The sequence below is a fragment of the Leuresthes tenuis genome, unplaced genomic scaffold, assembly GCF_036924035.1.
Source record: "Leuresthes tenuis unplaced genomic scaffold, fLeuTen1.0.hap1 SCAF_8, whole genome shotgun sequence".
In the NCBI taxonomy this organism is placed as follows: Eukaryota; Metazoa; Chordata; class Actinopteri; order Atheriniformes; family Atherinopsidae; genus Leuresthes; species Leuresthes tenuis.
This window is the reverse complement of record NW_027325362.1, coordinates 5,827,092-6,063,377: the sequence shown is the minus strand read 5'-3', so window position 1 is coordinate 6,063,377 and position 236,286 is coordinate 5,827,092. Positions and strand designations below refer to the sequence as shown.

Below are 236,286 nucleotides of genomic sequence, written 5' to 3'. Positions count from 1 at the left end.
CATTTGTCATCTTGCAATGCACTTTAGGTGATGAGTCCAATGAAATCAGAGGGTAGGGGTCCACTGCACCGTGACTCAGTTGGTGCTAAACAACTCAAGAAGTACACTGAGAACCCAGACTCATATGCTTGCTTGTCCAAATCCTCAAAACCTATTACTATCACAATCTATGGTTAACAACTGTGGTACTGTACCGCCTGCAAAGGGCAGCATCCACGTAACATGATGGGAATAGCGATCCTTAGATTGTAAAATCAAGCCTAACCATGTAGTATGTTATCAGGCCAGTCTCACCAAAGCGGTGTACTGCGAAACAAGTTCAGATGGCATCTGAAGGTTGTTTCGGTCCAATTTCAGATGATTTAATCAGAAACTATGAACATAAACTGCTCCGGATCAGGGCATGAGTTACCATGCCTAAGCCTAAGTTACCATGGTGATCTAACCATGTTAAACAAGAGCCACCTTAGTGACACTGACAACCGTGACTTTCAGCTCAACATAGCTTGCTAAGCCACTCATCTTGCTTTGTAATACACCCTTGATCATTGATTAGCACTCTCTGCTGACCCCTCCAACCACCCTAATAATAAGCTTTTGTGGCCAAACAAACTTAGCAACATGTGGAACTTGGATATCATCACATGGGAACACGGCGATGAAGGACGTCATCTCAAGCTGTATCTGTGCGGGGAACAGGGTCAGGAAAGTTTTGTGCTTGTACAATTTGCAGTATTTTGTGCTGTGGTGCTACATGAATAAACTGCAGTGAATGAAATTAGGTCGATATATTTCTAACCATTCATGAGTGAGAAAACTAAAGTAAAATATAGCGAGAGGTTGAGTGTCAACATCACAATCATGTAGTGAAATGTCTATGTAGAAAACTGAGTCTGGGTCTCTCAAGATGAGCCCTTAGCTGCTGGTGTCGAGCCTTCTTTCCACCAGCCGGAGCACCAGGCCACATCAGCCAGCTGTGGGCTTGCTTTCCCAGCGGCTGCTCATATTCAGAGTGTCTCCCTGTCATGATCCTAGTTATTAAGGTTCTTGTTGTATCCTGTTTTATTTTTGTAAATCCCAATCTTTTGTTCATCTCTGTTAGTTTACAGCTTCCCTGTCACTCCTGGTTTGCTTTGCTGATTGCCTCACATGCTGCTGATTTTGTCACTCCCTCTGCATATATCCTCCTGACTTTGCTTTTCTCCTTGCTAGTTCATTTGTTGTCTTCCGCCTTCGAATCTGTCAGTAATTTAGCTCCTTTGATCGGTTCATCAGGCCTCCAGTCATCTTTGTTGGTGAGTGCTTCACGTTTTTTGGTTTTCTGTCCTTTGGCTTCTGTCCTGCTTTGGCAGCTCCATTTTCTTTGATTCAAATAAAGATCTTTACAGCTTGTTTTTTGCCTCCTTCCTCTGGAGGTTCTGCGTTTTGGGACCAAACCTCAATAATACTAAAATCTTGACACTCCCAGATAAATGGCTGGAAGACAGTGTCAGTCTGTCTAATTAGTTATGTGGCAAAACTCAGCTTTTTCCCCTTCAGATTTGCTCAGCTGATATCCTTCTTTAAAATGAAGACTACCAACCCGTGTCCTCTGTGGGTGTGATGGCGTGCAGAATGGGATTAAATCCCATTCATTGACAGAACACATCCCGTTTGAAGTTCTTATAAAACACACTGACAGTGGACATTATAACAAAGACATTATTAAAATTGGTGAATTAATATACGTAATGTACTTTTATTTGTTATGTACTTATTTGTTTGAAGGTAAAAACAAATCATTTTACTTTTCATTTGCTTGTGTTAACTGAACTTTATGATTTAGCCTTGCAGCTGCGGTGAGCCCCACAGCAACCTCATGCCAGCAACCTCGTGTATGAGTCCTTTTTATTTTGCAAACCAAATGAACCAGGCTAATGACTGATGTACTCCAGTTCTACTTTACATTCACACCACCAGCTGCAGCCTGTGTCTGGCTTTTGGTCAGAACATAAAAGACTAGATGGAATTTTTAAAAAACTTAGGGTTAAAAAGTTGAATATGAAAGCATCTATTGGCCAAAGAGCGCCTGAAACAAACTGCAATCTACGTTCACAGTGTGAAAAGTTAATTATGTTGTTGATACATCACAGTCTGTGCTACAGAATATTTATTTTACATATTGGGTGACATTTAAATTCTAACATTTCTCTCAGCAGCACAGTGAGTTTGAGACTCTTCCAAAAAAAGTAAACATGGACTGGATAAAACTATGACCATGAATGATACTTATGAACAAGTTTAATCAAAACAAACTAAGGGAGACTTGTTGAAATTGTACTAGAACCGAAACCTTTTTATTCTGTGTAAGTGTGTGTGGAATATTCTCTGGGCAGTAGCAAATGACTCAGAAGTCTGATTTTGCAGGTTGAATGTGTTTTTGTTCACTTTTTAATGTATTTGGTATGACAAGAAGGGGAAATTTAGTGATAAAGTTATTTATCAGGTTCTCTTTAGATTTTGTTATATTCATACTGTGATTTGGGTCAGATGTGCTAAAGTTTCCAGTTTACTTCCAGACTAATATGGTAATATACTGATTGTGTGTTTTAGGCTCCTAACCTCTCGTATTTAAGATGACCAAACTTGTTGGAAGGAAACTTATGTGTAACTTTGTCAGTTTGTTTTAGAGGTGGTGTTTCCATGCTTCTCCGATTTCTTGGTGACTCACCTGGAAGCTGCTGGCAATCAAGCCACAATTGGTCATTGGTCAAACCAGACTTCCCTTTGAAATGCATTATTTTAAAAGTCCCATAAACAGAATTAGTTTTCATATGCATGAATTGGACATTTTATTTTAGTAACTATTTCATATATGAAAAACCATGAGAATGGTTCATACATCTGCCTTGTCTCTCCATTCTTTGCCAGCTTCTTATCTACATTGATCGTCTCAGTTAACGATTAAACCTCAGCTACACCAATGCCAGTAAATCCTCCATCACCCACCGTTTTCCCATCCCTGCTTACAGCTTGTCCTCCACACCGTTTTGTTTTTTAATGACCAACACCATTCTTATTGTGTTCTGTGTTCGGAAACATTTATCGTCACCAAAGCAGCGACGATTCAAATTGGTAAAACACTTTAAAAAGAAAACCAATTGTAAAACCATACGTTTCAGATGATGAACGTACACCTCAACAGACTCAACCAAACAAATACTTTAAAGAGCTGCTGTTCCAGGAAAAAAAGAGACGGAATAGAGAAAGAAAGTTAGATTTAAGCCTATCCTTTATACAGATGTTACAACGCTGCTCGGACATTGTTTGAAACTGCTAACAGTGTACAGTGTTCTTGTTCATGCTTCAGCCTACTTGAAAGTACTTGAAACATGTCACACACCATGCAAAATATGACTCATTTATGACGGGTCGACGCACAGCACTGGCATGCATTGTTTATTGGATTGCCTGAAGCCTTTTTCTCCAGAAAAAGAGCTTCACTTGCAGTTTGGAGGCAGAGGTACTTTGTTTAATTCATTGCACAACCCTCTCCAAACAGTATGACAAACAGAGCTCCTCAACATGAAGACTTTAGGTTTGTGTTCACTGCTGTTTGTTGCAGCTCATTTCATAGAAGTGCCTCCGTTTCCATTATCGACTCTTTTCCCATAATTGACCACAAATGTTTTCTTTGTATTTGTGCTGACTTCCCAAACAGGTACCTCATGAATAATTCTAAGAAATATCAATAGAACACAGGTTCATGTTCCTGCTCTCCATCTTTGGAAATCAGTGCCTGCACTATATTTTCTTCACTTGTTTAACATGGGTACGTTTCTCCTCAGATGCCTCAGATTGTTAAGTTCAGCATCATTCTAGCAGGAGATGCAGTGTGGCATTTAAGCTACCATCTTCTGTATTGATTATGCACTAAAACCGAAGCAATTATTGGTGAGGGCAGACTCAAAATGTTGGGTGGTGACGTCTTGGTGAGTAATCACGTCACGTCAGTCATATTTACACACAAAGCTTTTGAATGTTGTTTGACTGCTCATAGCTTCTGTAAATACAGACATCATCATCCAAAAATCAAAAATGACATCTGTCAAACTGATTCATTGAATTTCCAAGTACTTAATTATTAAGCCATTTGAAAATATTTGTCAAGTATATTGTGGAAAACGTTTTTTTTTGTATCATGTGTGGTTCCTATCAGTGGACCACTGCAACCATGAATATTTCATGAGTCTGATGCCAAAAGGACGTTCATCGATCAATGTGTACTGTGTCTAAAGCGTCCTCCAGATTAGTTTTATTTAAATGTACAGTAGATATTTCAGTGAAGAACTGGTAGACAACCTAACAGCTGCTTCAACTTCAGGGATTCAGTGCTGTGAACTGATGAATTTTATCCTGGAGAAATATTGGTGGTAAAAAGCCAGCTGGTTAGGTTCAGAGTCAGTTACCATAGAAACTCACAGTTTAAGTCTTTTATGGAAGCGGAAACCCAGAGTCCTGTCATCTCACATCTTACTGTCATTTGTACATTTACAGTTTAATTTGAACAAATTTGTCTTACCTACATCATTGTATTACTAGAACTTTTTAATCAACATGTTCAAGTTTTACTCAAAGTTTTATTAGATTAAAGTGTAAAGTCATCAGGAGTGCTTCTGTGTCATGTTTCCAATACATTAAATACTATAAAACTATATTAAATAGTTGCATTATGATAATAGCCTGTTTTCCCACAGAACCCATCAGAAAAGTTGAAAGAAATTAGACTTCCATCAGGGGGAAACTTGAATATTTAGATAAAGGAAAATAATTCAACTGACTTTAAAGCAACACATTCTGGCCAAGCACTTGATTTTACAAATCAATTTATTTATTACAAATATGTTGTTACATGGTGAACATGAAATAACAATTTAATCCTCCAAGAAATCAGGTTCAATTAAGTTCAAAATTTTAATGAAACATTGTATTTTTGAGGCAAGTTTATTATTAGTTTTATTAAACTTTTATTTAACCAGGAAAAAAATCCCATGGAGATTTAAAATTTCTTTTTCAAGGGAGTCCTGGCCAAGACAGAACAGCAGCTCAAACAAAGAGCACGTCAATCAAAACAGACACAAGACACTCAGATAATGTGAATAATTTATTTATAGATAAACTCAACTTCTTCGGGTCTTGCAGAACAACATAGCTGAACAAACTTGAGCTGTTTGGCTCTCATCAGGCTTTCTGTTTGGTCAAAATAATTAAATAAACTACTTTTGCTTAAGTTTCATACATGTCTAACTTACCATTTCACGACTTGAATGTCATGAAATTGAAGCGTCGTTTCCAGTTTCAGGACATTTAAATGTGAAAACTCCCATCACCAAGCCAGCTGCAACAATGTAGCTGCACAAAAGGAAGTCTCATTGGGAGGAAGTATCAGGCAATATGTGTTAATCTCTTTTATTGCTAATGCCGGTTGTGTTATTGGGTGTTGGCCAAACATGCCTCGAGCATCATGCCCATGAGTGTTCAGCAGAACTTTACCCTTATAATCTTTTTCATCTCAGGCTGGTGTGATTGATTCTGGTGTTCTTCACAAGCTTGACTTCACAAGCTCAAAAGTTATATTTTGTACAGGTGAGAGTAAAGAGTAGATATCACACCTATTCCAAACTGAGGATACAAGACGTGGATATCACTGCGACTGGATCTGCGTTTGTTCGTTGTTACTCCCTGTTGTCTCCCACCTCCTCACAGTGAATTGTGACAGATTTCTCAGATTTACATACCACAGCACTCATTAAGCTCTCATCCCTACTGAAACCCCGATGGCCTCCCTGGACGCTTAACTGCTCTCACACTTCCCAGGTGGCGCTTGGTGGCTTTGACCTCAGTGAGAAGCAGCAGCATGAATTAAACTATGTCCTCAAGTGTTCTGGGAGCACTCAGGCTGAGCCTGGATTTCATGGTGTTGTTGGGTATTGACCGGATTGTGAAGCGTGATATTAAGTGCAGGTCTTCATGCCAGGATGCTTCGGAGCGCTAACGATCCAAGGCGTTGTTTACACATCTGAGGTGAATGACAGGAGCTACTGAACTGGAAAAAAGCTCTTCTTTGGGGAGAAACGTCTAAAAGTTAAAAAGAAGGAAAATAATCTGCAGCCAGAAAAAAATGACAGAAAAATGGGATTTGTAGTATTTTTTTGTATTACTGATAACTTGCTTTCAGGGTGGACTCGAACCAAACCTTTGGGCAGAAAAATTGGTTCCATCAACTTTAGTTTTCATTGTGTTTACAGAGATGTTTGCAGCAAGATGTACAGCAAAGCATAAATTAAATTCCACAAGCAACCTGTGAAATTAGCTCAAAGACTGATCACAACTCACTGCCTGACCTGTGGTTGTGTTAACGGCATCAGAGTGAGCCATTAAATCGGTCAGTGTGGTGACCTCTGACCTTTGCAGTGTTTTTTGTGTATTATCACCTCATTAAGCTGATCCCACACATTTATGTTGCTCACTTCCCAAGCTCACTTTGTCTGACAAATTAGCTACACATATGGTTGTTATTTTACCCGAGTCTTGAGCTCGCTCCATCCCGATTTCATCAGAAACATGAAGAAAAATGGAGATAATCTGCTAAAGAGATAATCTGCTTCTCTGTCCACATCCAGGCTATCAATCCTCTTTATGTTTGTCTCAATCATTTATTGTCTCTTTACGTGTCGCTGACTCATCACTGCCAGCAATTGGGTCTTTTTTTGTGCAGCAGGTCATTCTTTATGCAATATTTGCTCTCATTTTGTGATTAACTATGATTACAGGGTTTGTGTGATGAATTGTAGAATGAATTACAGGATCAGGTAGACATACTGAAATTCTGGCTCATCTAATTTTGAAAATCAATGTAAGACTTCTGTAGAAAGCAAATTAAATAATACTTCTATTTTGTTTTGGGGGCAAGTTCAGGTAAGGTTTTCGGTTTCTTTTATGTTTCGGAGTGATGGTGCAGAACAGCATAGCTGATGCAGTGTTTATTCGTCAATGAGGTAAATCCAGTCTTTTTGTTATTTGAAGATTAAATCTGATGATGAATTAATTTGCTATAATGCTGTATATCTACATTCTTACAATGTCACACACACTGGTTCTCATCCATTGACAAGATTTTAGCAGTTTTTCCCTTGTTTTTTAACATAGATGCATATTGTTGTCACTGCATTCCAAAGGGCAAAGGGACTGTTACATCACATTTTACCAAAGGAAATTAGATGCATTTGGAGGTCAAAGGGGTTGGGAGGTGGAGCTACACAAACAACGGTTTAATAGAAGAACTGAGTTTGATTCCCTTCCCTGATGGTTTTAAAGTAGATTTAATTAGAAATTACTTTTAACGGTTCAGCACTATTATATGTTAAATATTGTAACAAAAATAAATAAATGTGTAATAAAACATTTATAAAGCTTCCCTTGGCATAGCAAATCTGTTTGGCATAAAAGGTATTCAGATTACAATTCTGCTGCCATAATGCTGGACAGGACAAGGGGAAAAAAAACCTTTTAAACATTTTGGGGTTTTGTAGCTGTTTCTTTGTGTGTTCAGTCACTGTTTTACACAAACTTCTTGATCAAGCAAACATCATGGCTTGCATTAAGACACTGTAATAAACATTACACTAAATCAGCCTTTTTTAGCCATTACTGACTGACCAGTCCACCACTTTGAATAAGCAGACAAAATGCAACTGATATACTACTAGAATTTTTAGTTACCCAATTATTTCCTTTGCATGACCTTGTGTGAATTCTCTTTAAACACCTACTTATGTGGTGTAATGTTTAATGTGAAGTTCCCCATTCACACACCCATTATGGCGCCTGAGCAGCACACAAAGGTGTCACTGAGTGATGAAGGTGGTGGACTCGAATACAGACTCACGTGTCGAAGGCAGGCAGATGAGGGTAGCCGAGACTTTACTTTAAACAGAAAACGCTTCAAAAGCAGAAGATCTGGGAGGCTCAAAATGAAACAAACAAAAATGGAGCAGAAACAGGAATACAGTACTGAAAAAGAAAGGAAGCTACAATGGCAATAAATAAGCCAGGGTAGAGAAAGATCTGGCTTTGACGACGATCTACCAAGGAACAATGAGAACCAAGGAGCACATGTACTGGGAGGAATGATTGGATCAGTGAACATTGATGAGTAATTAGAAAAGCAACAGAGGGCGTCTAGAAATGATGGCAGGAGATGGTAAGAAAAACAAACAGAGTTTTACCAAAATTTAAGACTGCATGATGAGTAATCTGCATAAGAAGTCCAAACACATGTAAAATTTTCATTCCCAGACAAAGTCCCTATGGACAAAATGTCAGGGCTGGCTGAAAACAGCTCTTCTTTGAATGTGTTCACCTTTGCTGGTCTTTAACAAGCAGTAAAACTCTTATTGAACATCTTATTGCAGCCACAATCTCCTAACTTGGCTCTGTAGAGCATTCTGGAGGCCCTGAAGAAAGTCTCTCTCATTACATCCCCATCTATGTAAGGTTATCAAGCACATTTAAAACTGTACTCTCATAAAGCCTCAAATTACTCTCTGTCAGTCAAGAATTCACAAGCTCTCAACTATGAGTGCAATATTCAACTCTTATGCACAACTCCTTGCAGCATTATGGGTCTTTGAATCTGCCCTCTGCAATGCGATCCATCTCGTTTTAATCACCAGCCAGTCTGAAAGGCCTACTGCTGCCAGGTTATTGTGGTAAACCAGCAGAGTATAGAGATGGTGAATTAACCAAGAGCATTACGACGGTATAGGATGGTAATGGAGCTCTTTGTGCATCAGTGACTCCATGCTCACAGGGCTAATGGGGTATTACTCGTTTAGTGCCGCATTGGAAAGTAGTCTACTTCATAGGTCTGAGAAGATGGTAGAGTTAGAACTGGATTTAACAGTTCTAACAAAAGTGATACCAAGCTGCGCCAAAACTGAACAGGCTCCTCCTGTGAGCATGCTTCAGCTCTCCAAATTTCAAGAAATAAATCTCGTTTTAGTGTAGTATTTTCAGTGGTCAGTAAATCAATGTAAAAAGGGTTACAAAATGAATCGCTCTTGCTTGTAAACGCTGAACTAGACTTAAAATGTCAATCAAAACAGACACGAGACACTCAGATAATGTGAATAATTTATTTATAGATAAACTCAACTTCTTCGGGTCTTGCAGAACAACATAGCTGAACAAACTTGAGCTGTTTGGCTCTCATCAGGCTTTCTGTTTGGTCAAAATAATTAAATAAACTACTTTTGCTTAAGTTTCATACATGTCTAACTTACTATTTCACGACTTGAATGTCATGAAATTGAAGCGTCGTTTCCAGTTTCAGGACATTTAAATGTGAAAACTCCCATCACCAAGCCAGCTGCAACAATGTAGCTGCACAAGTAGAAAAGGAAGTCTCATTGGGAGGAAGTATCAGGCAATATGTGTTAATCTCTTTTATTGCTAATGCCGGTTGTGTTATTGGGTGTTGGCCAAACATGCCTCGAGCATCATGCCCATGAGTGTTCAGCAGAACTTTACTCTTATAATCTTTTTCATCTCAGGCTGGTGTGATTGATTCTGGTGTTCTTCACAAGCTTGACTTCACAAGCTCAAAAGTTATATTTTGTACAGGTGAGAGTAAAGGGTAGATATCACACCTATTCCAAACATGGAAACACACATTCACCTGTATTCTGACAGGTGTTTGTTTTGGTGAAGGTTCAGTAAATGAAGGTGGGGAAACATTACACTCGTTAACAAAAGAACGACTTAAATATCTGTAATGTGGTGATAAGAGCTTAATTAGTTATGGGAGAACTGCACTTCCCCCCCACACAAGTCAGAAACTAAAAAAATATGTTAAGATAGAACAATATGAGATTGCTGTAAAACAAAATGATTTATTTGTGTGGTTGCAGAGTTTAAGCAGATTTCTGCTGACTTAAGAGACACAAACTGAAACGTTTAAGCTCTCAGCAGTTTTCATTTTAAACCAGTTCATGATGAAAAGCCTGAAAATCGCACTGCTCACAGTAAAAAGTAATTGTGCAGCATGAGACACATGCCTGCTCTGTGTGCATCTTGTAATGCTCTATAATACATTCTCCCTTTCCTCTGTCACTCCATATTAGGCTGTGCGGTGTCACACTGATTTAGAAAGTTGGCTCTGCTCCAAACATTCAAGTCAAGGAGTGTAAGACAGCTCCAAGGTCCCACAGAACAGATTCTGAGCTTTAGCTCCATGTTCACAGCTGCTTTGTTCACAGTCTTTAAATGAACAAAAAGCAGGAGCATATTTTCTGTGAATGACTGATCCTGTGTGTTTGGACAAATTTTTGAAAGAAGAATAGCAATTAGGTGATAATTCAGTTTGGCCTTGGACACATTTGTAGGTTTTTAATTCAAAGGCGCATGGAAACAACTTTCCCTTTAGAATACCAAAGATTAGAGCACTCAGAGATCTTTTCCTTCTTATTCATATATCATAGTTTGACATAATTGCAATGTTTCACAGAGGAAGTTTGAGTGAAAAAAGTTGTCACTGCATCAGGCACTAGTTAGCTTTGAAAATGACCAGCAGTGATCACACACACCACTATAAAACTGTGAAATAGCTTTTAAATGGACAGAATATGACATAAATGAGTGCTGCAGTGGGAGAAAGTTAACACACTTAGCAACAAAAAGCTGGCCACATGTGGTCACGTCAAACCACTGAACCCTTAAATTTAGTAAAGGACCTCTTGTTTTCCACCATATCTAATAAAATTAAGACAACACATTACAAGCAATCAGTTTGATTGCAAATAAACTAAAAAACTGCATGAATATACTTTTATTGTAATCTTTTATAGCTGAACATTGACATGAAGTACATTCAAGTGGAATACAAAGAATTTAAGTCCTAAATAAAAAGTCTGCAGCGATCAAGCCCACACATTCCTAGACAGCGTGGTCATTACAAGGAATTTATTACTGCACTTTATTATAAAATATATCTCGTGATGCTTACAGCCTCTTTAAGAGGAACCTCTCTTCCAGAATGCCCTAAAGAAAACCTCCCAAAATTCATCATTTCAGTGTTAGTGGCTGGATGCCTTCCTGCTGCATCCAAAAAAATCTGATAAGACAGAACATAGTGCATCCTCTTAGTATGATATTACATTAAAAACCCATCAATTTGATCTAAATAGAGTATTAAGTTAGAATATAACTTCGTGTTAAATGATTTTAAAAAGTTTTACTTTAATCTACATGATCACACGGCCATGTTGAGGCATCTTTGGGCTTTTCTGGGATATTTTCTCTGTTTCTAACAAAAAAAACAAAAACTTAATGTTTTTACTTTCAGAGCGCATCAGCTCCAAACTGCCATTTGGTATTCTGTTTGTGTCTGTGGAAATGGAGTCTAATTTTGGCTGCTCTGCAATATCAAAGTCAATCCCAGAGCTTTGATTACACCTTCAAAACTAAAATCACTGTATTTTGTCAAGCCAGCAGAAGTCTGCCCACATCATCCTGATGCAGTTTAATTTGTTGGCTCAAAAGGAATCTGTGATCATGAAGTTCCTCACAAACTCACACATTTCTGAGTAGTTATAACAGTCATGTCTATGGCTTTATTTGCAGAACATAAGATATTCTAAAGGCCAACTATTGGACTGAAAACCTGCAATGTTGTTAATGATGTGCAACCGCTGGGCACGTGGAATCAAACTTCAACGAAACTTTGAGTCAAACTGTGCCAAAGCCGAAGATGAAAGCTGTTTTTTTTTTTGGTCCTTTAAACTATCATTCAGGAATATCTCTGTCTTAGCAAAAAACATCCTTTACAGAACCAGACTGCATCCCTATTTGTGTGAATCTTATTTAACCAAAGTCGACAGGTTATTCAGTGGAAAAAGCATTTCAACACTTTGACGGAGCGTCACATGCACGCATAGCTGGAGCGGTTTTTAAAAGAAAAAGCAAGAAGCGGGAGAGAGGCCTCACGCTCTGGTAAGAGCACAGCTGCAGCTTCACAGTGTAAATACTTTTCTTCGCAGCTGTATAAAATTTTAAGTGATTCTCTGTAGATCAATAGATCAAAAAAGAAAACTATTCCAGCTGCTATCAGGTTAGAGGTAAATCATGTACAGGGAGACAAACACAGAGGCAAACACAACCATGCAAAACATATCATGCATGTTTTTGGACTGAAGGGGGAAGCCGGTGTGAGGTGACGTGTTAACCATAAAACAACCATGCAGCCAGTGACAAACCTAAAGCTGTATTGTTCTCTTTAGTGTATTTGTTCTTTAGGCAAATAGAATAGCTTATTCCCTCCTTTTACTCTACATCACTTCTGTTTTAACCTCACTTTTATTCTTAATGTCACTATACTGCTCCAAACATCTCAAGTCCGTCTGATCCCTGTCCTTTAAAAACTCACTTCTGCTCTGTAATTCTCTCTCCAGACCAGCGGCAGAGTGGCCATCGGGACCGGTCGGCCAATGAGCTCAAGAGAACCGGCCTGCAGACTGCCCTGCGCAGCCATGTGAAGTTCATGAGCGGCCCATTGAGTTAAAACTGCTGTCAATCAAGCATGTTCCCGTGAAAATCTCCAAGATCTCCGACAGCTATACCAGAAAGTAGTCCAACCAATATATATAACACTTGTTGTCTCTCTACATCTCCCTCATGGTTGTCAAACTCACTCTCATTAATCCAGCCTAATGATTTTTATTTAGCCTCCTATCTTGATCTAATTGTTTTTATTCAGACGTTACATAACTACATGGCCTTCTGCCATCTTGTGGTCATATTTCCGTTAAGTCCATACATTTTGTTTGTGTATTTGATATATGGGAGGTGGAGGGGATGGGTTGGGCCAGTTGTGGGCCGGTGAAGTCAGAATTGTCCCGGTGGACACAAACCATGAAGACACAGGACACAGATGCAGGATCTTTATCAATAAGTGTTTTTTAATAATAATAATAATCACTCGTGACCTCTTTCACAGAGCAAAGCAATGGGCTATAAAACTCCTAACACACTCACCTCAATATCTATCGAGAGGAGAGGGTGACTATAAAACTTATTAAACAAAAACTCTCTCGACTCCAGGAGGACAAAAACAAAGGCTATATCAAACTACAACTTAACTTATCGCTCTCCTAAAAGTCGGAGGCACTATAAAAACTTTAACAGAAAACAAAACACTCCTTCTAATGGAGTAGCTATAAAGTTTAATCTAATAACAAAAAAACACTCCTCTAACGGAGAGACTATAAACGTATAGAAAGAAAACAAGAATCACTCCAAAGGGAGGAAAAAAAAAAAAGGAATCTTAAACTATGTGATCTTAAACTATGACAAATTATCAACAAAAAACCACTCTGAAAGAGGGACGGCATCAGAACAATATATTTTGCTTAACAAGACTGTGGTCGCTATGAACAGGGCTGAAGTGAGAACGCTCAAGGAAACAAATTCAACACACTGGCACGGGACAGAGGGAGACGCAGACTGTTTGAACACATGAGGGACTAAGGGAAACGGGTGGAAACACTTTGGGAATCAGGGAAGACAATCAGACACGTGATACAGGAGGAAGGGCAAGGTATCTGAAACGAGAGGGAGGTTAATTTCAAAATAAAACAGGAAGTGACAAGACAAAACGTGATTCAAAACTAAAGGTGTTTACAAGACCTGACAAACTCTTCCACGGCAGCCACAGCGTGTAAAAGGGTAAAAAACCTTGTATAAATGAGCCACATGTATGTCACATGTCATATGTGTACCTGTAGGCTGATGTTCTCTATAAAGTAGGATTTAGCCATGAAAACAAATGTGCTCTGTGTCTGCACCAATATCCTGTGCAGCATCCTTCAACCTGAGAAAGAAAAACATATAATAATGTAATGGTATTGGAGGTGTTGAAAGAGTTGTATTATAAGACATGTTCATTGGAGAAAGGAGTTGTGAAACATTAGAGCCTGTGTTGTTCTCTTCAACTTTTCTGGCGCCTTTACAGCTACTTGTCACTTCCCCTTCAAAGCTGATGCTGTTCCAAGGCAGGCGGCTCATCAGGATGACTGACAGGAGGAATAATACGAGTCACACGTTAGGCTTCATTCGTAATGTTGAATTTTATTTCTCACTGTGAGGCGTTTACAGTATCTCTACATGTTTCTGACCTCAGCAAGTTTAAACATTAAGGTCAAATGCAGACTTGGAGCAGCTCAAAGATGCAAAAGCATTCTGAAAAGGTTCGGCAATCCCTCACAGTAGTAGACTTTGACATTTTACTCCACGCTGCTGAATTAATAACTGTATCTTATCCATTCTTTAGATCTTCAAAGCTCTTTCACAAGTAGAATAGAGATTAGAGACAATAAAGCATCTGTTTCATGGGAGCCAAGATGTGTTTTTCATCATTTTCATTTTATGAAAGCAGGTTATATTGTGGAGGGTGGAAACTTTTGCATGATCTGTTTAGACAAAAGATCTAAACTGACTGTCAAAACCATTTAATACAAAGGCTTGATTTGATATAATCATTCAACAATCATCAGAGCCCTGTACTATTATAGCATCACTTGTCACCAATTAAGCCTCACTTACTGTCAGTAAAAAGACATGAACACATACATAAATCAGTCAGAAACTTTAACCTTTTAGAAAGTTTAGGACTTTTTGTTGACCTACTATGCTGAGAGCTTTGCCAAAAGTATTATCACATATCGCTAAATAACAGAAATGTTGGAATTCGATTATTTTTCAAATGTTGCTCCATATTTTATTGCAGTTATTCCTCCTCATATTTCTAAGCTTTTAATTAAAGGCCTACGACATGCTTTGGATACCACAGAGGGCACTTCCCCTTTAAAACACGTGCTTTATTTGAGATTTGTCCTAGAGCTTTGAGCTGCCATGCAAATTTAGAAACAAATCTTACTAAATCACCTTTACAGACTCTTTCAACATATGAGATAATATACAGTGTCCTCGCCCGAGAGCTCATAATAGCACACTCAGCAAACTGAGCTCTGATGACTACACACCAGACCCATAAAAAACCTACTTCACTGAAAACTACACATGAGAATTTGCTTTTAATCGCAAAACAAAAAGCAATAACGAAAGAGGGCTTCAACAAGGGGGTGCTTCATCCCCCCCATTGTGTTAAATGCTACTCAAACAAAGTAACTCTGATATAACTTTTCTTGCACCTCATTTTGTAACTTCTGTTGTCAAACTGAACATGGAGCTCAAGTCTGAATACAGATCTGTTTCTTCCAACCACATGGACCCCGATCATTTTGACTTGTTTACGAAGGCAAGAACAACAAGCTCTATTTTCCAGTGATGCCCTGATTACAGTAAAAGTGCATGTGCTGGACATAAAAAAACACAGTGGAATGAATTGATGAGAGATACTCGTTACCAATCGCAAATATTGCAGCAACAACTGGAAAAGGAAAAAACAAGTACAGCAGAAAACTGTAATCACTCTCTACCTCCTGTAAATTTCTTTGCCACTATTTCAGTAGAGTCGTCGTCCATTTTTCTCAGCAATGACACCCATCTTTGAGAAGACTGCAGTGAGTTCAAGTGTATCTTAAGTATGATAGTTACAGCTCTGTGTTCAGTAAAAGTTCAGTGATCATATTGTCGCTCAGCGACACCAAAGGACAACATTCACGTCTCCCAGAAGCCAGCAGATTTCACCAAACAGTAGTTCTGCTGTTAGATTCTATATATAATCTTAAAATAGCTTAATGATGCTGTTTTCCTGACAAGTGGATGTTATGCAGCAATATCTGACACTTCAAAATACAAAACAGTCCCAATTCCTTCAAGTAGCAGGTGTTGTATTTCAGGATCATAAATGGAGACAGGATTGATTAAAAACAGTTAGGAACAGGATTATTTCCAGTACTTTTCTTCTGTAAACTATGGTGGGAGCAGCTGGCTCATTGTGTTTGTCTGCTGCCTCTCTTTTCCTCACCGAGCGCTCGAGATCTGGTGCATTTTAAGAAATGATCTGATGACTGTTGAGGTGTAAATGAAGAGTGCAGGCATGAGGAGTGGAAGCAGGGCCAAGATGGATTTCCTTCCACCTGCTTGTTGTCTTTCTTTTTCAACTGCCAGAAATCCATGTCATTACGTCACTTTAAATGTCTCTTCCAATAAACTGTTCGAACCGCCTTCTAGTGTGTGAATTGAGGACAACAGTGAAGAGAGTTCTGTGTTTATATAAGCTGTCGAGGACAGTCAGTCTCTTATGAACGGTCTTGGTAATGCTGATCAGCTTTTCCAAATGCTGGTTCTCCACACTGTTGGAAATTGGTTATACTGGGGATAATAAAATACTTGATGGTGTTCACAAAAGCCAATTAAACAGCAACATTAAAACACTGAACAGCAGGAAAATAAGAGGAATATCAAGCTTATGTTCTAATATTAATTTAGTTTCACGTCCACGGAGAAGTTAAATCGTTATTATTCTCTTTAGGATCAGGCAGATTTTCCACAACACTTTTTTTTCTTTGTAAACAAGACAGTCTCAAAGTTTCAGATCTCACCTCTATCCAGTTGTCCGGAGTTGGATTGAGGAATAAATTGCTTCTAAATTAGCCACTGGCTTCAAACCAGCCCTGTTCCACCAAAGCAATGGTGGAACAGGGCTTCAGTATACTTTCCTGGTGGTCATCTGTACCTCACTCACACCCACACACCCACACAAATGTGCCCCACACAGGCTTTACTTTGAGCTAAAAAGGATGTGCGGATAAAAGTAGGCTATTTATTCAGGTTAAAAAGCAGTAGCGGCTCCACTTTTATCAGAAGAGGCAACTGTGAGCAGTGATTATATCTGAGAGACAACTTGGATGAATAAACTGCACAACCCCACAGTGAGAGAAACAGATGATTACTAACTGCGTGTCCATATCAAACCTTAAATCTGTGTTTAAGAGGAGAAATGTGTGGTTTTCGCAATGAGAGGTGACAACAGACTGACAGAAGCCTGAAAATGCAGCATTTCTTCGTCCAGATTAAATCTAACTTTCTTTATATTTATCAGAAAACCACTGGAGTTTGAGGCTCAATTTATAGAGTTGATATGTGTGTATACATCTCATTACCAGGGGATTAAATGCTTGAAAAGCTGTGTTTAGATATTATCAACTAAAATATACAGTACATCTGCCTTTAATATTGCAGAGTTTAACCTTAAAATGGATTGATAAATTATAATTTGTTTATTCTGATGGAGGATTATTCTCAAACATGATCATCTTAAGGATCTGGTGCTTTCATCCAGGTGCCAGACACACCCAAAAGTCCAGTGTACATGTTCTGATGGGTCTGAGACAAATGTTTTTAACGTTGAAAGACTGATTCATGAATCAAAATAGCTAAACCCATATTCACAGTTCGCTAAAGTCGCGTACAGCTGCACACAGTAAAACGTGTAAGAAAAAAAAGTAGGGATGGCAGCTGCAGAATAAGACCAGGGGCAGAAAAAATGTCTGGGTCAGAATGACAACATATTAAAATGTGTGAATTTCCACCCAAACATTTGCACTCCCCATCCTTGGTCTGCCCAGAAGAGCCACGGCTGTCGGTGCTGCCTTGGATTTCTTCTTATAAGCAATCAATTCAGTGATTTGCAGAGGTAATTGTGTTCGGACCTTGTGGCTCACGTGAAAACCTTCCTGTTGAGCTAGACCCACCATGTATGTATGTACGTATGTGAAGCCCATGGTCGTGAATCTTGGTTTTAGAATGGACAGTGATTACTGTAATTCATTATATCTTGGAGTGAGTCAGTCGGTCCTCTGCAGCTGGTTCAGAACACTGCTGCACGACTTTTAACAGGAACATGGAAAAGATAGCACAGAACCCCTGTTCTGGCTTCATTACACCAGCTGCCTGTTCACTTTAAATTCTCCTGTTTGTTTTTAAAGTTCTTGCGCCACCGTATCTATGTGAGCTTCTCCACCGCTGCACTCCTGCTCGGGCCCTCAGGTCAGCTGCTCTTTGTCATCCCAACTTCAAAGCTGAAGCTCGGGGGGAATTGGCCCTTCTCTGTCTGTGCCGCTAAATTATGGAACAATTTACCTTTGGACATTCGACAGGCCCCTAACTGTCTTAAAACCCACTTTTACACTTTGGCCTTCAACCCAGCTTGAGACTTGTTCTTACTTTCTTTTATTGTTTGAAATTGATTTACCTTAATTACTTTTATTGCTTATATTGATTTTAATGTTACTATTGCTTTTATTTATCAACTTGATGTTCAGCACTTTGTTTCAGCTATGGAAGGTGTTAAAGCACTTTATAAATAAAGCTGCTTAGCATTGTCAGTGACTGTAATCCAGCGTGTGTTAGCAAACCTAAAAGGTCAAGTGAGCAGGACGTAGTGGCATCTACAGGCACACATTCCTTCTGGCAGAGCGCCGGTTGTACGATAAAGGGTCACAGGTCGGGAACCTGGACCTGCCGCTGTGAGGACTGTCAGCCTTTGTACACGGCGTGCCAGCTCAACCGGCTGAACCACAAGCCTCCCCTTTAATGCAGTTCTACATTTTTTTAATGTAGAATTAATAACTCTACATGTTTCTGTTTACTGAACCTTTAAAACACTTTGTATATTATTCAGTTTCAAGTGCTACTGTGGTTTCATCAGCTGCAATTAATTGTGGTTTTAACAGGCCCTCCATTATCATTGCACACTGCATTTTGCAGAAGTGCCAGTGTCTCATCATCCTGCTGTTGATCTGAACAGTCGCTCTATAAAAAGGTTATGGTGCTTTGGGGTAATTGAAAACCCTCCACAGGGACCTTAGATATGATTATGAATTCCTTATTCTGAAGAGCTAAAATTCACAAAGGCAGGGAGCAAGAAGCTTTTCAGAGAAAAAGAATAACTCAGTTTAAATCCTCCTGATGATGGCGCATTTTATCAAAATGTATTTAAAGCATACACGGACTGTGAGGATTATCACCAGGACTCTGCACTGATTCTGGGTTTTTGTGTGATGACATAAGAATGTGTTATAGCATGCATCTAGAGGCAGTGTCATCAGCTGCAGCATGACTATCTTCAGCCGGGCAGCTAACATATCCTGCGTTGGAGGGAAAGAATGTGTCTCCAGGCTCTTATGGTTGTTTAATACATACTAACTAATACATACTGCTTGCTGACATATGCCAACAGTAATTAGGGTCACAGCTATATGTTTGTATGAAAAAGGTACTTAAACAACTCAAGACAGTTTGCTTACTGTAGGGTAAATATTCACTTACAACTTTGAGTCCTTCTGCAGTCTTAATACCCCCCTGCATCAATTTATAAATGCTGAAACAACTCTATTCCAACCTTTAAACTCAACTTTGATGGTGAGTATGACCTCTTGTGGGACTACTGGCTCCGCTGTGACTTTTTGAAAGCTTGGATCAGTGTCTGCCATCTCAGAGGAGACCACACAACTGTACTGATAACTGTATACTGACTGGCACAGTTGATCCCTCAGTGGGGCGTCCAAGGTCTTCAGTTTCCCAAAGTTACTCTCTGCATTCTGGTCCACAAGGGAGTGGGGGAGATCTCAGTCGCTCCTCTTTGTTATGTCATTTTGTTTTTGTTTTGAGAACAGAACATTTAGGGAAGTGTCACGGTCGGTGTTCTTTTATTCCTTATGTACTATTTTCATCTTATATTTTGTACCTTTGTTTTATTTTGCTTGTCAAGCTTCAGTTTCCTTGCTTCCTGTTTTATTTTCAAAATTCCTGTCCCTGTTAACTTCTGTTTCTTTCTTCCCTGTCACTCCTGGTTTCATTCACTCATTGCCTCGCCTGTTGTCCATTTGTTGAACACCCCCTCGGTAGTTATTCTCCTGGGATTCAGATCTTCCTTGCCAGACAGTAGCATTTTAGTTTGCATGTTTGTACACTGTAGCTCCCTCCTGTGGTTTTCTTGTTCTGTTTCGACTACTAAAAGCCTTGTTCTTTTCCTACATCCCAAGTCCTTGCCTTTCTTCTTGGCTTCCTGTATTTGGGTCCTCCATCTCTGTCTTCGCCTCATGTTTTAGAGTAGATTAGAGTAGATTCAACTTTAGTGTCATTGTACAAAGTACAGGTACAGGTATCTCTGTCTTCGCCTCATGTTTTAGATTAGATTAGAGTAGATTCAACTTTAGTGTCATTGTACAAAGTACAGGTACAGGTATCTCTGTCTTCGCCTCATGTTTCATGACAGAAATCTGCTCATGGAGCAAAGTTAGCATCAAGATGTTTGGATCAGATTTAGAGGACAACACGCTGAACTATATAAGTCAATAAGAACAGACAAAAACTGATATGTAATAATGCATCTGTCCTGCCTAAACTCAATATGCTTGCTTTTATTAAAGTGTCCTGGTTGAAGAATCTTAATATCCCGACAAACAGGATAATACTGAGAGGATAGGAATTACTCTTAACTGGCCAACAACTTTATTTTATATATGTATAGACATATATATCCTCCCATGTCATTATTATATCGACTGCATTATTACCTGTTACTTCACCTCAACTGAAAGTTTTTCTTGTGCATTGAATCATAAATTCTCATGTGTCAATTTGACCATAATCACTTTTGATGTTTGAGTGACTTAAAATGTGAACACTTTAAGGAAAATTCAAAGTCAGACCTGAACTTTAATCCTTAAAGCGGAATGCTTCATTTGCTTGATAAATTATTAATGCAGGTTTAACATAAACCATCGTGGGGCATCAAGCCTCAAGCTCACGCTTTGGTCTTTTTGTTTTCTCAAAATACAGAGTAAACCTTTTTGACAAGCTCATCAGAAAAAGGTGCAGGTATCTTCTTTTCTTGTCAGGCTTGATAGGTTTAACTGAAAGGCTCCTTCTGCTGCTTCTGCTTCAAAGAAGCAAAAGGAAACTATCTTTTTATTTCCCAGAGACAGAGACTGGCAGGAGTGAATGGCTCATTCCTTGTTGTCCTGGTTATTTTGTCCCTCAGATTAAATTCATACAGCATCAAAAAAAATCTTAAGAAGATAGAGAAAAAACACCACTTCTTATATGTAAAAGTGATTTGCTAAGTAACAATTAAAAAAAGGGTTAGAGTTTTGTGTAGTGTGTAAAATAATCTGTTAAATATGTAACTATACTGCATTCCAAAACTGTATCTGAGGTTCAGGTGGAAGAACAACTGAAACGCTAAAACAAAGCTAAATCCAAAACTTATGCATAAATATCATATTGATTATAATGGAAGACTCAAACAGGCAGAAACTACAGAAAGGCACACGACAAAACAAAATAAACTGATTAATCTTACTGAGCAGAACAAGCAAAAGATACTGATAGAAAGAAAATCCAGTAAACACAAATAAATTCTCATAACAGTCATAAAACAGGACAAGCAAACAGTTAGTTCTGCAACACAGCATGCAACAGATTTGTTGTCTTTCATGAAAAGATTGTAAGATAATGTTAAAAGGAGCCTACATAGACAATTTCTGCTCATTTTATTGTACTTGTTCCCACAGCAGAAATGTAAAAACCACCTCGACAGCACTAAAACTATCACTGGTGCTTTTTGCATGGCATCAGTTATGTGGTCAACCAGAACCAGCAAGTCTGTCTTAAACTAATCCGCTCTCAGATGGCCTCACTTCTGCAGGGCTGCCTATCCTTGAAAGTGTTATCACGCCTTACATGGAGCAAATTGATTTCACTGGCCTGATTAAACTCGCTGGGCTCGTGATAGGTGCCGTTGATTGATGGCTCAGTGATTTTCCAAAAAGATTCTGAAGGCTGTGATTGCCAGGGCTCGCTGGGTTGGTGCTGACTTACATCAAAACACAGACTAGAAAGGGGGGAATAGAGACCTTCCTTCTTTTTAACGAAACAAAGAGACTTACTGTAGCAGTCATATGAGTACAAAAAGGCAGCTCAGTCACACCAGAAGCTCTAAAATGTTTGTCCACCCGACAAATCTGTAGTAGTTCCACAATTCAGGCTTAAAGAGTGTTTGATGACAACGTTTCGGTGGGTTGTTGTGTTTTTTTTGTCAGGTAGCGTTGCATCGAGCGACGGGAAGCTTGATCAAAAAGTATTGAACTGTAAAAGTCATTACTATCTACAGTTCTCTAAGCCTAACTGTGTTACATTTAACTTCTAACCATAGCCATTAGCTGGCAGTGGTGAAGTAAAAACAATTAAAGCACTGTGGAAAAGACAGGACTTGAACCAGCAGGCTCTTAAGTTAAAAGGGTTTAACACCTGACAACCCTTTCCTTCGTCTTTCATTGAGCTTTTATCCCAGATAAGTGGCAGCTGTTAAAATTGTTGAGAGCTTATTCCAGAAGAGGAAGAACATTTTTTCTCTCTTTAGTTGGCCTATTTTTAAAATGTTGTTCTTCGTAATTAATCACAGCTCTTTTGAAGGAAAATCATTCAAATTCATCTGTTTCATCTGTTTTGTTGAAAAATCATGCAAAAGGAGGAAAAAAAAGATAAATAGCAATATTTTTTCCACCTAAGGATCCTATACAGTTTCACACTTTCAGATTAAATAAATTTATTAAGTTTCGAGTTAAGGCTGCACATTATTTGCACCCCTGAATTTCAAGACTACAATCCAGGACACCCATCGATTTTTTTTCATGTTTTGATTGAATAAATACTATAACAAAAAGAAAAAAAACTGTTGTACAGGTGTTGAGTCTTTGCCATAGTGAGCCCAGATCCAGCTGTGACCCCGGATCAAGTAAAACTTGTCACAGTTTATGTTTTGATAACCATGTTTTCAGGTCATTTGTTATGTTTTCTGTCATGTTTCTCCCCTGCCATCAGCTTCACTCATGTCACCTGCTTTATTGTCATCAGCTGCACTCATTCAGTAATCACTCCCTCCTCAGTATTTGGTTTCCTGGTTTTCTCATTTTCATTGCAGAATCCTCACAACCCTTCATGCTTGCCACCGAAGCCTTGTGGTTTCAGCTCCAAAGGCTTTCTATCTGCCATCAGGCAATGTTAAACACACTTTCATGTTCCCATGTAAACACATACAATCACTTGCACGTATTTCCACTAATCTGACTCCCTGTGATTGATATAAAGCACTCTTTGGCTGTAAACACGAACACTGCACAAAAAATCATTTATATATGGGAATTATTGATTTATAGCACATAATTATCTTGATATTTGAGCTTAGAGCCAATAAAACAAATGAAAGAGTTTGTGCTGCTTCAGTCAGTGCTAATATTTCACTCTCAGTAAGTATTAAGTTACATATTTAAAAATGAAAACACTTGATAATTGGGTTGAAAAGTGAAAAAGAAATTGACATTTCAGTTATATATCTATCCAGGTACATGTGCATGTTTAGTGCTTTAAATCAAAGTGTTGAAAATGTGAAAAGATCTTTAAAAATATTGTGTTTCCAGTCTGACTGAGCAGCCTTGGTGGCCGTGGCACAGTGGTTAGAGTGAGTCATCCAGTAAGGACAGAGGTTGGTGGTTTGATTCCCACCCTTGCCACTCAAAGATCGGTGAACTAACAGCCACCTCCTTGCCATAGCTGAGGTGCCCTTGAGCAAGGCACTGTACCCCCATGCTCCCCGGACACTGTGAATGGCTGCCCACCGCTCCAGTGTATATGGCATCTGTCTCCATGAGTGTGCACGTGTGTGTTCAACAGGTTAAATGCGGAGGAAAAATTTTGTGTATTTCCCTTTATCTATGTGACAATAAATCTGATTTGAATCTTAATCTGAAGCGGAGTCTTAATGTCGACAACATTTGCTTTCTAGATATTTCAGTCACATCTTGAGCATCTGTTTTTCAGTTTAATTTTCAAACTGATTTGGGCCAGTTATAGAAAGTTATTCCTTTAACATTACAGTAGAACATGCAAACACCTTCCAGTAGACACCAAATGGAGTTGTTAAAATAAGTTGTGGGAGGCTCCAAATGTAGGAATTGGAAATTATTCTGTCATTTTTTTTAAATAAACAAAAGAACACAAAAAACATGCAAATGATATCTAAACCAGATGGAAACCAGAATAGGCAGAAAGCTGGGAGCTTTGGCTGAACAATAAAAGATGAAGGGTATATCAACTCAGGGGGTGATTAGCTGAGTAAATGCAGGTGAGCTAATTAGAAACGGGGGACAGGTGGGGAGTGGAAAGTAGGAATAAAATGGAAGGCAATACAGGAACTCAAGCAAGTGGAAAATGAAATAAACAAAACCAATTTATAAAACATCCCCCAGACAGTGACAGTTGTACAAATGTAAATTAACATAATGAGCTCTCAGATGACAATAAGAAACTGAGCCAGTGGAGCAAGCTGGTCATTTTTACTGTTTTCTCTACACAACATATATCTGATGGAGCATGTTTCTTTGATGAGCTATCTGCTGTTTACTTGAGGTACATGCAAGGCTGTGCCTCTTTTCAAAGTTGTGCCATATTGTCAGCTTCCATGCTTGCAGCACTAAGAAGAACCAGCACTTCAATGAATAAGCTCTGAACATTACATGTTCCCTGTAATGGATTCAGTGGTGTGAAGTTTAAGCCTTGTCCTCTTGTTTGGCCTTTGGGAAAAGTCTGCTACTCTGGCCACTAAACGATCAGATGATAAGGGGAATAAATGCCATTCGATCAGCAGATTGGCCTTTATGGATAAATCTCATTAACTCAGGAACATGCCATTCCTCTGTTACTCATCAAGCCAAAATGTCACAGAAAATTGGCACTTTTGCTCTGGTTGCAGAACGAATTCATATGTTCAGCAGGACTTTTTAAGTTTGGGTCTTTGTTCATTAAATGCTCGACTTAGATTTAAAAGGTCCTGCAAAATGACTGCATGACTTTCCCTTTGAAGCAACTCAGGAACAGAATTTGGAGATACATCACATTATAAATTTTTGAGCAGAGCACAAAAGCCTAAATTGGTCTGAAATATTTTCAACCCAGAATATGCATTTTTAGAAATGTTTATACTAGTTTTAAATGGACCCCTTGTGATTTCAATTCAACATTTTGGGCTGCAACATAAACCTAATTGAGCTAACTGATTCCTGGCTATAGCTTAATATCTAACAAGAAGTTGGAAAAGTTATTCTGATCTCCATATCAAACCCTATAAGACTGTTCAAGCATATTTTTTAAGCTTTTAAAGGCCATCAAGACGTCCATCATGATGGAGGATACTTTATGATGTAGGATGATTTATGAATTTCTGGAACTCACATAAGAACTGCTGCATTTGCTGGAATAGGCTGATATGTTTCCAACATAAAAAATTAGATTCAGCTTCCTAGACTGAACGAAGGATTTGTGTAGGCATAGATCAATAATTCTCAGCTCCTTCAACAGATAAGTTCATGATGCCCTGAAGGAGACATCGATCTTTCAAGAAGAGATATTTGGGTGTACAGGAGGCAGTAAAGTCACAAAAAAAGGTGTGTATGGTCAGGTGTTTAACACGATAGTTAATTTTCTTTAAAAAAACTTTTTTGAGAATTCAAGCCATTACATTAAAAAATACGACTTGATAAAAAACTAGAGGCAAAAGAAAATTCAAGGATGAAGCTAAAAGTAGAGAAACTCAAAAAACGAGGAGTTAATATGACTAAAGAGGAAAGAACAGAAAGCCAGTTAAAGCTTAAATGCCATCCAACAAAGCTACTTCTGTCTCACTACACATTTTACAACTTTTGGTTTTGCATTGAATCAGTTATTTAAAAAATATTGTCAAAAATATTGTCAACGGCATCAGGCAGATAACAGGATCTAGGTAAAAACCTTTATTTAGTGTCTCATCTTCTCCCTCATGACAATAAAATGTTTATACCAGCGATTACTCACAGTAGCGTAATAAGGAACCTAAATGATTGATGCCCTGTGTGAGGACATTTTCTCTGCATCAGAGCTGATTTGGATATTCAAAAAAGGCAAAAACCACCTCAAGCAAGCATGAAACCTTTTTCTACAGCAAAATATGCATCTGACTAGTGTGTCCAAGTGAGTTTAAAGAGGTCAAAGCTAAAATCTGTGACCAGGGATTAGCAGTCTATAAATCCCATTTATGTTCACACACACAATGCTACTTAAACCATTAGTAATATCTGCATAATTTGACAGATAAGCTTTGAGAGAAAAAAGGAATACAGAGTAGATGATAAAAAAGATTTGTAGGGGGAATTTAACTTCTGGCTTTATTCCAAAGTTGTAAAATACTGAGATAAATTAAAAAAAACAAGCATAACTGGCTTATATGCAGTGAGTGTAAAGATGCTTGGTGTTGATCCTCTGGGTGTTTTTGCTTTTAAGCTTGAAAACCATTCTTCAGTGTCTTTACCTTTAGGCAAGGAACGGAAGTTTTGTCCAAAAGCTTAAACGATAAGAGTAAGTGAGCTCAGAGATGCTTTGAAGGAATCTTGGTAAACATAAAAATAAATGCTGCCAGCCAAAAACTGCAAAACAGGTTGTCACGTTTTATGTTTTGATTAATCTTGTTTTCAGGTTATTTATTATGTTTTCAGGTTTCTAGGTTTCCAGGTCATGTTTTTTCCCCTGTCACTTAGTTCACTCAAGTCACCAGTTTTCTGTTCCACAGCTGCACCTCATCACGAATCACCTCCCCACAGTATTTAGTTTCCAGCACTCATAGTGAAATCCTCACTAACCCTTCATGATCACGCCACGTCTTGTGAAGTCAGGTTTTGCCACCATAGCCACAGTTATCTCATAGTCTTGTTATTCATAGTTATTTTGTTATTTATCCATAGTCTTGCTTAGTGTTTCTAACACTAAGTACTTTCTGTTTTTGCCTTTTTGCCTTTGGAATAAACCTTTTGATTTTTGAGAAGTCTGCATCTGGGTCCTCCCTTCCTGGCACCATCGTTCGTGACACAGGTCATTTTCAAAGACGCAGTTGGACGATGTGCTTTGTTTGTAAATGCGACAGCTCAAATATAACTTACAGTCCCATCATTATTATTCTGATTGCCCTCCAGATTTATTTTCTGGGTTTTCAGAGGAATCACTGCCAGCTGCACTGACAGAAAATGCAGACTCACTGCTCCTCACACGCTTTGTATAACACGATGATCTTATTACCACCTCTTTCAAAGAGAAACAGATAATTTAGAGTCTGTAATTTGGTCCCGTGAGAACACAAAGTTAATGATCTTTAAAGAGGGGGACTGAGAAGAATTAGCAAGCTGCTCATTTAATTAAATGTCTTTTGAAATACATTAAGGATGGAAGAAGATGAAAAATATACATTCTTTCTAACTCGTGATGTACGCTGCAAAGATCCAAGCAATTAAGATAAAGGGAGGGTGATTAGTTATCCAGAGGCAGTATATTCTGGCAGCACTGTTGTCATGAGTGTTATCCACTACTTGTTTTATATTTTCTGTTATGCGCTGTGTGTTGGATTTGGTTTAAGTTGCATGTTCATTTGTATTTTGTGTTTTGGATTTTTCATTTCTATTGTGTTTATAAGGATTTGAGTTATTGCGTGTATTATGTTTTTACGTTAATTGGTAGTAGTGGATGAACCTGTTGGCTGACCACGGTGCCAGCCAATCAGGTGCTGGAACTGGCCCCTAGATTGGCTTTTAAGGAGGCCAGGTAGCCGGAAGTGAAAAGAGAAGAAAGGAAGAAAGAGACAAGAAGAAACGGAAGGAGCGTTTGGTTGGCGCGGATAAGCTAGAGGCGATGCTAGCGGCGGCAGCAGGAGGGACTCGAGGGCCAGAGACGCCGGAACAGTGCATGAGAAGCTGTTGGGACGCAGTGGCAGAAGTAGGAGCTTCTGACCGAAAGCCTCTTTTTAAAGAGCGGACATTGGGTTTTATAATGTCCTTTAATTGTACTTCTAAAGTACAATTAAAGTACCGCTCACCATCGTAGTTAGTAGGAAAGAACTGCAATCGGAGAGGGGTGGTTTGCAAGCCGTCTGTGGATTATGGCGAGGGGATGACCACCACCTCCTCTTACACTGTTTATTAATACTAAGACTTCATTCACACTCCCAGCTTTAATGATTTATTCAGATTTCTTTGGTTGGGCTGTTCACATTGTCATCAAATGGTGCATTTTATCTGGGTGCTTAGCTGTGGGCTTATCAGCCAGCAACCCATGAAACGGATATTTTATAATACAATACGTTCTCAAAGGTCAGTTTAATGAAAGTACTGACATTTTCCTAACCATAACGACCTCATTTTTATTAACTAACCTTAACCAAATAGCCAAACACCTATGAAACAGTGACTTGTGTGAAGTGCCATCCTCCCTTCTCCTCCCACTGCCTTACGTGAAGATGGTGTTAAAAAACTGATACAACTGTATCCGTGGCCACACTTCAGTAGATTAAATTAGTGGGACTATTTCAAGTTTTACTGTGAGATTGTGTTGGAACAGATCACGGCTTTAAACCGACATTCACGCGCAAAAAAACTACCAAAAAAGTCGCGTTCTGCTAACTTCTGTAGCAAAGTAAAGATGGAGCTAACAGCAACTAGCAGTGCAGACAGAAAAAGCCAAAATGCTTTTCTTACTTTTTGTTTAGATGCTTAGTTAGAGCCACGAGTGGTGGAATCGATGCATGAATGGCTTGACTACAACAGATTTCATCCAAAATGTATGTACTTCAAGGTTCACTTTCAATTAAATCGCAGCATTTTTTTAAAAACCTTTTTACAAACAGTATAGTGAAAGAAATTGCCAAATCTTACTACTTTTCTAGACAATGAGTGGTTTGAGGTGTCTTGTATGGTTGGTGTAATTTTTGGTAAAAAATTCCTCAATTTCCCAGTTTACACTGTAAAATATCAACAAAAACAGAACACAATGATTTAGAAATTTAATAAACTAATAGTTTATACACAGTAGAACATAGAAAACACATCAAATGTTGAAAGTGAGATATTTCATCTTGAATTTGATGGCAGCAACATGTCTGAAATAATCTGGGACAGGTCCGTATTTATCATTGTGTAGCATTCCCTCTTATTTTACCAACAGTCTGTAAACATCTGGGAACTGAGGAGACCAGCTGCTGGACCTTTGGGAGATGAATGTTGTCCTATTTTTGTCATTTCTTTTGCATACAATTCAAGCTGTTCTACAGTCCTGGATCTTCTTTGTTGTATTTTGTGTCTCACCAAATATTTACAACTGATCTGGACAGCAGGCAGGCCAGTCCAGCACCCAGACTCTGTTACGATGAAGCCTTAACGCTGTAGTGACTGCAGGATGTGGTTTAGCATTATTTGGCATTCCTTGAAAAAACATGACGGGAACATACGTTGTCAGTGTGAACTGTACATAAATGTGGAATTTATCACATTAGTTAGTTACTAACTATACATTGTTTTAAAACCTGCTATTTTAGCATAGCTGGAAACTGGCACATTTGGAAAGGTTAGATTAGTACAACAGGATGGCTTGAGTTGAAATAAACACTCTCATAAACCCTCATAAACCATCTCTATTTATGTATCTGGCTAACAGCACATGTTTTTTCCCCAGACTTTGCAGGTATTAGCTCTACGGCATCCTTTGTTTTCAGGTGCCATTCACCTCTAGAATGATGAGATTCAATAGATTGCTCAGCCTGAGAGGGAGATCTCTATTAAGATAGGCCTGAGTGACTGCAGGCTTTAACAGCTGAGCAGAATCTCTCTTTCCCCAATAATGGGAAGCAATTTAACGCAGGCTGAAACGGGACTGGGAGGAAGAGGAGCATAGCAACAGCTGAATGAAACCATCAGGAGAGTGTTCTGTTCTGCCTCACAGAGCACTGTTTGGTATTTATCAGGTCTTTTGTTCTATCTTTCTATTATATTACAACAAAAGGCTAGCTGTTTTGTTCTTATTTATTCCATCTATGTTTACAGCAAAGGTCTGCTGTCTGTGACAGCAACACAGCAACTCCTACAGTGCAGAGAGGATGAGTACAATATTAAAATGAATATTTTAGTTGTTAATTTCATTAATTTGCTGTGCTGTGGAAGATTTTCCAGGGGAACTTCTCAAGCAGTTTACTTGTGTTTCTCAGGCAACGGCAACAACAGTTACATGGTAGAGGCAGGGTAGTGGCTATGAAGGGGTTAGGTCTGCATGTCACAGTAAAAAGCTGTCTATGTTGAGAAGCTAGAATCTTATATGAGACAAGAATGGGACAACACTCAGCTCCCAAAGATCCATTAAACTGATCTCCTCAGTTCTCACAGACTGTTGTTAAAAGAAGAGGGGATGCTACGCAGATTTAAACATGGTCCTGTCCCAACTTTTTTGAGAAGTATTGCCAATAATTACAATTACCATAAGACATCTAATCGCTGGTCACGTCAGATGTCAGCTGAGAACTTTTTTATTTATTTCTAATATTGTGTCAAAGAAGTTACTACAATGACTGCACTTTGTATCTTTGTGAGGACATCTTCTTTGCACGCTCTTCTCTGTATTTACTTGTAGAATAATTAAACATGGCACCATTACCAAGTGCAAATATCTCGGACTGTGCAAAATTAACCAGCAGTGTAAATTCTCAGATCTTTCAAAAAGCACTTTCATGTTTGTCTAACAGTGTGTCTTCTATCCAAAGTCAACTTCAAAGGCTTGTGTTCCCTTTCTTCGATTTGCTCTACTTAAGTCAGCAAACTTTTCTTACTTTTTTATACGTTTTACATTGGTTTTTAATTACATATTAATTCATTAAATTACTGCACTGAACAAACTGTTAATATATGGTATTAACACGCTTGTTAAAAATGTTGCATCTTTAGTTTTTCTGCATTTTCAACCATCATTTGAGACATTTAGGTAAATGTTAAAAATAAGATTGCATTGACATTATTAGCGTCACTGACAGCTAAATAAAAGTAGTGATTTTCAGCCATAAGTTGTGTAGTTTTAGAAGTAGAGAATCTCACCACAAACTCTCCAGATATCACTGTTCATAGAATATTAATGATACTTTATTGACACACAGTCGAGCTGAGTTCTTGTCTTTGAAATGCAGGCAGTTTCCAAACTGACTAAATTCAAACAGCACTTCAATTGTTGGTTTATTCCAATAATATTTTCACATATGACAGAAATATGGTAATTGATATATTTTTCTTACCATTGTCCTCTCAATTACTACCCTCTGAAATGATTTGTCATACAGTTTTACTCTAAGATCAATTTCATAGTGACAATCGTCTCTTACAAATAGAGAAATAGCAAGAAATGCATCAGACAGAGGTTATATCCCTCTAAAATGCTGTCTGCTGCCCTGTTCCTTCTCACCATACGCTCTCCTCTGCTAAACCCTGAAATCCCTGCCACATGAAGCCGCAGCATTAGTGCTATCCTTGAAAAACATCCTCCTAAACAGCAACTCATTTTATAGTCAAATAGATTGCTGCTCAGCTGGAAGTCTCCGCTGCCCTAGAAAAACGTGCAAACAGAACATAGATATATTACTTCCATGGTAAACAGAGTTTTGTTCTTCTTGTTCTTCTTTGCAGTTTTGCATTCAGTCAGTTCCTTCTGTTGGGCCAAATATGAACTAGACTGAGAGCATCTGACAGGCCACACTGACAGAACGTAATTACAGTAAAAGGTCAACAGAGATCCATCTGCTCTAATGACAGGATAGGAAATGTTGGCGGAGACAGAGGCGCAGCTGCTGGTTGTTACCAAGCAGCTCAGTTTGAAGAAAGGGACTTCACCACCTGTTCGATGACATGTCATACAGCTGAAGAACGTGTGACTGTATCTCTGCTAGACTGTTATTCACACAGACTGATGATTTGAATGTTACAGTTAATTGTTATGCATGTTCATGTCAATATCTTGGGTTTTGTATGAGATGCTCTCCTCATCTGGGTCCTATGTAAGTACACATGACCTTTCAATATTGTACAATTGTAAAGTGTCGCAGTAAATGACAATCATCATCTGAACAATAACATTTAAGTGCACAGGGAATAATAAAACAGAACTTAGATTAAAAAAAGGTAAGTATCTTCTGCTCGCTGCATCTTAATACCCATATGTTATTAACTCATGCAAATGATCACAAAAGGTTGAGGTGATGATATCAAGTTCCTGCACTCCTAACAAGGTGTAAGATAACGTTTCACGCTGAAACAGAGACAAAAATGCGCAAAAATAAGTATAGTCCTCAAAACAAACAGTTAACCACAACATTTACACATTTTATCTATAAATAAAAATACATACTAACAGCTCAGTATCTTAATAAGAGATAGGACCTTTGGTGTCAGAGGGTATGCTTTATATAGCAGTCAGACGTGTCCTCTTTACAGGAGTTCTCTGGTTTTTAATCAGCACCCGACATACACTGTGTTACTCTAAGAGAAATCCCTTTAAAATATATATTTATCCATCATCTCCCAGTAAACTTAAACCAATACTTTTGATAAAAAACAAATTAAACAAATAAAAAGCTGTCCTGTCGTATCATATGATAGCTTCTCGTGTTCTATCTCACACGTTCTGATTAGCTCACAGGGGCACTCACATGGGAAGCACCATCAAGTCATTGATTATTATTGAAAACAGATATTTGTCTCCCATACATAACTAAATACTGCATTAATACAGTATTTAGTTATTTAAATCTAACTGGAAACACTACACTGTCACTTTAATTTCTCTGCACTCTACCTCAACGGTACAGGACTGTTGAATACTGCTGTGTCTCTTCATTGCAGTTAATTTCTGTGTTTATTGTATATATCCTTAGTTAGCTATTTCTTTTTTATTCTATTTATCATTGGGTTTGCACCGGGACCAGGGTAACCAATTTTGTTTCACCCCATGTTTTCAACGTGTGTCGAAATGACAATAAAGAATTCTTGAATCCTTCAAATAAGCATTCTATTTCAGATCTAGGCTTTCAGATATACAGCAGCCAGTGCAATCGTGTCAGGCTACTTCGAAAGTTTTGGACTGATTTATTTAAAGCTTGGTCCTTATTTAAGTTATTTTATGAAATGCAGCTTTATTCCATGAGTTTTGGCTTATCTTCCCTGATTAGTGAAAACAAATCTTTTGCAAAACTGTGTGAAGATATTCAGAAACTGTATATGCAGTGTTCTCACGCCGACAGTCAAACTGTTTTTAGCTAGTTGTGTGAAATTGTGCGCCCCTTCGTTGGATGTCAGAGCATGCTCCATAATCTCTTTGGAGATGGTAACAGCAGACGTTAACCAGAGGGTGATGGTGCCAAACTTTTCCACGGGACTTTTGTAAGTTTTCTGTACATTTGCTTGCTTACAATAGTCAGAATCAGATGAGTCAGAATGCGTTATGGAGGCCATTGCTACTTCTACAGAGGACCAAAGTCAGATATTCTGGATAAGACTCAGCCAGATCTCTGCTTCTTGGGGCAGCGTTGAGATGGTGAGAGAATTTAAGTTGTTGTTTTTCAGTGAATTGCTTCACCTGAAGAACAGACATCTACATATTAAGAGATCATGTCAGTCAGGTTTCCAAAGAGCTGGTTTCCTCTGAGCCCTGCACATGTACAGCCAGGCACTCGATTTGTTTTTGTCATGCCGGAGAGGCCAAAAAAAAAAAAAAAAGGTCACACGATGATGTTCTCCTATACTGGTGAATCTTGTACATGATTTCTGACCAGTATGCATCACTTTAAGACCATCAGGCACTACATCTGCTGCTCAGGGCTGCATCAAATCTGAAGCATTTTCTAATGTTTTTTAAAAAAAAGACCCATGCATGTCTGGATCTGCTCAAAGGTTCTCTAATCAAAACAACATCTTTGGAGCTGCCAGGGAAGGGGTGGTTTTGCACAGACTGATTTGATTCAAGGAAGAAATGCAAAGGGAAAAAAAGGAATTTGCTTTGCTTTTTTTCTTCCTCTGGATAAAGCCTCAGTCCAGAGTGTGTTTTTAGTGACTGTAAGAGGGTTATTGGGATTGCCACCACTGCAGCCTGAGAGTCTTAGACTAATTGGTTTTTAGAGAGTTGAATTGTGGAGACAGCGCGATAACAAGCTGTGATCAACAGTTTTAATGGAGCAGCATGAAGGTAAAGGTGCAAGCTTTACATCTAAGACTATCTAAAATTGTCTTTATGTCTAAGACTATACATCTCAAGACTTGTGTGAAATCACAGAGCTGTGGACAGATAGGACATTTCTGGAGTTTTTCAACTCCAGCTTCTATCAGTCCAAAATGGAAGAAACTGAGCATGACCCAGAACAAAAGCCCTTAGTGAGACCGGTAACCAACAAGCCAGTGGTCACTATGAATAAGATCCTCTGTGGAGCTAAAACAACCTTGCAGCCCTCCACCAATCAGGCCTTTCTTATCCAGTGGCAAGTTACCTAAGTTATACATTATATAAATGATGCATTATAGCATAAAACTCACCAAAATGTCCAACATAGAGAATTCTAAACACTTGCAAGTGAAATAAGCACTGGATCGTTACTACAAAAAGAACAAGAAACATAAAAAAGGCAATTCAAAAGCAGACCTTATCTGTTTTGTGAATCACTTGCAAAATAGCAGGCAGTCTGGGAAAACACAAGGGAGCAGAGTTGAAGCACCGATCTATATCTCCCACAGGAAAAATTAAACCAGCTCATCGTCTGTTTATGTCAGTCTGAGTCTTAGCATTAGCTGATTCCTTTCTGTATGGACATGTTTGACCTCCAACGATCAAGCTCACAGCAACCCTCAAAACTTTGATCAAACTATGCTTTACACATCATGTTGGGAATTTAATGAGCTGTGATGGACTCGGGACCAGTCTGACCTCACAGGATAGATGAAAATAGAATCCTAGTTCCTGTCGATGTGCAATATACAGTGAAGCTAAATATCTGATCCTGATATAACCTCGATACATCTGGACTGCTTTCCTCTACAGATAAAATCACACAAAACACATCCAAGTTTACTTTTCTGTCAGGACGGGGGGTTGGATGCAATCTGTTGGTTTCCTTTGCTGGGACAGTGTTTTTGAATTGGCTCTGTATGTATAAATCTAATTTTCAATTTAATAAATTGGACTTGATCAGATTATGATTACACTGAATTGCACTCGAATTGGATAGTATCATTGAAGAGCCTTGAGATGGCATTTGTTGTGATTTGGCACTGAACTGAAATCAATTGAATTTTGTCTACACAACGTTCATGACAATTTAAACACCCAAATTAGCAGACTGGATGTTTTTGTGCTGTTGGATTGAAATACGCTGTCTTTTTGGTGTAGCTTGACTGTAAGACAAGAGCTTGCCAGCCAAAACAAGAACATTGTTTGCCCCGGTTTGCTAGTTGCTTCTCTCTACACCCTAATGACCCATTGACCCAGGAGCTATCCCTCTGAGTTGTCTACTTTGAAAGATTAATGACTGGCTTCTTATTGGCCTTCAGAGGGATAAAAAGTCAGCTTCTATTTGTACCATACTCTGCTCCGTAGATATGGATAGATAGTTGCTATCACTCAGTGGGTTTACATGATGAGATTAACTCAATTATAGCTGTAGTTGGGTTATGCTCCTTATCTGAGGGTAATTATCCTTGAATATATGGTGGCAAATGAATCGAATCACTGGCACAAAGCATGTCATACCCCGTACGATAGGTGGCGCTGTTCCCATTTCAACTATCGCTAATAGAGCCACTTCCTGTTGACGTCTTCACCACCAACAACAACAAACTAAGGTATTGGAGAAAGATGGCGAACGCAGAGCAAGATGAAGCTACGTTCCTCTACATCTGTGATGAGCTGGTTATGGCACAAACGCGAAGCACAACGGCACGTTCTCCATCGCGTTGTTTGTTTCTTTCTGACATCGGGACAACAACAGTAATATCGTCTCCTTCGACTTCCAGGTGACGATCGCGGGAAAAAATATCGTGCATGCGCAGAACGCTCGATCCGATCCACTGTCGTCTACATGCACGTTCAGTGGGCATTTGGATTGAGTTATCTCTGGGTCTTAATCCATTCGCGAGTAACCCGATCCGATTCGATTTCTTGTCAGATTAAGCTGTCTGCATGAACTGAATAACTCAGTCTTATTGTTATTTAGCCATTAATCCGATCTGATGGCACTCATGTAACCCCACTGACTGAAGATTGGATATCTGTGGTATAAACTACTCCATCAGAACAAACTACATCAAACTAAACCGAAGGAGCCTTAAGCACAACTTCAGAAGTATGTAGCTTGTCCTTAATGGCGAGCAGGTTTGGGAGTTTGTTTCCATGTGGTGGAAATTAAGTGTTTTTTATCAGCTCTCTTGGCATTCAAGAGGATAGAGGACAAGAAGAGATGACAGTTGGCTCTGCTTAATGAGTTACCACTTTCTTCTGTCTTTGCTTCAGCTTGTCTCCCTCCCTTGGTTATTTTCACTGTTTTTCCTGGAAGCTGCTGCTTCGCTCCTGAGTCCCAGTTATGAAATGATTAATTAACTATGACTCAGGAAAGAAATTCGAACATCCAGCAGAGAGCCATCAACACTTCTCTGAACAGCACAGCTCACATCATTAAAGACAGCATTTGAATAACATTTCTGTTGAGCTGCATAATTTGAAACAAATATTGTGTACCGCACTTCCTACAGTAGCTTTTCATTTTGGCAGTTGTAGTGACATATTTGGTAGTATTTGACGTTTCTTCTTCTCTTCCCTTTGTCCAGTTATGTATTGTCACAACTTCTCTCTTGAAGTCACTCCTGGGATGTAAATTGTGAATGTTTCTATGGGTGTGACTTTGTTTAAAAGTTTCTCTGTAGCTCTCAGCCATCAATTTGAGCTTGCATTTGTGTATTCAATTCAAACCAAGCAGACCAACCCTCTTTTATTTTACACTGTCAAGTTCCTGAGGCTGTTTTCACGTTCTGAGAAAACTGTCAAAAAATCCCAAACTTTTCCTGAAAATATCAAACAAGGAGTCTTAAACTCAGGGCGGATTTAGCGGGGTGGCTCAGTAGTTAGAGTGGGTGGGTAACAGGAAGGTTGACGGTTCAATTCCCGCTCTCACCGCTCAAAGATTGGTGAACTGACAGCTGGAGGTGCCCTTGAGCAAGGCACCATACCCCCATGCTCCCCGGGCGCTGTGAATGGCTGCCCACCACTCCAGTGTACATGGCTTCTGTCTCCATGAGTGTGTATGTGTGTGTTCAACAGGCGCCAACCTGGATGGGTCGAATGTAAAGGAGTAATTCAATCTAAATCTTAATCTTATAAGTGAGGAGGCTTCCTATTTCAAAAGTGTAACTGGCTGATGAGAAATACGTTCTCTGTAAAAATGGGCAAGAGGTGGGGGGTGCACAGGTCACCAGATCATCACCAAGACGTCACTAAGCGTCACCTGGACTCTTTGCAATGCTTCACAAGTGGGGCTCATAATCCAGATGAATGGAGAATGAGCAACAGTTTCTGCCTGATATTTCCAGAGTGGTTACTCATCTTTTCTGTGACTAAATACATTTATAAGCTAATATGAATCCCTGGTGATGTGTGGTCCATAAGCTAAATAAAGTAAAGTGTTGCGGTACATGATGATTGCATTGGAGAAAATGGCGTCCGACGCCGTAGCCAAATGTTTACTTTCTTTTGTTTCTTTCGGCTCCTGGGCATTTGTGGGTTATTACTATATGTGTGTAAATTAGTTGTGTGTGTGTGTGTGGTGCATTGCTCGGAATGTTGAAACTAATGCTGTGCAGTTAAAGACCAGCTACGGCTGTAGCCTTGATGGAGAGCGCGCAGCTAAAATTTGAAACAATGATAGGGTTCGAGTTAAAGCGGCAAGCTATGAGCCAGCCATGTTTATTATTTCAGTTTGTGTTCAGATAGAGTAAATGTGAAACAGTTTAACTGCAAGAGAGACTTATATTAAGTGAGCGCTTAATGTACTTTCTGTACAGTTATATAAAGAGAACACTCTTTTAAGGAGAGGATAAAGAGGATGTGTGTAAGGGTGAAGAGCTCACATGGTTGACGATAGACTGATGACATGATTAAAAGGGAAAATGTTTCTTTGGTGTAAAACTAACTTTGATAAGTCTATTTAGTAGAAATATGTAAAAGTAGACATTTAATGTGAATGTTATCTAAAATGGTTAATCGTAGTGTTGTAATGCAAACAAAATAACAGAAATAATTCATGATTGCAGAGAAAAAGTAAAAATGAATGTGAGAATAAAGCATAATCCAGATGAATGGAGAATGAGCAACAGTTGTCCTGCTTTGCTAATTTCTGCCTGATATTTCCAGAAAACTCCTATCAGAGGGTTATCTATATATCTGTCAGTGGGGGCCAAGCCAGGACCTGTTACAATCACTAACAACGATTTTCAGAAGTGTTCCTGAGCCCATGCAGTGATTCATTCATGTTTTCAATGCATTTTTAAGCCTGATGGCCTGAAGATTACCTTTAAAACCACATTTATTGAAATGCTAGAAGAATTGAACCCACAGAACCTGCAGTTCTGTGTTTTGGGTGACTTAATACAAATATATGTGCAGTTCATTGCATCAGTGCTATAGAAACAGCAGTAAATGTATGAATGTGTGGCTAGCATGGTTCCCAGTTAACAATGTAATTAAATTGCAGTTTATTATTGACTATAACATGATGAAGCGTGGAGGGCTGTTTGCTGATCGAGGCGGATGGCCACCCTCCTGTTAAAAGGGAGTTTTTTCTTTCCACACTCGCCTCGTGCACGCTCAGGACGGGGGATTGGATCGGTGCATTCTGTTGGCTTCCTTAGCTAGGCTACTTTTTAAAAAAAAAAAATTTTTAGGCTTTGTATGTATGAATTGGAATATTTTGGAATTCAATTAATTGGATTTGACTGGATTACAATTGGCTTGAATTGGATTATATATCTTTGAAGTGCCTTGAGATGTAATTTGGTGCAATGTAGATAAAATTGAAACTGTTTGTCTCGTCTGTCTCTGGGATGTACCCTGGACAGGTCCAATGACACCTGGGATAGGCTCCAGTCATTATTGTAATTTATATCCTATTAAAGAGGCTTTCAAATTAGGGGCTGTGTGTTCAGTGAATGAATTGAATAGACATATATTGACTACTTCATAAGCTAGTAGAAGATTAGCCCAAATGAGAAACATTAGTTTTGGAAATGTTTTATCATTTTTTCACACATTTCCATTTAGAAAAGATAAACTTTCTGACAAACTGTAAACTAATTAAAAGAGGAGATTAAATGTTTGGTTATGTTAGCTCACTTGCTGAGATGCTGCTAATGCTAATACCAAACAAATTTATGAAATGTGAACAGTTTAATAATTTTGTGAGCATTAAAGCTTTTTAAAAATGTGTTGATTGGCATCAAGTTCCTTCAAAATGCTGTAAGTATTGTATGTCTTCAACATCTATGGTTTTCTTTTTTATTACTTTAAGGATGTGGTTTACATGTATTACAAATCACTGCATTCTGTTTTTCTGACCTTTTACTTAACATAACAAAACTTTTTGGGAATTTTTCCGCAAATGGGCAAACAAACAAGCTGACTTTAATTAGCTCAATTAGCTGATGAACATAAAAGTTGTTAACGAGGAGGAGCAACACTGCTGCAAGGTTACCTTTTCCCTGTAGCCAATTACTGTTGATCACTCTCAATGAGATGAGTGCACATATCTAATTAGATCAGCCACAAACATTAGCCCTGCACAATCTAATCTGTAGCATTTCATTAACTCACTGTCATTCATCATTTACCCATTTTTCCTCAGATCTTTTGTTGCTCTGCCTCAGAAACTCTTGAGTCTCTAAAAGACCTCCTCTCTACTCCCAACAGTTTCTCACCACAGGAGCTCTCTTGAGAGCAAACATACTTTGTGAAAAAAAAAATTCCACTCTCAACTTTTAAAGGGGAATTATTGAAATACGTCACAATCCAGTAGTCAGTTTTTAGTTACAAAAGTAACTGAATATAACTTTATAATTGGATAACTTGTCTGACCTCACCACACATGGTCAGTCATCACATGACATGGCCATGTCAGACTGTGATGGTACTCACGGATATTATCAGCACTAGCTCCTCCAAATCCAGCTACTGAAAGGTGATATGGAAGGTTTTCAGACGCTAATCGAATACAAAATAAATCTGCCATATCTCCATATGCCTTCTAAGCCTGATCTTTGTGAATAAATGTTAAAATGTCACACTGTGGTTTGGAAAACAATGTCTCCATAAGCCTGTATATGATGACCATTGCTGCTATCTACATTGCAGGTTGTGCACTTGCTATCAGCAGCTTTGCAGTCTCATTAAAAGCACATCAGGTGTGCTGCTCCGGGCTCAGCAGTGGCTTAAGCTGATGATGAAGATCTGGTTCTGTATGAATATGGGACCCAGCATTCACTCACAGAGAGACTAAAAGCAAGCAGGAAATAATCATCTAATAGGTAGTCCAGTTGATTTTTCAGTGTTGTTGAGAATGTTAAAGCTGATTTAAAAAGAGGCTAAAGGAGTTTCACTCTGGCAGTTAGCTAGATTAAAAAAAACTGTTCATTAGACAGGATTTTATGTCTTTCACAGTACACAGAGGGTTTATCCTGATTCTTTAATATGTAAAAATGTTAAAATTTTTGGGATTATAGATCAATATCTGCAGAATCTGCAAAATATAGAAAAGTTGACCACTTGAAGAGCTTATTTTGAGATGCATGTGAAAAATGTTTCTACCAGCTCGTGAAGATTTAGATCTATTGTATATTTGTTTTTTTCTCTTTATTTTTTTCACACAGTCGCTTGTGTTCCTGGTGATGCTGTAATCTGCGTGTTAAAAGAAGAAGGCTTCATACTATTCTTTCCTCACCAAATAACTTTGACACTGGTTAAAAATAGATGAGTTTCCAGTAGAATGTCTTATATAGCCGTTTATTGCTATCTGAAGGGTAGAATAGTGAATTTCAAGGCAGGATTTTCATATTGTTACAATTAGGAAAGTGTTTCGGCCTTTACCTCTGCTGCTGCCCTAATACCTGACATTTTTATTAGAAAGAATCAGGCAGGTGTCTGCAACCATATGCAGCCTCATTATGCACAGTTTTTCCCAAAAGGTGAGCATATCATGGTGAAGTGAGGCTTTTCATATCGACCGGTCTCCTGTAATTCTACTGACTTCAGCAGCTCATTAAGATTCTGTCCTGACGAGATCAGCAACCTTTCCAGATAAGAAACTAATTGGGGCACAGACTCGAGCCAGTTGGGGCTCATTTCATTTGTTCTTTGTTGGAAGTTGGAGAAAAAAAACAAAAACACTCAATCTTTACTCAAGGAGAAGTGGGCTACACATACTAATTTCTGTCACGATTATGGTGGAAGCTGGTCTAAATGCAGGACTGAGAAGGAGGGGGTGAAGACCGGTGTCTGAGGCTTTTGATTATAAACTCACTGAAAACACCAATTAAACAAACCGACGATCAGATAAAATGCAGCTAACGTGGAAAAAGAGTAACATGAAAAAATACTAATACGACAGGGGTCAACTGAAAACTGCGAGTAGATATACTGAGGGAAATAATTATAAATGCAGAGCAGGTGACGCAATCAGCAAATGAAACGAGGCGTGACAGGGGAGCTGCAAACCAATGGAAGCGAACAAATGACCAGGATCTACCAAAACAAAAAAGGAAGTAACTCGCACAGTGGAAACAAAACGTAACAATCCAAGGATCACGACAATTTAACTAAGATAAAAGTAAAAGTACCGATTCATCTCATATATTCAAGTAAAAAAGTATAGGCTCTAAAAAGAAACCACAATTCCATCAATTATTTCAGTTCAAACCTGATCACTGTTTAATTGGACTTTCTCACTACAAATACAATAAAAAACAATGAAGAACTTTAAAATTTCACTCATCCTAATAATGAGCCCTGATATGCTGGACAATGTTGTGGTGGTTAGCACTGTCTGCAAAAAGGGTCCTGGTTCAACTCTTGACTGGCCTTTCTGTGTGAAGTTTGCATGTTCTCCCCGGGTATACAAATTCTTCTGATTACAGTGCTCTTGTTGCTTTTTGCTGCAATAATCAATGCCCAGCATACAAGCTGCTCCTCTGATAGATGATAGATAGTGATCGATATATTTTCCCTTAAACAAATGTCAAATGCCATGTAAGACGCCCCTTTTTCAATCTGAGCACACGCCTGAAAAGGGAAGCCTTGAGCCTTGTTTCATTTTGCCATCATATATGGTTCCTGGTGGTTGATTGTGAAACTGTAGTGGTGCACAGGTGAAGAAAATATGAAATATGATATTTGGCAGAAACAACACATGCTTTATCTTTGCAGGGGACCACACTGTATATACCTGCACATAATTGTAGTACAATTAATTAATATACATTTGAATATGGGCAGAAGATCTTATTCATGTTGAAGTTTTACAGAAAGAATTGTCTACAGGAACATTCACATACAGGACAGTTAAGGGCTAAAATGAGAAGTACCTGCCATCTACAGGGCAAACGAGGAGCTACAGCTCTGTATGTAAAGGTTCTTACTTTAGGTCTCAAATAGTCTCAAATTCAAAGGAGACCCACAGCAGAAGACTTTTTTGAGCTCCTTGTTTTGTTGTGCTGAAATTATTTTGGGTGTACTGTTCCTTTAAAACCTTCTTTGCGGTCTTTTTGGCTGCTGCCGCTTTCCGTTATTCCAGGAAGTGCGTTGGATAAAACAGTGTTAGGCACAGCACGACTAAAATACATTTAGAAGTTTTCTGTTAAACGAGGACTTAAATATCGTTTGAAATGTCTGGTGGGGCCCAGCTGGAGAATGCGAACCCGGTGATCTTCCAGCGGACTGGGGAGAGGCTGCTAATGGCGTCCGAGGAGGACGAAGACGTCCACGACCCCATCGACGACAGAGAAATATTTGATATCCTGTTTAAGAAAAACACAGTTGAGGTTCCTTTTGCTGACGTCTAATTTACACTGTTAAAACGGAAAATAACCGACATTTCTCTGGCTGATTGATTTCTATCGACGTGTATTATTTTTCTTAACCGGAGCACATGATCCAGTTAAGTTTGATCAATAAGCATTTTGAAAACAGTCACTTTCAATCTAATTTCTCCCTGCTTTACATCTTTTGGACACTTTTGGAAATGTTAGTAAACATACGAGTTGCTCAGCCAATTACAAAATGAGTAATTGAATCATTTGATATAATAACCATCAAATCTATTTGTGTGCTCATAATGGCTCCTGATATGAGATGCATTACACAAATACATCACATATACGGCTGTTACTGTGCATTTCTGGTTATTTATTGCAGATAGAAAATAAATGCATGAATTTCATACATATTGCCCATGATAGATAACATCACACCTCCTATATGATGTTTATTTCTTGTATTCTTTAACTTCTGTTACATCTGATCCGATCCATCAACGATCCAGAGCATCCTCTGTCTCTGGAGGATCTCAATGTGGTGGAGCAAGTTCGAGTCAAGGTACGCATTTACATCCAGCTGGGTTTGAACGTGGCTTTGTGCAGGTGTTCGTGCATTGAAAAGAGAAGCTATTTTACTTTTTATAACAAAAGAAGAAGAAAAGCAAAAACTCCTTGCCTTGAAAATATGTCTTTGGGAAGCTGCACCTAGCAGTCTGCGTGAGCATCACGTCTGACACCAGAGGACTACGTCTGTCTGTACTGTGCAGTCTGTGGTAAGGACTCCCTTGTGCTGGTAAAACAGCTCTTAACCTGGAGCCAAATTGATTCGGGGTGTTCTGGTGCGTCTCACAATGCTCGGTCAGATTGGATTCTTTAGGGTTTTGGATGCCAGATCCACAGAGGATGCACGATAATACTGGATGTTAACAGGGTTAGACTGACATCTACCTGGATACCAGGAACATTGCATTGCTACCAGATGCTGAAAGCTTAATTTAAATATATAACTTGATATTCACTCACCAGCCTTCTTCAACAGAATAAGCATTATATTTAAAGATATTTCCAAGGAATTTTAAGGCATAAATATATTCTTTTTTTTTTTTTTTTAAAGTCCCTTTCTATGTGTTTGTCTTTTGCTCAGGTTAATGATGCAGAGAGCTCTGTGGGCATCGAGTTCACACCGACAATCCCCCACTGCAGCATGGCAACACTCATTGGTTTATCAATCAAAGTGAAACTTCTGCGCTCCCTGCCAGACAGGTTTAAAGTATGTGTGCGCTTGTTCACCTCCCTGTGCAGTTTAGTTGGTTTGAACAGGATATTGTACAGTGTGGAATTTATTTGTCAGTGTTTTGTTTTTTCATTTCTGGCCTAAAAGCATTTTGCTTCCTCTCAGATTGATGTTCACATAACTCCTGGGACTCATGCCTCAGAGGAAGCAGGTAAAAAACAAAGAGACTGTGGTCATGATGAGATTTCTGACTCTGTATTTCATATTAATTTTTAAAGATGTATGCATTGTTTTGGATTTGAGACGACTGTACAGCATAGAAAGGTTTTCTGCTTTGTTTTGTTTCATGTGCAGTGAACAAACAGCTGGCAGACAAGGAAAGAGTGGCTGCAGCTCTGGAGAACTCATCCCTGCTGGAGGTGGTCAACCAGTGCTTGTCCAGCAGGGGTATCTGAGCATCTTTGTTTTCAGCACTCATCCACCAATTGTTGCTGCAGAACTAAACGGCAAGACTTTTGACGCCCTTCCATCTTTAATCTGTGTATAAAGAGCTGAAAGTGATGAGCAATGAAGCAGCAAATACAGTCAAGATCATACTAAGTCCGTAAGTAAGAAGAGTATCGGGAAACCAAATGGAAAAAAAACAGGACGAGTGTCGACTCATCAGCCAGTCGAGCGAGTGGAGAAACTCTTCAGTTTTATAAGCAATGATATAAAATCTGCTTTGTTATATTGGTTCATATTTTTAAAAGGAATATATTCAGTTTGCAGCATCATTTCTAACTTATAATTCTTTTAAAACTTTAATAAAAATTGTACAGATCAGAAATAAATGGATTTATGTGTGCTTTTTCTCTTTTGTGCCTTGTTAAAACAATGCAGTCATTTAACTTGTTAGCTGGAGGCACAGTTAAGTTGTGAACTGAGACGTTCCCCCTATTATTGTGCATCTCCACATCGCACAGCAGGGGATCATGTGCTCGTGTCCACATTTGGTTTGAGCTATCAGTCAGGAATTAATGTTTTTTGTTTTTTAGTATTTTGTTCTTACAACCCCTTTCAAAAATGAAGGAATCACCACACTTGGATAATATTCAGCTTTTTTATTTTGTAGAAGAAGAAAAAATGACAAAACATGCATCCGTCCTGTAGAAGCGACTTCCAATATCCTCTTAAAGTCGCCAGAGGAAGAAGCAGTTAGGATTCTGTCTATTTGCGTGACCCGCTGTGTTTGTAAAAATGGACGCCGAGTCCTGGTGCGTGTTTATGTTTATTTTGTATATATATTTCCAGCGTTTCTTCAGTAGCACGTGCATATAGATAAAGACTTGTACGTTAGAACATCGTGCTGCATGTATGCGGTCAACAAAAATTACGGCTAACCAGCCTTTCCTCCCTCCTCTCACCTGAGCACAGGTGAGTGAGCGCCTCTTTATAGCTGTGCCCATGTGACCTAAACCCAGCATATCACCGTGGCAACACATATACAATTGACATGGCTCCTACACATCCATTATCATCCGCTTATCTGAGGTTGGGTCGTGTAGGGAAACCCAGATATTCCCCAGAGACATCCTCCTGCTCTCCATTCCCAGAGCAGAAGAAATATAGAATCCTTTCAGTGAGTTCAGGGTCTGCTGAGGTGCCTCCTTCCGCTGGGATGTGCCTGAAAAACCTCCAAAGGAAGGCAAACAGGAGACATCCTAACCAGGTACCTGAGCCACCTCAGCTGACTCCTTTCAATGCGAAAGCAATTTGGCTTTGTAAAACATACCTTTTTTCCTGTTCCACCTGGCTGACTGACAGGAAACATGGCCCAAAACAAGAGACCTGTCAGAGGAAACAATGGAAAGGATTATAAAACTCCTTCCAAGAACGTAGTTCAACAGCAGGCGCAGCAAAAGGTGATGGCTGCTCACAGTCAGCTGTCTCTAAAATCTGGAGTAAAAACCAACAAAGGGAAACGTCAAACTATTAACAGAAACAGAAGCCCATGTTTGTGACTGAAATATAAGAAACCGACTGAAGGTTTCTATCTAGAAAAGCCAAATATCAACCATCAGTAATGCCTGAAGAAAAGAAAACAAGGTTACAGTGGAAAGTCCAGGCTGTGGATCAAAGAGATATTCAGAGATGAATCACCAATCTGCTCTGGAACTATAGTTTGGTGCAGGTTCAATGAAAGATATAAAGATAACTGCCTGAGGAAAACAAGCAGATTTCCACAGTCATTGATGACATGGGGTTGATATCAGTAAAAGGACCAGAGGAAATGGCAGTCATTACCTCTAAATGTACATGTGGACACTGACATTTTGGGTACTTTTCTCACTCTATCAGGGTCCTTGTCGGGATGATATTACATATCGCAAAAAAGGTGTTCAAATTCTTCTTCAGGAAATACACAATTTCAGTGACATGACCAGTAAACAGTCCAGATCTAAATCTATGTGAAAATTTATAGTGGAAATTGAAAAAAATTGTCCTTGACAAGACCCCCATCCTGCAAAGCTGATCTGACAGCTGCTGTACAAGAAAGCTGAAGTCATAAAAGCCAGTTCGAGGTGCAACAAAGTATGAACAGTGATTTTTTTTTTTTTTTTTTAAAAACACGTTGCATAAAGAGAAGCTGAATGGATATCCTCCAAGTGTGGTCATTCCTTAATTTTTGCCAGAGGATGTGCTCACTATAAGCTGTGGTAGTTAAATTAAATACCTGCCTTTTCCACTTCAGCAGCAATGCTGTCTGTATTGCTTATAAAATCATGAAAGAAAACAAGTCTTTCATCACCTTCTTCAACTTCTGCAACTCTTCACCATTTTATATGGTAAAAGTTCTCACCAGTACTGACTTATAGGAAGACCCTAAGGCTGAAATATCGAGTGTGAGTTTGTTTCCAGCAGTCAGCACTTGACTGCAATCTTTGGTGTGTTATACTTTTCAACTAAAATTTATCTTGTCTATATTTATCCACCAGGAGGCGCTATCTGTCCATGTTTGTTCAGGTATCGGAGTAAAGTTTTTGTTCCTCGGATGTGGGGAGGCAGTCTGGCAGAACAAACCGCAGCTCTGATAATTCCAACATGCTTTTCCACATGTGGACAAGCATGGAACGACCTACCGAGCGCAACAAGAACAGGGGCGTCCCTGTCTATCTTCAAGAAACTCTCGAAGATCCAGCTCTTGAGAGAGCATCTGTTACCCTAGCACTTTCCCTGTACTTCCCTACTCCCTCCACTGCACTTCTATTTCTGAACTTCCCTCTATACCTGCACTCTATTTCTACACTTTCATCCTGGCTGTCACCTCTGACAGAGTCTGACTAGTGGTTTCCCTCTATGGAGCTTATTGTTAGCTTTGACGTTAGCCGTATGTTATATCCTGATATGTAAGTCGCTTTGGATAAAAGCGTCTGCTAAATGCATGTTCACTGCACTTTCCCATTCCCATTAAGTGTAATTCAGCCAGACAAACTAACAGTCCAGTAATACTGTCACATATCTTGTTTAACTTGGTAATATGATTGGATGAGTCACATAGATGTAGTTTAAGCTCAAATTGGGATGCAGTAACAGCTATTGAAAGACCGTCTTCTTAAAAATGCTGACTTGAAAGTGATATCAACTAGCATTCAGGGTCAATGCATTTAATTTGATTTGGTTTGTATTTTAGAAGCCCCGTATGGAATACCACCATTGCTGGTTGGTTTGTGTTCTCTGTGTGAATCTGGTGTTTAACACGTTATTTAAAACACCAGATTCACACATTAACACAGACAACAACAGGATTTAGTCTAACACCCCCGGGGAGGTGTTGTTACTGTAAGTCTTTGTGGTTTCACCACAGATGAGAAACGATTATAACCCAGCTAATGAGCTACTAAGGCAGGTGTGACAGGTACTTTTGTTTCTTAGGTAAATATGAAAGAACAGAAAGATGAGTAAAATATTACTACTGTAGTGTCCACAAATGTCAGGAGGCAGGGCCTTATTCAAACAGGCCTCAGTGGGGCCCCACAAGGATCCATTGTAGATCCACTCCTATTTTCTCTCTATATGTTGCCTCTGGGTTTTATAATTAAAAAGCATGGCATTTCCAACCACTGCTTTGCAGATGATGTTCAGATATATGTCCCTTTAATATCTAAAGGCAATTCTATAATTAAACTGCTGAATTGTCTAAAGGATTTAAAAGCTTGGATGGTGTTGAACTTCCTAAATCTTAATAAGAAAACTGAAATTATTAGATTTGGTCATTCTGAACTACTAAAGGATGCTGTTAGCGTTCTTGGTCCATTTACTTCTTACAGTCGACCTCACACTAACAATTTAGAGTGATTGACAGCAGATCAGCCCAGTGCTTAAAAGTGTTAAAAGCCAAAACCCTACCTGCCTACTTTAAGTTTAAGATCCTGTTACTTGTTTTTAAAGCTTTGAATAATATGGCTCCATCATATTTGTCAGAACTGCTACACCAACATGTTCCAGTTACAGCTCTGAGGTCCTAAACCCAGCTCCTTCTGTAGGTCCCATATTCCAGGCTCAAATCCAGGGCTGACGGAGCCTTTTCGGTTGCTGCTCCCAGATCATGGAACAGTCTGCCTCTTCATATTAGAAATGTCCCCATGCATTTTTGGAAGATGAAGTTAATCACTGCACAAAGGGGGGCTTGTGCTTTTTCTTGTAATTCTTGTTTGAAATGCATCTCTTCACTGGTACGGTGTATTTAATTTTTGTCTCTAAAGGTCTACATAAAGTCTAAAGAACCATGTGGAATCAACAGGATTGTTCTATGACAATGTTCAACACAAAGCTTAAGCCTTAAAACCAGAACACATCAGCGCCAAACGCCACATCTCAAAATAAATTATATTCTAACCCCCCCACACTGCTTAACTTCTCAACACTGTCATATTTTCAAGCCCCATTGCTCCTGGAAAAACATATTTTTCAGTTATGAACGCTCCATGCAACTCCACCCTCGCCCCCCATCCACAGCAGCTCTTCTTCTATGGTGCTTTAACAGTGTTTTCATGTCTTTTCTACCCTGCTTTTGTAGCTGGCTGTCACATATCAGACGGGTTCGTAAAATGAATGAAGAAAGATTAATTACTGAGACTCCTGTTATTAAATATAGCTTCTCAGGTAAGTTTAAGTAGCACGTACCCACACAGAAGTTTAAACTAACGACTATGACCTGAGGTTAGGGTTACTAGTTACTAGCCCCCCTCTATCTTTAACAAAGGAAGACAAAACTTCCCCATATTTCCTCGAGTAATGACACCTGCAAAATAAAACTACATTAAGCTTCATTGTAAGCTGTACAGCCAGAAAAGTCTAGTATTATACCATAATATATACTAGTATATCATAATGGTATAGTACTGATATTCCTGGTTAACCTTGGTGAAAAAAAAGCGTGATGAAGCATGCTCTGAACTACCTGTAAAATAAAACACTTCATGGTTGAACACACTCTTAAAGAAAGCAGACACTTTCTGACAAAGGAAAAATACTGAGTAATGCGCAATAATCTGAGTAATGTACAAGATGAAACGTGACGTTTGAACACAGCATCACAGATAAAAGATACAAGTGACGTCAGACCTTTTAGGAGGTGATGGTTTTGTATCAGGACAAGCATTTAACAGATGTGACCATAGTGTTTGATGCCATCACAGGCCAACATTTTCATACTGTGAAATGATCATGAGAACAGTAGTTCTGTTGGAAGGAAAGTAGCTTACAAAGCGGTTCTCACCGTGTACAGGAGATACTCTGGCGGAGATCACTACCTTGGCACGACACCGCCACAGCTGCATTTGCTGAAACCAGAGCCATTAGGAAAGAGAGTTTAGTCAATGGAAATTCACAAGGGTGAAAACTAACCAAGAACTGCAACTATTTGTAACTGCAAATATAGTCTCCGAATAATGTACAAATTAATAATCAGACAAATGAATGATAATGAAAACACAAAATTAATGTTAGGGTCTGCTTTTCTTACATTTTATTGTTTTCGTGGACAACACTAATTAATTTGTCAAATTGACGGCTATATCTCACAAATATCATTAAATATTCGAAGGTGATTTCTTGTGACAGGGTTTAACTAAATATTGGTGAAGATGAATACAGTGAACGACACGAAACACATAATTTTTCACAAGAAAGAGTTCTGTAAGACTTAGAAGAAATAAGCTACACTAAACAAACTTGGCTCTTCAACTAGCAAGCTAATGCTAATGCTAGCGCCAACGGCTGCTGTCAGAAATGAACTCGTTAGCGGTGCACTGCTGTAACTCTGGAGAACTTCCACTATTGACGTTGTGTATACAGAGGGGCGTTTAACTATGGCTGTAACTGTCCCAAAATTAAGGCACTAAAACTTATTATTATGCCATGGCCCATGTGTTCTATGGAATTATATTATATCCTTTTAAATTTATATTAATCCCGAATGTAGAACCCGCACTGACACGTTCTGAAATCTTGGCTCAACCCAGTGTACACAGCGCTCTGGGTGTGGCCAGTTAGCTGGCCTGTCTGACTGCCCACCAGTTCTCCTCTACAGACTTCAGGATTGGCTGCGGAGCTCTTCAACGCCAACCGCAGTTTATTTACGGTCGATGGAAGATTTTCAGCCGTGCACAACATTTCAAACTTCTAGAGGTAGGCTAAGAAAACGTTACGTTAAGTTTGGTCGGAGTCTGGATTTGTGTGCGGGTGTGGAAAATCGGAAAGCGGAAACCGTGAGACCCGAGTTCAGGGACCACTGCTGGATGCACGCACACATGCATGAACAACAAAAAGCCCTTACAGTTAGCTGCACAGACTGCGTTTTGTAGGCTACAGTGGTTGCGGAGGAGAGTATGTTGGACAGAAGGCCATTTGGCTGCATGCAGTAAGGTACTCTTCATGCACTAAAGGCTTGAGACAGTGTTGCAGAAGTTTATAGAAGTGTTTGTTGTGAAATGTGGAATTCAGAGTAATGTCATATTGGTGTGACAGTTTCACAGGGAACAAGTTCTTCCTCCACAGTTACTTAAAGCCATGCTGAGTCACATTATGACACAGTAATGTAACCGATGCTCTTGTGCTTTTTGACATTTTGGAAATTTTTAGTATGTTTTAAATGGACTTCTCTGTTTCTGCATCTGTGTTGCTACAGAGTTTTGAAAAACATTTTTTTTATATATTGCGCAATCTGATATTTATTGTAGGTTCTTCTTTTGTTTCATGGTGGTTTGACCTTGAAGATGGTCGTGTGCTCTAGTTCAGAGCAAATATGTCATACGCTGAACAAAAATGAAATTTAAACTGGACAAGATGATGGAAGTGGAAAGTTAGATTTGAAAGCTTAGTTGACAAAAATAAGATTCCAGTGACTTTTGAGATAAGTTGATGTTGGTTTTGCTTTGAGGCAACGTGTCATCTTGACAACCAGAAGATTTTATGCTTGAGACATTAAGCGTAGTCCAAAGCAGGACCCAGCAGTTCATCCTCATTTTTCAAATGCTCACTAAACCGGGGAATGTTTTCAGAAGGGATGAAACTCCCAGAAGTCACTAAATGTTTATAAAAGGCGAACTCATTAAAGGAACCGTGTAACAGTTACTGAGTGGGATTATCGTATTAGTCTGGCCAAAATTTGCTTTTAAAATGTTCCTAAAACATGCTAATCCCAGTGAAATCGTATGAAATCAAAGCTCCCACAGCTGGACCAGCACACCAGATGATGCAGTTAGGTTTTGAGTCGCTCCTGCATGTTTTGTATTAATACAGCCAAATTTCCCATGAAGCTACTCATCAAAACAGCGTTTTCACAAACTGAGGGGTGACGTCAGTTCCTTTGTGAGCTTCTTATTTCCAGCCTGACTCGAACAAGGTGCTTTGAGGTTCTCTTTCAGCACAGTTTGCCAAAGTATGAGAGGTTTATTCTAGCCCTGTGATGCGACTGGCGACCCGTCCAGGGTGTACCCTGCCTCTCCCCCAATGGAACAGACTCCAGCCCCCCCACCCGCGACCCCCAACTGGAGTAAGCTGGTATAGAAAATGAACGATTGGATCTTTCTTCTTATTCTGTTGGTGTTTCCTTCACATTTGAGCTTTGCAACAAACTTTGACTGGACCACATCAGGCGTCACATGTTACCTTTTTATGATGCAGTTATCTGTAGATGTACACTGTGCACACCTTTCTTCATTTTGGATTAAAACAGTTCCTTTGGAAAGCTACTAGTTCAGTTATTATTGCGCCAGGCCAGTCGGATTATGGTGAGGTTTCATCAAAAGTGTGTTGGTCATTGCACAACAGCGAAAAGCCTTGTGAATGTGCTCACGTTGCCTCTGGTTGTGTTCGAATTCATGTGCTTTGTCACTGAACTAGTTTTATCTCATTGTAGCTCTGAGGTCTTGGCATTCCTCAGGAGCACAGTGGGGCGATTCCAGCGTTGGTTAGGAAGTGAGGGGCTGGTTGGCTCTCAGTCATATCCCCCCCTGCTCTTTAATTTAGTCAGATTTGTCTTGAACAGACTTTCTTTTTTTTTTTTGCTGGGAATATTGAGCCGATCTGACTGAATTGAAATACTGTTCTGGATCACATTGTGGTTTTGTGGTCAGAAGAGTCTTGTATTTTGTGTCATCCATGTGGGTATAAGTAGAAACATATTGCATTACTATGCTCTCCTTTTGTGCTCAGCTTCCTGTGTAAGCATGTGATCTTGACATCACTCTGTACATCTAACTCTAAAACTCATGACCATGTGCCTCATGTGTGGTTGGTGTCCAGCCCAGCAGGCAGGCTATCATCAGGAAGTGCCACAGTGTGAACTTGCAGCACTTGATTAGCATTCATCCTGCAGTCTCCATCCTTCAGTCTCTTTTAGGCAGACTGGCCCACAGTTAATGAGTCCTGTGTAATCTGGTGACTGATTACAGAGCATCTAAAGTGACCAAATTGCCTGTGGGCGAGCTGAACTAATGTTCATGTGACTGTGACATCAGGGGCAGTCCCTGGAACCAGACAAGAAAGTAAAAAAGCTCAAATCTGCTGCTTAAATGGTCAGTTTAGGCTTGCTTCAAAAGCGACTCCATCCCCTTAAAGAACAAAGTTACAGCTGAAATAGATACATTTAAGGTTTTGATCATGAGCTAATGTCTTTCATGACAGCTGTAGGGGTAACTATTACCTTTTCTTTTTTTTAATTCTCTCCAGGCTTTAAATTGTGCATAATTAGTGGTGTGGTCACTATGAGTCCGTGGGAGACTCATCATTTTATCAGCCATACTTTACACTTTAACTTCCAAAACCTAAGACGATGACAACCAAATGACAAACTTACAACTTCAAACAGCAACCCACAAACCAATGACGGAAGTCACAGAGGCTATATTATTCTTTATTTATAGTACATTATGTAAGTTAGAAGATTAAAGGTATATTCCTTTGCTTTTTTCAGCCCAACTCTTCTTGCTTAGGAGGTAAATATTAACATTTGCACTTAACAGAACTTACTTAACAGAGACATTATCAGTGGAGACACTGCAAGGTCATTGCTTATGTCAACCGGTCTCAAAGAAGAAGAACAGAGAGCACTTCCTCCACCAAGGCCACTGCCTTAGTCTGTATGCTGCTGGAACCTGTCCCAGGTGTCATAGGATGAGAGGCAGGGCACTCCCTGGACAGGTCGCCAGTCAGGGTCACACAGAGGCGAACAACCACACACACATCCCCAGTTAATCTAACGTGCGTGTTTCTGGATTATGGGAGGAAGCCGGAGTACCTGGAGAGAACCCATGCATACACAACATGCACACTTCACACAGCCAAAGTTGGCGCCGGGACACTTCCAGCTGAGAGGCGACGGTGCCAACCGCTACATCACCATGCAGCCACTAAAACTTTCCAACCCTTGTTTTGTTTTCCACATAAAAAGCAAAGTCAAATCTCCATTTATTTGGAACATCATGAGAACTCTTTGCCTGAAGATAAATGTGGAATTCTTCCTTGGAAGTGTTCAAAAACTGGTTAAAAGAATGCAATTTGCCACAGCGTAGTCGCATATTTTGTAAAAACAGAAGCCAGGGAACACTGAATTTGAATTCAGTGGTATTAAAGCTAGCTTCTGGCTTGCTAACTTGCTGTTCAGATAAATATCGTTCAGTTTTCAAGTTGTTCCTTGAGTTGTTCTTGCAGTTTTCTGTAGTTTCAGCCTGAATTGCTGATGTTGCATTCACAGAACATTGCATCAGTATGTACTACAATAAAAAGCCAAATACATGGCATTCAGTCTAAAAGCTGGTTTCTGTGCACATGACTAGTTAAACTTAGAAAATCGCCTGCTGTATGATTTTTATTATCCTGCCTGCAAGTGTATGCTGCTTTGATCAAGAGTTTGCTATTTATTCAGTCTTCTTCTATTACATGATTTAAAAAAAAAGGTACTTCAAAGCTTTTGAGGAAACAGTCCAGATTTCTGAGGAATTGCCTTGTTTGAACCATTTTATAAAGGAATATGAAGGAATGCTTGACTTTGGGATGTTTGTAAGTTTACCCCAAATCAGTTTTCAGTACCGACAGCGACCACACATTTGTTTTGCATGAAGTTGAGGTGCAGATTTTGAAGTGTTAGCACTTTGTTCTTGATGTATTAGCCAGTTGCAGTGTGAGGAACACTGGCCTTTTTATATCGTAGGCTGAAGTTTGAGCTCAGACACATTTTTCCTCTCCGTGGAGACTGGAATCTGGTAAAGAAAAACAGCTGAGTACACTGGGGAAAGCCATGGTGACTCTGCTGCTGAAGTTGGCTTTAAAGGGTAGACGAGTCAGAGTATGAAAGCACAGTCGATGGTGGGTTGGCAGACTGCCTCTGACTGTTGCGAGGCAGGAAGTGTGACACGGAGAGTACAGGAAGTGACTGCTGCGGAGCTACGCTAACCTTTTTGTTCAGCAGCAGTATGAGCTGGGATCAATTTACTTTCAGGTGGAGAATAACTCCACTCTGTCTGAACAAGCTAGGAAGGGCAAATGGACTGCAGTGATTCTGCACAAGCAGGTTTATTGTTGTTCACCATGCAGCTAAAGACTGAGAAGTGCAGCCCGGATCAAAATTGGCCCCCAGTTTCCAGTCAGTTAGCAGGTTGCAGTGACAGCAACAGAACAAAATCAGTGGCAGAGTCACAAGTACTGATCTTAAGTACAAGTTTAAATACGTGGGCTTCATTTGACTCCATCTCAGTATCATTTGTCATTTTGATAAACAGTTAAAGCATGTGCAGTGACATCTCTCAAATTGTTTCTGACTCTCTACAAAACAAGGAATCAGTTCAAGAAGAAAATAATCAAGTTGGTGGAAATGCAAAACCCAAACTTTAAGCTGTTGTCTGCCAGCAGACGACTTTTCTCCAAACCGATCGCCTTCACGTGCACTCCTGGACGTGCACTCCTGGACGTGATCCCCATATCTGGCTGCTACACGAGGAGCTCTAAAACATCAGCTATTCCCCCGAGAGGCCGTCTTTTGATGATAGCCAGTCGGGCCAAACAAGAGAACAGTCACTTCTCCACTCTGTGTTATATCATGGATTTTTCTTAAATGTCTGGTCTCGGGACACGCAGAGGAAGTAGTGTTTCACAATAATGTCATTGTGTATCAAACCCGATGCAACGACATCAGACTTTTTGAGCTGCTCAGCCCAGTGGATGGAGATGGTCTGATGTTAAAACCTTGAACTGACTTTAACCCACATGGAAACACTGGTAAATTACTGCATTTGAGTTTAAAAGTTGCATCAAACTTTGCGGCCAATTGGAGATGTATTTGTTGATTTATATTCTCAGTGTTTTATAGACCTGCTTTTGCAGACTTCTTCTTAAGTGGAGACTTTATTACTCCTCCCCCTCCATCAGGTGGGGAACTGAAAAAGAGGATGTGGTGAATACCATATATAAAGCCTGCGTATGGTGAAGTAGGACTTCTCTGAATGTGTGTTGTGAGTTTAGAGGAAGAGGAATCAAGAAGTTTTACCAGCACCGAATGTTTTTTTAAGATTTTTTTTAGATGCTGCTAACCTTCTGCTTTTTTCCATTTTCAGCTGTATGTGGCTGCTGTTCACATTTTGCATTTTTATGAGGAATGAACTAAGGTGCTTCTTCTACTGCCTTCTGAACATACTGCTAATTCTTCTATGGACTCAGATTGAGTAAGTAGCCTTGTTTTTATTTTCTTTGCCTGTCAAATGTGCAGCAGCAGTGTGGGAGGGACGTCTTTCGTCTAAGTAGGCCTCATGCTGGTATCTTTTGGAGTAATTCAGTTGCAGTAATGTAGTTGTGTGTAACTTATCTGCCAGTGAGTGTCTGGACCATTTGTTTTCCATATGTTTGCTTGAATTTAACTGTAAAACAAAGTGAGAAATCTGACCACATGTTGATGAGTAGTTTGATATTAGTCTGGATGACAAGACCAACTTTACTGAGCCCAGATACAGTACATTTGCTCTGACTTTGAATCATTAGAACTTGAGCAGTTATTAATTAATGATGTGTTCTGTAAGCTCCGTGTTTCACTGTGAAAATAGACAATATGTTACATTACAGCCTCAAGACATAGGGCTGCAGAAATGATTGAACAGACACGAATGAAATCAAACCAAATCATCCTTTAGTATTTTGTGGATAATATTCCCTGCTTGTGCTCTCAGGTCTTCACTTGTTGTGTGGTCTCTCTCTGCATGGTTACATGCACAGTTGAATTGAGCTACAGTTACAGCTTGACTGGACCGTTTAACTGGACCACCATCCTGGTAGCTGTTGACATTCAGTAGAATCGAGTTATTAACTGACGTATGTCCGGTGCTGTGAGGTTTAGATATTCTGCTGCTTCTAACTTCCTCTGTGGGAGAGCATTAATCGTGTAAGTACAGCTGAATCCACTGCACAGACGTTGAGTTGAATAGTGATTTATAGTGACCGCTGCAGTGATCAAATAAAGATTTTATTAGAGCAGAGCGACAGTCTGGAAATGCTTTAACAGGTCGTGAGTTGACACATCAGCTTAATGGGCTGATTTTTTTTAAAAACTTTAGACTTACGTGTAAACGCGCATTTTAAAGGTCCAGTTTTGGCCAAACTGATTTAAAGATAATGTTTTTATCTTGTGTCAGTCTGGCTTTCACCCGCTCACTTTGATTTAGATCAGGTGATTTTCTCAGCCAGTAAAGAATTTTCCACCTGTTTATCTGAAGAGTCTTTTCGTATATTATGGACCGCTGAACATACTGAATATACGTATGTTCAGGATTGTTATCCTGCTGAACAAAGAAATGTCATAGAGTGAGCTTCAAGCGTCCAAGTGCACGGAAAACTCCCCTATAACCTGCGGCAGAAAAATAGGCCATGTGGTCGATCCCTTTTGGTGCTTTTGCACCAAGTATTGAAGCCAGTTCCCTGGTTTTATTTTGTGTCCCCCGCAGGAACAGTGTCTGATTGCTATTCATTTATTGGGTTTTATTTAGCTTCTTAATAGAGTAGTAGCTTCCCACAACATGGGGGAACCATCTGTAAAGTAACTGTATGGTGATGAGTCCAGATGACGTACGTTTATGGTGACGAGTTTGGAACCCGATGTGTCTAAAAAAGAGAAAAGAAAAACTAAACAACAGATCTGACACTGGCCTCTAAAACGTGCTCATACTCAAGCCGTTAGAGAAGCACCAATGTGATTCACAGATGTATGTCTGCCTCTGGGAGAGTTGTTGCTGTGGGCCAACAAAGGCTTTTACTACATGATGCAAAAGAGAATGTGTTCCTCGGTTTATCAGGTTGTTTTCTTTTTTTCCTAATTCACGTCCTTTTTTTAAAGTCTCTCTGTTAGATATTTGCCTTTGTTTGGGGTCCTTATCTTAAGTATGTCCACTTGCTCGATCATTTCTTTCTTTCACATCCTCACAGAAGGCTTTTTATCAGCTTTCAGTAAACCCTCGGCCACGTGTGATCTCTTTTGAGTCAAAAAACACGTTCTCGCCTTGCACTCTAAAGCTTGTCTTAAAAGGACAAGTTTTCATAAACCTACTCAGATTAAAGCTCATAAACTTTCATGCAGCAGCCATTCTTTCATATTCATTAGGAGTCCATAACGAAGAATAAACTTGAAGGAAACTTTTGAGGAAAAAGGGAAAAATAATGGTAATGTGGTTATATTGCACATCCTTGTGATTTGATAGATTAGGCTTTCTGTCTGTTAAAACTTTGTACTGAAACAGATTCTATTTGAATGTGAGGAAGGATGTAAGGAAGTCATTAGTATCCGGAATAAACAAAGACATATACTCCACCTTTAGTTTGATCCTTTCCACACTTCAAATAAAGAATAAAACCTGCTGAGTTGAGGACTAAAGTGAAGCAAGTAGAGCCTCATGTGTTTCCAGATATGTATGTGTGTGTGTGTGCGTGTGTGTGCGTGTGTGTGCGTGTGCGTGCGTGTGTGTGCGTGCGTGTGTGTGTGTGTGTGTGAGCGAGCAAGTGCATCTGAACACACTACAGGATGTTAGCTTAGCCACTCAGCGCTGTTTCTGCCCACCTCAGGCACATTTATTACTACCCTGGACTGCATTCAGTATGTATGAATTTACGTTCTGTCTGAACTCAATTTGACCCGTTTTTAGTTTTTCTTTGGTTTCCAGCGAAGACACGCATGTGTTTTCACACAGTATGTAATCCTAATAGTTTTGAATTATCGTAAACAAGCTGTGTTTGGTGGTCTTATGGTTTATGGTGCCTCGTTGTTAGTTGTTCATTTGTGAGTCCTCTGAGAGTCTCAGTGGAGTTGAGTTAAAATATGAAACATCATTTCTATAATTAACTTCTCACTGTGTCTGTGTGTGTGTTTAAAGCTTACCTCGGACTGGTTAAAGTACGATAATGTGTCTTTCACCTTCAGATAGAAGACGGAATGGAAAATAGAAGCAGTATCGAGAGAATGGTGGTGAAAAAGTTTTGACAACCTTACTTGTTTGACCTTCAATTCAAGCGTTAAGCCAAGTTTAGATTATGAGACTTTTACTTTTGTTGGATCGTTGTATAGTTCACATTATACAGCTATGGGGGTGACACACTATAAAGTTTTTTTTTGTGTGGCTGAAGACTTAGCCAGAGTTAGTTCCAGCTGCCATGCAGATGTTTTACAGTCTCTTATGCTAACCATGAAGAGAAATGGCATTTTTCTCTTCTCTCCGTCATCGATGTGAACAGACTGCAGCAGACTGTGGCCCCTGACCTCGTGTCTTGTGCTGTCATTGGCTGCAGTTCACCTCCGACAACTTTTTGAAAGTATAAAACGCGCTAGTTGGAGGCTAAGATGTCTTCACAAGCCTCACAAATGAGGACTGTTGAACCTATGATCTGAAAGAACAACTCATTTGCCTCAGTTCTCGGCCATTTGTCTGCAACCTCCAACAGTTTCTGTGAGGTGAAAATCAGGTTTGCAATCCTGTGGTGATAACTAGGCTTTAGGAACATGAAGCGAAAAAAGTGACCTGGATATGCTGGATAGTTTTGACTTGAAGCAAAGGTGAAAAAAAACCCAAACTGCACTTCCTTTTCTACAGTATGCATTACGAGCCCATGTGTGAATGGCAGCCCTCTCTGCAGGGAGGTGTTTGGAGACAGAGCTGAGGCATAGCAGCGGAAGGATCTGCAAGTTGTATTTATTCAAATTCTTAAGCTAACCTCTTCTCAAGGTTACCAAGTTCTGCTTTAAAAAGTAACCAAAATGTAATACTTTGCTTTTAAGTGACATCCACAGTGGTCTCTGAAAGCCTTTAAGTCGGCTGTGTGAGTTAATCTTAGAGCATCAGAACATATTCAGCCCCTGAATGTGTTCATATGTGACATTAAGGAAGGAGCAGGTCGCTGTCAACGTTAGACGTGTTTACATGACACTAGGAAAAAGCTGATTACTGCGTTAGTCAGCTTGGACAAGGCCGGCGGTCCAGTTAATTAGCCAAGTTGAGCTATAATCTTAGGTCGACACAGCTGTGCATGTAAGGGTACTGAGTATCTGTGTCAGGGAAGGTGTACATGAAACTCTTATTAGGATTTAGAGCCACAGGCTGAAGAAGACTTTTTATGGTCATTTGTAAACTTAAACATATATGAGCCTTTGTGTGTGTGTGTGTTGGTTATGTCTCCTCAAAAGATGCAAAACCTTTAATGCCCTCATATCTCTGTCTGTCAGGAGACATGGCGAATGCTTTATTAGGCTGTGTGTGAGGGAAGATAGAGGGAAGTTTTGTAGTCGATTTAAAATTTCAACACAAAAGCGGATGTTTCTGCATTGTCTCAATTCAATGCTCATTTTTCTCTTTGAAATGATAAGATTTTAAAGTAACACGTTGGTAAAATGCCATCCATCAGCTATGTAAAACCAGGGAGGGGTTTTCCGCCACAGGCCTCTGTCCTTGCAGCCTATGAGTCCCAACTGCTTGTCTTTCATCTGCACTTGACTCAGTATTATTTCGTCAGTGCTACAGGAAATGAGTCAACATGCTAGCTTAGATGTTCTGTCCTGAACAGAACTATGAAAGCAGCAGTCACATTAAAACAAATTATAACCACAAATAAAGACGGTGTCAGCCCTGCTCTTGAGGTTCAGCATAATCTGCTAACTCTTTGTGAGTTCACTTTAGCCTTTTAATGTTAGCCACACAGAGGAAGAGGCTGAACAGAAGCATGTAGTTGTTTGCACGGTGGCTATATACAGTATGTGTGTATTTGGCTCTTCTAAATTTGCAGCCAGATGTTTTCTCCTGTACAGTTTTCTTTCTTTCTTTCTTTTGATCAAACTGTATATAGATCCTGATGATGTGTTCTCCGATTTCCGAACTTGAGGCTTTACAAACCAGTGGGTGACGTCACTGTTGCTATGTCCATCTTTTAGAATCCATCCTGAGGTAGAGTAAACTGTAGACAGGTCTCCGGTGCAGCTGAGGCCGTGCACGCTCACACTTACACATATATAAAGATTTTTTTTTTTTAACTGAGAGGAAACTGACGTAGGCCGAGGAAAAATATGAAAACTCCACACAAAAAGTCCCCAAACGGATATGCAAACCAGGAACCCCTTTGCCACAAATGGGGTCATATGTTGTATCAGCTCTTCAGATTCTGTGGAAAAACAGTGTATTTCCAAAAAAAGTGTTTAAAAATGGGGCCTTGATAAGACTCTGCTGACCAGGCAGTCTGCCATTCTTATGCAATCATATGAGCAACTCATATTATTATTTTTAGACTATGAGACAATTTGCTGTGTAGCTCAGTCATCAATTTGGGATGTAACATCGAAAGTCCTCCAAAAAAAATGAACTTCTAAGCACTGTATGTCAAGCAGAAGTGATATCTCTAGATATAGCTGCCAGCTGTTACCATCAGACCCTCCTTCTGCTCTGCATTAGTGCTGAGATGTTTTGAATTAGCTGGTAACCCGCACTGTATGATGACAACAGTATGTCAGCGAGTTGTGACCGTCCTCTGCTGTAATTTAAGGTCACAATGAGTGGTTTACAAGCAAAACTGGTAGTTTCACATCTGTGAGGCTGCAGCAAATATTTTTAGAAACTCTGGTTGTCTGAAATATCAAGAAAAAGACGCAGAAATGACCATCAGTGCGCTCTGTGCAAGTCAGAGTCTTGAAATGGGGGAGTTTTTATAAATAAATTTGGAAAGAAGCTTCTGTCCTCAAACTTCTTCGTGGTATTTCTGTGTAGTTTTGAGTCTTTGGCTGATTTGAATGTGACCACAGAATTTGTTAAGAAGGAATCACAGCCTCAGGTTTCCATGAAGTCCAACTTCCGCTCGACTTCACTGTGCTTCTTAGTTGTCTGGTCATGCTGACATTCCCATGCATTCCGCCCCCATGGGAAGGGTGGCAGGTTTCAGCTGTGTTATTGAGGCATATGTACTGTCCTGTTCGCTCTCAGCGAGCTTATTTTCTGTGGAATTTAAGTGCTTTTTAACATAATGGTTTATTTTTGGGAAATTGACAGTTGCATAAAAGATGAATGCAAACAGCATAAGTGATCACATGGAACATCCTGTTTTAGGGTGAGGTTAATATCTGCTATATATGCATTAATTGTGTTGTGCCACAGAGTTAGTTGTTTTTTGGTTTGACGTCATCTCCATTCAGATGAAGTTTGGATTGTCAGGGGATATTTTGCTCTTGGAGATTTTTGATGAAACAGGAGCTTCAGAGTTCCTTGAGGAAGCGAAGGCAACATATTGCCTACAGTGGAAAGTCTCACCTGTGTCTAAGTGAGTTGTTTAAGGAGGAAAGCCCTGCAGGAATGAGTGAGCTCTGTAAAAAGGAGGCTTGTAGAAGATGTAAGGGTAAACGTCAAGATTGTGGAGAAAATTATAGAGATCATGCTGAAGGAGGGAGGGAGAGGTGATAAACTCATGCATTGGGGTGCGAAGCACAGTCGAGAGAAGGAAAATGAGAATATTAAAATGATGCGTAGCTGTGATGTTGAGGTGTCAAAGTCATCCTGGCAGCCGGATGGCTGCGGTGCTGGAGGCGTGTGGTGACTTCCTGTTTGTTGCTGCATGCAGGAAGTCAGAGGCCCCTCGAGGATGGTCTGAAGTCTGTGTGACTTGAAAAGAATTGAGAGGCAGAGCCGTTTGAGTATTTTTGTGAGCTTGAGCGGGGGGGATTTCAGTGTGAATTTGAATATGTGTGTGTGAGGAACAGTGTGTAATGTGCAGTTTTAAGTGTGTGCAACTTGGTGCACTTAATTCTTGTTAGCATTGATTATACAGGTGGGAGTAATCCTATGAAAGTGATATCATGGGTGTATTTGTAGGCATGATTTGTCCTGAGATGACTAGAGTGTCTGCAGAGTTCTGTTGATTACAGCTAAAACAGAAAAGATCACATTTCTCCAGTTATAGCATTTCTACATTGGCTTCCTGTAAAGTTTAGAACAGCTTTTCACTTAAAAAGCCCTCAGTGGCATCGCTCTGTCATATTCAAATGACCCAAGTCTGTGTAGGGAAGTTCCTTCAAAACTGTGCTTAAAACTAACTCTTAAAAAGAGCTTTTACTTAACCAATGATCCTTTGGGTAATATTAGCCTTCAAAAGCCTGTTGTTTAGTGTATTTTAACCCTTTTTATTTGCTTTTTGCTTATGTTTTATTGCAAATCATTTAATCCTTTATAAAACTGCTGATGCTTCTGCACTCTATCTAAATCAATATTTGATTTAAAAGCTCCCCTTCACTGCTATTTTATTCAGCACAGTGCTGAAAGCTTGTTAGATTGATATGAATTCTGATGGCAAAGGACATGTTCTCATGAGGAACTCGGTAAGGACTTTTTTGTGGTGCTGTGGCTTCTCATCTGACAAACAGCAGTGACTGTGGAGACTGTACGAAGTAAAAGATTTTATTTGAGTTGACATCAGCTACACTGTTAGTGTTAGTAAATGAGTCACTTATGAGTAAGCGGCCAATCAGAGTTCTTTTACAGCACCGACTGTTCAACAAGCAAACATTTAAAAAAGTGATGCTTTTAGCTGCGACAGTGTAAAGACTTCTGTATCACACAAAGCTTAGATTTCTGTCAAGTCCTGCACGAACCTCATCTCTCACCACTTTCACAGACACGTGAATGAAACTGTGACAAGTGGCCGGTGCCCGAATCACTAAGCAGTCCACTCAAGTTATGCATCTCATGCCTGTAAAGAGCTTAAGTGGCAATGTGTACTAACTATGACGTTTGAATTAGCCGATGCATGTTCTGGTGTTTGTTAGATTCCTTTAAAGTTTTGGATCAGGAAGTGTAGTTTATCATTCATCACCAGTTCAGAGATGAACTTTAGAACACTTTTGAGGTACAATTATCCATTGTAACAGATTATGGATACGGTCCTAAAGTTGCACTGATGGCAGAAATGAATTGTAATATTTTGAACTGTACTGTTATTTGAGTGGAATTACATGAAATGAATTAAATGCAGCAACAGTTGCACAAAGCAGTTACGCAGAATCCTTGCATGTTTACAGGTTTCATGGCACTTGACACTCAAGTTCCTGCTAGATGACATATTTATAACCTGCGATTTATCACATGCCAAACAAGCTGTATGTTTGCTTGACTCTTAGTTCCTCAATACATAACCTACTGAATGAACTGAGGATGTGTAATTATTATGGTACTAAAACTAAAAGCTGCGTTTCTAAACTTTCAGTCATCTATGCAGTTGCTGGAGTTTTATTTGTTGAGCACAATCGCTTCCTGCTGAAGCCACCAGAGATGAGTCTGTGATGTCTGCCAGTATAGGACATAACCCTCCAAAGTGTCAGTCTGTATTCTGCGAATATCTTCTCAAACTCTCAAACACATTTAGGGAAATGAAAGTAACTGCTGCTACCACTGCTTCTTGAGAACAAGAGCTTTCTTTCTCCTTGTTTACTCACTCATCACCGTCGCTGCAGCACAGTCGGATGCAAACGTTTAATTGCCATTAGATGCAGCTTTCAATTATGCTTTTGTTTCTTCCTTCCTTCAGTAGATAGTCATCATATTTATTGCTTTTCAGAAAATTTAAGTGGCCTGATTAAGTGTGAGAATCCCAACTCATCTCTGCAGAACAAAGATTTGAATGTAAAAATGTCTCGTCTGTGATGGAGGTAAAAGTAACAGCAGGGGAGTCATAATGCAGTGTTTTGATTTATCTTTGGTTTATAGGTGCTCTGCGTCACTGCCTGAAGGGCCCCACTGTCCAGTTTAACCTAGTGAAAACATCTTTCACTACCAGCTTGTTATTTCATTATGTGTGATCTGTCCTCCAGGGTGCAGCATCCAGTCCAAGTAAAGTAAAGAAGAGAGCAGAAGATGCCAGCCCCGCCTCCCCCACCACCCCCAGGGCCTCCCCCTCCTCCCACATTTAATGTTGTAAGTCATCTGTTTCTCCATCCAGCCTTCTGATCGGCCCTCTTTACCCTGGTCAGCAGAGACATCTTGTGGATGAAATATGCCATAACGCCCCCACTGCTGTTTGAGTGGTTGTAAAGAAAACCTGCAGCTTTTTCTCCTCAGAATTGTATCTACCTGTGTTTATTCATTTATTTTTGAGCTTTAAAGATGCTTTCAGTAAAGGTGTGTGGACTCTGTGTTTGTGTTTCAGGCCAACACAGAGAAGCCATCTCTAAACCGTTCAGAGCAGCATGGAAGAAATGCTCTTTTGTCTGATATCTCTAAAGGTACAAGACTAAAGAAAGCCGTTACAAATGACCGCAGTGGACCCATATTGGACAGTAAGTCTGCGCCTGTTTGGTTTTACTTACAAAATGCTGAGATGTTTCAACATGGACCTTCTTATCACTCATGTTTGAGAGGCAGAGCCATCTTAGCTATGGGACACAGTGAGAGCGCCATTACTAGCAACTGCAGCGTAACAACATGGGTTAGTGATGTGAGGCAACCTCAAAGTGCTCCTGGTTGCAGCAGACATCCTCAGATTGTTAAGTGTCTGACAGCATCTTGCAGATGATGCCTATACAAGTTTCCTTTCTTCCAGCCTGTGTTTTATCCTATCACTGCCTGTTATTTGTATGCATGTTATGGTTACAACAGGATTCTAACCAGATCTGGCAGTTTAATTTAGCAGTCAGAGCCTCAAATGTGGAGGAATTCTGAGCATTAATTTACATCCACATGTCCTGGCTGAATATTTAGCTGATTTTGATGATGTCAGTGGTCAATCCTGTTCATTTGGGCTGGAGTGTACGGAAGAGGAGCTCCTACAAATTGAGAAAAGGGAGAAGAGTAAACACAAGGAGGAGTTAAACTTGCTCTCAGTCTGTAGCAGGTTTATCCCCTCTTGGAACAACATGTTTCTTCAGCTAGAAGGTGCTTTGTAAGCCGCATTGTACAGACAGGAGAGTTTACATCTCAGTCGATAACATTGTGGTTTGGCAATTTGCTGCCCCAGGTTGAACTGCACAAAACTTCAATTACAAACTTGTTTTCCAGCTAAATAAATTCCAGCTTCAATTCCCCTGCTACTCTCACACACCAAATGTGCTCTGCAACAGATAGCCTCCCGTGAAATTTCAGGGCGAGGCCTCTCTGTGGGCAAGAGACCCTTTTCCATAATGTTGTCAGAGACTTGGAATAATAACATTACCCTCTCAGTTCCAAGTACTGTCACTTTTACCTCAACAGGGAAGTTTATCCCATTAAAACACATTACAGCAGCTCAGCAGTTGCCAGTAATGGCGTTCTCAATCAATATTGGTCAGAAGATTTGTGTGTACATTAATAATTTAATGAGGAGTAAAAGTGAAACTTACTGGAGTCAGAACTTACTCAGTCACATGTCCAGGTGAAACACAGCAGAGGAAAAAGGAGGATCTGCAGCACACACCCAGAGAAGAAAGCATCCTCATCCTAAGGCAAGAGGTTATGATAAAAAGTTGCTATCTTTTCTTTCTCCTCAGAACCCAAAGGAGGAGGAGGTGGGGGAGGTGGTGGTGGTGGTGGAGGAGGAGGTGGAGGTGGAGGTGGTGGTGGTGGTTTAGGAGGTCTGTTTGCGGGAGGGATGCCAAAACTGAGGTCTTCAGGAAACAGTCACTCCACTGGTAAGAAGTGATAAGTGAAAGTACAATCCAGGAAACTCCTCATACAGTATGAGCTCATATTTCATTTTTCTTTAAATTTTTTTTGTCTGTCCCAGACTCGGGACCCAGCCGAGGACCTATCCTCCCACCAGCAGGCCGCCCGGGTGGGCCCAGCCCTTTTGGTGGTGGTGGCAGCTCCTCTGGCCCGCCTAAATTGCCAGGTGCCCCTACAGGTGCCCGTAACAATGCCCCCGATCTTCCTCGGGGCCGCCCAAATTTTTCCTCGAGACAAGACACTCCAGGAGCCCCTCCGCCTGTACCCAACACACCTAGACCCCTCCAGAACTTCCAGTCTCGCGGGGGCCCGCCATCACTCCCTGGAGGACCCAGACCCGGCCCTGCCTGTGCACCTCCACCACCTAGTGTTCCACCAGGGAGGCATGGATCTCTCCCTCCCCCACCAGGAGGCTCACCAGCCGGACCTCGACCAGGCTTCTCTGCGCCCCCTCCTCCACCTCCTAACAGCAGCAGACCTCCCTTACCTCCAGCTCCAGGAGGGAGGCCTCCGCTTCCTGACGACCGACCACCCCCACCACCAGCCCCCTCAGGAGGCCAACGGCCATCCATGCCCCGTGACATGCCCCCTCCTCCCCCATCTGTCAATTCCAAACCACCTCCCTCCTTCTCTTCCTCATCCAGTCGTTCCCCAGCTGGTGGAGGTGGGCCACCTCTGCCACCAGGGCGACCAGGCCCTCCCCCCATCCCACCCAGCCCGGCTGGAGGGGATGACCACAACACACCTCGTCTGCCCCAGAGAAACAGCTCGCTCAACAGGTACCGATGAAAACTGTCTGCTTGATGGCTTTGAGAAACAAATCGGTTCACATCTAATAGCTGTTTTTCACACATCATGCAAAAGTCTTCTGGTGGCTTCCATAGAAAATGCTTTTAATTGAGTTGTTGGAATTTTAGGCCAAATTAAGCTCTCATTTTTCAGTTTTCTTAACTCACCTCAATCTGAATTGTACTGGGAATTTTCCAGTTGTAACCACAGTGTGTGCTGAGCACATAGATTGGAGTATTTGGGAGATTCCCTGGTTTGCTCCTGAGGTTCTTATGCCTGAACTGTTCTGGCAGGTGTCAGGTTATTCACCTTGAAAATATATCTGTTGATGTATCATTGTTTTAAAAACATCTGTCGACTTAATCGCTTTAGTCTCCATTTAAGATTATTTTGTGTGAAACTGATGTATAGATTAAGATTCAGTTTTTCTTCTCTAGCCATGCTCCAGCACCGCCACATGGTCGGACAGGACCTCTCCCTCCTCCACCAAATGAGAGACCACCATCTTTTGGAAGGAACCAATCATCAGCACGCACAGGTGAATAGTCTTCATTGATTGTCTGAAAGATGGATTACTGTGGCTCATAAACGATAGATGAGAAATGTCAAGGATGCTGTTTTTATTTGGTATTCAGTGTCATGAAATCCCTAAACAATTTTTATTTCTACGTCCAAAGGCCCTCTTCCTCCCCCACCTCCTTCCGGTCGTAACGTGGGTGGAGGTAGCGTGAGGTCATCGTCTGCAGCGTCTCCCGTTGGTAGGCCAGGCCCAGAGCCCCCGCGTGGTGGGCCTGGAGGCAGACCTCCCCTGCCTCCGGACCGGCCGGGGCAAGGAGGGGCCCTTCCTCCTCCACCACCCATGGGGAACGGTTTCCAAAACTCTCACCACAACCAAATACAAGGTGAGTAAATCCCTCAAAGTTGAGATGAAATTTGAGTTCTGGTAAAATTGAATTGGAATTAATACAATTAATTCTAGAGAATAAGATTAAATGATTACAGCGAGCAGAATGAGGTTAAAGATGCGTGCCACGGGAGGCTTTACAGGCATATGGTGCAAACTCCTTCTTATAGAGAACTGGCCATCTTTTTCTGAATGAGCTTTGATAATCTAAAAGAAATGAAACCGCTGCCCTCAGTGTTGTTTTTACCACATAGCTCAGCAAGAGCAGAGAAACCCACTGGCCTCCATTTCTGTTGTTTTTATCCTTCCACCTTATGAAGTGAGTTTGTTTAGGAAGGCAGTGGGTACAAGGAGTAATGGGGGGCTTTAGAAGTCCTGCCTTAAAAAAACGACCACGTTTCCTGTGCCTCAACAAAAATCCATTCCCCTCCGTTCATATGAGTCCGTTCATAAGAAATCATGTGAGTGGATACAGAAACCACTCAAACCATCATTTCTTTCCTTGAACAGATGAGTGGGAGAGCCGGTTCATTTTTCACCCAGTGTCAGACTTTCCTCCACCTGAGCCCTACGTTCCCTTCCAAAAGACCTACCCAAGCAAGATCTCCAAGACAGACGGCAGAGGTGAGTCACTCATGTACCCGCACACAAAATTCCAATGATACTGAGATCACTGCAGAGACATTCAGGGTTTATTGAGATTCCTAAAAGTTGCCATGGACAACAGAAGAGTATCAGTGTGAAACCGAAGGCAACACAATAATGGATCTGATAATCTCAATTATCTTATGTTTAAATCAGGTGAAACCGACTTAAAGAAAAAGTGATGAATTGGACACGCTTAGATTTGTCTTTTGGCTCAGATCTTTCTTCACCACGGCAGAACAGCTCCATTCCTGAAATAATTGAACTTCCCTCCTCAGGGCAACAACCCAGAATGACAATCCACCATTGTCCATCTGAGAACCGTGGCCTTAGATTTCAAGTCTCCTCCCAGCTGCAAATCATCACAGTCCAACCTGTTCACCTCTTAGTGAAGCCAAGCTAGATTATGTCAAACAAATCCTTTTTCACAAATCTCAACTTACTTCCATGATCATCCTTGACTTGTGGCTTTACTAACCAGTCCCACAGGCTGCTTTGGCCTTCACTAAATGCAGAAATGAGGCTGTTTATCTAGTTTTAGCCTGCCAGTATATAAACTCCCCAAAATAGATAGGATTATCTAAGGTATTATTATCTTATTATAGGTATGGTATTATCTAAGGTGCTTATCACCCATAAGCATACTTTTATCTAAGTGTCTCAATTTCAACATTTGATATGTTTTCTATGCTCTGTTGTGAAAAGAAATTGGTTTGTGAGATTTCCAAATCATAGCATTTCAAATATTTTGGAGTTTTGGGCTTTAATTTCTGCTTGAACCATTTAGTTTATAATAATCTGTTAACTCATCTTAGCAGTCAGTCCCATGTTTGATAGGGCTGCCTATCTTTGAACCTATGTCTATAGATCTATACCTAGCTGATCGTATAGCTGTCACTTTTTATTTCAATTTAATGTACACATCCATATCCAAACTGCTCCTCTGTAAAATAGAGTAAAAGTAAAATATAGAAGGAATGTATATTATTACACCCACTTTTAGCCACTGAGTGGCAAAAAAAGACGAACTGGAGAACGCATCAAAAAGGTTAAGAGCTGTTGTGCTACATCTACTGTCCAGGTTGTACCCTGCCTCTCGCCCAATGACGGCTGGGATAGGCTCCAAGTCGGATCACGAGTCGGATGTTTTGCCAGTTCTATAAACTGAGGCGCTACCAGGGAAAAGCTTAAAGAACCACCAAAAATGTGCCTCCAAAACCTTTTAATAAGTCGCAGCTATGCTCACATATAACAAGGGTGGATTCTGTACTAAAATGTCATCCAAACTTACAGTTTATATTACAAAAGTTTGGATAAAATAAAATATGTTTCTACAAACCTGTCTGTATACGTATAAGTAGAATGTCGGTTGGGTTCCTCATCGCCTTCATTTTACTGACCGATCCCTCACTGAAGTTCAACCTGGGATTCAGACTTTTATATGCTTCCAGGCTTTGTGTGGTCCACAGATTAGATGAAAGTTCACAAAGATCCCAGTGGAGACCAACTTTATTTCAAGATGATACATATATTTGTAAGGCTCCCAGTCCTAAAATTAGCGGCAGCGGCCATTTTGAATGTTTTTCCACTCAGGGGTCATCCATTAAAACTCTATGTATATATACTATACTATAGGTCTAAATTGAACTGTAGGTGCACACCCTCTAAAGTCTACCTTAAGATGGCACTCTATTGTAAAACTTTGTTGGAAAATAGTCCAAATATGGACCAAGTGCCACCTATTGAAAGAAAATATGATTTAAAAAGGTTCTGAAACCACTAACTCCAATGTTCCTTTGCTTTATTTTTAGGTCCTGGTAAAAAGGAAAGGGGAGCTCCTCCTCTTCCTCCTGTACCCAGGTGAAGAAAAGATGGCAGCCATTTGAACACTTGCAGCGACCCCTCCGTGTCCCTACATGTCTTTTTTTTCCTCTTTGTTACATTCATTGTGCTTTGACCGGCAGCATGTCATCCATGTAGCAACTTTAACATGTAAAATGAACCTGAAGTGCAGCTGACAAGATGCAAGACTGGATTCACAATATTGAGTTTACATCAAGTGCCTCTGCATCAGGAGAATGGCACAGTTAAAACACCAAAGCTGGTTTATGCTCCGGTACGCTGTGTTTTGATGAAAATAAGCTTTTTCAGGATTATTTTACATACCGTGCCGTTTCTAGAGGATGCGTTCAGGTATTTGTATAGCATGTACACGAACCCTGTCTTTCTAATGCACATTAGCTTTATTCCATTAACGTTATGCCTTAGCTAATCCCGATTGCTTGCTAAATACCACATTTTATCAGCCAGCTACACTCTTAAAGAAGAATATAACATCTGACTTGAAAAATGCGACAGGTAGCACTTCCCAAGACCACCTAAACAGGTCAAAACTAATTCAGCTTCTTACAGCAATATTGCAGTAGTGCGGGAGTACAGGCCTTATCATGCAGTAGCTATAAGCTAAGTTTTCATTGTGCCTTTTCCGTTCTGATTGTAACTGAGCTTACTCAAGAGTGGATGAGAGAGATGTCTTTTGTGACCTAAATGCCATTTTTGCTCTTCCATATTTTGGATCACCTCTGTTGTGAGTGTAAAGTCAAAGGCATTGATCGTCAGAACACCTGGAATGATAATGTAGCAAGGCATCTGAGATGCAGAGACAGACTTTTTACCAAAATATATATGACCACAACTTCCAGCCTCTGCTGCATGAAACATCAGGGAAATGTGGTTGTTTGACTTGCTAAAGCCAAATGTGCCTTCACAGCCTGAATGTAGATGTTCATCTGTGTGTTTCCGTTGGAGCCACTGAATGGTACGTTTTGTGAGACAGTTACATGTGATGTAAGCAAGCATGTAATGTAACGTTTCAGATGTTTTAAAGGACGTTATGTGGGGGGGTGATAGCAGCATCAATGAACAACTGAGCTGCTGTTAAAGCTCTCTTGGCTTACAATAAAGGGCCTTTGTATGTATGTGTATGATTTTTAATCAAGTGATTATTGAAGGACGGTATTATTTTAAGTTATGTTTTGAAACTGCAGTATTATGATTTTGCTTTACACAGTACTGCTTTGAACATTTTTTTTTTCTATGTGATGCGTTATTGTCATGTGTATGTGACCAAGAAACATTTTCTTTAAGACAATCGTACGGAAGAAAAACTATTTACATCAAAAAATAAAATGCTTTAAGTTGCTTTACTAAAAAATGCATTGGGTTGAAATGGGCTGCTTTTATTTGTCTGTTTTAATGTGCCTGTTAAATGAATATTTGATGACAGACAAGGACACAGTGAATTATAGTCTCAACAATCGAATTAAGTGACTTGTTTTTGTATTATCAGATAAACCATATGAATCATTTACATTTTTGTGCAATAAAGTGGGCAGTTAATTGATACAATAATGTGTCTGTTCCTGGTGTATTTTACATGATTTGGCTGAAATTTGATTTAATGTTCGATATTATTTTGTCTCCAGTAAAAGCCCACTTGTCTCTTAGTCTGCTCTTTACAACGTCAGAAAAATCAAGCTGTATCTGACTTTATATGCCGCCTAAGTGTTGGTTATTTGTCTCCTGAACCACTGAAATGCATCCTGAGCAGATCACTGCTTCCTCAGTGAAACCCTTGCAGATGGCCCAGAATGTGGCAGCCTGTCTGGTGTTTGATTAACCAAAAAGGACGCGTCACTCCACTGGCTACCCATGTCTGCTCAAATCATATTTGAATCACTAATACTTGCCTACAGAGTTATTTGAGCTCAGTTAATGAGGCTTCTGTTCCTAATGGATCATTATCTGGTAAAGTCTTCTCTATGCATAAGGCAGTCTCAGACCAAACTTACATTTGTGGTTCTGTGATGGTGGAACAAGCTAACAAACACTATCGGAGCAGAGGTGTTATTAGACTCACCTATTCAGAGAACACCTCCTCTATTAATACACCTAACTCATACTTCACACTTCTGAACCTGTTTATAAACTGTCATAGACTCAACGAGTCTACTTATGTCACCTAGACCTACCCTAGGTAGGGACCTATGGTGGGTCTTTTCCGTAAGGCGGGAATAATAAAGCTTATTCATCTATGTGTAAGATGTTTTGGATAAAAATCTCATTCTATTTTCATAGAAACCTTGTGTCAAGAGATACTCTGTTGCCCCCCAGTATTCGATTACTTTCTTGTTGGAGCTGTGATGGCAGAGTGGTTAAGGCGTTGGATTTGAAATCCAATGGGGAATCCCCGCGTTGGTGCAAATCCTGCCCACAGTGTTGATTTCCCACCCTTGGTCAATATGATGAAGGAAATTAAGTCAGTCATCAGTACTATTGCAGTGCAGTTATTGCAGCTCATATTATCAAGCATCTTCAGCTTGTCATTCCTGCAGATTAAGTCACATATAAAAAAAAAAATAGGTGTTAAAAATGTACATAATGAGCATTTGTGTCCAAAATATTAATTTAGTTCCCCAACTATGACGCTTCACGTTGTTGGAAGCCTATGTCAGCAATGATTGGCTGATTTGACTGTCAGTCTTTTTTCAGGGCGTTTCCGTTCGTCGCAGCTGTCACGTTAGGACCGCCCCTCATCCCAGACTGCAAAAACAAGATCTTGGTCAACGAGCTACATTGGCGTATTTTTATTTTGGGTAATAATGGACGAATGAGATACAGAGGTAAGAAATGTGATGTCTTAGATAATATACTCAGGTCAGTTGCGCTGGTGCAGCATACCGCGCCCGTTAAATTGTTTTTAGCATGCCGCAATGCTAGCTTTAACGGTCAGCTGACAATGACAATTGAGTCGTCGTGGAAAGCGGGTTACACTGTAAACTGTTTGATGTTTCATTACAGTGATTTTAGTTTCCTACATTGTCAACATCCCATGTCTTTTAATGAAACAGACTGACCTGACCGTGCTAACAAAGCTAATGCTAATACAGATGCGTAACTGGAGGTTCAAGGCTCCCTGCGCCAACCTCTATACGCTCCTCTTTAGATCTTAGAATATTCTTTCGGGATTTCATCCAAGGGAGAGATATAGCTTTGCATAATTTCCACATCAGTTGCTCACTCTCATTCTTTGTATATGTATCTTTCCCATTTGGACTCATCCCTGCCTGTTGTTGTTCATATACGTGCCTTACTGCAGAGTGCTGATACTCATCACCTGACCCCACTGATACGCATCCCATCATCACCATGGACACTGCCAGCACCTACGTGTTGATCCATGGGAAGAACATCTCCCATAACATGCCGGCGGGCTCTGCAGCGGGGCCCCATATGTCTATCGATAAGCTGTTCCCAGCTCTCCTTGAATGCTTTGGCATCATACTGTGTGGTTATATAGCTGGCAGGTGAGTGTGTGCTGAAACAGTAACATTCACAAGTTTTTCCTGGGACTGAAGTTAAAGTTTTAACCTGGTTGCTTTCCTTCTGTTTCTCCTTGTAGGGCTGATATAATCACAGGGAGTCAGGCAAAGGGTTTGGGGAACTTTGTGTCAAAGTTTGCTCTTCCAGCACTGCTCTTTAAAAACATGGTGCTCTTAGACTTTGGAGACGTCATATGGGCGTTTCTCTGGAGTGTTCTGGTTGCGAAGGTTTGTGCCTTAGTTGTCACTCTATTATAATATGTGTATACTTTTCTATTTGGTTGAACAAGTAGGTGAAATCTTATCCCATCTTGTTTTTAGGTGACAGTATTTGTGCTGGTATGTGTATTGACACTGATGGTGGCCAGTCCAGACAGCAGATACAGCAAAGCTGGTCTGTATGCCATCTTTGCTACTCAGAGTAATGACTTTGCCTTGGGATATCCGATTGGTAAGACGGACAGAACTCTGACTTTCTAAGTTATCAGCTGAGAAATCTCCTCTAATTTCCTTGTGTTTCTCTGTCTCCATTATTCTAGTCGATGCTTTGTATCGAAGCACATATCCAGAATACCTCCAGTACATATACCTGGTTGCCCCCGTCTCCCTCATGCTTCTCAATCCTATCGGTTTTGCTCTTTGTGAAGTGCAGCGGTGGAAGCAGGCCAGCCAGACACAGAGCAGTAGTCTTGGCATCCTGGGAGTTGTACTTTTACAGGTATATCAAGGTGTTTATGACATATCTATGCAACAGGGACAAGTCTGTTTGTATATTGAACTTTAAGGATTTTTCTTTTCTATGATTTTTATCTGTCAAGGTGTTGAAGAACCCAATAGTGTTCATGGTGATAGTGGGAATCATCTCCCACTTTGCCCTGGGCCAGCAGATTCCTGCCGTGCTGTCGGAGTTCATAGACGGATTAGCCAACTCTTTTGGAGGGGCAGCGTTGTTCTACCTTGGCCTCACTATGGTGAACTGTAACCTCAGGTTCACTTAGAAGCCCAAAAAATGAAGGGTGACACCACCGTTAAGACAAATGTCTGTTTTTGTGTGGCAGGTGGGCCAGCTTAGAAAACTAACACGGGACACGGGAGTTGCCTTGATACTCCTAATCACAGCCAAACTGTAAGTGAGACTTGGATGAATGAGCATGTGTGTGATGGAGGTTTGGGCTGGTTGTCATAATTAGTGAGGGTGTTGGACTGGGTTATTTTGAGTTCATTACAACTTAGTTTTATTTATATAGTGCCAAATATAAGTCACCATATGGGACATAAAGACATAACAACGAAGAATCTTCCCCTTTCAGCAAGCACGTGACTAAAGTTCAGCTGTGTTTTAAGTATTTGGCCCACTTCAGCACTCTAGCCTCAGACATTCTCAGTCCTTTACCTCTAAGGTAGTCCTTCTCTGAAATATTTTGATTAGAACGGTTATGGATCAGGTGATGGATCGCATTTTGTCACACAAGTAGCTACATCTAAATATTGATGTGCTATTTTAGTGTACACTCTTTGGGATGTTAGAGCAGTTGAAGCATTTTGGTATTTTAGACTAAAATTGCTTCTCATTTATATTAATTGCCACGTTTTTAATCTCATCCTCCTTCCAGCCTGGTGATGCCGCTGGTCTGCAAAGACATGGTTGACATTTTGGATGTTGGAGTGAACAGCACAAGTTCCAACCACACAAGTTTGTCAAACTTTGCTTTTCTGTACGGAGTCTTCCCAACTGCGCCTAGTGTGGCCATCTATGCTGGACAATATAACATGGAGTTGGAGGTGGTGAGTTCTGCAGATGTTGTGATCCTCCTTTAAACAGCGGCACACACGAAACTTGTATTACAGTATTTACTTCCTATTAATAAAGCAACAACACTTAGTTTCAAACGTTTAGAAATTTGAAATGGTTAAAAAAGATGAGATTACCTCCCGCTATGCGTGAATGTTTTTCCATCTCTGGATCTTTCATTTCACATCGCAGACACTTTCTCTCGACCGTCACATGGCACACACAGCTACATAGCAAAGAAAATGGAAATTTTCTGGTAGTTATTTGCCATTCAGTTGCCTTTACAATACGAAGTAATGCTTCTCACAATGCGCAGTCACATTTTTCCACTTAATGTTGGAATGTTTGTCATTTTGTGAAAAACAGAAGCACCTTCAGTATCAACTATTTCTGTTTCAGTACTTATATCAACTTAAACTTAACTAAACTGAATCAATTTAACTTTAATTAAGTCAAAATTATGAAATTTTTGTTTCTTCTTGAAGATGTGGAAATGATGTAAATATGTAAGTGGCTTTATGCTGTCTGTCCTTCTTTAGGTAACATCAGGGATGGTGATCGGTACATTTTTGTCTGCACCGATCATGTATGTGTCAGCCTGGTTGCTGACAATCCCTTTAATGGATCCAACCCCCCTCGTGACAGAGCTTGAAAACGTTAGCTTCAATATCAGCATTGTCAGCCTCATAGCTTTGGTAAGTGTTTTTGTCACATGTTTGTCACTGATGTCAAGCCCGGTGTTTTTAAAATCCCTCATTGGTCCAGTCAGTGAAAGAGGGAGTAATGCTGAGGTGCTCACATTTTCAGAAATGGAAGTAATTACTAAAAAAGAGCTCATTCCATTTCCCCGTTTTGGATGTCCACTGCAGTTATTAGAACTTTCTCCTCCTCGAGCTTTGATTCAGGTTATGAAACTGCTTCTTTTCCTGTGTTACAACCACAAGCAACGTAGTCTGTACCACCGCCCTCTGCCAGTATAGGTTTATTTGCCTCCAACAAGTCATTGGAAACATTCGCTTTAATTTTTGTGGTTCTTTCTAAAAGTTCGCTTCCGATCAGCTTTGCTGGTAAACTGATACCTGGCTATACTTGTGTTGGATTACAGGGTAGCATGAGGCATTGGTTTTGAAACAGAACGTTGCTGAAACATGTGCGTGAAAGAGTCCCTGATTTAAACTTCACTGTCTGCTCTCAGGTGTGGACCATAGCAGTGATGCTGCTCAGCAGAAAATTTACCAGACTTCCTCACCTCTTTGTGTTAAATCTTTTCCTGGCTCAGGTCAGTGGTTCCTTTTGAATATGTTATACAGCATGTGATGTTCAGGTAATGTTAACGGAGCTCTTCAAATTTACCCTCCCATAACCCTCTGTGCTTTATTCTACAGTTCTTAGTGTGTGTCAGCATGATCTTGTGGAACTTCTTGGTGAAACAAGAGGATAATCTCATCGGCAAAATCCTCACCTTCACTTTGTTGTACGGGTCTCTGTACAGCACATACATTTGGGCAGGTAAACATATGTACTTGTGAGGAACTCAAGCGGGCCACATAGGTTTTTGTGAAGCATATAAATGAAGTATTAAAATAATTTTTTCAGGTTTAATACCCCTCTGTTTGGCTCTGACGAACAGAGATGATCTGCTCAGACTCCGACCGGGAGTCTTCATGACTTTGGGTTGGGGGTAGGTTGCACACACACACATATACACATAGTGTTAGAGACGATTGAGGTTAACTATATTCTATATACAATAGATTTACTGACTGCATATGAATTTGTTTGGCCTGGATTTTGTCTCTGCTTATTCAGGGTTCCCTTCCTGATGGTTGGATGTCTTCTGATAGCAGGAGAGAGGACAGACACCATCGACTCTGCTTTCTTCTATGGCAGAGCTCAGGTTGGAACAACTCCGCACTACACAAAATGTCTCCCTTTGCTCGAGTCTGTTAACTTCATATTCAGGTTTGATATTATTTGGATTGGAATCACAGTGAAATTCAGGGACCACATTTGGGAAAAAAATCAACCTCAATGACCCAGGTTTTTGTTTAGGGTTAGCAATACTCTGAAATCCCAGAATGCATTCTGTTCACCAAGTTTAATTCATATTCCTTTCCCTGCTGATCCAGATAATCAGCTCTGCAGTGGTTCTTGCAGTGAGCCTGGCCCTCGGTGCAATATCCCTGATGGGTCTCAGCCAGGGAGACAGGGAACAGAGTGGCTACCAGGCCCTGAGCAGAGCTGCTGTAATAGGCATCAATGATGAGCAGAGGGCTGCTGCTGACCTGGATGATCAGCAGCAACAGCAAACACAGCTGGCAAATTCTCCTGCCTGCAGCGTAAACTCAGGTAGTTCTGTTCCACATGTCTGTGATGGCGTACACTACGACTTTAACCAGTTCATACTCAGCAGGTACCCCACAGGAAAATGTTTGAACCCTTTCTGTTGTACTGTTGTGCAGAACTCCTCGGCTTCTCTCCTCTTGAGGCTATACCAGACATGATAGCCAGCACACAGAGGGAGCACACAAACGGTACAGGTAACAAAGATGTATCTTAATGTTATTTTCCCTCTGGTACGAATCTATTCAAAGACAGTTTTGAACTGGGAGTAGAGAAATTCATTCTGAAATGTGAAATAAAATCCTTTGCTGTTTATATTTCTTCTCAAATATAAGAAACTAAACCTTCTTGTAATTGTTCATTTTCTGTCACTACAGGTAATGTTAATGAATCCAAAACATAGCCAACTGTGTTCTGAATAGTTAAATGTAAATTCAGATTAACTCTACACATTCAGCATCAACATAACATTTCCAGTTGTGTGATTCGTAATTCTGCGTTTCCTCTCCAGGCCACAGCGGGGCGCTGTGTGATGGGCAGCAGCCGAGTTCTTCCACCTCAGAGCAGCCACTGAATCTGCCTCCACCGGGCCTTCAAACTACAGATGATAAGCAGACTGTGAGACACGTTCTGCTCAGTCTGCTGCTCATCGTCAGCCTGTTGGCGGTAAGAGTAAAAGAAGTCTGTGTGAAAAAAGATGTGAGTTTACTGAGGTGATTGAGGGTGGAAGGTCCAATATATAAATTTTTTTATCCAGATATTTTACTTTAAAAAAGTACTAATTAAAAGAAAAAGAAGCAAATCTGCCTCATGGATGTTTGACCGTAGATGAAACAGAGTTTAGAAGCCACGTGTCACTGTAATGCAGACTTATTCATGTAAGTGGTGCCTCCAGCTTCTCATTGTGTGTTGCACCACACGATGCCCTGTCTGCAGAACCTGTCCAGCTGTCTGTGGTGGTTGTTCAACAAAGATCCAGGAAGGCTTTACCTTGAGCTGCAGTTCTTCTGTGCTGTGGCAAACTACGGACAGGTAACATCTATTTGTCTCTTAGTGCACGTGCACATGCACATGCGCACTCTAGATGTGTGCACGAGTTGTTTCAAATGAAAAAGTTCAACTCTCACTCTGTCCTTTAAATGAGAAAATCTTTATTTTCATCCCAGGGTTTCTTGTCTTTTGGGATTTTCGGTCTGGACAGACACCTTATCATTTTGCCGTTCAAGAAGAGGTAAGCCGAGACTACAGAACTCATCCATCGTGGTTTTTAACCTAATCTGGGATCAAATTCTGATCAGATCCTTTTTTTTCTTTTCAAGGATACTCAGTCTGTGGCAGGGCAGGAACAGTGGGGATTTGAGTCCATCAGGTGTACCCGAGGAGGTCAGACTCACCTGTACTCAGTTTGTGCGCTACCATAAAGACCAGTGTGTACAAGACATAGTACACACACGCAGGTAAGAGCGATAGTTTATGTGTGCATTTCCCCTTCAGTTTGGAAAGCACATGTGAACATGATTTCACTCACATTCTTCACATAACATGTACCGTATTTTCCGTACCATAAGGCGCACCTAAAAGCCTTAAATTTTCACAAAAAACGGCCATGCGCCATATAATCCGGTGCACTTTATCTGTCACGGATACCGCCATTTTGAATTTACCGCGGGAAGCGCCAAGCATTCATCGGGGCATTAACTCCCCTCTGCATCACTCACCGCTCTCCCTTGGCGCCGCTCACCGCCACGTTCACTTTTGCCGCGCCTCTTCGCTCTCGTACATTGGAAATGAATGGCAACTGGCCACTTCCATCGCTCGCTTTGCGTTGGTGTGAATCCAGGGTCAGGCGGATCCCAGCCCAGTCATTCACTCTGAATGGGGCGAAGATCGTATCGAGCTCATACTTAGCGATTGAATCGTGTCATCATTAATGCTTCTGCCCATTTCCCAGTGAGTGCCTGTTCTTCAGTCTGACGTGGGTGATGCAGACCAATGTGCAGTTTATAAGTTTATAAGCGTAAAAACCACAGATGATGTCGTCCTTGACCGTCGGACCATTTCCCGCTGACACAGGGACATAAAACATACACTACTGTGCTGGCAGCGATAAACCAATCAGAGAACATCAGGTAATACGTACGCTTTATAATCAGGTGCGCCTTATTTATGGGTTAAGTGCAGAAATGGACCCCATAATTGAGGGTGCGCTTTATAATCAGGTGAGCCTTATAGTGCGCAGAATACGGTACTTGTTTTAAAAATAGGAGTTAAACCTGTGGAAAGACTTTCTGAAGCTTTTATTTCACCTTTGATTCTGTTTTTTTTTTTTCTTTGACCCTGCATGATAGCTTCTTATCCTGTTAACTTCCACATTATGGCTGTTCACAGTTAGCCATAAGGTTTATTTAGACTGTTGTTTCTATGTGTAAAGGCTGAATATGAATTCTAGCCACACCACTACAAACACTTATGTGAAACTTGGGTGCTGCTCTTTGCTTTTCTTCTAACACATTTCTGCTGTTCCTTGCAGTTTTCTCTGATTAATGAATCCTTTCTTTGCTTTCTCTTTCCTCGACCTCTGCCCGCTTCTCTTTGCATGGCTGTTTCATCCTTCCCCTCCTCACCATCACACCATAGTGGCTCAGGGGAGAGTGTGAACGCTTCGACAGGTGAATCCTTCCTCTGATTTGCACAGGTTTAGAGGAGGACAAGAGGAGAATGAAGTTGGACACTTGCCCTTCCATCCCCAGTACCTACTTACAAATCCGGATCCTCAGGAGCAACCAGACCACGAGTCACAGAATCTGCACCAAAATACCCGCCCAGCTGCATCCAGTGGCCAAAGTTTACATCAGTCCCGAGCCAACCCAGAGCCAGAGGATGAACCCACCCTTAATGCACACGAGGAGCACAGCTCCCAACTACAGTCTGACCAAGCTCTCAATCCTGCCAATCCTCATCACCTATACCAGCATGATCTTGCTCCAAGCCCACCCCAGCCCCATCTTGAAAACCTGTTTCAAGGTAGCGACTTAGTTGACTGGTTGGTGGAACGAGGGCTGTGTGCTGGACGATCCGAGGCCCTACGTTACGGCGTCCGGCTTCAGCAGGGCGGAGTGCTCCATCATCTGACAGGCCAGCACAGCTTTGAGGACGACCCCGCCCTGCTGTACCGCTTTACACCGGGGGAGAGGTGGTCCCAGAGCATTTGAGAGGAAGAGAAGAGGAGGAGGGGGGGAATGAGAAAGAGGTTGAAGACTTTGAGGTGTCACGCTGCAACTAGCATGGCTGGGTGCCAAAGCAGAAGTGCCTTATGGTGCACGTTTTACAGCAGCAGCTAAACACTGACTGGATTATTTGAGAGACCCACATCTTCTCTGCAGAATTCCATAAAAGTTATTTTTGGGAGACAGTTGTGGCAGTTTTGCACCATAAAGTTGTTGTGAAACAGTACATTTGATGCTCCTTGCTGTAGTGTCCGATTGCTTGTCCACTCAAGCGTCCCCTGCAGACCAGATCTGATAGTTAGCTGAACCCACCGAGGGGCTGTATTTAAAGGTGGAGTGAAAAAGAAAAGAAACATCTGCTTCAGCTGCTGTTTAAAAAATAAAAGAAAGAAACAGCCTGCTGGGACTTGAACCCTCCAAACTCTGGACCAAGTACTTTTATTTCTGTTTCCCACTCCTAAACCGCAGTCCAAGATGTGGCACACACACACAAAATGATTCTTCATGACTATTTCTGTACATACGTGTTTTTAAGGAAAGGTTGCCATCCATCAGCCTCGTCCCCAAGTATCATGAGACTTTGTGTACCGGTGGTGTGAGGACAAATGGAGCGGAACATTAAGGTGATGGACAGAAAGCCCGTGCCATTCTTGCTGTGAGTGTTTTCACCCTGAAACAGCCTGTTACTTCAGTATTTTGTTTTGCACGTTGTGTCTTTGAACCACTCTCGTCTCTACCGACTACTTGCATGCCTCAGCAGCACAGACGTCTGCTCAGCACTGAACCATTTGCACTGACTCAATAACTTTGTTCCTCACAGGTTTGAATTATGCAACTCTGGACGTTTCCGTTGCGATGAAGATGCTTATCGTTGCATCTTGTAATTATGTCGCCTCTGTCGGTTTGATGCAGTTGTTCAGGACTGATATTTTTAGTCAAATGGAATCATTTAAACAGTGTATAAAACAAGCCTAAAAAAATCAGATGCCTTTCTAACTAGATATAGCTTAATTAGTTGAGAAAACTAAAGCATGTAATTACTGTGACAAAACAAATATATCCAATTGAATTTTTTTACTCGCTGATCTTTTTTTTATTTTAGTTTCTTTTGTCATATCTACAGAAATCAACATAACTGTTTACAGCTGCTATTTGCCTGTTAGGTTGCTGCTGAGTTCAAATCTTCTATAATGTTTACAGTAAGTTGGTAAGGTTGTAGAAAGCGGATGGGGATATATGCACATTTACTAGACAAGGGACAAAACCTCACTAATGTTACACTGATGCTGACTGTGAATGTTTGTGCTGTGAAACTTTTATAACTTCAGAGTAAACCATCTGTTGGCCAGATTTCTTTTAACCTTGTGCAGATATTCATTGTTCTCCAAGCTAAATCTGTGTTCACTTGTTGACCCCTGACCTTTCATCAAAGGCATAACGTCCAAAGAGTCACAGGCCTCCTATAAATTTCCATGTTCGTGTACAATATTTCCACCTTTTTATCTTCGGCAATGTGACTCTATACCAGATTAAGCATTTCACAACATCAGGTCCATGTGTTTAATGAGTTGATGCACATTTTAGTTTTTTTTGTGCTTCCCTCAACTAATGTGAAGATGTGTGTGTGTGTGTGTGTTTTGCATGAACAAAATTGTCTGAGTTTCTTTGTTTCCTGAGTAAAGCTGTTACATGAATAAAACACCACTTGTATCCAAAATTCTGCATTTCACTTCCCAGGTTACTGATTCAGATTGTAAAATAGTTTAATTAATTAAACACAAAAAGAAAACAGCATTAGGGGCAATATTGTAGATTTAAAAAATGCTGTGAAAGAGGAAGCTTTTTTTTTTTAATCAAAGAAGAGAACAAAAATCATCCACAACTCACGCAAAAAGCTCTTTAAAACTGCAGGCTAGGTAAATTCAACACAAGAACTGCACTGTGTTGTTAAAAAAGGTAACCCTTTATTTATCTTTCTAACTCAGTGACTAACCTGTAGATAAAAACATTCAGTGCGTTAAACAAGTTCACAGTTTGTGCTAGACTCACATCATTTGGAACTGCACTGAAAGGAAACTACGTACAAACAACCCAACGTACACTTCAGGTTTAAGAAAAGCTTTGCCGCTCTGGCAGCATCTCAGTTAATAAAAAACAGAATTTAAGACTATTCTCTACAGACTTTTGTAGTGCAACACCGCCCCTGCTTATAAGCTTCATATTAACAGGAGCACATGATGTGATCCTCTCATGACTGTCTGCATTTCAAAATAAAAAAAGTAAGTCAATCCCAGCTGGAAAGATGTGTCGAGTCATGGGTTTTACCTTTTCTCCTGCACGGATGCCTAAAATGAGACTCACTGACTCTTACTGTGTTCATCATTAACATGTTGATCAACTACAAATGTGATAGAGGCTGAGCAAAAAGCCTCAGGAGCTGATGATGTCACAGTTCTTCTAAAACTCTGACTGTAAAGATATGCATTTATATTTTAGCACAGCTCAATAAACTAAAAAAAACCCACATAAATGGGTTAAGAAAAGCAAGAAATGATGCAGGTTGTCGTTATCGACGTCATGAGAAGATCACACCTGTGAGAACAGCTGCAGCCACTTTAAGACATGTGTAAGCGCTTTGGATAAAGAACAGACGCTCAACCGTGAGACATTTAAACTTCTTCTCCTTTAAGTCTCTGGAGACGCAGCGACTGCAGCTAGTGAGTAAACATGAGCACCGGGAATTAATGATCAGCACAGTGCAGCTGGTCACTATACACAGCAGAGCAATGTGTCTGCACTGACATCCAGAAAAATAAATAATGTGTACACACAAAAACACACAAACCAGTGTTATTAAAGGAAGCATGTGCAGTAACAATGTGCAAACCTCATGTATCCATGTGTTCACATGGTCATAATTAACATTAACATAAAATATGCTCATTAATATGACTGATTTTTTCCTCCTGATATTGTTTCTCATTCATGATTTCATTTCTTATGTAACTGCTATAAAAAATTGTGGCCGTGTGTTATGGCTGTGCATGAGGAACACTGGTGCTTTTAGACCAATGCTGATACGACTTTAGGAAGAGGAGATTGCTCTGATCTTCTGGCTCAGTTTTTTGCCACAATGGTGTTCTGTTGATCTCTTTTGGAGTGTCGACACCCACTAAAAGCAGGAGTGGAAATCAGGCAAATGAACATAAATCTAGTGAAAAGAATGTGAATGCACACACAGAGATGTGAGTGGGTTTATGCATCTGGCCCCTGGTTTGTTAAAGCCAGAACATACCAGTTCCCATGTTTAGAAGGTGACTCGAGACTTAGTGGGATAAAAATCTGATTACTCAGCACAGTGGCAGCATCATGAGCCCACATTAATAACTGGAAAAACAAACCATGAACAGCATTCAGTGCAATGAGTAAAAAGGAAAAAATAAAAACAATATAACAGAACTCTTTAAGGCACCATTTCTAAAATACAAAACTCAAGAACTTACTAACAGAGTAGGAAGTAAGGATGTGACTGACTGTGAAAATTCTGCTGAGTTTTGCTTGTTCTATCTAGTCTAGTTTGGAGGAATTCATTAAAAAAGTAATCTAAATCTCCATATTTCATAAATAATTCCTCAGTGTTAAACACTGCAGCTGAAACAAAAACAAAGCTCATCACACGTTCTGTTCAATAACGAATCTGGTCAAAGAAAACTTGCAGTCGTGATGAGAAAGTCAGAAACATTTTCACATTTTCTAACATTTACAGATAAAAATGAGGAATCAATTAACCAAACAGCCAATGAAAATAAATCATCAGCCGCAGCCTTTTCAAACATTAAACACCAAGGTCAATCCAATAATCCCAAGGCTGTTAGTTGTATTGCTTTTAAAAACATTTCTGGTCGTTCGGAAACAACCTCAGCAGCTTTGCAGGTATTTCCTCAGAGGAAAATAAAGGAAAGTCAGTGTCCATCTAAGAAAAGTCCCCTAAAACTTTAGCTGTGTGTATTACCATTGTGAAATCTTAGGGGAAACTGTACTAAAACCTGTTGAAACATGATCAGAGGGCAATTCAGAACAGATCATATCCTGAGAACGATGAGCCTGTAGGGTGACCTTACACAAATCACATGGCTGGCGTAGATAAAAGGTCACATGCCAACACGTGGAGGTTTTCCCCTCCACCTCAGTTCCTCTGCCATGAACTTCCATGAAGTCCTTTCTCACCCCACCATCATCGTGTCTTCCTGTCCTGCTTGGTGTCAGCCTGGCTTGTACCATTGCTGTCCACCTTGAGGTGAGCTTTGCTGAAGTGTTTGATCAGCGCTCCGGGTAAGAGAGCCATGAGGGCGATGGCCAGGAGCTGAGCGAGCGTCCCCCAGGAGAAGATGTCATCCAGGGAGGAGATCTGCGAGAGGATGGCGCCCGTACGGACACAGATGAAGTTGTAGGGGATCAAACCTAAAAGGAGAGAGCTTGGTGATCAATGTTTGAATTTATCAGTGTTTCTGTTGTTTTTTAACATGCTCTGCTGTATGTGTGGGAGCTCACCTATTAACACAGAGAAGAAGAAAATGGATACAGGGATGTTTAAGACAGGACAGGTGATGTTAAGGAACCAGTTCGGTGTCATAGGAAAGAAACGAAGAAAAAGGAGGAAGAAGAATAAGCTGCTACGATTTTCCTCCACCTGACGGAGCAAGGGAGAAAAAACAGGATGAGAAGGATGACAGAAGGATGTAAGAAATGAGAGAAAATCAAAAATGGATAAGTGGAAACTTTGAGGGGAAAAATAATCAAGGGGGGGGGGGGTTGTCACCAAATTTAGGAGAAGAGAGCACATGAAAGACTTGGAGCATCCCTATTTAGCATTTATTGCCTGTATTTATATGACCTTTGATGACAGGATATAACACTAATCAATGTTGATGTAAGCAGATAAAAAATTAAAACAATATAAAGAGAAAATTATCAGTCAACATCCTTGTGTTACAAATGTGAAGTGCTGCAAAAACAGGCCTACCTTCTTCTGCAGCAAGGCCACTTTCTCAGGGAAGAAGTGAACAACATACTGCTTCCCAAACACGGAGGACAGCAGGAAGCAGATAGTGGAGCCTGAAGTGGCGAGCAGGCAGGCCAACAGCAGGCCCTCCCAAGGCCCGAATATCGCACCAGCTAACATGTTCTGAAGAAGGGGGGTAAGGGGATCCAAGAAAAAACACTCCATCAGACTGCATGTTTTTAAGCATACTGAGCCTCTATCAGGATCATTTAATTAGCTTCTGTGTGAGTCTCACCAGGAAGGAGGAGCCAGGTATGGCGAAAGACTGCTTATACAGGTAGGCGCTGCAGAACAGCAGCAGAACGTAGCCGTAATTTTCTCTTTTATAAAACTTGAGCATCTCTGCGAGCTCCCGCAGAGAATCCAAGTCCGATGGGAACTTCAGGCTGGATAGAAATAAACACAAGACATCACATTTTAACATGTTTTTTTCTATGCTATAAGATTTATCATGAACGAGCTGTTTCATGCACAAACAAACCCAAGAAACTGGTCCCCTCATCAAGCAGCGAGTGTTGTGCTAACCTGTCAGAGCAGGTGACTGCGCACGAGACTGATCAAATATTATCATGTAACATAAGTCTAACGCTCATGTCGTTTGTGTGCACAAACAACTCCACCTACTGTGCAAACACGGACAGGTGATGATGTCATCGACGCGCGCAGCTGCAGCACAGCTTATTTACTCCGTGCTCTGTGACAGTCAGCTAACTTGACACCTAATTTGCTGCTGATAGTTTTGTGCAACATGGCAGGATATTTATCAGATTTTGACGACGTGGACGACAACTTTGAGTACGATGGACGTCCTTACCGGAGTGAATGAGCTGTGCTGCAGCGGCGGGCATCAATGACGTCATCCCAGTAGATGAGTGTGTAAAAGCCCTCTACAAGCCCCCCGATAGCCGCCAATAACAACAACACAGCAGCTATGAGCTAACAGAGCAATATTACGCCTTCATTCATTCATTCGTCTTAAAGTATTGGTGAAATAAAGACAGATAATGCCTTATTTAGAGGCTGCATCGTCTATGCCCCCGTTCGAATCTAAATATCTTCCAAAGGACGCCGACTTTCACCAAACTGTTCTCGGTGAGTAGATAAAAGTATTTCATGCCAGAAATAAGGTCTAGGTTTAAAAATACTGGAGTTCCCCTTTAAGGGCTGATGATTGGTCATTGCGTGAGCAAAATGTTACATCAACAAAGCCCCACAACTGTCTGTACTGGTGCTTAATATGCACTCCACCTGCTGCAGTCTTTATCCTAAACTGTTGGTGCCACTACTGAGAAAATAATACAGCACTAGTAACACTGGAAGAGGTCGTGCAGGACCTGAATCATTCATAGAGAAACATGAAGGACAGTTTCACTTGATCAGTTTTACTATTAACATCTGATGGGTTTTGTGATGTCTGAAATAGTTGTAACTTCATGGGTTTTGATGGATGGATCGTACAGATGCCTGTAGAGACGAGCCAGCTTGCACATTTTCCCTGCAGCTCTTCCTCTTTTTCAAAGGCGCCCCTTGAGAGAAACTTTTTTAAAAATTGTGAAGTGTGCTTCCAGCCAAAGCGAGACCGAAGTGCCCGAATTGTGTTGGTTTTGTGACGTCAGTTTTGGTGTCCGTTGTCACTCACGAGGTGGAGAACTGCAAGGATGAACTTCGCTTTACAGATGTGAGTATAATTAGAGTTAAAATGCTCTTTAAACATAAGCTTCATGCATCAAAATGTGATAAAAAAAACTTTTATAATAGAAACAAACAGAAAGAAAGATTGTTTTTAGTGTCTGTGTGTGCGGAGCCGAGTGGAAGAGTAACTGGACACATTTGATTGAAGGACAGAAATAGTGTCGCTGCCTGTAGACTTGAGCGGAGGGTAGAAAGTGATTCTCAAAACTCACACAAGCCCAAAATCCCCCCCTGAAACTCAAGATGCCGGCTTCCTCTGCCACCTGCTTTGACATTCAGTATTCCTCGTTTCTACTGGTCAGCGGAGAAATATTCTGCTCTGTCACTGGTCAGCAGGGTGATGATGCCTGAGCACCCAGACACATGAAACTGCATGACTGTATGTACAGTATTCAAAGAGGGTTGTGTCATAGTAGGCACTTTTAATTTGGCTTACATATAACCCCGTGAGAAACGCTCTCTTTCTTCACATAACACACATAGGTCAAGATTAAGTAAAGTTGACCTTTATCAGTCATCTCAGGTTTAATGTCGTCTACGACAGTTGTTAGTGACTTCAGCCATAACGGAGTATCATATTCATTATTAACCACCAGCCTGCTGATGCAGCCTGTCCACCAACACACAGTTTATGTCCTGTGCCCACTCAACATGTTTAAATTACTTTATACATGCCGTGGGTGCACACAGCAGAAGGAATACGTAACAGTGTAACATGAGTAATATCAATTTACTCGGTGTAAACACACACACACACACACACACACACACACACAGATGCTGTGCTTGGCATCAGAGTGTCTAGGTCAGTGTTATTCTATCATCCCTCGGCAACTTGACTTTCTGTCTGTTTCCAGATTCACATGGAGAGACAAACATATACGCACCATCACATAGACGCATTTAAACACACATTCTGAGGGGTCAATTAAGCAAAAGTCAAAATCAAATTTATTTGTAGCACATTTCATGTACAAAACAATTCAAAATGCTTAACAAAAAACAAAAGCATTGTAGCAGGGAGCGGAAAAAACATTAAAAACATATAAAAGAATATAAATAGAAAGAAATAAAATAATTAAAATTAATAAAAACAATATATATATAACAGTCTATATAAGTATACCGTGTACCGTGCAGATTTCATGTATAGACGCATGAGAAAAGAAATGTTTTTAACCTGGATTTAAAAATGTCTACATTTGGTGACAGTTTAATCTCCTCTGGCAGTTTGTTCCACTTGTTTGCAGCATAACAGCTAAATGCTGCTTCTCCGTGTTTAGTCTGGACTCTGGACTGGACCAGCTGACCTGAGTCCTTGGATCTAAGGGCTCTGCTGGGTTTATATTCTCAGAACATGTCACAGATGTACTTTGGGCCTAAACTGTTCTGGGATTTGTAAACCATCAGTAGGCTTTTAGAATCTATTCTGTGACTGACTGGAAGCCAGTGTAAAGATGTACCTGAGGAGACTGAAAGAGGATGCAAAAATGCTTTGTTCTATCAAACAAAGCATTTTTGAGGGCTGTATTGACAGGATTTATTTTCAGTAGCAGTAACAATGTAGATTTAATTAATTAAAAATGATCGATTTGCATAAGGAAAAAAATAGGCCTCTATTCATTGATCTAAAATCAATTATATTAATATCAATTATGTTAATATGAAAGACTTAAATTTGATTTGAGAGATAAAATGCTGAACTCAATATAAAAGGAGAAGATAAACACAAGTTATGACTCACTGTACCACTGACTTCTGGACTTTCAAAAGAGATATGAGTGGGTAATAAAATAATCTGCTGCATACATTTATGTCTGCAAAATGTCTTATTAGGCCCATTTTTACCCCCTCCTTTCACCACTACAGGGCTAAAAGCTGTCAGATGGGAGAAAATACACAGATCAGCCATTACAAACATGACCATCTGCTTTTAGTCGCCAAAACAGCTTTGACCAGTTCAAGCGTTGAGAGAAAAACATCTGAGGGCGTCCTGGAGCGTCTGGTCCCAGGGATGTTAGCAATAGATCCTTTAAGCCCTGTGGACGGGGCTTGCTTTCATTAGATGCCATCAGATCAAATCCTGATTGTTATATGGGGTGTTTGGTGGTGAGATGAACTCCTCCGACTTTTTGTTGGCTCTTTGAGCACTTTGTAAGCAACTGATTGCTTCCCACATGCTAAAACGCACCAAACTGTGATGACAGCTCATAACGATGCACCGATTCATTGCAGGGGGTCACTATATATGGCCACTGTTAGAAATAACCAGTTATCATTTCAGTTTGAGTTTAAACACAGCTGTCAATCAGGCCACACCCCCTGCAGCTCATTTAAATATTAAGTCTGATGTTAAATCAATGATGGTCAGAAAAACAAACACTTTGGCTGCTTAGATTAAATGCTCATGCCAATAACAGTCTACATAAAGAGGACTTTTACCTGCTGGTAGATGATAATGTATCATCCACATCTGAAATGCAGCATCCTTGACAACGTGTTATGATACTTTGAGAACTTTTACATTAAAGTAGAACCATTGAGGACACCACTTGTGTGGGTTCCAATAGGAATAACTTGGTCCTAATAATGTCAACAACTGTTTTTTCCATGCCAATGCTAGAAGCTGGAATTTCTCTATCTTTACCTGTAGCCTTGGTCTTCCTCAGTCTCCCCCTCAGAGGCAGCCTGGAGCTGCTTCGGTCCCGGTGGAAGGTGCGTCGACAGCAGGTAGAGGTAGACACTTGACGCCGCCACGATGGCCGCTAGTCCCGCTAAGGCGCGCATGTTGCTCCCAAAAGAGACTTGTTGTTCACCGGTCACTTTCACTGAAAACTCGGGCTAAATTTATGCGCTGGGGAAGACCGCCGTGAGGATGAAGTCGACGTGTTGTGGTTCAGTTGGACGGCGCCGAGGACAGAGGGTGTAGTTTACCGAGAAGCAGGCTGCATATGACGGATGACATTCTGACCGGGGTTCGGCAGACGGATCATATGGCAGCCTGGTGACTAACAACTTTCTTCGGAGTGATGGAAAAGTCACTGAACATTTGTGCGACTGTATCAGATAGCTACAGAAACTGCCGGTGTGTTATTGCGCTTCGCGTTCGGGTTTTTCCTGAAGCTGACACTTCAAACATCTTTGTCAACAATTTACCCGCAAATAGATACTGAGCCCGGCGAGTTAGTTTGTTTTTGTGCGGCATGGGTGTGCAATGACGCGTTCAGGCCACCAGAGGGCGGCGTGCTAAAGCTCATGTGGAGTTCACAGGCTTCAGATGATTTAATGGTTGTATTTATAGATCAGGCGGTGACAAAGTAGAAGATATAAAACGCAGGTACCGAGAAGTATTACTAGGTAGCAGTAAGACCGAAAAGAGAGACATATCTCTGATTTACTGTCCACGTGGGCTTCCTACAGTAAAAAGCTTTGTTTTGACTTTCATGCTTTACTGCTCACTTTATTTTTTTATTCAACATATTTATCTCACTTTAATGTCAGTGTTATTTCCCATGTGAGCCTGACATTAAAAGTGGCTTTAACTTAAAATGGGATTTGAGCCTCCTTCATAAGTATGTGGGCCTGTCAGTGCTGATGCTGCTTGGTATGACCTGCCGGAGATGGTTTCAGGTGTGTCTAATTAAGCTTTAGAAATCTGGCTTGCTGCACCTGTGAAGTAACCCACATAGTTTGCAGGTGTCATTGTTCACCAAGCAAAAGTCGGTGTGGACTGAAACACACAGTTTTGTACATTTCTTTAATGTCTGTACAGTTATTCTATATGTTAGATTAAAAATGTCTAAAAAACAGGCAACGCTGATGTTTAATTTTTGTTGCCATCTGTCCAGAGCAGGTCTTCCATTAAAAATGAAAAATTAAATCCCTTTTATGTCTGATCACATAATCTGGACTTATATTGTAGTTTTTGATGGAAAACTTTGTGGCAGACTGGTGCTATGAAGGGTATTGTTATATGCAACATTCTCCGGATTGTTTCACCACTTTCATGTTCATGAAACAATGATTAAAATGTCGGGCTTTTTATATTAGATTAAGAACCCAATAAACTATGGATAAAATGTTGAAGAAACAATCAGACTAATCCAAGATCAAATAGCAGTAATGTTTTAAAAAAACTAAATCCCGTCTCTCTTTTAAAACTTTTCTTTTTAACATTTAACGTAACAACAACAACAGGAAGGTGTGTTTGATTGCTTTCCTAATTTATTCAGCATGCTTTGGCTTGCACAGTATGAGACATATTTAAAGTAAGCTTTTAAAAGTGTTTCCCTTTCCTCTCCCTCTTCACTCTCGTGTCTTCCTGCAATAAAGGAAAAAACATGAGTTATAAACTGTGTAAACACATCATTTAATCAGAGCACAACCACAACACACTTGCAAAAAGGTTTCCACTGTTCCTCTGAACCCTGAAATAAATGTTAAGTGCTGAGGAGACTGATGCCATAAATGTTTTATCAAGTAAATGGCATTGACTGGATGTGCATGGTCACATTAGATAAGTTCTAAAGCGATCAGGAGCTTTAAGATAATGGAGGAGTAAGTTAAGATAATGTCAAAATAGTGTCCACAGTTTGAAATTTCACCAATTTGTTAAAGAATCGGAAGGAAAAAAACATCATCCTATAATGTTAAGAAAACTTCTGACTGACATCCTCATCTGAAAATATATCTGATGCAGTCAGAAAGCACTTGTATGGTAACATTTTTAATTCACACCCAAACAAATGAAGATATTCACCTCTCAGGTGTAACTGGTCCTCCGTTGTTTACTTGGTCTCCCAGCATATCTGCGAGGGCTACATCCTCTGGGATAACTAAGGCTAGAGCACACGAGCTGTCAGATATCAATCTTCCACAGATGTTTTACCCTCACGTAAGTAAAAACATACCCTCTGCGTCCTCATCAGTGGCGATAGCCTGAAGTCCGACAACGAGAGCGAGGAGCAGGAACAAAATCTGAGTTTTCATTTTCTACCAGAGAACATGGAGAATCAGAGTCCTCGGCTTTTCATTTATGATCATTTATATCAAGTAAAACATTAAAGCTGTTACCCACCTTAGATATTGAACTTCAAAGCTGCAGGTCTGTAAGACACTCTGGTGTCTCCGAGTTATGATTGGCATACAAACAGCACCAGACAAACAGGTCTTCAGTTGGGCGTGTACATGTTTAAAGAATCTCAACAATCTGCCCGAGTCAGTTTTAGAAAAATAAAAACAAAACAACTGTTCCAAAAATAAATCACTGACTCTTTGGAATCAAAAGCAGAGAGCCTGGAACACACCTCCAAGCTGCTCAAACTGATTTGTGGGTTAACTGAATGGATTGTGTTCGACAGCACAATCAACATGAGGGGAAAGAACAACAATGGTGGTGCAGTTGAGCTTTAGTTTGAGGGGTTTTTACATGCAAATCAAACAAAGACTGTTGGTCTTACAGCCATTTATAAACACTCAATTCTGCAGGAAGTTAGTGATCTTATTCAAAGTTTTGACAGAATTCGATTATGCACGTCGATCTCCAGCTCAAAACATTGCATTTAACAAGCTCACTGATGCAAACTTCAGCAGAAACACTGAGACATCTCAGTCATGGCAGGATTCAGACGTCTGGATTCATCAAAATAAAAGTCAGACTGATGGTGCACACACATAAACACACTGTTTAGCTTTAGGTCAGACCACTAAAATACACATGAAATATATATAAAATCAAAAGAAGACTTTTTGTTCTGTTTTTTCAACGTGGTGAGACAAATTTTTAGCCATTTAAACTTGTTTTAAAATCTTGTTTATTAATTTGCAGTTAATTTCTGTAGTCATCAGTGATTTTACATAGAACCTTTTTACAACTAATTTCTTCCAAACAAATTAAATATTTGCATGTTGTAATGACCAAATATTGTGGTTCCTATAACTTGCTTTCAAGGTTTTAATGATGTTCTTTGTTCTTCTAAGTTTCCTGGTCCGTATTGTTGGAATGTAAAATATGACACACACTTTCAGGCCAAAGTAAAGTTGCACAGAAGTGGATTTCAGTGCTACATTTTTACTTCAGTGCAAAGCCTCTAGATGAGATATCACAGAACTGATAACACTGCTACTTATTGTCTTTAATGCACACCTGTGATTTCTTAAATTCCCATATAGCATAAAGGAAATAATGAATAATCACTGTAAAGATAATGATCTGAAGTATTTTGCGCCCACACAATTTTTTAAGCTCACTTCTCCTCTCTGCCTGTAATTGCAAAAGGAGTTCCTGGTGTGCAAAGGTCAGGCTCCAGCTGTCAACCATCTCCAATCAAGCCATCACTTCATCCAGATTGTAGACGAACCTACTAGTCAGTCACACTCCAGAAATATGTTTAGTTCTGTCACTAATCATGAGTTTTGTGTCACAGAAGCCTTATAGATCATGTCACCTAAATGTCTGCTAAATTAGACCAAAATCTGCCACTCGCATCCCAGGATAAATCCCCTCAAACCACAGATTCCTCTGGGGTTTTTGGCCAATTCCTGATGATTTTCTTAAAGTCAGTGGCTGCTTTTGTGTTCAGATGATGGACGCATTAAAACTGATATCCGAACGTGATCAAATGAGAACATCTGTGCAGAACATTTGCATGTAGTAAAATAAAAGCTTTGTGGGTTTGTGTGCAGATCTGTCACATTCATAATTGCTTTTCCCTTCTCTTTTCAGTTTGTCCCAAATAAATGAAGTGTGCACATGTAAGATTTAGACATTTAATCTACACAAGTGAGTGTAGGGTAGAGACTCACATTTCCTTTTAAATGGAACGCTCATGTTTGCACAGACTTTTCCTTCACATTCTGTGACATTTACATTGGTTTACTCATTGTTTTTGACAGCCTGTTTCACAGCGTCTGCTGAGCTTTAACTCAAAAAGTGTCACCCTTGTTAAAACTACATTACAGTATTAATGGTGCATGTTGAAGAAGAGTTTAAGATCTATACATTAAGACCACATATATATATATATATATATATATATAACATAAATCTGTAAGATAATGAACTCTTTGAATGAATCATTTTTAATTCTAGTGGCTCTGTGGTAATGTGCACTTTGGTATCTCTAGAATACCAGCACTTACTCATTTGCTGCCTTTTTGTTATAGAGGTTTAGTGCAGGCAGAACCTTCTGCTTCTCAAGAGCTTTTCTTTAAAGGTCCATCATGTAGGATGTGACAAGACTGAGCAGTAACCAGCTGAATACCCCTAAACTATGGCAGCCACAGTATATAGCATATAGTACAGTATATAGCATAACTGCACATGTTACGTTAAAGTAGTGTCACATATGTAGTAATATGACATCCAACCATCCAGTTGACCCACAATATGTACAGTGAGTAAAAAACACATCATCTTAAACTAAACCAGAATTAAACCTCTGAAAGAGTATCCTGTAGATTTAAATATATATATATATATATATATCTATATATAGATATATGTATATAATATAACTCATTTTAACTTCCCCACAGATGTAGAAGTGTTTCTATCCCCATTTGAGTGTTTCCCCAAAATCAGCCACTGAGATTTAATAAGAGTTCAGATTTATTCACTCCTCTGTACAGAAGAAAATCTTTAACAAAACCTCTAATGCACAACATAATGAAACATCATTAAGGGTTGATATTTCAGGAGATGAAAAAAGAAAGAGAGAAGCATAAATAGGTGTGATACATGTGTAACACATCTACATAGCGTTTACTTACACAGAGTACACCTATAAATTAGTGCTAGGTGGCAAAAAGTAATGATTTACAAACAAGTGCTTGACTGATGCATCAGAAAGACACCAAGAAATGAGTCCCGTGTTCTCATTAAGTGTTTAAAATGAACCAATACTGACATTCTTTTACGTTTTGACTTTGCTCTATTCTAAGAAAGCATTGACATACTCTTCGTTTTATACAAGCACAGCGAGTTAATGCATGTGATTTTTCTACCTAATTCAGAGTGACAGATCAAAGCTTTTTCAAAGATTAATTTGGAACAGGTGAGTAAAAAGCTCTGCAGCACCCTCTGGTGGGAAATGTCAAAACTTTCTTTACAAAGCTCTGCGTTTGTGAATGGTCATGAAAAAAGAACCTTACGTATCACGTGTAGTACATACAACATGTTCATTTGTAAATGTATGACGATTGGCTTAAAAGTAATGTGCTGATCATCGTTCATATTCTAATTGTGTTCAAAATCTAAATATTGATATATAATATGTTAATATATCAGGGCTGAAAAGAAACCAAATAAAACCTCAGATGAAAAACAACATGTTACACTGTATCGTTGTTTATTTAACAGAAACTAACTCAAAACTCAGATTCAGGGGCTCATAGAATCATGTTCAGCAGCAGAAACTTGAAGTGGTCATTTTCTGTGTGATTTTATCAGTCTCTCACATGGCTGTGGAGGAATTTTGGCCACTCTTCTTACCAACGTTGTTTCAGCTCATTGAGGTTTGCAGCACTGGTTTATGCACAGCTCTCTTAAGGTCCCACCACAGCATTTCAGTCATGCTGAGGACTTTGACTGAACCATTGCAACACCTTGATTCTTTCCTTTTTCACACATTCTGCTGTAGATCTGCTGCTTTGTTTGGTATCATTGTCCTGTTGATGAGCCAGTTTCAGCCCAGCTTCAGCTGTGGGACAGATGGCCTCACATTTGACTCTAGAATACTTTGGTATCCAGAGGAGTTCATGGTGGACTCAATGACTGCAGGTGCTGCTGTGGCTGCAGAACAAGCCCAAACCATCAGCCCTCCACCACCGTGCTTGACAGCTGGTATGAGGTGTTTGTGCTGATATGCTGTGTTTGGTTTCCTCCAAACGTGCTGCTGTGCATTATGACCAAACATCTCCACTTTGGTCTGGTCTGTCCAAAGGACATTGTTCCAGAAGTCTTGTGGTTTGTTCAGATGCAGCTTTGCAAACCTGAGCTGTGCTGCCATGTTCTTTTTAGAGAGAAAAGGCTTTCTCCTGCAGCCCTTCTAAACAAGCCATCCTTGTTCAGCCTTTTTCTTATTGTTCTGTCATGAACTTTAACATTTAACATGCTAACTGAGGCCTGTAGAGTCTGAGATGTAGCTCTTGGCTTTTTTTAAGTTTCTCTGAGCATTGCACTGTTTGACCTTGGGACGAACTTGCTGGGACATCCACTCCTGGGAAGATCAATGTTGTATGTTTTCCACTTGTGAATAATCTTTGATTATATAGAAATTACCTTGTAACTTTACCCAGATTGATGAGCAGCACAATTGCTTAATTTGCTCATTGGCATAATGCTAGGACACACTTGAATGCCAAAACTGCTTCTTTAGAGATGTCACCCTTGAGTATGATCAAAACACCCCAACACATTCATTCAATCAGCAGCATCTGGCTGCTCCTTACTCTCTTAGCTCCTATGGAAGCAGTAAGAGTGGATTTACTTTAAATTAATTATGACACAGTGTAATATGTCATCTCATGTGTTGTTGTGCATCTGAGGTTGTATTTACAAAATATTGAGACCAGGTGATTTATGTCCTGATACATAAAACAGAAGGTGTGCTTTCTTTTTCACTATATATTGGAACTATTTAGAGAGACCAAGAACGGTCGAAACGTTAAGAAGAAAGTGCCGAAAACTCAGAATGTGAGTATTGTTTTCAGCTGCCAAACTGAACAAACAGAAATTATCTTTGGAGGCTTGAAAGAGTCCAAAGGATTTTTCTTCTTATAAATGTTGTCCTAATGAGGCGTTCTTCCAAACCACATCAGAATACCAAATGTAACCACCAGACATTTATCAGCAAAAAGCACTGGATTAGTTTCACAGAGATAATTATGGCTACAATGTTCAAGCTAACAGTCGGGGGGGATTCTAGGCACATCTTTAAACATTAAACAGTGTCACACGATCGCACAATGACTATTTTCCAAATTAAGATACAAAAGGTTGGAATCTGGACAAAAAATTACAAACATTTATATTGTCATTAAAGCTCAGTCTCAAATGACTTCCTGCTTCAATAACCGGTGATAAATGATGTCTACAGGTCTTGGTGTCTCCAGGATAACCAAGGTTTCTCCTCCACACAATTCAAACATTGTTTCCTTGCTTCTGACTGAGTAAGAATGTGGTAAATGCTGAAAATACAGAACTCTGAGGTGATACACGAGGAGGTTGTAATACAGGTAACAATGGGAAACAGTGGACCGATCTGATGTAGACCTGCTGTCTGGTTTTGTTTTTGTTCTGTCAGACACAGATCCAACAACACGGATTTTTATCTTTTTCCTTTCTTGCGGCATGCGAGCAGGGTTGTAACAAGAATTTTTTGGTCAGACAGAAACGCATGCATGTCAAATTGTTTACCATAAAGTTTAAGTTTGTTTGGAAACTGTTTGATATGAGACAGCCCGATCCATTTGTCAGAACTGGCTGAGTTATCATCAAAGGAGATGGCAACAAATAAGAATTTTCCTTTTGAATGCTTGCCTGCCACCTCGCTGCTCCTCGTATTTACAGTAGATGTTGTGGTCGAATGTATGATAAAGGCATTCGAAAACTCCAAACATTCCCAGCGTCCGCTGAGGCTCTTTGGGGAAATGACACAATGAAAGCGACACATGCAAAATATTTTGTTATGATCTAAATAAAGCAGACTTCATGCTTTTATATGTGAAAGTGAAATCTTTGGGTTTGGACTAGTTGCGACAGGGGATCAACAACTAAAATGTTTGTTTTTTTCACCATCTGTCATCATCTTAAAATTGTCGATAAGCGGCAACTCGTCTTAGCTTCACTCTCTTGTTCCGCCTGCGATTGAATGTTTCAGTTCAACAAACACAAAACCCTTGTTTCCAAGATTTATGCATCATGGAAAATGATGAAATTTAATTCTGCCATGAGGTGGAAGCATTCATTTCTGAGGGAGCACTGCATTAAAGTCTACAGTTTAATGTGTAATGTCTCTGTTGCATCCACCGAATCTCATAAGGAGGAAAGCTCCGAGCTACATTTTGCTGCTGGTGTCTAGTTTCAGCATCAATATTAAAACCAGAGCCCTTGATCGGAAGAGTTATGGCAAACACTGAACAAGTTGAGGCCCTCCCCTGTGAAGACACAAGATACATGCTGCATGAAATTAATTATATTTTATATATCATAATAACATCATAGTGCTGTGCTCAAAGGTCGAACAAACATACCTGGGAAGAATGGTGATTTGATAATTCTTCTTCCAGTTATTGTGGTCGTAGTGGTCACTACTATCTAATTCCAAAGTCTTTCTTCTAATAACTAGGATACTACCACCACACTGGAAGCTAGTGAACAGGACTCTGCTCTAATGTTTACACCCTATTGAGACTTTGAATATGTGGTGTGTTTGTAGTTTAAGGTACAGCAAATCTAAAAAAAACAACAACAGGTCTGCTCACTCTCTTCATTCTGTGGCTTAAACACTTCTTAAACATTTCTTAGATCAGTCCTAATTCAAGAGGCAATAACATTAGAAACATGGAAAAAAAACTTAGCGAGACCATTTAACGGAGGAGTCTTTGTCCAAGGCAGCATCACTGGGACGATAAACCTTTTAATGAGGGAAGCTGTCGTTCCAGAAACGTAACGGTACAGTGCTCTAACTGTCTCAGCAGCGTTGCAGTCCAGAGTTTGCAACTGTGTGGAAGATGTGCACATCTCATTAATGTCCATTGTTTGGTGCCACAGCTGCTCCTAACAGCCACCTTTCCCCACATCTATTTGGTACTTTTATTCAAAAACAACTGAATGGTCCTACGATATCTGGTTTGCTGGCAGTCGCTGGGAGTTACCATCAGCTCCCCTCTCCGATTGGTGTTTGTAAAGGTCACATGGCATAAGAGGGAGGGGTTGCCCCTGTTCAGCCAGCACTGACTCATAGGGCGGCGCTGCCTCCAGCGGAAAGGAGATGGATGCAATGTGTTCATGCTCCTGCTCCTGTAGTCCCAGGGGGTTTTGAGAGGGGGAGAGCCAGGTAGCACTGGCTGAGGTCTCTCCACAGTATGAAGAAGCATCTGGACGGGTGTAGGTGGGTTGCTCCTCTGGCTCTGCTCTGCTCTGACAGGGGTCCAATAAAGAGTAAGGAGGTGGGTCATCTGTGGGTATGTAGATCTGAGTCGAACCTGGGCCAACACATTCATCATAGCTAGAGAGATGAAGACAAAAGTGACATCATTAGCACTGTTGGCATGACGATGGCAAGCCTCTCGTTTTTAAAATTAGCCAGAAATAAGCAAATAGAAGTAGGGATTTAGTGAAACATGTGCCCACAATTCTAACAAGCATGAACGTCAATATCTGGTCTGAGCTCCTTCATTCTCCAACACAGCCTGAACCCTCTCAGACAAGCTTTCTGTCATTTAAGGAGTCTTCAGGAATAGTTCTCCAGGCTTCTTGAAGGACATCCCAAAGCTCTTCTTTGGATGTTGGCTGCCTTTTGTTCCGTTCTCTGTCAGATGATCCCACACTGCTTCAATAATGTTGAGGTCCGGGCTCTGGGGAGGATTCATCCCTCCATAAGACCTGTTGCCACTGATTTTCAGTCCACTTCTTGTGTCATTTGGCATAGCTCAGCCTTTTCTCCCTGTTTCCCTTCCTTTCCCTTCCATGTCTGTCAAACTGTGTTATATTTGCTATTTTTCATAAATGCAGAAATGGGAACAAATTTTTCTGTTATGTGCTGACACAGCACATGTTCATCCCTTGAGTTAGGAGCCTTTTATATTTGTAAATGATGCATAGGTCAGGTTTAAGTGTCATGATATACGACACACTCTTCTGAAAATGGTCCGGTACAAGGACTGGACTGAGAATGAGAGAAAAAGCAGCCAAAGTCCAAAGAAAAACTGTTACAGACCCTCAGAAAGCCTGGAGAACTATTGTTCAAGACCACTTTAGAAGAAAGGGTTTTTAATATATCTGAAAATGTTTGTTCATTCAGGTAATTCTGGCTGTGAAAGACTCCATAATTTAATTTACATGCACAACACAACAAACACAATGTTACGTGTGAGTTCCAATGGTAAATGGACAAAAAAAAAAAGTTAAAAGAAACATGACTGTAAAGCAGCTGTTAAAGATAATATACAAATCTTATTAAGCTCTTTGGAAAGAAAAATCCTGTTAATGAAATCCTGACTGTAAATGCTCAGTTGTTTGCTTTGTAATAACCTCCTTAAACAATGAACAGTTTTGTCTGTTGACTTTTGGATTTTTGATGAATTGCTTTAGAATCTGTGTGGCTTTGCTTTAGAGCTTTACGGCTCTACTCCAATGTCTCCAGTTATGACAGCAGAATCAAAACTGATGATCAAAGCATAAACGTGTAGTATCACAGAACTCTCCAGAAGACTCTTGTTTCTATTTGGAGGAACTCTGAGAATCACGTCAAAGCTTAAACCCCAAATGTATCTATTTATACCAGATAAAACAGCCAAATCTTTCAAGAGCTGCATGACCAGTGACAGGCAGTAAGAAACCAAACCAAAAAGCAGCTGAACAAACTGCACCGCATCTGCTTTGATTGGCCAAATCACCCAGATGTTTTGTTTAGCAGTCAGCCTCTGATGGTGAGCAGCCACATGCGGAGCAGCTTTTATTCACAGTTACTGCGAGCAAATGAGACTACATCTGACATAATTAGTGGCTTTAATTCATTTCTGACATTTCTCTGAATCAAGTTCACCTCATGTAAACTCTTGCAGCAGCACTGAAAGCAAAGTTCACCAACCATGAGTGAATTACACATAAATGGAAATATATATTACTTGAAAATGCCACTTTTCACTGTCCACATGTAACCAAACCAAGCAGGAATCAATGTTGACAGAACCATGGACATACTTTGCCTTCGCTATTTGATTCCCAAAAAGCTTCTCTGACCAGAGACAGAAGAGAGGAACACAGACACTGTGAAATAATAGAATAACACCAGATAGAAAATTAAATCTTATAAAAACTGCATGTACGTATTGCTAATGGTAGATGAAGATGGGGCGACAGGAAGCAGTAATTCAGTGTAACTCAATCAGCAGTGGTTAATCATATCAGCGTGGTCTTACTGTGCTGCAAGCCTGTGTGCACGAGAGACTTTCTTTTCTACGTTCTTTCTTACATCTTTGTTCATTTGTAATTTTTGTTTGTTAAACATCTATTGTCCACAGGACGCACTGCTCTTTACTTACCCAAACTTGTGCACTTGTACTGTATGTTTGTTAGGCTGCTGCACTGACTTCCATTCGCTGTGGCCAGCCTAACCCACACCATAACATTAACCTGAGCCATAACTAATTAATTCCTAACCCTACAGGATCTTGCTGATAGCATTTTGCCTTGTTAGGACCGGCTTTAGGTGACTATGAGGACTATATGTGGACCAAAGCCTACTTTAAAACAACGAGCCCACACAGCATTGCTCAAGAAGACAGAGACTTCTTCTGTGACCCTGTCACTCAATCCAGTGATTGAAAATCCAAAGCCATCACTACGAATTAGAGGATTTTTAGTGCTCACTTAATTACATATTTCATAAGTTTATTAAGGTTGTTTATTTGTCTAAACAACAATCACCTGCTGGTAATTGGAACATTTTTTTTCCTGATAACTGGGATAAAAAGCCACACAGACTAATAGCAGCTATTTCTAATTTCTTTCAAACATAATAAGACCCATCTCAGATTTAGCTACTTGTTTAATCTACTTCTTAAATCTTCGTAAAATTCTGGTTCTCTGAATGAGCTTAACTGTACTTACTACAAATAAACGTTGTCAGAATATTTTCTTAATTTTCTGTTGATATACTGACTTCAAAGAGTCATAATATGATTTTTTTTTTAAAACTGACCTTGATTGTTTGTGGTGGCATATTGAGGTGAAAATTGCAGACAGTGGAAAGTTTGCACCAGCCACGACGAGGTGTAAACACACACTGTAAACCCCTGTGTCTTTAGTCTCTCAGGGGTAATATGCTCCTTAGCTCCCACTGTGGATTTCTGCTGGGTGTGTCTGCAAAAACCTCACACTACATAATGAACGTGGAGTTTAACACATTTGTGCGTTTTGCTACCGTGTGTGTTTACGAGGTGTGGCCGGAGTAAAAATAATTTGTACCCCCTGAGATGCAGGATTCTGTTGATCTACCTGGTGTGTTTTTGTCTCCTGCCTATTTCTGTCTGAGATCCAGACACATCACGTAAATGAGCCACAAAACTGTGATAACACCTCTAATATCAATCATTTAAGGATGTTATTGCCTAGTTTTTTTTTTGTCTCCCCCTCTTTTTCTTGTTTTTACACTCTTGTTTTCTTCTTTTCATATCAGGATGTGCCCTCCAGCCCTGATTCTGGCAGATAGCCAGAATTAGCTTAAGAATTAGCTTAATTTTCTAAGCATGTTCGTGAGTAAAAACAGATCCTTTATGTTATTACTTTAACTGTCCTGACATAAACTCAACCCATCTTTTTGAAAATAAGAATTATTTATTAGATAGAGTGTAAAAGCAAGAAAGAAAAAATTGTGGCTATGTAAATGATCGCAGCCTTTTAAAAGATTCGTAAGAGTGAGTGCCTATGATGCAGCTCTCTAGAAAACTATTGCCTACGATCTTTCTTTTGCAAACATAAAATTTGTTCTTTTACAACATGCCAGAGATGTAATTTCTGGAATCTGAAATTCAACTCATGGACATGTTATTCTGTCAGTAGAAAGGGAGGAGCTCTGGCATGCGTTCATGCAATGGTTGTGACGCTCAACAGAGCTAAACACCAGACAACTCTCGCTACATCTGACAGCATAAGGTCAGCTTGTGTCGGTGTGAGTGCGGGTATTTATGGCTGCACATTATAGTTGGCATGGCTCTGCTTTTTAGCACTTTGAGAGGTACTTGCCTGTGGAGGAAGAGAACCAGATAAGTAGTGCACTGAAATTAAATGTGTAGTTGTGTGAGGGATGATTTGATTTTACACATTTTAAAGGATACTGCTGAATATTGGAGTATGTTGCCCAAGAATACTTTGACTTGTAGGCTGGAGAAGTTGGGAACAAACCCCCACCACTCTTATCTCCTGAGCTACAGCTGCCATGATGTTGCAGCATAAAGCGACTACAGGTGAAATGTTTAATAGAATATTACCGCCTCCTGGAAATTGTATTCTAGATCAGTACTTTGTCCATCTGCAGGCCCCCTCATGGACATGTTATTCTCCTTTGATCTATAGTCTTCAACATTATTCAGAGAAATATTGTCTCAGCTATTGAGACTGATTCCTCTAATCTGTTCCCACAGTTTATGCTAAACTAGAAAAAAGTGTTTACACTTTCTGCTTGGACTCAATTGCAAAATAAGTTGAAATAAAACAAAAGAAGCAATTATTCCTACTTTAGAAGAGCAGTATGTATGAGTTAGTGACATCTAGAGACAAAGTTTGAGTTTAAACCAAATAAAAACAACTCTTTTTCTGTTGCCCATCCCCTCAGACCTAATGTGCATAACATAAAGGGAGTGTGTGTGCATGTGTGCACACATACCGAAGCTTGCCCAGCTTCTCCCTAAGAGGAAGCAGAAGCTTTCAGTCTCCACAGGTAACCTGCTGATCCGTGAGAGTGAGTCACTCCGAGGTGAGAGTGTGCGTCTTGTACGAGTGCAGGTGATTATGTGTGTGTTTCAATCGGAAGTGTTAATGTTCACAGTCTCAGTAGGTAAGCTGTTGATCTGAGTTCTCTGAGTTTCCCTCAACCATCTGTGGCCCATACTCTCAAGCGCACACACACTCACATACACTCACACACACATACCCTGCAGGAGCATCACATGACTGCAGCTACCAGCTTGTTGACAGTGTACCAAACAACAACTTGCTGGCATTATGGTAAACAAAATGTATGATTTAAATGTATGTATCTGCACATTTGTGTGTTTGTGTGTTGGCTGCTGTCCCATCATGCTGGCCAAGAAGTCCGGCTCTCACACAGGCAGTCCAGAACACTCTGGTGCCCTGCCAGAGTGCTGACGTAGTTTGCAAGCTCCCCTTTTCCCTTTCTTTTCTGTCCTAGTCATAACGCTGGTTTCTTTCACTCTCACGTCTCTACTAATTGAGCTGAAACAAGTACAAACTGTGTATTCAGTATTTTTCATTGACTGGAAACATCAGAAATCCCATTACAGCTAAAATGACATATGGCATAATTCCTGGCCCACATTACTTCGCAGTAGCAAGCATCGTTTAAACCTTACTGATACCAGGTGCATCCCTTCACAGATGATGTATTTGTCCAGCAGGGTAATGCATTTGTCTGTGTTGCAAGATAACACCAAGAACACAACATAAGTTTTAGGTTAGTCCCCAGATCACAACTGCAGCAGGGACTCTCTACTTCAGATTCGACATGATGAATGTTTGCCCAAAAACCTGCGAGAACTATGCAACAGCATTGAATCAGCATGAATCAAGATCCATATGGAACATTTCTAAGACTATGCTGAGTCTGCTGAAACCTCAGAGAATATAAGCTGTAGGTACAATGGTGTGGTGAGTAAAGAGAGAAAATCAATATTAGTTCAAGTCTTGTTCAGTTTCTTCCTGGGCACAGTAGATGATCTTGAATCTGCTTTAGGAAAAAGGCTAATCAAAACCATACTGTCCAGCCTCAGATGTAATATTTTGGATTAAGAGTGAATGTTTAAGGCTGTACAAAGAGGAAGAGGAAGCCCACACACACTGCAGGGTAGGGATTTATGTGAATTATTAAAGTTGCCAATTAGACCAGCTGACATTTAGATCAAAAACACCATGACACCGGCTTTTAGCAAGCTCTTTCTTTCTCTCCCTCTACCACATACACACAGAAGGTGCACAAATAATCATTTCAACATCCCTCTAAAGGGCACAAGAGGTAGCAATGCTTCCTAATAAGTGAATTACCACAGAAGATGGGTCAAACCGAGTGGACTGAGAACAGTGGGGGATGTTGGATGAATGGTCAGTTGCATTTTATGTTTGACATTTGACATAATTGGCCAAAGAGATATGGTCTGCTTTTATATTTCACCATGCCGTAGCTCATAGTGGATGGCTTAAGGCTGAATTTGAACTTGTTTTCCTAATAGTAAACCTCAAGGTTTGCCAAAAAGAAGCAACTGAGCAGATCCGACATTAAGAATGTTGGATGGACACTGGGGAAAAAAAGCAAATTACTGGACTTTTAAAATGCATGTAAACGCGTTAGTCTGGCCAAAATCAAATGAAGTTAAACTTCTTAAACTGGACTAATACACCCAGATAATGCTGTTAGGGATTGAATCACTCCTGTATGTCTACCCTCAAGAAGATTTAAGTGGGCCAAGGCACTCAGTACAACCTCCAGACTTCCATTTTTTTGCATCTTTTTGTATATTGACACAGCCAAATTCACAGTGAATTGGGACAGAAAATCAGCGCATTAAGACAACATGACAACTTGTAACCATCACTTTGGTCTAATCCTGACTTTATAAGCACAGCATCATCTGATTCATTCAAGTAGCTGTAAAACATCTGTGCAGTGAATTCAGCTACACTGACATGTACAATGATCCACCACAGAGAAAGTTAGAATCAGCAGAATGTCTTGAGCATCTGCTAACACAGTCCACAGTGTTGCAGCACCAGACATTCTTTAGTTATAACTCAATTTAGCTCCAGTGCATTTATAGTAGTACGAGAACGGAGGTCCGGTTAAAAGGCCAAGCCTAGCTGTAACTATAGCTTGACTCAACTGTGCATGTAACTTATTGTTGGCTCTGTGACCCATTTTGACCATGAAGTAGAAATTCATCTTGCAAGAAGGCAACCATTCCTCAAACCCCTTTCCCTTGGGACAAAAACTAATAACTCCCACTGAGATTGGAATTAATTCCCAAGTCAAAAAGCTGCAGTTGTTGCAGTTAATTATTATTTCCAGCTCAAATCTGCAGTGAAACACAGGTGGACACAATAAAAGGTATGGTGGGGGCATCCATGAGACATCTTTGGTCCCGTAAATAACATTTTCCCATTACACAACTGGAGGACACACTTTGGACGTTTGCAGTATATAGGCAGACTCCACAGACACACATGAAGCATCTGCATTCTACATTTGGCACTTGAGGCTCATGGTGCCATTCAAATGAAAAGAAAAAGAGACAAACTTTCTTCAAACTCAAGTGCCATCGAGGTTCTCTTGCATTTGTGGTTTTTACACAGTAGAAAATGTAGATTTGATGATGTTGTGACGTTGAACTTTACAGCTAAAAGTCAAATGATCACCTACACCTCAATCTAGTGTTGTGCATTTGTGCACGCGTCCTGTTTTCTTCTTGTACAATGCTTCTGTTAATAGTAAGTAGCCTCTGAAACCCTGCAGTATACATATCAGAACAGAAAATGAGAAAATAATTATTCAGGTCATTGCAACTAGTTTATAAATGCAAAATGAGATGTATAAAGGTGTATAAAACGATGTTTAGCACAAAGACTGTGTGAAGAAAAAAAAAGGAATTCACCTCCTTTAAAGTGGAATAATTAACAGGTTGTTAATATAATCTGTTCAAAAATAAGCTGTATCTCATGAGCCAAGAAAGTTCTCAGCCAAACTTCTATTGCTATAGAATAACAATAGGACTTACCGTGGTGGTGAGTCAGGGTACAGGTTACTGATCTGTGACAGATTCTCTCTGTACGAGTCAAAGTCTAAACCAGGAGGAAAGTCCTCTAAGCAGCTAGACCTCAGTTCTCCTGCTGAACCTCCATAAGAAAAACCGTCTGGTCCTGGAGAGACAGAGACATGAGGCTAATTTATGTTTCAAAAATAATTGTAGATTGTGAAGTTTATGTAGACACAATACACAGTTTCTTATTGCACACCCCAGTTTATTAATACTACTGTATTCAAATGGCAGATAGTCCTTTGTAATTTATAGTCCTTGATGAAAAGGGGAAGATACATCAAGTGGTACAATGTACCTGCTAGCAGCATCTCTTAGTCAGACGCTTCATTATTATTACAGCTATGTCAGGGTCCATCAGAAAATCAATAGATATGTCAGAGACTGACCATAGCTTGCACGGAGCTGTGGGTTTCTGAGTCGACTGTCTTTGCGCAGGCTGCCAACGATGATGGTGATGCAGGAGAGGAAGAGGACCAGACCTATAACAATCCCGGCGACCACCAGCGGAGACACCAGGAGCGATGCCTCCCCTCCTGACTCCCTCTCACTTCGACAGTCTGGGTACTCCCCATGGCTCTGGTTGGAGCTCACTGCAGGGAGACAGACAGAGACGGAGAAGGTCAGGTTTGAGTGTGTGTGAACAGAAACATACAGAGTTGTGCTCATTTGTTCAGTTTCAAAAGAACTGACAGGGTGTTATCTGAGAGAGATGCTACGCATTTAGATCAAGAATGTCGTGTTAAGATGGGAGCAAATTTGTGTAACTTTAATAATGAAAATATAGCTGCGAGCAGCGATGGCGGGGTCTAGCAGAATAGCAGATAAGCCTATGGTTGCTCAGGAAGGCATCATGAGTCCATATACCAAGTTTGTGATGAACTTGTCTTCATCCAGGGATTCCAACGGTACCTCATTTGTCCAATTTGAACCAACGGCTCCAAAGTTATGAGCAAAATGCATTTTCGCTACTTATAGTGCCCCCTCTGGATGGAAGTTCACCAGAATTCTTGGGCCTCTGAAAGACTTGGCCATGAGTCTGTGTTAGCAGTTTGACGTCTAAACATCAAATGGTTGCCTCACATCCTTTTTGGCATGTCAGCGCTGAGTTCGATTGGCTGCTACGGGAAAACGTAAGTGAATTTAAATATTCCATGTGATTGCTTTTGTGAGGCTTGGTCTGAAGATTCTATTTGCCAAGTCCCGTGGAAATCAGACAATCTGGGTGACCTGTAATGCTTTTTGAAGGTTTTTGATATAATTCAAAATGGCAGAAAATCCAAGATGGCGCGAATGGCATCATAGGGTGCTTTGACCTTGTCTACATCCAGGGATGCCAACGGTACTTCATTTGTGAAATTTGAACCAACAGGTCCAAAGATATGAGCAAAAATGCATTTTTGTATGCATCTTAACCTTAGCGTTCATGGGGCTGCTATAGACTTCAATTGCAGCGGAAAGTAGATCAATAATAATAGGAAAAGCTACTAAAACAATAGGTGTCTGCAGCTACGCTGCGTGACCCCTAATAAGTGCTGTTAAATTAGGTTTTTTTGTGTACAAGAAACAATGTTTCACTTCAGCCATGTCATCAGCACAGATTATTATGGTCTTTTAGACCACCATGAAAGTTGAAGAATAATGTACGTAAGAATAAGTTGGGAGCTACTGCTTTGAGCTGTAATAGAGCTCACTCATTAAAGAAACTTACGCGTATATAGATCATATGATACAATATATAAATCATATTTTCTAAATAAACAGGACTTTAAGCTTTACTTAAGTTAATTTAGTCTGTTCATTTCGACAACAGGTGTTTTTTAATGAGAGCGCTGAAATCAAAGTGAACAATTGTGGCCGATTTTTGCTCGAAACGCGTTTGTGGAGTTGTGTACCCATAAATAATTCTGTAAGAAATTAAGGCTTTTATACACCGAACTGACATGAAAAATCAGCGGTCACAAGCCCCTGCTGTGTCTCCTCATGTCGCCAGTGTTAAAAATACACCTGAACAAGGAGACATAACTCAACAGTGCAGACATAAGAGTGTGTTCTTTGTGTTTTTCTGTGATGTCTTACAGAGTCGGCCTGAATCATGATCACCAGTAAGTCCTTAGTTTTGTTACTTCAGATGTTGTTCATCTGAAGGAGCTTGAATCCAAGGAGCTTGAATAAAGGCATCTGGACTTTGTTTCCTGAATCTTGACAACAAACATGAAGAGACTATGTGTGACATGTTAAAGTAAGGTAAAGCAAACTTTATCAATTAAGCTGTTTGCAGACGAATGGGATCATAATAATATCATAGATTCATTTATTTGCTGTGGCCACCACATGCTTTCTTATGAAACTTGGCAGGTCCTGTAGGTTTATTCTCCAATCCTGGAGAACTTATTTCATGGTTTTAGGTTTCAGATGTTGGGGCCAAACAATCTGTTGCAAGACTCCTTGTTCTTCTAGAAGCTGGAGACCCTTCTCTCAATCTTAGATCTTATGATAACTGCTCTTAATTTTTTTGTAAAATCAATAATTCAAGTCTTCCATTAACAGAAGTGCATGGGGGAGGAGGGGGGGGGTTGTGTTGCATAACTGTTGTCTTTCCATGCACACATGCATCCTTATTCTTTCTCCTTCCCCTCCTCTAACCCCCTCTTTCCAGCTCACACTCCCTGAGGACTTATTCCATTTCAGTGTGTGACAGATAATTAGAGTTAGAGCCTACACACAGTCATAATTATCATTAGATTACAGAACAATCCTGTTCCTCTCTGTTTAATGTCTCATCTGTCTTTTAGCACTGCCTGTCCACCCTCTTCCTGTTTGTCTGGCTACTCCTATTTCTGTCTTACTGCCAGTTGCTTTGAAACGGTGATGGTACAGTTTCATTAAAGGTGAAGGAAGAGATTTCTATTCTGTATATATGCTTTATTTGTGTTCTAATGTTGTGCATTTTCACTATATAAAAAATGACAGATTTATTTGGTGTTACATTTAACAGTTGTTATATCCAATGTTACCAGTTCAATGCCTGCTCAATACAATGAATTAATTCAGTTGAAGTAATTATTTAGTTGTGGCATGATGGATCTTTTTGGGTAACATTTGATTTAATTTAATTACTTGGAACTTGTCTGTTCTTGATATAGTTTTAGGACAATATGATGTTTTTCCATAACAGCTGAGAGTATCTATCATGTCCAAATTCTAAATGAAGCTTTCACTTTACCAATGGAGTCCTTTATAGCATTAATGGTAATCATGACTGTTGTCAGTCAGCAGCAAAGCAGGAAGCAGTGTAGCCTCTACCTCAAACTTTTATCTCTGGTGGATCACCACCTTGTTGTAATGAAGGGACTGGCGTGTGCATGTAAAAACTTTTTTTTTTTGGTTGAGTAACTGATTCAAAGCAGACTGAACCTGGTCTGTCACGTTGAGGTTGGGCACAAGGCTAACAACCCTGTCCTGTAAAAGCTGGGATCATTCAGACAGTTGACACTGTTTACCCTGTCAGATGCTGCTGTTATGCATCTTTTGGACACACACAAGGTGTCCTGTGGCATTGGTGCCCGACGCCGGCCACAGACACATGGTCTCGTGTGAGACCAGAAGCCTGAACCCCTTTGGGGTAGCTTGGTTAGGTTTAGTCAACACAATCCCTCTTATTTTCAAAGAAAAGACTGTTTAAAATTCACCGCTCCACAGTGTAGATACAGTGAGTTGGATAATGACATGAAAATACATTTTCTACGTTTACCTATGTTGTGTTTCAGTTTAGATGTTGTTTGATTTCATGGCTGAGTTTCATGTTCTGTTAAAATCTCCATGTAAATATATATGTGGTTTTATTATGTTAATGATTACTTGACTTACTCGTGTCTATGTTCAGTTATTTTTTATCGTGTTCCATATTCTGGTTAACTTTCCTTTGTGCTCTACATTCTTGGTCCAGACTTCCTTTGTTTGTACCAGTTAGTTTTGCTTCCAGCCCTTGAGTTACACCAGGATTCTGTTGCTGATTGCCACCCCTGCTCGGCATTACATCATTACCTCCCTCAGTATATCACCCCTTGGTTTTCTTTCTTCTATGCAAAAATCCTTATCATCGTTTGATGCCTTGTCTTGTTTATTAGTTTCTCTTCAGTTTGAATTTATGTGCTTGTTTCTTCATCTTCAGCTCAGCTGTTAAATGTTAGAATTTAGTTGCCAATACATCTTTACAAAATCCATTGAACCGATTATTTTAAAAGACTAGTTTCAACTTTGAATAATCCAAACATGCTTTACTTTGTTAAAATTAGGTCAGAAACACCTGAGTATGAAGCAGGTAGGATTTATTTAGGTAATAAGTGTAATTTGAAGATATTTTGGCAGCTTTGTTGATTCTTTGTTCAAATAAAAGCAGTTACACAATCAAATAATGAGGAAACTGCAGCTCACAAAGTTTATAGCAATAAGCGCTACCATTTACATTCCTCTCATGATCAATTAATTCACAGGGAAGGATTCAATAAAGAGCCTTTTCTTTATAAAGAATAAATATAATCTATTGTCAGACTGACCCAGAGGAAGATGCCCACATTACTGAAACAAACTCTTTATAGCACCGGATGTAAAGCAGGAGGAACAATGAAAATGTTTTACACTCGCAATATAATTTTTCATTTCTGTTTCTGTGCTCATCCTTGGCTCAGTTTTCGTCTCTTTCTCTCCTGAATGGCAGCATTTGTAATTCACTTGTCTATAGTAATTTGGTTTCACACAGATTCCCCAGAAGAGTAAAATGTTCTCTCACCCCAGACGATTCCTACCAGACCTCTTTACGCTCTCAGGAACGTCTCCTCTCTTGCAGACGTCTTCATCTTTACTTTCCTCTCCTAACAGGATTTTCTCTTCATTTCGCTTCTCATCTTTTCCGTATATATTCTATTTTCTGACTTTATCCCCAGAGAGGAGTCACGTGGAAATTCATAAAGGTATAGACTTCAGTTCACATGGACCTCACTCTCTTTGTAACACTATGATGCACACAGTATTGAGAGAAAGATACGATACATGTAAATGATATAGATTGGGATAGATTTGAACTGCAAGGTTTTTGCTGTGTATAGTATTTTTAAGACTTCATTTCTTTGCTCTAGTCACACAGACTTATTTGATGTAACATCCACAGCTATACCTGCGTGGGTTATACCCTGCCTTTCGCCTGATGACAGCTGCCATATGCTCGAGCCACCCCCCACGACTGAACTGGATAAGCTGTGGATAAACAACATGGATCCACAGCAATTTTGATAAATTTTTGAGTGATATGGTTAATTTGCTTATGCTTAGTCTATAGCAAACAGACGCTGCAGGGGGTCCTAAGATGTCATAAGTCCCTCAGAGATGAGTTTCTATTGTTTTTCCTGTATTAAGAAACCAGCTTCTGTACCACATGTTACATTTTGACGAGATTTTGAGCAAAGTAAATGTTACACGGGGATGAAAACACAAACCTCTCTTTAAATAAGAACCCAAACTTTTTTCCCTACTTATACGACTTGGTGTAACATAGCCTTGTTAAAGTATGTCCTCTGACAACAAAAACTGATATGATGAACTACAGAACTACCCTCGTTGTAATCTTACATCACATCATATCATTTCAGTGACATTTATATCTTATAAACGTGCAAATATACCATATATATTATCCCTGTTGAAAAATCCTTATACAGTAAGTAATGCACTTCAGATGTGTTTCCTGTTACAGTGTTAATCCCTGTGCATCTACTTCATCAACATAAAGCTTTATTAGTGACAATAAACTGCAATCAGTGCACACATGGGACATGATCCATGTACGACAGCTGGTTCGCTCCATCTGGTCTACATTATGCCAGTGATGCTAACTCTCTGCATCTTTAATAAGACAACATTCAAGCTAATCTGAGGTTTAATTTCTATGTCTAATAAACCATGTGTGTTTTGACATTACTGGTAAATAAAAACATTTAAATTAATGAAGAGGCTGCTCATTGGCAATAATAATGTGATGCTATCTAATGGCATTGCTTATAAGCTGTGTGTCAATTATGTGCCGTTTACACTGTTCACCTCGGATTTTACTGTGCTATATGACATGGCAAATGGTCTGAGTTTAGATGAGTAGGGAGGCAGGCAGTCATGCAATATATGTCAGCTGATTTGGTGTGTTAGACTATTTCATAAGAGCAGCCTGCTCATAGACAAAGAATGAATGTGCTCATAGCAGGTGGGTGGGTGAATTTTATTGCCATTTTTAACAATCGTTTCTCTTAAGTGTGATTTAATGGATCCAAAGAGTAGAAGTAGAAGAGGGGAAAAAGGCAACCACACAATAATTTTGAGTTGGTTGGTCAGACACTGAGGGAGACAGAGAAAGATAAAGGGAGTGGTGCTCGTAATAAAAGGTGATAGTGATATATTTCAAAAGCCTGAAGGGATTGGACCCAGCTGCAGAAAGAAAGCAGAAAATAAAGATAGAAATGTGTTTGTGTGTGTGTGTGTGTACTAGAGATTCTTTGTAGTCTAAAAGGGAAAAATATTAGCCCTACCAGACCTATCCCATTAGATAAATCAGTATAGAGGAACAGAGTGAGTTAACAAGAAATCTATAAATCTCCACAACAGCATTCAGCTTAAGAAGATGAAGTAAATCTTCTGTGTTCTACTTCCTTTGCCTCACTGAAATTGTTCTTTGTTAAGAACAATGAATGTAAAACAAAGGAAATCCAACAAGATGAGCATAAAACCTGATCCAACCTCCAGCTGATCCAAGATGCTGCAGCCAGAGTTCTGATGAGAACTAACAGGAAAGATCATGTTTCTCCAGTTTTAGCTTCTGTTCATTGGCTCCCTGTTAAACTTAAGCATATAAAGCTCTTAATGACCAAGCCCCATCAGATCTTAAAGATCTCACAGTTGGATGCTTTCCCCACAGAGCACTTTGCTCTCAGACGACAGGTTAAGATTAAGATTAAAACTTTCCTTTTTGACAACGCTTATAGTTGGGGTGGCTCCCGATAATACACCTTTCCTCTCTTTGTTCTCTTTTTTCTCTTATGTACATATAACACACTGAAACCAAAACTTCCAGAAAAACAAGATAAAAATGTACTTGCAGCACAAAGAAATCGTATTGTGTCTCTTCATCTTGTCTGCATGAGAAACACAGTGACCAATGGGATGAGACTGAGATAGTTTATGTTCATGTATAATGAAACAGTAAAAAAGGAAATTCACTTTGACAACTTGCCACTAAAGTTTACAGTTGAACCCGTCGCATACAGTACACAGCTGGGTTATAAAAAGCCAATTCCCAGGCCCTAAGCTGGGGGTTGATCTGAAACCTATTTACTGATTTTTAACAAACAAAAGCTGAAGCTTTCTGCCATTACTTTTTACAGTTACACAGTGTTTTAAACGAGATCAACTCATACAAATCTTTGACCTGTGCTTAGCCATGGTGTTGAGGTAGCCAAGCTATGTTTTCAGCACTGTCTGTGACTTATAACTTGACTCAGAAATATTTAACTGACAGATGTGTCTGCATACATCTTCTATTGTAAGGAGGCGATTATCCTCCAAAATCCATGTACATTCATTCAAATAATAAACTTTGGGGCAAATAACTGGTCAACAACATAGCCAACCATTGAAATATCAGCTTTAATCGGGGGGGACATGATGTAGCATAGGGAGCACTGACAGTTCATACCCTGCATGGGAGGGTTTGGAAAAACATGCAAAAAACATGCAGTTTCTTTGAAAGGGAGAACCGACCTACGTTTCTCCAATGAGCTTATGGTTTTTAGATAATCGTGTGATGATCTGCTTTTAAAAAATGATGATTTAAATCCTGCATTGAATAACATGTCCATCAGACGTCCGTGGTTTTTAGACTTTTCTGAGGCGTCAAAGAAAGGAAAAGTCCTGGCTGTGATGGTTTTGGAGGTCAGTCTGGCAGACGTTTATAGTTTTAACTTCTAGTTGTCAACTGTTCCTCTGCCTAAGAGCAAAACCCCAAAGACACTCATCGATTTCAGGCCACAATCACTCACTTTTCTTGTTATGAATTCATTCAAAGAACTCCTGAAGGACGCACCCTTGTAGACTTCACTGTTCAGTATAAGTTAGACCCTCTCCAGTTTGCTTACAGGTTGGGTAGAGACGTGGGTGACGCTTTTAAACATCTAGCAGAGGTCAATGCCCTTTTCCTTTTCCCTTTTATTGACTTCTCCTCTACTTTTACCTGCATCAAGCCGCATGTTTCAGCAGGAAGGTTAAAGAGCATTTACAGTTTTGACACTGGCATGATTTGCTGTCACATTTGTTGAGGATGAATGATTTTTTACTGGATGGATCTTCTCTACTGGATCTCCCCAGGGCTGCAACCTCTCTCATTTTTATTTATCTTACACACAAATGAATGCAGAAGCCAATATGACAGGCATCACATGATCAAATTTAATGAGGATTATTACGTCCAATGACTTTGAACATGGTCCTGTAGTGATTGATTCTTTTCTAGTAATAACCTTTTTTTTTTAACCGTTTTAATGTTGGCCCCACTTTTAGGAAAATGTTTTCTTTTATTGGCATTTTCTGTAAAACAGAGAAATTGCCTGCAGGGCAGGATAAAGATGTGCTGCAAAATTGCAGGAACAAGACCTCAATGACCCGTTTAAGGTCACGTCTTTGAAAGAAACAGATTTATCTCTACTGACTCAAACCATCCCTTGAGGTGTGAGTCTGTCTTACTTCCATCAGGGAACATACACTCATCGGCAACTCTATTAGGTATCTACACCCCGCTAGTTAAAGGTTAGACCCCCTTTTGCCCTCAGAACTGCCTTAATTCTTCGTGGCATACTTTCAACAAGGTGTTGCAAACATTCCACAGAGATTTTGGTCCATATTGACATGGTAGCATCACGTAGTTGCTGCAGATTTGTCAGCTGCACATCTATGATGCGAATCTCCCGTTCCACCAAATCCCAAAGGTGCGCTGTTGGATTTAGATCTGGTGACTGTGGAGGCTATTGGAGTACAGAGAACTCATTGTCATGTTCAAGAAACCAGTTTGAGATGATATGAGCTTTGTGACATGATCCTGCTTGAAATAGCCATCAGAAGATGGGTACACTGTGGCTATTAAGGGATGAAGATATCTATCTATCTATCTATATATATACTGTATATATGTATATATATGTTTATACAAAGGTTGTCAAAACAAATTAATTAATTGTAAATATATATACACACACACATATATATATCCGTTAACACCTTTGACATATTTATAGAACGTGCGCACATTAATCTAGTGTAAAAAGCTGATTTTGTGCGAAAAGGGTAAATTTCTGTTCACTCGCGTTAAATTGGACATCCCGTAGTGAAAATTGATTTCACGTTACGCCAGTAATTCTACTGCAACTGAATGTCACAGCTGAAATCGAGATGAATCAGTCCAGGCAGTGTTTTTACAATCTTCTATTGTCCAGTTTTGGTGAGCCTGTGTGAACTATAGTCTCAGTTTCCTGTTGTTAGCTAACAGGAGTGTCACCCGGTGTGGTATTCTGCTGCTGTAGCCCATCTTCTTCGAGGTTCCACGTGCTGTGCGTTCAGAGATGGTATTCTGCATTCCTTGGTTGCAACGAATGCTTATTTGAGTTCCTCTTGCCTTCCTATCATCTCGAACCAGTCTGATCATTCTCCTCTGACCTCACACATCAACAAGGCATTTTCACTGGATATTTTCTCTTTTTCGGACCATTCTCTGTAAACCCAAGAGATGGTTAACAAACAAAAGCTGAACAACCAGAGATGGTTGTGCGTGAAAATCCCAGAATATCAGCATTTTCAGTCAGGCACCAACAACCATGCCACGTTCAAAGTCACTTAAATCCCTTAAGTCTATTCCTGTTGTCTTCAGTCCTGTAAAGGACAGCATTTAAGTACATTTAGGTGTACTTATTCATATTATATATTATTGCTAGCTGCAAACCAAACCTCAAACCTTGATCCTTCACCATAGCTGCAGCTGTGCCTCAGTTTTTCAGGAACTGATCATCTTTTTATTACCTACAGAACTTCCATTATCCTCATTAATATCTTAATATTTATAACTGTGTATAATTGTGTGCAGAACATTTTCTTTCCTGATCTTTTACTCTGTGTGCAAATATTTTAGTGCTCCCCTTATCAAGTTACATATTTGCTGCTTTAGAAAGCCGAAATCTGTATGTTAATGCGTCCCTGCAGCACAGAGACTAACAGTCTTTTTTCTTATTTGTGTTAGAAATATTGATTTGTTTCACCTTTGTCAGAAGGAGATTAGAATGACTGCGTCAGTAGAATTATATCTGCTGCAGTTCAACAAAGTTTTTTAAGATTTTTAGTGTAACGTCAAAATCAAGCTTATAGTTTGATTATGGGTGTTTGATAGGTGACATGAAACCATTTATATGTCATGAAATTTTAAGACAAAGTATTTGGTTTAAAGGTTGAACATCTGTACTGCACATGTGTGTGTGGTAAGGTTGGTAGGGGTCACTAACAGTCATTTACTTTTGAGTGTCATGCTATTCAGGTTAAGAGCATGTGGTATTGACTGCTGCTGGATATGCTGCATCACTTTATACATTAGCCGCATACATTATACAAAAGCATCAAGAAGGCACTCAAATTCAGTCTGACAGCTTGTCGTTATGAGTTACAACCACATTCATTTCAGCTTGAAAAATAACGGAACTCTGGCTGACTGTACAACGCCAGAATTCATCGCAAAGGAAGATGGATGTTTGAGAAAAATTACAACAAACCGACCTCAAGCCAACAGTGTCGTGAACGCCAGCTTTCAGTGTGAGTATCAGAGGAATTAAAAGACTCCACCGCAGGTTTTTCCACATGCTGCAATTTAACAAATCATTCAGATTGTTCTACCAAGAATATTCAAAAGTTTGCAGCAGTATATGTCATTTTGAATTAATTAAATTGTTTTGCATTGTATGAAGATAAAAGTAGAAAACAAAAGAGGGTACTTACAGTGAGTCACGATTAATTCCTGAAACACACACATGTTAGGGTGGATTCATCATGGAATATTCTGCACAGTGGCAGAGTGGAACATGCATTTATCTATGCTTTTATCATCTCCTCAGACTTTTTCCTCATCTTTCTAACACATGTGCATTTCTCCTTCCATCCTTTCTTTCCTCCATCTCTTTATGATATCTTTGGTCAAAGCACACACAAATTGGTCAACATCAATTTCTTTTTAGGCTCTGTTTTACTACCATCTTAGTCATGAGGAATTTCATTAGTGACAGTGACCAGAGCTAGATTCTCTAAATGGACTCTTACATATTTAAAAATAGATTTATTAGACACATTTGGATCATTTTAGTAGCTTTTTTTCTCATTTAGTAGCAAACCACCATGCACAGTGACATGCTATGGATCTTAATTTAAAGACAAAGAAAACTTCAATCCTCATCAACTACACTGGTAGAACGAGGAGTTTCGTGATATGTTTACTGGATGCAAATAATAAGATTAAGATTTTCCTGAGTATAAGTACTGGCTCTAAGCTGATATTGCCTTTCTAAAATCTCTCTGTTCCCTTATTATGTTCACTTCAGTTAGCTGATGTTATCTGTTATATTTTTTTGTTCCATGCATTGGTTTAGTTTTTCTTAGACACGTTGGTTTAGTCTCTGTTCTGGTTTGGCTCAGTCCCTGTCTGATTTCTGATATCTAATTTTCTTAGCTTTCTTCTTTGTGTATACTGTCTTCAAGTCTTCAGTCCTCTTTATTAGAGCCTGTTCTGTTTGTGTACTCATTAGTTTCTAGCTTTTGCTTCTCACTCCCTCGTTCTGTGTGTATTTTTACTTGAGTCTGTATTCCTTCTGTGTTCTGTTTAGTTTCTGGTTGTTTTCAGTCTTTGGTTTGGTTAAGTTTCCCCCTACGTCTCAAGGTGTCCTGGATGTTAATCACTCACCTGCTGTCACTCAGGCTCATTAACCCACCCGTACATATGTAGCTCTCCAGCTCTTTCTGTGTTTACCAGTTGGTTGTTGTCTCAACCCCATGATTTTTATTTTTTGTTCCTGCATCTTCTTTGTGTTTAGCTTTTCGTTCATTGAGCACTTTGGTTGGGTTTTGCATTACCTTTTTCTGCAGTACCCTTGGCTTGATTGAATAAATATTTCTTTGGGTCATCATTAGTTTGCACCCAGCTTGTCTGCATTTGAGTTCACTATCATCACTCCTACTATGGATCACAACACCGCATCATATGTGTGCGGGATGGGTAACTGAATTAGAGCTCACAGTATTTACTGACCTTCAGTAACCCAATTGTTGTTTCCCCTGTCACTCGCCAAACAATTGTTCTTATATTTTATTTTTATTTCTTAAAACATGAATCCCAGGAAGAGTTGCTGCCAGGGAAGAAGTTCAAGATCAAAAAGATAATGAAAGTATTTTTCTTTTTTTTTTTATGTCTTAGGCAAAAGAAAGTGGTGCATCGTTCGTCTATGAAAAGATTTTGTGGAGATCACTGTGTTGGAGTCTTCCTATTGGTTGTTGCTCTTTCAAAATGTTTAAACGCAACGCTAGAAATGGGGAGGTTTAAATAATGAAATGTGTTTCCACTCTATGTAAGAGTGGAAACACAAGCAAACCACACAAGCCTTTGGCAAAAATCCAGAACTTACAGTAACATACAGACATAGATTTATACAGATCTCCTCTCTCCTGATCACAGAGACTCTGTTATAGCTACTTATCCTGAGTTTAAAACTCATCATATGCAAGACAGAGATGATCCCAAGAAGCGCAGAAAAGCCAGTTTGTGGGAACAGCAGATGGCCCAGATGCTGCTGTTGCTGGAGAGCGGTGTGCTTCAGTCAGAGTGTGAGTTGCAGGCTGGCTTTGCTTGTTGTTAGCACTCCACCGGTGATTTTCTAACAGAGCAAAACTCATGTTGACACACACACTTTTTTGACTGTTATCATGCTTCTTAGTCTGCCCACCATGTTTCACTCTCCTCAGGGTGATACCAGCCAGCTGAAGCAGTTGCACTACCAAATTCTCAAAGGTGATAAGAGACCAAAGCCTGATGTTTGGATTCCTCCCTTGACTTAGCGATTAAAAAACATTTTGAAAAGGAGAAATTGGGTGTTCTGAAGATTGAAAAAAATCAGTGGGCTGGAGGGTGAAGCAGTGAGCGTGTAAAACATAACTTTCAAGGGGACAAACAATCACAGGACTGGTTATAAGTAGTAGTGGTATAAGTGGGTGATGAGTCTGGTAACTGGTCCATTCAGGAATGTCACATTAGCAGCATGTTGCCAAGCAAGGTCAAATCAAGTCACAGAATTTAAAGATGGAAGATTAAACAAGAGCTTAAAGCATTCACGACATGACCTTTCTGTACAATAAAACATCCATTCATCAAATGCTTTTAAGCAGCAAATATCCCATCCCTGCTGGGAATGCTGATAAGGAATGGGAATCCCCAATTTAGGTCAAGTCAAATCCAATTTAAATAACAACATAAGGGAAGTTTCAGGGGTCTTGATTTATCTTTTGACCTTCCCTCACCAATTATTTTTATTAGCAGAATTAAAACATGTAGAACATTGATACCACACAGCAAAAGGAATAAAAAAGACCTTTCAATTTATCTTTTTTTTAGGTACGACTAACAGTGGGGTGTTATCAGTAACATGCATTTAACATTTTACCTAACATTTGAAAGTGGAGCACTATATTCTCGTATAACACCGGATAATAATGCACCATATTCGTATATTTTGTCATTAAAAACAATCCTGAGCCCAAATCTTTTAATTAAGTTTTCGGTCTTAAAAAAAAAAAAACTACAAATAGAGCTGATGAGAGTTACCACACTGATAAATAGTGCAGATAGAAGCAGATGCACATTTCCAAGCAGAGTTGAATAATGTGGGATTGTGTGGGATGTTTAGATTGCTCACCAGCAGACCTGCAGAAAATCAAGAAGTGACTCTTCAGGACTTCACGCTGCAGATGGTCACCATGCTCGTATCAAACTGCCCTCACTGGTGGACACTGACCATACGCAGTCCAGATGTACACAACATTTTGACCTAGTTTTCTTCTTGCTGTTTGTTTAAAGCTAGCAAATGCACAACATTTATACCATTTGACATTGAAAGTTATTTAACCCCTTTACACATAACAATCAGTATCTTTACAGATAGACCAGGATGCTCATTATGATTCATTAACATCAGTGCAAGTGTCTGACCACACAGCTGGGCTTTAAAGGCAATTAGCCTGAGTGATACTGAAAACATCTCCAGCTCAGCATGCAGCCATTTCTCAAAGGTTAGTGTTAGATTGGATCAGCTCTGTTCTCTGATTGGACCTCCCCTAACCCAACCACCAATCAAAGCAAAGCATTCTTTGTGCCGCTTTCTTCTCGGCTGATTCAATCCCGCCTCGGCCCTCTGTGGTGGCTGCTGAAGTTGTGAAAACTTTGCCCCCTGGAGCAAAATGGTGGACTAAATGAAAGAGGACACATACATAAATTGCTTGTTCAGAAGTAAGCTGTGATTCTGAACGTATGTATGAATATTACTTCAATTGTACAATTAAAATATTTTCAAGCAGTGCCCAGTTGTCCTGTACTGGTTATTACTCCTGTACATCTTAAACTGTTGCTTTGCTAATTGAATTAAGGACCAAATTGCATATTGTGAGAATCACATTTTTGCCCCAAATGTATTACATATTTTGTACATTTGATGGATTTGAAATGATGTGATCAAACTTTTCTGGATAGTTTTGACTGCTGATATTTGAATTTGTCTCTCCTGAGGCATGAATGAAGTTTCTACCCATTTTCCATTACAGACTGATACCGTGCACACCGTGACAGAGCCTGACCCACGCCGGATTTGCATCAACAAACACAGGCACTAATTAACCTGCCAGCTGGTGTTGTTATTGTTTCACAGCCTTATGAATATATCAATGGCTATATTACTGGGGAAAAAACGATTATTTTTGGGTAAAATAAATTGCATGAGGATGCAATGAGTTTTACCCTCTCAGATATGATATGTGTTAGTTGGGGGGTTACTTTGGACAAGGGGCATCTCTAGAGGTTTTTAATGACTGTGCAACTTAAACAAATCAATAAGGTTATAACTGTCCTTCTGCCAGTGAGAGTAAACAAGCATGATTACCTATTTGTTTTGGAGAGTGTCAGAAACTAAACCACTAAAGCATGGTGCCAGAGATATTCCACAGCTTGCAGATACCTTTTCCTCCTTGTTTGACACGTGAGCAGTTTTGAAACTAAAAATATCCCTTGCAGAGAGAGAGTCGAGTTAAACATGACTGTTTCGATTGAATATGCAGGAGTGAGTAAAAGCAAGTGTACCTGAAAGTACAGGAAGCTAGGCTTTTCTGCTGTAATGAAATAAAATAATATTTTGACGGGTTTTTTTGGGCTACGTCACTCAAAGGATGCACGAATGCATTTAATATTTCATATCACTAGCATATAAAAGATGACTGCTGATGAGCCCTGATCCTATAGGAAATTCTTGACACAGCCAGGTTTTATTTGTAGGGTTTGTGGATGTGGCTGTGAAATCAAATGATAAATATGATCTCCTCACTTGTGTAGCGAGCTGGAAAAGCCTTAACCTTCTGACAGGCGAGTCAAAGGACAATAGGAGGCACAAGGAGGACATCTCCCTGACACGCACATCCTTCTGTCCCTCCTTCCCACTCTCCTGCTGCTAACCTCTCTTTTCTGTCTCCGATCCTTCCTGTTGTTGTATCGAACGAATGCCAGGAGGCCTTTAGTGTCGAAGGACAGAGAACACTGGCCATTAAAGCATCATGATCTATTATCACTGGAGCAAGAAAACAAAAAAGAAGACTTACTATGAACATGGCAGTAAAAACCTTCTCACTCATACCCCTTTATGTCACTTTAAACACCTCTTCTGAGTTTGACCCTCTCCTCTAGTGTATTCTTAATTTCTGCAGAAGACTGCAGCGGGGAAAGACGGTTTATCTTCACTAAAACAACAATAGATCAAAGTGTTTGTCTTATTTTCCCTGCAGACCTATGTCTTAACATCGCCTATCTAAGATATTAATGCTGTTCTGAACAACTGCTGATGTTTGTGAACGCTCTCTGCAATGCCCACCAGTGTCTCCAAACGCTAACCAATATTTATTAGCTGCAATAGAAACAGGCCTTAAACACACTGTCTCTAGTGGGATCTATAAATGCCAGCTGATGATATCAAAAACCTGAAAATGCTAATGAATGTAACGCACTGCAGCGTTCACTGGCTGAGATGCGCTTACATGTTGAGGCTCAGTTTTCTTTTTTATTGTTCTCCCTTTTTAATTAAGAAGGCTCCACACTTTTAAACATGGTGGTCACAACATTTTAGTCAGTCCGGTTGGTCCTCATAACCCTGACCCCAATACAACGTAAGTGGTTCTTTGCTCTGGCCCTGCAAAGGCTTAGCTCTGAGCTAGCACTGTAACTACTTTACTGGAGACACTCCTCAAGTAGGCAAAGATGTTTTCTTCTTTAGAAAGTAACTTCACACCACTGTCAGAAACAATTGCCCTCTAAAAGTAAAACATTCAAATCTGTTTAGATGAAGTAAGAAATGTGTTCTGCTTGACCTTATAACCACACCAAAACATGTGTCACTGGGTGCATCGATGCAGCACGGTGACATGTTCAACCACTTGAGGTACTGTGCACACATTTTTAGGGGCTGGAGAGGCTTAAAATATACGACCTTCATTAAAATTTACTTTCATTCAGCTTGGCCTCCCGTTTTCGTGTCTTATCGTATACTTGTGCACTGTCCAACTGAAATAAACATTACAGTCTTTGGATAAAGTAGGTGAATGGTTTTCGAATCAGGGTCTGCTGTTGCGTGTTCCTACAGTGGTACTTAGCCAAGGTTTCAAGCCAAAACAATGTAGTGCTTTCCCTTTCTAAACTCCAGGGTTTCTTTTAGATGTGAAGTGATCCCCAGGAGCAATCTGGCATAAATTTGGCAAAAACATGTGATTGTAATCCAAGCACACTAAACCAAATTGCCTTAATATACCAGAGAAAGCTACATTTCTGTGCTTCTTTGCACTCATTGCAGCGATATCGGCTGTGCACTGGAGAAGAACCATTGCAACTAACAGTAAGACAAGGTAAAAAGTAGCCCACATTTAACATTTGTCTGTTGTCAGATACCTGGCTCTTCTCCAAGCCTCGCTCTGATTGCCTCTGAAGCGGTCAACTCCCAATCTATGTACCTGTAAATAATATTGTGTATACTGTACAGCTTTTTACACAACAAACAAGATAAGACAAGGATCAGTTAGCATTTAGAGAATTTGACCAACTCTCAACAAGGCTGCAGTTTATACCCCTTTTTCTACAAAAGTTACTAAGTAGAAACAGGTCTGAACACTAAAACACCAGGCGATTAAATCCTTTGTAATTCCTGGTAGCAGCCTGTTTGTCCTCTCTTAGACCTTTTCACAAAAGTAAGGTTCAGCAACTACAGCTTCTCAATATATCATGCAGACATCAAGTTCTGATAATTATGACTTTCAAAAATAGCTGTTCCCCGAATCCAGCATCTCAGCTAAAATGTCTATGCGCACCTGTGTCCTGTGTTCACATCAATGCCAACTGGTGCCAGAGCCAACATAAACCTGTGACCATGACAATATCCTTTCGTGTGATACTGCATGCCAATTGAACTCATTCCCACACAAAAGCCAGATATTAGCAGGTGTAAGTAGTCTTTAAATGTGGTTGTAATCATTTCACATTGAGTTCTATTTGAATTATATTCCTCTTCTGTATAGACTTATGTATAGGCTTGTTAACTGTGGGAAAGCCAGTGTTGAGTTTGTACACAAATGAGGCCAGAAAAATCGCAGGGGAATCGAGGCAACAAAAGCAGAAAAATAAGACAAATGTTTCCCTTTAACACAATAATCTCAAGACAGATAAAACATTTTAGAAAGTAATTCTGAATTCTTTAAATGCAGGATTGTTTGTCGTTTCTTTCTGCAAGGTCTGTGGACGCATTGCACAAATTGGCCTGATGGTGCTTTGAACTTGACAGCTTGTTAGGATGATTGACAGTTGCAGTGGTACGAACTGAATGATGAAGGGTGGAGCGAGGCTTCTGCACTTTGCTGACTCCAACGAAAATGTAAAACAAGTTCATGGCTATGTAGCCAGATAGGCTGCTGTGTTATAAACAGCAGCTATTTGTTGACTTTAATTAGTATTTAATTTCTTTATTTATACAGATTTATTACATCAGATTAATAGTGTAACTGTTATTAAAGTACACTATATTATTGCCAAGAAATGGGACTTAATGTGTGAAATGTATTGAAATTGAACACATTCTTACCTTTGCAGAATGAATTTGGCTTTGAGACAAATATGAGTCTAAACTTCAAAACTTTTTGCAGAGCACCGTGTTTGGGTGTAACAGCTGACTGTGAAAGATAAATTACATCAACGTCCATCCAGTGGGCTTTTGGGATCTCCTAAAATCAAAGCCACAAAGCACACCGAGCTCACTCTAAAATGTGGGTTAACCAGTTATAAAACCACCGTGCTGCAGTGGTGTTGCAAGCACTCCAGTGTTTTCATTCTTAAAACACAGACTAGATCTCACTCACATGCTTATTAGTATGAAATTAGATTGTATTGAGATGAGGTTGAATGTGGGTCACAACACATCACTGTGTGTGTGGGTGAATATGGGTCAGAATACATCATACTTCCCCTTAATCTCTCTCCTTCCCTCCCATGTGGGATAGTTGGCAGAGAGACAGATTATCACACCCTGCTGGCCCATATTCTTACTTTCCCCTTGTTTAATCATCCAGCTCTTTTTATTTCGTTCATCTCCTAATGTCCCTTGTTTTTGTCGTGATCACTTTCTCGGGTCGTTTATCACTATAAACAACTACTGACGCACTAATAAGACCTAAGTCAGAAGACATTAACAGTCAGGAATTATGTGAATAATGTGGTTTTAAAGCAGAGGATTTCGTTTTTTGGTGCAGCGTTTATCCAACTTGTCTAAAAATTTGGTATCTGACAAAGCAGCAATTTTTTTCACTTGTTTATTCTTTATTCTGCTTGTTTTTGGAATCAGTTTGGAGTTCACACTTTGCATGTGAGTTTGTTTCACAATTAATTTCCAGGCTGTGATTGGATTCTGCTTTTTTCCTTATATTTCATCTGAGAGGTAAATTACAGCACAGTAGGAGTCTAATCAATCACCAGATTTACCCCTCAAAGGACCTCGAGGTCCCTTCAGTGTGACACCCTGTATCGTCACAGGTAGATAAGGAACCCTTAAACATGGAAGAAGAGCCTCATCTTCAGCCTCAGTTCCTTGTGCTACATACTTCCTGCAAAGCAAACACACCTCCATCACGAGTATGAACAATTAGATCCTGAAAAGAATCCTGCTGTTTTGCTACGAGTTAATAAAAAAAATGTTAACATCGTCCTCAATGCATTCAGTAAGTGGTTTAAATACATAATAATTTGAAATCTAGTTTGCATTTAGATCACAACATACCAATGAACGAGGTTGTGAAGCGCATGCACACAGACTGAAAGGAGCACATACATTATTCTCACCAGATTTCTAAATCTCAATCATTGAGAATCTTTAGATGTGCACAAGCCTGATTTTTTTTCCATGACACTACTTGAATTAATAATTTGCATGTGTAATAAAAACTGTTTCCATGAGAAATTATTGGTAATTAAAACAGCAGCGAAAAAGAATCCCAAAATTTGGATGCTTATCAGAAAAGTGGAAAAAAAAGGGTTTTATTGTAGAATTACGAACAAAACCACAACTGCTGAGTGGAACAAATAGTTATGGAGGCTATCAGTTACAGTCAGAGCAAAGCAAAGGAGCCTTGCAGAGTAATAAAGCAACAGTCCGACTAAAACAACAACGACACCAAAGCAGCCATCCTTACGACTCCCAGCTGCAGCTTTTTATGGCACCGTATCTCACAAAGGCAAATAATGAAAGGCCTGATGAAACAAAGCTCACACACATTTATCCTTAATGGAAGCTGCAAAAACTATATTGCACATATTGATATAGAAGTATGAGTGTAAACAATTATTTAAAAAGCAAAACGAAAAGTTAAACACATAGTCTGTGTCTGTATGTTCATTTCAACTTCATGATATGTGGTTGAAAGTCTGACTTCATATGACAAACGTGTGTTTTGTGCATGGTCTGAATAGTAAATAAACAGATACTCTTATTCATACAATAATTTGTTCATAGTGTCTTAATGAACAGGTGCACTGGAGGCCTCAGGGATTTACTAGATGTCCTTTGGTCTGGTTGTGTCAACGCACAGAACTACGGAGAAAGTGTATGAATAAATGATGTCTAAAAATGTGTGTTTCTATTTCCTTTTTAAGCAAATCTGCATCACACAAATGTGGGATGGCTCTAACACATCTGTGGATTGAACCAAACTGAAAATAAATCCTGCCGATGACTGCAGTGTATCCTTCTGTGATTGGTCAGTCATCTCTGTAAATCCAGCTTTGATTGCTCAGTAAAGACCATGCTTTTGCTCATGATTGGTCTGTGATAAAAACAATTCTGATTGGTGAACAAGCCTTTCAGGGAACAACTTAAATCCTGCTATGATTGGTAAATAAAGACTGCAGGAAATAGGCTACAATGTTTGATCCATTGACACACACGATCACTATAAAGTTTTATTCTCTTCTTTCTCACCTATGAAATGAGCCTCAGTGTTTCTGAATGTTCAGATATTCTAAGCAACAGAATAGCTTCCCCATGAGTATCCACTATGACGCTATAATATCTAGAAAAATATAATATTTTTAGTTTATAGGACTTCTAGCAATTCTGCATCACACAAAATATCTTTGTTCAATGTTTGTTTTCTGTTGGCGTGTTATTGGATGTTAAACCAACAGACCGTGGATAAATAATGACTTCTGAATTAACTTTTACAATGTTGTAGTCACAACACATAAGCTTATTTTGATGAACCAGACAAAAGAAACGCATTGTCAGCACCACTTAACTGACAATCACATCTCCTTATCAAGTTACTATGAAACATAATCTTTTGCTTCAAAACACATTTGCTGTTGCAGATTAATTACACATAAACAGAATCTCCCTGAGACAGGCTGATGGGAAAGAGGCTGGGCATCACTGCAGTCTTCAAAACACTGTACAATAAATTCTATAACATCATTATCACCTATGTGGCCTGACTGGACACCTAAAAGCTGTGAAATTGGTCTGTTATTTTAAAATAAAAAAACAATAGAAGTTGAGCTCACAGCTGAGAGTTTAACATGCAGCTACATGCCCAACTGGGAAACCTCAGTGAACATACACATCACAACTTTACTGGAAATGTAACTTCACAAGGCTTTGATGGTTCTTTATGAAAGATATCAAAATGTATTGCTGTGGATTTCTATGTCAGAGTTTCATGCTGTATTTCGTATCCCACAGACTCTGTTTCAAATTGGCACGTCCCAAACACTCAAGCATCAGTATGATTTGTTGAAAATCTTCCTGTTTCGGCCGGTCTATGAGACAATCTGCAGGGAAAGTGTTTCTATCTGTTTTTCTGCCAGGTTGCAGAAGTATGATTACACCCAATCCAGTCAGCGCCTGTGGCGCAGGAGTGAATGGAACAGTCACATAAATAAAAGCCAAAGTAGTCATAACATCATATCACAGAAAGCCATTTCAGATGGCACGAGAGGACTGATCTCTTCTTCTCTGACCCTCCTCAACTCTGACTCTGTCTCTCTTTCAGTGTGTGAATCACTGTCTAGGCCTTTTAAGTCTTTTCTTCTCTCTCAGTCCTTCTCAGAAGTGCTGTGTAGGGGAAACTGATGGGTGAGAAGAGGGTGGTGGAGGGGCAGCAAAGGAGATGATGAAACAGATGAGGGAAAGGGAGGAAGAGGTGCTGTTTAATCATGTTAAAACACACACCCTGCTGTGTAGCTTTTTCCCCTCAGGGCACTGACACACATGTACCAACACTTTTATAGATCAGTGATGCTTAATAACATGAAGTGTGACTTGAAATGACGCAGTATTGTGCAGCGCCAATCCATCTCAGGATTTTAACAGTTGAGACATTGGCTCACTAACAGCCTCTCTGCTTTGATGTTCCATTAATTCAGCAGGTGCATATAAATTCTATTGACATTTTATCAAATTTTAAACAGATATACCATCACTGTGGTCATTCATTAGAATTGATCTTTTTAATCAATTTGAAATTTGTGGAATTATTTGCTGAACTTCATCAGTGAATCTCAGGTTTTTTTTTTTTTTTTTGGCCAGCTCTATAAACCCACATTGTTTATGTTTATTTCAAATACTTTCTTTCTTATATTACTGTATTCTAAAGATTAAATCAAAGATATAGATTGTCTGAAACTGTTTGCAGTTTTGAACCATGTGATTTTCACGTGCAGACATTTGGTCCAAACTTTGTCCATAGTGGCTGTTTGGGGAGATTTTCTGCCTCTCAGGAGGCAGGACTTTGGTGCTGGGTTCTCTAAAATCTTCCCAATACATGCCACTGTGATAAAAGTGTCTTCAGCAAGACAAGTTTAAAAGAAAAGTTTAAAAATATCAATAAAGTCTTCAATTTAACTTCCATTTAATTCAAATTTCAGATCCCTACCAGTTAAATTCATATTGCAATTATCTGAAATGAAACTATGAGTAAAAACTGATTTATCAATACAAATGAATCATTTCAGAACTGTCCTGTCCATCCCATCCATCCATCCATCCGTCCATCCATCCAATCGTCTCGGTGACATTGAACCATTGACCAATATGTCCATTTTCAAAAGACAGAGCTAATGAACTGAAGAGGACGATGAAGAACGAATGTACTGAAGTCTGAGGGAGCCAGTGTTAGTTAATACTGACACCAAAGACATTAGCAAAGACTTTTACCCTCCTTCTTCTTACCATCACCCTTTTCTTATCTTTTTAACTTTTCTGATCCACCTTCCTCTCATCTCCTGCCCTCCCACTTAACCTTAAGACTCTCGCCCAAGTACTGATTTCCCTTCTTTCTCTTTGAGCTTCATCGTAGATAGATGGATGAAAAGAAAACAGAGTCACAGTCTCAAATCAGGTTTCTTTCATCCTTTTTTTCACTCTCACATGCACAAACTTGACCACCTGTGGTGTGTATTAATTGTCTGTGGGCTCTGATCGGGGGTTAGCGAGCTGGAACAGCCGTGATATTTGCTGACCTGCCGGGCCGTGAAATCTCCCTGCACATGCACACGCCTCATATCCATTTAAATAGATTTAAATAAACGACCTTACACTGTGACTAGATTGGATGAGAGCACAGGCAGGTGGATGGATGGTCGGTCAAAGACAGATAGGTGGATGGGATAGAGGGTAAAATGCCATTAAATGCAGTTTTTCCTCTTATTTCCATAAAGCATGGGAATGTGATGATTGATGGCTCGGCATTGGGAAGGAAAGGCATTGTGCAGCGCTGATAGATGGATAGATGATGTGTGCAGCGAGGGGGAACAGAAGGAGATTCCATTTCAGATCTTCCCTCATCTGATGCACACACATGCCAGTGCTCTAATATGTAGATAGTGTTTAGCCTTTATCTTCAGCGGTGATATGAGAGGTGGGGCATGAGCACAAATACATAAATGAAAACAAACACAACACACACCTAAACCTGCAGGTATTCACACACAGTAAATGTCAGCTAAAACATGGGATGCACACAAATCCTTGTTAATGTTTCTGCTTCTTTGCCTTTGACTGTTGTACTAGTATTAAAAATGATACTGTAGTTTGTTTAGTTGGTTTAAACTCAACATGTGTAAACATATATTGAACAAACATCTTCACTGACAGATGTGGATGTTTTTGTGGACAGCTGGGGACTGCATGCCCTTCACAAGGATGAAGCAGCAGCAATCCTCAGGCACAAAACTGTACTTGCCTCCTTTACACAGAGACATTGAAAAATAATGAGCCTGAAAGCGGAATGAAAGGAAAACGTATGTATAAGCATATAAAATGGTAGAAAACTAAGACACACCTTCATCAATTACACTAAACGTTTTTACAAAACTTGACTTATGTGTCAAATTAGGCAGATGGTTTTGTATTTTTCTTGTGTTTGTCCATTTGTTATCTTAATGATGTGGAGTATTATTCAGGGTCACGATTCCTAAGGTTAAGTCATGACAAACTAGTACCAGAAATACAAGAAATTATCATATGTGGTGGTAGCTAGCAATGTGTTAAAAATACAAATCAGTACCATGGACGCCACGCTTATGGGATGTTAATTAGCAGGTAGGTAGGTTGAATCAACCCAAGTGTCTTGTTCTGCATCCTGACCTCACCTCAAACCTGACTATAGTATTTTAGTATTTTGCAGTCGTATAAATGAAGTACATGTAAAATCTTCAACCTTTTCACTACTGTCAGGGGCAAACTTGTCACTAATCTAGTACCAAGACCAATGGAGATGAGGCTTGCTGTTGTCCTTAATGCCGCCACGTTTAAAAAAAAAATTATTTGCCTGGCAACCTGTCCTGAGAGGCTGTGGTCATTTAACATTGTTTGATCTAGTAAAACTTGACAACTTGACGGCTTTACTGTCTGGTAATAAAAGAGCACAATCACTGCAGAAATGTGGAATTAACTGACAAGCAGCACTGCGTCCAAGATAACTGTAAATAAACTGCGTGGATGAAACATAAAGCTAAATACTGTAACAATCACTTACAATGCGGCATAACACCCATCTAGGGAGTGCCATGTGTAGAGTTGCCTTGTCTACATTTGTTTGTAGTTACTAGCCTGCATTTGTATGAAAGTCTCCTCTGTTGGAGGGGCTGAAGCGCAGCAGAGAGGGACATGCTTCTGGAACATATCCAGCTTCTGGATAAATAATGTGTAAGGGACATAAAAAAAACAGTTGATGTGGACAGTGATCTGTCTGAGGTGTGTTGAACTACCTCGTTTGATTTCATCAAATGATGAATAACAGCATGAAAAACACACAGATTAATGCACATTATTATAATGCAGATTTATTACTTTTCGTTTGTCATTTCACATTATTTAGTCTGAAAGACATCAGCATCCTGTCCTCATTCTAATCTCATTTTACACTTCAATTTACACCAAAACATTTTAAATGCATCAAAACATTTTGACACGTGCAGTGTGTTTGAAAATGGTGTGCAATTTATATGCAGCGATGTCACATTGAAATACTGTATTTTTCTATCGCAAGTGTACAAATTGAATCTGACACGACTGGGCTCGGGAAGTGGTCTTTTTGTAGAATTATAGAGGACAGTGTAAAATGTCAACCTGCACAATACACCACATGAAGAAATACCTTGGCATAGAGCCGTCTATCCCAAAGCTTTTTATCTGTCTCCTCACTCTGTTCTTTTATTCATCATTCTATTTCTTTTCCTAGAAGGGAAGCACTGTTGGTGGAGGTCTAAACGCCCTGAAGGGAATGGAGAGATTTCAGGTGCCAAGGGAGAGAAAGAAAGAGTCAGAGAGGAATGTGAATAATAGATCAGACAGGGGAAAGAAAGTGAAAAGAGTCAGGAGGAAAGAAAAGGGAGACGTTAAGGGTAGGAAAAAGGGAAAGGTGAATAGAGAGAAAAAAGAAACAGATATACATAAATGAGGAATCAAAAGGGCAAAAAGTCGGAAAGCAAGTCAAAGTGATTCATGAGAGTGGGAAAGAGGGAGGAAGGAGGGCAGATAATTTTCTTGGAGGGCAACCATGACAGCAAAACACAGCATCTGTCCATCCATCCAGTCATCCATCTGTTCCTCCCTCCTTTCCTGTCTCTTTCCTGCCTCCAGTGTGGTCAGGAGTTCTTGCATAAGACAGCAATTCATCTTTTATTGAGATGAGAAGCTTCTATAAATATGTCTACCTTGTTCTCTAAAGTTCCAAAAAAAACTCAACCTGTAATCCGGCTAAAAATAAGCAGAGGATACCCATAACAACAGCAACAAAGCAATGATACTGTACAAGCACACGAGACACCATCTCTGTTCCTTTAAAAACTTCATAGGAAGTGTGTGTGATAAATTATCAAATGACTATTTAAAAAAAAAAGTTCAATCATCTGTATAGATTTGCAATTTTCAGACCCTGGGTCTGTGAAATACAACACAGACTAACAAATCAGTTTCAGCTAAAGCAGAACTTTACAATGTAAAAAAGTTGTACAGTCTGGACATTTAATTCCTTTGTGGCATTTCTGTTTGGATTGATTTTTAATGTTTGGATAAAAAAGTAATTAGCAAATTAACAAATACCTTGTAAGTAGGAATTTTATCCTGTTTTCTTCTTCATTTATGACCAATATTTCATCTAATGTTCAACAGAAAATTGATGCACATCTTCAGTAACAAAAACTTTTTATCACCACGTTCTAAAGGAAGGAATGACATTCTGGATGTTATTATCATCCAGGATAAATTGCACGCTTTGTCTTGAAGTTATTCCCTGTGTAATACAATGGACTAAATAGGGGAAAAATTTAAACAAGAAGAAAAACAAGAGACTTGTCACCTTACCTGAGCAGATCAATTTCATCAGCATGAACCCCCCTTCACAGTGTTTCCTATTGGCGCATCTCAACAGGCAGGAAGCCAACCTGAACTGCTCTCTACCACACAGTGCTGCTGTATATGTGACGGCAAAGACAGGGAGAAATAGAGACAAGAGGATCAGCACATTAGTGAGAAGAAAACAAGAAGGAGCAGGCCCAAAGAGAGCAGGCAAAGACAACGAACAGCAGGCGGCTTGATGGCGAACGAGAGATATAAATGAAAGAAAGTGAGAGAAGCTGTGTTGTTTCAGAGAGGAAGGGGGAGGGAGGGAGGCAGCAGAGACTGATGTGCGAGTCACAACCTCCAAGCCCGGCTGTTTATAAAGCCTCAGGCAATGTGTGTGTGTAAGTGCGTGCAGGTGTGTGTGTGTGTGTGAGGCAGTCAAGTGGCCGCCCACACCAACCTGTGACTGCATGTGTGTGCACGCTTTTGTATGTGCGTTCATTGCTGTTTCCGGAACATGGCCACAGGGTTGAAATGTTCCAATCAATACCTCAACCACACACACTCACACATACACACACATGCACACAATTAATATTGTTTTACTACATGGGTGTGATTTTTGCCATTATACTACAACTATGACTAAAAATGTCATCCTAAGAAACGTGAGTGTTAGTGAAGGAGATGGACGAAATGACAACGCATGTTCACTCAAGCATTCTTTTTTGGAACAATTTTCTGGGTGATTTGCTTGAGCATTTTCATTTTTGTGACTTTCTGCTTCCACTTCACCAGCATTTCATTCATTTTACTGGTTTAGTCAACTTTAAGCCGAATATTTTTGCACAACAATCATTTAAACACAAGATTTAGTTCAGGTTTAACTCACCTTTTTGTTCTCTGACCTCTTACAGAAACCAATGAGCGCTCTGATGGAAGAATCAGACAACTCCACCAAATGACCTTCTGAAGGTTCACATTCTGTTAAATATTTGAGAGTCTGAAATCTGACCAAAGTTTTGTGTATTAGAACTTTTTGTTTTCTTCGTTCCACTTCAATCAATCATCTCAGGTTTATCTTGTGTATCCAACTGTTCATACGTCAGCTCAAGCTAACTCAATATTCTGCAGCTACAACAGTAAAATGCTGCTCTCACATTAATCAATACTAATCCTAGATTGTATATAGAGATGTACACCTGGGGCCAGATGCATAAAACTGTGTGTAGATTTATGACTAAAACTGTGTGTATGCACACAAGTGGAATTGCTTTTTCGTGTGGTTTTTCTGTTATAAAACTTTATTGAGAAACCATGTGCATAAACCTTATTTCTCCCATCCATTTTAAGCCATGAATGGTTACAGATACACCTAATGTTTCATTTGCATATCAAGACAGCTTTTGCACTAGAACTATATAGGCCCGATAATGAAAGCAACAGAAAAGATCGAGCACAGTTTTTCCTGATATGAAACTGAGACACTCATCATCAGTGAGAATCAGTTTCACTTGGTGATCTCAGTTCTGTAATCACGAGCAGACAAAAAACAGGTGAGCAGCTCTGTAAGTTCAGAGCAAACAACCCTGCAGAGGTACAATAAAAGAAATGGTCGAATTATAAGACAGCAACCAAAACGCACATCGACAGTGGGGGACTGACAAGTCCTGTTCTATCTGCAACAGATGGATGCACAGTCTGCACAGTAGACAGTCTGTGTGGAGAGGATCAGTAAGGAAACAGATCATCGTATGTTTTAAACAGCCGTTTTGAAGCATATAAGACAAGCTTGTGCCAGAAAAATCTGAATGGGCTTTTGAATATCCCTTTCCTTCTTTTGGTCTCTTTAGGGAGGTCTTCTTGTGTGTTGTCTGACCCTGAACTATAAAAAATAACCCATTCGAATATAGCTAAATTGAAAAATGAGGTCTTGTGAATCCAAAGAGAGCCCCTTACTTGCTTAAACTTAACAGGTTTACATCAGTAAATTACCAGCTCTTAATTATCAACAAGTCCGTTTGATTGGGATTTTACTGCTCCTTGTAGACTGTTCTGGTTATTGTTGAAATCTGCTGCTAGCTGCTTTGAGTAGCTGTAGCTGCACACTCACATTGGTGCTGGTTGATGTTGTTTATTATTTGCACCAAGTGCAATTTTTTGCCAGGTTTTGTAAAGAAATGATCCAGGATAATTAGATAAAAGATCTAAATACTACATCAACCGCTGATAAATACCATCATGATTGCCATTGACGTTCTTCACGGCTTGTGGCATTTTAAAGCACTTTCCATAGACATAAAAACTTTAGTGAAAAGTGACTCCCACAGCCTGCCCACTTTATCTGGTGCTATTTTTACCAAAATCAACCTTGTTCTAACTTTTCGCGCTGTGTGTTGGTGGTGCTGTTTAGAGTTTACCTTAGGCCAAAGTTTAGCATTAATGTGTTACTGGGCCTCCTCCATCTTTTATGACGCCCTGTCCTCCCACCACACTCCAGTCAAACAGTCATTCTTAAAACCTTTTTTCTGTTATAAAAAGTTTGACTGATGGTCAGGCTCTTTTGTCTGGTGTTCAATTAATTTCTACTAATGAGCGTCTTTGTCCTCTTAGGGATCATCATAAACTGTCTGTGAAGCCCAATCGGATGCAACGTGGTGACGTTCTTTGAAGAGAAATGAGTTGGATAAACACACTGTCACTGCCAAGTCAACGCGATGACATGTTGTGATCCTCTAATTCTGCTAAATTATTAAAATAGATTGTAATAACTTACTTCCTGTCCACACACATTGTGTGTGTGTGTGTGTGTGAGTCATGAACCTACAATGCATTCTGCATCGTTGTTACATAACTGTCCCTGCTCACATAGACAGATATTACAGACAACACACTTTGGCAGCTAGACTGAACTATCCTTCTTCTCTTCCACACACACACACACACACACACACATACACACACAGTGGGCTGTTCTCACCCCGGTACTTGTACAGTTGAGTGTTTTTGTGTCATTGTGAAAGAACAGAACTCACAGGATTAGTGTCATCTCTAATGCAGTATGAAGACGTGAAGCTAACCGAGGAACTGCTACACTAAGAGTTGTATATCAGTTAAATAACAAGACATAAAATACAAGAATTTTTATGAGGAACTAGTGTGGTCGCTTTTGACCTCATATGTTGTAACATTTTTGCTTATGTTGTGATAGAGATGTGTTTGCATTCTTATATTTGTGAACAAAAGAAGATCCTTTTACTGGATTTTAACACATTCATCCTTTGAAATAACCTATTTCAATGTGATAGTCGTTTACCTGAGAAGAATATTCTCGTTATGATATGATTTCTCCCACAGTTGGTTTGCTCGTGGTTGCCAACACAAGACAATTCCCAATTTCTCAAAATCACACATAAATGTCCTCTGAGAGAGTTGGTCAGAGACGAAAGGCTTGTGAAACCCCAACTGGACAGGCAGTGCAGAAAATGGTGTAAATACTCTAGATTTCACAGGCAGCCACAGAAATTGTGCTATGACATTAGATTGCAACAAAAAACATCTTAAGGGGAGTTTGAGGTTAATAACAGCGTGACTTTGCCACAAAGTAGAACCCATACTGTACACATTGCTTCTAGCTTTGGTGGGAAAACTGCTTTACTCACAGTGCAAGCCTTGTGATTGTCCCCAGATTAGACAATAGTCAGCAATGATGGAAGAAAATAACAAGATAGTGAGAGACAGGGCCAGTTAGAGAAAGAGAAACTGTAGCCACAAGGGCAGTCCATCATTTCTTCATCTTTCTTCCTGGTATTCCCCCCCTGTGATGCTCTCTGATGTCCCTCTTTCCCTCCTCTCATCCATCTCCTCCTTGCTTTCTTTGACAGTCCATTTGGCCCACACAGCTCTGTCATCCATTCAACCTGTCAGTCCTGTCTATGGCACCAATCTCACAGCAACTCGCGCTTGTGGCCGGGCAAGCAGGAATTGTGGTTCGAGCATCCACGCCACTGCTAAAACCCCATGAGTTCAGTTTCCATAACGGCTGTGTAACCAGTCAGCCACAGAGAAAAGAGCTGAGTTTTGGGCCTTGCGGAACAGCACATTTATCCCTGGTTTTGGGGTTTTAACACAGTGTACTTAACTTTTCAGTTGATGCAACAACTCAAAACCTATTATTACTTCCTTTTCTCTGTGCTATTTTGTACCAATTCAACGAGTTGTATAAAATCAGACATTTCACAAATTTCCTTTTGGGTGAAGGATCTGAAATATTTGAGAGTCCATATATATATGACAGAAAATAACAGTTTAAAGTTTAATTTACAGAAGCAACATTGGCTTCATGAAATTCTAAATTGACAGTAGGTGTGACTATATGGTTGTTTGACCCGCGACCCGACTGACGGATTAAGCAGGTATAGAAAATGGATGGATGGACGGACTTGTTGAGCTTGTGATGAACTGGTGATCTGTCCAAAGTGTTCCTCACCTCGCACCATACGATGGCTGGGATAGGCTCCAGCCTCCCCATGCAACCCTCGGCAGGATAAAGTGGGTATAGTTCAAGGATTAATGGTTGGCTTTGTGAAATAAGAAGTTAAGGCTATCTGAGTTCCTGGAAGACATGGCTGACTTCGTCACTGTGAACATAACTGCTTAGTTCTCACTGCATATTTTGGTGGAAACAGAATGAATAAGATGTAAAGATGAGTAAAGTTCACACTTCTCCTTCCTTGGTGTCTTGTATTTGCACTAACAGTCACAGAAAAGGAAGGTTTGCACAGTGTTGGGCTCAAATATTGAACCTTCCAAAGGTATTGTTTCAGTCTGCAAGATTTTGTTCAGGCAAGCGTCAAAGAGAAAAGCCAACACTTCATGTTAAGGCAGGTAAAGAACTCGATTCACTATCACCTGCTAGTCAGCCGGTAGCAGCAAAATGGAATGACAGAACATGTCCATCATGTTAAGAGTTTATAAATAACATAGTCTCAGAAGAGTTTACGTAATTGTCATGAAACCTATTTCTTAAAGCTGTTAAGAAAGGTGTAAATACCCTTAAATAATAAAAAAAGGACAGGTTATGTGATGGAGCTGCACATAACTGTTAACTGGGAGATCCAAGTTCATCTCCTGTCCGACCTGATACTTTTCAGCTTACTTAAGATGGAAACTTCACTTTTTGGTTAAGTTTAATAATTAAAACTACATGGTTCTGAAGGGTTTTTCTGACTCCCTGGGGGACAAGTCTGCATCACCGATCTGCAACAGACAGAAACCATGATGCAGACTACAGTAATCTGCCACAAATAATCATTACTCTAAGAGTTGTTGTCACAATATAAAGGCACAATTCTCGTCCATCAATAAATATATGACAGTTTTTATTTTGTGCCTCTTTCACATCTGATGTTGGACAGGGCTGATATGGCCCATACAATCACTCTCATCTAATATAAACCAGACACAGCAAAATACATTAAACACGTGTAATTTATATAACACTACAAAGGATTCTGGCAAGCTAATAAAGAAATAATAAAAATCTATGTATAAAATGAATTATGAGTTGTGTGTAAATATATTATAGAAAATATACATAGTACTAGTTAAAAAAAATAGTCTGAGAATAGTCTAATACTGAGTGGGACCGAAATATTTGAAGTTTAAAATACATACATAATATATCGTGTTCTAGTAAAACTCCCTTCTTTGTATCTGCAACAAGCCATGACAGACACTATTTATTGTACATTACTTAACCTTAAAGATCACTACTGTGTTGTACTTGTATTTTAAACTGTGAAAAACAGCTCTTTATAGCCACATCCAGAGGCCGATCTTGGTTTTTGTATTTGTTCACAATCACAGTTTAAGTGTCAGCCTAAAGACAAGAGACTTTCTGTAGCATCGACCTTCACAGTTGACTGAAAAGAGGCACCTCTTAGATAACCCTTGGCAAGGCTTTAATACTCTCTGGGGATCTTAGCACTAAGAATGCTGTCTTGTCTCTGTGAGGCTGTTTCAATCAAGCCACAGAAAAAAAGCACATATGAAGACATGAAACACGTTGTTATATCTCTTTTATTATCTATTTTTTTCTGTCCAGCTTGTGTTTTGTTTTAAAAGGTCTTCACCTGTTGAGATTTTCTCGTTTGCAGACCTAAATATAATTTATGTAAATTAATTTCATAAATGGATCACATGCATGCTAACATTTGACCAGAAGTCCTCTGTGTTACTGTTGCTATGTGTGTAGGGTTGTAAGGCTACTGTACTTCACTGCTGAAACAGAGGAATCAAAGTGTGTGGGAGGAAAACTGAGCGAGAGAAAGATCTGTCTATGCAAAATCACTATAACACGCCCAGAGGGACCTCCAGCACGATTGTGATACCAAACAGTAAATTTGTGCTATGTTTAATTACTTCCTACAGTGTGTGTGTGTGTGTGTCTTTTAAATATGTTGGATATCTTGCATTCATATTGTGTAGATGTGTCACATTGTTAAGCAAAAAAATTACCATAGAGGAGACCTTCTGCTCATACTCATTTAGAAATACTGTTTTACTTATATCTTTACCAAATTCCATATGTTTAGAGCAGTAGAGTTACGGTTAGAAATGCAACAATTGGTTTCTCATATCATGTAATTGCAGTATAATTTATTGCAAGTGAAAGGAACATGACTTCTATGTCATGAGGCAGCTTTGAGAGTAAAACAATGCATCAGAATTTTACAGTCATTAAAGCTTTTATATTCCTTTTTCTTACAACCAGCTCTCTCTGAACATTTTTATCCTCTGAGGATCCATTCTCTGGCTTTGGCTACAATGCAAACTGAGGAAAATCTGAAAACGTTTTGATATACAACTGCCGAGAAGAGCCAATGGCTTCTCAATGTTGAGATAAGTCAGTGTATGAATAAAGCCTCTGATTTTTAATCACCTAGCCTTTACTTATGGTGATTTAGCCATATCAGTTAATTTTTTGTAGACAAACAAACAAAAGAATAAGGCAAAATTTTGCTTCATATTGTCAAGGGAGTGTTTTCAACTGTAAGCAATTTGCAGAAAATTCAATCGTCTACATCCTTAACTATTCACATAAAGAAAATTTAACAAAGGTGCCCAAACTTTTGCATGCAGCAATATGTGCAACTAAAATTGAGAGGGAGCAAAATACTATGCAAGAGAAACGCTCAAGTACAAACGTATTTACTTGGACATAATCCATACATAGCTTACAGTAGGCTGCATGCAGTTTATTCAGTTTCATTAATCTCTCTAAGTCTTCTTTTTGGAAATTACATAATATTCCGTGGGAGGCAAACGCCGCGAAGAAGATCTCAGCACAAACTAACTCCCAAGTGCTTGGGCTATTGGCTGCAACCATACCTCTATTAAACTCCTTAATAAAACATTGCTTAACGTTAGTGGAAGCATGATCAGCACAGAGAGGTAATTTACTGAAATGGGGAGGTAGACCGAAAGACAGAGTCGATTAGCTGCTTACCTGCAGAAATGCAGAAATATGTGTCAGGGGTCCTTTCATCAGCTACTTAATGTTGCCTCACATCACTGACAACAGCAACAACATCCCAGTTTGATCACCAGCACCCACTCTGGCGGTCCTCCCTCTTCTCTCTCCCGGGACTTGGCCCACCTCCTCAGAATAGCGCTTCGTTAAACTCTCGGTGATACCCGTGATTTACCCGCACGATGATCAACACTGAGCAGAGAAGCGCTCCGATCGTCCAAACATCCTCCTCTGTGCGGTCCCGTCCTCAAACAGCTTCACCGTCGGCGCTTTCACCTTCCTCCAGTCCTGCAGAGCTTTGCTTGCTTTATTCCTCTACGATTACTCCTCTGTAGATATCCTCACCCTTCCCTCTCATCTGCTTTTCTCCCCCGCATCAGCATGATGCTCGTCAGACTCTGTCCTCTGGCTTCCTCACCGCGTTTCTGTCCCGTGGCTCAGCTCTGCAGCCCAGTAAGTGTGTCATGCCTGGGAAGAGGAGCGCATCATCCAGGGCAAGCATATGCCGTTTATGAGACATCCAGCCAGGACATCCCTCAACAAAAGCCTGACCACAAGCGCTCTTATATACATTTGTAAAAGGGTTTACTTTGCGGAAAGCTGCAAATGGGCTTTTATCCGAGTATTACTAAGGGCTAAGTACAATTTTGGCATCTATGGATACTTAAAATGGCAAAAGTTATTATAAAACAATATTCTAATGCCACAAATTGCCACATCACAGTAAAAGTGATATTGTGAATATTGTACTAAATTTAATTTGTTTTCTTAATGAAAGTGCGCTTTAATGAGCATCAGTATGTCAATACAAGGTATACTTATACCTGTCTTTACCAGTTGACATTCTAATTTGAATCCACATTCTTATTATTTATAAAGAAATTATGAATAAAATTGTAAGAATACTCTAAGCTAGAAAGTTGAGCATATAAAAAAAATAAAATATAGTAAATCTTCATTAGCCCCATATGACACTTTCATAAAAAGAAGAGGCCATAATATATCGTTATCAAAAGTGATCACAGATTTGCCTCCATTGGTTATTAATGCATTTTGGGTATTCTGATATTTATTTTTCTTCAGCTATCTCAGCACAAATGATGCACCACTTTGGCACCTTACAGTCCCCTCTAGTGGTGGCCATGATGATAATGACACTCACCCTGTTTCCACAAATCTATGCAGAAGCAACAAGCCTCTGCATCTTTGTAAATTCCTCAGTTGTAAAACGGGAAACAAATCGATTGTTTTCTGCATTGTGAGGTTTTGCATTTTTCTACAACTTAATGGTGAGATGAAATCTTGGCAAATGACACCTACCGAAAGCTTGAGACTAGAGGTTGCCAGATTTATCTGACTTTCTGCTGAAGTGCCCCTATCCAGTCACTGCTGGCTTGACTCTTTACAGAAGAGTGAAAGTTACAAACCTATACTCATAATTAGTGATGCTGTGTTTATGTCTAGGAAAGGTGACAATAGAGGAAAAAAGTCCAAGTTGGATCTGGATGAAATGGCATTTTTAAGTAAGAATCAGATATTTCAAATGAGACCTAATGCAGCAATTCTGAAAGGACTGGAAGGCAGCGTGATGTTGCATTTCTACTTGAACTCGGAATTAAGAATTTATGAGTTCAGATGGTAGTCGGAAACATAAACTTTTTGATGTACACAGGGTACTTGAACAATATATTCAAAGCTAGATCTTTGCTCAGATATCATAATCTCATCTCTCTGCCAACAGCAAGCTATAAATGGCTGAAAAATAATTATGCATGGACATTTGAGCGCAGCCCCTATACGTAGCCAGATAATTCCTAGATTCCTCGCTGATGCTTAAGAGAAAACTGGCCTTTACAGAGTCCTGACCTTAACTCCTACCAGCACCGTTAGGCTTAATTGAACTGTTAGCCAGGCCTTATCACCCAACAGAAGTGACAGACCTCATTAATGCTGTTGTTGCTGAATCGAAGTTCCTGCAGCTGGGTTTCTGAGCTCCTGTGGGAAGTCTTTCCAGAAAAGAGGAGGCTGTTGTGGTACCGTGTCACTGTAATGTTTTACTGTCCTCACACTTGAGATGTTTGAAGTTCACACATATTATTCAGATTTTCATTCCCAGAACTGTTTGGGTGCATTTGATTCATATCTCCCTGAATTTCTTTCTCATGTCTTCACACACCCACACTCACTCCCTCATTCAGCTACCAATATACCAAAAGTTCAGCACTCAACGTGAGTATAGAGTCTCTTTTGGGCACAATGTGGATGTTCAGCAGTGTTGGATAAGCTTGGCTTGAATAACTTACATTGTTTTTAACCCTCCATCTGATAATAAGCCCAGCCATGTGATTCCCAGTCAACCATATAACACAGTTGGGAAATGATAACTTTGCTTGAAGAACATGTACTCATTCTCTGTAGAGCCCTACTTAACTATTTTGCAAGTCTGTCTTTGAGCTTAGTGCCAATAGATTCCAGTGCTCTGCTACACAGTATTTAACAGTATTCACTGGATACAAGCTATGCAACTTCTAAGCCTATTAGTAGTTTAGGTGAGTGACTCATAGAAGACTTCGTACAGTGCCTTTCCTGAGATATGGTGCAGAAAAATCCCTCTTCCATAGTTAGCTTTTGTTTTAAGGATACTTTATTAGTTGTTGATTGTTGGGTTTGAAAATATGAAGTATGAACCATCAGCATACAACATCCTCCAAAGTTTAATGAGCTGGAGAATGTTCATAATTTCTACGATCTCTGAAGCTATTCTCAACTATCGGACTGTTTTAAGTGTGTTTAACCTGACAATGTCAACAATAATAGGAATAAAAGCAGTTGTAGTTCACACCTTCAACCACTGTGTGGAGACAGAGTACTGCTATGGTTTTTAAAAAACGTCATTTCAGGTTGGGCTGACTTTTCTCCCCTTTGGTTAATGATGATTTAAGCTTTCATGCCCTTTTAAAAGCATCAAAAAGAGTAATTAACAGTGAAATCAACAATCTAAACTCGACAGACAGGCCTACAGCATTTCCACTCTTGGTTTTATGTTCACTTTTCACTTAAATATCGCAGTTCTTTTATCCTTGTGAGGTTAACATTACATAATGTTTACAACTGTCATGAAATATTATTTACAAACTGATCAAGTCATAAGATACATTTGAAACAGGTAAATCATACGTTCAGCTCACAGTAACAATGTTTATGATGTATCTCTTAGCTAATCAGTGTTCATTCTGTGGCAATGTGTGTTAAAAACATCCTTTGTCTCCAAATGAGCTGTTTTAAACTGTCCAAGATGCCTTTGTGGAAAAGGAAGTAAAAATTAGGCCCACGTAAGAATATCCTCCTCCTCACACTATAAAGTGCTGATCAGGGATTGAATGTTATGCAAACACCACAATGCCTGTCTTTGTTGAAGTGACTTTCTGTGTATATTTTACATCTTTATAAAGAAAAAAAATCTGTCTTCTGCGTACGAGAAAACATATCCCAGATGATTATTCACAGAACAAGCCTTGTTTATTTTTTCCCTTTGTGTTATTTTCTTTAAGCTTAACCACAGCTTGTCTGTGGTTTCCTCAAATATGTCCTGAGATGTTGGACATGAGTGGTGTCTGCAGCTCTGGCTTTTGAAGCAGCTATTTTGAACTCAGGTTTATTTGTCATTGTGTCAATGGGATGTTTGATGGAGCTCTGCGTTTGTGATGGTTGACTGCAGGGCTCCTTAGACCAGGAATTAGGGCTCAGTCTTTTTTCTAGTGGATATCCATACATGAGGGTAACTGGCATATCTGAGTAATCCTGCTTTGCCATGACTCAACTTGGGGAATTACACCCCAAAATCTGGCAATGCCACAGTCAATCCACTTTGCTGCAATACATGCCTCAGCTTTATGTGTCTTATGACAAAGGCAACAGAGCATCTGCTTAAGAGCCTGACAGAGGACAGGACATAATAGCAACCCATATGCAAATACTGACACACATTGTGTATACGCCAGTGTTTAGTCTGTGGATGTTTGCGTTACACACAATGACATATTTACATGGACATCTCAATACAAACAGTTTCAACAATAGTGACATACTTTCTTATTCATATGATTTTCTCAAAAGATGTTGGCAAGGAGACAAGTTGGCAGGTTGTAGAAACAACATCTGTTTGTCTCTGACAACAGAACACATGCTGTATGTTGAGCTTGACAGGAAGGACTTCAGATTCAGCTGGATTGGGCTTTAAACCCTCAAATCCATTTTACGTGAAGCCCTCTGACATTTATTGTGCTTTCATGTTACTGTAAGATCCCAATGTTTCCAGAGATTTGCAATAGCACAATGTCTGGTTTCTTTAGGGACATGTGTGTGAAATTATGTAAGTAAGACACAAGACATTTGAGGTACTGAAGGGATTCATTAAAAAAGGCGATTTTGAATTCCAGCATCTTTATGTGGCATTGTTTTTCCCCCTTGATCTTTGTTTCCCTCTAAGTTCAGTTTAAATTGCTCCGTATTGAGAACATTTCTGGATGCATCACAGACTTACCATTTTTTATGGCCACGGCATCACATCACAAAGCAACAAATTCAAAATGATTTGTGCACCATTTTCCACATATTTTCCTGGAGTCGTTTGAAATCTTGAGATTTCACTGACAATCACAGTTTTGAGGGTTGAACATTGCTTGGGTGTGTAACCAGCATCTGTAATGAATGACCAAAGGGGCTGTGGGGCTTGAAATGATAACAGCACATGAATTGATTCCTTTCCTCACTCGTGATAACATCTGTTCGTCTCTGCCCTCTGGGTTTATTTTGGTAGACCTACATCTGTTAGCTGAAACAGCTAAAGGTTGATATCTCCTCACACACCAACAATACTGAGTATGAATCCATATGGCATATGCTTACAGATGTGAGATGTTTGCACATAAATGTGATGATGCATGGTAAGCGGGGGAGGATGTTTGGATGAATATCATTGGAAGAAGCTATTAGTCTTCTGAAACAAGTCAGGGAATTAGATTAATATCAGACATAAAAAGAGCCCATGCATATATCAAATACTTATATGTAATATCATGCAAAGTGCACATTTAGTACAGACATTTTCACAGCGTGCACAGGAAACTTTGCCACCATTTCACAATGATCGATGCTGTTTTCCTCCAAACACACAATCACAACCTCTTGTAAGAGGACACGGTCTTCTGACTGGATCACATGTTGTAGTCATGTAAACAGCTACCCAGATCAACTCCTTTTTGCAAGTAAACACAAACCACAGCCCACTTTAAAATTCCGAGGTTCTTTGATCAGGCTTCAAAGGATTATCCACGTCCAGTCTCCATGTAATCATATTCAGGGATACAGCGCACCTCGCTTTAATAGTCTGGTTTTGTTGTTTGAGCGTATCACAATGTTTTTTATTTGGCTGCCGGCTGGTCCTGTCCCTTCCCTGCCACAAACTTACCAAAGTTGAGCTGAGAATAAGGAGTAAGAAGCAGTCATGAGGCTATGGAACTGTGCCTCTTTCTACCAAATTACGATCTTGCTTTCTTTCGAGTCTCCCTCCTTCCTGCAGACATCTGTCACATCTCCCAGCTATCCTCTGCGCCTGAATAACTGATGACAGAGTGGATTTGGTGTCTATACAGCTCACAGGACTCAGTAAAAACTATTTAAAAGCATTCATCTTCCTTACAAGGCTGTATTGCAGAGGAAATATGAGGAAAAATAGCATAAGGCTGAATGGTTAAAAAGGTATTACAAGCTGATCTCCATGGTAGAACTAATGCAGAGCAATGCCAGAAACTGTAAAATATCTACATCATTAATGCCACTGACTTATAATGACATGCTCTTCTTACAAAGCAATTTTCTGCCTGCAAACCTTGGGTCATGGCATTTATGCAGCTGTAGCCATAACGCAACCACCCATCTAAAGGTTGTTGGAGACAAAGAAAACCCCTGTGGTAACAAACACCAACCGCAGGACACTATTCCCCTGTCAGATCACAAAAGCTACTCAGGAACATCAAAAAGGATGTTGAACATGAGAAAAAGCTAAAGAAAAATCCCAGGTCCGATCAACCATCCAGAGAATATGATGCATCTATCCTGGTTCACAGACATCACAACTGGCAACCTCTTTAGGGTCTGCTGCTCACACCTCCAGAGGTTCCATGTTCATGCCCAGATGATTCAGAGCTGTATGGCAACACAGTGTGACCTTCAATATTTGAGAGGAAAGTGATTGACCTACTTTAGAGTCTCATTTAAATACTTTCTCTATGGTTTAGATACTGAAATGTTGCTGAAAGCTCCAAAAGAATAGCATTAGTTCATCATTCAAATGTTAGAAAGCAACAACTGCTTACTGTCCTTTCTCTGAGGCACAGATTAGATTTGGGTGAAGTAAGTAAGCAATTAAGTTAAATAAGTCTGTTTTATTTTATTTTTTTAGAAATTAAGGGATGTGTGGAATCATGCATTGATCATTGTGTATGACAGACAAGTTAAATACTGGTATGTTTTGGACTTTGTGCATGTATCGTAAATAACTTGACATGGAGGACTATAAAATGACAGAACAATGAACAAAGGCTGAACGTGTGCATGCATCTGGTCTTATTTTAAAGCATGACCCATATGACAGAAATTTGGAAAAGCTCCACCCTTGTGAGTGTGAATACATGTGCGTTCTTGTTAGGACATTTTCTGGTTTAATCACTGAACTTCTCAGAACCAGTGGTCCTTATAAGCACCAAAGACTGGTCCTTATGAGGCATCCTTCCTGAGGTTCTGGTTCTGCTTACACCTACACTGTGAATAGACGTTAAAGGTTATTAGTAATGGTTAAGGACAAGGTAAGGATCTGGGTTACACTACACACATTGAATGAAGTACATGCATGTGTTGGAGTGCATAGATGCATGATGCACCGAGTCTTCTTCATGTCTTGGGAGAATAACGTCACTTTGGCGTTTTCCTCTCATGGGATGTCTGTTTCTCCTGCTCGTTTTTACCCCCTGTGATCTTGAACAATCAATCAGGTCTCATGTGGACATGATCACACATGTGGAGGTCTGACCCTTAAATCCACCCCCCCAAACAATAACAAAACTGCATGAACCTGTGGTGAATTTACACTTGGGTCAAAGAGGAGAAAAACACAGGATATCCTCCAGGTCACGTCTGACTGCATGTCAAAGATTAAGGTGAGTTAGATCAGAGCTCTGCTCACATGGCCTCATCGTTTGTGACATTTGACACAAAGAAATAAAGCTGATCTTAAACTACAACGTTAAAGTATGCCATTTATTTCATATATATGTCCACACTTAAACTTTCTTGGTGAAAATCAGCTTCAAATCACGTTACCGACATGCAACAGTTCTTGGGTTATATCAGCACTTAACTTTCTCCTTTTATGGGACTGAGGATGTTTTTACATAAAAATATGTGATGTCATTTTTATCACCCAATCATTAAAACCAAAATTCCTCTACACACTTTCATGATCAGTTAAGAGAAGTTTCCTGCCTCATTTATACCACCTTTGTTATCCTAAATGTTCAAGTTTCTTTATTGACAAATATCCCTGACCACGATTTTATTTCTGACCCTAATGTGATGGTTTGCCTCAAACTCAGGTTATAAAAAGCTCTTAACTGCTCCAATAACGCCGCCTTCCTCCTTATAAGGACTTTGTGGTGTCTTAAACAAATGACTTGAACATGACGTCTGCTCTGATGTGGAATCAATCGAATGAGTCGTGCTTCCCCTCTGCTGCCTGTAGCGGCGGTACTTAATGGAACACCTTTATTCGCAGTATTTAGACGTATTAACAAATAACCTATGTGGCCTTTTCAGTTGGAGGACTCAAATAACAGAACAACAAAGACATATTGGAGTGTTTATTTTGATTTTACACTTACAAAAATGTCAGTTAATAAAAAGTAGCTGCTATACACCATAAAAACAATGTAGAAAACATTGTGTTCACCATCAAAAAATGAATTACATTTTGTTTTTCAAGAATAAAGGCACGTGTTGCTCATTTGCAGACCCCTACTGTATTTACAGGAGAGAAAAAAATGTATATGTGCGTTGTTTTTTCTTACTGGTTTAACACTTATTTGTGTGTATGTACACGGGCACAGTCACAAACACAAGTGAACACTCAAGCAGAAAATCACATATTCACCCGGGGACCCATTCATTCATCGGAAACTATTTTCTTTCAGTTGTTGAAAATTCTCCTTCTTTCCTTAATTATAGTAGTTGTAAAAGGAAATGTCAAGTTTAACATGTTAAATACATTAATTTAAAGCAAAAAAAAAATCACCATCAGGCACATTTCTTACCTACAGACAATTGACTCAAAATTTTAAAAAATCTGTCTCTCAGTCATGGAAAACATAGATGAAAACATTCAGATCTTTTCATTTTTAACAGATATACTGAATTTGGTGGAGTTTTTTTTCTTTGCTCGCTGCTATGAATGGAAACAACCTTATTTGCCTGGATCCCACCCTGAGAGAATTATTTTAACTGTCTGAATCCAAGCTGAATCATTTTGAATAAATACTCTCACAACCGCTAATTTTCAACATACGTGACATTGTTCAGCCTCTCCTACACATTATGTGTTTTGAGATAATTAAAATATGTTGAAGAATACAGTCCCTGTTCACATTTATAACTAACTAACACAAATGTGACACTTTTGGAAACATTAAATGTTGTCTGATGACTATTATTGTGTTGTATGTAATTGTTTCATGTGTTCTACTGATATCTTTCTCTGTCATATACTTTTAGAACAGACCTAAAGAAAAAACACTGCAGGATAAAATTGATGAATGAAATTTTCCATAAGTTTCTAGAAATTTTTTCCTCAGCACTTATTGCTATCAGGAAATCAGATAATGAAGCACCTCTGTCTGCTGTGGCAGGTTTGGTTTTTCTTTTGTTAACATCCACAATTTTGAAAATAGCGGCTGCAATTACACAATGATGATCATGTACACAGAAAAAAAGCTTCAATACTGTCACCATTAGAGGCATGAAATGAGCATGAAATAAGAGAAAGTATTTATTTCACTGTACTGTGAAGGATGGTTTCCATAATCTGACCCTAATTACTGTTTGTTCAATAATTGGTTTTGAGGAAAAAAGTAAAAAATCCTTTTCTAAAAAGGTTTATATTTTCTAAAATTTCTGCAGCCGTTTTTTGTCTTTGTAACAACATTCTTAAGTATTTTATTCTAAATTTTAGTTGTTTTTTTAATATCAACTTGAATATAATTAACAGCACAACAAAAAGGCAAAACAAAGTATTTTAAATCTTACATTACTGACTTCTTCTGCTGTTACTTGGACACATGTAGTACAAATTTCAAGATCCGACTCTTGGCTTCTAAAAAATATTTTATTGCTTCATAGAGATGCCAACATGAAAGGATGTTAACACCACTTTCGGTGTGTTGTCTCGGTGTTTCATCACACACACCTTTTGCTCTGAAGTGTTTCTGCTCAGATGGGAAACTCGACACTGCTCTACCTTATTTCTCTTCATCTTTCTCTCATGTTAACCCACAACCTCATCCCGTGTTTCTCCTCGTCTAGTTCACTCTTCCTCCCCAAGGCCATTTCCCAAGCTGCGCTAACAGGAAGTGATCACAATGTGTTAGCTCACTAGAGAGATAACACGGACAGGAAGGGGCGGGCGCAGTCCCAGATGGACAGGAAGTTAAGTCCAGTGTTTGGTTTAGCTGATTAAAGGACAAACAGGGCGGCAGTGTGGAGGAGATATGGGGAGGCAAACAAGGAGAGCAAGACTGAGAGTGAGGTGGAGAAACTTGCAGCTTTCAGTACATGAACCCAACAGGAAAGCATTGAGAAGGCTTCCAGCTATTGTATCCACCGTTTATCAAATGACATTCCAAACAAGCCTGAGTTTTAAAGACACAAGTCCAAGTCCAAACAAAACCGAATAAACAGCAGAATAAATAGATTAAAACGTTTAACCCATAAACTGGATTTTTTTAATGTTTAAATCCAAGGGAACTATCCTAATGACACACTATTGTGTGACTGTATCTTTAATGGGGTTCACAGCGCTGTATTAATGAGCACCACTTGACAATCTGATTTATATGTTGTCGTTACAGACAGTTAGTGACCTTTTACCTGTATGGACCTTTATGAATTACATTTTAACTCCAGAAGCCTTAATTTATTACCAGGGCATTCAATCACACAATAAGCCAAAAGGTTTGCAGTTATTATTCAAAGGCTAGAGAGTGATAAATTGTTTTTGGCCAGGTGCTCTGCAGGGCCAGGACCAGGGCCAGGCAGTCCATAGGGAGCAGTTGTTCCTGATTACCTCACGAGCTAATGAAGAGCAACAGCTAGCATATTCACAGAGGACAAGCTGTTCCATGTGAAGTGGTGCTACCAACTAGTCAACTCAAAACTTACAACACTGGTCCATTTAACCTGCATTAAGCTGTAACTGAGTCCACTTCTATGTCAAACAGAAAAAACTGTTTTGATTCTGCTTTTGATTAAATGCTTGAATCATTTGTCATGCAAAGATTCCAAATATTGTCCTACTTCCAGTTTATCAAAGATGAGTATGTTGAAAGTCCTGAATGACAAATCACTTTCATGCCTCAGCCACTTGTTGAATTTCAGATGAAAAGTAAGCAAAGGAGACATCCCAAAAACATGGAGAAAAGTCGAACAACAATAGGTTCTAACATCAGTTTAGAAATGCAAACCCTGCAGTCAGCAAGCCTGCTACTGTTCATGGTCATGCTGGGTAAACATCTGGAGATTGTCAAAAGTTTTGGGTATTTTTTATCGGAGGTGTTATGACCTGACAGAAGCCAAAAGGATGAGAGGTTAAAGTTATTCAAGTCACATCTGAACCATTGTACCAGCCCAACTGGCTGCTTTCACAACTCTGTGCTTCCTGAGTAGTCTGAATTACTTTTGTTTGAGTAGCCTCTGAGGATTCCTCTTTCATCACAACAATAACTGTGATGATGGGTTCTGTCAAATCAAACCTGGGAACACTCTGTTATTCTGTCTGAGCAGTAGCGGAGCCATTTCCTCTCTAACTGTCTATTGTCTTTTCTCTCTCCAGAGCAGGAGATAACTGGCAAAATGCACAAAATGCCTCGCATGAAAAATGACTCCTCAGTCATATCAGATGGCTGGTTTCAGGACACAGGTTTCTTATGAAGTTTCCATCTTTAAAAATGCAATAAATGCTCAGATCCTCAAATGCTTCTTTATCTGAGTGTTCTTTTGACTGCTGGTCAAACAGCTGATGCTGTGTTAAGACTTGTATTCAGGGTGATTTAAACAGGAGATCAAAAACGTGAAAATATCAACTTGACACTAAATAACCCGCTGGACATCACACAGCAGGCTTTCTGTAGCTGAACATCCTAATCCTTTTTAGAATTTCAGATTAAGAAAACACAGCAGCTTCTTGCTGTGATCAAAAACCTCAAAAACCTTGGAGCTGTAACTCAAGTGGCCTCTCAGTACAATATACCCATTTCGGATTTCTATCCACGAATTACAAACTTCAGATACTTTAAAGTAAAAAGAAATCAAATAAATGCCATCAATTCCAAAAGAAAAGATAAAAAAAAAGATGCGTTTCTTTCATATGCAGCGTTTTGCATCCCAAGCAGGACTGAAATCACGAATATTAAAATTCTAGTAATAGCCAGCAATTAGCTCACCTGCACATTGCGAGTCTGCAATATATAACAATGGGTCAAGATATGGGTCAAGATATGGGTCAAGATATATAAGGTTTTTAAGAGAGTGAAGCTCTGGGGATTAAAATGGTTGCTGCGTGTGAGAGCTGAGACACAAACAAATGCCAAAGAAACTGAAATATCTGAGCTCTCTGGCCAGCAGTGACCTGATTAACCCGTCAAAGGTATCCAACATAAACTCTGATGGGCTAAGGCCTGCAGTAGAGTTTCACCTGTTTGTCCTTTGCAGGTAAAGTAAAAGGATTATTCTGTACAACTCACATAACTACAGTAGAATTCAAATGCATCCTCACGATGTCTTTCTCATGCCGTCACCAGGAATCAGTCGTCTTGGCAGTTGGTCACTTCCTCTGATGGCGTCGTGTTCATGTCTATCTTTAAAAAATCTTTCCAGCACCTTACTGGAAATAAGCAATATCAATAGAAATAAAAACATTTTTAAAAATCCTTGATTCAGCTTGCTGAAGCTACCTGATGTCTTATTTACTGACTGGGACTGAACAGACAACAGGCACAACACATTAATGGATCCACTGAATAACACATGATAACTGAAGCTAGCTGTTGCTACTAGGAAAAAAAAACAAGCCCCTCGATTGTGTTTTGAAGAGCTGAAGAAGTTTCTGAAGAACACGGCTGTTTGGGTGAACCGTATATGTTAATTTCCTGCATGCTTTTGGCCAATGTGTGAGTGTATATTTATGGCTCTTTTTCACCTCTGATCCACACTGTTTACTCTATCAGTACTGATGGTAGTAGTCAGATCCATCTACACCATATAGCTCAGCCAGGGCCCTGAACCTTGGCCCCCATTCATTGAGGAAGTCATAATCCAAGTTTGAACCGGTGGAAGAACTTTCCAGAGAGCTGAGACTTCCAGCTAAAGACTCAGGTCCTTCATAGCCGTAGATGTGGAGAGTGTCGTACGGGTATCCATCTCTGTCGTGATCAGCTTCATCTTTTTTCACCTCGATCATTGCCGCCATGTCACCCTTACATGCGGTGGGTTGAGTGTGGTGGGGGGCTTTCTGGACCATGGCATACAGAGAAGGGTGTGGGTGGTGATCTGGGTGGCGGAGCAGGGAGCCGTCATGGCAAGCAGAAGTGAGGATTGAGACATCATAGCTGGAAGAGAGATAAACCCTTTGAGTTAATATGTTAGGAGCTGAAGAATCGCTCACCAAAGAGGGGAATCACGAGACCATCAGCAAAGTGGATTTCTTTTCAGAATTACAAACAACTTTTATTAACTTGCAGTTGTAACAACTAATAGTGCGCAAATCAAAGATTCTGATTCATTTTTAATCTGCAAAAACTTAACTTTGACTTAGTTTGAGGAGTGTGAGTTTGCACAACACTGGACAACATACGAAGGAGTTTTATCTGCTTGAATAACCAAGGTTGTTGCCTTTTGCCACAGCCACTTGTTAAAAAACAATATTCATTCTAAACAAATTCATCAGTCGTCCCTAAAAGGGCTGATAAGAAAAAACTATTTTACGAGAGGAAAGCTGCACTTTCTTGTGTTTTCATGTTGATGTGTTGTGGATGCCAGACAAATATGATAAATGTCATTCAAAGGGCCCTTTGTATTGCTAGTAAAATTGCATGAAATGATAAATATTAACGTCCTTTTAGCGTACTTTCATTATATCTGTGTTTTGTGAATGTTCACTACTTTATCCAGTCATCAGTCTTTTAACAGAAAACAGCATAATACAGTTAATATGAAGAGTGAGCAGCATTATGTACTATGTTTAAGTTTAGATTCAAATCAGTTAATGTTTTTGATGTGCAAAACTGGACATTGTAGGTTTGAGAAACTGAGACAAATCTTGCGAAACCTATCACAGTGGAGGATTTGCTATCAAAGAAGTGCTAAATAGTGTTATATAGTGTTATAAATAATAGTGTTATAAATAGTGTTAATACTATTATTAATGCCAGAACATGTAATAGCTACTTTGGTGTGAAAAATGTGCAAAATGTTGTAGTTTTACAACAAAGTCAAATTAAATCGTATTTATATGGCACCTTTTATACTTAAAAAGCAACACAAAGTGCCTCACAAAGGCTTAAAAACAACAATAACCAAACAAATAAACCTTCCCACCCCCCTAAATACCCAGAGAGACACAGAGACACACACACACGCACCCACACACACACAAGCTCAGACCCACTGCACCTTTTAGACAGAAACATGGCCGGACAACTCGACCTAAGGCAAGCAAAAAGCCACCTTGGGGGCTGACCACACTGAGAGGGCTCCCGGCCCACGACTACAGGGAGCGCTGCCACAGGACAGCACCCCCGTCAGTGGACCAGAAGCAGCTCCCAGTGTGGTAGGCCCCCATGAGGAAACACTGGAGCTAAAAACTGAAAGACTAAAGCAGTAAAATAAGATAAAAAGGTATAAAAGGCTCAAAAGTTGGACAAAAGCTGTTTTCCTGACCTGTTTACCTTTATAAATACAGAAAATCTAATGTTCTCATAAGTGTCTCTCTCCATCTTGTCGTCAACACTGTTGAGTTGGCCACAAAGTGCCATCTAAGACTCATCTCTCATGTTTTCCACAGTCCTTTAACCTTTTTACTCTCACAGGCAAATTATAACCAGGATTTCAAAATACATGGTTCGGTTGACATGTTACAAAAACATGGTTTGAAACGTGCTTGTTGATTTCATGACTCGTGGTTTAGACTTCCCCGTGATGGACACAACGCAATATGCTGCTCTGTTTCAGTGAGTTTGGACTAGAGATGATTATGTTTTTCTTTATGGATGGCAATCACAAAAGAGAAATTAATAAAAAAGTTTATTCATAACCTCACATAGAAGGCTGAGAGGATGAGTAAACTGTAATGTATTCATCAGGAAAAGGAACATTTTATGTTATTCCTGTGTAAAAAACAACTTCATGTTGCTTCATCCACATACCCATTAGTGTCCATCTCTCCTCCTCCCTCCTCGTCGTATGTGACCAGCTGCTCGTGAATCTCTCCGCTGTTCTTCATGTTGGCGAGAGAATCCTTCTGGTAGCGTTTCCTCATCACAAAAAGGATGACGATGACTATGAAGAGCACAGAAGAGGAGAGACGGAATACATTAACTCTCAGGATTTACAGATTCTTCTTCAAAAGAACATTTATTTGAAGAACTTAAAACAAAGGTTTTTATTTTTCAGAGATTATCCAAAATTTAAATGAGCAGTGTGGACAGCCTTCAACGATCATCATCTCGTTATCAGTGAAATCTGAAATTATACGAGGAAAACCCAGACAGACTGTAACTGTAACTGCACATATCCTCGGGCCATCGAAGAATTAAAAGTCATGACAAATAATTAGAAAACCAAAACAGAATGGCCTGGAAAATGTTAGAGAAATAAAGTATTAAAAAGGGAATCTAAATAAAAAAGGAGAATAGGGTTTTAAATCATTCACCTCAGTCTAGAAAATTAATCTCTACAGAGACAAACTCTGTAGAAACAGAGACAACCGGACAGAGCACAAGAAACAGGAAGAAAGATTTGGTAAACACAAGGAGGGAAGTGGAAACGAGCGTGAGACTGAAAAAAAAGCAAGAAAGGGGGTGAAGAGAGGTGAAACAGAGGAAAGGAAGTAAGAGAAAAAAGACGCTGTGGGAACAATAGGAGTCTTAAAACACAAAATGTCTGCGGAAAATAAAAGTTTACAACCAGTGTTTGTTTGTGTTAAAGTGGCATAGTGCTTTAAAATCCTTTCAGGAACAAAGATGGAAGTAGAATGATGATCACAGGCCAAAAAGGTTCAATGGTTGGGTCAGAAGAGGCCACAGCCTACATCCCATTTCCTACTGAGGTAGTAGACTGAAGTCTGAATCTGACAACCTTAACCAAAGCAGAAAGAGGTTACGAATAATTTTTCCTTTTTGTACATAAATAAGTATATATGAAAACTGTCTGTGATAACAGGAATTAATATTATTAATATTAGATTGTTTTCCTTGTTCTTTTATGATACAATTTGTGCTGAAAGAAATAGAAACTATTCAAAAACACTTGGAACAATGAGGGACAAAGCCTACAAACTTTACATTTTGGCTCACATCTTAATGGACAAAATGATGTTATTGAGAATGGTGAGCAGGGTAGTTCAACATAAAACTATTTGACTACAACAAACTAATCATTCATCATGCTCCAGTCACACACCAGCCCAGGATTTGTGACTAAATCTGGTGACTATTACTGCAGAGAGTGGAAACTTTAACTGTTCAACAAACGTAAATGTAATTCAGAAGATAATACCACGTCACGGGACATGCTACTAGTCTTGCATCGTCAGATCTATTCCTAAACTTTAGTAATCTTGGAATGCGATCTAGCTTTATCATTCTTGCACAGAGGGAAAATCCTCTGGTTTGCTTGTAAAACAATAACAATTCTCTTGGGTGGATGTGTTCAAACATTCAACATCCGCTGAGTCAGTCTATGTTGCCACCTGTGCCTCAACCAAAAACTCATTTTTTTCTATTTCTGCAAACATTTAGGCCTGGAAATATTTGGAAAATGTCATTTTCACTATCTATCAATACATATTGGGATTATATAAACATGTTCATGTAACTATAGACTTGAACACCCTATGTGATGTTGTTATAAACCAGGTTCAACAAGCCGAACTTCACAGGACAAAAATGATTCCTGAGAAACTCAGCAAAGTTTTTCTTGCCTACACTCTTCATTTCAGTGTGGATACGGCTAAGGAAGCAGGAAAGAGGAAGAGAAGAAAACAAAAGGATAGGGGGAACAAACAAGGCATGCAGCTGCTGACTGAGGGGAGGAGGAAGTGGAAGAAATGGGAGACTTAGGGTAAGGAAATCAGAAGTGAGGTCTGAAGAGAAGGAAGAGAAGAAGGGTACACTTGACATTAGTTTAGGTCCCAGGCATGGGTCCAGATATGAACCTCTTTCCCTCTCAGCGGACTGGCAGCATTAGCCATGCCTTTTAGTTTAGGGGGAGCGGGACTAATTTAAGTTTGCATGGGAAACCAACAGATTAATCTTTTACAACACATGCTCTGCAGTTTAATAAGCTCTGGAGATATCGGACTTAGAGGAACAAGAGAAGAGACGGAGAGAAGAAAGACGAAGCCCTGTCTTTGTTGAAGATGACTGAGAAAAATTTCTTTCCTTGTGTCAAACCTGACTTCATGTGAGAAAATATGTCTGTGAACAGGGAGCATGGTAAATTGCTTTGGGCCCTGACAGATAATGACAAGTGCATTAAATAGTTAATCTAGCCTGCTTTGGGGGTGTTTGATAAAGAGAAAGAGAGATAGAATGGGGAAGGGTGTTAGGCAAAGAAAGAGACAGAGACACCCAGAGGGAAAGAGTGAGAGGAAGAGAGAGATGAAGGAAAAAATGAAAGGGAAAAGGCACGATAGTGAAGGAGTGTATTAATAGTTAATAGGTTGAGTGTTTGGTAGTGTTTGATAAGCAGACGGCACCTAAAGAGCTGATAAACTCCCCTCATTACCACTGCTATTCTTCCTCTGCTTTTCCCACATTTCTCCTCTTCAACCCTTTCCTTCTTTAACCTCTTTCTGTCTCTCTGTCACTCATTTGTTCTCATTCCACATAGAATATCCATCTCACTTGCCTGTACTCTGCTGGTTTCACCCTTCTCCACATGCTATATCTAAGATCAACATTTTATTCAACACGTCTCTCGTGTTCAACTCGTTCCTCTTCATCATTAACTTCCTCCACTCTTTTCCTCTCAACTTCAGTGCCTTTCTTACCAGATTCCTCATGTTTGGCCTACTATCTCCAGTGTGCCTCTGATCCAACATGACAAGTGTCTCTTTTTCCCCAGAAAAAAGGGAGCAGGGGGCGAAGGTATCAAAGAGAATATTGAGCTCACGACCACGGGCATTATTTCCACATCCGCCACTGCATTATTTATAAAACCAACAGCATGAGGAGGGAAGAAGTTCCCCAAAAAACACAAATCTTATTTAATGCAAGGCAAATTAATCTGAGCACATGTTCCAATTGCTTGGCACCTGGTTTTTGCATCTATTGTTGATTTTACCTTTGTGAATCCCTCTCAAGAAAAACAACACCAGTTTGTAAACCAGACCACATACATCTACCATCTCTGTAAGAAAAAAACAATATGATCATTGCATTCATTTCTGTTTTGCTTATTCAGTCTGCAGACATGTCACAGATGCATGGCTTTCATCAGATATGCATGTGGATGTATGTTGTGTGTTGTCTGATATGTAAATCCTGAACAGGAAATTATGCAGTTTGTCTTTCATCTTGGCTTGATTGTGTTTCAGGCTTAATTAGGATTTAACACATCCAGTTTCTAAAGAATAAAAAATAAAGTGAGGTCATATATCAGAGAGCCCCAACAGAAACAATCTTATGAATATGATTGTCAGCACAATGGTGTAAATGTTGAAATGTGCACCGACTTACATTTTCTGTTGGACAAAAGCGGATGAGTTAAGATGTCTAATGTCAAATTACACTGGATTAAAGTGTAATTTAGCTGTTTTTTACACATTTGTTTAACAGACCAAAGCAACTCACAAGTAAGGAACATATCGGGTAATGTGGGGTTAAGTATCTTGCCCAAGGAGACCTCAAAATGTAGAATGGGAAATTGGGGGATTGAACCAGGAGCCTTCCGACTGAAGGATAGCTACCTCCTGAGGTACATGTGCCCAAATAATGACATCAACAGAAAACAATGGAACTGCTCCAACTGTCTTCAATGGCAGAAGCATTTTTTATGATAAAAGCACTCAGTGTCCTGTCACTGAACACGGTAATGGTTGTAAATGCTTGCTTTAAACCGTCCAATGTGAAGGCAAGTAGTCAGAGACTGGAAAGAGAGTGTTTATGTTGTACTACTATAAAGTTTTTGCACTTTTACAGCATTCAAACTTAATTGTGTCTGTTATTTTGCTTTTTATGTAGGTTGCTTATGCAACAGTCACAGTCTTTCATTGCACTGTTATAAGATCACCAAGTTCACAAAGCAAATATGGCAGGAAAAAGAATGCTTCAAAACCAAAACTAATCTTTTTTTATTATTATTATTGCAGAAAAAAAACTAAATTTTCTTCAAAACAACTTGACCCCTGACAGTTCTGTCACAGATTCAGGTTTTTTTTGTTAGCAGCAGGTAATGGAGCTTCAAGCAGCGACAAGGAACAGACTACACAGGTGGTAATCCCACCTCTGTCTGCTTCTACACCTCCAGATTTTTTTCATTTTCAGACATGCATGGTGTCGTCACTTAGGGGAATTCATCAGATTTTGTGCAGCTCCCTCCGGAACCACGAAAGGCTTTTTCACATATGCAGTAACACTGTCTAACACTTGTAAAAAGAATTTACAGAACTGGAAACAGGTAGAATTCCCTGTAAAGCCACTCTTAAGGATATAAAAGTGGCCATGAAAAGAAAGTTTGTTGTTTCTTTGGTAACTTCAAGGATGAGCATGAACGAACATTTTTGCTAAAGTAATGTGCAGAGAGATGGAAACTATGCAAGAAGGAAGAAAAATACTCACCCAGTATGGTAACAATGCAAAGCAGTATGGCTATAAGGGCATGAACACTGACTCCCATCCTCCGAGCCCCAGCTTTACAGCGTGTAGTAATCCGCCTTGAATCACACTGGCATGACTACAAAACGTGGTACAAAACATAAATCAAGCCATCAGCACATTTTGTCGATAACTGCATTAAAAATGATTTCTGACTAAACATAAGATGCTAGCTAAACAAATCTCAAGCGGTTTACTTTTTCACACACAAAAACACACACAGACCCTGATTGCCACTTTGGTGACGCTGGTCTGGATGGGCTGTCCTCCATCACTGATGCGCACATTCACGCTGTAATCCTCAGGGTCATCCAGGCTGAACGGGCCCTGTTTCACCACTATGGCTGCTGTGTTGTCTGTACAGGGAAGCATGGTAATACACACAGTTAGTACACGTAACACGCAACCAGCTTTGCTTACACGTTTGCCTCTATTTTGAAGGGGATCTAACATTCACCTGTTCAGTCTTCTAACGCATATTTATATACAGCATATGAGATAAGATAGTGAGGAGAGAGTAGTAACCTAACAGTAGATTGAACATTTGTGATAATCGGTCACTTTGGAGATATTTGGATTTCAATCATTGAAGATGATAGAAAATGGAAAATTAAAAAAAGAACATTTGAAAACCTGTAAATGTGGATTCTTGTGTATAAGGAGCTGAAACTCTTATAAATGCTCCGATGCATAGAACAACATGATTTTCTCTCCTTCATAATAGAAATGCCAGTTAAAGAATATTCATGAGGTTTGTGGCTAGTGTTGGTAATTAGCAGCCATGATGAAATTAACTCATGGCATAACACATGTTGTCTTTTCTACAGGCCTGACTAACAATACAGCCATCAGTCTAATTCCTGGCAGGCAGACGTTTCCTGTTGAGTTGATCGGGAGAGTCATTTTCCACAATATTTCATGTGTGGAGGAATTTCGGAGAACACAATGACAGGAAAGACCCGTCTGCTCACACACAAAGAAACAGTAGCTCAACTTTTAAGGGCAAGTTTGAATAAAAACAAACTGACTTTTCCCAACATCTGACTTAAGATCAGACTTTAAGCACAAATCAGAGACCTTATAGTGTCAGAATTATTGTTGGTAAGCAACTTCAAAGATCCATGTGTACAATAAAAAATATGATTCATCAAAAACACAGCAAAGTCACCTCTTAAGGTTCAATTTCTCAAACACCTGATAACACTGATAAATGTGATTTTGCAGAGTATGAATGTGTTGTCTGTATGCAATTCACTTTTCAGCTTTGAAGGTTTGACTTCACTGATTCATCCTTAATGTAATAATGAGGGCAGTCCAGTGTGTTCAGTCAACACGACGAGAAAACAACACAACCTTCCTGAAAGTAAATGTTATGACGGCACAAACTACAATTAATTCAAAATAGCAGGGAAAGACCCAATAAAGACAACTTGTTAACTGTATTTGCTGTGACTGTAACAGTGTCTAACTGTAGCTGGTGAGCTAAAGTTAACATACCATCCATCTGGGAACAGGCTAGTGTCATGGTCCAGGTAACAACAGCTTGTATCAACTGTATCTTTCCCAGTAGTGATACAACATGTGACATTGACTACACAAATTTTCCAGAACATTCCCCCTGGACTTCTTGCAGCTATTTTCCAGTCATCTCCGAAGTTAAAAGCACCGTGAAACACTGTGTGAAAGAAACCTTCCAGAGCATTTACTGCATATATGCCTGTTGATGTGAGTTACTACTTCATATTCTTTTCTGCTGATGTGTATCTTGCTTTTTTACTCGCTTGTTGATTATTTGGTTCAGTTCTAATATAGTGGAATTGATAAAAACTCACAACCTGCGTCTTCTGCTCTCTACCCAGCAGCACGGTAAGTCTTCCTGCCACTTAAGTAGGCTAACCTCCCACTTGAATGGAAAAAAACACAACGGACAGTGATGTCCAGCCTTTATTGAGCCTACATACTATATGATGAAGAAAACAGAACATGATTTTGACTTGAATCACCCTTCTATGACAGCAACTGATGTTCTACTGAATGTGCTGATCCAAAACAAACGAAAAGCCCCTTACAGGTTTGTTGCTTTTGTTTGAGCTCTCCAGAGGATAATTATCCTCAAAGAGTCACTAGAACGTTTGGATGTTAAAAATAATTCTGACAGCAGAGATATCTTTGGGAACTTCTTCACCAGAGCACTCACTTCCTGCTGACCAGATAGAATACAAGTTTAAGGCACTCCAGCAACATCTTCACCCATCAGCCTCTGAGGCTGCGTCCATCTTTCATATAGTATTCTGATGGGAGGACATGAGAACAGATGAAGTCTTAACTGACTGAATAAAAGATGAAAACAGCGTCTGTCTGCCTTCATCTCATCCCACTTCTCTGTCTCATCTCCCGCTCTTTCTTTGTTTGATTTCTTCTCTTTGTTGTCTCTCAGGATTTCTGGAAATTTCTCACTGTCCTGTCTGGATTTCTTTTGCTTTCTCTGTCTCATTACTCTTTTTCTCTCATTTTATCCTTGTTTTTTTGTCCCACCTGCCCTCTTTCAGTCTGTCGGATTTAAACGCGGAGAGCCTCATAAAGCCGCTTGGAGCACTAAGTCCTGTCACTTTATTGTGCAGTTACATTGACTCTTGGAGTGGGTGTGTGTCAGTGTGGTTCCTCTAATGATGGCTGCTTTTTGCCAGCTTTAAAAAGCCGGAAGTCTGTAAATTTTTTAAAAGCCTTGACTTTCTAGGGCTTGTTGCGTGTGTCAGTTTGTGTATTAAGTGTTGTGAGGTGCTAGATGATTTTTCAAGAGAACACAAGTTAAAACTGACAACCAACAGTTATCAAACAGCTATCCTTCTCTTCTCTCCACATTCTTCCTCTTTTATCCCTCATCCCCCCTTTTTTAACCTCCCATTTAAACACTTGACATTGATTATGTCATCCTTTCTTCTTACCGTCATGTCTTTGCTTTACAGCTGATTCGTCTTTCACGTCTTGGTCTTATTTCTTCTTTATTTTGCTAATTACTCCCTCTTCATTTTTTTCTATCTCATATTCTATCTTTAAGTCTTTATCTGTCACTGACTTGTTTTTGGATTTCCATTTTTCTTTCTCCTCACAACATCTTTTTTCCACCTTTTTGTACTCTATTGTTTATCCTTCATATTAGTCTATATCCTTGTGCAACCTCTCCACTTTATATGGTGTTACTTTGAAATTACCCATCTCCCTCCCTCCTGATCTCTCCCTCTTGCCTTCTTTCATCTTCTCTCCTACATTTGCTTCATGTCTCTTTCCTTTTGCTCTCCTCCATCCTCTTCTACCTTCCCTCCATCAGTTTAACATGTCAACCCCTCCAGGCGTAAGCAGAGTGGAAATGGATGAGGGAAGTTCATGCCTTTTTTTCTCTGTTTATCTACCTTTCAGCATAGTTCAAGTTTCACTTAAATTAAACATTAACACTTCACCTAAATCTTTCATCTGACTACCTGAGGCTTTCATCCATTCAGACTTTTAATATTTGACTACAGCAGTTGGAAACACTTTTCCGCAGGCTTTCTTGTATTAAAACGACATGTGATGATCAAAAATGATGAAAACTGTTTCACTTGCCATTTTGCATTCTTTGCTGAACAAACCAAATAAGCTTTGAACATCTGATGTAACTGAGCACCAACCACTGACCATGTATCAAGGCCTGGATCAAAGAACATTTCTCTGCAGAGCTTTTCATCATCTTCTGTTTATACAAGCTGACAATTCTTAAATTGTACGTTTATTTCTACATATTTATTCTCGAAATCCCTTCACAGTGGATAGTTTCTTGAATTTAGAATAAGCTAAAAGACATCTTTTTATTACAGATGATGGAGTTATAGTCCCAAATAGTAAATGTGGAATACAATTCTGCTGACTTACATATTTAACTACAAATCATCCTGTTTTTCACACCCCAAAATGTATTTTTTGTTCAAATATCAGCCTGTTGACCATTTGGTCCAGACAAATCAGATTAATCTCCATGAAAACCTTCCTCTTCTTTATCTGTAAGAGTGGTAGGAGTCATTATGACTTCTTTTTTAACTAAACAGCATTAAAAATGCATTCTCCCTCAGAAGGAGAACCCTTCAAATTACATTACACAAATAACTGAGTCAAAGAGAAATGTTCCAGCTTCTTCCAGGGGATAACTGTTTCCATAACAGAACTAAAGTAAACTTTATAACATAATACATCGAACAAAAACCATGAAGGTATATAAAGAGAGCAAATATAAGGATTTTAATGGTTTCTTTTGCTCCATGGAGCAGTCTTTTGTTTAATCATTAAATTGTAAAAAGCACTGGAAGCAGCACTGTGCACGACACGTTGCTTTAAAATTGTCTGCTAGGCCCAAAGCATTATCTACAGTCCACTGACCCACTTGCTTTCATTAATTTCTATACTTGCTGTTGTGTATTCAAGATGGTACTTATGGTCCCCGACAGTCTTCCTAAGTGGCTTGCAAAACCAAAGCACGCTTTGAGAAGTTAAAAAAACGTCAAATTTCAGCATCAGCGCACTGTGCCTCAAATGGAGCTTCAGTTGTTGCATAGCAACAAGTGCCCAGGACGGTACAAGCTCCTCTCATCATTCAGAAAAGGCAAGAAAAGAAAGTTAAATGTATGCTCAGAGCACAAAATGCCTTACTGCCATAGTCTTTGATGGAGAAATTGGAGCTCTGACTAGCAAGGCTGAAAGTGAAGGTGGCTGGTCGCTCATCTTTGTCTGTTCCCCTCAAGATTCCTATCACCTGAAGAAAGACAAAAAATGAACTAATCTTATTCATAGCTTTTAAATGACAGAATTTAACATTTAACTTTGTCATTGCATTATTCTAATTTGATGAAAAATAAAATATTTAGGAAAACAATGTCGAACCTTATAAAGCCCCTGAAAATACAACTTAAAGCACTTTAGGTCTGGTGGTATGTCTGTGTAGATTCTGTAGAAACCAGAATCTGAATGCTTCATTAAGTGACTGGGATCTACCAAGAGGGCAGGACCGATGATAAAAGTGACAAATCAAGATAAAGAAGTTTTTAAAAAGTTGTAGCAAAACTTCCATAAAAGAGTGTTTTTCTTACTGTATTGGTGATGTCATTCTCACATACGAAGATGTCCCCCGGAATGAATTCAGGCTGGTTGTCGTTGACATCCTGAACAATAATGTTAACTTTTACCAGTGACTCCAAACCTACAGAAAACAGACAAAAGCACATGATTAAATGCAGTGTTGGTCGAATGGAGGAAAAATAAATGATCATGTTGAGCTTGTTGGACACAGAAATGCTATCGAGAGAAACAATTGCAATTTAAAGAATTTATTAATCATCATTTCATCATCACATCATTTCATCATCTCAAAACTACAAATGAAGTATGTGGCTCTCACAACTGAGCGCTGTGATCAGTACACAGTACACAGCTTTCTTGTCTTTAATGTGCCGATCTGGCAGTGATTAGCCACAATGATGATGAAGTTTATGCGGTTTATAATCTTTGATGGATCTGATTAAGGTCAAGTGACTGAGAAGATTTCTATTTGTGAGCTGTCAGTTAAACGGTCATTTTTTTGTCACAGTGAGGCAACTTTTACATTAATTTTTCATCTCCAACGCTTCTTTTTAATATCCAGTTTTTGATAAATACGCGAGTCTCTTTTCTGTCTCTTATGCTAAGATTTTGAAACTATCTTTAGTACAGTACAAGTAGTGTATGTCGAGGACCCCGTCAAGCTCAGAGGACAATTGTGCTTCTTATACATCGTGACAGGCCACTAAAATAGATCTTTGGATTTCGTTCACTGCCGGTCTAAAAATATAGTGTTTGGCTTGGAAGCAGCAAGTGAACAAAGGGACGCACTAATGTGATTTTCGTGCTTACTCTCTCCTTCCCGTGTGGATCGACCAGGTGTTATAGCGACACGTTCAATCTGTAACAAATCCCTGTTAATGTGTTACACTCCCATCCTTACATAAACCCAGAAAAGAGCAGCTCAGAAAACAAGAGAGCAACATGTCTTTTTTGGCCTTTCTTGTATTACTCCCTCTGAGCGTGCACATTATCATTTTAGAGAAAACACATGGTTTTAATTTTTCTTATCTGAGGATCTATTGTTTAAAGGAAACAGGATTAATAAAGCCACTCAGTCCTTATGTGAGTGTGTGACATACCACTTGGCTTCTCCTGTGCCTTAACTTGAAACACATGTGTTGCCTCAAGCTCTCTGTCCAGCTTCCTCAGGGTGGACAATTGACCCGTCAATGCATGGATTTGGATAGGACAGTCCTTGTCTAAGATGGAGTACCTAAAGAGCAAAAGCAAGAGTTCAGCCAAACGACCACGCTGCACTTCAGGATTACAGCAGTAATAATATTAGATATTTTGGGGAATGTGTGCAGAGTCATACTGTATGGTCTTGTTTGCTCTGTCAGGATCTTTGGCTGTGATTTTTCCGAAATTGTTCACAATCTGTTCTTCCAACACAGTGAAGGTGTAGATAGGCTGGTTGAAAACAGGGGGCTCATCTACATCCAACACCCTGACGATTACCTGGAAATGTTTGAATATTTGTAGCAGAAAAAGAAAGCGTTGACTCGCAGTTTAGACCTACATACTAATTGAAATCAGGTAGTACATTTCTTAACAATGACTTTTTTTCTTGTGCATATGCTGCAGCTGATGAAAAATTGATAAATACGAGATGATAAAATTCTTTGGGGACGCATTAAAGACTAGTGTTGCCACGTGTGATATTTACCTGTGCTGTGGTGACGGCACTGTTCAAGTTTTCTGCAGGAAAACGCAGGTTTTCTCGTACATTGACAGCAAAAGAGTAGCTGCTCTTGGTCTCATAATCCAAAGCCTGGTAAGATCAGAAAGAGGTGAGGGAACTCAGTCAGTGCTAATTTTTTTCCATTTTTTCCCCCCAACTGGGTTCTCCTCTTCATTGACTATCATAGGCTATAGCTATGATTTCTAACACCTAAAAGTCTCCTGACCTCATTTTACTTTAACATTTGAAGTTGAAGTGCTCCATATTGGGATTCATCCTCAAGAGTGTACATACAAGCATGTCTTGTTTTGTACAGTCAGGACATATTTTTGCATTTGCACCTTGGATTTTTTTGTGCCAAAATGCATCTCTTATGTTTTTCCTCAGAGAATTTGCACCTCTATCTGTTCACCAAGGACAACTGATGATTTCAGGTGTAAAAAGGCTCTGAATGTCGACCTGACTGAGCTCATCCTCAGGATTTACACTGTCTCAAAGTAAATGGTGAATTTGTCAAAAAGAGATTTTTTTTCTTTCTAATTTTTTTGTTTTTTCAGGGAAATTACTTCATGCTATTTATTGCGGATGTAAAACTAAACAGGATGTCAACATTTTCATTGCCTAACTTTAACCAGGGGCTGTACTTTTGATGTGAAGTATGGTAGTACAGTAGTAGAGCAAAATAAGGACAAAATTAAGGGAGTGAAAAACAGCAGTGCCAAGGTTGAACTCAAACACAAGTCTCGTGCTTGCAAACCAGGTGTCTATCACCCTACCCCCTTGGGATCTCCTCACGGGGGTCCGTGTTACTTGCTGATAAACTAGCATTATAGAATAAGGAGGTGGGGCTTAATGTAATGTGTTGAACTTTGTCAAAAACACATAAACACATAAACAATGCCAAAGAAAACTCAGTTAGCAGAAAAATATTCCCTGTCTTATGGTGGATACAAATTTTCTTATTCAGATAATAGCATAAACATGTAAAGACTAACAAATATTGATGGAGATGCACATTTGCTGCACTTTTACAGAAGAGACTTCTTTCATTTTCAGAAGTTCATTTCAGTTTTATTCAGTTTTCATTTCATTTGAGGACATGATATAACAACTCTGTTGGTTTCAGGTATTGTAAATACTTAATTTTGCTAAAGCAACATTCCATGAATCAAAGCACACAGCTTGGCTTCCAATGAACCCTCTGAAACTACATGTTCTCTGCCTCTTAGGGTCTGTTACGTCCCACTCAATGAACCAAAATTCAATTTGAAACAGGCATCAAAGAAACGGAAATCCATTCATTTGAAATTCATTCTGTATGGTACGGGGAAAATCTTTTTTGAATTTGTGATTTTTTTTTCACAGTTTTACATGAGATCAGACTGAGATCTTTTTAAAATATTTAGAAATACGAATATTTTCCTCTAAGTTAGGAAAATTAATCAGCGTTGAAATGCTGTTGTTCCTTCTCTGCACAAACTGACACAATATGTTTTCTGCTGCTGAACACATGGCAGCAAGCGACGTCTGCTGTCAAATTCCTGTTGGGACCATAATTTTTTCCCACTGTATTAAAAACAGAGTAGTGTTCAGTTGCATGTTTTTCATCCGTGAATGGGAAACCACAGGTAGACAGCAGTATTCTGTTAACTGGATTATTCATGGTAACAAGAATACTCAGTTGCAGGGTATCAAAGGCATTTGTAAACAGCTTAGCAAGAATAAGACCTTAACCGCAGCATGGCCGATAGCCGGCTTATTCTGTACGTGTAAACACAGCCAGTGAGAAAGATGAGAAGGGCTGCAGAGCTGATGGGAGAGTTGAGCAGGGAGAAGACGGCGGTGCGATTCGATTCCAGGCCAGCATGGGTGCAAGTTATTACTGAGCTCATTTCATTAAAATACATTTCAGCTCTCTGATGTCCTAAATACTTTATCTGGAAAGCACAATCCAGAGAAGTAAACCTGCTAGAATTCCTGCAAGCATATATATCTTTCCCAACCATAAGGAGGGGGTTTCAACACCAACACAGTGCTGTAAATTACTGTTACCCAGTGAAAACATATCATATTTCATGTTACAGTTTTGAATTTTAAAATGTAATTACTGGCTATGTGCTGACACAATATGTAGGAAGGCATGATTTAAAAAAATACACCATAGAAATATGAATATATCTGTTTTTTAGAATTTATGGAAATCCTGTCATGGCACAGTCCCTATCATTATAAATGCTCAACCCTTGGATTTTGGTGTATTTTTGCACTCATGTCATGCTTTTTGGGCAAGAGCTTCTCATTACTTCTGGGGTTTGAACGTTGGAGAGTGAGGATGTTTCCCATTCTAAACACTTTGATTTATTTTTGGAGTGAATAAAAAAGTGAGCAATCCATGTGATATTTTTCTTTCTACTCTAGTGATTCTCATCCAAGGGTATGCACTGTGTTGCCTGATGTTATTGGAAAAACTGTGGCTTTAATACTATTAGAAATAGACGACAACGAGACAAATAAATACAACAACAAGCTCATGAGGAAGGACATGATTCAAAAGCTGAGCTCTGAAAGTGCCAAAGTGAAAAAAAACATCTATTGTAATGACTTAATTAAAGGTTATAAACAAAACACAGCACCACATCCAATTAAAGCCAGAAACAAAGTTACTTACTCCCACACAAGCCTCTTACCTGTTTGAGCATGAGGTTTCCATCCTTGTTCTCGTTGAGTTCAACATAAAATATGTTTCCGTGGTCACTTGGAATGCTAAACAAGGGGTTTTTATTCTGAAACTCATCCCTGTCCTCCAACCTCAGAGTGGTGATGTTCTGGTTCAGCTTGTGGTTCTCTGGAACAGTAATTTCATACGTCCCTGTGGATAGAAATCACACATCCAATATAATGCCATATATCTGAAAAGACTACGACAAATCTGTTGACATGTTAGAATTTCCTCTTGTTTGATGAATAGTAACATAATATAATGATAACGCTGTATGTCCTCATTATTGCGATCTATTTTCATATTACACTGTTTCTTACTTGTGGTAAAAGAAGGTAGATTGTCGTTGGTGTCATCGATAGTGATGGTGACAGAGGTGGTGGCTGTGCTGCCAGTGGGCTTTCCTCTCATGTCTTGAACTTTAACCACCACCACATACTTACTCGTGGTTTCCCGGTCCAGAGTGTTTATCTTGCACCTGATCTCACCTGCAGAGAAAAGGGGAAGGTGTTATCTTTGTGGTCAGCTCTGATTCATGCTCAAGTGAAAAATAGCCTGGACATCCTAATTAATTTGATGGATGCCATTGCTGGCAGCTTACCTGTGGTGTTCTTGATTTCAAAGGCTGAAGTGCCTTGGACCAAGGAGTAAATGAGCTCTGCATTAGCAGTGGTGGGGTCATCTGCATCAGTTGCCCTCACATCAACTACCTTAGTTCCTAGATGAGGGAGATTATTGTAGATGATAATTTGCATTATCAACGGACATGACGTTAGAGTGTTCGTCACATTTTGCAGAATTTAAATCAAATTAGGCCTTTTTTTCATTGAACATCATTTGGCTGATTAATGCAATATGATTAGGTGCTAAAATGTAGTTATTTGAGTCACTAATGTGCTTAACTTCACAGAGGGATGCACTAATGATTATGACAGGTGTGAGCAGTGTGTTTTGGTTTTCCATACCTTTCCAGACTATTTTTAATCTAAAGTAGATACTTACAACACATGTACTTACAATAAAAATGACTTATTCTATTTGTTAGAGCACATTTATTCTCATTTAAGCCACTGTGCCCTCAAGTGATGTTTAAATGTACCTAAATTTGACTTTCAAAATTTGTTTTCAAAATCAATCTACATCTTTTTCAAAAATGTCCTTTGACAGTGAACTAACATACCTATGGCGGACCTTTCCATTATGGATCCATTGTATGATTTGGGAAAAACAGGGATGTTGTCGTTGATATCCGTCACCTGGACAACAAACTCTCCAGAGTCCTCAATCAACTTGTTGTTCCCATCAAACATCTTAGCAGTCAACTGGTAAAAGGCCTTCTCTTCTCTGTCCAGAGATCTAGTGACAAATAGATCTCCTTTGAGATCCACAGTGAAGATGGTGTTTGCTCCTTCACCTTCTATTTTAAAGCTCCTCACTGGCACGTCCTGACTTGACTTAAGCTGCAGAAAACAAAGAAATCTGCATTGTTCATCATTCTTAAACATTCTCCCACCTGGACTCAAATCAACAACCTTCAAGCAGATTTCTACAAATAAACAGAGTACTCAGATTTTCATCAAAGAGCTGAAAGTTAATGAAGTTAATGACCTCGATTCCTGACACATGCTATCACGTCAAACTGAATAGATTTTTGCCATCTCTTAAGACATGTGATTAGTCACTTAGTACGAGCAGTTAGGCCCAAGAAGCAAAAGCCTCTGACTGTGAGGTCAAATACTGACGTCAACCTACACGTCCTATCTTGAAGGGGAACGGTGGCTCTTTTTCCTCTTGCACAAAAAGACTGTTCCAGATCCATTCTCTCTTCTGTCTGAGGAGCACCGGATGGGACTCTTTCTTCACAATGGCAACTGAGTCTTTCTCCGCCGCCACCTCTGGAAGTCCAAGGGCGAGAAAAACGCACAATGCCAACATGGTCATGTGTCCTGCCATCCCCACCTGGAGCCACGCCATCATCTAAGACACGAGGAGGGCAAATGAGAGGAAGAAGTGAAGGAAACGAAGAGAGGAGAAAGGCACGAGGAAGGAATCGAATGAAGAAAATGGAGGGGAAGGAAATAAGAGAGGGAGCAGAAAGGAAGAGTGGAGCTCACATTAAAACCACTTATCAGCTGTGGACAGACTCCTTCACTGGGCCTGGGTGAAAATTAGAGTGAAGGCCAAGGACTCAGCGTCCCCTTACACTCTGCCTCTGAGCTTGCGGTCTAGCTATCATTTAGGACCAGGGCTCTTAAACCTTTGCAGCCAGGGACCCAAATGAAACATTTAGCCTCTCATCATGGGACCTGCACTGAAAGCATATCAGTACCGTGGTCATATGGGGATCTATTAAACATAGGCCTGTGACCCATTTTAGGTCTTGACCCATTGGAGCAGCGAGAATTCAGAGACTGACAGACTTATAGAGGGGATGCCATTAAAACCACTTCAGATGTCTGTCTTTATCAGTCATTAGAAAGGCTATTTCCAAAGAGAGACTTTTTTGACATTTTGATTTTGTGATGACTATTTTTTTCCCTTTTTAATAAATCAAAACTAATTAAGGATAAAGAGAAAGAGTTTGGGTATAAATAACACAGGGAGGCCTTTATAGTAGTTCTTGGCTCAAAGGATGGATCAATTTGGTACATTATTTAATGCGCTCTGACATATATTAGAACTACATTAAAAATACAGCCTTCATGGGTTGTGACACCATTGGGAAAATGATGATTTCATTATATCACATTTTGTATGATGTGACCAGTATGTTATTAACTTCATTATACTCCCAAATGATTTTAACAGACACAGTGCAGCATCATCTGGCAGACTGCGCTGCACTGGCCCAAACAAATAAGCAACACATATTGCATAAATGGAACTGGGAATCCATCAGCTGGAAATTATTGCCTCTGGGAGAAGAGACATTGTACTCAGCAGATAATCAGAAAAGAAAAAAATCCATCGTAAGAGTTCCTGTTGTGTGTATCATTTAACATTTAAAAAAAGCAAATTTGAAGTTACAAGGAAGAGGACCTGCCCATTATGTAATTAAAATAATGCAATTGTTAGTTTTCTGTAATTCTACAATAGTGTTAGTTGAATATTGTATTCTTCTGCAAATATATTATATATCATATATATTGTCTGCAAATTCATCACTCCAAATGTTACTTACTGGCACTTTCAGGCAGCTTCATGAATTGTTAAAGGAAAAACTAAATGACTCAATTGAGAGGACCATAAAAATGACAAATAATCCACTATCACGAAGTACAGGGCCAGTTGCAGCATTTTTTTCAACAATTACACACTGATTAACATGTGGAGGACATTGTGGGCTTCAGTGTCAAATACTTCTTGACCCATGGATTCAGGGGCTTAAACTGTTGACCTTCTGGTTAACCACTCTACCAACTACTGTAACACAGATGTTTGTTCAAAATTTAAATATATATACCTGGGTCTGAACCACCGAGGATTCAAATCAAAACAATGTCACTAGAAACACTTGCCTAACTACTTTTACATTAAAATTGTACAATACTGGAACCCCTGCAAGTCAGCTCAACTCCAACTGTATTAAGAGCTCTCAGTGTCCAATTAATTAAAAGATATTTCCCACTATTTTAATGGTGTATCACATCATGCACCACTGATGGAATTCATATGGATTCCCTGCCATGACTTGAACAGTCTCTTTCAAGCTGTCTTGCGCGTAAGTTTGAATTTGGGATTTGGCAATATTACTTAGACTAAAACCAAACTGGCACCCCATTTGATGCACGGTTTTTGACTGATTACAAGTTCGAAAATGTTTCCGTGTGTTGCATCACTTTTTTCTGCCTGCAAGCCATTTAGCATAATTTCAACTAAATAAAATTGTACAAACACCAGCAGTCAGTGAAGTGTTTTTTCCTCCCAGTCTTTCCTACTGTCTCACCCGCTCTGTCTGTCTCTGTCTCCCCCATCGTTCATGTCTACCCCCACAGGGCTCTATCTAATAAAGCAGAAATGCCAGGGAAATAATCTTCAAAACACTTTAGCCTATGTGCTCTGCACTCCAGTAGATATCTCAGCGCAGTTCTATGCCATCCCAGGAGACAGATTAGTGCATCTTATTGTCTTCCAGCCATTAGTAGCAGGGAGGGAGAAAGAGAGATTATGATGAGGGGATTATACTGGCACAGTTCTTCTCTCTCTAATGGTCTAATCTCATATTTTGTTGACCTCCCCTGACCTCTTCACACAGCTCCCCAGATATCAGCTCACACAAAGACTCAGCTGTGTTTTTTTGGCCTTTGCTTGACATCCTTTTGTTTTGCTTTGTTTTTCACAATGTGTTTTCTTGTTTAGTTTCCATTCAGGACTCAGTTAATTAGATAGAGGTGCATTGTCTTTGTTTATTGCAATTAATGTGAACTTTAAAGTTAAAGTGTGAGCAGTTTCGAAAAAGAGCTGACTGTACATACTGTATATCTGTCCCGATAATTAGGCAAAAAACAGAATCAGACCACACCTGAATTTAAACTAAACACCCATGAGAAATTATTTCACCTTGTTTCACCAGTCTCAAAAAGGAATATTTTGCATCACTCTGTCACTGTATTTTAAAGGTAGAGACTGAAAATTTCATTATGTTGAACTAATATTTCTGGAATCAAAGATCGTTTTCTCATGATAACGACTTATTGTTTCGTTATCTCGATATAACAAAGATCGTTTTCTCATGATAACGACTTATTGTTTCGTTATCTCGATATAACAAAGATCGTTTTCTCGTGATAACGTCTTATTGTTTCGTTATCTCGAGATAACATAGATCGTTTTCTCGTGATAACGACTTATTGTTTCGTTATCTCGATATAACAAAGATCGTTTTCTCATGATAACGACTTATTGTTTCATTATCTCGATATAACATAGATAGTTTTTCTCGTGATAACGACTTATTGTTTCGTTATCTCGAGATAACAAAGATCGTTTTCTTGTGATAACAAATTAATTATTTTGTGATCTCGATATAACAAAGATAGCTTTCTCGTGATTACGACTGACTGTTTCATTATCTCAATATAACAAAGTTTGTTTTCTCGTGACAACGACTTATTGTTTCGTTAAGTTACACTTTACTTTAGTTTGTTTACTTGACTGGATTTGTTTAGAGGTTACAGATGAGAGGCTGACAAACTCCTATCTATCCAGCTGCTTCAGCTAAGGTAAACGAAAAGAAAAAGATCTTTGTTATATCAAGATGGCCTTTGTTATATCAAGATGGCCTTTCTCGGCTCCTGTAAAACATACAGTGTGCTATTTTTTTAAGTTTTAGACAAAAGAATTACGGTGAAATCTTTTTATCTTGATTCTAAGATGGTGTTCCTGCTTCACACTGTGAGACAGTTTCTGCATTCCAACTGCAACTGAAACTTTCATTTACTAACAACTGAGCATCAATTTTCTTTAAGAAAAGCAAAACAAATGGAAGAGATGGAGGTAAAATGTGCAAAGCATTATGTTTAGGATTTAAAACTGTTTAAAACTGTTAAAAACTTTTGGGGAATTTAAACATGTGGGATTGAGTGTGAATCATCTTTGTACTGACTGAATGCAACAAACATGATGATGTGCCAAGACATGTCAGACTGATGTTGCACAGTATGGCTTGCATTAAACCAATATGTTTGCTGAATGTTACACCCTGTGTGTAACATTAACAAGCATATTTAGATCTTCATTGTCACATGACACTTCAAAAACATGAGTTTGTATCTAACACATAGGTACTTCTGCCACCCCTCAAAAACAAGCACGATATCCCTCGAATAAAAGAGATATAATGGTGGAATATAACACACACACACAAAAAAATGTATTGCCTGTTTTAGATTGTCATTTTAAATTTAATTCTTCTGCTTTCATGCAAAATGTGCCTGAAGCGACATTGTGTCTTTTCTGTAATGCCACATTAATTATACAGAGGTAGGGTGCATTTTGTTTCGTCACACATACCCCTCTTCACCTCCCACATGGACATAGCTGCTGTTTAAGCAGACAGGTTTCCTGAGAGGGTCCTTGTCCCCACCTTTTACTGTGTGTCCTTGGTTTCAACAAGTTCTGATCAAACAAAGCAATCAGACCGTGTCTCCACAGAGAAGAGTCCTTCTCCACTGAGCTGCATCTGTTGCTGTCTCCTCTGAGCCCCCTATTATTTCAATAAGTTCTGGCATCTTGTTATCACAAAAAGACGAGAAGCACTTGACTAAAAGCTAACAGCAGCATCAGTCTATCAAATAAAACCCTCCATCACGTGCAGCGTGACATGAAATACTTGGTTACGTAACTGTTAAATTAGTAAAGCAAACACTTGGATTGTTTTTCTGTCTGTTCCAGTACATCTTCTGTTTGGTTGAGTTACATAGCTGTTAATATATGTAATCTATAATTAAGTTTAATATGTGTTGTGACAGTTCCAGATTGACAAATTAGAATTAGAAGTGTATTAGACATATTGGACCTTTGGACATGTCCTCACCATCACATTTAACCTCTTTCACATATATAACAATATCCTATGACTAAGTTTCAAATAGATACATTTTTCAAAGACATTTTTCCTACGAGGGCATTTCCTCCTTTAAGAGCAAGTGTACACTCCTCCTTCTTTATCAGCACCAGGAAGTGTAAACACAATACCTTTGGGGAAATGCCATTGGTTCCGTTAATTTATGGTCATTAGTGAGTTGACGCACCCTTCCTGGTATTCACTCCTGTTGCTGACTGCATGTCTCCCCCAGTCTATGTCCTTAAGTGTCTCATGCAGCTTTTGCTTACATCACAATCGGCCTCTTCTCTTATTTTTGACTTTGTTTTTTCCTGTCTCCACTGGTTTCTAACTTTTCTTTTTCATTCTGGTTTGGTTATCCGGCTTGTTCTTTGTTTTTCCTCTTTAATTTTTACACATCTGGCATTTTGAATCTCTCAAGGTGAAAGCTACAACTTGTCTTTCACACAAACAATTTCTGTTTCCTGTCAATCATTACCCCTTTTCCCTTCCCTCACCTTTACATATTCACCTGTCTTTTTCAGCACCACCTCGAACTCTCCACCTTTTTGGCAGATTTGGTTGGTGCAAATAGAAAGCATTCAGTTTAACTAAACCTGAACTCTAGTCCACTGAAAACAAGGAATCATGAACATCAAGAGTGTTGGTTTTAGTATGTTCTTTACAGTCCAATATAATGATTGATTTTTAAACTGCAGGTGTCAGGCATGCAAATCTCACCAGAGGATTATACAAAGTTATTTACAGCATTGTTTATCAAAGGCATCTTTTAGATGTGTGCAGAATAAATAACATCCAGGAATATCTGTAATTGCATCTGTACACTGTCCCCAGGCAAGAGAGTGTGTGTGCGGCTGTGACAGAGGTGCAAAAACAGGCAGAGGTAGAGATACAGTTGTCATTCTCTGGGATGTTTTGTGACTGACAGACAGGTCTGACCTAGTTTCAGTCAACCAAAGGCTAAAGCAGAGAAACGAACAAGAATTCATAATCCTGCAGGTCGCTGAAGGGCATCTGAAGTTAATGTATAACTCTTGTTGTCATTTCTGTGTTTTGAAGATGGAAATAAAATTTGATTTTGTTTTTCATGATGTCTTCTGAGGAGGGACAAAATCTGTCTTTCCTTTCATCTGTCATTTGTCACATCTTGACTTCTGGTGGTCGAGAAAGAAGGATTCATCTTTTGTCTTTGACAAAAGCAATTAAGGCACTTTTACAATGCAGAATGGGTATTACTTGCTTCTCAATAAGTTCCATATAACATGACACTGTAGCTCAAAATTCAATCTCGAACTGGCTGGAGAGTTGAAGACCAACATCAAAATGATAAAATTGTGTTCAAACAAGATAGAAAGAAAACCACCAAACCTCTGTTTTTCATCAGTCATTCAAATTAAGCCAGTTTGTAAATCTTCCTCTTATAAGGCTGTGTGGAAAGGAATAAAGATGGAAGACATATGTCTTTCCATTTCAGACTTTGACTGATGCATCTTTAAATCATATGAGCCATTTTACAGAACAAACAAATTCTACAGCTTTTTACTCACACTGGAAAAGATAAGCAGCTCTGAGGAGCTTATTTGTTGAGGATGCTGATGAGACTAATATTCTGTAACTGTCATCCCAACTGAAAAGATTTACCCCATAACATGTGGACACATCTGAGCATGGTGGGATTTAACAGACTGCTTTGACATTTGCAGAGGATGAACTACTGAGAATTACTGCAGGTGATTCTTCTGCTATAATGTCATCTCATCTTTTAAATTTGATTTGTTTTAATATTTATTTCCCTAATAATGCTTACAAATGTCTCTCTTCATGAATAAATCAGCTACTTGAATCATTAAAGGAGTTTCTGCCCATCTTTGAGACTTGTTTCAGTCTGCTTTATATGTTTAGATCAGGATTGTGTGTTCAATGGCTTATTTTATTGGTTTTTATTGGAATCGATTGGATTATGATGCGGTTGCAATTATTTGGATTGTAATTGTCTTGAATTTGTCTGTATCTTTGAAGTGACTTAACGTGGCATTTGTTGAGATTTGGAACTATTTGTATAAAACTGAATTGAGCTGTGAATGTTGAAGATTTCCTGCTCAACATTTCTGATGTATGTTGATGAATTCTAAACAGTTTTAATCACAGAGCAGCTGTTGACAGTCCGTCTATCAATAAGTCATTCTGCCTTTACTCACAGGCATACACTGAGGCAGTATCCTCACTAATGGTGCTAATGAGTCATATCAGATAAATCAGGTTTTAATACAGTTACAAAGGGTGTTGAATGACTAAAAATATTCTAAAAAATATTGTGAAAAATTTATTAAAGACTTGGGTGATGTCTTAGCACAGATGTAAGCCCTGACAGTCCAAGCTGAGGGCAAAGTTAACTACACAACACCTCAAATAGTGAGGATGATAATGAATTTAAATTATAAGTCATGAATAAATTAATTCTTTTGTTGGAAGTTCCAGCTTTTATCAACACCATAAACAGAAGCAAACCAAATCTTGTTGACAATTAGATACATAAAATGTGTCTAGTTGGATTCATTTGCAGCATTTCAAAGCCATAAATTCCCCATAACTGACGTGTAACTGTGTCATACTAATCCTTAATTTTGTTTGTGTTATTTTTCCACTATTCTTATGATTTAATATCACTACTGCACCATGTCCCAGGTATTGGATGTAAAAGATTATTAAAAAATACCTGTAGATAAGTAAAAATAAAATTCTAATACAAGATTAAGTATTGTATACCGTGTAAAATGCAAGTCAGTCACTGAGAATAAAACCTTAACTGGGTGTTTCAGCCGTAATCAGTGACTTCAGCTGAACTAACAACACCACAGCTGTACGGCTTGTCAACCTCACTGACACTGAATGAATGAATGGCTCTAATCATGAATCTTGTGTTTGTGTGTGTAATCATGTGTGTGGGAGTGTGTGAGTGTGTGCGTGTGTGAGGAAGGGTGAAGTCTCCCAGATGGCACCCAAAGGATTTTCCCTGATACTTCCCTCTTCAGGAATTAGACCACTGGTTTAGTTGCACCAACGGCTTTTGATGTAACAACCAAATCAAATCACTTCCATCACTCTGGCCCGTTGGTCCAGACTTCCAGAGGAAATCCACCATTATAGGGTAACAACTGCCATCTTCACAGGACAAAATAACTAACTTCTGTATAATGAAACTCAGGACAAAACTGAATTTTATGACCTTCCAAATAGGGTTTCCAGATATTGCCCTTATAAAAAAGGTATTCAAATCCTACTGTGAGGTGTTCTTTTCTTTTGCCTTTTATTCTTGCCACAAGGGGTTGATGGATTAGGTCTCTAATGCATTGTATATGCATATCAGCGAAACCTGACAAAATGACAGCACTCAACTGACAAGATCGTCTCTACTTTTAAATATTACATGTGCATCATCAATACTTCATAGCCAAACCAACTTTAACTTGATGGCTGTGATGAAACATTCTTTTCAGTCGAGAACTCAAAATAACTCCTGGTAGATTTACTAAAAAGATTTCCTGCTGTGTCTATATATTATCCCGTATCATCTTAATGGTCACAGCCGTCTGTCTCCAGGAATGACAGTCCGCCCTCTGGGGAAGGGGGGGGATGTGCTCAATTACAGCATTCAAATCTACACCAAGCTGTCCAAGATCATTGGCCTAACATATGTGAGCAGTGACAGGGGCCGACAGCTTGCCCTTAAAAGGGTTATCACCATCATTTCAAGTTATTTCTGTATCCTCTTCGAGACAGTTTTACCAGTATTCGTTAGAGTTTCACCCTGGAGTGAATGGGAAAGTAGCCTGGAGCGTTTTCAAGGGATCTCGGTAGCATTTTTTGGCGGCGTTGCGGTACACAGCTTTTCAATCAGAGGGAAATGTATATTCATAGTCCCATTTGCTGAGCAGGAAAGCTCTGAATGTACTGTCTGACACCAGCATGCACACATACATGCACACATATAAAACACTTTTTCAACAATCTTTTTTTTTCCAACTAAATTTAAATAAAAACTTACCAAAATTATGAAAGCAAGGCAGAACTGTTGGTGAGATCTTTGTTCTGATGTAAGAGAAGCCCAAATCCCTAAAGGTGTGCACTTGTTCACTCAAACCAGAGTTCAGCTTGTAGAATACTGGTTATCGGAGCTCAACAGAAACTAAAACCACCTACTGATTCCACTATCCACGCCTGTGGAAAACTGTCCTTTTTTCCAGAGGAGAAGGTGTTGTTGTGTGTTTTGCTCTTTGATTTTTTTCTTGGGCTTCAGTGCAAGTCCTTTTCTGGACTGTGAACCAGATATGAAAGTCTGTTATGATGAAAAATATGTTGATGCCTCTTGAATGAGAACGTATCCCAAAGATGGATTTCCAAAGGCAAACTGAGAGGCTCTCCAAGAGTCAGAAGCAAATTTTTTTAAATAAAAAATGAGAAAATTTCAAAGTCTCTTCCAGTGTGTTGTTTCAGTCACGGAAGCAAAAAATTCCAGTCACTCCTTGAGAGGAGTTCTGACCCCAAAATGTCTGTATCGCCTTGACTCCCTCCTCAGGTTGTTGAGCTTTTTCCTCAGCTGTGAATCCAACAGGTTTTCAGCCTCTCTTACGTTTGTCCTCCTCTTGCCTCTGATGTGGTTTTCTCATCCAGAACCCAGAAATGCAGCACCACAGCTGTGCGACCACAGTCCTCTCTCATAGAGTTCCCTGCCCACTTCCTCTTTCTGTTATTAGTCTTTGTCTGTTCTGGGCGGGTGGGCCGAACGTAATGGCTATGGGGAGAGGTATGGGAGTGTTGGAAAGAGAAAAAAAAAGCAGCAGAGAAGCAGAGCAAGAGTGCGTTTATCAGAACAGCTCAAAGACGCGCAGAGAACGCAGCCAGCTCATACTCATGAAGCAGATGGAGAGCGTGTGTGAGGAGAGGGGAGGGTGATGGAGAATAAGGTGAAAGAGGCGTTACTTCTCAGTCAGTCTCGGAGAGAGGGAGAGTGGAGGGGGGCGGAATTATTATTCATGTGTGTGAGATAAAGATTAAGTTAAACAGGTTATTGGGGATTATCCTGTGAGATTTCCCCACATGAGACTAGTAAATATTTCAGAGGGCAGAGAGCGTGTGTGTGAGTGTGTCTGACAAACGGATCTTGTCTAAGCCAGTAAATGAGATGAGTGGGACGCCTTGCCACACACACACGGACACACACAACCTATGTCAGCCCCTCTCCTTTTAGGGGGGGGGGGGGTGTTTGTAAGTAATTTAGTGAATTGGACAGGAAAGGCTGCTGTGTGTTTTTACATCAAAACTGTCCTGTGGCAACAGCAGTCCATTCTTTCGTTGTAACTCCCAACTCTCCCTCCTCCCTTCATGGTCTTTTCTCTGTTTGCTGATTCTCATGTTATTTGCAGTTTCAGTTCCACTCTTAAATGGCTTATTCTCACAATGTCTTGTAAGAGGAGCAGTTTTGCCAAACAACATACATCAACATTAACTTTAATTCTGCTTTATTGTAGAAGGTGTGCATACTCCTCTTTGAGTTACTCCCCTTTGAGTGAAGAAATTCCAGTTTGGAGACATGTTAAATGTCAAAATCGTGTTTTGGCATTTAGGACCAGTTGTACACTAGGAAAACTGGTTCTAAAGTGGCAGTAACTTTTTGCTGGACTAAAACCAAAATCCACTCATATTAGAGGCTGGGGGTGGGATGGGATGATGGAAGGCACTAATCCACAAGCATTCATGCAAAAGGTTTGTCCTGCAGGATTTCAACAGTCCTTGCAATTCCCCTGCCTTGCGTGATATCCCTATGTTTCATGAGCATTCATGAGGTTAGTGTTAGGAACTAATAGTTAATGGTTAGGGTTAATATGAATGCACATGGGCTGCATGGTGGTGAGGTGGTTAGCACTGTTGCCTCACAGCAAGAGGGTTCCTGGTTTAAATCCCTTTCTGTGTGTAGTGTGCATGTTCTCCCTGTGCATGCATGGGTTCCCTCTGGGTATTCTGGCTTCCTCCCACCATCCAAAAACATGCATGTTAGTTAGTTTAAGTGGTTGATTCTAAATTGTCTCTTGGAATGTGAAGAAGTGTGAATGATTGTTTGTCTCTGTGTGACCCTATGATGGACTGACTCTTGCACGATGGCAACTGGTAAGCCCCCCCGTGACCCTGAAGTGGATTAAGTGGGTATAGAAAATGGATGAATGCATATGTTAGGTATACATGTTTGATAAGTACAAAAATCTAAGATATTCTAATATTAATGCACCACGATTCCCCTCATGTCAAAATATCATGTCTTGATTTAAAATATTCTAACACATGTTAGAAAATCAGCTTTTTCTGGGTTACTGGACAACGAACACCAAAAAATATATTCCACATATATGGTGCATGCACAAAAGAGACCTGCAGCTGAAAAAAACAGCCCTTTGAAAATCGCTTTGGGTGTCGTGAGGAAAATGTGTCCATCTGCATGAATAGAATGATGTTCCGTGTTTCGTTGTTTCGGGCTTTCTATAAACACAGGCTGACAATATTAAAATGTGATACACTGTTTATATGCACCGTTTCTACTGCTGTTTATGAACACAGCCACAAAGGGCACATGTGTATGGGCCTCTCTAGATTCACTATTCAAGGCCAGCGTTCAAAGACGCAAACCATTTGCAACAGCATTTCTTTTTTTACACAGAACATCTATAATAAAACACAGAACAGTGGAGAAATTGAGACAAATAACAGAATAAATAAACTGGAGTTAACGGAAAAGAGGCAAACGTCACCTTCTCGGCAGCGGTTCAAAGTAAACTTGTAGGAGCTAAAAGCAAGACTTAACTCTCAAAAGGCCATATCTCTTCAGTTTGTGGAAAAGCAATATGGCACTGAGAACTATGAACAGGCACCAGCTCAGAAGTAGAACCTGGTGTTGTGTTCGTCAAAAAGAGGTATATGTTAACAACCTATTTTTCCCTGAAAGGTCCTCCAGGCTGTAAGATAAAAGACTTGTCAATCACTGCTTTAAAAATATCTGTGATTGACATTTAAAAAAAGGAAGGAAAGAAAAGAAAAAACATCAATGTGGCATTTACAGTTCTGGCCCCTATTCAGTTTATGAACAGTTTATGCAATTGTGCAAAAATAACCTGTTGAGTAGTTTGTTTTTTCTGTGCACGAGGATGCACATGCACGAACAAGACCGCCTTTCCATCCTGATGATAGTTTCTCCCTGTTAAGATTGACATCACCGCAGCATGAAACACAATGGTGGGATGATGCCAATGCAAACAGCCCCAGCAGAATAAAAAAGCAGGGTTGGTAGGCTATAACATTTAATCAAGGCTTAAGCAGCATCCAGAATCGCTCTGACCAATCAAATACATTCAAACGCACATTCCTGGTAATTTACTTTGCAACGTGAATGTCGTATTTAAGCACATTACTTCTCCATCATAAGTATTGAGGATAAAATTACTGACGCCAGGATAATTAACAAGTCTTGCACCGTTGGAAAAACACCACGCTACGCTTGTCGTTGCATTCGTAGGGACTCCTACACTCCTTCTGCTCTATTGAATCTCTTTATTTCCCTCTTTTTTTACTTTGTCTCTGGTGAACCACACTCTGTAAATGTCTTCTTGTTCCTGACAAAGACGTAATGGCTAACATCAGGGAAAATCTTTCACACTCTCCTCGCCTTCTTTGTCTGAGAGTGTGTAAAGGATGTCAGTTGCCCACCAGAGAGAAATAAAAGCCTGAAGGACACCGACAGAAAGTCTTTCTTATTTTTAAATCTGTCACTCATTTGAACACTTATATTATGTGATTTGTATATGATTTTTACTTCAAGTTATATGTAAAGTGAAATGATGATTGTTAAAAGCTGTGCCTATAAATCGCTTGTATCATGTTTGTCGAAACCCACGTGTACTGACAATGTGGGGAGATGGAACAAGAGGGAACATAAAGAGTTTGTCCTCATGTTGGCTGTCTGTTTTCCTAGTGCAACATGTAGAAGAGTGATGGTTGTCTCTTCAGCAAAGAAAATGTCACATGTCTGATGGAAACTCTTTTGTTTACACATGTCGTTCTCTGTACCCCTCTGGGTCTCCCCGTCTATCTCTTTTTTAAAAATCCTTATGCTCTCGTCCTACTTTCCTGAAAAAGATAATAAAAATTGGCTCTAAAAATTGCATCTGCGTTCCAACTCGAGACATGTAAGGAAATGGGTGATGTTCCCCCACCCGTGGTTTGACTGGAAGAAGACCACATGAGCTTGACATCAAGGACCGGAGAACTGAGAGTGAAGAAGGCGATGTGGGAAAATGTTTAACATGACGGATCTTTTAAAATAGAGTCTATCTGCCTAGAGAGTTCCCTTTCATCATTAACACCTACAATGCTTGAGCTATAAACATTTTCAGAAAGCAGGCAATATGACATTAAATAAATTATCACTAGAAACTGTACCGAAATGTGGGTCATGAGGTTAAAAGGCTCTGTTATGCCATTTTTACACCAAAAGTACAGAGTTTAAACAACTTTTTTTTTTTCAAACATGGGTATATATACCCATTTACCCTCAGTGCTCTGAGACCTACAACTCACGGGCTCAGCATACCTGTAACTACCACAATCCAACTGAGATTGCATTACTTTTTATGTTTCTGATAACAACATTTTCTGGGGTAATTAGAGTATTTTACCCTTTTAAACGGGACTGATGACATCAGCCCCACACAGCAGGAATGAAACTGAGCTGCCCTCTGTCATACCAGCTCAGTCTCAGAAAACGTGCAGTTTGTACTTTTGTCCACATGTACAAAACATGTTAGTTTCACAATCTAAGGTTAAAAACTGTGAGATGTCCGACCATGTGTTTTGTAACATGCAAACCAAACCATGTACAGTAAGAATGAAAATGAAAGGACTGTAGAAAATGTAGTTCTCATGCGTACATGACACAGGAGCTACAATGCAGTTAAAAAGTGACAAAGATAAAGTTAGCAACTGTGCATTCTTTTTAGGCTTTTTGTAAATTTAAAACATATTGTGCTGAGGAACAACAAGAGTTTTCTGATCTGATGTGAGTGCACACGAACCGGTAAAATGCATCGATCTTGTTCATTTTTGTCTGCAGATTTTTGCAAATCTAAAGCCTCAATGTGTGATGTTGTGGTCTGTAAATGTGTGTTTCTATTAATAAAGTTAGCAATGCCAACCTTTAATAGTTTCCAACAAAAGTGACGTTTGAGAAAACTAAGCTACATGTACTTGTGAGAGTTAATATTGTTGCAACGCAACATGTATTTAGAAACAAAACATTAGCATTTTCTTATTTGCACTTTAAATAAAACATATATACCTTTTATATACCTCACCTTATGTGCTAAGATTTCAGTCATGACTAACCTGGCTATATTTTTCTGTTGAAATCATACATGCATACATTCTGCAACTATGTATATATCCATATATATCTGAATATATCCGAAGCCACATTGTGCTTATTGCAGCCAATCAAAGATGATAAAGTGGATTCGATATTCAAAAAGAAAAGAAAATGGATCCCTGATATCGCTTATCAATTCAGAAGGCAGCATTTAGTGTCAAACTTGGTGAATGGCTTCTCTTGAGGATTGCTTTTGGTTTTGAAATGTGAAGGTTGACTCTTACTCTTCTCCTCGGGCCTGTGTTACATTTATTTCAACCTTCTATATTGAGCTGTCTTTCAACATAACACATTTTTTATTCCACATCCCTGACAGCATGAGCATTAAAAAGAGGTACAGACAGCAAAAAAAGATGAGAAAGCTGGGTTATAGTATAACAATATTTCACATTTTTCCAAAATACCACATTCTTCTGTCCAGAAGAGAATGATTACAAGTCTCGGGGCTGAAATGATTCTTTCTTGCTGCTGTTTGGCCAGTGTTTGCATCATCAAGTTCAGTATTTGCAGTTGTGAATGGAGCATGCAAGCAAGAAAAGAGTATCGACAGGCGACGTGGAGTACAAGAAATGTCTAATGACAAAGGCATGGCAATAAGATGGAATAAGTTGTATGAGAACCAAAATGGGTTCTTGGTGAATCATTTCTGATCCAAAGCCTTGCTAACATGTGCTGATAGCACATCATATCAATTGATAAAGGGAGCCTGAATCATAAAGTTTTCTAAAGAAAAATCCAAATGTTTAATTTACTGATTGAAAGAGTAGTAGGAAATATGTTGTCATTAAAAAGATAAATTTATAAATAATTTGTTTCAACTTGAAGAATCCAAGGTTAGTTTGAGCTAGTTTGTCAATGGGTTTATAAATGTCCTCACTAGTTGAAGATTACACTTTCAAATTCAGCCAAATCTTACATTGAATAACAGACAGCTTTGCCCTAAAATACCGGATGCCCACCTCATGCATGAGTTGCATGAAGAGCAATCATTCAATGCTTATTACCACACAAGCTTAACACTAAATACACTGGGTGTGTAATTTTAAGTCATGATTCATTAGATGCTGTACAAGATGATTGCTAACCATCTAGCCACCACAAAAAGGATGTTTGAGAAGCAATACGTAAATATAGCTATTTACAGGCTTCATCACTGTTTTGTTGTAACAGGGGACACAGGTAATTCCTGCTAAAAGGCTGCATATCTTTAGTGTTACCTCATTCTTCACAGCTGTTTTGAGTTTGAGTCTAACATACAGGGATTATAAATCAAATTCAACATGGACACTTGAGCAGTTGAACTGAAATATCCAATATCATGAACTTGATTAGTCGGCCCATCGTGTTGTTAAGCCTGTATTCCTTGCTTAGCTTACATGGTTTGAGTGGCCTAAATTGCAAACATATGCACCGATTGCTACTAAATGCCACATTGTGTGACACATTATACAAAAGATGCCAAGATAGCATCAGCTGCTTGTCTTTCCCAGGTCCAGTGGTGGCAGAGGATCATCTGAGTTGAGTGTCCTACAATCATCAGTCAATTTATATCATGTTAAGATGAGACAAGGTGCAATATCTGCTGGTTGTACAGTTGCTTGTGTTTTGTAAGAACTGAAGAGAAACCTATCCGTAGTTCACACAAGTGTAAAGGATTTGTATGCCTTTCAGCCTCTCTTTCACATCAACTTTTTGTTGTCTTGCCAACACGGACATATATCACTGAGTCCTGAACCAAGCCTCCACATTAAGCATTTAATGAGTACGTTCGTCCACATCTCCAAGATGTAGTTCTGTATGTCACTGTCACAATAGTGGATTAGAAATTATGAGACTGTAGCGTATCCCTTGCCTGTTATTTTGTGTTGGGTTGGATAGGTCTAAAACTAGTGTTCCCATAATGGGATTCGGTGGACTAACGCTTAAGGCAGAGTTCTGTGACCTCTCAAACACACGACCAGATGTTTTAGGCTTTGCTGCAACATGTGGGCAGTGTCAGAACTTTGTGGAACAGGCTGGAACAGGAATGCTGCTCATGCATGTGTTGATGACTTTATTAGACTTCTAGCTTTGGCCTGCTTTGTAAAACATGGAGAACAATGATCTGTTCTGTGATGGAGTAAAACAAAGTGTCGAAATACTTTGACTGTCCAGTGCAATTTTTGGTGCCTCGTTTTCTTCCTGTCCGGGCTTGAGCTAACTTACAATCAATCAGCAGCTGACCAACGCGTAGCGTCATCTCAGGGGCAGTGCTGGGGTATTACTACTGTTACTGCCCTAAATCCTTCACTCTGCGCTGGATGAAAGTGACACCTCCGTGCAAGCATAAACTATCCCTGAAACCTTCGACCTCCTACCTCACACTGTGCATTTGTAGTCAAATCAATATATTCAAACTTGAATGTTATAACGTGAGATGTTGGCTGTATCTGTGGGAAATGAGTAATGAAAGCATTGTGAATGAACAATTGTTGAGTCGATATCATGAACCTGCAACATTCTGTGCTGTGGACTGGACCAGCGTAGCTGTTACACTTTCTGTCATGACATTGGTTTTATTTATTACTTCTAAGGGCACAAATAACTTTCTTTTTGATTTAATAATAAAAATAAAATAATTCCCCTGTAAGAAGTTAATACCGTAATTAGCACGCACAGAGTCATACAGGGAATGCATTAAGGCACATGAAAGTCAGCCTGATAAACAGCAACATTTTCTCTGTTAGAAACATCTAAATAAAAAAATGACAGCACAGAGAAACAAGCATCCTTTAAGTCCCATGTATTGTTTTCTCATCTTTCTGTAATGTATGACATTGCTATCATCTTCCATCAGCAACTTACATCCACAAATAGAACTGATCTGTAGTTTTGTTGGGTATTTAAACCTTGAAATGAGTCAAATGGAGGAGTTTAGCTCTGCTCAACTGCCCCAGGCAAACTATGAGTGTCATCTTCATCTCAGCAGTTTATAACAGGTCAGACTGGATTGCACATGCACAAATTAGTTGTGTCTTTCTCTGAATATCAGAATTGTTAAGCTATGCTCAGCAATCAGCTGTATCTATGAGCTTTTCAGGCCAATTCTGGGATTCCACAAAACTCCATGTGGGTCACACCCCTTAAATAAAGTTGAATATCTTTCTTGTTGCCTCCTTATCCAGCATTACAAACCCTACAAATGTATTTGGTACTTGTACTCCCTTAACTATCATTTTATATCCTATGTCTAATCAAAGAGAACCTATTGTTTTAAATGTGCTGCATAAATAAACTTAACTTGACTATAAATAATACCTAGAATTTATTCTCTTCCTGCAAAGTCCTATTCTATGTTCTATGAGTTAGAAGATTTGACAAATTCGTAACATCTGGTTTGAGAATGTGGTGAAAATCGAGCCATGATTAACAAAGAAAACACAAACTCTCCCATGACTTTTGTTAAAAAACATCACTTCAGTTTTCAGCCAAACTTAAGTTGTTATGACACAGATCCAGAGAGATATATGTTAGTGTATTAACCCCTACTGTGCTCATATGTGAGTACGTTAGTGTGACTGTAGCCAAGTTGCTTTCATGTGTGTCCACCATTTTATGTGTGTGTGTGTTGTGTAAATAGACAAAGATCCCTGAGGACAAATGATGAGGAGATGATATCTTGTGAAGTGTGCCCTTTAAAAATAGCAGGGTCGCTGTCAACATTACTCGACTCTGGATGAGCTCTTTGGTTCTGTGTGGGCATTCGTGTGTGTACCAATATACTCCTACATGCGGCCACGATCGGTGTGCACAAACGTGTGCGTGTATACTGGCATATACAGTCCTCTACTGTACTTGTCTGAGTTTTCCACATGTCTGTAGACAAGTAACAGCTATTAGGATCTGCCATCATGCATGACTGATTTCAACATCCCCTGTGTTTATGTGTGTGCTAATAAATGTGCAAGTGCCTTAAAAGAGGTATGAGGTGCATTTATCCAGAGCCCCTGTGACTGATGTTCATAGTAATGTGAAATACTGCCCAAGGGTGACATGGATAGAGAGAAAGAGAGGATGGGGTGGAAGGCAATAAAAAGGTGGCTGAGGAGGCAAAGGAGCATTTTGAATCAAATGTTTCAGTATATATAGTATAGTATATATGTATATAAAGTGTATCCATTTGAATGTTAGTGGAATACAATTTAGTCTTCCTCCTCAATTCTATGATCTTCTTATCTTTTGTTTCATTTTGGTCCCTGTTGTGGAGCCTATTAATGGTTGCATCATTGAATTTAAGTGCAGCTTCACAGAAAGAAAAACATGTATAGGACAAGAGCAATGAAATGCAATACAACCATAACAAAGATTAAGGATTACATATTTGAAAGCCCTTAAAAATTTGTTGCCAAAACGTGACATCTTTACAGCCATGTTGGATGTCTGGGCGTGTAACTTAAAGCTGCTTTATCATATTGAGACTGACTCTTTAATGTTAACATAGTGAAGCATTTAACAGATAAAGTTCTACATATTTCTCAGGATGCATGTGGAAGTGATTTCCCTCAGGATCCAGGAAAGTTCAAACCAAAGCCAGCAGGGGTGTAAATATTAGACTTTTACCAGATGGCGAGAAATACATCTCCAAATAAATGCTAATGTTGCTACTTCCCCCCTGGATGTGTGAAGAGGCTTCATTGTTTTTATTTGGTTGTTATATTGCCTGTATGAGGTAGTAATGTATCTCGGCTGAGTTTTTAGCTCTTTGTGTTGGCCCCAAGATGTCAAATAATGAAAATATAAACCAGTTTTTGCAGGAAGGGAAAGAGAGAAGTATGTATTAGTGTAACCAAATATTTTGCCTTTGATTTTTATATTTATGTATATATACATATATATAAAACGGCAAGTTTATTATTTCCTTGATCATTCTCAAGGATAAAATCCTGAGCTTCCAAAGTGTGTTCCTTGTACAGTAGTAATTTGTAAGAGGGAAAGAAACAAGAGTACAGGTCCAGCTTTGTTTGTTAAAAAAATCAAACTATGCCACTGCTTATTAGGATTACTGTGTGTATTTAATTGTATTGTCCACAAGGTATAAAAGCAACACGCATGAACACTGGAGGATTAGATGCAGATTTTCTCCCAAGTTGCTCTGTGTAAATTCCGTTTACAGCAGCAGATTCTCTGCTGGACTTGTATTGTCACAGCTGAAAATACTCCAAAGAGTGCACAGGAAGCAGGTCATGATGGAAATAGCACACAGTGGAAGTAGCAGTGTTTCATTTACAGCATGTTAAGAGTGGTGGATAAGTTACTTTTTTGTGTCAGTATCAACGTTGCATCTCCTTGGATATTTCCATAATGTCAAAGAGAAAACAGAAAAAATACAGGTCAACAGAGAGGCACGAAAGGGGAACCTAAATGCTTGGTTGCCCGTCATTCTCAGGAGCCCTACCTGCATTACCCACACATGGACTCACATTTTGCAGACCTCTTACTAGTTAGCTGGCCAGGTAATCTCAGCAAGAAGTCTGAAGATGATTATGTGGACATTTGCACACATCTTGTATGCAGTCCCTCCGGGACATGTCTGGAAAATTTTAGCTGCAGTGCACGTGTTAAAATGTTTTATGTAACTTTTGCTGAATCACTTCTATGATCTCTGTTTAAATTGGCTGATTTGGTTTGTGATCAAAAACTAAACAGCTTTGCAGAACCTAACATCGAGCAACAGACATAGCAAAATATTACAAAATGGCTAACAACAAGAAGACCATCGTGACATTTGTCTTTTTTTAAAGCCTTTTATTTAGCAAAGTTTTTGACAAAAAGTCAGTTCATTGTTATCTGGCCTTTGGTACTGTCATTCTCAGTTGTTGCTAGAAAAAGAAATTTTTCTGATTTTTTTTTAAGGTAAATGCTGTGTCAACCTTTGATCTTCAAAGAGGCCAGTCTGTAAAACACTGGAAGGAATATATGAATGAGGGAAGGGCAGAGAGAGGGTAAGGAGGCATTTAGGGACAGAGAAATCATTCTCATACACACATGCACACACTTACAAGGAATTTATATGCAACACCCCCATTAAAATCCAGAGATAATGACCTACAAATATCTTCCTAAGAGACTCTCCGCCCTGCTGCCTGGTCTCGTTTCACTCCCCCATCTCTCCTTGTATTTCAAACCTGTCTGTCTCTTGTTGCTGCCATCTTTCATCACTCCCTCTGCTCTGTGGCCAAAACCTATCAGAGGTTGAATCAATGACAACTGGTCGGAGGGTGTTTCTGTGTGCATATCTGAGATCTGAGATAAAATGTAGGCCTTTGCAGTTAGTGAATGGAAATCCGTATTTGTGTGTATTCTTCTTGTTGGAGAGACATTGTGCAGTTTTACCCAGTTCTAATTTCAGTACCTCATATGTCAAAAAGTGTGAAAAAGTATATTAGCAAGTGTGTGCACTTGTGTTTGTGTGTGTTTCATTGGGGTTGCTAACGAGTGGATGCTAAATAATGCAGTGTGCAGCGGAATGCCCCTCCTCCCCAACAACATCCCGATTAATGATTCGGGGTTTGAAAATGTTAGTGCTTTTAACACAGTCACTCCTCATTCGCATCAAACTGTGGAAAACAGCAGGATTGAAGAGGCTCACTCATGGACAGAAGGAGAGCGGGACAGACAGATTGGCATTAAATCAGATGCAGGCAGGCAGACACAAACAAACGCAGATGTTCCTTCAAAAAAAATACTCATGCAAACATCTCGACACACAGTTGCCTATAAAAGAGGTTAAAAGAGCAGCACTGATCTGTTATTGACTTGTACTGTAACAGTCTTGAACAATGTGGTTTCTACAGTTTTTCTCTGGGTGTTTCAATCCAGATTCTTTTGCCATAGAACATAGATCAGAACTTTTCACATCATGAATAATTACAGAGTGAGACACCTTTCACCTCCACCATAGCTACCATATTTCTGTCAGTGCATTTGTGTTAATATTGTGTTAATATTTCAACATTTTCTCCTTTGCAGTTTAGCTCAAACCTTTGTTTACAGGCAAACAAAGTGATGTTCGACTTCTAAAATGAGGCAACAGAAACCAACTCACAATGCTGCATAAAGCATTAAAATGCAGAACTGTGAAACTGGCATATGTTTTGTTCTCCCTTGCTTGAATTTTTGGTTGCGCTCAGCAAACAAGGTGAAAAGAACGAGTTTCCTTTTATAATGGAAAAAAGTGACAGAGAAAGACTTTATCTTTTCAAATGACTGAATTCAAATGAGCTCACAATGCCAAAGAGAATGTGTTCAGTTTAAACTGCCCGGGGCAGAAAGGCAGAGATAACCATGCTGTGCATGCTTCCTTTTGTTATTCCCTCTGCATTTTGGTTTGAAAAACAGAGCATCTTTAGAGGAATTCTACATCTGTTCGCCATTTAATATTTACAGAGAAAACAATATACATTTCTATTTTGGTTCAGCTATTCTATTTACATCCATCCCATATATTTGATGCATAATGAATACTCTGTCCTCCTTTTATATTCATGATGCTTTGTGTGTTCTCTTCTAATTTTCTGCTTTAGTGATATTCTTATTATTTTATTCTTCAATAATTTTGCCTCATGCACAGGAATGTTGTATTTCTGTCTATCTAGGAGCCATTTTCTGCTGATCACTATGGATTTACACATCTACTAAATGTGTTAAAAGATAAAGATGTAACATAGATGTAATTTGATTTGGTTTTCAAGGTCAGCAGACTGTGTGATTTTTTTTGACATCCAGTCATCCAGCTGTGATACAGAGAGCATCAAGGTTAAAATGTTTTGATGTTTCCAGTAGGTGATCTTCCTCTCTCCTTCGCTCTGATGATGCAATCTCTCATCACTCCTTGCCAAACGGTGCTAACTAGTGCCAGACTTTAGGAACTGCCTCCCTTGTGCCTTTACTTGGTTTTCTCTCCATTACTGGTGTTTCCCCCCTCTGTGTGATTCAAATGCCCTCCCTAGAAGCACACAGAGCACCAAGCAAGCCAAACAAATCTGACTGAGTTGTTTATCATTAACACTTGAATGTCAGCTTGGCAAAACCTGCAGCTATTGCTGTTGTGTGGAAAGGAATGAGAGTAATTACACAGACTGACAGACACACAAAATGCTTGAAAGAGATGCAACAGTGCAATCATAGACACAAACAAACAAAACGTATTTTTTATTATAAACAGACTGAGGCGACGCTTTCATGTCTCAGTTAACTGCGATGAAGCAATTAACTGTCTTTCTCTTTACTTAGTCTTTACCTCTTTCTGGTTTCCTTTAAGCTTACTTCTATTTGTTAACTATCTAACCTATTTGTGTCGTTTCACCTCTCTCCTTTTCTCCTTTGCCTCTTTTTCCTGCATTATTCAGTGATTGGAGAGTCCAAATTGCCACTGAATTTCATCATGAAACCCCACTCTGCTCTTGCTGCCCTTGTTGCCTCTTGCCAAACACACAATGATATGCAAGCGCACACGCAAGCTCATCCTAACATGGCACCAGGACCAAATCCATGTCAAAACAATCAGAGAAAAGGGAGCTCTAAAAGAAAGGAAAAACAACAGAAAAAATTGGATGTCTTTTGTTTGCAAAATGCAAAGAAATATCTCTTGAAGTGTTTGAAGCACCCAAATCAACAAACATGCACAAAGCAGAGAGGAGGGAGATAAGAATGGTTGGAACATTACATGCAAATAGGGAGACGGTGTTTTGTGAGCTCACTGATCTCCCTGTGGCTGCAACTAACCACTGTGCAGAAACAAGCACCCACGCTGCCAAATGTATGTGCAGGTATAATGACTACCCCAAAATGGCCTTTGGGATTTGGGTGTTGAGTTTTAAAATGTCACACATTTCCATTTCACTCCATGAGACACATAAACCATCATGTCGGAGTAATTTAATCTCTTTAGCTGAGACGTCCCTCCTCCCAAAAATGACCTCATAGGTCATTTGTTAATGCAGGTGATAACAACCTTCAATTACAGTCCTTCTCCTTTCTCTTTTTCCTTTCATTAGCGTAAAAGGGAAATGTAATTTATAGTGTCACTGGTTAATATCCATTTGTTATCGTCTACTTTTTTTAATACTTCTTCCTATCATATATCCTTGTTCATATCTGTATTTTTGGTACTATTCCTTGTAATATCTGTGTATTTTGCACCACTTCTTGTACTTCTAATATTCTTGTATTTTATTATTTAGACATTTTGCATCTTGGAGTCTGTTCCATCAAATTTTTATTGTACCTGCAGTAACAATAAAGGTATATTTTACATCTCTTATTGCTTATATTTCAAGAATATGCTGTCACTATTGGTTATAAGGTCAATTTGTGGGTTGTTATCTCTGGATTTTAATGTTCCATATAAATTCTTTGCAAGTGTGTGCATGAGAATAAATTCTCTTTTCCCAATGTATGTGAACTGTCATCATGGTGCCCTTTAGCATTGGTATAGAAGAAAAAAAATGTTTTTAGTCCTTACCATCATTGTTTTGTAACCTTAGTCTCGATTTCTAATCTTCACTATGAAGTTTCCAATCAAATCAAATTCATTCAAATCAAAATTAATCCAGTTCATACAATGCAATTTTAAAAAAGTTGCTAAGTTGGGGAAACCAACAGATTGGATCGAAATTACTTAAATACAACCAAGATGTGACTAAAGTGCAGCTGTGATGTGTCGCGGTATCGCCAGCCCTAACCATGATTGTTTTCTAATCCTAACCACGCACTGTCATTGCCTAAACCTAACCAGGAGGCAACAAAAGTGCTACGTAAAGTAAGAGTAAAGACTAGTCAAGTGTATCGAGGGCTTGTTTTCACACAGGATGTGATGGGTGCTGTACTTTGCTTCTGAACAAACAGTGAGCATAGCATAAAGAGCATCCTGTGTGAAAGCAGTTGTAATATCAGGCAGTAACTGACAGGCCTTTCCAGCAATTACTCCTCATGGACAGAAAGCAGTGCATGTTAAACTGTAAAAAGGGGGCTGTTTATGGAGCGGTAATTCCTGCCATGCTTAAATGAGTCAAATTCTGTCTGACAACTTGTTTTTTCACAGAAAACAACAAGCATCTCCAGGTCCAGTCAATGATATGGATTTACCTTCTGGCATGAATATTTTCCTTTAGTCATTGTCAAGTTCTAATCCAAGCACAGATCATAGTGACAATTATGGTGACCTTTGAGTTCAGTGTCTATACAGCATTTCTTCTTCTTAGCACCAGCATCTTTTATAAATTGTTCCCAAAGAGGAAAGAACATACATAAACAGAAAAAGAAAGCATTGAAACAAGCATTTTTTCTCCAGCCACTTTAAGCTCTTCCAGTTTAGAGGCTGGCCTCACCAAAATTCAGTAGATGTTAGCAGCGTGCACAGTTCATGAGCTTAAATAAACTGTCGGGTGCACAGTCATATCAAAAGTTACAAGATCAAAAGAAATGCCACAGTTTCTTATCCCACAAGAAAACAGTTGACTCTGTATCAGTGAGTGCTGGTGTTCTGTTTGCTCCTTCAGAAATCTGAGTAATAAACACAACTTCTTGACACTATACGACATGGTGGAGGCACGTAAAGTCTTTGAATTATGTGCCAGCATCACAGAAAGCGAGAAGCCTCTCCTCCGTTGAACTGTAGTTGGTAAAGAAGTTTTGCTTTTTTCACATCTTTCTGTCAAACCACCCTCAGTTACCCGGGTGACAAGTCTCTCTCAAGAAGGGTGGTTATGACACCACTGCCTAAGTATTAGATTAGATTAGATCTAATTTAGAGCAGGGCAAACATCAACTTCTGTTGTAATTTTCAAGGTAATGTTAGGTTGCCTAAACTATATATTTTCTTAACCCTGATCACATCTGTTTGCTGCCCAAATCTTATCAAAAAGTGAAAGGTAAAAGCAGCCTGAAATAACACTAAAGAATGTTAAAATGGAACAATACTTTTCTTGCCACGTTTGTCTTTCCAAACCTGTGCTGACATGTCTGACAGAAATGATCACAAGAAAGACAAGAAATCCCCCACTTGGGAGTATTTACTACTGAACATTACTGGTGAACATTGTGCTCTGACTGCCATTTGCACTCAGTCAGTGCTTCTCTATCAAAGAAAATATGAATATGCCTCTTTATGGTGACTGTACTGAGTATTATTTTGAGTAAAGGGCAGTTTTGGGTCCCGTGTTAAAATCGATTGCGCACCATTAGATTGGAGGTGCATTCCCAAGCCCCTCCTTATATGAAAGTGCCCTTAGCAGGATGTTTCTTTTCCCCAAGGCATGCTAGCATTTTGCATTGTAGCTCCAAGGCCATTTGTTTGGAAGTTATATATCCAGTATTATTGTTTTGGGGTTAAATTAGAAACAGTTAATTCCAACTTCTGTCTGAAGTGTATCGTGAAACTATGTTCCATAATTTAATGGTAAAACTTCCCATTAAATCTTCATATTTGCTTTAAGATCAATTTTGATACTTTTTTACTGAAAGACATTGTAATTTTTATCTTCAACCGTTACCTCCTGGGAACTACAGATTCTGTGTAATTCTTTGGAGGTCTGCTAACAAAGTCTGCGACAGATTAACTGATGTGTGGCCAACAGCTAGAACACTCAGCTGAAATCGTCACTTGTTATAATTACACGCTGATCCAAGAAGTGAGGTCACATCGTTGTTGCACTGCGGACAAACGGAAATTAGTCACAAAGTTAACAGTTTGTAACACAAACAGTTTGTGACCCGAATGAAGGCGTTTTCAAACATTGGTCAGCTGGACAACTATCCTAACACAATACATTAGACCGCCATTCAGGAAACCGACGCTTACATCAAACGATATTTCCATAAAAGGATTTCTGCCCTGCTCACATCTGGAAAACCAGTGTGATTGAGTTGTGTGCATGTGTGTGTGTCAGAGACAGTGAGGAAAAAGTCTTAATCTCATCTAGATAATCCTTAATCAGCTCTCTCCAGCCCTTCCTTTAGTGATTTTTTTTCCACCAACCCTTTCAGTATTCCTCTAATTTGGCTGTGGGTGTGTGAAAATCTTTGTGCGTGTTTATCTTTGAAGGTGCACACTGTGCATTCAGAGGTTAAATTTTAGTTACAGTTTAATAAACTGCTCGTCACTCACAAACTCAATACCTACAAAACATTTTGGACAACATAAACCATATGCTGATGATGGTGATTTCCCTCCGAAAGTCTCATCTGTCCTGATAAAAAACAAATTTGCAGGGGAAAAAAAATGTTTTTTGAAAAGGAAACTTTTCAGTTCATTCCTAAATTAATAGAAAAATCAGTAAAATGTGATGTTAATTTATTTCTAACACAATTTTGTTGAACAAGTGCAGCTGCATTGTTGTAGAGTTTTTCCAGTGAAGTTAAAGTGACTGTTGTCCAGCTGTGGAGTGGTCAGAAGTTTCCGTCAACTCAACAGGAAGACAGAGGTCACGGGGTTTCCTACTGCTGTGTGTATGTGTGTGTGTTGCATGCAGCTACTGTTTCAATAGGAGGAAGTCGGTGTGACCCAGCACAGTAGAAGAATTCCTCAGTCGACAGCCATTCAAGCTGTTCACGTAGCTTTGTTAAGCTGCCGTGCCGTCACGTTTACCTTCCTGTCGGTCACTGCTGTTGATTCACAATGGAAGAATGAATCATTTCATTGGATTTCAAGTGCAAAAATATAACAGTATTTCATGACAAAACAGCCAGCCAAAAAAAAATGGCCTTAAATCTGAGGATAATGTGCAGAAATCGAGCTGGAAGGAGCCAAACACACACAATCTGCTGAATAAACGTACAAAAAATAAGAAATCAAACAAAATGTAGTCAAGAAACACACAATTTTGGAGATATATATCTGTCTATCTTTACATATCTGTCAATGTACAGGCTTCATATGAGGATAATAATTTTTAACCATTTGACTGACTCAAGTTTGTAATATGTAGAACAAGATTGTGATATGGATTGTGGACATTCAAAATGGCAGCTCTGATGTTTGAAGTAGCAAATTAATTCTGGAAACAACATCTATTTTTCCCATTTCAAATCTGCTACATGCTTTTGATCACCCATACATCTGTTCCACTATGATAGTGGGATTTTTATGTGTATTTTCTAAGAATAATTTCCAGCAATATTTCTTTGCTTTAGAGTGTTTTTTTGGTTTTCCATGTTCTGTTTTTTGGTTTCTTTTTTGTCATCCGTTTACTTCCTGCATCTCTTCCTGCCCCACCCAACCCCATGTATATTCTGTGAAGTTCACCACTGTTCTTCTTTCACACCATGTTTTACTTTGCTGGTTCCCTCACAGGTGTCTTGTTTCTCATTATTTCCCTCAGTATGTATAGCTCTGGGCTTTGTTTGTTCAGTGCCAGATCCTTTTGTCACTGCTTTTGGCAAATAAAATTAAGTTCTGTTTTGTTAATTATATTCTACCTTCATGCCTCTGGAACTTTGTCTAAATTTGGATCCCCCAAAACATTTCCTGAAACTCAAACTTGACAAACTATGAATCTACACATTTAGATTTTTAATACAATTTAAGTCTTCTTGGAAATCCCTGTACATCTTTACATTTTTTGCATATTAGTAATGTTCTTGATAGAAGCCTGATGTACTAGCCTTTGTCAGTATGCTTCTTTCAATTATAGTTATTTCCAGGTGGACTTCCAGTTAGGTTTGTTTAGCCACATCCAACTTTATTGGCTGACATATGAGAGGTTGGTTGACCTATAAAGAGATCATCTAGGAGCTGTATGATTGTTGGTTTAAAGTTTCATGCAGGACATTCAGCTTTTTTGTGCAGTGTGTTATCTTTGCAAATTTGACAGTACAAATGAGTCTTTTGGCAGGGGTTACTGTGCTGCAGATTGAGACATTTGCCAATATACAGTCTGCATTGGCTGCACCACAAAGTGAGAGGGTTCCAGGTTCAACTCCCAGCTGGGGCCTTTCTGTGTGGAGTTTGCATGTTCTCCCCATGTATGTGTGGATTCTCTCCAACATACATGTTAGGTTGATTGGTAACTCTCAAAAACTGTCCTCAGGAGTGTGTGTGATTGTCTCTGTGTGGTGGATTAAGCGGGTATAGAAATGGATGGAAAGTCTGCATTGCCTGGTGTTGATGAGCAATGACTTACAATGTGATCAGGTCTAACTAACCTTCTGATTTCTGGTGGTATTTTCTACTTTCTGATTCTCCCAGAAAATCCAGTTGTTAATGAATCCAGCATTGATACATAGAGCAAAGATATGTGAAAACAGGTAAGGAGCAACCAAAGAAAGTGGACACAGGTGCCATTTCATGATCAATAAATCATGTTGTTGTAGGGATGTGCCATGGTGTTAGGTTTAGTTTAATTTGAATTGAGCTTAGTTTTGTGATTCCTGCCATTTTAAAAACTTCCTCTCTTGTATGTTTTGTCATGTTTTATTTTCTTTCATTGCATGTTTTTCCCTCCATGTTTTATTTTTCCTACTTCCCCCTGGGTGAGTGTTCTCGAACCAATTCTGTCCGGCAGCTTTTGTTCTCACAAACTTCTCTTATCAAAGTAATCTGTCACTTCACTTGACTGCCTCCTTTGTGTCTGCATGAGAGTCCTCTTTTGCTCTCCTAACATAATCTTCCCCCACAAATTTTGTTCTGTCCAGCAATCCCCACCCTTCGGCTTTGATGGATCATACAGATGTGAGCAGAAATAGTCTGCTAACAAGGGCAAAAATCCAAAACAACACTAAAGCTCATCAATGTTTTGCAGTGACGTCTTTGGTGTGTACTGCTGTGCACTCCTGTGACAACAATGAGCATAAATCTTGTGATCATAAGATTTAAAAAAAATGTCGGTATCCCTATCAGACTCCGCTCTACTGTTTATAGATTAAATGTTAGCTGGTTCATTCAGTACTGAGGATGCATTTTGTGGATTTTCTGTACCAAAACAGAGAGGAATTGAAATAACAAAGCTAAGAGGAGTGATACAGCTTTCAAGTCTAACCCAAATCCTCTTTCTCTCCCTTCCCTTTTACACAAATCCTCACCTCTATCTTCTTTTCTCTCTATCCCTCGTCAGTACATGTTACTTTATAGAGGCTTTGCATTTATGCAATCTTGAGAATCCCCTGGGGATCTTGATGTAAAAACATGTAGCTAAATATAACAGTCTCAAAAGAGAAGCTAAACCATTCAAAGCCAGTTCAGTTGGCTTTTTGAATCTCTGGTCAATAAAGTAGTGAATAAGTTTAATCTGAAATGAAAATGAAGAGGGAAGTTGTCAGAATCTTTATGCACAAAAGGCCTATTGTCTCATGAAATGAAAACTAAATTTCAACAAACAGTTTAACAGAAATTAACAAAGTTTTAGGAAGAATAAGCAATCCTGCCCGCCTCCTCACAACATCTGTGTGTTAAAAAAGCAGCACAACAACCCGAGAGTCACATCACCAGCAGCAGAAGCCTGATCAAACAACTATACACACTGGCTATGATGCTGCCAGAGCAGGCTCACCACAATCTGTGTCCAAATCTTGCCTCCAGATGGAGGCTTGAGAGGTGAAAGGTTGCTTCATGTTCGTGCTTGTCACGATTTGCTGGATTCAAGGAGATAAAGAATCTTTATAAAATGTGTTTACTTAAAAAAGTTAGAATTTTCAAAGTCACAGTTCACACAAAAAGCTTCTTATTTACATAAGTTAGAACATTATCATTCATGATTTATGCAGTATTAATATTTCCATTGCAACTTCAGTTATGTCTTTAATAATTTGTTTTGAAATATTTAAACAGAGTTCTTGTTGCATTGATATAATTTGTTTCACTTTTTTATAGAGGGAAAAACAGAATTGCAAACAAGGGTCATAAAAACTATGTAGGCTTTTATTATGAGTAGTGTTGCTCATAAAAGAGACAAATTGTGCCCTTTTTTTCTCAAGCTGATGGAATTTCCTGTCATGGAAATGACATGTCTGTGACATGCTTTGATCAAAATAACGCAGAGACACTGCAGAGACTCCTTTTTCTTCCATTAATGTGCACCTCTTTTTAAGCGGATTATTTCTAAGGCGTGAAGTGACCTACTTGACTCCACTCCGCCCCTCTCCTCAGCCTCTTTAACATATGCCTTTTCAAGCCAAGACTGATGATTGTATCATGTTTAAAAACATAGAGGTGGAACAGGGGTAGATCAAAGTTGATCAGCTGTTGATATCCCTCTAAGCTGGGATGTAGCAAGGCTACTAACAGCAGCAGAATGGGGGACACTGGCTTGACATGTGTAGGGACACATCAATGCGGCACTGATCTGCTTACGCCTCTGTTCAACAGCAGCTGTCAATAAGGTAATGGCTAATTGTATCATCAATACACACGTCTGTTATTGAAGCTGTTCAGTGTTCAACCACTGTGGCTGCAAAACACATTTTTTCATGCAGTTCACCAAATTGGGGCAGCAATGCATGTTCCAGTAAAGCAGGAGGCAATTAGCCAAAAGTGGCTTCGGTTTATAATAGAACTTCTGTATTTGGAGAATGTTAACCACATACAACAGAGGAGGTCAGTGTTCTCCTGATGTTAAGCTACTACAGATGATATGTAAAGCCTCAAAGTCACATTAGATATCCAGTCACAGTTTCCCCAAAAATGCCTCCACACCACTTTTAGTGTTAATTTTCAAGGATGTGCAAAATCCATGCTGCATATAAATGCAGGACATGTGAGACAGCCGTCAAAATAATGCAGATTTGAAATTAAAGGCAAGTCTATTTTTGGCCGAAGTTGCCTTGTGTGCTTTTGTTATTATCAACGGTAACTTCGGCTTCAACTGGAAAATGACAAAAATGTTTTCTACCAGTTTTTCTTTTTGATTTTCATGCTGTATGTGAGGAGTTTGATTTAATCGAAGTTAGCTCTATTTGCTCATCATTGCAGTTCATTTGATCTGGTGTTAGAGGTGTCAGTCAGCAACCACAGTTAAAAAGATTACATTGTCATACTTTCATGATATTTAAACCTAATTTTATATACTTGGCAGCTTTTTAATAATTCATATTTGCTGTTTGTGTGACAAACTCCAAACACATACTCATTACTTCTTTTAATTGGCATAGATTTGAAGTCTACATACATCTCATTTCTTTATGTTTTGCTTCCAAGCAGCCAGACCTTCTTTTAATCATTTAATTTGGTCTTGATCAGTAGTTCTCCAGGCTTTCTGGAGGTTTTTCAAAGTTTTTCTTTGGACAGTGGCTGCTTTTTCATTCATTTTCAGTCCAGTACTTCAGAAGAATGTGCTTTTTTGTTTTTTTAAGTAATCTAACACTGACCTGTGAAATATTCAAGCATGAAAAGGGACCTAACTCATGGGATGAACCACTGTTGTGTCTACACATACCAGACAACTGCTAAAAAAACATAATTTTTTTTTTGTTTAAGCACTTTAAACAAAAAAGGCTAGCTGCCTGTCACAAAGACACATCATTTGTTCACATTTCTCTTGTAGCATCTATAAAAGGTGCCAAAACTAGTGGTTTGAGAGACATTAGATAGTCTTTTCTCACCAACAAGGTGATTCAAAGGAGCTATGACCTGAAGACTTGGCATATTTCAGCATCGTGTGCCGTGTGTCCTTAAATATATTTTTGAGGAACCAGAAAAACTCAAGGGCAAAAGAAGAAAAGTGTGTAAACCTAAAGAATATCCACAGTAGATGATCAGTACCAGATAGTGATGCATTTCAGAAAGAGGAAAAAATTCAGCGAAGACACAGGACCTGAGAGATGCATCTGGACCTTCAGCTGATCCATCTACTGTTGGCCCAAGCCTCATCAGAAATGGTCTCCATGGAAGGGTGGCTGTCAAGAAGCCATTCTTAAGGAAGGGAAACAGGGAGAAAAGGCTGAGCTATGCCAAATGATACAAGAAGTGGACTGAAAATCAGTGGCAACAGGTCTTATGGAGGGATGAATCCTCCCCAGAGCCCGGACCTCAACATTATCGAAGCAGTGTGGGATCATCTGACAGAGAACGGAACAAAAGGCAGAAAACATCCAAAGAAGAGCTTTAGGATGTCCTTCAAGGAGCCTGGAGAACTATTCCTGAAGACTACTTAAAGAAAAGACAGAAAGCTTGTCTAAGAGGCTTCAGGTTGTGTTGGATAATAAAGGAGCTCAGACCAGATATTTACTTTAAGCCTTTTATAACTATACAAACTGTTTTTATGTTTTTCCCTTCTACACTATATGTCCATTTATATTTGCACATGTTTCAATAACAACCATTTCCCACTTTTCCTGTCAGTATTTAAAGAAATCACAGGTAGTTTAGGACTTTTGCTCATAGGTAGTCTAAACCACCCACCTAATGAGTGTTCCCCAAAGAAAACTTAAACATGAAGTGGCTATACCAGTGGTCTGTTACCAAATCTATATAGTTTGGTGTTGCAATTAATCTAAGGACTGTATAAAGTGTCACTGTCTTCAGTCACTACCACAAAGAAAAGGTCAGGAAAAGCCTGCAGGTAGAAAACATGAAAGTCCAGTTATGAACACAGGATGCAGTGGGGGGTCTGACATCGGCTTTATCCCAGGCGACATCAGCAGCTGGAGTATGTGGGTGTGTGTTAATCTGAGCAGAGTGTGTGTTTAAAGCGCAGCTGGATGATTTGCTATCCTATCCACTAGATAGGATGGAGGAGAGCTGGGGTGGTGGTCTAAGCTTGTTATTAGGAGCACCCAGATTCTCTGGAAAGGGGCTGGAAATCCCTCTGTGTCTTTGCTTCTCTATTTCTCTCCCTGGATTTGGAGTCGGCAAGCCCCCTCAACCAATCCATCCTCTTTTACTGCTCCTGTGATTGTAGCATAACAGGCATTATCCAGAAAGCAACAGAAAATTGATTGTTATAGCGTTTATCCAGTGCTAATGTCTCTTCAAAAATCCCTCACGTCCCCCTTCCCCACTCGTAGGAATAGGATTATTATAAAGTGCTGCAAGAATTGTAATACCTGCTCCATGTTTTTCATCATCTATAGATGATGAAAAGGGATTCCTAAAACTATAAGAATGAAGGGATTTGAGGGTTAAAGGACAAATCCAGATTTAATTTTTGTTTAAGCCTACACCAAGTGTAACACTGAGTGCTTATTTTACAGTTTAGCATTAACTGTGCTTTAAATAAATAGTGTTGTAGGGTTTTGTCAATTTTATCAAGTATAACTCTGACCTAAATCAACAAAACATGTTTCTTTCACTTCAAAAAATACTTTTTAACCAAGACACAATCTTAGCCTAGACCTAATCAACTTTTGTTGACTCTACACTTCACTAAATATGAATATAGCAATCATTATACTCACGTTATTACAGTAGCTCATTTATGACCAAAGATACCATGCACAGACGCTTTTATAGTTCTACTTTCTAGCTTGCTTAAAGTCCAAATGAGCAATATCTCAATATACTAATTTTCTTCTTTTTCATAATATCTGAGCGATTTTCACAAAATAATTATTCCGTTTTGTGTTCTCAATTTTTTTATTATACTATTTAGATCATTTTTAAATGATGAACCTCATCCTGCCTCCATCTTGGTTTTCAAGCACTAATGTAGCTGGAACAGACATCCCAACACAAAGCCTCACGTGTACTCTTTACTCACAAGATTTAGATCACTCTGTCCCTAACAGACCCCTGAATGTATTTACAGTCCTGTTAAATAAAATGTATTTGTGTTTGCATTCTTCTCTGTAGCTTCTTATTAGCTTTGATGTTAGCTGTAATGTTACATCCTCATTTGTAAGTAGCTTTGGATAAAAACGTCTGACAAATGCAGAAACATGAACAGATGCTAAAAGAAGTAAAAAAATTCTTAATTTGGCATAAATTGGCATAAGTAGCAGTTTAATAGTAATTAAGTAAATTATTTGATTGATGGTGCTATTGCTGAAACAGGGCGTTGAAACTGAATAACGACATTCGTTTCTGTACAAACGTTGCTGTTCCATCATCACAGCATTTCAAGTTTATTTCAATACTGCAAAATGGCGTTTGAGGAGAAGTTGCGACAGTTGTCTATAAGGGGATATGAAGAGTCACACTGGTGTATTTAGAGTAATATCATATATTCAGCTCCCAAAATATGTCTGCAAAACAATGTGTGCGTACAGCACATTATCAGATTATTTTTAATTCTCATCATTTATGTCTTGAAGCAACAGTTAAACAAACTTGGTCTATTAGAGGTTTACATGCTTTCAATTAAAAAAAAACACAAGATCCAGACTTGTTCATTGCTACTTTAATTCTTGTCACCATTCAGTCTGTTTCAGCAGCTGTATTTTTAAGTACCCCCTTCTGACAGGCCCAGTCAGCTGAGTGCTCAAAAACACAGAGGTGTTCAGTCTTTGTTTGAAGTCTTTCCAAATTAGCCTCAAGGCAAGCCACAAGTCACGTTGTGATTTAAAAGAAACTACTTCCACTGATTTGCAAAGACTTTTATCAACTTGCTTGAAGTGGTTTTTGTCTCGTTTCGAAGAAGACGTGATAAAAGGGGAATGATGAAGACAACTTGGCAGATCACGTCTGACCTGGCAAATATCAATATGACAAGACTCACCAGCTGTTTCCGGTCTGAACCATCAAACAATAAAAACTCCAGAACGACCAGCGTCTTCACTTTAATCGATACATTATCGCAGATATTGCAAGAGATGACAGTAATTCTTAAAGAAGTGCTTAATCCATTATTGGATGTCAACCACCTGACATTTATTTCCAATTACAACAATGTAATGTTTTTTCTACTGAATTACAATCACTAGCAGTGTAGTCTATACCATCACCCTCTAGCAACGCAAGGCAAGGCAGCCAATTATTCACTTCAAACCAGTCAATGGAAATGTGCCTGAGTCATCATTCTTTCATGTAGCTTTTCAAAAGATTCTTCAGATCTGCTTGCTAGTGAATCAGTTCCGAGAAATAGCGATGTCGATAAATAACGGACAAAAGGCCTAAATAACAAACAGGTGTTACAGGCAGTGTCCTCAGTGGCAGACAACATCTGTCTTTGGTATGAACTTTGGACCCTTTAACTTTGCAGATCTTTTTATTGTGAAAAAGAAATCTGTATAATTCACTGTGTGTAAAGGGGAATTTTTAAAAAAAGCCAAGTCTGACATCTTTAATTCTGTGATTTATGGACGTATGACTAAGTCCAGGCAAAATATTTGTGCAAAACAAGACATTCAGCTGGAGTTTGAGACAGTAATCCATGATGAGTCTCTAATTAGGAGCTAATCAGTCTCAGGGATGTTTGCTGGCTTTTTTATTTTGAGGACTTACTGCATCATTAGAAAAAAATACATTTTACCACTGAACAGTAAAACAAACACAATAAAAAGCAAAATAACAGTTGTTGTTACTTCTGAGCAGAAGCTTGTTATGAAAGTCAAAAAGGCTGCAAAAAGCAAAATCAATGAAAGTGCATAAATGTTAGCGACAAACAGAGATACCAAAGCAAGGAGATCACCAAGGACAGCACAGATTTAGCAAACAAAAGCCAGATGACAAGTTCACCTCCTCACTATTTTTGGCAAAGCAGCTCACACTAGAGGTTGAGGAATTGGATTTTAGGATTGAAGCCTAGCCTCTCCGGGTTAGTGGATCTGGGGCTAAAGGCTAATAGGACACTGGAGAGCATCAGTGAGGCATGATAGAAAGATAGAGAAAAGAGTGAGACAGAGGGAAACAAAAGCTGGAGATGGGGATGTCTGCTGAACTCGAGCAGTAAGAGATGGACACACAAACATAGACACACCCAGAGGGATTAAGCCAGTGGCCGGCGGCAAGAGTTGTATTTGATGCGTGATTAAGAAATTAATCTGTAGTCCCACTCAATATGGATTAATGAGCCAGAAATAGCTCTCATTAATCTTCCACAGAAATAATGACATTAGCATCATTAGGAGGATCTGGATAGTTAGCATCATTTGGGTTTTTCTACACCACTGCCCACTTTGTGTGTGTGTGTGTGTGTGTGTGTGTCTGAGTTTCTAAAATTAGCCACAAAGCATCGGCAAGAACAACTGTAAAAGTTGGGTGGTTAAAATCTGCAGGAAGTAAAGACTTTCAGGGTTAAGGGTTTGATTTGCTGGTTGAAAGATTAATTGTTAGAGCAAAGCGTCAACTCTGCCATGGTTAGAGGCGCCTTTTCTTGATTAATTCAATTAGCTGCAAGTTCTGGTTCAGAGTCTGTTTTAATGATGTGTCATGGAGCATGTGCAACCAGCTGACAAATCAATGTCTTGAGGAGATTTTTTGCAGTGACAGATAGACTTGTCCTTGCTGCTTTGAACTACGTACAATATTATATCTTAATTCATTTACTGTAGGTCAGGGTCAGGGTCAGGGTCAGGGTCAGGGTCAGGGTCAGGGTCAGGGTAATGGCCTGCCATTGCATTTCAACAAAAAAGGCTTCGTAATAATTGAGCAGTGTGAGTTTGTGGGTGCTTGTAAGAGGGTACACTATATATTTGCGGGTTAAGATTTAGTTAAGATACAGTTTTGCATTTAAGATTGGGATATTATTATGTCATGATAATATACCCATTTTAGCTATTTTGGGGGTATGTTTGCTTTCTACTGGACTATTATTTCATCATCACAACCCTGCAGTGCAGTGGTTGCCATGACTTCACGCTATTTGACAGTCCCATGATCATCAGGTGCCCCAATATGCCCACGGGTATATTTAGTCAGCACTGCATCCAGCTCTATGTGTACTTTTATGTCAGCCTGCTTATGAAACCAGATGTGGTTGAGTTTTGTTTAATAACTGGCTCTGATTTTTAAATAAGAATAAGAAAAATAAAAAGACAAAGTAGCATAATTTATATGTCAGAAGTCAAAAACTGCAAAATCCCCTCAGGGTCCCAACACACATAAGTCACAGCACTTAGAAAAAAAAGTGGAACACAAAATGAATAAAGAAAGAGAAAATATACATACTTAAGTGAGAAATTCAATCAGTATTGACACCAGAAGAAAGTGAGCCAGCGACGCAAGATGCATGACTTTTCAAGAGGCTCAGGCAAGATCCTCATCAGTCTATAGATTAAATGTGAGTCTAAACACAATCACAAATAGCAGAAGCAATTGTAATCAGTAGAAAAATGTACTTTTTGATACCTCTGGCACTTTGGCTCTGTCCCCTACCAAACACAGCAGAACAGCAGTCAGAAGAACCAGTAAACCACACCAAAGACTCAGGACCTCAACATAGAACGGTTTAAACGGGCTTATAATGCAATAAAGTTCTATCTCTATTTCACTCCCACACTTCCAACATAGATTATCCTTCATCAGCCTGCATGAATATTCCACCACTTACGTTGATCAAACCCTCTTGTGAGGTATCTATAGGAGGTATCTCCCCTATAACAGTTTTACAAGTCCTATGTATAACTGACATAATGATTCACTTGTTTGATCTGCCAGCAGTTATCCTAAATGGAGATTCCTTAAACAGGCAGTGAATTGAACACATAAAAGATCATTTCTGCATTACTTTCAGTCCCATAACAAATTGAGCATGTCAGTGGCAGCAACAAGCACCCTTACTTGGCTGTGGTTCTTTTACCTGCTCTGTATTGCAAATTATTAGTCACCTATTTGCTCCGTATTGGACTCCAAAGTCCCTCTTAAGTAATGAGTACACAAAAAAAAGGAATGGAAAATAGATTCTCCTTTAACTGCTTGTCCTTTATGTTCTGGTTTGGAGCTCAGACATTACTTACAAGATGCTTACATGCCAATGATTTTAAGTCCCTATTTGAACTCTGATGCATTGTCACCACATGTGGTTGACTTCTTCTGCAGTTTACATTTGGGGATACATAAGTTTTTCTCTGACAGCAACAGCTTATTTGTTCAGGTGGAGAGTGAACGTAATCACTCTCTGAATGCAGAGAGAGTCAGAGTCACCCCCTGGCCTTACAACACATTATATGTCTCCTGTAATGAAAGTTTTTGTTTCTTCTTCTTTTGGTTGATTTCAATAGGATCTGATTACATCAGTGAGAAATTGTTATGCTTACTTTGATTATAAGTGACTGTCGCTTTTTCAAACAAAAATTAGTGGAGCTGCACTGGATGTTTCACAGGAAAACATTTTCTGCTTGTCATTGACTGTAGTAGAATCACAAACGGGGAAAAAACATTGAATTACAAAGCACATCCCTGAATTAAGCGTGTATAGAAGTAGTGGAGATGGAATGATAACTTGAAAGAGAGGAAAATAAGAAAGAAAACAGATGCCCCCCCACACGTCTCTCAATGTCCAGAACATGAACATGACAAGTACAGGAGACACACATTCTTCTGCTCCCAATCACATTCTTTCACTTTCAGCTCTCATGTTTCCAGTAAATATCACTCACACACACACGCAGAGTCGTTCCAGCTGTGCTGAACACAGCCAGCTAGAGCCAAATGAACTACATAAGAAAAGCCAAACACACAGCAGTAGAAATGATCTGTAGGACAGTAAAATGGACTTCTTCAAAACACATGAACTAATTCAAAAAAGTGTTTGAATGTGTCAAAATACTGTATGTAAGCTAGATTCCATGCAGAAACAAACACTTATGCAGCACAGGACCTTTTGAATTGTTTGTCCCTGAATTATTTCCTCAGAACCTCTCAGATGCAGTGCAAGATGTTTCACTTTTCCTGTCGCTGATATAACAGTGGGAGAAAGCTGGCAGATAGGAAAGAGAAACGCTCTTATTTTTTTAACTGAGCTGAAAAGACAGAATCACACTTGGAACTTCTTGGTCTTCAGAGGCCAGAACATATACCGTGGTCAGAGGCTGATGTGTGCATCTGCATGTTGTTTAAGGTCTGATGGTAATAAGGCTCATTATGAACAACCTCTAATCAGTAAAAATAGCAATGTAGGTCAGTGTTTAGTCTACGCACACATGCACAGAGCGCAACACATGCACATTTTTTTGTGTTTCACATGATCATTAAATTTCATGGCACACATATGTGTATGTGTGTGATTACATGGTGTTGGGGTCTCTGAGGCCACTTAAGCCCCTCGGTCACAGAGGGCCTCACATGCATGCACATACTCAGAGTGAGGTCACTGGAGAAAGAGTGACAGCTTCAGGAAATGAAACACACCTCAAATTACAGCTAAACAACATTAACTAACATGTAAAACATGTGGCTTCGAATGACTCGCCCCCTCCATCAGAGCCGTGTGTTTCTTGATTGAAACCTTTCCTTCTTCTCTCGACTACAAAAAACCCGAACAGCAGAGTGTGAAGATGTCATGCTGAGAACACCCAGTACTTACTCTCCAGGCTGAATACTGCATCGTTTTTACTCTTGCTATTTTTGCCAGAAAAGTGGTTTTCCCTTTTGCCTTCACATTGTTCCGTTTGGAGTCTGCATACAGTCAGCCTAGCAGGATACATCAGGGCTTGTTTTCTTCCCGTAAAAAGATGCCATCTGCTGCTGTTTAATATTAAAATTCAGTTCCAGGGTTAGGTTAACCATTATAGTGAACATCTAAGTTTCTGTTTAGTGTTTTCATACCAGCCCATACATTAAGTTACTCTTTGCTTGCTGTCAGTCCTTTGACATCACAACATTCTTCATCTGGAAATAATCTTTAAAAAATTCTATTATACCTCACAGACTGGAGGGTTGCATATATGCAGTGCTTGGGCTGAAAGATAAAAAGTGTCTTTATACAAATCATAAACTCCATTGCACACGTATATCTTATTATTCAAACCCTTCTTATCTCTGTGTGGGCTTTTCAGCCCATTCTTGTCGGGGGTTTCACGTTTTAATTTGTTAGTTGGTAGTGAGCAGATGCAGTGCTACCAGCTACAGATTCTTTTTATTACCTCCAGTTTCACAACACCTCACGGCAACTACAAAGTTTTTTCATAGTGTTCTCATTTTGTTTGTCAAGGAAATAAAAACTACATTCTCATTTGACATTCTCAAAGTTGCTAAAGTTGCACAAAGTTGCTTAGAAGAAAAATCAGGCACGTTTTCTTTGACTCAAGTGGAGCAAATGAATCAGGCTTCATGGCATTACCAGACGTGCAAAAAGCTGTGATACCATATAAAATGTCAGTAAAAATAATATGCAATGATTTACAAATTTCATAAATGGATATTTTAAAAACAACAGAACATAGAAAACATATCAAATGCTGAAAGTGGGACATTTTACTCATTATCACAACTCAAAAAAGTTGCAACAGGGGCAAAAAAAAAGACTGGAGAAGTAATTGGTACTCAAACAAACCAGCTAGAGAAACATGTTGCAGCTAATTAGATAAATTGCCAACATGTCATTAACATGACAGAGTGGAGAACAGAGAAATGGTAAATGGGCTGTACTGTAGCTCTTTTGCTAGTGTTGCTGACCCCTCAAACAGCTTTTATACAACAGTTCCCACCTCCTCACACACACTCACTCATTGATCTATACATTGTTGCAGGCTACACAGTGCTATCTTCTCTGTCACACACATTCACACTACAGTGGACGCATGGGAGTCAATGTGGGGTTCAGTGTCTTGCCCAAGGAGACTTTGAGATGTATTCGGGAGGAGCTAGGAATCGAGCCACCTGGCTCATTATCAGCGCTCAGTTCAAAAGCATATCTGATGGTATGGAGGTGCATTAGTGCCTATAGAACTGGCAACTTGCACATCTGGAGAGGCACCATCAATGCTGAAAGGTATATACAGGGTTTAGAGCAACATCTGTTCCTATCCAGATGACATCTTTTCCAAGGAGGGCCCTGCATATTTAAAAGAGATAATGCTAAACTGGTCTCGTCACTTCCCAGCTGTTAATAGACTGTTGGTAAATGTGGACCATCAAATTTAAGATTAACTCATATTTTTCATGAAGTGGTAAAATGTCTGACTTTCAGCATTTGACATATTTTGTTGTATGTTTTATAGTGAGTATTGGGTTATATGATGTGCATATTTACATATATGTTTGTCCACTTGTCCAAAACTCAGTAGTGTTGCAACCCATGGTTGTGATTGTGAGACGGTAATGTATCCTCAGCTTGTTGGGTAGAACTCACACAACACAACGTGAACCTTGATGCATGATCCTAAAAAATGTGTAAGCTGCAACCATTTACTGTAGATTTTGCCTTCAGTCTAACCATGTATTTTGTAATTTGTAAATCTAACCAAATTCTAACTCTATCCATGTATTTTCAAAGTGTACCTAACTCCAACCATTGGAGGGTGAGAGTGGAGTAGAAAAGTAAGGAATGGTGAGTGGAAGGAAAGTAGAAAAGAATGACTGCTGGAAACTTTGTGCCATACAAGTCTCAAGTGCATGACAGTCAGGCAACAATTATGATGTGGTAACTGGACATCATTCTATTGAAACTGGAGATTAATATGTCAAAGTGCTGAAGAAGAATGTCAACAAATCAAAACTTATGCTGTACCTGTGTAAGGACTGAAATGTTAGTATTTCACATTGTTTCATTAGATCAGGTTGGTGCATTAACCTGGGGCATTAATCTCTGACTCCAACACTGTTCCTCACCAGAAGTGATGTGTTTAAACTCGTTTTTAAAACTTAGAAAAGAACAGACTGATATATCAGGCTGAAACACAATCATCCTCAAAAGTCACAAATAAATTGTGGTATGCAATCAGAACTAAAAATCAACAGGTAAAATAAAAATAAAAAGGGTTCTGCATACTTTGACTACAACAGTATTTTTTTAGAGAATGAAGCAAATGCTGTAAATGGTTTGCAGTTTGCTTGGTCAGTGAAACTGGAGACGGAGATCTGTTCACAGTGGTTAGACAGGTTTCCAATACTGACATACGATCATGATGAAGACAGTTTTAAATCCACTCTTACAGCACAATCCTCTCCCCCTCCAGTCAACTGTATACTCATTATGCTCAAAAGACACATATTTTCTGCCAAGATTTGACTAAACAGACTTAATTCGTCTCAGTTTACACACACAACCCCGCAGCTTAGCTGATTGTTCTGTAAACCAGACAGAGACAGATGGAAATGGGTCTTAGTGACAATAAACGGCACCAGGATTTCCCTCTGAAACAAGTAAAACAATTGCTGTCTTGACCGCAAAGTTTATCATAAATCATCACTAATGTCACCAACAGAACAGATTTTTTTCCAAACATTGGCAGAAAAGCATCCAATAACTAGTGTTTAGTGTTTTGGCATGAAACCTTTTTTAGCTGTGATGGAAGATCTCCAACATAGAATCTAGGCTCAGATCCAACATGTTTGTCTTTTTTTAACCCTAATTTCTACGTGCATATTTATATTCAGAGAACTGATTGCTGGCATGTGCAACAATCCTCATATTTACAAAGAAAATTAAGATGAACTCTTTGTACATCATATTCTAAATCTCAGAAATAAACGTGAACCTATGCTGAAGGTACCTAAGAGCCCTTTGCATGAGAGAAAACACTTTTGGGAGGGAAAAGAGCATTTAATCTTCCTTCTACCTAAATGTGTTCTCTCCACCAGGGTGAGAATAAAAGATTGGGGGATCTTTATGTAAAACTGTGAATAACTGTAAGAAATGTCGTGAATTTAAGTGTCTGACACCTTCAAATCTTTAAGCCTATTTCAGTAAACAGCAGCTTTGCCTGAGACAAATTAGACTTATTCTGTTGTTTTTCTTTTTTAAAATGTGAATTCTGAGTTTAAGTCTGAAGCAGCTGGGAACGTTTATCAGCATGTACTGTGAAGGATGAAGAGACAGTGTGGAGAGCATCTTTATGTCTTAGTTAAAGATTAGACATGAACCGTATTCTCTGACCTTCAGTTCTATGTAAATGTTAGTTTCATCTGGCACAATTTCACAAATTATTTTTAGATTGTAATCCAATCTTAATCCAATCAAATCCAATTCATTACATTCCAAATTAGTCCAATTCATACATACAGAGCCAATTCAAAGAAAGTAGCTAGGCTAGGCTAGGCTAGACCACAAGCTGGACTGGACGAGCCACACGAGGCAGCTGAACAAGAAGGCCCAGAGCAGGATGTACTTCCTGAGGAGGTTGAGATCTTTCAACATCTGCAAGAGGCTCTTGGGGATTTTCTACCAGTCGGTGGTCGCCAGCGTCCTGTCCTACGCTGTGGCGTGCTGGGGAAGGAGTACCTCAAAGGGAGACTTCTCCAGGCTGGAGAAGCTGATCAGGTGGGCCGGCTCTCTGGTTGGCACGAAGCTGGACCCTCAGTGGCGGAGAATAGAACAATGCACAAACTCCTGGCTATACTGGACAATGCCAGCCACCCTCTGCACACTGTCATCAACAGCCAGAGAAGCCTGTTCAGCAAGAGGCTGCTTCTGAGGCTGTAGGATGGGTGCCAGTCAGTCAGTCTGACTAACCAACAGTGCAAATGCAAGACTAGTTTTTCTGCATCACTCTGAGACAGGATGTTTTGTCAATATTATGAAGGTGAAAGAAGGCAGTCCTGGAAACCTGTTTTATGTGTGTCAAAGGATAGACTCTAGTAAAAAATAACTTCCTGTGGTACTTGAATCTAAGGAGATGTCATCTAGAGTAACTGTATAACTAGACAGTTTCTTCTTGACGTGCTCAGGTCCAAAGGCAGCAACTTCAATTTTGTCTGAATTTAGGAGAAGAAAATTCTGAGTCATCCAGGTCTTTATGTCTAGGACATGTGTGTAGTCGAACAACTAATAAGACATAAAACATGTTCAAGTCTCTGTAACATAATGCTGTGATCGATCATACGAAATACAGCACTGAGATCCAATAGCACAAGCACAGACACAGAGGCTAAGAGGACATCATTGGTAACTGTCACCAGTGCTGTTTCTGTGCTATGATGCACTCTGAATCCTGACTGAAACTGTTCAAACGGATTATTTCTGTGTAAATGATCACAAAGTTGAGCTGCAACAATTTTATTAAGAACTTTAGACATAAAAGGGAGGTTGGATATCAGTCTAATTAGAGGAATGCCATTTTCTTTCTAATTTTCTTGCAGTCTGATTTAAAGCACATGGATGTAAATTATACCAAGGAACCAGCCAACCTTCTGACTGATTCCTTCATTTTCAGAGGGGCAACATTGTTTAATGTTGTATGCATTGAATTATAATTGCAAACAAGGTTTTTTTTATATCCTTTAATAAACTAGCGGCTTTTCCAGTGTGACCTGCTTTGCACCCCATGACTGCATACTCTGTGATCCCATTTAGAAAAGGAATCTGTGTGTCTTAAAAATGATTCCCAGCAGATTTAGTTTCCTAAAGTTGGGGATGTTACAAGAGACAAGTTAGGAATGGTCCAAATTCAAAGCAGCAGAGACTGAGACATCTTGTCTTTTCGGGGTTAGCTCACAGGCTAAAACATTGGTTATACAGACAGCTCGTACCATGGGATTGTCCACATATTTTAAATCCAATTTTGTAATGGAAGCTAAATCTCAAGCTAAAACTGAGATAATCCTTTTTATTTTAGAAAGCTTCCAGCAGAGATAGAAAAGATACCATGGAGTAGTTTTCGCAAGCAGTGTATCACCCTTTGTAACAAATAAAATAGAAGAATCGAATCATGAATGTTTCTTATCAATAAACAGTTTGATTTGTATTTATTCTCTTGTCCCATTTACTCCTCCAGTGACTTTTCACTGGGATGATTATTTGTCTGTGTTCACTGAAAAGGACTGTGTGCAAATAGTTTGTGTTTTCTTACTGTACGTGTGTAACATGAGTTGAGAAGGGCAGGCTTTCCTGCAGCGCTGTACTGGCACCAAGTCACAGCAACATGGCGGGAAATCACAGTGAATGTAGGAGATTGTGTCACATTTTATTTAGCACAGTCTATACTTCATTATTCTTTTCAAGGGTGTGTTGATTTTGTCATGTACAGACGTAATGTATACAGACTTTTTTGTGCTTGTGTGACTTACACAGACAGACCCACGGGCCCTCAGCTCAGTCTCTGGCTGCCTGAGGCACCAAACAGCACTAAAGCTGCTTCGGTGCTTTGACACCTGAGAAGCCATGCTGATCCAGTTTAAGCGAATGGGATTAGACACAAACTGGATCACCACCAGAAAACACATATTGGATTGGTTTTAGCTAATTTAAAAATAAAAAAGTGCACTGTATGCTTACACATGCATAAACCTGCTCACCCACTCACTAGATGCAATTAAACTGACTCAGAAAACAATCCTCTCTTCCACTCACAGTCCAGATTATGAATCATCACTCACTCTGATTATTAAACTGTGTAATTACTACCCTGCAGAAACAGTGTCTAATCTGACACTTCACATCACAGCTCATGCACATTCACACCCCTGAACACAAAACTTTTTTAATGTGTTTTTAAAACACACACACACACACACACACTTATCTTTGTAATGAGGACATCTAGCATAACATCTTTTTTGCTTAAAGAGCTGAAAACACGAGTGCATGTTTCTGAGGAATTAATAGATGGCAATGCAAAAAGAATTATCTAACTATTCATTTATGTCACTGCAGTATTGCTTTCCATTTTTTAGGTCAAACTGTCAAATGGGGTAAAATGTGACGCATTTCAGGAGGGGAAAAAACTGTCAGCAGGTCTGTTTAAATAAGCTATATTCAACATCAATATTTATTAGGAAAAAAATAAGTTTCTACAGCTTTCCTTATTTAGATTTTCTCATGTTTTTTACATTTAGTTCCATCTTATCTCAGCAGGCATGAAGAGGAGACAGAGTGATGGTGGTGACTCTCCATCAGTGAGATGGAAAAAAAACTAGTTATTTCTCCCCATGCAAGGGAAACTGACGGAAAAAACAGGCTCTACAAAAACAGCAGACACTGTTCTAGTTGTGAGATGTTTACTAACCCTGTGTCCCTATTTTTCACGTTGAATTTAGCAGAGTTGAAATCACCATAGGTCCCTCCGGATTTGTTATGATCAGGTGATCAGTCAACCTCCAAGGCACTATAGCAACCGCATTGTAGCCTTATGGTGCCCCCTTCTGGAAGAAGTCTCTCACTACAACTCAAAGATCTGATACACAGAATAAACCCAGTTAAATTAATTCTGTTTGATCTTTACAAACAATTTGAGTCATTAGGAAAATACATAAATTAACACATCAGCTGGACCGGGGCAAATATAAGTTACTGTGGCCATCATTCTTTCTCTTTCTGTGCATTATGAATGTAGCAGAATATATTAACTTCATTAAGCACCATTGTTCGCAGTAAAATGCCTCAAAGAAGCATAATGCAGCTTTTATTGAAATAATGAAACTGTAAAAACAAGAGTTCAACAAAGGCCCACAAAAAGAAAGAGCCCCTGGATAGATATTTAGGTTTTTAGTTTAAAATTTTGCCACGTAAAAAGCAATATTCCTATTTGCAGGAATGATTTTTACCAAAATAATTTTCACCATGAGGAGGTTACTGAATTGGCCAAAATGAACAGACCCAGGGGCCAAAAGAGTAAGGGTATCTACTCTCATCCCAGAAATGTGTGTCAAAGAGATACACAACCAAGAAATGTGAAAAATGTAAATATAAGTAGATAATACATTAGTAAAATGCCAATTAGATATGAAATACAACCACAATGCAAACAGGGAAAGATAAAAAAAAATTACTACTATAACAACAAGGACATGGGAAACTTTGAAACTAAAATGTGATACAAAGGAACCTAAATCAAGCACAAATTACCCAAATGGGATGTAAAAATGACCAATGTGAGACTCTAAACACCTTTACAGACCATTGAAAAAGACCGTTGCAGATGTGAAATGAATCCCAAAGAGGCACAAAACAAGCATAAAAGAATAGATGCGAAACAACCCAAACTGCGTACTTTCCATAAAAAAAGATAACAGAAGGTCAGAAATCCCAGAATGAGAGGTAATCGCCCTTTATGTCTGCAGATTTCTGTGCTTCCTGTGGTCTGTCTCCACTGGAGAGCAGAATCAAGTGTAATCAGGGACAATTCTGCTCATCAGGTGTGACCAGTCAGCCTTGTTCTGTCTCTGCACCATATGACTACAGTGGTTATTCTATTTCCCCCCTTTGACAGTCCAGCATTGACTTTAATGGAAGGATTTAAGTGACTATATTTGTTAACTGAAACTCATGTGTGGCCAGTTTGTTTTTCTTCTCATGAGCTGATACCCTACAGCTGGGTTGTCCATGCTGAAGAGTAAAGCCTTTCTCTTTGTGCAGGATTAGTACCAAAAACACACTGAAGCTGTCTCCAACATCTGGAAAATATAAAATCTATATTTCTAAACCTTGGGTTAATGTAAGTGCTTCAGGGTGTATTTTAAGAGTTTAATGTAATATTAAATGATCGTGTGGTTTCAGATGGCCTCCAGGTCTTTTGGACTGAAAACTCCACAAATAGGTGTAAACTGTGATTGTCTCTCTCAAAAGATGTACTTTTGTGTTTACCTCCCTGTCTGCAGTCTGGCTGATGACCTCCAGTTTTGCAGCGTTTGCTCACTGCGGGTCATCACTCATGATGTCACAGCTCCTGGAAGTTCACAGGTCAAACCCTGACCTCACAGGAAACTTGGAAGACAGACGCTCACTCTGTCTGCCACGCACACTACAACCAGATCAACCACAGGGCAACCAGAGGTGATCAGACGTTACCAATGAGCTTGTATGAGACCCGGAGGCAGAACAGTCAAGTATGCGGATACAGCTGCCAATGAAGCCCCCCGAAATAAATGTGTGAATAAAACTGGGCTAAAGACATGTTTCTTAAATATTGTTAAAATGTGTTTTAACAAAATATCTAACTACCTGTCGAGGTGTGAACATTTGTTTTAGAAGATCACAGAATGAACTTCAATACTCAAACAACACTTTTTATTGGGGAAAAGGTCTACTGAGCTGAGTGTCTTATTAATCCTAAATAGGCACTTTCCATTCACACAAATAAAACGATGTGGAAAAACTCAAGGATAAATCACACCTTCTTCATCATTATGTTCATGGTTTTTGTACATAAGAAAAGACAACTCTGGACTTTAATGATGTACACACACTGTTCTGCATTTCTTGCAGGAAGAAAAACACTGAGTGCCATTTGACCTCTGACCGGGGTCAAGTGGAGTTCTGCCTTCTGAAAGGGCGGTCGTGTCGCACAGCTGTGAAGTCTATACCCTGCCTCTGCATATGTAACAAGGCAGCCTTCCAGTGAAAGGGTGTGAAATGTATGAAATAAATAAGTCTATGCTTAGGTTTCATAAAATATCCATCCAGCTGATGTACCCTTGAGCATTTAATCCTTGCAAGCTTTGGGAGTCTTTTGATCTTCTGCACACTGGAAACTCATGTGTTGGCAATCCAGCTAAAACTGTTGAGGTTGACCAGACTGACCGGTGCATTTGCTGCATCTTCTCAAGCTTATTCTTAACTTTGTTTAACTAAATATTGTGGATAATGTACATATGTTGAGAATTACATCAAAGAGTGGCATTTAGTGCCATTTCATGGACTTTTGTGCTGGGATTATAGTAAAGATTTCCCATCGTGGCACATCTCTTAATATGTTTTAGACACATCTCACATCTTAAAATAACTGGCTCCTCTGAAGTCCAAGCAGCTGCAAGCAACAATGTACAAGCAGGAGGCAAAGGGAGAGAAGACAGAGTTAGGAGGGGACAGGTATGTGGATATGGACAGTTTTAACCTCTCAGTGCTACAATAAGGGGAATGAGAGAAGGTAATGCAGAATGTACAAGCTGAGATGACAGAGAGGTTATTTTCAGTCCTTCAGGAGCTCTTGTCTTCAAAGTAGGTCTGCTCGATGCGTCTGCAGAAGGACAGCAGGTTGCTGTAGCTCTTGATCCTCTCTGCTAGCTCAGTGCTGGTCAGTCTGGTCGTCAGGATAGTGAAGAGGTGACCGAACACCAAGGCATCCAACTCTGTGGGCCTACGAAACACAGAGATGCACACACTGAGTGCCCGTTACTGCAGAAATCAACCAAGTTACTATATGTATGAAAGCTACGGCAGCTATAACTTTTAGTTTATTTTTAATAAGCATAATATGGATTGGACGACACTGGATATTCATTTATTTGGATAAATAATTAATTGGATCATACATGCCTTGAATGGGACTGTATCTTTAAAATATCTTAAGATGACTTTTGTTTGATTTGGCACTATATAAATAAAACTGAATTGTATTGAATGTCTTGGTTTCAAGTACAGATTAGGTCAATACTCTCTTTCAAAAAATGCTTGTATTCTTGTAAATCTGAGCATTTGTCATGATGCTCACAATTCTTGCTCAATAAACACGAGAATAATTAATCACCCTGTATTCACAGTGGATCACTTAGAGATTAAACCTGCACCGCACTTCTCTTGCTTTGAATTAAAAACGGTTAAAGACAAATCAATCTTCTGAGGAGGAACAAACTAACGGCTTTTTAAGATGTCATAACTACTTTACACCACAAGGTGGTGCTTAAGGAATGTCTACCGTCTCACATTTGAGCTGAACCCCCATAAAGCAGCTGCTGTAGCTGCTATCAATCAACAATAAATATCTGCTATCAACACATTAGACATGCAGCAGCAACACAGTCACAAAGAGACAGAAAGGAAACCTACTGTTTATTAAAGAAGTATGGCTGGGTCCCCAGCCTCTGGGAGAGAGCTTGGCAGCACTGGCTCACATCCTCATAAACCTACAGACATGAAAGGAAAGACGGTCAAGCATCAAAGCTGAAGGTCAAATGGAAACCGTTGATCCAGGAGTTTTCTTTCGAAAAAAAAAAACATTATTAAGGACCAAACCGAAGCGAATCTTAAATAGTTCTGGACATTTAGTGTCAAGAATTTTGCAGACAATAAAGAAAAGTGAGAAACAGTGTGAAAAGGAATCCAAAACTGGTTCTACATCAGAAAACCACTGCCAGGTTGCTGCTCACCTGCTCCAGTGTTTTCGCACCCCAGCCCACGGCGTTCATCTTCCTGCGTACCTCCCACTGCTTCTGATAGGCCAGGATGTTGCTGAGAGGCCATGAGTAGGGACTGCTGTACCTGGGACGAGAGATCTGCAAAATATGAAAGCACATATGAAGCAGAGAGAAGCTCACTTAGATATCTGCTTTTAAACTGTCTTTATAAGCCAAGAACACACACCTCCGCAACTGTAGCGTCATCACACCACTGGATGTATAACTGCACAGAGGAGAGGGAGCCTCAATGAGAAGCTGTCACAGTTTGCCGTTTCAGGTGTGTGTTTTGTGGCTTGTTTGTACCTCAGCTGTAAGCAGCATGTTGTTGACCAGCTCCATGTATGCTTTCATCTCAGCTCTCTGCACATCATCTAAGCCATCGCTGAGAGAGTGTCCCTGACAACCAAAAACAGACCAATCATTTTTTCCATCTTCTCAAAGAAGAACAGAAAAATTATTTCCTGGGACACTTTTGACAACTTAAGGTGAAAACAGGATTTGAGGTGCAAACAACCTCCATATCTGTTACATCACCTTAGCCTTTGTGAACTGCACTATCGGCCCCAGTTCCGACACCACTTGGTTCCCTACGTGGATAAAGGGAATTTTACCTAAAGACGAGCAGAGAGAAAGATTTGAGCGGCTGAACCAGCTACAATGATGACATTTATATCCTCACCTATGCAGGATATACATGACAGAGAGCAGCAAATGTGTATCAAATCAACTTAAAAACAAACATCTGTTCAAATTCAAGCCAGAAATAATCTACCTTTAATAGACATAATCACACCACATTACTGTGTTTGGACACTGAAAGATAGAAAGGCTACAGAGAAACAAAGACTCAGAACACAGCGTCGGTGCTGGGAGGTAAACTTTGAAAGGACTAAAGCTGGAACAGAGGACATTTGGTCCCTGCAGGGCTGGGTGTACTGACCGGACGGTGACATGTATTCAGCATTCGCTCTGCAAACCACCTGCACCGGCAGACCGCACATCCTGAGGTAGGCCTGCAGAGGACAAACAGGCCAGCTGTTCTCAAACATCTCAAACCCATATTTAACTGAGAGTGTATCAACGGTTGAGACTAACGAATTTGAAATATATGCTCATCTTAACAATGAAAACAGCTATCTTGGGAAAGATGTGAGGTATTCAATCGGTTACAATCCACAACTTTGCACATAAAAAGCACCACGTCCCACACGCTGGATGTCTAAAAAAATTATGTGGGCTCTATCTATTCATTGATTTTGTGCCTCCTCTCTCCTCCTCTCCGTTACCATGGAGATTCTATGTGGAACTGTGTGCCGACACAACACAGGGTCGCTCTCCTCTTTAGCCTGGAGGATGCAGCATCCTCAGTTTCCAAGACGAACCTCACATTTTGATTCCTCAGAACTGTTTCCACTCCTTCTCAAGCTGGGGGTCAGTGAAGGTTTTGTTTCTAGATGCAATCAATATTCTTTTGCCTGTTTTTTTTTTCTTTTTTGCATGACACAGTTTTGCAGCAACAGCAAACTGTGTTCACTAAAATAGTTTTCAGAAGTGGCCTTGAGCTCCTGCGGTGTTTTCCCCCCGCAGAATCCTGCCTGTTTTTGTCACGATGCCTCCTGGGGGCCCAAAGGCTGGTTCTCAGGCCCCACGGCACAGTGATTTCTCTAGATTCTATAAATCATTTGATATTTTGTACTGCAGATGAAAAAATCCCCCACCCTGAAAAATATGTACTTTTAAACAGTCTCCTTTAACTAGGTGGTTCATTTCAAAAGACTTTGCATTCAAAAGACTCGGTCCACATGATCACCACGTCGATGTACTCCTCAGGTGTGCAGAGCAACTGTGCTGTGAATACGGGCTTCAAAAAATGTCAGATGGCCTGCTAAACCAAGCTGTGACCACAGCAAAAACTCCTTCAGTCTTAGATGTGTCCCACCAGCTATCTTTTTAACATTATACAGCTTTTCCACTCTTTAGTTGCCCCTTTCTGAACTTTTCTGAAACATGCTGCTGATATCAAAGCCAAAATGTGCATATATTTCACAAAGATCAACATAATTTCTCAGTTTTAATATCTGTTAAAACTGTTTCAAATGTGAGGATTAAAAGATTTGCAAAGAATCTTTTTGGATTTAGAGAGCATTCAAACTCTTTTGGAAAACTTGCTTTAATAAAGACATTACTGAATCAATAAGCTAAATAACAGTAGTACTACTATCGTAAGCAATGTAAGAAATCAACTACATAGCATAGAAGTGTGCAGAGAGGTATCACTGTTGGGGAAACAAAGGTCCAAACAGGATAAATGTGCTGAGGAAACACAGGAAAAGAAGCTTACCTGAACAGCAAGAGATGAGGCGCAGTCTGAAAGCAGAATCTGATCCTCTGTCAAATCAACAGCAAATTAATGTCAGCTACTAAACTAAATGTCATACAGACAACACATCCTGCTTCTCCATAGACTGACTTACCCTTCAGTGGTTGGTACAAGGTTGCATTTTCAGGCCAAGGCTCAGCAGCTGTCAGTATCAAAAGCAAACAAAGAGTCACACACAAAGAGAAAACTGCAGAGTAATGCTTTCCTCTGTTTGACTGTATTCAGTATGAAATCAGTGTCCTTAATTGTAATCCGATGCTACAGTATTAGATACTGTTCTCGATACTCAATTCAACTTAGAATAACTAACTTTCAGCAACCATTCGGGGAGCTTCGGGTAAATCTCAGTGGTGACCGACAATAACAAAACACAACCTATTCCAATGCAGAGCAGGTAGCAAATAACTTTGCACCAAATATGCTGGTAACCGGCATAGTGGGTGCAATAATGTCTCTGGAGCACAGACCAGAGATCACACCTGACCCACAGTATGAATTCAGTCCCCCACAAGCTTTCATTAAGGACTCTTAATATTAACGTGAGTGCGCTGTTTAAGTTGACTTAGCCTTATTCTGTCATAAATAATCTCTTTTTTCACTGACATAACTGTATTCCTATTTGGCACGTTATGTATTGTTAAGCTTAGGCTGGAAACAACTGTCTTTAATTACTTTACTCCAAAGTACAACTTTGAAACACTTGATTAAAGGGATTTCTTAGTCTATATCTCTAATAACGCTTGTTTTGCTTTCCCCTCAGACTTACATGTGCTGAAACATGCATAAACACAAATAACACACAGCTGAATGTCTGATATGCATATGTAATGCTACAGGGTCCAAGTAAGAAGCACTGTCCTCCCTGCTGCCATGACTGGATGCTCTACCATGCTCAATATATGGGCTTTACATCGATTGTAAATTGCTGTAATACTGTTTACCGCCACTAAAGGGTTAAGTGAAGTGAGCTGTGCGGGGCAGCACTCCAGGTTGAACGAAGAAGACGTCTTCCGCCATCTTTGACTTTACGTTGGTAAGTGAACGCAACACAGTTTAGCTGCATTTCAATGAAGCTAGTCGCGGTTTTGTACCGCGACTCAAAACTGTAATCATAATGACCCCTTGTGAGGTATCTCTGTGTGAGGTCACAGCCCCCTCTGCTTTATATTTAGTATCAAAGGAGAAAACAGAGCTATAATCCTTCAACCCACACAATTCGTGTTTAGCCATGTAGGACACACAGGCTGACAGAGTTACATCAGGGTGCTTCAGCAAAGCTAGTCTTTGCTAACAGAAGAAAACTGTACACAGAGACAGCTATAGTCCTCGTTATTGCTGAACTACCACACCCCTTTAAAAAGTAAAGGTCACTATTATGCGGATACCTAATGTTAAACAGTACCACATTACTGTCGGCGTTAGCGAACGTGAGCTAGCTGGCTAAGGTTAGCCTAATAAACAATCATGAACGCACTCATGAAAGTGAGCACATTACCTGCGATCTGCGACACAAAAGCATCTGCCGCAAGAGACATGGCGCTTTGGTAATAGCCTTTTTGTTAACCTTAATGAGACTTAATGAGCTCAGTGGTATTTCATGTCAGGTTAAGGGCAAGTGTTCTGCAGTCCTGCAGGGGTCCGCCCACGAATAATGTCCCTAAGAGACAATGTAGTTCAGATTCTTTAGTTCCACTTTACGCCCAAATGTAGCGCTGTGACTGGAATGATCCATTTTAGCACCCTGCTGAATGTGTAATACACTTGCTTTCGTTTTGTTATTATGCGACGTTTTTCTTTGGGTTTGTTTTTATTTTTTGGTGTTCAGTATAAGCACCGTGTAGCTTACACACAGATGGACAACAGATGAGGAACAACCCGCCATGTGCAACCCGGTTCGTTAAAAAAAATAAAGCCAGATTCCACACTTTTTACTCAACAATTTGATTGCGTTTTTAAGGTATGTTTAAAAAACCCAGAATATTTAGCAATTAGATCAAATACTTGGTGTCATATCTGTGTTTTGCTTACTTTTTTTAAACAGAAAAAACTTAATTAAGAACTTCACTTATTTGCCGCCTACTTTCCTTTATTTAGCGTAAACCTTCATAACACCTGTTGTCTGTAATTCAGATGTCTGATAAAGTCATCACAAAGAAATTTGTTCTTATAGAAACACAGCAGATGCCTCAGCCTGAGTGCCCATGAGCAAGACACTGAACCCCACATGTGATCATTGCTATAGTTGTTTATGCAGTAGATAGTATATACATAATATCATAAGAAGCATGTATGAGTGACTTAATGAATAAAACTGTAGAATCTATAAAGCATTTATCGTTTATTACCCATGTGTGAAAGATTCCAGAGGTTGACAAGCGTCGGACTGCAGTACATATAGCTACCAGTAGGGGGCATCCCAGCTTCATCGCACACTCAATCAGGTTGGAGAAAGGCAATAAGGTATGATGTGCTTTTGCCTAAAACATTAACCAACCGCAAACTAATTTCTACCAAACGTGACACGCTTTTACTAAACATCAGAAGGACTTGTGTTGATTGCCGGGTGTACATACAATTCTGAGTTTTGTGGATTAGAAATTCACGCTGTTTAATTGGATGCCACTGGCTAAAAAACAGAAAGGTTTTGATGACATCCCAGTTGCTTCTATGCAGGCATTTTGTTTCTGTGTTACCGGTTGTGACGGTTCTTCATGTGATTTTCCAGTTAATTTTTGCCTGCCCCCGTGGTGCCTTCCCTGCACTTCTAACCACGTCTCGACCGGAAGCTGCCAATTAGTGTCTCTCAGTGTCTCTAACACACACTCAGCATGTTTCAGAGGCAGTGTTTTCCTGCTCACACAATGTTGAAGTCGCTTATTCATCATCATGAAGTTTCACGTTTATAGGCCCATTTTCAAGAAGTTCAGCAAAACAAGAAGTTTTAATATTTAATGCCAGCTTTTCTGTTTAATTATGCGCTGCCTTCAAAGTACAGTCCTCACAACGATTCCTTTAATGATTAAACACTGTAGGATCTCTGGGTTCAATTGGAGAGATAATCTAAATCCACCCACAGGGGACAAGCTTCACATTTTAAATGCTCTTTGGCTGAGTAATAAAGCTCCAGGTCTTGGCTCGCCTCCACTGACATTACCTTATAACAAAGATCGTGTAGCCCACAGATGATCACACTTCTTTTAAGAATCATAATGTGCCCACAGATATTAACATTGCTTGACCACGTCACTTCCGTTAGTCTTCCCTCAGACACACAACAAACACACACAAAATTCCCAGTTTGAAAAGTTTAGGTTTTTTTTATTTTTCTCAGCTATTTTACCAAAAACATTTACACATATAAAAAAATCTTACACGAAATCTTCTTTAAAAAAAAGGAACACATATATTTATATATTTATATATAAAAGAACAAAGATGATGATCGCTACAAAGAATAAAATATGCTTCTAAGTAATGTAAATAAGTACTGGCGTATATGCTTTGGTAGCATAATAAACTGGAATTAAAGAGAAAACATGCTTTTCTGTAACGTCAGAGGGCTCGTTTAAACCTCAGCCAAACACTCGGAGGAATTATTTTCTGAAAACCCTGTAACCCTGAGAAAAATGAGCTGAATTACAGTCAGTGCTGTGCATTAAAAATCCGTACCTCCAATTCGGCAGTGGCCAACAAATGCAATACCCACGAGTCCCAAATTACTGAAACATTTAAAAAGGAAAGAGAAATCTGCACAATATGGCTACATTCCTACAAAAAGCTATAACATTATTACTCTACAAGAAAGCCGCCGAGCAATTTGGTGTTCCTGCTGCTGGTATCTGTTCTCCTGCTTGTTGTTTTTATCCTTTAGGTTTGTGAAACATTTTGGTAACGTGCATATTCATATCTTAGATTATTTAGGTAGCTATTATAAAACCCTGTATTATGTTTACCCTGTAGAAATAATTAAAACAAAAACAAAAAACCCTGTTTTTCCCAACGGACACAATCTCTCCTCGTCGTCAGAGAGCTTGGCACCATGCTTTGCGCCTTTAATATCTGGCGTCTTCATGAAACAATTACTTATTCGCATTTGTAAATGATACAACAACTCAAAGTCATTCGTTGATTGATCAAAAGTAGAACACGATGCAACCCCTTCTGCAGCTTAATCAGGAAAACGAAGAGGTCTGAAATGCTTCAAAGTAAAAGTGACAATATGAGACAAAATACGTGAACAAATTCACAAAACCTTGCGTTGGTCAGTGGGTGTCTAGCCTTGGAATTTAAAGCGGTTTCGAATTGTTTCAGGACAGCAGTCATCCCGTCTCAATTCAACTAAACCAGTTTGGAGTGAAGGTGCTAACATGGCTGCTTCTGACGGCCAAACTCTGCTCCCACGTTCTGTTTTCACACGGTTATCACCGCCTTCACGTTATCGCCGCCGCTGCCGCCGCCGCTGCTGCTGCTGTTGCTGCTGTTGTTGTTGCTGTCCGTTGCTTTCTTGTTTTTGCTCCTTCCTTTGGTGTTCGGCAGCTTGTTGTCTTTTTTCCAACGCATGCGCCGGTTCTGGAACCACACTTTCACCTGCCGTTCGGACAGGCAGAGCGCGTGGGCCACCTCGACCCGGCGGCGGCGCGTGAGGTAGCGGCTGAAATGGAACTCCTTCTCTAGCTCGAGAACCTGCTGTCGCGTGTAGGCCGTTCGCAACCGCTTGGGCTCCGGACCCACGTGATTCGGATTGACTGTAAAACAAATATTTTGAAGAGAAAGACAAACATAGTTTTTTAAGAAACAGATATCTTTTTAAATTCCTTGTGTCCATTTTATTGGTTCTTTAAAAAAAATTGTAGTCTATTAATATTACAGCAACAGCTACACAACAAAAGCTCATTCAAAGCAAACTGAATTAGCGTTTACAGTTCTTATCTAAACAACAACTGCTGCAATCATCTTTTTCTGTGTGTTAATCTTCATTTGTGGTGGTCTGGGAAGAGGTCCAGGAAACAATTTTTGCTTTTAACTTGTAGCTTTTTGTTTGGCCGCATCGCTGCACCAGATAGGCCTACGCACCATGTAGCGCGAGCACGTATCAGACACACACCCCCACACACACATCGACAGACACACACATTGTGGCAGGGTCATAAAACTTTATAGGGGCTGTAATTCTCGCTGGCTCTCACTGAGATCGTAAATAACCCGACAACAAAAACGATGCTCACAAATGGACGAGAAAGAAAGGCAGAAAAGAAAGACAGAAAGAAAGAGAGAGAGACCGAAAGAGACAAGAGGAAAGATAAACGCCTTGCGGATTAAAACAAAACATAAACGAGGGAAACTAGGCATAAATCGAGCAGAGATTAAACAGACATTTTGGAGTGAAGCTGAACAGATCTGAATCTTCAGGTCATCATTGATCTCACCATGAGCGACGTGCACTTTCTTCATCCACGGGTAGACAACAATGGGCGGCTTGTCTTTGCCCTGGCAGGCCGTTTTCCTCTGCACCTGAGCGGGTTTCGCACAGGTCATCCAGGCCTGGCACTGCAGGTCACTCACGGGGAACCTCTCCTTACCGGGTGCGTCTGCCTCTCTGTAGACCGGGTAGGCTGCACCTTGATGCTGCGCGTGGTCCTCTCCATCCTCCCGGTGATGCCCCTGCAAAGAGTGTTGATAGCCGGTTTGTTGTGGTGTGTATGGAGGCGGAGGGGACTGCATTGGCTGATAGCCCCCTGCGTAACTACCACTGTCCTGGGGGTTGTTGTAATACCCCCCTTGGTCAGTAAAATTACTGTAATCTTCTTCACAAGGCGGGAACTGCGGCTCAGCATATTTACAGCTCACCACGTAGGAGTCCATGATTGATTTATAGCGAGGCTAGTAGGAGAATACTAATTTTTCTTTCTCTCCCCTCTCTCTGTCTCTTTTTCCCCCTCTGGCATCAAGCCATCCTGCGGCTGTCAAATAGACGGACGGCCGCGCGGCTCACATGACCCTGCGGCCAGCCAATGAGAGGCGGCACTTTGGGTTGTTTATGTCAGACGTAATAGGATAATTTGGAGGAAAAAAATGGTCATCACAGGGCTAATGAAGATTTGCTGGCTGGGAAAATAACAAAGATTAGACGTCTGTGGACCCTGCAAGATAACCTTTAAGATATCAAATAAATAAAATGTAATTCAAATATCTGTCTATCTATCTATCTATCTATCTATCTACCCCCCCCCCCCCCCCCTCCCCCGCCCCCACCCCACGCACATCACCTATTGAAAACGCTCGGACCACAGATTTATGACTTTTAGCTGACTGACTTTTTACCCCCAGATGGCCGGAGCTGAAAAATTAATCTGGTCCATATTGAGAGACTGTGGGGCCATATTTGGCCTTGTGGCGAGTCAAAGGACGGACAACAAAACGTGGCCGTCCAGAAAGGCCTCAAATGAAAGAATGGGATAAAAGGTTCCCAGACAGTGACTAGTAGTTGGCTTTGTTAGGCCGGGGTCAGGCCGGGGTGTCCTGCTCATCACCACCAACATGGCTTTTAAATGAGGGGGAAAACGCATTGCTTTAAAAAATGATGCCAAAGCGAGCTGATTCGGTGAAAAAGCACGGAGTTTAAAAACAGAAAGGAAAAAAATGAGCTCAGTTATATTGGGTGGAAAAATCGAAAAACGGTGAAGGAGAAAAGCGGGAAAATGTTAAAGTGACACGAGGAAAACTCATAATGACTGTGCGTGGATACGCATTTCTGCGTTTAGTAGTAATAGGCTCTTCTCTGTTGTAAATGCCAAACCACACATGTCAAGAAATTTAAAAAAAAATCATCTTTGCTCTCGGGAATCGCCCATAAATCCAGGTAATATCCTTCAGGATTTTATGAGGATTTATTCTTTGGCCGCAGCTGCTCTCTAAACAGGCAGCAGGTCTGATGCTCAGCCAAAACCTCTTAATAACTCCTGCAATGTGCCATTACTTCTGCCTTATAAAGAGAAGAGGAAGACCTGGCTTTTGCTTGGCTGAGGGATGAAAGGCTCTCATAGAGGTTATAATGGGTCTGAAGGCTTTAGAATACTGACGGAGTAAATATAGGGAGCTATCTATCTGATCTAATGAGTCATTTTCTAAACTAGCTGAGTTAGAAATTGAATTAACCTAATTTTTTGTCCCTTTAAATAAAAATGTCCCTCTGTTTCACAGTTATGGTCAGCTGGCATCTGAATATGTAAAGCACTGAGGAAGCACAAAACAAATTAGTTCATGAGGTGTTATTTACACCATATTTTATTTGGAAATTTATTGAGTTTACATGCGTTTTAGAACAAGAATGCACATTTTTAGATGCTTCATCCATAATGTTTAAAGCTCTGGTTTTAAAACGTGCGGCTCATTCTGTGTGGTGTTCACCAGGTTTACATGCACGCCAGTACACAACGTTGAGTGTTTTTTCATCAAGCTTTAACTGAACAGATCAGTAGGAATACGATCCATTAAGACATATTACATTTCATACAGTGAAACTCAGCAGGAGTAACCTGCAGCTCAGTATGTTTACAGCATGATGGCTCAACTTTCCCATCACCTCACTGAAATGTTCTGTTGTACGACACGGTGTCAAGCAAATCTTCTTATGAAGGGCGCCTGAAAGCGTAAAGGTGAGCTGAGGTAGGATGTGCACCCTCAGCAGAGCAAAAGCGCAGAAAACCGTCGTTCCCTGTCATGGATTTTGATGGATGGCTAGTCATCGCCCATAGACTCCCCTAGAACCCAATCTGTGACTGAGGCAGCTCCACACACATTCGGTTCTACAGGGTATATATAGGCGAAGCTTCACTTCACAGTTGGCTGCTGATGACTTCTTTTTGTTCTTGACAGGGATTTACACTCGTTTGTCCCCACTCTGAGATTTTATTTATTCCAGAAGACATGATATTGACTAATGCTGCATCCAAAACAAAATCACTCACTTCATTTTCAAGATGTGCATGTTCCTGTTGTTTGATGTCATTATAATTCATTGAAACCATTACCTGGTGCTGTAGCATGTAGCTTTTGACATCAATAAGTCATTACAGGACATACCACATTAATTATGATGCATATGTGCAATTACTGTGTCAGTGAGACCTTCTCCTGGAGGACTGGCAGCCTCAGTGGTGCACCGTGGTGGTGGATGTCAGGTTTATGAAATCTGTCTGCAGGGATTTACAGCAATACTGTGGATAACAAGTATGTCTCATAATTATTCTACAGGAGTGTCAGAAATCCTGTTTTCAAGAGGGATTTCTGTCTGTATTTATTGTCACCTGGTGATAAAAGACTGGCTTCAACATGGAAGAGAAGTCGGGGTTTGGTCCTGATGGGCTCTTTTGAGAACCCACTGCTAAATGACAGTTGGGTCACCTGCCAAAGCTGCTGGAAAACCAGCAGCAGTGCACATGTGAGCAGCATTTTAAAAGCTGCTGGTCGTTTCTGGGCTGACCTGCAAGGGCCTCAAATGGGACTAAGATGAGGATCTCAGTGCTTGAAAGAATTTCACCCTAAGGGTGAAACTAAACTTCTCATTTGAATCCTGCTGTTTATGATGGTTCACAGGCCGCTATAAATGTTTACAATTCAACATCTGCCGTCAGCTGACAGCGTGAGCGCTACACGTTTTAATTAAGGCTGCGAACTGAATTTAACGAAAAGTTAGTTGGTGTTGTCATGCTGAATGTTTTTGCTTGAATAGCCTATGTATGAAACAATTAATTATAGAGAAAGGAATATGCAAAACACATGTAGATAGTATGTGTTTATTTTGATCCTGCAGCTTGTCTTTTTCCATCCTCACACTCTCACGTCTTTATCCGCGCACAGAAATGTGTTATCACGAATACTGCTGACATCTGTATTGTTTTGCATGTATATTCATTGCAAGTTTGGTCGAGATGGCAATGGAAGTTTGCGTTTTAATTTCTTGCCTCGGGGAATTTCAGTGCTCTCGCAGGCGCCTATTTTTTGCTGTTTATATATCCCACTAAATTCCCATGGCTGGCTGATTGAGCGGTTGGTGAAAACTCTATCGGAACCATTTGTTGCAGCTAAGCAAAAAGATCTGTGTTGCAGAGTGAGAAGAACAGCAAAACAGTGTGTGAAGCGTGATTGGTTTCACATTAAACAGTGGGAAAGCTATAATCACAAAAGAGTTTTAAGCCCAACCAAACACACTGATCCTGAACAATGCACATCGATTTGGTTGAGTAATGAAACTGCACCTTTCTGCAGATGTACAAATGATCCAAAATCTATTCAGTTTTAACAATTAATCCGCGCCTTGAGTGAAAAGGACTTTGACCGAAAACTTTCATTTTTCACAATTATTCCAGCCTAGATTCTCCGGCTAAATGGGGGTTTGAAAACGGGAGTCATTAGCTCGCACCTTTGAATGGAGCTCCCCAACTCTGAACTTTGGTGGACTTCTTTTAGAGACCAACAACAACAACGGAGTGATGTTTCGCTTTTTCAAAGAGCATTCTTCTTTAAGAATGTAGCCTAGCTGCCGTCAGGTCGCGAGAGGGTCAATTCAGAATCGTTGACCGCTGGTTCACCGTTTCATTAGTCCTCGCGCTGGACAGGGCAACGCAGGGGCTCGAGCTGGGGACCATGCAGAGTTCATGCGGCCTGCGGGAGTCGCGAGCCCATTGTTCCGCGGGTTCTCCTTCTCTCTTAGATTATTGTTGTGCAAAGGCAAACGCTGCAGTGACATTAAGGGGCGAAGAGAGGCTGCGCCCAGATTCAGATCAATGTGAAATTCATCTGATGGTATCGGAAGAGAAATTTTTAGCTGGAGTCAGTGCTCTGGGGTCGGGATCGGTATACCCACCAACCCCTTTATCCACGACTGAGACAAAAACGCATCGCTCTTAATATTTTGGCAGCAAACTTGACGCTCATTTTTACGCTTTTGAATTCATGATTTGGCATGAAAGCTCACTGTCTTGCACATATGACCTCAAAGAGCAGCCATAAGCAGCCTGTTTTCATTCTGAAGAGCGCATACAAAAATCGCCTCTCATCCCGGGTTGGATCTGTGATATAAAGCCATTCAGTTGTG

The 236,286-nt window shown here is 39.6% G+C and overlaps 8 protein-coding genes and 1 long non-coding RNA gene across 12 annotated transcripts; 3 read left to right on the top strand and 6 right to left on the bottom strand.

The window, feature by feature from the left end:
* The first annotated feature begins 42,752 nt into the window (after positions 1-42,752).
* On the top strand, positions 42,753-45,046 carry ciao2b (cytosolic iron-sulfur assembly component 2B). Its single transcript, XM_072390587.1, has 5 exons — positions 42,753-42,977; positions 43,480-43,557; positions 44,143-44,268; positions 44,398-44,443; positions 44,587-45,046. The coding sequence occupies exons 1-5, from the start codon at positions 42,849-42,851 to the stop codon at positions 44,685-44,687; spliced, it is 480 nt and encodes a 159-aa protein (XP_072246688.1). The 5' UTR covers positions 42,753-42,848; the 3' UTR covers positions 44,688-45,046.
* A 5,747-nt stretch (positions 45,047-50,793) lies between these two features.
* Positions 50,794-72,654, top strand: wipf1b (WAS/WASL interacting protein family, member 1b). Of its 2 annotated transcripts, XM_072390581.1 has the most exons (10): positions 50,794-50,904; positions 56,328-56,435; positions 65,081-65,183; positions 65,416-65,545; positions 66,731-66,871; positions 66,967-67,684; positions 68,132-68,232; positions 68,372-68,596; positions 69,109-69,222; positions 71,055-72,654. In XM_072390581.1, exons 3-10 carry the CDS (start codon positions 65,124-65,126, stop codon positions 71,105-71,107), a joined length of 1,542 nt encoding a protein of 513 aa, XP_072246682.1. In that variant the 5' UTR covers positions 50,794-50,904; positions 56,328-56,435; positions 65,081-65,123; the 3' UTR covers positions 71,108-72,654. The 2 variants fall into 2 exon arrangements, with proteins under 2 accessions (XP_072246682.1, XP_072246683.1); XM_072390582.1 differs by lacking the exon at positions 56,328-56,435.
* A 1,161-nt stretch (positions 72,655-73,815) lies between these two features.
* On the top strand, positions 73,816-83,703 carry gpr155b (G protein-coupled receptor 155b). Of its 2 annotated transcripts, none has more exons than XM_072390579.1 (20): positions 73,816-73,925; positions 74,402-74,609; positions 74,705-74,852; positions 74,946-75,075; positions 75,164-75,342; positions 75,443-75,595; positions 75,683-75,750; positions 76,238-76,409; positions 76,956-77,111; positions 77,612-77,695; positions 77,802-77,925; positions 78,013-78,097; positions 78,226-78,313; positions 78,546-78,765; positions 78,879-78,956; positions 79,271-79,425; positions 79,696-79,791; positions 79,926-79,990; positions 80,079-80,216; positions 81,455-83,703. In XM_072390579.1, exons 2-20 carry the CDS (start codon positions 74,452-74,454, stop codon positions 81,969-81,971), a joined length of 2,814 nt encoding a protein of 937 aa, XP_072246680.1. In that variant the 5' UTR covers positions 73,816-73,925; positions 74,402-74,451; the 3' UTR covers positions 81,972-83,703. The 2 variants fall into 2 exon arrangements, with proteins under 2 accessions (XP_072246680.1, XP_072246681.1); XM_072390580.1 differs by having other exon boundaries at positions 81,397-81,548.
* A 2,156-nt stretch (positions 83,704-85,859) lies between these two features.
* Positions 85,860-91,761, bottom strand: tmem41ab (transmembrane protein 41ab). The gene is made up of 5 exons (XM_072390328.1): positions 91,388-91,761; positions 87,284-87,434; positions 87,010-87,171; positions 86,538-86,676; positions 85,860-86,447 (listed from the first exon to the last, which is right to left on the bottom strand). Exons 1-5 carry the CDS (start codon positions 91,525-91,527, stop codon positions 86,221-86,223), a joined length of 819 nt encoding a protein of 272 aa, XP_072246429.1. The 5' UTR covers positions 91,528-91,761; the 3' UTR covers positions 85,860-86,220.
* Positions 91,762-93,504: 1,743 nt separating this feature from the next.
* LOC140312785 (uncharacterized) lies at positions 93,505-93,913 on the bottom strand. The gene is made up of 3 exons (XR_011917002.1): positions 93,818-93,913; positions 93,651-93,732; positions 93,505-93,581 (listed from the first exon to the last, which is right to left on the bottom strand). It is a non-coding gene; the product is annotated as an uncharacterized lncRNA (long non-coding RNA).
* Positions 93,914-96,199: 2,286 nt separating this feature from the next.
* On the bottom strand, positions 96,200-143,276 carry bean1 (brain expressed, associated with NEDD4, 1). 2 transcript variants are annotated; one of them, XR_011917001.1, is made up of 6 exons: positions 142,756-143,276; positions 135,267-135,374; positions 108,897-109,100; positions 108,469-108,610; positions 99,994-100,970; positions 96,200-99,897 (listed from the first exon to the last, which is right to left on the bottom strand). XR_011917001.1 is itself a non-coding variant. In XM_072390578.1 (5 exons), the coding sequence occupies exons 2-5, from the start codon at positions 135,289-135,291 to the stop codon at positions 100,580-100,582; spliced, it is 762 nt and encodes a 253-aa protein (XP_072246679.1). In that variant the 5' UTR covers positions 135,292-135,374; positions 142,756-143,276; the 3' UTR covers positions 96,200-100,579. The 2 variants fall into 2 exon arrangements, 1 of the variants encoding a protein (XP_072246679.1); XM_072390578.1 differs by having other exon boundaries at positions 96,200-100,970.
* Positions 143,277-150,681: 7,405 nt separating this feature from the next.
* On the bottom strand, positions 150,682-183,218 carry cdh5 (cadherin 5). The gene is made up of 15 exons (XM_072390577.1): positions 182,332-183,218; positions 173,474-173,698; positions 172,902-173,181; positions 172,323-172,439; positions 172,042-172,209; positions 171,690-171,871; positions 168,988-169,092; positions 168,637-168,779; positions 168,401-168,534; positions 167,312-167,421; positions 166,875-166,977; positions 162,420-162,550; positions 162,159-162,273; positions 157,524-157,656; positions 150,682-155,708 (listed from the first exon to the last, which is right to left on the bottom strand). Exons 2-15 carry the CDS (start codon positions 173,696-173,698, stop codon positions 155,324-155,326), a joined length of 2,331 nt encoding a protein of 776 aa, XP_072246678.1. The 5' UTR covers positions 182,332-183,218; the 3' UTR covers positions 150,682-155,323.
* A 38,462-nt stretch (positions 183,219-221,680) lies between these two features.
* mtx2 (metaxin 2) lies at positions 221,681-227,841 on the bottom strand. The gene is made up of 10 exons (XM_072390576.1): positions 227,686-227,841; positions 226,285-226,332; positions 226,152-226,198; positions 224,751-224,823; positions 224,345-224,421; positions 224,114-224,206; positions 223,995-224,033; positions 223,781-223,906; positions 223,461-223,537; positions 221,681-222,771 (listed from the first exon to the last, which is right to left on the bottom strand). Exons 1-10 carry the CDS (start codon positions 227,723-227,725, stop codon positions 222,612-222,614), a joined length of 780 nt encoding a protein of 259 aa, XP_072246677.1. The 5' UTR covers positions 227,726-227,841; the 3' UTR covers positions 221,681-222,611.
* Positions 227,842-229,576: 1,735 nt separating this feature from the next.
* On the bottom strand, positions 229,577-232,147 carry LOC140312543 (homeobox protein Hox-D4b-like). The gene is made up of 2 exons (XM_072390327.1): positions 231,617-232,147; positions 229,577-230,935 (listed from the first exon to the last, which is right to left on the bottom strand). Exons 1-2 carry the CDS (start codon positions 232,050-232,052, stop codon positions 230,601-230,603), a joined length of 771 nt encoding a protein of 256 aa, XP_072246428.1. The 5' UTR covers positions 232,053-232,147; the 3' UTR covers positions 229,577-230,600.
* Positions 232,148-236,286: the final 4,139 nt, after the last annotated feature.

What these genes read in the sequence shown, in the direction of transcription:
- wipf1b (XM_072390582.1), top strand. Translation starts at nt 65,124, where the DNA reads ATGCCAGCCCCGCCTCCCCCACCACCCCCAGGGCCTCCCCCTCCTCCC. An exon ending in CCAATCATCAGCACGCACAG is followed by an intron (nt 68,233 to 68,371) that starts GTGAATAGTCTT and finishes CTACGTCCAAAG; the next exon opens with GCCCTCTTCCTCCCCCACCT. An exon ending in TCACCACAACCAAATACAAG is followed by an intron (nt 68,597 to 69,108) that starts GTGAGTAAATCC and finishes TTCCTTGAACAG; the next exon opens with ATGAGTGGGAGAGCCGGTTC.
- mtx2 (XM_072390576.1), bottom strand. Translation starts at nt 227,725, where the DNA reads ATGTCTCTTGCGGCAGATGCTTTTGTGTCGCAGATCGCAG. An exon ending in CCTCATCTCTTGCTGTTCAG is followed by an intron (nt 224,824 to 226,151) that starts GTAAGCTTCTTT and finishes TGTCCTCTGCAG; the next exon opens with GCCTACCTCAGGATGTGCGG. An exon ending in TGCAGTTCACAAAGGCTAAG is followed by an intron (nt 224,207 to 224,344) that starts GTGATGTAACAG and finishes TTTGGTTGTCAG; the next exon opens with GGACACTCTCTCAGCGATGG.
- tmem41ab (XM_072390328.1), bottom strand. Translation starts at nt 91,527, where the DNA reads ATGCGCGCCTTAGCGGGACTAGCGGCCATCGTGGCGGCGTCAAGTGTC. An exon ending in GAGGAAGACCAAGGCTACAG is followed by an intron (nt 87,435 to 91,387) that starts GTAAAGATAGAG and finishes ATTTCTATCCAG; the next exon opens with CCTGAAGTTCCCATCGGACT. An exon ending in TGGCCTTGCTGCAGAAGAAG is followed by an intron (nt 86,677 to 87,009) that starts GTAGGCCTGTTT and finishes TTGCTCCGTCAG; the next exon opens with GTGGAGGAAAATCGTAGCAG.
- ciao2b (XM_072390587.1), top strand. Translation starts at nt 42,849, where the DNA reads ATGTCTGGTGGGGCCCAGCTGGAGAATGCGAACCCGGTGATCTTCCAG. An exon ending in CCCTGCCAGACAGGTTTAAA is followed by an intron (nt 44,269 to 44,397) that starts GTATGTGTGCGC and finishes GCTTCCTCTCAG; the next exon opens with ATTGATGTTCACATAACTCC. An exon ending in TCATGCCTCAGAGGAAGCAG is followed by an intron (nt 44,444 to 44,586) that starts GTAAAAAACAAA and finishes TTTCATGTGCAG; the next exon opens with TGAACAAACAGCTGGCAGAC.
- bean1 (XM_072390578.1), bottom strand. Translation starts at nt 135,291, where the DNA reads ATGCTGATGAAATTGATCTGCTCAG. An exon ending in GATGAAATTGATCTGCTCAG is followed by an intron (nt 109,101 to 135,266) that starts GTAAGGTGACAA and finishes GTCTCCCTGCAG; the next exon opens with TGAGCTCCAACCAGAGCCAT. An exon ending in TACCCTGACTCACCACCACG is followed by an intron (nt 100,971 to 108,468) that starts GTAAGTCCTATT and finishes TCATCTCTCTAG; the next exon opens with CTATGATGAATGTGTTGGCC.
- LOC140312543 (XM_072390327.1), bottom strand. Translation starts at nt 232,052, where the DNA reads ATGGACTCCTACGTGGTGAGCTGTAAATATGCTGAGCCGCAGTTCCCG. An exon ending in GAAAGTGCACGTCGCTCATG is followed by an intron (nt 230,936 to 231,616) that starts GTGAGATCAATG and finishes TTTGTTTTACAG; the next exon opens with TCAATCCGAATCACGTGGGT.
- cdh5 (XM_072390577.1), bottom strand. Translation starts at nt 173,698, where the DNA reads ATGATGGCGTGGCTCCAGGTGGGGATGGCAGGACACATGACCATGTTG. An exon ending in GTGCCGTCACCACAGCACAG is followed by an intron (nt 168,780 to 168,987) that starts GTAAATATCACA and finishes AAACATTTCCAG; the next exon opens with GTAATCGTCAGGGTGTTGGA. An exon ending in GGAGAGATGGACACTAATGG is followed by an intron (nt 155,709 to 157,523) that starts GTATGTGGATGA and finishes TCTCTCTTCCAG; the next exon opens with CTATGATGTCTCAATCCTCA.
- gpr155b (XM_072390579.1), top strand. Translation starts at nt 74,452, where the DNA reads ATGGACACTGCCAGCACCTACGTGTTGATCCATGGGAAGAACATCTCC. An exon ending in GGAGTGTTCTGGTTGCGAAG is followed by an intron (nt 74,853 to 74,945) that starts GTTTGTGCCTTA and finishes TCTTGTTTTTAG; the next exon opens with GTGACAGTATTTGTGCTGGT. An exon ending in TGCCTGCAGCGTAAACTCAG is followed by an intron (nt 78,766 to 78,878) that starts GTAGTTCTGTTC and finishes ACTGTTGTGCAG; the next exon opens with AACTCCTCGGCTTCTCTCCT.